Source organism: Dromaius novaehollandiae, chromosome 16, assembly GCF_036370855.1.
Source record: "Dromaius novaehollandiae isolate bDroNov1 chromosome 16, bDroNov1.hap1, whole genome shotgun sequence".
In the NCBI taxonomy this organism is placed as follows: Eukaryota; Metazoa; Chordata; class Aves; order Casuariiformes; family Dromaiidae; genus Dromaius; species Dromaius novaehollandiae.
This window is the reverse complement of record NC_088113.1, coordinates 2,096,806-2,385,163: the sequence shown is the minus strand read 5'-3', so window position 1 is coordinate 2,385,163 and position 288,358 is coordinate 2,096,806. Positions and strand designations below refer to the sequence as shown.

Here is a 288,358-nt window from a genome sequence, read left to right as displayed (position 1 = left end):
GTCTGCATGACCCGCATTTGCAGGCCTACTACAACCGCAAAGACAACCTGCGGAGACTGAAGAGAGGAGCTTACGTCACCAGGGATGGCAAAGTAGGTTGGCTATGGGGGTGAGAAGAAGAGTTTCCAGGAGGCAGGGTTGCCAGAGCGCTTGCTGCAGCCGCCTCTTGTGGGCGGAGGGCGCGGGGCTGCTGCGCTGCTTTGCCTGGGGGCAGCAGGAGCCCAAAGCCCGCTCGGGGAAGTCCCACGCCTGCTCTGCCAGGGCCGTGCCGCGCTGCCTGGGCGCCGACGGAGCAGCGGGTGTGTGGCCTGGCGGCGGAGTGAGGAGCGCTGCTGCCCGCTGCGGGGGTGGGAGCAGAGCCCCCAGCCGCTGCGCAGGGCAGGGGGTGCAGGGGAGCAGCTCCCGCTGCGTTAGCGCTCTTGCTGGCAAGGCAGGCTGCGTAGCGAGCGTGACAAGCCTTGGGTGATTTCTGCCCTCGTCCCACCGCAGGTGGTGTGCACTCTGCGGCAGTTCAACGACTACAGGCAGTACCTGGCCACGCTCAGGACAGAGGCGGACAAAACGTACCGTCGAGAACAAGTACGTACAGCTCAGGGCTCACAGGCACGCTTCCCGGTGCAGAGGGTCGGGGCCTCACTTCTTTGCTCTCAGCAAGGCCTGACCTGAAGAAGCGGGGAAGGCTGCGCTGGCGTGCCAGGCCTTGTGGCATGGAAACGACTGCGCGGCTCCGTGCTGAGCTAGCGCAGGGCGCGGGGCTGGGCACAGGCAGGCCCGAGGGCCCGCCGCGAGTGCTGAGGCAAGCCCTTCTCTCCCGCCCCGGGTGCGTGGCTGAAGCACAGCGCTGCTCTGGGCCAGGGTGAAGGCTCCACACGCAGGTGCGTGAGAGCGTGTTGTGGCAGAGGGGAGCTGAGAGCCGGTGTCAACTTTCAGAAAAGGCTTCGAGAACAACTGGCAAAATTAAAGAGTGCCCCCGAACTGCCACAGGGGATGGACATTTCTCGCCTGCGAGAGCGGCTGCTGTGGGAGCAACGAGAGAGTTGGAGAGCTGCAGAGCGGGACGTGAGGGCCAGGTAAGAGACAGGACAAGGAACGCTTGCGCTAGGAGCGGGACCGTGGCCCTTCAGCGAGGTGCCGGCTGGAGCCTTGCGTTCCACGGAAGACCGCCAAATTGCTGCGCGAGCAGATGCTGGTTGTGCCTAGAGTGGTGCAATCAGTGTTTGGAGCCTGGCAAAGGCAGCTGGAAGCTGTTTGGGGCGCTGGAGCCAGGAAGCCCAGAGCGGGACGAGGGCAGTGGCTGAGCAGGGAGTGGTCTGGGCAAGAGAGCTGCAGGCGCTCTGTTTCAGCCATCTCTGTTTCTCTTCAAAGGTATCTCGCCATGATTGCGGAGAGCATGGAGAAGCCTGAGGCTCCTGAAGCAGACAAAGGCCTCCCCCAGCAGGCTGAGCAGGACCAGGTGTGCCCGGCACTCTTGGTGGGCTCTTGTGCTCTCAGACTCCCCTACTCAGCATCAATCCCTTAGCTGCACTACGTGTCCCCACGGTCCCTGTTGCTTGTTTCTCGTGTGGCGAGCAGCCAGACATGCAGCGTCCCTGAGGCCGATAGTGCCAGTGCTTAGCCACCCGTGGGCTAGTTCCCTCCTGCAGGAGCTCCAAGGTTAGCTTAGAGGAGAGCCTGCTGTTGCCCGAGTCTCATTAGCGGGGCGTGGGAAATGCTGCCTGGCTCCATCCGGTGCAACAGCCTGGCAGGCAAAGTACAGGAGCAGCTGGGTGCTCCAGGAACAAGGACTGCTTTTCTATTCTCTTGGTCTCAAAACTAGCCTTCTTCACATGCGCACTGGAAAAGGAGCAAGTGAGCCTCAGAGAAGAGGCAGAGGTGTCGTGAGAGCAGGCAGCACCCACGGCAGAAGAGCGCAAAGAGTCCAGCCCAACAACTTAACCTCCTGCCTCTCCTCTACCCTTTTCTTCACCGTTCCCTCATCAGTTCCCGCTGGTTTCTGTTACAGAAGCCTTTAACGGGAGAAGTGCATCACGAAGTCCAGACTACGCTGGTGTGGACTACGCCGACAGAAGCCCAGGAGCTGCAAGAGCTGGCTGAGAGCGTGGTCGAGGAAGTGCTGCAGAGGGTGAAAGAGCTGCATCCGGCGGTCCACATCTTAAGGAGGGCTCCCCTGGCCATCAGCGGAAGGATACTGGCTAGTGCGAGAAGGGCAGAGCCTTCAGAGACATCGCCTCCAGATCTCCAGCAGGAAATCGGACAGGCGGCCAGAGAGATTGCAGCAACCCTTTGGGATCGCTTAGGGAAGCGTTTGCTATGCAGCCCGTCAGACGCCTCTGAGCCCAGGCTGTTGGCCAGGCGGAGGCAGCAGCTTGTTGCCGGAGGAGCCACGCGAGCTGCCGAATCGGGAGGAAGCGGAGCGAGGCAAGCTGAGGGAGCAGGCTATGATGGAGCATCTCCTCTGCCTTCTCTTGACCAAATCCCCACAGATGCAGCTGTGAGTGTTGGAGTCACCTTGCAATCATTCGTGGCTTCTCAATTTGAACGGCACTTCCAGTGTAAATTTTCTGAAGTCCTGAAGCTGCCCCTTGAAACGATTTCTGAGAGACAACCGCAGCCACCCCAGACACCTGTCTCCACCCAGGTCACAAAAGAAGGGGAAGGATCATCTAGTGAATCTGAACATTGGCTGTCAGAAGCCACAAGGTTGCCCCCGGTGCAGCCTTTGCAAAATCTTACGGCTGTATCCCCAGAGAGTAGCACGCTTGCAAGGCGTAGCATCCAAAACGCCATTTGCAAAGTTCAGCATCTCCACGCAGAATTAAAAGCGTATGCTGAAAGGATTGTCTGTGATGCTCTTGACACCCTGAAGAAGGAGGAGGAGGAGAAGTTAGAAAAAGAAATGCATGCAAAGGCAAGCTGCTTTGAGGACTCTTCAGAAGAAAGCACGGAGGAGAGTGGGCTAGTGGAGCAGCTATTAGAGCGGTGTGGTCCCCCTCTGACTACAGTGGCTTCAGGAGTCCGTTGTGGAAGGCGGGTCGCAAAACAGCCCAGCCCAAGAGATGGGAAGGAGAGCTCTCCGGGCCAGGGCTTTCTAAGGCCAGCAGAAAAGAAAATCCCCGCTAAAAATTTAGACAAGCGTCAACCAAGCATGAAGCTCCCACCTATCATGGTCCCCGGAATGGTCATGCCGTCAGAGGCAGAAGCACAGTCTGCAGAGGAGCTGTCACCTCATCTCCTCCCCTCTGTCCTCCAAAGCTCTCAGCAAGATGCTCAGAGCACAGCAGAAGGCGTGCAGAAGCCCCTCTATTACCCCTCGGCACCCCCATCAAGACCTTGCGCTCCAGTGCCAGAAACCCAAGCTAAAGCGAGGCCAGGGAGCACGCGAGACACCTTCCCCTCCACGGGCCAGCAGTATTCCAGGCAGCCCGTCCCTCCAACAGCTCCAAAGCCCCCTTCCCAGAGAGGAGCCCGGCAGAGACCCATGCGTGGAAAGCTTGTGAGGGCCACGCCGGAGTAATGCCCGTGCTGAGGGAGGGCATTAGCTGGGTGGCTGCTGGGGGCTGAGCTGAGGAGGTGCGTGGCGCCAGGCTTCAGATCATCTTCTGACACCAGTGCTCGGAAGTGACGGTCAGCAAGAGAAGGCAGGGAGCTTGCTCAGACTCTTGAACAATCCATGGGGAGAAGAACATGCAGGAAGCACATCGCAGAGGGCTGTGCTGCACCTCACTCCCGCTGCCTTTGCCGGGCCAGGGAAGGCTCGGCACTCTGTGGCGCGCATGCCCCTGTCCTTCCCTGGCTCTCTCTGAGCCGCAGGGGCTGCTGACGGTGCCGACTCGTGTGTCAGCAGAGAACAGGCCTCACCGTGTGGCACAGCCCCTCCAGCTGTGATCCTCTAAGCATCTTCCAGCACAGCTGCTGCCCAGAGCCAGAGAGCCCCCGGGGAGGGGAGCCCCCTCCTCCTCTTATCCCCCACCCCCCCCGCCCCTAGCACAGAATAAAGACTTTACTTCCAAGCGCTGCTTTTACGTCCTGGTATTCTTTTGCTGCTCTTGCGATTTCCTCTTCATCACCAGCAACTCCTCCGAGAGCTGGCCGACACCTTCTGCCCAGCTAGCAAGGCCGAGGAGCCGGAGTTTCTGTCCAACCCGCCTGCCCGAGGGAAGGGCTCCACAGCCTGTTTTCTCGGGGCGGGGGATTGGGAAGGCCTGGGCTATCAAGGCGTCATCAGGGAAGGCAAGGGGGCTCCCAGCACTTGCCCTCACACCTGTGTTGCCGAGCTCAGCTCCTGCCCCTATGTTAGGGTGTCAGTGGAGGGAAGACTGCTGTGCTTCAGAGGCCGCCGCAAACATTTCCATGGCCAGCAGTCGAATGCCTGCTGTAAATCCACTGCAGCACGAGCCCTGGGGTTGCTTCGGAGCCACCCAGAACCCTCCGTGCACCTTTCGGTGCAGCCCCTTCCCAACGGCTGGGCTATGCCTCACAGGGGCACTGCTGCATGAAATCAAGCACGTTTTCAGAGCAGGAAAATACTCGGCTCGCCTCAAGGAGTTTGCTAGGCAGGGGCACTGCGCCGCTTGGTTTGGGTTGGTTTTTCTCAGAGGCAGGGAGACACCCTACGGCACCGGGGAAATCTCTCGCTCTGTCTCTCCTTGGCTCTAGTGTCCTTCCCCTAGGGGTGGGAATTCATCTCTGCCAGCAAGGGAACCTTGCCAGCCTGGCACAATGGGCAGCTTGCTGGGCAAGCGAGACCCGTCCAGCAGCCGTCAGCAGGGGATGTGCTTGGGGCTGGAGGAGTCGGCCTCGAGAGCGGGTGCAGCCGTGGCTGGGAAGTGTCAGGCTGCAGTGGGCTGCTGTTGTCCCGCAGAGAGGGTGTCGGGGCAGCGGTGCTGCCAGATGGCGGGTGCTGGGTTCTGCAGCCGGCGGGTGGGCAGGGACTGCACCTTCCCCAAAGCAGCTTCTTCAACCTGCTGTGCTGCGTGCCCGCACAGGGCCAGCCCTTTGCCTGGTGACTCAAGCTGACAGCAGCTCGGCTCGTGTGCGGCTGAGGCGGTGGCGGTGCTCAGCACAGCCTCTGTGCCCTGCCTGCAGAAGCTGGGGGCAAGCTCTTTGCGGAGCCAAGGCAGCTGGAGCTCCCCCTTGACCCCCAGTGCTGCTGCTCCTGCGCCCTTTGCTTTGTGCCAGGGAGACCTCTGGAAGGGAAGGGCTCCAGCTGCCATTTCCACCTGCAGCCTTGCTAGAGACATCCTCCTGGCACACGCACACTGCCACTTTGCCAGACCTTCCCGTTCACCAGCACCCCATGTCCATGGGGTGGATGCTTCTGAAAGCCCTTGCTCAGGCAGCCACAGGCAGGTAGGGCAGCAGTGAGTGCTGCACTGCCTTCCTGGCACATTGGCGTGGAAGGAACGTGATCTGTGAGCCTGCCCTGCTGAAAGGCTGTCCCGGCACACTCGGAGAAGGTGATGACTGCCGACAGACAGCATCACGGCATCTCCTGCTCAAAGGAGAAAGCCCAGCCATGCTCAGAGAGACCTTCCTCAGGTAGAGAGCAGCACCGCCAGTGCAGTGGAAGCTCACATCCTGAGAGCCACTTTGGGCCATGACCTGGCAGGTCTAAGGTCGCCAGCACCATGCGGGCCTGCACGGGCCTCTAGTTTTGGCTGCTCTTCGCAGAAGGTGGATGTCCTTCCCCTTACTGAGCAGAAGAGTTCCCAGCAGCTGTGGCTGAGTCTCCTTCCAGTTTTGTGTGGTTTTGGGGGGGATGCTGGGGCTCCGCCTTCACTGTTCGGCACCTCCCAGGCTGCCTGGTTGGCAGCGCTGCCTGGGCACGTCTGTGGTTGGGGATTAGCAGCTTGGGTGCTCTGCTTGGTGCTTAGGAAAGGTCAAGAGCTCTGCGGAGGGCCTGCCACAGCCTCCTCAAGGACTGGGTCGGCCTTGCTCTTGAACTCTCCTGCAAGGCGAGGGCAGGCCAGGGCTGCAGGCCGGCCCCGGGGTGGCCCGGCAGCAGCGGGGCGGTGGCGCGGGAAAGCGGCAATGCAACAATGCGCGATTGTTCTGGGCGTGCCGCTCGCCGGGAGACCGGCTGGGGCGACCGGAGCTGGGTGCCGCTGGAGCGAGAGGTGCCGGTGGAGGGTCGCAGCTGCAGGAAGGCTCTCGAGAGGAGCCATGGAGCATTACCTGGCTGCAGGGCTGCGAGACGCAGACAGACTGCTGAGTGCAGAGGAGAAGAGGGGCGAGGTGCGTGCTGGACGGATGGAGAGGGCTCAGCTTGGGAGCCAGCGACCGCGCGGGCTGCTCTGGGGCATGGGGCAGTGCGGGGGGAAGTGAGAGTGGTAGGCCTAGAGGGATGCCAGTGCAGGCTCCCAGGGGCTCCTGTCTCTCTGCCCGTGCTGGATTTGAGCTCAGCAGGTAGGAGGGGTGCTGTGCAAGGACCCCAGGGGGTTGGTTTACAGGCGTTGGAGCTGTGGGGAAGGAGGCGATGAAGCAAAGAGCTGCTGTGGAATAGGCCACTCTTTGCACTCTCCTTGTCTGGGCTCTTTAAAGAGCATTTCTGGTAAGCGCTCTGCAAGAAGGCTCTTGAGATGGTGGCCCGAATGCCCATGAGCGTCTCTGTCTTTCCAGCCCGGGCGCAGAAGACAGCAACTCGGAGCAGGACGTCCTGAGCTGCTGGATATGCCGCTCGGGGTCAAACTCCCTTTGCTGCCTGGCTCCACCCCTGTCTTCTACCGGACCAAGCTGGGGGAAAAGGTAAAAGCAGTAGAAAGGAGTGGGAAAAGTCCCTGCTTTTTCAGCCTCTGCTTGCCCAGATACACTGAGCAGCCTGGAGAAGAAATGGGAGGGCTCACCATCATCATCAAGGAGAATCAGAATTTCTCCTGCTTCAGTTCTTTGGGTATATGCCAATGCCATGGCCTCTCTGCTAGGGAGATATAGGAAGTCCCTTTTTCCTTCCAGGCCTCAATACATTGTTGCCAATACAGATACTACTCGGAGGCAAAGTTAGCCAAGGTGCTCCTTAGGACTGCCTAACCCTGAGGAGACTGCTTACAGTGGAGCAGAGATTTGCTAACTTTGAAACACCAGGACAAAAGTTTTTGGTGTGGAGATTTCCTGCACTTCTTCCTGCTTGGCTTGCATGCCTCTTCTGCTTGGGTGGGGGGGAGGGGGGGTTCTCTTGCCTTCTCCCCACCCTCCTCTGCCCTGCAGTGTGGCTGTGGTATTTGTTAGGACTGCACAATGATGGGAAAGACTTTTGGTATCAGCTATTCAAACTCACTTTCTGTTTGCACAAGCACAGTTTTGTGGCTCTCCTGACAACAACCTTCTTTTGCAAGCACAGCGAATTTCCAAAGGAAAGAAACCATAGGTAGATGCAAACTTTCTGGCGAGCTCCTTAGAACTGCAACACTGGATGCAGAAAAGGAAAAGTAAATGTTCGTGGAGAAATGGGACATCTTCTCAAATGGCCCCATAAATAGCTCCTCACTTGCATACAGTAACAATAGATGACCCCAAGACTGAAGCTGTAGGCCCCAGGCTTTTTCTCAAGTAGCGAAATCCGTCCTTTGGGTAAAATTCAGAGCTGCGCTAAGTGCTGAGCCAGGAATTACTCTAAACCTCAGAGGCTGAAGAAGCTACCCTATGGGCTGAGGAAGCTCTGCAGCGTCTTTGTCTCTTTCCTGATCCCTCCTACCCTGCTCATGCTGTGGACGGTACGTTTTACAGCTTCACCAGCCATCTGGTTATTTCAATCTGGGCGATCCACACTGCCGCTTACTAAGCAACGAGTACAACGGTCTGCATGACCCGCATTTGCAGGCCTACTACAACCGCAAAGACAACCTGCGGAGACTGAAGAGAGGAGCTTACGTCACCAGGGATGGCAAAGTAGGTTGGCTATGGGGGTGAGAAGAAGAGTTTCCAGGAGGCAGGGTTGCCAGAGCGCTTGCTGCAGCCGCCTCTTGTGGGCGGAGGGCGCGGGGCTGCTGCGCTGCTTTGCCTGGGGGCAGCAGGAGCCCAAAGCCCGCTCGGGGAAGTCCCACGCCTGCTCTGCCAGGGCCGTGCCGCGCTGCCTGGGCGCCGACGGAGCAGCGGGTGCGTGGCCTGGCGGCGGAGTGAGGAGCGCTGCTGCCCGCTGCGGGGGTGGGAGCAGAGCCCCCAGCCGCTGCGCAGGGCAGGGGGTGCAGGGGAGCAGCTCCCGCTGCGTTAGCGCTCTTGCTGGCAAGGCAGGCTGCGTAGCGAGCGTGACAAGCCTTGGGTGATTTCTGCCCTCGTCCCACCGCAGGTGGTGTGCACTCTGCGGCAGTTCAACGACTACAGGCAGTACCTGGCCACGCTCAGGACAGAGGCGGACAAAACGTACCGTCGAGAACAAGTACGTACAGCTCAGGGCTCACAGGCACGCTTCCCGGTGCAGAGGGTCGGGGCCTCACTTCTTTGCTCTCAGCAAGGCCTGACCTGAAGAAGCGGGGAAGGCTGCGCTGGCGTGCCAGGCCTTGTGGCAGGGAAACGACTGCGCGGCTCCGTGCTGAGCTAGCGCAGGGCGCGGGGCTGGGCACAGGCAGGCCCGAGGGCCCGCCGCGAGTGCTGAGGCAAGCCCTTCTCTCCTGCCCCGGGTGCGTGGCTGAAGCACAGCGCTGCTCTGGGCCAGGGTGAAGGCTCCACACGCAGGTGCGTGAGAGCGTGTTGTGGCAGAGGGGAGCTGAGAGCCGGTGTCAACTTTCAGAAAAGGCTTCGAGAACAACTGGCAAAATTAAAGAGTGCCCCCGAACTGCCACAGGGGATGGACATTTCTCGCCTGCGAGAGCGGCTGCTGTGGGAGCAACGAGAGAGTTGGAGAGCTGCAGAGCGGGACATGAGGGCCAGGTAAGAGACAGGACAAGGAACGCTTGCGCTAGGAGCGGGACCGTGGCCCTTCAGCGAGGTGCCGGCTGGAGCCTTGCGTTCCACGGAAGACCGCCAAATTGCTGCGCGAGCAGATGCTGGTTGTGCCTAGAGTGGTGCAATCAGTGTTTGGAGCCTGGCAAAGGCAGCTGGAAGCTGTTTGGGGCGCTGGAGCCAGGAAGCCCAGAGCGGGACGAGGGCAGTGGCTGAGCAGGGAGTGGTCTGGGCAAGAGAGCTGCAGGCGCTCTGTTTCAGCCATCTGTTTCTCTTCAAAGGTATCTCGCCATGATTGCGGAGAGCATGGAGAAGCCTGAGGCTCCTGAAGCAGACAAAGGCCTCCCCCAGCAGGCTGAGCAGGACCAGGTGTGCCCGGCACTCTTGGTGGGCTCTTGTGCTCTCAGACTCCCCTACTCAGCATCAATCCCTTAGCTGCACTACGTGTCCCCACGGTCCCTGTTGCTTGTTTCTCGTGTGGCGAGCAGCCAGACATGCAGCGTCCCTGAGGCCGATAGTGCCAGTGCTTAGCCACCCGTGGGCTAGTTCCCTCCTGCAGGAGCTCCAAGGTTAGCTTAGAGGAGAGCCTGCTGTTGCCCGAGTCTCATTAGCGGGGCGTGGGAAATGCTGCCTGGCTCCATCCGGTGCAACAGCCTGGCAGGCAAAGTACAGGAGCAGCTGGGTGCTCCAGGAACAAGGACTGCTTTTCTATTCTCTTGGTCTCAAAACTAGCCTTCTTCACATGCGCACTGGAAAAGGAGCAAGTGAGCCTCAGAGAAGAGGCAGAGGTGTCGTGAGAGCAGGCAGCACCCATGGCAGAAGAGCGCAAAGAGTCCAGCCCAACAACTTAACCTCCTGCCTCTCCTCTACCCTTTTCTTCACCGTTCCCTCATCAGTTCCCGCTGGTTTCTGTTACAGAAGCCTTTAACGGGAGAAGTGCATCACGAAGTCCAGACTACGCTGGTGTGGACTACGCCGACAGAAGCCCAGGAGCTGCAAGAGCTGGCTGAGAGCGTGGTCGAGGAAGTGCTGCAGAGGGTGAAAGAGCTGCATCCGGCGGTCCACATCTTAAGGAGGGCTCCCCTGGCCATCAGCGGAAGGATACTGGCTAGTGCGAGAAGGGCAGAGCCTTCAGAGACATCGCCTCCAGATCTCCAGCAGGAAATCGGACAGGCGGCCAGAGAGATTGCGGCAACCCTTTGGGATCGCTTAGGGAAGCGTTTGCTATGCAGCCCGTCAGACGCCTCTGAGCCCAGGCTGTTGGCCAGGCGGAGGCAGCAGCTTGTTGCCGGAGGAGCCACGCGAGCTGCCGAATCGGGAGGAAGCGGAGCGAGGCAAGCTGAGGGAGCAGGCTATGATGGAGCATCTCCTCTGCCTTCTCTTGACCAAATCCCCACAGATGCAGCTGTGAGTGTTGGAGTCACCTTGCAATCATTCGTGGCTTCTCAATTTGAACGGCACTTCCAGTGTAAATTTTCTGAAGTCCTGAAGCTGCCCCTTGAAACGATTTCTGAGAGACAACCGCAGCCACCCCAGACACCTGTCTCCACCCAGGTCACAAAAGAAGGGGAAGGATCATCTAGTGAATCTGAACATTGGCTGTCAGAAGCCACAAGGTTGCCCCCGGTGCAGCCTTTGCAAAATCTTATGGCTGTGTCCCCAGAGAGTAGCACGCTTGCAAGGCGTAGCATCCAAAACGCCATTTGCAAAGTTCAGCATCTCCACGCAGAATTAAAAGTGTATGCTGAAAGGATTGTCCGTGATGCTCTTGACACCCTGAAGAAGGAGGAGGAGGAGAAGTTAGAAAAAGAAATGCATGCAAAGGCAAGCTGCTTTGAGGACTCTTCAGAAGAAAGCACGGAGGAGAGTGGGCTAGTGGAGCAGCTATTAGAGCGGTGTGGTCCCCCTCTGACTACAGTGGCTTCAGGAGTCCGTTGTGGAAGGCGGGTCGCAAAACAGCCCAGCCCAAGAGATGGGAAGGAGAGCTCTCCGGGCCAGGGCTTTCTAAGGCCAGCAGAAAAGAAAATCCCCGCTAAAAATTTAGACAAGCGTCAACCAAGCATGAAGCTCCCACCTATCATGGTCCCCGGAATGGTCATGCCGTCAGAGGCAGAAGCACAGTCTGCAGAGGAGCTGTCACCTCATCTCCTCCCCTCTGTCCTCCAAAGCTCTCAGCAAGATGCTCAGAGCACAGCAGAAGGCGTGCAGAAGCCCCTCTATTACCCCTCGGCACCCGCATCAAGACCTTGCGCTCCAGTGCCAGAAACCCAAGCTAAAGCGAGGCCAGGGAGCACGCGAGACACCTTCCCCTCCACGGGCCAGCAGTATTCCAGGCAGCCCGTCCCTCCAACAGCTCCAAAGCCCCCTTCCCAGAGAGGAGCCCGGCAGAGACCCATGCGTGGAAAGCTTGTGAGGGCCACGCCGGAGTAATGCCCGTGCTGAGGGAGGGCATTAGCTGGGTGGCTGCTGGGGGCTGAGCTGAGGAGGTGCGTGGCGCCAGGCTTCAGATCATCTTCTGACACCAGTGCTCGGAAGTGACGGTCAGCAAGAGAAGGCAGGGAGCTTGCTCAGACTCTTGAACAATCCATGGGGAGAAGAACATGCAGGAAGCACATCGCAGAGGGCTGTGCTGCACCTCACTCCCGCTGCCTTTGCCGGGCCAGGGAAGGCTCGGCACTCTGTGGCGCGCATGCCCCTGTCCTTCCCTGGCTCTCTCTGAGCCGCAGGGGCTGCTGACGGTGCCGACTCGTGTGTCAGCAGAGAACAGGCCTCACCGTGTGGCACAGCCCCTCCAGCTGTGATCCTCTAAGCATCTTCCAGCACAGCTGCTGCCCAGAGCCAGAGAGCCCCCGGGGAGGGGAGCCCCCTCCTCCTCTTATCCCCCACCCCCCCCGCCCCTAGCACAGAATAAAGACTTTACTTCCAAGCGCTGCTTTTACGTCCTGGTATTCTTTTGCTGCTCTTGCGATTTCCTCTTCATCACCAGCAACTCCTCCGAGAGCTGGCCGACACCTTCTGCCCAGCTAGCAAGGCCGAGGAGCCGGAGTTTCTGTCCAACCCGCCTGCCCGAGGGAAGGGCTCCACAGCCTGTTTTCTCGGGGCGGGGGATTGGGAAGGCCTGGGCTATCAAGGCGTCATCAGGGAAGGCAAGGGGGCTCCCAGCACTTGCCCTCACACCTGTGTTGCCGAGCTCAGCTCCTGCCCCTATGTTAGGGTGTCAGTGGAGGGAAGACTGCTGTGCTTCAGAGGCCGCCGCAAACATTTCCATGGCCAGCAGTCGAATGCCTGCTGTAAATCCACTGCAGCACGAGCCCTGGGGTTGCTTCGGAGCCACCCAGAACCCTCCGTGCACCTTTCGGTGCAGCCCCTTCCCAACGGCTGGGCTATGCCTCACAGGGGCACTGCTGCATGAAATCAAGCATGTTTTCAGAGCAGGAAAATACTCGGCTCGCCTCAAGGAGTTTGCTAGGCAGGGGCACTGCGCCGCTTGGTTTGGGTTGGTTTTTCTCAGAGGCAGGGAGACACCCTACGGCACCGGGGAAATCTCTCGCTCTGTCTCTCCTTGGCTCTAGTGTCCTTCCCCTAGGGGTGGGAATTCATCTCTGCCAGCAAGGGAACCTTGCCAGCCTGGCACAATGGGCAGCTTGCTGGGCAAGCGAGACCCGTCCAGCAGCCGTCAGCAGGGGATGTGCTTGGGGCTGGAGGAGTCGGCCTCGAGAGCGGGTGCAGCCGTGGCTGGGAAGTGTCAGGCTGCAGTGGGCTGCTGTTGTCCCGCAGAGAGGGTGTCGGGGCAGCGGTGCTGCCAGATGGCGGGTGCTGGGTTCTGCAGCCGGCGGGTGGGCAGGGACTGCACCTTCCCCAAAGCAGCTTCTTCAACCTGCTGTGCTGCGTGCCCGCACAGGGCCAGCCCTTTGCCTGGTGACTCAAGCTGACAGCAGCTCGGCTCGTGTGCGGCTGAGGCGGTGGCGGTGCTCAGCACAGCCTCTGTGCCCTGCCTGCAGAAGCTGGGGGCAAGCTCTTTGCGGAGCCAAGGCAGCTGGAGCTCCCCCTTGACCCCCAGTGCTGCTGCTCCTGCGCCCTTTGCTTTGTGCCAGGGAGACCTCTGGAAGGGAAGGGCTCCAGCTGCCATTTCCACCTGCAGCCTTGCTAGAGACATCCTCCTGGCACACGCACACTGCCACTTTGCCAGACCTTCCCGTTCACCAGCACCCCATGTGCATGGGGTGGATGCTTCTGAAAGCCCTTGCTCAGGCAGCCACAGGCAGGTAGGGCAGCAGTGAGTGCTGCACTGCCTTCCTGGCACATTGGCGTGGAAGGAACGTGATCTGTGAGCCTGCCCTGCTGAAAGGCTGTCCCGGCACACTCGGAGAAGGTGATGACTGCCGACAGACAGCATCACGGCATCTCCTGCTCAAAGGAGAAAGCCCAGCCATGCTCAGAGAGACCTTCCTCAGGTAGAGAGCAGCACCGCCAGTGCAGTGGAAGCTCACATCCTGAGAGCCACTTTGGGCCATGACCTGGCAGGTCTAAGGTCGCCAGCACCATGCGGGCCTGCACGGGCCTCTAGTTTTGGCTGCTCTTCGCAGAAGGTGGATGTCCTTCCCCTTACTGAGCAGAAGAGTTCCCAGCAGCTGTGGCTGAGTCTCCTTCCAGTTTTGTGTGGTTTTGGGGGGGATGCTGGGGCTCCGCCTTCACTGTTCGGCACCTCCCAGGCTGCCTGGTTGGCAGCGCTGCCTGGGCACGTCTGTGGTTGGGGATTAGCAGCTTGGGTGCTCTGCTTGGTGCTTAGGAAAGGTCAAGAGCTCTGCGGAGGGCCTGCCACAGCCTCCTCAAGGACTGGGTCGGCCTTGCTCTTGAACTCTCCTGCAAGGCGAGGGCAGGCCAGGGCTGCAGGCCAGCCCCGGGGTGGCCCGGCAGCAGCGGGGCGGTGGCGCGGGAAAGCGGCAATGCAACAATGCGCGATTGTTCTGGGCGTGCCGCTCGCCGGGAGACCGGCTGGGGCGACCGGAGCTGGGTGCCGCTGGAGCGAGAGGTGCCGGTGGAGGGTCGCAGCTGCAGGAAGGCTCTCGAGAGGAGCCATGGAGCATTACCTGGCTGCAGGGCTCCGAGACGCAGACGGACTGCTGAGTGCAGAGGAGAAGAGGGGCGAGGTGCGTGCTGGACGGATGGAGAGGGCTCAGCTTGGGAGCCAGCGACCGCGCGGGCTGCTCTGGGGCCTGGGGCAGTGCGGGGGGAAGTGAGAGTGGTAGGCCTAGAGGGATGCCAGTGCAGGCTCCCAGGGGCTCCTGTCTCTCTGCCCGTGCTGGATTTGAGCTCAGCAGGTAGGAGGGGTGCTGTGCAAGGACCCCAGGGGGTTGGTTTACAGGCGTTGGAGCTGTGGGGAAGGAGGCGATGAAGCAAAGAGCTGCTGTGGAATAGGCCACTCTTTGCACTCTCCTTGTCTGGGCTCTTTAAAGAGCATTTCTGGTAAGCGCTCTGCAAGAAGGCTCTTGAGATGGTGGCCCGAATGCCCATGAGCGTCTCTGTCTTTCCAGCCCGGGCGCAGAAGACAGCAACTCGGAGCAGGACGTCCTGAGCTGCTGGATATGCCGCTCGGGGTCAAACTCCCTTTGCTGCCTGGCTCCAACCCCGTCTTCTACCGGACCAAGCTGGGGGAAAAGGTAAAAGCAGTAGAAAGGAGTGGGAAAAGTCCCTGCTTTTTCAGCCTCTGCTTGCCCAGATACACTGAGCAGCCTGGAGAAGAAACGGGAGGGCTCACCATCATCATCAAGGAGAGTCAAAATTTCTCCTGCTTCAGTTCTTTGGGTATATGCCAATGCCATGGCCTCTCTGCTAGGGAGATATAGGAAGTCCCTTTTTCCTTCCAGGCCTCAATACATTGTTGCCAATACAGATACTACTCGGAGGCAAAGTTAGCCAAGGCGCTCCTTAGGACTGCCTAACCCTGAGGAGACTGCTTACAGTGGAGCAGAGATTTGCTAACTTTGAAACACCAGGACAAAAGTTTTTGGTGTGGAGATTTCCTGCACTTCTTCCTGCTTGGCTTGCATGCCTCTTCTGCTTGGGTGGGGGGGAGGGGGGGTTCTCTTGCCTTCTCCCCACCCTCCTCTGCCCTGCAGTGTGGCTGTGGTATTTGTTAGGACTGCACAATGATGGGAAAGACTTTTGGTATCAGCTATTCAAACTCACTTTCTGTTTGCACAAGCACAGTTTTGTGGCTCTCCTGACAACAACCTTCTTTTGCAAGCACAGCGAATTTCCAAAGGAAAGAAACCATAGGTAGATGCAAACTTTCTGGCGAGCTCCTTAGAACTGCAACACTGGATGCAGAAAAGGAAAAGTAAATGTTCGTGGAGAAATGGGACATCTTCTCAAATGGCCCCATAAATAGCTCCTCACTTGCATACAGTAACAATAGATGACCCCAAGACTGAAGCTGTAGGCCCCAGGCTTTTTCTCAAGTAGCGAAATCCGTCCTTTGGGTAAAATTCAGAGCTGCGCTAAGTGCTGAGCCAGGAATTACTCTAAACCTCAGAGGCTGAAGAAGCTACCCTATGGGCTGAGGAAGCTCTGCAGCGTCTTTGTCTCTTTCCTGATCCCTCCTACCCTGCTCATGCTGTGGACGGTACGTTTTACAGCTTCACCAGCCATCTGGTTATTTCAATCTGGGCGATCCACACTGCCGCTTACTAAGCAACGAGTACAACGGTCTGCATGACCCGCATTTGCAGGCCTACTACAACCGCAAAGACAACCTGCGGAGACTGAAGAGAGGAGCTTACGTCACCAGGGATGGCAAAGTAGGTTGGCTATGGGGGTGAGAAGAAGAGTTTCCAGGAGGCAGGGTTGCCAGAGCGCTTGCTGCAGCCGCCTCTTGTGGGCGGAGGGCGCGGGGCTGCTGCGCTGCTTTGCCTGGGGGCAGCAGGAGCCCAAAGCCCGCTCGGGGAAGTCCCACGCCTGCTCTGCCAGGGCCGTGCCGCGCTGCCTGGGCGCCGACGGAGCAGCGGGTGCGTGGCCTGGCGGCGGAGTGAGGAGCGCTGCTGCCCGCTGCGGGGGTGGGAGCAGAGCCCCCAGCCGCTGCGCAGGGCAGGGGGTGCAGGGGAGCAGCTCCCGCTGCGTTAGCGCTCTTGCTGGCAAGGCAGGCTGCGTAGCGAGCGTGACAAGCCTTGGGTGATTTCTGCCCTCGTCCCACCGCAGGTGGTGTGCACTCTGCGGCAGTTCAACGACTACAGGCAGTACCTGGCCACGCTCAGGACAGAGGCGGACAAAACGTACCGTCGAGAACAAGTACGTACAGCTCAGGGCTCACAGGCACGCTTCCCGGTGCAGAGGGTCGGGGCCTCACTTCTTTGCTCTCAGCAAGGCCTGACCTGAAGAAGCGGGGAAGGCTGCGCTGGCGTGCCAGGCCTTGTGGCATGGAAACGACTGCGCGGCTCCGTGCTGAGCTAGCGCAGGGCGCAGGGCTGGGCACAGGCAGGCCCGAGGGCCCGCCGCGAGTGCTGAGGCAAGCCCTTCTCTCCTGCCCCGGGTGCGTGGCTGAAGCACAGCGCTGCTCTGGGCCAGGGTGAAGGCTCCACACGCAGGTGCGTGAGAGCGTGTTGTGGCAGAGGGGAGCTGAGAGCCGGTGTCAACTTTCAGAAAAGGCTTCGAGAACAACTGGCAAAATTAAAGAGTGCCCCCGAACTGCCACAGGGGATGGACATTTCTCGCCTGCGAGAGCGGCTGCTGTGGGAGCAACGAGAGAGTTGGAGAGCTGCAGAGCGGGACATGAGGGCCAGGTAAGAGACAGGACAAGGAACGCTTGCGCTAGGAGCGGGACCGTGGCCCTTCAGCGAGGTGCCGGCTGGAGCCTTGCGTTCCACGGAAGACCGCCAAATTGCTGCACGAGCAGATGCTGGTTGTGCCTAGAGTGGTGCAATCAGTGTTTGGAGCCTGGCAAAGGCAGCTGGAAGCTGTTTGGGGCGCTGGAGCCAGGAAGCCCAGAGCGGGACGAGGGCAGTGGCTGAGCAGGGAGTGGTCTGGGCAAGAGAGCTGCAGGCGCTCTGTTTCAGCCATCTCTATTTCTCTTCAAAGGTATCTCGCCATGATTGCGGAGAGCATGGAGAAGCCTGAGGCTCCTGAAGCAGACAAAGGCCTCCCCCAGCAGGCTGAGCAGGACCAGGTGTGCCCGGCACTCTTGGTGGGCTCTTGTGCTCTCAGACTCCCCTACTCAGCATCAATCCCTTAGCTGCACTACGTGTCCCCACGGTCCCTGTTGCTTGTTTCTCGTGTGGCGAGCAGCCAGACATGCAGCGTCCCTGAGGCCGATAGTGCCAGTGCTTAGCCACCCGTGGGCTAGTTCCCTCCTGCAGGAGCTCCAAGGTTAGCTTAGAGGAGAGCCTGCTGTTGCCCGAGTCTCATTAGCGGGGCGTGGGAAATGCTGCCTGGCTCCATCCGGTGCAACAGCCTGGCAGGCAAAGTACAGGAGCAGCTGGGTGCTCCAGGAACAAGGACTGCTTTTCTATTCTCTTGGTCTCAAAACTAGCCTTCTTCACATGCGCACTGGAAAAGGAGCAAGTGAGCCTCAGAGAAGAGGCAGAGGTGTCGTGAGAGCAGGCAGCACCCACGGCAGAAGAGCGCAAAGAGTCCAGCCCAACAACTTAACCTCCTGCCTCTCCTCTACCCTTTTCTTCACCGTTCCCTCATCAGTTCCCGCTGGTTTCTGTTACAGAAGCCTTTAACGGGAGAAGTGCATCACGAAGTCCAGACTACGCTGGTGTGGACTACGCCGACAGAAGCCCAGGAGCTGCAAGAGCTGGCTGAGAGCGTGGTCGAGGAAGTGCTGCAGAGGGTGAAAGAGCTGCATCCGGCGGTCCACATCTTAAGGAGGGCTCCCCTGGCCATCAGCGGAAGGATACTGGCTAGTGCGAGAAGGGCAGAGCCTTCAGAGACATCGCCTCCAGATCTCCAGCAGGAAATCGGACAGGCGGCCAGAGAGATTGCAGCAACCCTTTGGGATCGCTTAGGGAAGCGTTTGCTATGCAGCCCGTCAGACGCCTCTGAGCCCAGGCTGTTGGCCAGGCGGAGGCAGCAGCTTGTTGCCGGAGGAGCCACGCGAGCTGCCGAATCGGGAGGAAGCGGAGCGAGGCAAGCTGAGGGAGCAGGCTATGATGGAGCATCTCCTCTGCCTTCTCTTGACCAAATCCCCACAGATGCAGCTGTGAGTGTTGGAGTCACCTTGCAATCATTCGTGGCTTCTCAATTTGAACGGCACTTCCAGTGTAAATTTTCTGAAGTCCTGAAGCTGCCCCTTGAAACGATTTCTGAGAGACAACCGCAGCCACCCCAGACACCTGTCTCCACCCAGGTCACAAAAGAAGGGGAAGGATCATCTAGTGAATCTGAACATTGGCTGTCAGAAGCCACAAGGTTGCCCCCGGTGCAGCCTTTGCAAAATCTTACGGCTGTATCCCCAGAGAGGAGCACGCTTGCAAGGCGTAGCATCCAAAACGCCATTTGCAAAGTTCAGCATCTCCACGCAGAATTAAAAGCGTATGCTGAAAGGATTGTCCGTGATGCTCTTGACACCCTGAAGGAGGAGGAGGAGGAGAAGTTAGAAAAAGAAATGCATGCAAAGGCAAGCTGCTTTGAGGACTCTTCAGAAGAAAGCACGGAGGAGAGTGGGCTAGTGGAGCAGCTATTAGAGCGGTGTGGTCCCCCTCTGACTACAGTGGCTTCAGGGGTCCGTTGTGGAAGGCGGGTCGCAAAACAGCCCAGCCCAAGAGATGGGAAGGAGAGCTCTCCGGGCCAGGGCTTTCTAAGGCCAGCAGAAAAGAAAATCCCCGCTAAAAATTTAGACAAGCGTCAACCAAGCATGAAGCTCCCACCTATCATGGTCCCCGGAATGGTCATGCCGTCAGAGGCAGAAGCACAGTCTGCAGAGGAGCTGTCACCTCATCTCCTCCCCTCTGTCCTCCAAAGCTCTCAGCAAGATGCTCAGAGCACAGCAGAAGGCGTGCAGAAGCCCCTCTATTACCCCTCGGCACCCGCATCAAGACCTTGCGCTCCAGTGCCAGAAACCCAAGCTAAAGCGAGGCCAGGGAGCACGCGAGACACCTTCCCCTCCACGGGCCAGCAGTATTCCAGGCAGCCCGTCCCTCCAACAGCTCCAAAGCCCCCTTCCCAGAGAGGAGCCCGGCAGAGACCCATGCGTGGAAAGCTTGTGAGGGCCACGCCGGAGTAATGCCCGTGCTGAGGGAGGGCATTAGCTGGGTGGCTGCTGGGGGCTGAGCTGAGGAGGTGCGTGGCGCCAGGCTTCAGATCATCTTCTGACACCAGTGCTCGGAAGTGACGGTCAGCAAGAGAAGGCAGGGAGCTTGCTCAGACTCTTGAACAATCCATGGGGAGAAGAACATGCAGGAAGCACATCGCAGAGGGCTGTGCTGCACCTCACTCCCGCTGCCTTTGCCGGGCCAGGGAAGGCTCGGCACTCTGTGGCGCGCATGCCCCTGTCCTTCCCTGGCTCTCTCTGAGCCGCAGGGGCTGCTGACGGTGCCGACTCGTGTGTCAGCAGAGAACAGGCCTCACCGTGTGGCACAGCCCCTCCAGCTGTGATCCTCTAAGCATCTTCCAGCACAGCTGCTGCCCAGAGCCAGAGAGCCCCCGGGGAGGGGAGCCCCCTCCTCCTCTTATCCCCCACCCCCCCCGCCCCTAGCACAGAATAAAGACTTTACTTCCAAGCGCTGCTTTTACGTCCTGGTATTCTTTTGCTGCTCTTGCGATTTCCTCTTCATCACCAGCAACTCCTCCGAGAGCTGGCCGACACCTTCTGCCCGGCTAGCAAGGCCGAGGAGCCGGAGTTTCTGTCCAACCCGCCTGCCTGAGGGAAGGGCTCCACAGCCTGTTTTCTCGGGGCGGGGGATTGGGAAGGCCTGGGCTATCAAGGCGTCATCAGGGAAGGCAAGGGGGCTCCCAGCACTTGCCCTCACACCTGTGTTGCCGAGCTCAGCTCCTGCCCCTATGTTAGGGTGTCAGTGGAGGGAAGACTGCTGTGCTTCAGAGGCCGCCGCAAACATTTCCATGGCCAGCAGTCGAATGCCTGCTGTAAATCCACTGCAGCACGAGCCCTGGGGTTGCTTCGGAGCCACCCAGAACCCTCCGTGCACCTTTCGGTGCAGCCCCTTCCCAACGGCTGGGCTATGCCTCACAGGGGCACTGCTGCATGAAATCCAGCACGTTTTCAGAGCAGGAAAATACTCGGCTCGCCTCAAGGAGTTTGCTAGGCAGGGGCACTGCGCCGCTTGGTTTGGGTTGGTTTTTCTCAGAGGCAGGGAGACACCCTACGGCACCGGGGAAATCTCTCGCTCTGTCTCTCCTTGGCTCTAGTGTCCTTCCCCTAGGGGTGGGAATTCATCTCTGCCAGCAAGGGAACCTTGCCAGCCTGGCACAGGGGGCAGCTTGCTGGGCAAGCGAGACCCGTCCAGCAGCCGTCAGCAGGGGATGTGCTTGGGGCTGGAGGAGTCGGCCTCGAGAGCGGGTGCAGCCGTGGCTGGGAAGTGTCAGGCTGCAGTGGGCTGCTGTTGTCCCGGAGAGAGGGTGTCGGGGCAGCGGTGCTGCCAGATGGCGGGTGCTGGGTTCTGCAGCCGGCAGGCGGGCAGGGACTGCACCTTCCCCAAAGCAGCTTCTTCAACCTGCTGTGCTGCGTGCCCGCACAGGGCCAGCCCTTTGCCTGGTGACTCAAGCTGACAGCAGCTCGGCTCGTGTGCGGCTGAGGCGGTGGCGGTGCTCAGCACAGCCTCTGTGCCCTGCCTGCAGAAGCTGGGGGCAAGCTCTTTGCGGAGCCAAGGCAGCTGGAGCTCCCCCTTGACCCCCAGTGCTGCTGCTCCTGCGCCCTTTGCTTTGTGCCAGGGAGACCTCTGGAAGGGAAGGGCTCCAGCTGCCATTTCCACCTGCAGCCTTGCTAGAGACATCCTCCTGGCACACGCACACTGCCACTTTGCCAGACCTTCCCGTTCACCAGCACCCCATGTGCATGGGGTGGATGCTTCTGAAAGCCCTTGCTCAGGCAGCCACAGGCAGGTAGGGCAGCAGTGAGTGCTGCACTGCCTTCCTGGCACATTGGCGTGGAAGGAACGTGATCTGTGAGCCTGCCCTGCTGAAAGGCTGTCCCGGCACACTCGGAGAAGGTGATGACTGCCGACAGACAGCATCACGGCATCTCCTGCTCAAAGGAGAAAGCCCAGCCATGCTCAGAGAGACCTTCCTCAGGTAGAGAGCAGCACCGCCAGTGCAGTGGAAGCTCACATCCTGAGAGCCACTTTGGGCCATGACCTGGCAGGTCTAAGGTCGCCAGCACCATGCGGGCCTGCACGGGCCTCTAGTTTTGGCTGCTCTTCGCAGAAGGCGGATGTCCTTCCCCTTACTGAGCAGAAGAGTTCCCAGCAGCTGTGGCTGAGTCTCCTTCCAGTTTTGTGTGGTTTTGGGGGGGATGCTGGGGCTCCGCCTTCACTGTTCGGCACCTCCCAGGCTGCCTGGTTGGCAGCGCTGCCTGGCACGTCTGTGGTTGGGGATTAGCAGCTTGGGTGCTCTGCTTGGTGCTTAGGAAAGGTCAAGAGCTCTGCGGAGGGCCTGCCACAGCCTCCTCAAGGACTGGGTCGGCCTTGCTCTTGAACTCTCCTGCAAGCCGAGGGCAGGCCAGGGCTGCAGGCCAGCCCCGGGGTGGCCCGGCAGCAGCGGGGCGGTGGCGCGGGAAAGCGGCAATGCAACAATGCGCGATTGTTCTGGGCGTGCCGCTCGCCGGGAGACCGGCTGGGGCGACCGGAGCTGGGTGCCGCTGGAGCGAGAGGTGCCGGTGGAGGGTCGCAGCTGCAGGAAGGCTCTCGAGAGGAGCCATGGAGCATTACCTGGCTGCAGGGCTCCGAGACGCAGACAGACTGCTGAGTGCAGAGGAGAAGAGGGGCGAGGTGCGTGCTGGACAGATGGAGAGGGCTCAGCTTGGGAGCCAGCGACCGCGCGGGCTGCTCTGGGGCCTGGGGCAGTGCGGGGGGAAGTGAGAGTGGTAGGCCTAGAGGGATGCCAGTGCAGGCTCCCAGGGGCTCCTGTCTCTCTGCCCGTGCTGGATTTGAGCTCAGCAGGTAGGAGGGGTGCTGTGCAAGGACCCCAGGGGGTTGGTTTACAGGCGTTGGAGCTGTGGGGAAGGAGGCGATGAAGCAAAGAGCTGCTGTGGAATAGGCCACTCTTTGCACTCTCCTTGTATGGGCTCTTTAAAGAGCATTTCTGGTAAGCGCTCTGCAAGAAGGCTCTTGAGATGGTGGCCCGAATGCCCATGAGCGTCTCTGTCTTTCCAGCCCGGGCGCAGAAGACAGCAACTCGGAGCAGGACGTCCTGAGCTGCTGGATATGCCGCTCGGGGTCAAACTCCCTTTGCTGCCTGGCTCCAACCCCGTCTTCTACCGGACCAAGCTGGGGGAAAAGGTAAAAGCAGTAGAAAGGAGTAGGAAAAGTCCCTGCTTTTTCAGCCTCTGCTTGCCCAGATACACTGAGCAGCCTGGAGAAGAAACGGGAGGGCTCACCATCATCATCAAGGAGAGTCAAAATTTCTCCTGCTTCAGTTCTTTGGGTATATGCCAATGCCATGGCCTCTCTGCTAGGGAGATACAGGAAGTCCCTTTTTCCTTCCAGGCCTCAATACATTGTTGCCAATACAGATACTACTCGGAGGCAAAGTTAGCCAAGGCGCTCCTTAGGACTGCCTAACCCTGAGGAGACTGCTTACAGTGGAGCAGAGATTTGCTAACTTTGAAACACCAGGACAAAAGTTTTTGGTGTGGAGATTTCCTGCACTTCTTCCTGCTTGGCTTGCATGCCTCTTCTGCTTGGGTGGGGGGGAGGGGGGGTTCTCTTGCCTTCTCCCCACCCTCCTCTGCCCTGCAGTGTGGCTGTGGTATTTGTTAGGACTGCACAATGATGGGAAAGACTTTTGGTATCAGCTATTCAAACTCACTTTCTATTTGCACAAGCACAGTTTTGTGGCTCTCCTGACAACAACCTTCTTTTGCAAGCACAGCGAATTTCCAAAGGAAAGAAACCATAGGTAGATGCAAACTTTCTGGCGAGCTCCTTAGAACTGCAACACTGGATGCAGAAAAGGAAAAGTAAATGTTCGTGGAGAAATGGGACATCTTCTCAAATGGCCCCATAAATAGCTCCTCACTTGCATACAGTAACAATAGATGACCCCAAGACTGAAGCTGTAGGCCCCAGGCTTTTTCTCAAGTAGCGAAATCTGTCCTTTGGGTAAAATTCAGAGCTGCGCTAAGTGCTGAGCCAGGAATTACTCTAAACCTCAGAGGCTGAAGAAGCTACCCTATGGGCTGAGGAAGCTCTGCAGCGTCTTTGTCTCTTTCCTGATCCCTCCTACCCTGCTCATGCTGTGGACGGTACGTTTTACAGCTTCACCAGCCATCTGGTTATTTCAATCTGGGCGATCCACACTGCCGCTTACTAAGCAACGAGTACAACGGTCTGCATGACCCGCATTTGCAGGCCTACTACAACCGCAAAGACAACCTGCGGAGACTGAAGAGAGGAGCTTACGTCACCAGGGATGGCAAAGTAGGTTGGCTATGGGGGTGAGAAGAAGAGTTTCCAGGAGGCAGGGTTGCCAGAGCGCTTGCTGCAGCCGCCTCTTGTGGGCGGAGGGCGCGGGGCTGCTGCGCTGCTTTGCCTGGGGGCAGCAGGAGCCCAAAGCCCGCTCGGGGAAGTCCCACGCCTGCTCTGCCAGGGCCGTGCCGCGCTGCCTGGGCGCCGACGGAGCAGCGGGTGCGTGGCCTGGCGGCGGAGTGAGGAGCGCTGCTGCCCGCTGCGGGGGTGGGAGCAGAGCCCCCAGCCGCTGCGCAGGGCAGGGGGTGCAGGGGAGCAGCTCCCGCTGCGTTAGCGCTCTTGCTGGCAAGGCAGGCTGCGTAGCGAGCGTGACAAGCCTTGGGTGATTTCTGCCCTCGTCCCACCGCAGGTGGTGTGCACTCTGCGGCAGTTCAACGACTACAGGCAGTACCTGGCCACGCTCAGGACAGAGGCGGACAAAACGTACCGTCGAGAACAAGTACGTACAGCTCAGGGCTCACAGGCACGCTTCCCGGTGCAGAGGGTCGGGGCCTCACTTCTTTGCTCTCAGCAAGGCCTGACCTGAAGAAGCGGGGAAGGCTGCGCTGGCGTGCCAGGCCTTGTGGCATGGAAACGACTGCGCGGCTCCGTGCTGAGCTAGCGCAGGGCGCGGGGCTGGGCACAGGCAGGCCCGAGGGCCCGCCGCGAGTGCTGAGGGAAGTCCTTCTCTCCCGCCCCGGGTGCGTGGCTGAAGCACAGCGCTGCTCTGGGCCAGGGTGAAGGCTCCACACGCAGGTGCGTGAGAGCGTGTTGTGGCAGAGGGGAGCTGAGAGCCGGTGTCAACTTTCAGAAAAGGCTTCGAGAACAACTGGCAAAATTAAAGAGTGCCCCCGAACTGCCACAGGGGATGGACATTTCTCGCCTGCGAGAGCGGCTGCTGTGGGAGCAACGAGAGAGTTGGAGAGCTGCAGAGTGGGACGTGAGGGCCAGGTAAGAGACAGGACAAGGAACGCTTGCGCTAGGAGCGGGACCGTGGCCCTTCAGCGAGGTGCCGGCTGGAGCCTTGCGTTCCACGGAAGACCGCCAAATTGCTGCGCGAGCAGATGCTGGTTGTGCCTAGAGTGGTGCAATCAGTGTTTGGAGCCTGGCAAAGGCAGCTGGAAGCTGTTTGGGGCGCTGGAGCCAGGAAGCCCAGAGCGGGACGAGGGCAGTGGCTGAGCAGGGAGTGGTCTGGGCAAGAGAGCTGCAGGCGCTCTGTTTCAGCCATCTCTGTTTCTCTTCAAAGGTAGCTCGCCATGATTGCGGAGAGCATGGAGAAGCCTGAGGCTCCTGAAGCAGACAAAGGCCTCCCCCAGCAGGCTGAGCAGGACCAGGTGTGCCCGGCACTCTTGGTGGGCTCTTGTGCTCTCAGACTCCCCTACTCAGCATCAATCCCTTAGCTGCACTACGTGTCCCCACGGTCCCTGTTGCTTGTTTCTCGTGTGGCGAGCAGCCAGACATGCAGCGTCCCTGAGGCCGATAGTGCCAGTGCTTAGCCACCCGTGGGCTAGTTCCCTCCTGCAGGAGCTCCAAGGTTAGCTTAGAGGAGAGCCTGCTGTTGCCCGAGTCTCATTAGCGGGGCGTGGGAAATGCTGCCTGGCTCCATCCGGTGCAACAGCCTGGCAGGCAAAGTACAGGAGCAGCTGGGTGCTCCAGGAACAAGGACTGCTTTTCTATTCTCTTGGTCTCAAAACTAGCCTTCTTCACATGCGCACTGGAAAAGGAGCAAGTGAGCCTCAGAGAAGAGGCAGAGGTGTCGTGAGGGCAGGCAGCACCCATGGCAGAAGAGCGCAAAGAGTCCAGCCCAACAACTTAACCTCCTGCCTCTCCTCTACCCTTTTCTTCACCGTTCCCTCATCAGTTCCCGCTGGTTTCTGTTACAGAAGCCTTTAACGGGAGAAGTGCATCACGAAGTCCAGACTACGCTGGTGTGGACTACGCCGACAGAAGCCCAGGAGCTGCAAGAGCTGGCTGAGAGCGTGGTCGAGGAAGTGCTGCAGAGGGTGAAAGAGCTGCATCCGGCGGTCCACATCTTAAGGAGGGCTCCCCTGGCCATCAGCGGAAGGATATTGGCTAGTGCGAGAAGGGCAGAGCCTTCAGAGACATCGCCTCCAGATCTCCAGCAGGAAATCGGACAGGCGGCCAGAGAGATTGCAGCAACCCTTTGGGATCGCTTAGGGAAGCGTTTGCTATGCAGCCCGTCAGACGCCTCTGAGCCCAGGCTGTTGGCCAGGCAGAGGCAGCAGCTTGTTGCCGGAGGAGCCACGCGAGCTGCCGAATCGGGAGGAAGCGGAGCGAGGCAAGCTGAGGGAGCAGGCTATGATGGAGCATCTCCTCTGCCTTCTCTTGACCAAATCCCCACAGATGCAGCTGTGAGTGTTGGAGTCACCTTGCAATCATTCGTGGCTTCTCAATTTGAACGGCACTTCCAGTGTAAATTTTCTGAAGTCCTGAAGCTGCCCCTTGGAACGATTTCTGAGAGACAACCGCAGCCACCCCAGACACCTGTCTCCACCCAGGTCACAAAAGAAGGGGAAGGATCATCTAGTGAATCTGAACATTGGCTGTCAGAAGCCACAAGGTTGCCCCCGGTGCAGCCTTTGCAAAATCTTATGGCTGTGTCCCCAGAGAGTAGCACGCTTGCAAGGCGTAGCATCCAAAACGCCATTTGCAAAGTTCAGCATCTCCACGCAGAATTAAAAGTGTATGCTGAAAGGATTGTCCGTGATGCTCTTGACACCCTGAAGAAGGAGGAGGAGGAGAAGTTAGAAAAAGAAATGCATGCAAAGGCAAGCTGCTTTGAGGACTCTTCAGAAGAAAGCACGGAGGAGAGTGGGCTAGTGGAGCAGCTATTAGAGCGGTGTGGTCCCCCTCTGACTACAGTGGCTTCAGGAGTCCGTTGTGGAAGGCGGGTCGCAAAACAGCCCAGCCCAAGAGATGGGAAGGAGAGCTCTCCGGGCCAGGGCTTTCTAAGGCCAGCAGAAAAGAAAATCCCCGCTAAAAATTTAGACAAGCGTCAACCAAGCATAAAGCTCCCACCTATCATGGTCCCCGGAATGGTCATGCCGTCAGAGGCAGAAGCACAGTCTGCAGAGGAGCTGTCACCTCATCTCCTCCCCTCTGTCCTCCAAAGCTCTCAGCAAGATGCTCAGAGCACAGCAGAAGGCGTGCAGAAGCCCCTCTATTACCCCTCGGCACCCGCATCAAGACCTTGCGCTCCAGTGCCAGAAACCCAAGCTAAAGCGAGGCCAGGGAGCACGCGAGACACCTTCCCCTCCACGGGCCAGCAGTATTCCAGGCAGCCCGTCCCTCCAACAGCTCCAAAGCCCCCTTCCCAGAGAGGAGCCCGGCAGAGACCCATGCGTGGAAAGCTTGTGAGGGCCACGCCGGAGTAATGCCCGTGCTGAGGGAGGGCATTAGCTGGGTGGCTGCTGGGGGCTGAGCTGAGGAGGTGCGTGGCGCCAGGCTTCAGATCATCTTCTGACACCAGTGCTCGGAAGTGACGGTCAGCAAGAGAAGGCAGGGAGCTTGCTCAGACTCTTGAACAATCCATGGGGAGAAGAACATGCAGGAAGCACATCGCAGAGGGCTGTGCTGCACCTCACTCCCGCTGCCTTTGCCGGGCCAGGGAAGGCTCGGCACTCTGTGGCGCGCATGCCCCTGTCCTTCCCTGGCTCTCTCTGAGCCGCAGGGGCTGCTGACGGTGCCGACTCGTGTGTCAGCAGAGAACAGGCCTCACCGTGTGGCACAGCCCCTCCAGCTGTGATCCTCTAAGCATCTTCCAGCACAGCTGCTGCCCAGAGCCAGAGAGCCCCCGGGGAGGGGAGCCCCCTCCTCCTCTTATCCCCCACCCCCCCCGCCCCTAGCACAGAATAAAGACTTTACTTCCAAGCGCTGCTTTTACGTCCTGGTATTCTTTTGCTGCTCTTGCGATTTCCTCTTCATCACCAGCAACTCCTCCGAGAGCTGGCCGACACCTTCTGCCCAGCTAGCAAGGCCGAGGAGCCGGAGTTTCTGTCCAACCCGCCTGCCTGAGGGAAGGGCTCCACAGCCTGTTTTCTCGGGGCGGGGGATTGGGAAGGCCTGGGCTATCAAGGCGTCATCAGGGAAGGCAAGGGGGCTCCCAGCACTTGCCCTCACACCTGTGTTGCCGAGCTCAGCTCCTGCCCCTATGTTAGGGTGTCAGTGGAGGGAAGACTGCTGTGCTTCAGAGGCCGCCGCAAACATTTCCATGGCCAGCAGTCGAATGCCTGCTGTAAATCCACTGCAGCACGAGCCCTGGGGTTGCTTCGGAGCCACCCAGAACCCTCCGTGCACCTTTCGGTGCAGCCCCTTCCCAACGGCTGGGCTATGCCTCACAGGGGCACTGCTGCATGAAATCCAGCACGTTTTCAGAGCAGGAAAATACTCGGCTCGCATCAAGGAGTTTGCTAGGCAGGGGCACTGCGCCGCTTGGTTTGGGTTGGTTTTTCTCAGAGGCAGGGAGACACCCTACGGCACCGGGGAAATCTCTCGCTCTGTCTCTCCTTGGCTCTAGTGTCCTTCCCCTAGGGGTGGGAATTCATCTCTGCCAGCAAGGGAACCTTGCCAGCCTGGCACAATGGGCAGCTTGCTGGGCAAGCGAGACCCGTCCAGCAGCCGTCAGCAGGGGATGTGCTCGGGGCTGGAGGAGTCGGCCTCGAGAGCGGGTGCAGCTGTGGCTGGGAAGTGTCAGGCTGCAGTGGGCTGCTGTTGTCCCGCAGAGAGGGTGTCGGGGCAGCGGTGCTGCCAGATGGCGGGTGCTGGGTTCTGCAGCCGGCGGGTGGGCAGGGACTGCACCTTCCCCAAAGCAGCTTCTTCAACCTGCTGTGCTGCGTGCCCGCACAGGGCCAGCCCTTTGCCTGGTGACTCAAGCTGACAGCAGCTCGGCTCGTGTGCGGCTGAGGCGGTGGCGGTGCTCAGCACAGCCTCTGTGCCCTGCCTGCAGAAGCTGGGGGCAAGCTCTTTGCGGAGCCAAGGCAGCTGGAGCTCCCCCTTGACCCCCAGTGCTGCTGCTCCTGCGCCCTTTGCTTTGTGCCAGGGAGACCTCTGGAAGGGAAGGGCTCCAGCTGCCATTTCCACCTGCAGCCTTGCTAGAGACATCCTCCTGGCACACGCACACTGCCACACTGCCACTTTGCCAGACCTTCCCGTTCACCAGCACCCCATGTCCATGGGGTGGATGCTTCTGAAAGCCCTTGCTCAGGCAGCCACAGGCAGGTAGGGCAGCAGTGAGTGCTGCACTGCCTTCCTGGCACATTGGCGTGGAAGGAACGTGATCTGTGAGCCTGCCCTGCTGAAAGGCTGTCCCGGCACACTCGGAGAAGGTGATGACTGCCGACAGACAGCATCACGGCATCTCCTGCTCAAAGGAGAAAGCCCAGCCATGCTCAGAGAGACCTTCCTCAGGTAGAGAGCAGCACCGCCAGTGCAGTGGAAGCTCACATCCTGAGAGCCACTTTGGGCCATGACCTGGCAGGTCTAAGGTCGCCAGCACCATGCGGGCCTGCACGGGCCTCTAGTTTTGGCTGCTCTTCGCAGAAGGCGGATGTCCTTCCCCTTACTGAGCAGAAGAGTTCCCAGCAGCTGTGGCTGAGTCTCCTTCCAGTTTTGTGTGGTTTTGGGGGGGATGCTGGGGCTCCGCCTTCACTGTTCGGCACCTCCCAGGCTGCCTGGTTGGCAGCGCTGCCTGGGCACGTCTGTGGTTGGGGATTAGCAGCTTGGGTGCTCTGCTTGGTGCTTAGGAAAGGTCAAGAGCTCTGCGGAGGGCCTGCCACAGCCTCCTCAAGGACTGGGTCGGCCTTGCTCTTGAACTCTCCTGCAAGCCGAGGGCAGGCCAGGGCTGCAGGCCGGCCCCGGGGTGGCCCGGCAGCAGCGGGGCGGTGGCGCGGGAAAGCGGCAATGCAACAATGCGCGATTGTTCTGGGCGTGCCGCTCGCCGGGAGACCGGCTGGGGCGACCGGAGCTGGGTGCCGCTGGAGCGAGAGGTGCCGGTGGAGGGTCGCAGCTGCAGGAAGGCTCTCGAGAGGAGCCATGGAGCATTACCTGGCTGCAGGGCTCCGAGACGCAGACGGACTGCTGAGTGCAGAGGAGAAGAGGGGCGAGGTGCGTGCTGGACGGATGGAGAGGGCTCAGCTTGGGAGCCAGCGACCGCGCGGGCTGCTCTGGGGCATGGGGCAGTGCGGGGGGAAGTGAGAGTGGTAGGCCTAGAGGGATGCCAGTGCAGGCTCCCAGGGGCTCCTGTCTCTCTGCCCGTGCTGGATTTGAGCTCAGCAGGTAGGAGGGGTGCTGTGCAAGGACCCCAGGGGGTTGGTTTACAGGCGTTGGAGCTGTGGGGAAGGAGGCGATGAAGCAAAGAGCTGCTGTGGAATAGGCCACTCTTTGCACTCTCCTTGTCTGGGCTCTTTAAAGAGCATTTCTGGTAAGCGCTCTGCAAGAAGGCTCTTGAGATGGTGGCCCGAATGCCCATGAGCGTCTCTGTCTTTCCAGCCCGGGCGCAGAAGACAGCAACTCGGAGCAGGACGTCCTGAGCTGCTGGATATGCCGCTCGGGGTCAAACTCCCTTTGCTGCCTGGCTCCAACCCCGTCTTCTACCGGACCAAGCTGGGGGAAAAGGTAAAAGCAGTAGAAAGGAGTGGGAAAAGTCCCTGCTTTTTCAGCCTCTGCTTGCCCAGATACACTGAGCAGCCTGGAGAAGAAACGGGAGGGCTCACCATCATCATCAAGGAGAGTCAAAATTTCTCCTGCTTCAGTTCTTTGGGTATATGCCAATGCCATGGCCTCTCTGCTAGGGAGATATAGGAAGTCCCTTTTTCCTTCCAGGCCTCAATACATTGTTGCCAATACAGATACTACTCGGAGGCAAAGTTAGCCAAGGTGCTCCTTAGGACTGCCTAACCCTGAGGAGACTGCTTACAGTGGAGCAGAGATTTGCTAACTTTGAAACACCAGGACAAAAGTTTTTGGTGTGGAGATTTCCTGCACTTCTTCCTGCTTGGCTTGCATGCCTCTTCTGCTTGGGTGGGGGGGAGGGGGGGTTCTCTTGCCTTCTCCCCACCCTCCTCTGCCCTGCAGTGTGGCTGTGGTATTTGTTAGGACTGCACAATGATGGGAAAGACTTTTGGTATCAGCTATTCAAACTCACTTTCTATTTGCACAAGCACAGTTTTGTGGCTCTCCTGACAACAACCTTCTTTTGCAAGCACAGCGAATTTCCAAAGGAAAGAAACCATAGGTAGATGCAAACTTTCTGGCGAGCTCCTTAGAACTGCAACACTGGATGCAGAAAAGGAAAAGTAAATGTTCGTGGAGAAATGGGACATCTTCTCAAATGGCCCCATAAATAGCTCCTCACTTGCATACAGTAACAATAGATGACCCCAAGACTGAAGCTGTAGGCCCCAGGCTTTTTCTCAAGTAGCGAAATCTGTCCTTTGGGTAAAATTCAGAGCTGCGCTAAGTGCTGAGCCAGGAATTACTCTAAACCTCAGAGGCTGAAGAAGCTACCCTATGGGCTGAGGAAGCTCTGCAGCGTCTTTGTCTCTTTCCTGATCCCTCCTACCCTGCTCATGCTGTGGACGGTACGTTTTACAGCTTCACCAGCCATCTGGTTATTTCAATCTGGGCGATCCACACTGCCGCTTACTAAGCAACGAGTACAACGGTCTGCATGACCCGCATTTGCAGGCCTACTACAACCGCAAAGACAACCTGCGGAGACTGAAGAGAGGAGCTTACGTCACCAGGGATGGCAAAGTAGGTTGGCTATGGGGGTGAGAAGAAGAGTTTCCAGGAGGCAGGGTTGCCAGAGCGCTTGCTGCAGCCGCCTCTTGTGGGCGGAGGGCGCAGGGCTGCTGCGCTGCTTTGCCTGGGGGCAGCAGGAGCCCAAAGCCCGCTCGGGGAAGTCCCACGCCTGCTCTGCCAGGGCCGTGCCGCGCTGCCTGGGTGCCGACGGAGCAGCGGGTGCGTGGCCTGGCGGCGGAGTGAGGAGCGCTGCTGCCTGCTGCGGGGGTGGGAGCAGAGCCCCCAGCCGCTGCGCAGGGCAGGGGGTGCAGGGGAGCAGCTCCCGCTGCGTTAGCGCTCTTGCTGGCAAGGCAGGCTGCGTAGCGAGCGTGACAAGCCTTGGGTGATTTCTGCCCTCGTCCCACCGCAGGTCGTGTGCACTCTGCGGGAGTTCAACGACTACAGGCAGTACCTGGCCATGCTCAGGACAGAGGCGGACAAAACGTACCGTCGAGAACAAGTACGTACAGCTCAGGGCTCACAGGCACGCTTCCCGGTGCAGAGGGTCGGGGCCTCACTTCTTTGCTCTCAGCAAGGCCTGACCTGAAGAAGCGGGGAAGGCTGCGCTGGCGTGCCAGGCCTTGTGGCATGGAAACGACTGCGCGGCTCCGTGCTGAGCTAGCGCAGGGCGCGGGGCTGGGCACAGGCAGGCCCGAGGGCCCGCCGCGAGTGCTGAGGCAAGCCCTTCTCTCCCGCCCCGGGTGCGTGGCTGAAGCACAGCGCTGCTCTGGGCCAGGGTGAAGGCTCCACACGCAGGTGCGTGAGAGCGTGTTGTGGCAGAGGGGAGCTGAGAGCCGGTGTCAACTTTCAGAAAAGGCTTCGAGAACAACTGGCAAAATTAAAGAGTGCCCCCGAACTGCCACAGGGGATGGAAATTTCTCGCCTGCGAGAGCGGCTGCTGTGGGAGCAACGAGAGAGTTGGAGAGCTGCAGAGCGGGACGTGAGGGCCAGGTAAGAGACAGGACAAGGAACGCTTGCGCTAGGAGCGGGACCGTGGCCCTTCAGCGAGGTGCCGGCTGGAGCCTTGCGTTCCACGGAAGACCGCCAAATTGCTGCGCGAGCAGATGCTGGTTGTGCCTAGAGTGGTGCAATCAGTGTTTGGAGCCTGGCAAAGGCAGCTGGAAGCTGTTTGGGGCGCTGGAGCCAGGAAGCCCAGAGCGGGACGAGGGCAGTGGCTGAGCAGGGAGTGGTCTGGGCAAGAGAGCTGCAGGAGCTCTGTTTCAGCCATCTCTGTTTCTCTTCAAAGGTATCTCGCCATGATTGCGGAGAGCATGGAGAAGCCTGAGGCTCCTGAAGCAGACAAAGGCCTCCCCCAGCAGGCTGAGCAGGACCAGGTGTGCCCGGCACTCTTGGTGGGCTCTTGTGCTCTCAGACTCCCCTACTCAGCATCAATCCCTTAGCTGCACTACGTGTCCCCACGGTCCCTGTTGCTTGTTTCTCGTGTGGCGAGCAGCCAGACATGCAGCGTCCCTGAGGCCGATAGTGCCAGTGCTTAGCCACCCCGTGGGCTAGTTCCCTCCTGCAGGAGCTCCAAGGTTAGCTTAGAGGAGAGCCTGCTGTTGCCCGAGTCTCATTAGCGGGGCGTGGGAAATGCTGCCTGGCTCCATCCGGTGCAACAGCCTGGCAGGCAAAGTACAGGAGCAGCTGGGTGCTCCAGGAACAAGGACTGCTTTTCTATTCTCTTGGTCTCAAAACTAGCCTTCTTCACATGCGCACTGGAAAAGGAGCAAGTGAGCCTCAGAGAAGAGGCAGAGGTGTCGTGAGAGCAGGCAGCACCCATGGCAGAAGAGTGCAAAGAGTCCAGCCCAACAACTTAACCTCCTCCCTCTCCTCTACCCTTTTCTTCACCGTTCCCTCATCAGTTCCTGCTGGTTTCTGTTACAGAAGCCTTTAACGGGAGAAGTGCATCACAAAGTCCAGACTACGCTGGTGTGGACTACGCCGACAGAAGCCCAGGAGCTGCAAGAGCTGGCTGAGAGCGTGGTCGAGGAAGTGCTGCAGAGGGTGAAAGAGCTGCATCCGGCGGTCCACATCTTAAGGAGGGCTCCCCTGGCCATCAGCGGAAGGATATTGGCTAGTGCGAGAAGGGCAGAGCCTTCAGAGACATCGCCTCCAGATCTCCAGCAGGAAATCGGACAGGCGGCCAGAGAGATTGCAGCAACCCTTTGGGATCGCTTAGGGAAGCGTTTGCTATGCAGCCCGTCAGACGCCTCTGAGCCCAGGCTGTTGGCCAGGCGGAGGCAGCAGCTTGTTGCCGGAGGAGCCACGCGAGCTGCCGAATCGGGAGGAAATGGAGCGAGGCAAGCTGAGGGAGCAGGCTATGATGGAGCATCTCCTCTGCCTTCTCTTGACCAAATCCCCACAGATGCAGCTGTGAGTGTTGGAGTCACCTTGCAATCATTCGTGGCTTCTCAATTTGAACGGCACTTCCAGTGTAAATTTTCTGAAGTCCTGAAGCTGCCCCTTGAAACGATTTCTGAGAGACAACCGCAGCCACCCCAGACACCTGTCTCCACCCAGGTCACAAAAGAAGGGGAAGGATCATCTAGTGAATCTGAACATTGGCTGTCAGAAGCCACAAGGTTGCCCCCGGTGCAGCCTTTGCAAAATCTTATGGCTGTGTCCCCAGAGAGTAGCACGCTTGCAAGGCGTAGCATCCAAAACGCCATTTGCAAAGTTCAGCATCTCCACGCAGAATTAAAAGTGTATGCTGAAAGGATTGTCCGTGATGCTCTTGACACCCTGAAGAAGGAGGAGGAGGAGAAGTTAGAAAAAGAAATGCATGCAAAGGCAAGCTGCTTTGAGGACTCTTCAGAAGAAAGCACGGAGGAGAGTGGGCTAGTGGAGCAGCTATTAGAGCGGTGTGGTCCCCCTCTGACTACAGTGGCTTCAGGAGTCCGTTGTGGAAGGCGGGTCGCAAAACAGCCCAGCCCAAGAGATGGGAAGGAGAGCTCTCCGGGCCAGGGCTTTCTAAGGCCAGCAGAAAAGAAAATCCCCGCTAAAAATTTAGACAAGCGTCAACCAAGCATGAAGCTCCCACCTATCATGGTCCCCGGAATGGTCATGCCGTCAGAGGCAGAAGCACAGTCTGCAGAGGAGCTGTCACCTCATCTCCTCCCCTCTGTCCTCCAAAGCTCTCAGCAAGATGCTCAGAGCACAGCAGAAGGCGTGCAGAAGCCCCTCTATTACCCCTCGGCACCCGCATCAAGACCTTGCGCTCCAGTGCCAGAAACCCAAGCTAAAGCGAGGCCAGGGAGCACGCGAGACACCTTCCCCTCCACGGGCCAGCAGTATTCCAGGCAGCCCGTCCCTCCAACAGCTCCAAAGCCCCCTTCCCAGAGAGGAGCCCGGCAGAGACCCATGCGTGGAAAGCTTGTGAGGGCCACGCCGGAGTAATGCCCGTGCTGAGGGAGGGCATTAGCTGGGTGGCTGCTGGGGGCTGAGCTGAGGAGGTGCGTGGCGCCAGGCTTCAGATCATCTTCTGACACCAGTGCTCGGAAGTGACGGTCAGCAAGAGAAGGCAGGGAGCTTGCTCAGACTCTTGAACAATCCATGGGGAGAAGAACATGCAGGAAGCACATCGCAGAGGGCTGTGCTGCACCTCACTCCCGCTGCCTTTGCCGGGCCAGGGAAGGCTCGGCACTCTGTGGCGCGCATGCCCCTGTCCTTCCCTGGCTCTCTCTGAGCCGCAGGGGCTGCTGACGGTGCCGACTCGTGTGTCAGCAGAGAACAGGCCTCACCATGTGGCACAGCCCCTCCAGCTGTGATCCTCTAAGCATCTTCCAGCACAGCTGCTGCCCAGAGCCAGAGAGCCCCCGGGGAGGGGAGCCCCCTCCTCCTCTTATCCCCCACCCCCCCCTGCCCCTAGCACAGAATAAAGACTTTACTTCCAAGCGCTGCTTTTACGTCCTGGTATTCTTTTGCTGCTCTTGCGATTTCCTCTTCATCACCAGCAACTCCTCCGAGAGCTGGCCGACACCTTCTGCCCAGCTAGCAAGGCCGAGGAGCCGGAGTTTCTGTCCAACCCGCCTGCCTGAGGGAAGGGCTCCACAGCCTGTTTTCTCGGGGCGGGGGATTGGGAAGGCCTGGGCTATCAAGGCGTCATCAGGGAAGGCAAGGGGGCTCCCAGCACTTGCCCTCACACCTGTGTTGCCGAGCTCAGCTCCTGCCCCTATGTTAGGGTGTCAGTGGAGGGAAGACTGCTGTGCTTCAGAGGCCGCCGCAAACATTTCCATGGCCAGCAGTCGAATGCCTGCTGTAAATCCACTGCAGCACGAGCCCTGGGGTTGCTTCGGAGCCACCCAGAACCCTCCGTGCACCTTTTGGTGCAGCCCCTTCCCAACGGCTGGGCTATGCCTCACAGGGGCACTGCTGCATGAAATCAAGCATGTTTTCAGAGCAGGAAAATACTCGGCTCGCCTCAAGGAGTTTGCTAGGCAGGGGCACTGCGCCGCTTGGTTTGGGTTGGTTTTTCTCAGAGGCAGGGAGACACCCTACGGCACCGGGGAAATCTCTCGCTCTGTCTCTCCTTGGCTCTAGTGTCCTTCCCCTAGGGGTGGGAATTCATCTCTGCCAGCAAGGGAACCTTGCCAGCCTGGCACAGGGGGCAGCTTGCTGGGCAAGCGAGACCCGTCCAGCAGCCGTCAGCAGGGGATGTGCTCGGGGCTGGAGGAGTCGGCCTCGAGAGCGGGTGCAGCCGTGGCTGGGAAGTGTCAGGCTGCAGTGGGCTGCTGTTGTCCCGCAGAGAGGGTGTCGGGGCAGCGGTGCTGCCAGATGGCGGGTGCTGGGTTCTGCAGCCGGCGGGTGGGCAGGGACTGCACCTTCCCCAAAGCAGCTTCTTCAACCTGCTGTGCTGCGTGCCCGCACAGGGCCAGCCCTTTGCCTGGTGACTCAAGCTGACAGCAGCTCGGCTCGTGTGCGGCTGAGGCGGTGGCGGTGCTCAGCACAGCCTCTGTGCCCTGCCTGCAGAAGCTGGGGGCAAGCTCTTTGCGGAGCCAAGGCAGCTGGAGCTCCCCCTTGACCCCCAGTGCTGCTGCTCCTGCGCCCTTTGCTTTGTGCCAGGGAGACCTCTGGAAGGGAAGGGCTCCAGCTGCCATTTCCACCTGCAGCCTTGCTAGAGACATCCTCCTGGCACACGCACACTGCCACTTTGCCAGACCTTCCCGTTCACCAGCACCCCGCGCCCCTTTGGGCACTGCAGCAAGGCAGCGACTTTCTCACACTGTTGTGCTGCGTAGAGCAGGCAGGAAGGAGACCAAAGGCCAGGGGAGCTAGCAGGGCCAGCAATGTTAGTAGAGCATCTTTTCTTCTCCCATTGAATGGGAGTATGACGGTAGATTGCAGCCCCAGCTCTGACTTGCAACCTATGGGAAATGGATGAGCTCAGAGGAATATGATTTTTGAAAAGAGAACAGATTTTCAAACTGGAAAACCTTTGGAACTAGTCCATCAGTCATTGTTAGGGAGGCACTGGGGACATAGTGACTGAAACAACAGTGAGATGATGCCTTGTGGGTGCTTGTTTCTGCTTTCAGTGACAGGATTGCATGTAGGAGTATGAATCAACCATTCCTAGTGTTCTCAGAGCAACTGCTCAGTGTTGGCAGGCCCCAGGAAATAAGGTCTTCTGAAAGGAGCTGAGTGAGCTGTGATGCCCGGTCTGCAGCTGAACCAGGGCATGTCTGTGCATTCTCTCTATGATGCTGCTAGAGTGTGGTCTTTGGTGCAGCTAGGACATTTGTTATCTCCCAGTCACAGCAGGGTGTTGTAGGGTCCCGTGGCATATGGACACTTTCAGGATTCTCCCCAAATGATTGCTGATGCCATTTCTTATTTCAACTGGTTTTCTACTATTCACTTGCGACTCTGCACCACCATGGTTTTAAAAGGCACACATGTAAAGCAATGCCTGACTTGCAGGGGTTGCTTCTTTGTTTTAAGCTGGGAAGAAAACCATTTTCATCTGTTCCCTGAGATGAAGGTGATATTTGTAAACTGCTTTGGAAAGACTCAGTGACATGCTAAATACAGCAGTCTTGTAGGGTGTAGTGTAACTGTGGTGGAATCCACGTGACTGCACCTGACAATGATGCTGTTTGTTCATCCTCATGAGGCCAGTGGACAGTTACTCTCTGTGAGCAGGGGAGATGGATTGCATCATGCTGAGGCCCTTTGCCAGCACAGAGATCAGTCTGGTGAGGGTACCTACTGGGGAAGCACAGCAAAGACTTCCAGCAAAGCTGAGAAGGGTAATCCACTGCTTTCACAGGATTTCCCAAGCCCTGCTCTGTTGGCCTTGCAACACTGATGAAATCTGTGACACTCTCCATTCCTGCAATCCAGCAAATTGAGCTCCCACTAAAGTAAAGGAGGTGAAGGGCATGAATAGTTGTGGAATAAAGTGAGAATCCTTACTGCCATGCTTTTCCTTTTCTATGGTCTTTTTGATGGTCTGAATAGCTCTTGCAGCCATCGTGTAGCAATTTGGTGGGAAAGTTGTGTGCTTTTATTAGCAGATATTAGTGTTTCTCTGAAAATGAACAGTAGTAACTTGGTGAACAGAGAATAACAAGGACCTATAGTATTCTGGACCTTGCCAGTAGTAATCTGACATGAGTAATCACGATTCTGTTGCTTCTGTCTGCTAGTTCCAAATGCACTGTGAATTTAGAGTAGGAATCAATTAAACAGCAAATAGGTTTCTTTGTCAAAATCAATTAAGTCCTTTTCCCAGCCAGTGTAATTGTCTCTCTGGATTTTCATATTCTGCTTGGCTGTAATTTCTTCAGGAGTTTTTGCTGGATAATGTTGATGTTTTATAGCTTGATTTAAATCATACGGATCAATGCATATGCATACCCTATTTGGATTTTCAATTACAGCCATATATTTAGGCTAAATGAATTAGCCAGGTTATAGTTTTAGCTACATAGAGAATTTTTCATAATGTCCAATTCAATTTTTACTTTCTCTGTAAGCATAAATGATTTTTTTTTTTTTGAGAGTGGGATCATTAAAGTTATTTTGCCCTTCTCACTGTAGTATTATTTTTCCAGATAGGCTAGACCAAAAGTTTTCAAACATCTTCAACCTGTGGATTCTGCGTTTACTTTAGAGATGCAGACACTTTGGAAGAGTCACTGCCATGGATTGCTCTATGGCAGGGATGAAGGCATAGTTTTCTTTGTAACTTCTTATGGATTCTTTTGAACTAGCTCACAGCCCTCTCATGCTCTAAGTCCTACCCAGGGTTCTCAAATAACAGGTAGAAACCACTGACCTGAATTTCCACTCTTGTAGACTTACTGCATTTTGACTGCAACTGAAATATTTAAGCAATTATGGGAAAAAAATCAGGTAAGGCTTGGGTGCTTGGAGAATGCTTTGTGAGGACAATTGTGGGCAGCCACCTCTCTTCAACTGAAATCCATGAAAGGCAAAGATAGGACTTCTCCTCATACCTCTAGAAATTTAAGAGCTGGGCTTCTAAATTAAGGCAGTTGTCCAGACTCACACATACTGAGGGGAGAGAAGGCTGTTCTAGAAGGAGGTTAACACCAACGTATGGTCTAAATCATCTCCTGGATCAAAAAATGATTCTCCCTTCCCTTGACTATGATGGGCCTACGCACATGATTAACCTCAGCCTACACGCATCTCTGAGCCCCTAAGTATCTTTGATCTCTGGTCTGTAGCTTGACTGAGTTTCCAAGTTACTGCTGAAAGCAGGACTTCGGCTTCTAAATCATCAAAATGCCTAAGGAAATCTTCCACATAATTTTCCACTATTAATATATCCTCATTCCCTGCCTGGGAGAGTGAAACAGTTCTGAATCTTAAGCCAAGCTGTGGCTTATCTTCACCCAGGAAGACATAAGCCTAACACTTACTTCGGGTTGTTTCGTGCTCTAGCCCCCAAAACAGTGTAAGAGAGTTTTAGTTAGAGAGTTTGTGGTGTGCTCCAGCTTAGCTTGCTGTCAAGTAGCAGATTCCTGTGCCTACAAAGATATCTCTCATTGTGTTTTTCAAATATATCTGAATTTGCAGTTTTATCTGTGTGAAATGCCTTTAAAAGGGAATATTTCTTTTCTGGGTACTTTTGAGATGTTTGATGAACGTCAGGCAGTTTCTCACTTTGTCTCGAAATTCTGTCTCGCCCGCAGATTGCTGTACAAAACCCATCAATCACCTGTTGTCTATGTAATTCTTCAAAATAAATCATCACTAGAGTTTAAATGACGCAGATTCCCCGCTGCCATCCAGGGGAGTTCTGTGCGTAGACTGGACTTCACTAGCAGTGAAAACACCATTACAGAAATGGGGAATTTCATGTATATTTTATTATGCTGGAAATTACTAGGTGCTAGGAGGTCCAGAATAATAAACCCACTATTTCGGATTTTCTTTAACTCCACGGACCCAGTTTTGCTAAATTAAATATGAAAAGGGGGGAATTGCTAGAATGATGTGAATGACTTTTATTTATTTATTTATTTATTTGCTATGTAACAATCAAACCAAACATTCTTTAAAAATTGTTGAGTTTCAGAGAGCAGAAGCAAAATTCCACTCTCCATCTTCCCCAGACTACAAATCTTAAATATTTCACGTGGTTCAATGCTGTTTTCTATTTAATGCAAAACTTTGATGCTGAAAACAAAGGCCAGAGGTTATATGCTACTTAAGAAGTAGGTGTCATCTGAACTTTCTCACTGCTTGAGGGGATTTAAGGGATCAGTCATCTGCCAAGGAAAATGCCCTGACCACTGGCAGTCCAAGGAGACAAACTGTATGTCTATATAGTAAATCTCACATTTCAACACTGTGAAGCTTTGTATAAACAATTAAATGTTCCCTGAAGCAAACCCACCTCCCAAATGACTGCTCTTGCCTTCAGGCTAATGAACCACAGTCAGGCGTTTGCTCTTGGATTTAATAATTTTCTAAAAATCCTTGCAACCAAGAACAATGCCAACAGCAAGGCATGAGGGACCCTCAGCCCAGAACAGCTCATTTCCTAGAGGATACAGGACTCAGCTGGGAGTCAAAATCAAATTGATTCTTTTCCATGTCTAGAGCAGGGACTTGAACCAGTATCTCATTGTCACAGGGCTCTCCCAACCACACTTTCCAGATAGGTTTAATGCATGCCCTCTCTCCAGAGATACTGTGCTGCTTAGCAGATTTCAAGAGCCATTAGAAGTATTTGATGGTTAAACAGAATTCCAGTCTTTGCTCCAGTGAATTTTAGTTCCCTAAAGAAGTGCAACAGTTTAGGAAAGAAAGATGCCATGTGCTCACTTGTGCACTGTGTATTGGAGCAGGTTGTTGTGGAGGTGCAGAATATGACCCAGATCCCTCCAGGACAGGAAGGAGGTGGACCTGGGCTTCCCTCATCTCAGGTAAGTGTTCCCTGTATCTCTGAGATACAGGGCAAGTTAGTCTGCCTTGGTTCCCCTCTCTTTCCCCATTTCTTTCCTCTAGCAGGTTTGTTGCTAGTTGGTGAATGAGGAAAACAACCTTTTGGGGACTAATATCCTATTAAGTGCAGGGAATGGGGAAAATGCACAGATTTTTCATCACCATGTGAGTTACTCTGTTATTGCTACTGTGGGATCAAGGTACCAGTTTCAGGTCCTAAATTCCCACGTGCAAGTGACTAGAGTTTTATTCACACTTATGCCTGCATATCATATAACTTTCTGTTTATCACTTGCATGCTGCTGGGATCCATTTTCAGAGCTCTGAGAAGACTCTGCCATGTGTTAATTTAATAATTGCCTAATGTCGTAATACACACATGCTTTAATTGAGCAATTCCCCAGGTCCCATCACAGAATCTATTTAGTCTGTCAATATTTCTTTATAATGCCTATTTTTTTTCAGGTCTTTTTAAAAATAGTGACATGATTACAATAACTTCAGTTAAGCCTGGCACTTCATCAGACTGGCTTCTGATATGCTGTACAGTAAATATTATAAAATCCCCATATGTCTTCCTAACAATTTTGAAAGTTTTTAAATATTAAAGTAGTACATCCTCATTCTTACAAGGCAGCAAGCTTGATGGTGCAATTATCTAGTCTATTAGTTATAATCTGGCCTACTTAAAATATGCATATTATTCTTCAAATGGTACAAAATGATGCAAATATAAATTAAGAATGGTCTAGTTTATTTTATGTCCACTGCAACTTTGGGAAAAAAAGACTAGAACAAGATGCTAAATGCGTGGCATGTTGGATGAGAAATGGATTTATCTCAGTAAAATGCTGTCTGTGTTCATGCTTTTCTTCTTCATTTGGACACTTACTTGAAACTCATCTTAGAGTCAGATGAGAAAAGAAATAAAAACATGACTCCTCCTTGTTCCTGCTAGATGTGCTGGATATATTTATTGTATGGGGAATGTATGCCTCAGTTGTATTTTAAAGCCTTAGCTTTATCTAGACCTAATGAAATCTCTCCCAGCTGTAGGTTTCATGGGCCAAAAATGGCCAGTAATAGCACTGACAACCTCATTAACGCCTCTTGCAGTACGTCATTCCTGTTTCCTTGAGAAGGTTTTGCCTTTGGATAAATTTGGAGCTTTGCAAAATTATCAAATAAGGTTCCTCATAAATGCATCAAGAGCCGTTAATGAGCTACCAAGAACAAGCTTGATTTTTAACTGTTGCTGACACTGAGCCACAGTCTGTACCTGGCTGATGTCCTTTTGCCTTCTTCCTCTATAGCTCTTCAGCAGGTGCCTAAGTCCTCCTGAAAACATTCACAACTCATTACCATCATTGTTGTTACTATTATTACCATCACTTGCCTTTTACTATTACAAGCCGAAGTACCTGTGGCTCTGAATCAGTTGCCAGGACTACCACGACACACTGGGAAGGAGTCCTCTAACTTTAGATACCCAAAAGTTGCAAGTCTAAATCTGTACTCTTTGCCCTCAGATCGTGGAGAGAGAGATTTGCCCACGGAGAAAAGCAGGCACGCTGAGGCAGTGAGTCATTTCTCCCATCTTTGGCACTAAGATAGGATTGATCCCTTCCTCTGGGAGCACAATTGTCCACAAGAGGCAGCCTTGGTGACCAGCTGAAACCAGCATCTGACTTTAAGATGGCTAAGTCAGGGCAGCTGAATCTTGAATCTAAGAGCTGATCTTGGTCTAAATGTTCTTCTTCTACATTGCTTTGCACCTTCTTAGCCCTGTCAGTTATTATGATGTCTGTCCTCCTAATGCCCTCGGGAAAGGACATGGATTTCTGCTAATTTTGTAGCAGTGGTTTGAACACTTATGAAGGATTGTGTTGGAAGACTGTGGTGAAAGAAGGAATCAGATGCAGATCAGCAAGAAGGCAAGTAGGCGCTGGGGAATGTTTCTTCCTTAGAGATGCAAGTTCAGAATTTGAAAAGTGCTATGAAGTCCCCTGGGATGGAAGCTAATGTAAAATGTGACAGTTATTATTATAAACTCTCACAGCAAACTTGAACTTGCACAAATGACTATCCATAAGCTTATAAGAAATCAATTCCAAATAATTGCATTATGCCCTTTGTATTAGTGGATTTTCTACAGTAATTGACTTTATAAAGAAAGACATCTATCAGCTTGGCAAGGAGTTTACACCCAGCACACTACTAGGAAAATTACAGGACTCTGGATGTGAAAGCATCTTTAACAGAATAGTTTTAAATAAAAAGCAGCCATAACAGTACTGTAATTATGAGCATTGTCTTAGGCTAATCCAGCTAACAAAGCATTTAATGCTGAACAAGTTTTCATCTAGGATTCAAATGCATTATGGAGGAGACTGAGGAGAAGAACAAAGTGAAGACGTGCACATATGCTTAGGGTTAGATTTGTGAAGGGGTACAGGTATTTGTCTGTCATTCTAGGGACCTAAGTTGAGATATTACATTTACATTTTTCCCAGTGGATCCTGGGGCTGCATATGTCCAGGAAACACCACCATCCTGGAGGCATTAAAATTTCTGCCTCCAGGCATCTTTGTAACTGCTGAAAACCTGAATGGCCACAAGCTGGTCAGAGCTCTTCTCAGGCTTTCACCCTATGTGATTTGCATCTCAGGGGCTTTTTGCCCGACTTTCTGCATGCTTCAGCTTCAACGCAGTGCTGCTTTTGCTCCATAGCTCAGGCACTGAGAGGGCACATGGGAAGACTTGGGGTCATATCCCTTCCCTGCTTGATTTAGAGCAAGGACGTGAATGGGCATCTCTTCTACCTGAAGAACTGGGTTTGTGGACATACGTGGGTTGAGGAATCTTAAACAATAAATTCATTAACCCTGAGAGAAAGAACGAGCAAGGAATTGGCCTCCCAGGCCATGGCAGTTAGGTATGGCAGGAGAAGTTCAAATTCCGCTCCAAAACTCATTTGTGCTCAGCAGAGCAGCCACATGAAGGTCACAGGGCTTAAGGGAAACACCTCAAAATGTAATTTTGCAATTGGGCTCCTCAGTAGGAGATCCAAAGTCATGTTTTAGGAGGCTTTATTTTAGGCCTGATGTCTCCCAAATGAGTGCACTAGTCCCAGGGCTGGTGCGGCCCTTGGACAGCTTTATTTCTTCATTTATTATGGCAGGGTTGAACAGCTTTGGCCTGTAACCCCAAGAGGTGATTCATGGTTCTGAATCCTGGCCAGAAGGTGGTCCCTGGCTCCTTCAGAAGAAAAGGTATATTCTTCCTCCCTCCCATGCCCCCTCCCCCCTCCCCCCCAAATGGTAGTTCAACTATGGGGTAAGCTCTTTGTCAGCTTGTAGAGGGAAATACCAAAGAAAAAGGGGCTAGACTTATGGAATGGACTTTCCTTTATGTTATAACAGGAAAAAGATATTTCAAAGATCAAAAAATATACAGGAAAGTCCCAAGTCAACAATCTAAAAAGCAAAGTGAGCCACTGCCTGAAGAAAACCTAGGTTTGGGTTTCCAGAATCAGGTTCTTCCATTTAGTCATTAAAGCATTTTTTATCATCAATAAGCATTTGAAAATGTTATCATAAAATTTTAGACAACTTTGAAATTCTACTTTTCAAATTTTGAGCCAGGAAATGCCCCAAGCTTATCCTTTTCCCAGAAAAAAGACAGAAGTAAAAAACATACATTTTTGATTAAAAATTTCATGCTTCCTTTGATTGGAAATGCTCTGAGACTTCTGCTTGCTTGCTGAAATGTGCATTTCCCAAGGGATTAATGTCAGGGTGGCATTTCTAGTGCTTGACTGTCGGAAAAGCAAAGGATGGGAGGAGAAACTCTGTCACAGAAACCTGAAATTCCTGATGTAGGGCCACAGAAAGGATGCAGGAGATCCAAGACAGACCTCTGGCCTTCAGTTCCATGTCAATGCATATTTATTATCCTCATATTCCTGGATCTGGAGGACCCATCCAGGATATTTCTAGAAAACCCTTTCACTAAACTAGAATTTAATTCACATTCCTTAAACAGTTGGAAAGCAAGACTTAGGCAGACTTGTAGTTCCAGGCACTATTGCAAACTTGATGTTTAAACCACTAAGTAATCACCTCTAGGGAAAAGCCTGCTCCAATTTTATCTGTATCCCTTTCTTTAGCAAACAAGGAAATGCTGAAGTTGTGCTGAACATAAACACACTGAATCTAAAAAATCAATTTCCTTGGTAGTTAGACTCATTCCTGCATTCGCAACAAAGTCAAGATTAACTGAGGAACACTGTTCATTAAGAAAAAGAAATCAAGCTTTTTCATGGATTCTATAATAATTAACACACTGTCTAAATAAATCAATAACTCTAAGCAGCTTACCAAGGAGGTGGCTGCTCTAGGACCAGCATATGACCTGGGACAGACTGTTTGTGTAACCAGCAAGAGATTATCCCATAGCCTCTGGGGTGATTTTGGTGTCTTAGGTTGGAATAGCATGAGCACCATTAAGGTTTCTAGTGATTTTTACATCTTGAGGATTTGAACTGTTGCAATAGTACAACCTCAGGCCCTGCTTTTGTCCCACTCTACAGACCAGAAAAGGGCATAAAAAACGGAGTTAGATTTAGCTGTAAGATTTAGCTGTAGATATCAATTGCTTCACTTCTCTCAAGAGGGTTTCCAGTCTGGAGTTTCTTGTTCAGGTTCATGACTAGTGCAGATTTAACACAAAGAGACAAATATGTTCTTTAAACATTAAAGGAGTTGGCTTCGATTTTGAACATACTTACCACACCTATACATTTTAACCAGGCCTGCTCATTCATTCCTATAAGCATATTGAGTGTACCATACACTAAAATAGGAATATAAATAGTGTCAAAATACCTGCAAACTGGCAAAACCCCAGGGATCTAATATGAGATACAAAGCTAGAGGAAATAATAATAAATGTGAAAGAACTCTGCTTGCAGTATTATATTTACAATTTCATCTCAAGTTTTTGCAAATATGCAATTTGCAAAGTACTGTCCTTGTAAAATCACAGTGTCTCAACATTTTAATGTATTGAAATGGCCCCTCTGAGAGCTCACCTGCATCCTTTTCAAATTCTTCTACATGCTTCTCTCAGCAGGAAATACAATTAGGAAAAAGCTGTGAGTTTGATAAGGTGCCACAATACAATAGAAAAAGACCTCAGGAAGGCTTTGAGAGCTTGATAGTAATCAAATCTACTGCAGAAAAGAAAATCCATGTTGCTATCTTTATATATCAACATAAACATTTACATTTCATTACCCCAGTAAGAAGGACAAACTGTAATGAATCAACAGGGATTTCCAGAGCGGAACAAACAGAAAAAGTTTCAGATCCTCATTGTCCCTTCTCATGAAATATAACCCTATCCCTCCAAAAAGTTGTAAATCCTTCACCTTAAGACCCTTTGCAGCCAGAAGCAGGAAGTTCAGACCTCCAGCAGCTAGTCAAGGCCAAATTGCTCCCATTTCGTTAGCTCTCTAATGAGGAAGATTGACTGGGATGTTTTTAGCAAGGTGGACAGGCATGCAGGTGAGGAGACATCCAAGTCACATGTGCTCCTTGATGCCAGTGATGGGAATGGATCCAGCTAGTCCAGCGCTAGCGAGCCAGAGGGAAGACAGGCCACCTTGTTATCCTGTGGGTATCCAGAAGGCAGATCCGGAGCTCTCCGGGGACCCAGCAAGGCCCTGATACCAGCCCTGTCAGTGCTCCTTACACTCAAGCACGTGGTCACACAGGGCTCTGGCCAAGCTCAGGAGCTCCCTGGGGCTGAAGCTCACCTGGCAGTGACACGGTCTTATACCAGGGTGGCATTAAGGACAGAGAAAATCTCAGTGCTGTCCTGAGTAAAGCAGCTAAAACTCTGCATGCCGTTTCTCTAAGACATTCCTTAGATATCCCTAGAATACTTTTAAGCATAATACGAGCTTTTTCAACTAGATACAATGCAAATGCCACCTGTATGACAAATGTGTTCATGAAGGTATGTTCCCATTTGAAATGCTTTTCTCTGTGGGTGTGTGAGCGTGCGTGCGTGTGTGCAGTCCCACTGACTCCTCTTCTTAGCCTTTAGCCATGGGCATTAAGGTAAACTCACCGGCAGCAACCTTTGGAAAACAAGCTCTTCCTCACCCCAGAGCAAAAGTAAATGAGGGTGCTTGTGCGACAACTAGAAGTGGATCTGACTACTTATTATTCAGTATTCCACAGCTATTACTTGGTATTAAGCCTCTGCATTTGTAATTCACTAATCCTTCATTTCAAAAGATTTGGGTAGTGGGAACAATACTCTGAGACTCAAATGACCTCCCCACCATGGATAATGTTTTGCAAACAAAGCAAAATGTTCCCAAATACTCTATATAGGCTGGATGTCCTTCACATAACAAGTCAACAAACACTAGGAAGCAATGTATACACTTCAAGAAAATGGGTTTGGATCATGGATGGGAGGACTCATATATGAATAATGTATTAATTCTACCAGCTCTAATATGAATGAGGAAATAGATATTTAGATATACGAGCAGGTCAGGCATCAGAAGTACTAGTTTGTGTAAAGTTTGGATCAGGAAATGTAGACTCCCGCTACCCTTCAATTAAAAAAAAAAATCTTATTAATTTTAAATTGCATAGAAGCATACCAGCAGGCTTGTAGCTATTGCAGGATAAAACTGCTCTCCTTGACAGTCCAGCCTTTAGGGTATCTTCCTTCCAAATTGGGGGGAACACTTGACACACTGGAGGTCAGGGCTGTTACTTAGAGGGACCTGACAGGCTGGAGAAATGGGCTGATGTGAACCTTATGAAGTTCAGTGAAGCCAAAGGCAAAACCCTGCCCTGGAAGAGAGTAATCCAGTGCAGAAGGACATGCTGGGGGCAGCTAGAAAGCAACCTTGCAAAAAAGGTCCTGGGACTGTTGGTAGACAAGAAGTTAAGCATGAGTTAACATTGTGCCCTTGCAAACCAAGGCCCAATTGTGCCAATTGCATCCCGGGTTGCGCTAGCTAGAGTGCAACTAGCAGGGCAAGGGAAGGGATCCTTGCCATCTATTTGGCACTGATGAGACCACATGTGCAGTGCTGGGTCCAGTCTGGGGCTCCCAGTGCAAGCCAGAGAGTCCAGTGGAGGTCACAAAAATGATCAGGGCTGGAGCACAGGACATATGAGGAGAGGCTGAGAAAGCTGGGTCTGTTCAGGCTGAAGAGAAGGTGAAGCCACAGCTGCCTGATGGAGGGTGTGACGCCCTGTGGCGTGTCAATTGAGTTCTTTCAGTTCCTGATTGGAAAGAGGATTTGCACACACGAGGTTGGAGCAATGTAAAACTTCCTGTATTACAATGAAGTGATAATAAATAACAAAAAAATGCTGCATCAGATTTCGGAGCGCAGTGACTCGCTGCTCTCGCCCAAAAGGGCACCTGCCTGCATGTTTTCCCTGCAGTCCTTCAGCACGGGTGTCCCCAGCACCGGGGGGGAGTCTGGCAGGCCAGCTGCAGGGTAGGGGTCCACATGTTGTGGCAATCCGTCCCGCTTTAGCAGCCTGAGGGCTGCCTCGCCTCACGTTGCAGTGGGTCTCCAGCCTATCACTGCCAGCTCTACAGTTTAAGTCATCCAATCACATTTGCCCTGAGATGCAGCAGCTTGCTTGAACTGGTTTGCTCCAGTTCACTCCGCTGTTGCAGGGGCTGGAGGGCAATGCTTGAGGTTGTCTGCAGGTGACTGCCTTGGTCTGTACTAGGGCTGTGCACAAAACCGTATTAGGAGCCATAATGCACCCCGGACTTTGCTCTCTGGGCAGCGACCCCAGGCAGACCCTGACTTGAAGGCTACCCCACCTCCCAGTCTGTTCTTGCCTGTGCAGTGTGTCTCCGAGCGTGCAGAGAAGACTCTTCTCGAGGTGCATAGGGGAGGATGAGACACAAGCTGGAACAAAGGAAATTCTCCTTCGATAGAAGGAAAAAAATTGCCTTAAGGATGGTCAAACACTGGACCAGGAACGCAAAAAGGCTGTGGGATCGCCATCCTTGGACACATTCAAAATTCAGCTGGACAGACCTCAGAGCAACCTGCTTTCACTTGCCCTGGTTTGAGCAGGAGGTTGGACTAGGGACTTCCAGAGGATCCTTCTGTCCTACATGGTACTGTGATTCGTGTTGAGTTATCACTGCACCAAAGAATACAGCTTTGAGGCATAGAGTAGTGATTACAGGTAAATAATCAGAATTTGTTAAATGATCTTGTTGAGGCTTTGACTATTCTGTGAAAGCTGCAGCACTTTGTCATACAAAATCATATATGTCTGCACACCAGACACTGAATTCCTTCCTTTGCTGAGCACAGGAATATTCATGACACTTCCCAGGAACGTAAGTGCTTACGAAGACAACTGCAGATGATGAACCCACCCTCTTTCTCTTTTGGGAAAGCCTTTTTCCTCAATATGTTAAATTGTTTTTATCCCTAGAATGTTTTTAATCTCAGTGCCTTTCCACATGGGCTGGCCCACAGGCAGCTGTATCCATCAGGTGCTGGTCTGTGGGCAACCACGGTCCTTCCTCTGCCTTGTTCCAGCTGCTTCTAGCTGCTACCTCCTGCTCACCTCGTCCCTACCGACCAACACATTTGCTGCCATTTAATCCCTATGGTTCTGTGAGCAACATGCCCTTTTGTGGTCCATGTTAGCTAAGCTGCAGTTTTCTCCTCTGTGGTAGCCTGGTGCAAAGCTGGAAGGTCTCTTGGGCCCTGTGTTGCCTGTAAGTGGGAATCGCTGTTCTAGCTCTTGCTCTATATTTGCATCAAAGTGAGCCTCAAAGCTCTCAAATTGCTGCCATTATGCCTGGCTTCAGAATCAATGTTATCAGAGGTGTTTCAGAAAAATTCATCTTCTGACAACACTAGCTCTTATTTTTCAGGATCTGCTTGGCATCCAGGATTGCCTTCTGTTTCACTGTCCCCTCTCCCTTTTTAAATAGACGTGACATTCCTTTCACTCCTCCAGGCTGGAAACTTTCTTTCCTCTCTGAGTTCTTTCTTTCATTCCAAGGTTTCAGAAGGGAATAATGAGTCCAACAACTAGATTGGATGAGCCTGCAGCTGGGATATTGGGTTTTATTATGCTGCAGTTTAATTTCTTTCTCGTCCTATAAGCTGTAGAGTCTTTTCCTAGTGCTTATCCCTGACAGCAGTGTCAGAATGGATTCCTATTCTCCAACAGTGTTAACTTCTCTAAGTTCATACGGGGAGGAAAATAAACAAAAGATCATCTACTAAAACCCTTTGGAGTCCTACAGCTTGCATCGATTTTCTCTTTGGAGGATTTGTAAGCATTCCTGCTGGGTAGCCAATTCTGAGGTTTTGCTAAACCTCAGTTTCTTCTTTGTAGCAAATTAAGTGATGTAACACCAGAGGCAGGTAATTTCCTACCTATAGAGCAAATATTCTTTGGCCCCATTTATCTTGAATGAAGATGTGTATGCTGCATAGAGACAGTGCTTCCTCTTCTTCCAAACCCTTCTGAGATCACTGTGCTGGGTTAAGAGCAGATGGAGACTGAGAACGTCCAGCAGCAAATCCAGACCACACCCCATCCCAGGAATGTTGTAATTATTCCAAAATATAAGTACTGAAAATGTAAAAACAAACAAACAAACAAACAAAAAAAAAACCCAGAATACATTTATTTTCTTTATAGGCCAATATCTGAAGGCATTAGCATGTGCATGCAGTGTACGCCATAGTTTCTGCACTGCGCTCCTGAGCTATAAACAATGCAGAAGCTTAGAAAAAGGCTGTAGAAAACCATGGAGGTGAGCTGGTCTGTCCTCCAGCCCCATCAGGGTCAGCTTTGTATTGCTTCCCACAGCTGCTTGTCCAGTCAGTTCTTCCAGCTTGCCATGACGGAGACCCTGCAATTGCCCAAGGCAAACCACTCCAGTGCTCTACTATCTATAAATTTATAAAAAAAACTTTTCCTAATTGGTTAAATGGAATATTTCTTGCTTCAGTTTTAATCTATGAATTCTTATCTGCCACATCCATGGAAAATAATCAGTTTCTGCCTTTGCAGCAGCCTTTTCTATCTTTGAAGAATATTACTGTGCTCTTTCCCTTCACCCAACCCCTCTGTTTTATGCTGAACAGCTCTAGTTTGTTCATCTTTCTTCATAGGTCCTATTATCTAGACTTCTGAATGACATGCAGGTATTAAGAACGCATTTAGCTGCTTCGATCCTAAAGAAGATGAAACTTGTGTAAGGCCATCATAGAGATTTACCTTCATGGTATCACTACAAAATTAGATGAGCTTTTTTATTTATTAAAAATATAAAATAATATATATATATAAATTTTAGCTGAAAATTACTGTAAATTGATGCAACAGTTATTAGCAGCATGGCCTAAACATCACCACATTTCTTCAGCTATAGCATAGAAACTTGATTCCACTGAATTCTAACTGTGCATAATTCTGCTTCTGAATATCATGAGCACAAAAACATTATACAGAGTCATTGAAAAATATGCTGAAATATCTACCTTTAACTATATGGTGCTCCAAAACTATGTGCAAAAATATAGAATGATGCACATGATATTCTTTACAGTACTAAGAGAGTCAATCCATGGTGGAAAGCTAGCCATGGAGCCTTGGCCAGCATTTCTGTGGCAGGATCTCACAGATTATTTGCTGCTGGGAGACTCTTCTTGCTTTGGTGAGGTTCTCTGCAGACAAGCTGTGTAACAAGAGGACTAGAACAGACACTGGGTACAAAAGAAAGTCTTTGAAATAGCCTAGACATAATCAACTTGAAGATCTCTTTAGATCCATAATCCCAGAGACAAATAATCTGCAGCTCAGGCCCAATGCCTTGCTAAAGAGGAATTGTAAACAATGTATTTTTAGAGTTAAAAATTATTCTAATTTAATGATATCTGTTCAGTCAGTGTTTGGAAGTAAATCAGTGTGTGAGTAGTAAAACAATAATGTACTTTAAACTAAATTATTAGTAAACAAATCAGTCTGGTAGGCAATGAGTGTGTGATACATTATTCATTTCTATATCCAAAACACTTCAGTAGCTCTCAGAGTCTGGCGATAAAGTATTCAGAATACAGTATCCACCATCCCAGAGAACAGTCTCTAATGTGATATTAAAGTTAAAAGAGAAGTGAAGTATATTCCCCCAAAGCAAGGTATTTGACTAATCCTTGTCTGAATCCATCTCATGCTTCTTTTTAAAGCTGGATTTACTTTTTTTTCAACTAAAGCACTTGCATTACATCCAAAATGACAAATGTTCTTGCTCGGGTCTCTTACCAATATGTGAATTTCTCCCAAGACATCTTAGTAGCATGCAAGGTGGATGTGGTACCCTGGAACCAGCGCAGCCCCACTGCCTCTCTTTCTCCATCCCACTAAGGATTGCCTGGCTGAGCTGGAAAGGTTTGTGGAGAGTGGAGACGGAGCCAGGCTGAATCACCTGCCTCTGTTCCCACTGTATCAGCATGGGCCGCTTCCAGCCATTTCAGAAGAAGAAAGCCATATGAGGCCAAGCCAGGACTCACTAAGACAAGTTCAAGGCACTTCTCAGGCAGGTTTTTGCTTTCATTGCTGTTGCTACCTGGTCCTTGATCAATTGGGCAGGAATGGGAGCAGAACGTAAGCTGGGAGAGAAGGAAGAGGAGTAGGTAGGCAGGGAAGGGGTTAGCTGCACATGGCGTGCCGCAGGTATATTTCAAGGCCTAGGGATGCTCTGCCCTGCAGTGCAGAGGGAGGACAAACCCAAGGTCATGGAAAATTTCCTGACAGATTACACGAGGAGGATGTTAGGGGGTTTGAGCAGTAGAAGAGAAATTGCTCCGGAAGCGACTGACCCCTTCACATATGCTGCATGCCAGCAGCAATCTTGGGGCAAGTACTTCCCTGGTCCCTGTCAAACCCTGCAGGTCCAGTTTGAAGGAGGCAACCACCACAATGATATATTGCTCTTCTCCTTCAGCCTGTTTTATAGCAGGATGGAAAAAGGTGTCAACTTCTCATGATGATTTCATCTCCCTCATGCTGTAAATGGCATTGTTTCCCAGAAAGGAAGCCAGGAAGACCTGAAATAACAATGCTGGTCAGAAACCTTTATTGAAAATGCAACTGGCAGCTCAAGTCCAGAGGGCAGAGAGGATCTCACCAGATCTTTGTGATAAGCAAAATAGAGGACTCTTCACTTCCCAGGGCAGTTCAGTGATTGGTACAAAGAAACTGTCTCAGTTTTGGGGTAGGTGCACTGATTACACAATTGTAGCCACCCTTTGTGTCAGTGGAGTAACTCTGATTCATTGCTGGTCTTTTAGGTTTAATAATCCAGTCCAATACCATTGTTTAGGAGTACATTGTGTGTGATATTCTGGATCACTGTTTTTAGCAGTAAAATACCTGGTTCCTCTTTGGTAAAGCTCTTTGGATTCATACTGAAGAAGACAGTCACTGAATGACTAATCTAGGGGCTGCTCTTCATGCTGAGAGGTTAACCCAGCATGACCTCTGCTCCATCAGTGGGGTCATCAGGCATTTTTCCCTTTGGGATTGTTTTTAATCTCCCTCTTACAGAGGAGGCCAGTGGGATTGCAGGAGTAGATCAGTACTGCCTCACAGCTGTAGGTGCTGCTGTGTCTCAGGCTTTTATTCTGTGAAGGTTTGTCAGACAGTTTAGATCTGCCAGAAGCTAAACAGGTTTAATGGGAAAACACAGGTAATGAAAACATGGCAAGAATCTTATGTTCAGAGGATACACGATGCATGAACATGCCTGACCACAAAACCGAGACATCCAAAAAGCTTCTAAAACGGTGTATTTTTCTCATGCTGAACCCACAACAAAACACAAATCCCACAGGACAGGGAGAATGTGTTGAACATAGAGCTCACAGTCCCATGTCTGTTCCCTGGACAGCAGCGCTGCTCTTCACTATCTCTTTCCTAATGTCTGAGTGAGCCTAAAGCTCCAACATCCTAAACTCTGGATACTCGCACCATTCACAGTTGATTTGAATGGATGTTGGACAATGACAGCATCTTGAAAGTCTGAAGCTTAAACAGCCAATAAGAGGTCCCACAGAGCATGTGGCACAGTTGTGGTGGAGCACTGGTCTCCTGATCCCCAATGGGGTGAATGGGATCATAAGCTCGGGGCACTGCTGTGCTGCTTAGTTTAGCAAGAAGTCAGCTTCAGGCCATCATGTGGCCGGCCACACACAAATGGCAGGTTTATTTCCAAGGAGAAAAGTTAGAATGAAAACTTTCACTTCAAAAAAAAAAAAAAGGCGGGGGGGGGCGGGGAAGAGTGTTTTCAGCTCTAGATTTCAGTTCTCTTAGAATTAATACAGGCAATCTGCTGGCTGTAGGTGGTATTTTCAGTATGAGTGGACCAAAACCTGGTCAGCAAGAAGGGCGTCCACAGAGGGAATCTGGCATAGGTGCAAAACCTACATCTCATAGCTGTGGCTGACAGCATCTAAGCCATGAAGAATTGTATAAAATAAGAAAAGAAACTTCCAAGACTATTGATTTTCTGAGCATTAATTATCCTGGAAATTAAGGATGTGCCTTCCCTTTTTTGCCCAATGGTGGGAGGCTATGACAAGAACCCCTCAATTTTTTGAATCTTTCCGAATATTTTAAGTATATTTCTAGTGATTGTTGTGGCATCCCAGGAAAGAAGAAGGCTGCTTTCAAGAAGACAAGAAAGAATGGCTGGGTTGCCACTTCAGATTCTTTTCAAATGCATCCTGCTGCCTGTCAGTGTCGGGAATGTTAGATTCAGGGAGTGTGTATTTGCCAAGAGACAGCAGTGCTTCCAACCTAGATGTAAAGAGATCATCTGAAATAGCACCTGACATAAAGCACCCTGAGAAATGAGATGTTCTTGCCATGCACACTTGCTTCAGCAGAAACATTAGCCTCCAAGTATGTTAAAATATATGAAGGCTGATCTCAGTTATGACATTTACCTTCATGAGTTTAGGAACAAAGACAGAAGTCATAACTAGATATACATGTCATAAAAAATTAGTCATCAGATATTTTATGCTTGCAATGAACAGAATATGTATTTTTTTCTTCTATAGCTGATCTTTGGAGGGTAAAATCACTTTGCATGGTGGCTAAGGCCCTGGAAAGTTGAGGCCAGTTGCGCTTTTTAGTTACTGACACGTATGCACAGCTGCTTGCCTCTCCTGGTTGCACAATGGTCTGTTTCCAGAGGAATGCTGACTGTCCTGTGGGAACATGTGCAGGGTGCCCAAAGCATAACCAGTCCATGCCAATAGCAAGTGGGATTGAATGAAGTGGAGCGAAGACAAAGGCTTCAGGTCCTGCCCCTTCCTTCACAAACTCCCCTAGAAAAGGAGTTCCTGTCCATCTACTAGCAGCCACAACCCTTTCACTTCCCCTGTGGTGCACAACCCCCATCTCCAGGTCTTCAGAAAGACTGCCCCTTCCCCCCCCCCCCCCCAAAAAAAAAAAGCATGCATGGATAAACATCAAGATCAGGAGACTTGGAGAGGTAAGAAAGTATCTTTGGAAAAAGTTGAAGTAATTTCCAAACAAGGAATTCAAAAAAGGCTAATTAAACACAAAAAGGGCTGTTAAACACAAAATATAATCTCTGTTTCAAAGCTGCAGATCTCTGGGGGCTTGGAGACCGTATCAAGGAAACGTATACCACCATACCGTCGTTCTTAGACATCTGCCACTGGCTGCTGTTAGACTGAGGACTGTGGGCTAGATGCACCTTAGGTCTAAATATCATGGCTGTTCCTATGCCAGTTCAGTGCATTACCTGCCATCCCAGCTTCCATCCATGTGCCCCAAGGAGTCAGCAGGCTGGTCTTTAACATTCCTCTTAACCCGAGCTAGATATTTATGAGGTTGTTGGGGGAAAGAGAAGAGGGACAGCAAGCCCAAGCTCCTGCTTTCTGGCCAGAAGGAATTGCAGGGAGTAGAGTCTGACCACACCACAGCCCCATCAACCCGTAGCTGGTCATGCTTCAGCACTGTGCAGCCAGCCTGGCAGCATGGCATCTGCAAAGAAAGCATGGGGGTCCCCTGCCCCAGGCAGTCCTTGCCTCCCACTTAATGAGATTAACCTGATTCCCAGGTGGCAGGACAAGATAGGACCAGATGACCTAGTAGCCCCTGTACAATGGATGCCAAGTTATACTAAACCTGACATCAGATCCTTTGGCTCTGTGGCACATGAGATCAACTCCTATTTTGCTAAGCCCTGAGAGTGGATGGTGTGCTGCACTCCTAAAGTGAGGCACTAGCGTTGTCCCCTGATGACAGCAAAAATTCACAGTAGCATCAGTGCAGCTCTGATGATATTACACAGAATTCATATCAGCATGTGTGAGAGCAAAATATAGATCTTAGCATTTTGTTGGGAAGGAAATGGTGGGGGGTGAGGACAAAGGATTGATCAGGATTAGCTTGTTTTCTCTCCATCATATTTCCTCTGGCAAAGTGTTTGAGAACAAATCTTGGCTTGTCTCAAGTGCATTCATTAAGGAAACAATTGAACAAGATGTTTAATATAGTTTGTGGAATAAATAGGAAATAAATACAGTAATAATAATTGAAATATTTTGTCAATTGATCTCAATGAATGGTTATTGATCCTTGACTTATTTTAAGCAGCTAGTTGTGAGTGTTTGCTATTAGCCTGTTGTGTTAAGTTTATCATTGTAATTATACAATGAAGTGTTATATTTACAGCAGACTTCCACTGGTTGACTACTCATGGGATGTTTACATTCTTTCACTTATTTTTGACAGACATCTATAATTTAGCCTTATCCTGTGACTGTGGCTGCATATATATTATTTTATAATCTTTAATAGAGCTGAGGGGGGAATAAAACATAATGTATAATTTATTTAATAAATTCAGCTACTTCTGCTCATAAATTGTGAGCAATTTATGAGTGTCTCATGTTTATTTGTTATTCAGAAAGTATTTTTTGAATAATTGTTAATGCTCGTTCTTGCTGTTAGTTGTGAGCAGTTTGTACCAAGTGCTCAGTAGGAATGTCTGAGCTTTCAGATTAACTTTGTTTAGCTGTGGGAGTCACACACTTTCTGTGCTTCTGCTACAGGGCTGTAAGCGAAATCCTTACAGAAGCACAGAATCGCTGATGTTGGAAGGGGCCTCGGGAGACCATCTAGTCTAACACCCCGCTGAAGCAGGGGCATGTAGAGCAGGTTGCCCAAGACTGTACCCAGTCGGGTTTTGAGTATCTCCAGGGATGGAGATTCCACAGCCTCTGTGGGCAACCTATGCCAGTGTTCAGCCATCTTCACAGTAAAAAAGATTTTTCTTATGTTTAAATGGAATTTCTGTATTTCATTTTGTGCCCATTTCCTCTTGTCCTGTCGCTGGGCACCGCTGAGAAGAGGCTGGAGCTGTCATCTTTATGCTCTCTCACCAGGTATCTATATACATGGGTAAGATCCTTCCTCAGTCTTCTCCAGGCTAAACAGTCACAGCTCTCTCAGCCTCTCCTCATAGGACAAATGCTGCAGTCACTCAGTCATCTTTGTGGCCCTTTGCTGGACTCACGCAATGCCTTCCTTGTACTGGGGAGCCTAGGACTGGATCTTCAAAATGTGTCAGCTGGTTTGAAGTTCTCTAATACTCCTTCAAGAGCTGTCACTTTTTTTCCTCTATTCAGGGAATGCAAATATACAGGAGGCCTGAATCACAGAATCACAAAATGGTTGAGGTTGGAAGGGACGTCTTGAGATCATCTAGTCCAATCCTCCTGCTCAAGCAGGGTCATGTAGAGTACATTGCCTGCAGCTTGAGTAAATAAAACTGATTTCCTCTAAATGAGCAGATACCTACAGAAGCACTTTTTGACCTGTTTCCCAGGCCTATTTTAAAAATGAAGACTTAATATTCCTTCCAGACCTACCTATTCACAGCTATGAACTAATATTCCCATTTCTACAGCATTTGTCTTACACATTGTGCATGCATGTGTGCAGATATTTTGCTATAAATGGTGGCCACTGGAATGCTACTACATCTGGGGTAGTTGGGTGTTATGGGCGTAGAGGGTTTGAGCTGAGATTTGGTACTCCCTTTGCAGCTCCTGACTCCTGGAGATTTCCCTGCTGTGGCACAGGTCAGGCCCTGCGGTGCGGGAAGGGCTATTGCTGTGTCACAGCTGGAGAAGCCCTTCGGATCCAGGTGGAGACAGAAGGATCCACTGACGCTGTGCCTGCAATGTGGGGGTTGCATCGGGGGAAGGCTATTCGGCTACTTTCCAAATGCACAAGACAGGCAGGACTTCAGAGAGCTGTGAGTGGGATGTAGGGGAACATCATGTATCTGAAGTTGGGGCATCTGATTTAGACTTATGGATGCTAAATACCTGCCATGGCATTTGCTTGAACATGTCTGGGTGGTCCTTTCAGGGTTAGATGGTTTGTAACCATGGCAGTTATGACTAACTTTGTAAATAACTTCCACTGTCATCTAAAGAAAAGTGTGTGGGGAAAATAGCTAAAGGACGCAGAGACAGCATGTAGCATGGGAAAGGCCAATTGGGCCAGGTGTCCAGCCAACATCTTTCTGAACCTGATGATTCTCCTGGGAGCTGCGGTGAGGATATGATTAAGTGGGTAGTGTCCTCTGGAATACAGATCGACAGGACTACAGCATATTTGCAAAGACAAACAAAACATCAGCATAATAGCTCACTGTCCTCTTTCTCCAAGGCTTGCTGTAATACTTGATGTGATTTACCTTTTATGAGTTTATTCTAACCTATAGACTATAAGTCTGGGGTAAATGAGAGAGACTGTGTTCAGAAAGTTTAGGATGAAAGACTTTCTGTCCTTGCTCAATTTATGATATTGTGGGTCTGTAATATTATTTTTCTCCTTGTATTAGATTTTAGGTGAAGGTTTAGAATTCTGAAATGAAAAAAAAGGAGGGAATGCCAATTTTATAGCATCTGATGGCTACAGAAATACATTATTATTTTACTAAATTCAAGATCAAGGGCATAATGCAGGTGAAGAGTTAAGTAACAAGCTTGTTACAAAGCTTGCTGAAATCTTTCCGCAGGCACTGGATCAACCCTAAATATAGTATTTAAAGTTTGGGAAATATTTAATGTCTTATTCATTCTGTTATTTGTGGCCTTGGTCTGGGATAGTTTCTTTGCTGCATATAGAGTTACTGTCTGCTCATCTACGTGTTGTGGCACAGAACTTGGGGCCCAGCATGGCAGGAGGAGCTCTGGCTGGGACAGGTGCTCTGTTAGGGGAGGCCTCAGGGCTGGCTGGTCTGTCACCCAGGAGGCGGGTGGGAAGCCAAGGCAAAGCGGGCTGCAAGCCTGGCGGGGCCGAGGTTGTCTGGCTCTGCAGCCTTGGCGAGGATCAGCAGCCTGTGCTTTCCTACCCCATCTTACATTCTCCCTGTCACTGCCAGCAGGTGGGGTGAGAGCCCAAATACTGTAATTTTTTTCCCTCCGTTTCTAGGAGGAAACATACTAGTGAGATGGAAATCCCTTACATTGAACAAGGGTCTTTTCCTCCTGCTGGGCCATGGCTGCTGCGCTTACCTGAGGAGTGGGCAGCAGATAGATGGTCATGTGGAAACCTTGTGTTACTGCCCAAACTTTGCTGGCTGGTGGCTTTCTCATAGCTGTTATCCTTCTTTATTGTCTGCTGTCATCATGCTGTGGGCCAGGCTAAGCCAGGGGTGTGGGAGAAATGGGTGGTGGCCAGGGCTTGGACGAGGCCCCAGGAGAGCAAAAGGACAGCCAGAGGCAAAAGAGTCAGGGAATGTTCCTGGGCTGTGTTTTGTGGTTCATTGGCAGGATATGCTGATTGTTTGCATTCTTCCCTTTATTACCATCTATTAATCACACGAAAAATCAGACAGAGTATGTTGCTCTGCTAGCATTTCTGGCTTATGCAGAGCATCACTGGGTGGTTTACAGCTGTGACTAGGTAAATGTAGTGGGTAGTTTTCCAAGGGAATCATTTTTCACCAGAAATCATCATATGGCAAGCAAATTTTTCTATCCTCTGTGCAAGCTTTTGGCATTAGTTTTATGAGGAATTTTGGGCTGTGTTCCATTTCTGACTGGAGATTTATATACGTATCCTAAGTAGATCTTGTTTTATTTCATGAAGTGAAGAATCATGCTCCTGCTCAGCCATAGCAGTGAAGGGGCAGAGGGGAAGAGGCAGCATGGGATGGGGCTGTTCTGGCCTGGCCTGAGGAGTGCAGGGACCAGTGCCTCTGTGCAAGTGTGTAAGGAACACTTTCTAAATACCTATATAGTTCAGCCTGGGTCTGTTATTGACTTAAAAGGAGATGTGTGGCTCCTTAGGAACTTTGAGAAGCTCCTCCTGCAAGTCCTGTGCACTGGGAGTCCCTGGAGCAACAGGGAACCGAAGGATCCCTCCCCAAATACCAGGCAGCTCACACTGCTCATCCCTTGGATGAGAGAGAAGGGCTGAGAAGACAGGGCTGGTTGAGAACCCTTTGGGACAAAGGGGCAGTGTTATCATGAGGTTTCTTTTTCATTGTTCTGTAGCTACAGTTGTCTCTAATTAGGAGTGGTCTCTAGCTCACATATCCTGCTCGCAGACCTGTTTGTGGATAAAACTGACCTTTAGAATAGAGAACTGAGGCTCCCATGGGACTAGACATCTTCAGAACCTGCCAGCAGGTGAACAGGAATCTGAGAGACATAAATTTTTGATGCCAGAGCTTAAAACCTCCAGTCATCTGTATGATTTACTTCTTAGCCTCTCTGTGCTTCAGTGTCCTGCTTGTTCCTGTACCTGACAGGAGTATTGTGAGAATACTGCTGCAGTGATGCAGGCCAGAGAGACATCCTGCAGTCCATTTCTCCACAGCTGTGAGAGCTTGTGCTCTGGAGGGGCTCTGAGAGACCCGGCACCTTGCCTTGGCTCTATCTGCTGGATGTTCTTCTGCAGTCATGCACGTCCCTGAGTGTTGTCTTCCCTGTCTGTAGCATGGGGATAGTGATGCTGGCTTTCTCTGAGAAACCCCAATATGATGACCTTAGTTACCCGCGAAAAATGAGGCTCAGATGATTTTGCAGTCCCATCACTCTGGGACTTGAGTCTTTTATGAAAAGAGACTGCTGTTTCTGCAAAGAGATGGATTCACTGTTCTGGGTGAGAAAATCAATCACAAGGAGGGATGCGGGTGCCAAAGCACTGCTGTTTCACCAGTACCTGCATTCATTCATACGGACAAATTCCCTCTTTTCACCATGGTGAGAAAAATCAAGTGGAAATAAGTGGAAGTGGCAGAGTACCATCCTGCACCAGTGCCAGAGTGTGACTTGAGGCTGGTTTTTCAGCATGAGGAGTTAGAGACACAGGCCCCACAAACCGAGCTTATCAATGTGTACTGCATGCCACAGTGCAAGGCAGAGACGGAAGCATCTTTAAATCCCAGGCATCGATCAAAGCCTGGGTGGGGAACAGTGTGAAAGCTTTCCAGTAAATTGCAATTGTTTTATGCCACATTCTGCAGTAAATCGTCATCTTAGTAGAACTGTTGTGAGAATGGAGATGAAGACATAACAGGAAAAAAATCCATGTGTTATATTTTGCTGTAATAAAAGTCTGCTAATTGTTTGTGTGTCCAATGTGCACTCATGTTTATATTACTGTTTTGTTACACAGCACTTAGATTAAGCTGATGCTAAACCAAACCCTCCTATAGAAATCTTCAGTAGTTTCCTTAGGTGGTTGCAGGTGTCTCCTCTGTTACCTGCATGCAGGCACTGCTGATTAACACTTAATTATAAAAATGGAGCTTGTTCTGAGGACTTGGTCAAGAAGGATGCTTAATGGGGAAGCCTCTTGGGAAAGAGCTATTTGAAAGGGCTTTGGATGAGGCTGAAAGGGGATATGTGGGCAGACTGGACCCCCAAAGGGTAATGGAGTGGCCCCATTTCTATTAATTTGATGTGGCTAGCACTGTTTCTGGCATAAGAGTTGGAGGGAATGCCCTGTGCACCTGTGCCTGCCCTGTCTTGCCCTGTTTCTTAACCCAGCATTGGGCTTCCTGGCCCATGGACCTCAGGAGAGGCAAAAAAGGCCTCTTCTTCCACTCTATAATTGCATGTTTGCAAATATGAAATTCTGTCTCTTCCATCATTCCCTTCCCTTTCTCTTTTAGCCAGGGAACCATCTTCAGATAGTTCAGGTTTTATATCTGAATGGCAAAGAGACATGATTAAGGGACATGAATTAAGAGACATCCATGCTAAGAGGCCAGAAAACCACAAAAAAGAAAGTAATGTCTCTGCCAAAGACCAGAGGGTGTTTTCTCACAGATTGTGCAAAGCTGAGAGTGGAGCTTGAGTCTGACAGCAGCTCAGGATTTTGGGCAGCACCATCACAGTCCTCACTGTTTCTAAAACATCTGGGATTTTACCAGGGGAGAGAAGGTGATTTAAACTCCCTCATCAGCACAGCCATTACAGCATGTGCACCTTTGCTGTGTAACACAGCAGCAATCGCACAATTGCACACCTCTGTGTGAAGGGATCTGTGTCTTTGTGGGAGCCTACCTATGCTTACACCAAAATCAGAAGAAAGTGATCTCTGTGTGAATGGATTTGACAGTTGCATTGAGAAACCCATGGTCAGGATTCAGTGCATGGACACAATGGCCAGAGAGCATGCTACTGAATGTGTCACGACAGTTGGTGGTCCCCAGGACTCAGCTTGGCAAGCTTATTGGCCCTGGACTTCGTGTTTATTTGCCCTGAGTTTGTAAACCAATTATTCCCATTTTCCCCTGAAAAGGGATGTGATTTTCAGCTGTCTGATCAGATTGAGGAGGCACTGCTAAACATTTTCAAGAGAGTTATTTCATCCCTTTCAGAGTAAATTTAAACCCATAAGTGCTATACAAGACTTGTTTTTTCTAGCTGGGCCTTATGCCTTCATCTTACCAATAATTCCAGATCTCTGGAAAACTATTGCTCCTCTGTGAAGTACTAGGAAGTCTAGAGTGGAGCTTTCTTATTTTCTCACAGTAAACGAGTACATGAGAGAAGATATAAAATGCTGATTTAGGTTAGAGGAGGATGTTGTGGACAGCAGTGATGCCACCATGAAGCCATGAGATGCTCAGGCAGGGTAGCTGCATAGGGTGGGGTGAGTGTGGCTGGATGGACAGATGGATCTGTCCCACTCCTTCTCCTGGCCCTCTACACTCCCCCATCCTGCTTAGAGGTGCTCGGGAGGCCTGCACCCTCTCTGCAGAGGGATAGGGAGAAGGCTCTGCCCCAGTTTACTGTTGTTTCTTCCAAGTGGGGGGACATTTCATGAAGAAGATCATGGGCTGAGGATGTCTAGTCTGCACTTGCAGATTGCAGATTGCTTTTCTTCCATACCTATCTTCTTGAGCAACAAGCTGATATTAGAGCTCTGAAAGGCAGAGTAAGGAGGTAAGGGAAATCACATGAACGGCCAAAGTGAAGATATCCCTCTTTGCTCTCTGACCCTCTCACTCTCTGTGCTGTACTTCAGAGCCAAGCTGCAGTTGTGTAGAACACAATAGCAAATCATTAAGGCTGATGAACAAAGTGGCATGAGTCTATCATCAGGTGCTCTTGGGCAGATGAGTCTGCCCAGATATGTCTATGGAGATCTTGGGTGGTTTGCCAAGGAGCTGGATAACCATCCACGTATTCCTAGATAACATATGCCCAGGCAGAGAAGATATCTCATCCATCCTCTGGATCTGTTTCCTGGGTAAAATGTGTGTGACAGGAAGCAGTAGCCACTTCCCTGTCACCTTTTCTACAGTATCTCCATTTTAGGAAGGCAATTGAACCACAGCATTATTGAAGGTCCCTCCAGAGCACTCTGTAATAATGCTGGTGAAGAAGCCAACACTAAAAGTTGCTTGGGCTGCAGCAGATGACAGTTGGCAAGGGGAGGAGTGGTGGGTGGAATGGATGAGCCTGTTTTAAATGTGAATAGTGTAAAATAGAAGTAGGAAAAAGGTCAAAAGTTTGGCTCTAAGTGAAAGGAGGTATGGTGTCTGTACTTCACTTTCAGGGAATGGGAACCAGTAGCAGTTGGATAGAGATTAATCATGTACTGGTGACAGCTCCCATCCAGCCAAAAACTCCAACAGTTTGTAACAATATGCACTCCCACCTCTGAAGATGCAGTGTGCAATATAAGCCCAAGCCTGTAAATTTGCAAAGGAGAGCTCTGATCTGTGGGTTATTTTTTCACCCCTGAACAGCACAATCCTGTCAGACAAATAGCCAGTGTTCCTCTCCACACTATGGTAGCCCAGCCACCAGTTTTCAGGCTGGCTCCTTTGCTGCCATGAGAGCAGGAGATGTGTCACCCTGTGAAGGCTAAGTGCTAGCCCTGAGTGACCCAGCTGAGAGCAAATGTGGTACCCAGGGAATGTATGGTATTGATGGGCCCTATGGAAACATAGACCCATTCTTAGCAAAAGCCATGGGAATGGCTTCTGCTAAGAGATGATCCAGGCTCAGTAAGATGGAGGAAAAGGAATATTTTACCTGTACTCTGTGAGTTTTACAGCTTCTGCAAGTTGCAAGGCTGGTAGATGAAGGCTTCTGGCATTCATTTAGGTTTGAGATGTCCTTGTAATCACCTTGAATTGAAGAAATGGGAGAAATAAAGCAATAAATAGGGAACAGTGCAATGGAAGGCTCGTGGGGGGAGTGACTCTCCAGTTGCAGGTTGGCCTTGCTCCCTGAGAAGGCTGAGACGTGGCTTGACAATTCCAGACAAGAGTGACGTACACTGCTGGAGGTCAAATATGGGCTAGAGGAAGGTGCTGCATTAGCAGAGAGGAAGCTGGAGTTCTCTATCCCCAGAGAGCAACTGAAGCAAAACAGCTAGCGTGAGCAGACACCGCAACAGCAGGGCAGAAGACTCCCTCATTCAAACCCTTCCAGCTCTGGCTTCCAACAAGAGTGAGAGGGTTTAGCACCAATCTTTCTGAGGGATTCAGACAGTTCCTGACATGAGGGACTCTTTGCTGGTGCTGGACTGAGGCTTCTTAATATGTTTCCCACTAGCTGTGAAACAGTCATCTTGTAGTTAAAGGTGGCCATCATAGAGAGGCAGGGCTTTGGTTCTCAATGTTAACCCCCAGCACAGAGAGCAGAACTCCAGAAGCACTGATATAATATCCCTTTGCCTCACACCCATGCTAGGAAGCCCTGGTATGAATTTGGGAGTGCAAGGGCCACATCCCGTGGTATCGTGGCCTAATTCAACTATTGAGCAAGGGGAAGAGATCATCACTCGTTCCATTGCCTGCTTCTCACATGAGCTGGTGGAACTCTGGCCAAAATGTGGTATATCCTAAACACTGTGGGACTTGGCTTGCCACAGTATGGTCTTGAACAGCAGAAATAAAGCAGAAGTTCACAGTAATACTGCAGTGGAGAAATGCTGGATTAAAGCAGGAAATATCCAATGTGCATTGCAAATGAAGAGGTTTTTCATTTGTGTTCTAAAGGAAGAAAAATACCACCAAGCCTAGTTAATAACACAGGAAAGCTCTTGTGGCTATCAGGGATCTTCAGCTCTAATCTCTTCCGATAACAACAAATTGAAGCAGCTCCTCTGCTGAGGGTTTTCTGTAGCTGAATCATACCCATATAATAAGAGAAATGGGCACTGTCTCTCCTATTTACCATTTCTTCATTTAAATAAGTTTTTGAACTACACTTTTCTTCCTTTAGAGACATCTGATTTACTGCATTTTAAATGGAAACCTCTCCAGCGACAATAGCTTTTTCTATCAAGATTTGTAATCAGGCTGTTTCTGTTGAACTGTTATTATTCAAGTTATTAATTTGTCATTTTACACAGAATATGATCACAGGAAGAGATGAGCAAAAAGGGTTTATTCACCTGAAGGCAAAGCAGGATGGATTTAATTACAGCAAGGAAAGTGGCAGGTTTTTGTGTGTGCGCGCGGATGTGCGTGCGTGTGTGTGTGTGTTTATCACCCCAGCAGTTTAAAAGCTTACACAGCAATCTGCATAAATTACTGTGCACATTTTTATTTAGATTCTTGCACCTAATTTGATTAATAATAATGATTTTGACAGGGTCATAGTGAATGTCGTCTAAGGGAACAGAGTCTATCAGTTTTGGTGCTGTTCTCTCTAGAGAGAGAGCAAACACTGGAAACCAGCCTTTAATTTTCATTTGAAGATATTTTCCTTACCTTTGGTGTGGAGGCAGAAGGAAAATGCTGGTGTTCACAGGAGCTGGGAGATGAAGAAGAGCTTGCACTGGACTTGGTGCTCATTTTCTGAAGCTGACCAAATAGCAAGAATGCAGCAGTCTGTGCTGCCCTACCCAGACCAAGGTGAGAAATAGTTTTTTTCTGAAGGAAATTTTGTGGGGGCAGGTATTAGCAGGCAGCCTTGTAATTCAGGTTTTAGTGTGGATACAGGCCTCTTGAGAGAGCAAGCCTCTCAGGTCCCCTTCCCTGGCTGAGTGCTCTAATTGCTGACAGAGGCAATAAAGTGAAGTTCTTTGTCTAACTGTTTTGTGTGCGACTTGAGCCAGCAACCGTGTCTAGATCCTACGACTGTCAACTGCAAGTTGGCATTTGCAAAAGGGAATTTGTTAGGAAGAGTACAAGTGTTAATTAGAAGACGCTGACAATTTTAACCACATTTCTTTCCTTTGGGGAACTGTGGCACACTTGTATCCATGTTTCTTCACTGAGAGGATAGTGCAGCACTGGAAGAAATCCCAGAGAGGTCATGGGATCTCTGTCCTTGGAGCTTTTTAAAACTCAGCTGGAAAAAGTCATGGCTGACCTGCTCTAGTGTTGGTGCTAATCCTGCTTTGAGCAGGAAGTTGGCCAGAGACCTTCAGAGATCCCTTCCAGCCAACATTTCTGTGATTGGGTTTGTCTGCCTGGCAGAGCCTTTGTAGAAGTGACTTACTTTGGGTATAAGAAGAGTAAGCTAAGAATATGAACCCACTCTCTCTACATGAATGAAAAAAGAAATCTGGCAGTAAAAAAAGCCCCCATTTTTATGGATGCTGCACAGAGGCAAGCGATCTTGCATCTGCTTTTAGGAGAGCAATATAACTGGCTTTGACAGCCTGGCCTAATAATAATAAAAAGGCCTAGCTCCTTATAATGCCTCCTGATAGCAAAACTAGAGTGTGAATTTATCCCATAAAAATTCATCTACCGTGGCTAAAGCCCTGTAAATTGAATTCTGTATTTTGGTTGTTAAATAAAAAAACCAACATAATGATAGAAACATGGCTCAGCTCCTGTAATTGTATCTTGTTAAAACATCACTTAGAGTAATTTACGGGGTTTGATTAAAACATACATTTACATGAACTATCATATTCCATCTCTCCCCTTCTCTTCCTTCACCCCTCCAAGGATTTAAAATATTTTGTTGAGACTGGATTTCTTCAAACAGAAATGATGAGCCCATTACCCTGCACAATAAAATCCTGCCACACTTTCGTATTGCCTATATACCACACTGTCACCAGCCACAAGCTTCAGTTAGCACTCAGAGGGTCTAAGGGTATGTTGGATGTTTCCTACAGTGACTGAAGATGTGTTTGGGGAAGTTTAGAGCAGCAGCAGTTGGGGAAGGCAGGGGATCGTGTCTGTACTGCTGCCTAAAGCCAGTTCTGCAGGGAGCTGGTACTTGGGAGCTAGGGGTGTGCTTGTCTTAGGGACCAGGTTGAGCCCTGCTGACCCTGACACATAGCATCCCTCTGTGCTTGTCACAGAATATGCCACAGAGGGTGGAGGATAGGATGCTTGCAAGGATAAAACACAGGCAAAAGGAGATGCATTCATATTAAAGTACTTATAGTCTCCAAAGAGTGTGCTCCTTGACTGTGGTCTGTTAAGGTCAGCTGTACTAGACTGGAGCAAAAGTCTATCTAGCTCAGGCTCCTGCTTTTGACAGTGAGCAAGTGGGAGCAAATATAATGATACTTCTTATCACTGTCCCAAGAGTGAGGAACATGTAGTTTATGCACTCCCTGAGCCAGAGGATTGGGGGTTTCTTTTGAATTTAGTGGCCTTCAATGGATTATTCCTTTATGAATCTGTCCAACTGTTTTTGAATCCCTGTAGAATTTCATATCCACAGGATTCTACAGTGATAAGTTCTACAGCTGATCTATGTGATGTGTGAAAAGTACTTCCTTTTGCCTGTTTTGAACCTTTCAATTACTCGTTTCACTTAATGATTCTAAGTTCTTGTATTAGAAGAGACCACAAACAGTCATTTTCTGTTTACACTTACTATTTTCTGTGCCTCAGTGCTATCTTCACCTTGTTTTTCTGTTTTCCATCCTGAAAGACCCTAATATATTTAGCTGTTCCTCATTTGGAAGCTGTTTTCATACCTTTGATTATTTTCGTTGCTTTCCCCTGGACTTTTTTCAGTTTTACTTTATTCTTTCTGAAACAGAAGGACTAGACTGTGCCCAGTGTTCAAGATGCAGGCAAACCATGAATTTATGCAGTGGCATAAGGCTGCAAAACAGATGTTCTCTGTTTTGTTCTCCAATAACTCCTATCACTTCATTTGCTTTTCTAGCCATTACTAAATTGTCATAGAACTGTTTGTTATAGCCCAGAGATCCCCATCCTGCATGCTCAGAGCCTACTATTAAGAATATAGAATTGCTTATTCCCCCATGTTCATCACTTTACATTTGTCTATAATGAACTTAAATCATCACTTTGTTGCCCAGTCACCTAGTCTCACAGGTCTTTGAATTCTTGCAATTCTTTGCAAGCAGCCCTTATCTTTACTGCCCCAAGTAACTGGTGTTTTTAGGAAATGTAGTTAAAGCAAGAGAGGTACACAGAGACATACACACAGTTGTATGTACCAGTGAACATAGATGTAAATACATACACGCACTCAAACTAGAGATTTAACTACTCAGGACTGCTCACCATCACTGCATGTGGTCCTGCCAGTTAAGTGCTGATCATCCTTATTTTTGTGTGCAATATTCACCAAATTTGGGATCATGGAAGAATTGCCCCCTTGGGGCATGCTGCAAGGAACTGAGAATATGGAGGATATTTTGCACTGAACAAGGACTTTCTTCATCATAGCTTAACATTACCGTTCCTGCTGCAATGTCCCCAAATTGGCTTAGCCCCATGACATTAAGTGCAATTCATAATTATTTGAATCCAGTTGTATTTGACAGGCTTTGACAGATCCCAATCATAGCATCCATCTCCTATTTCCAAGACAGTTGTTAGAAGCCCTAATTATTTCATAACTTTAATTCTGTTTGCACATTTTGCCACTTGTTTCATGTGATGTGCATTCCTGGGAGATGTGTTTTTTATAATAAAACACATACATTTACAAGAAATCGTTCCAGAAGTAATATTCTGTGAATTTTCTGTTAGCTGCCAGCAATCTCTAGCAGTGCTATCAGGAGCAGCAGCAGTAAGTGAACTACCCTTTTCACAGATGGATTATGCTGGAACCAGCAAAACATTTCTGTATCGGCCCACAAATAAGTCTGAGCAATGGCTCTTGAGAGAACAGGAACGTGGACAAGCTGAATAAAAACACTCTTCCACTTCAGCACATGGCCTATTTTGACCTTTCCAAAAAATCAGCACAGAGTTACTTTCCACATTCTTCATGGGGCAATTAGCAGTCCCTCTAAAGAACTTCATGAGAGCTTTTCCTTTCTTCAGGCTGTCAGTCACCTGCTAATGCAAATGGCTGGCAGAGAGCAGTTGCAGGAAAACATGACAGAGTCCAAGGGTTTGAGAGAACAGGCTGGTCAAGTAGCCAAAGATCTGGTGGGAAAGCAAAAAAATATTGTCTTAGCCAAGCAGTCCTGCGCTTTGGAATGGCTCCTGTCCTCCAGGCACTATAAAAAGTCCACTGATGTGCTTTTAAAGACAGACCAGAACTGCTCAAAAGTAAGCAACACTTAACTTATATATGCCTGGTTTCAAATGAAAACAATCTTCACAGGATAAAAAAAACCGAGTAGCTATTTTGTGTGTGTGTGAGTGTGTGTGTGTGTGTGTGTGTGTCACTCAGGATGTTTGTTAATTACCTGTTTAGAGGAGTGTGCATGCCATTTTTTCAGACTGATATTTTGCATAGGAAGCCAAAATTTTTCTTTTCTTTTTTTCTCTGTTCTTTTATGACACATTTTCAACTCCACTTACAACAGTTCTGGAGAACCAAAAGGAGAAAAACACTTTATCACAGGGCTCTTTTCCCATTGAAAGGAAGTGAAAAAAGCAAAAGAGAAAGTGAGAATTTACTTCTCTTTAATTTTGAGTTTCTCTTTGACACCTGGAAGGGAAAATAATCCCTTTTTGTCACTGCTTTTCCCTTTCTTTTTTGCACTGGAAACTATGAGGGGAGGAGAGCATGAGTGCTTGGAAAAATGAATAAAAATAGCATCTTCCAACTAACCACATTCCTTTTCCTCCTTCTTCCATAGTTTCTAGACTGTTGAAAAACTTGTTTTTGATGTCTTTTTCAGTAAAAAAAAAAAAAAAGAGACATGGAGAAAGAGCATCATGTGATGAAAGTAGGACAAAATTTTTTTAAATCCTCTCTTAATTAAAAGAGTAAGGGAAATTTTGGGCTGGCATTGGCAGTTAGGGGCAGAAAGAGAAATAGAAATGAGCTGAGGGGTTTACTTATTTCTAAAACAGTAAAATGAAGCCCTTTCTTTCAGAAGCAAGTGAACTTAGCTCCATTAACTGAAATAATTAACTTTGACTTAATTTAATTTTGCCTTTTGTTGTACACTTTTTTCAAGGAGAGGAGGGCAATAGTGTTTTTCAGACATCTCTAAATAGGATCATCAAGCACAGATCTTGAGCTGTGCCCAGGGCCAAATACCTGCCTGTGTTCCCCATTGTTGCCTCTAAGGGGGGGGGGCCATATTCAGGCATTGGGTCTGACCCACTGCTGGCTTATGGAGAGGTTTCAGGCTTCACTGATGGGAGAGATTGTCTGGAACCAATGTTTTCTTTAGCTGCAGTACCACTGTGCTGGCATCTGCTGATGGGCAGCAGCTTCTGCTCCAGGAATTGGTGACGGGACCCTCTAACAGGGCAATGCTATGGAGCACTATCAGCTGGATGGTTGGAGGTACCTGGACAGAGCTTGAGATTGGAGTGGGACTGTAGAAAGAAATAAACAAACAAACCCTACTAGGGGCTGGAAGTTAACAAATCTTAGTGCCTAATTCCTTGCAGATCTTTTAAGGAAGCCTGTGTATGCCTTCAAAGATAAGGAGCTCCCTGCCAGTCTATTGAAGGGACTGGTCTTGACTATCTCAACATGAGCAAAGACTGCTCTCTTTTTCTCTGCTCCTGTTCAGAGCTACAGTAATTCAACTTTCAAGCAGCGTAGGAATAATTGCATTGAAATGTTTTCAACGTATCAGCTTAAAACGTAGATATATATTGTCCCTACATTGGTTTAGTTCTAGCTGATACCATAGCAAAATAAGTCAATTCAGATTAAGCTAAAATGATTTAACTTAAGCAGAGTTTTGCCTTCAAGTAAGCTGTTTTCCAAACACCAAGTTAAGTACAAAACAGTATAATCTGGTGAATAGCTCAAGCTGCCGGGTGGGGGCATCCAACCCTACATAGTCTAGCTGGCAACATGGTGCATGCTCCTGGGTGGCAGCCAGTGCAGGTGATGTGCAGTGAGTACAGCGAGGGGAAAGTGATCCTTGTTGCCCTGCACCACTCCTGGATCCTCTCTGAGCTCCTCCAGTTCCTACCATACCTGAAGCTCCAGTGAAGTGATCAGCTAACAGGGATGAAAGGAATGAGCTTTGCCATTTGCCAAACTCATTCCCCCAGGATGTTCTAGAGACCAGAAGGCCAAAAGGACTCAGACAGGACTGATACAGTCAAGGAGGCCAGGGCTTCTTGCAGGTATTAAAAATCACAGTCCAGTGCAACCCAGGTGAGGAAGACCCTGCACCACTGACTGAAGAGAACTGCAAAAATTATGAAAGCAGATATGCCTCTTTCTGTATTTTTTCTTCCATCTTAAGTGTAAATCACTTGAACCAGAAGTGCAGGCATTTCCCTTTTTGCAGGGGAATATAAGGGCTCGGATACATGATCTGGTTACAGTGGCAAAGTGCTGTTGGAGGGTTAGCCTGCCCTGATTGCAGGGCATAGCATCTCTTATGCCTCAATGATAGAGTGTTAAATCACATTCCCCTGTACCCGAGGCAGGCTGAGAGTATGTGTGGACTGCTGCTGCAGCACCCACTAACTTGTCAGGGAACTTGTTACTCCTCGGGATGTGGTTTGAACTGAGCCACCTGGATTTTTATTAAACCATTTGTGAAGGGAAAGCAGAAATTTCCCAGGGCAACAAACAGCCAGGAGTAGTCTCATTTTCAGTTATTTTAACTACAATCTCAGAGCTAGGTATCTAGTCCAGGCTAGTCATCACAGCTCCGTCTGGAGTCAAAGAGAGAAGTGGCCATCACTAGAGTACATTTTCCTCCTACCAATCACCAGTCCTGGCTTGGGCTAGGCTTCCCTGAGAACACCTCCTTTCCCATCAGCCATCACCTCTCCATCTAGCTCAGATACTGAACCCTTCAATGGATACAGTGAGCTGAGTCTCTCTTTCCACGGCCGTTAAAGCCAAACCTGCGCCTCATCAGGCAACATCAACTTAATATAAATAAGCTAGCAGCATCTGACCAACTTTCTGTAGAACTGGAAGATAAAAGCCTTTGTGCTGACTTTATGCCAGCACCAGGAGGACAGACAATACTGATGCTAGTGTAAAGTTAGAGTGATGCAGACAAGTGACTGACCTGGGATAAAGCGACCTGCATGGCTCTTGGAGCAAATTTGATCCAGTGGAGGAAGGCTGCAACATCTTGTGTCACTCAGCTATAGCATTTTTCACCTGGTGCTACATCCCCAAAATCCAGCTTTTACCACCACAAGTGAATCACAGCCTGTGGGCTTTGAACTCTATTCTCCCAGGGAAGCAAAAACATAGAGTAAATGGAGGCACTGTGCCCACAGACTTTGCTCCATCCAAGAACATCCTTCAGACGAGTGGCTATGTTCCCTGTGTTGTTTCAGAGGCAGGTCAGTGCCTAGGCTATTGCAGGACCTGATGAGTCAGTGGCTCTGGTGGTGCTTTCAGCTCCAGCGGGGAGCTACCGAGTTCTCCAGCAGCTGGAAATGCTTTGAAGAAGAGCTGAACTTTATCAAACGCTTGCATTGTGCTCTCCCTTTTTGACAGTAGCAGCATGGACCTTTGAGGGTTTTGAAGACTAATTTTAATCACTTACCTGATTGAAGTGATTGCCTTCTTTAGCTTTGGTATTTCTTATTATTATCCTACTGACCTCATGAATTAAGATATTAATCTTCAAAGCCAGATCAGCTTTGTTTACGCTTGGGCTACAATTGCGGATTTCTGTGCCTGCCGTTCCCAGCTTGGGATTCATTTCTCAGCACTGGTCAATAGGGGCCGTGCTCTCACCTGCAATCCAGGAGGGCTGGGAGAAGCTGAAAGATTTGTGCCTGGCAGCAAAAACTCTGCAGACCTGATCTTCCCCTCACATCTATTCTCTATAGAAATATTAAATTCCACTGATTTTAGCATGGGATTAAAGAGGATGACACATCCCCTCCTCTGGCTACATTTAGAGATGAATTTTTCATGTATTTATTGAGGGTTTTTTGTGCATTCCACATTGCTTTATTTTTCAGAGAAACCAAGCTTGCATTAAAGTTCTTCTGTCTATAATCCAAGGCTTGCTTTTTTCATTGCAGTAACACCTGGAAAATCAGATGGGTTAGGACAGCCCACACACACCTTAGGCTAGCTGTTCCACAGACAAAAAGCTGGACCTAAACAGCTTGAGGCCTAAGACAAACCAGAACAGATGGGTCTATCACATGGCCCCTGCAGTGAGCCAGCTGGTGAACCAGTTACTAGAAAGCACAGGTTTCTACCATAGCAAACCAGTTCTGCCACGGTTGGTTATGGGGGGGGGGAGCGGGGGAGGGGGGTCATGGATGACAGTATTCATGTTGCATGAATGCCGCAAGCATGTGCTGCCAAGGAAAGAAGTGTGCTGCTTTCTCCCCACCAGCTGCTTGCAGTGACCACCAGAGCCACCTTCTCTCATGCTGAAACAAGCCTTTATATGGCCACAGGGCAACCAGGCCCTTCCTGCACTTTACAGACCCTCACCCCAGCCTGCTCTGCCTGCTTCAGGGGCTAAAAATAATAAACAGACAAATGTTACAGTCTGGGAAGAAGGAGAAAGTGCCTGTTTGGTGAGTGACCACAGTGCCTCTCATTTGCAAGCACCAAGGGAGATCTGCAGTTTCTGGAGATTTGCTGGTTTCAGTATTTTGGAGGGAGACCATCTGATTTACCACCTGGCTATTTGAGCCTCAGAGGATGTAGGGCATGTAGAAATAGTCTACATGCCTGGTTAGGCACAAATCTGGAACAGAACTCATGTGAGGACTAAGGGCTGTTACCTCTACCTGTGTCTGTATCTTAACAGGGAACGCATCTCTGGGCTCCTTTGCTGGAGCACATACCATTGCTGTGAAGACTCGAACTCTCAAGATCCAAGGTCACCATTGACTCCTCTTGGGGTGGAAGTCCCATTTTCTCTGATCATTTCCCATCTGTGCCAAGGGCTCAATTAATATGCTGAACAGGATCACCACCTTGCTGTCCTCCCCAGGGGACTATTGAATGTTTGAGCTGAAGTAGCAAACAGGCTGCTCTCTGCCCCCATGCCACTTTGGTAGGGCCATAATTTTAACTACTAGTAAGCAAATGCCAGAATCTGCTGGAGGGCTGGAATAGAGATTATTGTGGAGTATGTGGGAAATAAAGGAAAGTATATAAATAAAAAGCCAAGGGAAGGTTCATCATATGTATTCATTGTTGCTTTGCATTGTTTCAAGGTGGTTTTGTTGGATGTTCCTCTTTTTAATTAAATGTTTAGGAAAACTGGAGAGGCATCATGTAACTGTTCTTAGCAGCACATGTAATTGTTTTTAGCATGCCAGAAGATGTGAAACAAAGAGCTTCCCAAACAGCTCACAGTCTAAAGCTTGGGTCTTGAAACTTTCTCCAAATGCATGGTTACCAACCTGCTTGCAAGGCCACTGGTGTTAGTGGGGCTTCAGTGGACACAGGGTTTGTGTCTCTGGTTTTCATGACAGAGCAGGGGCTTTTGATTACATCTAGTGTAGGACTACCCTAAGCAATGAATGATCTGGGAAAAATCAGGGAACTCTCTCTAAGAGAGAGAACAGCACTCACCCTGGACAGTGAATTCACCTTCCTCAAGTCCTTGTTGGGGCATATGAGCGATGGCGAGTGAAAGTCAGAGTAGCTCCGCTGACCTGCACTTACAAGCTCAGTCTGTGCTCTCTGAGCAGTGTCAAGGGCTTGTATTGACCAGCCTAGAGCTGTGGAGGAAGATGCTCACAAACTTGGCTTGTCAGCGGTGAATGATTTCACCTTTCCCAAGATGGAGGGAGAGACTTCAGGCAGGTCAAAATGTTTGATTTTCACAGTTTTTCAGGAGAACCTGAAAACCAAACATTCACCTAGCTCTGGAAAACTTCCCTTTTCTTTTAGGAGCCAGCCATCAGAAGGCTTGTCCATACCTGCTTCCCATAGGATGTTAGGTGCAGTTGTTGCAGTATCAAGACTCAAGATGAGACAAGCCCATTCTGGGGAAGGAACAATGAGTGTAAAAGCATTCAGACTGATACTGCACCTCATTAATATAAATATATTGGAATAAACTATACTGATCCAAGGTACCAGCATGCCAGCCAACTTGCACCCAGACAGGACTGCGCTCATTCTTCTGACCTAGAAAAAACAACTGAGAAATCTTGTTCCTCAGCAAAACAAGATGCAAATTGTAGTCATCTTCTGAGAGGCGTTGCAGTTCCTGGGCAAGGCTGGCTCTCTATAGGAGTGAATTTCACCCTGCTTTGTAGAGCTGGCTTTTTGCTAAATGCAGCATTCATTAGACTATCTCCCAAGGGTGGGAGCAATGGCAAATATTTATTTATTTATTTATGCATTATGAAAAGTCCTTCCCTCCTGAAGGCACAGGGAAAGGATGGTTTGATCTGATCTCCTGTGTCACTTGTAGGTCCAGGCCAATGACTCATCATAGCTCCAGCCTCGGGAAACTGTGAGTGACAATGGAAGGGCTGTTGCAAAGGCAGACCTACTTGAAGCCATGTATGTTGTCCTTGGCAAGTGCACTGTGGCAATCGACCCACCACCCGTCAGGTGCAATTAGTGTTCACCCTGTTTTTGTGCAGGCGTTGCAGAACAGGGCAGCGGGGAGGGGGAGCAATTCCCAGTGTGTGGGTGCATTGGGTATCTGGGGAAAGCTGCTGGGGAGGCTAGAGACATCAGTGTGCTAGCTAAGCCATGGGAGAGGGCTGGCGTGTTTGCAGGTATGGCTGCCAAGAGCAGCATGAGAGCACACACAGGTCTTAGCTGCAAAGAGGGACTCACAGCAGAGGCACTTAGTGCCATCCCTTGGGGTCAGGCTGTCACCTTCCACTTCACTGTGCCATTGGGATGTTTTGTTTCCAAAACCAGGTCCCTCTCTCCTTTAGTAGTTTATCCAAGAGACCCCAAATGAGTCTTTACACTACAAACTCCTGCAGCAAGTAAGGAACCCAGCTAGGAGTTTGGAGGGGCTGGTAGTGTCAGAGCTGGCCCTAAGGCCTTTGTTTAGAGCGGGAGACCCTGGGCGATTAATCTGCAGATATCTCAGAGGTTATGCTCCATTAATCCAGAAACATGAGATCAGTTCCAGCTTCTGCAATGGCTGCCAAGGCCATCGAGAGGACTGGAGAAAGTGCAGTGAATGGCTCTGAAATAGAGCTGTCAGTCTGGCCTGATTTTCTCAGTCTTGAGATCCTCCAAAATACAATTTTTTGAACATTTGTTTCTCACAGCAGGACCTATTGTTTCTGACATATTTATCCCGCTCATTGCTACCTTGAGTTATCACTTTTGACAGATAACCTTCTTAAATTAAACATACGAATGTGCCATACTGAGAGGGAAGATGTGAACCATTATGGTTCTGAGGATGACTGGAGAAACCAGTCCATTGACTCCTCCTGAGCTGCAAACTTTGCTTCTTTATTAGGAAAAGGAGCAGGTTGGGCAGCATGATCAAAGGGGTAATGGGGAAAGAGATCACGGGTTTGGGATTTAAGACAAAATGCTATCTATATTAAGAGAGAAAGGCCAGGGGAAAAAGATCAAATCTGCAGTATGAAAGTGACCCTGCTGTATGAAAATGGAAGCCAAGTTAAAGAGAATGGAGCTGGAGTCCAGCGATGAATTAAAGGCAGGAGGTTCAGCTAGTCCAAAGCCAAGATGCTTTGCCCAGTCTCTAAGACTTTCCTGAAATCTTTCCTCATGTTTTTCCCCAGCCTCCTGTACTTCGCAACTCTGCGGTCATCTGGTTGCTCTGGTAGATGCCAGGAGCTCTTCCCAGGGACAGGGTTTGACCTAGGCAGAGTTCAGAGAAGAGGATGAGGAGATCCCCAAGATAACTCCAACGTGACTGGCATGTCATTGATTCATGTTACATACTTGAACTTTTTGTCTCCAGTGTGAACCCAAACAGCCTGACCAATGTGGGGATGGTATCCTTAGGATGACATGGTCTCAAGGGATGAAGCAGGATGGTCATCCCCAAAAGAAGTACTCCAAAACCGTGCCTGTTTTTTCTCTTTAGCCTGAAGCTTTGTGAAGCTCCAGTTCCTCAGTGCAGCAATGACAGGAGAGTGCTGGGATGTTCACAAGCTGCTCTTTCCCCAGTGGGGAGGCAAACAGCTCCCTGAGATGCTAATGCTGTGCTATTAAGCACTCTGCCTTCTGGAGACATCGCTGCACTGACAAATCCCTTGGTGTCTGTTTCCTTTTCCTCCTAGCTCTTATTGTCTCTACTCTGCCCTACAAAGGATCAGTCTTCATTATTTGTCTGTATGGTACCTTGTCAGGCCTTATCTTCAAGGGCTCAAGGGATCAAGGGCTGTGCCTATAGCATTGGTAGTGTAATTCAGTAAAAAAGGTTCACTACAATGTGACAGCTTCCCACTCAGATATTGCAGAGGTCTGTAAGAACAACATTGCTGTTCAGCTCTTAAAAGCACAGTGAAGGAGTTAAAACATGTAGCTACTGTGGTCTGATATGAAATGTGCAGGCTGGGCATATGCTGTACAGCCTTCTGGGGTTAGGCCTTAGGTTGCTCAGGGGATTGATGGAAATGAAGGACCTGGTGAAAATTCTGGCTGCTGCATCCTGTCCCCCTGTTAATGCCTGGAGGTCACTACTCCTTACAAGGGATGGCAGGAGTCAGCTTGTGTCTGTATCTAACCCTTTCCCCCCTTCCGGATCCCTTCTTGCATATTATCCTAAACTGCCAGGAGAGATGGGTTTTCATTGAGATGCCAAAATATGACTGCCTAAGATTGAGGTACAAGTTTACAATTCTTTCCATCACCCTTGTCAGGAGTGCTGGCAGCCTCTGACAAAGAGCAGAAACAAAGGTGGGACTGGCTCAACTCAATTCCCCAAGGATGGAGCTGAGGAAACCATGGCAGTACCACACCTCCAAAAATTGGTGCTGGAGGGGAACTCGGGGCGGGGGGAAGGGGGGCTACAGGTACTTGAGGATTGTTCCCAAATGAGAAATGATTGTTTTCCAAAGACTGAACCAGACATTTCCTTCTTTCCAGTTATTGCACTGATTATAAAATTTATGCGGTTATTCTGAAGCTGAGTCAGATCACACAATTTCCATCAAGTTGCTGCCACATGTTATCCCATACCCTCACCCTGTCCCCTTATTGGAAGGAAGGTTTCAATGTGATCTTTTCCTCCTGGCTTTTCTTTTCCTCCAGGTTCCTACTTTTTCTCTTCACTTCATGCCATTTCTCTTCTCTCACTGATCAAAAAGCTTTGACTGATTCTTCACCTCTCTTCCCCAGACCAAATGCCCAGTTACTTCACACTCTGAAATTGCTAATAGTTCTTGCTGCTTCTTTTCCTAAATGGAGTATTTCTGAAGAATTACTTATCCCAGCTCTCCATCAGCTTCATGACTGTCCTCGGCAGACACACTCAACATGGTAGCTGTGCAACAGTAACATCACCACTGTGGTACCATGCTGCTGTGTGTCTATAATTAAGGTGGAGGTTTATGAATCAGTGTCTAGGCTTTGTTTTTTCTTAGTGAACTGTGAGGAACTCTCTGGAGGAAGCATTTTTGCTGTTTGCTCGATTACAGTTATATATATTCCTCCTGAATTCTCTCCCCACATAATGTCAAGAGCACTCTTTTGAAAAATGGATAATCCATACAGTGAATTTTATAGCCAGGTTCCATTTTTAAAAGTCAAAGATAAAACCAAAGCACTGGGAGGAAGAAAATGAAAAGAAAAAGGAGAAGAAAGAGAGTGAAAGGAGGGAGGGAAGCAACTTTAAAAAGTGGGGAGAGAAACAAGAGAGAGGAAAAGAGACTAATGAGCAGGCAATGAAGCCGCGCTGTTGGAGCCCTGCTGCATATGGCAATATGTTGCAGGAGAAATGAGGGGTAGGGAGAGGAAGCGCTACTTAGGGAATCTGGAGAAAATTGGTCAGGTCCAAAACCCAGGCCTGCAAGTCCTTGTGCATGAGGCCAGCTGATGGCTGCGGCAGACGTGCGGAGCAGCGTGGGGTGTGCACAAGCCACAGAGACCCTGCTCAGAGAGACTGTTTCCATGTCTCAGCCTGTCCCTCTTCCACCAGCCAGAGCCCGTCTCCTTCCACAGGGTGGGATCTCTGCTGACAGGAGAGCCCACCCCTTTGCAGTGCCATTTATCCAGGGGTTTTCAATATCTTCCTGTTTCTAGGTCTTTAGCAATTTTCCAGCTGAGGTCTGGATCTCATTGTTGCTTTCTTATACTTAGATAAATGTACAGAATAGGACTACTTTTCATGTCAGTCTTCAGAGTGATGAAAAGTGCTCCTGTACAGATAGGTGTACAGTGCCAAGGTGCCTTTTGGGTCTCTGCTTCTTCCAGGTCTGTATCTTCCAACTCCCTCAAGGGGCAGCTGCTGTATGGTTTTGTTGTGCTGTTTCACAGCATAGATGGGCTTGAAATTCACTTAATGAGAAATAAGAGGAGTAAGTAAAGGCAAATATTTAAGATATTTAAGAAAGGGTTGAACAGCACTGGCAATGAATTTCATCCAGAAAAAGGTAGAGGTGAATTAAAAAGAAAAGAAAAGAAAAGAAAAATGTCATTTGGGAATTTACCAGATGAAGTGCTTCATAAGAATGCTTTCATAATAAAGCCTTTCATGTCTAATGAGTTTTTTTTTCTAATTTCTAGAGAATTTTCAAATTTAAGAATCAGTTTAACTGAAAGAAAAAGAGTTAAATGACTAAACTGGCCCTCAAAAATAGATTGGATTAAACTGAAATGTTTCCTCTCTCTAAACCTGAACTGAAGGTTAGGTTTGAGGGACACTGGTACTGAAGGTGTCTGATTTTTCATTTTATCTATCAAACAAAAAGTCCATTGTTTGTCCATAATTTGAAATGCAGGTGGGAAGGGAGGGATAGGACTCCCTGGTTTGTTTGGAAAATATTAGAAATTGAGAAAATGTGAAACTTGGCAATGTTGCAAGGCATGGTGTGAACATAAAGCCATGGGCCTTATGAAAGGCCACACAGCTGATTGCATCTCATCTTCTGTGGGCATGTTAAACCAGGCCCCAGCTGGCAACTTTTGAGAGACTGGTCTGGAAACAGTGGTCAGCAAATCTATTCCATGGGCATGTGTTGTTTGACTTGGGAGGGCATCAGGCCAGGAGACAGATTTTGCCAGGAAGGGAAGAAAGCATGGGGAAAACTCCACATATTTTCTGGTTCATTCCATGACACCTCTGTAATGTGATGTGAATATATCTTTCCTCCTTTTTGCTTAACTTCCCATCACAGAAAGTTATGAAATACACAAATCTGCTTCTTCCTGTGGCAGTGACAGAGAGGGCACTGCCAGCTGGGAGAAGTTACAGCTGTGCATGGGGAAGGCTGGGTGGATTTTCCCTGGTGAATACTCTGGCCACTGGAGAACAGCTCATTGATTTAAAAGCATTCAAAATTCTGGCCAAGCTTGCTATGGTACAGTGACTGGAAAAGCAAAAAATCAGTGCAGATTCACAACTCAGAGGGTAGGAAGTGAACGCAAGGTAAGATTACTATCAGGTAATTTTACCTCATAGTCATGTGTCCCTGTCTGGGATGGGGAAATCTGTCCTCAATCCAGGTCTTTGCCAAAACCATGATCCATATGGAAACACACCTTGTAGTTACTTGCCCTTGAATTTCTCAGTTTCAGGCTCTTAGTAAAACATTAAAATCCAAATTCCAAGTGTCTTTAATTTTGTGTCCATTTTTCTGCTCACTAATGATGGTTCCCATAACTGCAGAGAGTGAGAATCTAAGCAGGATGCATTTATGCCAAAATCCACAAGTAATTCTTCAGAGAAGACAAACAAAAGAATGTGAGGAAAACAATCTTTACAGTCCTTCCCCCCACGACCATCTACAAGAGTTTCAAGTTAATTGTGATGAACAATGCTGGTGATACAGTCACGCTGTGACAGATAGATCTGACAGAAGAAAACTCGTACAAGAGGTGAAGGGAGGCTTTATGGAAGGAAGGGGGAAATGAGTAGCAACAGCAAAGTAACAATAATTAAAAATCCTCCTGGGAAATTTAGGGTGCTCCCCTGCCATTTCTGTGCAATGTGAAACAATTAACTCTACTAAAGCTAGGAGCTGTTTAGACTAATTGGACACCTTGCCAGTGAGCTAGAAAGACTAGCAAATGAATGTTAGCAAACCCCTGGTGTGGCTCATGAATTGTAAAAATGTTGTAGCTAATAGGATTCTGGCTAGACTGAAAGGGAACAGAATCCTATGTTCAATATGTGAACTCAGCAAAGGGCCCAGAGGAGAAACAGAAATTGTGTCAGGCGTCCTTCAAACAAGCATAAGTGACAGTGCGGCTGAGCTAAGTAATAGCATCACGTTCTGAAGGGGAGAAAGCACTTGAATATTGACGTTTTCTCTAGGCAATTCCTCTTCATGAAGACTCGGGAGTTAAAATTCAGTCAAGAAGTAAGCATGCATGATGGAAAAGCTGGCTTGGAAACCTCACAGTAACTGGGAGCTCAGAGAGTGTAAGGCAGAGCCTCCAAAATACAAACAGCATGAAGAAATGCAGAGAGGAGAGAGCAGCTGAAATGAGCCTTGCTCCCTCTTCAGCTGTGAAGGAGCCGCCTTCAGCTTCTTTGTGCTGGGTTGCCAAAGTCAACCCCAAAGAGTGTGTGCTGGTTACCCTTTTAGCCATGGTGAGATCCTGCTCTTTCACCAGGCACTTGAGTTTGAGCAAGGCAGATCATACCTGGAATATAGTTTTTCTTTATGTTTCTTTGTGTTTTGAACTGAAAACACTGAATAAGAAAATTATCTGTGTAGAATGGCAACAGGTTCTTGCTAGGGAGCCTCATGTTCTTTCTTTCTTTCTTTTTTTTTTTCCTCCCAGAAGAAAAACAGAACAGAAATATGTTTGAGCCAAAATGAAATGTTTTACCTTTTCAGGTAACTTTTTACAAGGTTGAGGAGTTGGTTTGTTTTGTTATTTTCCTGTTGGTTTGTTTTTGATCTTAATAGCTATTTCCAAAGGAAAGGTGCTGTTTCATAAGTATATAGAAAATGTTTGTAAAGCCACCAACAGACGATGGAATTTCTGAGACCAGCTGGTGGTCCCTGAGAAGCTGCTGTTGGGTGGGAGGCAGGAGGGTGCAGGGTGCAGATGGACAGAGGATGGCTGGGCGCCATCTCAGCCTGCCTGCGGACAGGTTTGGTCTGGCATTGGATCACCTCTTGCTGCAACCAGGACTGCAGAGTGCTGGTCTATAGCTAGGTCTGAGGGCAGTAGCTAGGTCTGATGATTTAAAGACTCCCTGTCTGTTTTATGAATCCTGTCTCATACTGAGAGCACTTCATGCTCATCCATGTCAGGCAGTGGACCACATTTGGGATACCCAGGGTGTACCTTCTGTTGTCCTTTGGCCTGCTGTGTTGCTTGAGGTCCCACAAGCTGAGGTGCAGGACTCATAAAAAAGACTTGTTGATGCCTGCATTCTCCCACTGATGTGGAGACATCCTGTACAGAAAGGAGCCTCCTAAGCAGAGAAGTGATTTTCCAGAAGAGACACCACCCAGCAATTAAGAAATGACCTGCTGCAGGTCATGATATGTTTCCATCCCTTTCCACAGAAACCCAGATTTAGGCAAGTTCAAGGCAGCATGGCAAAGCACATTTGGAATTTTCCTCTGACCATGAATTTATTTTCTTGTCCAAAGGCTGGGACTTGTCACAGACCTCCAAAGAATCCTTTACAGGATTCCTGTATTCCAGGAATTCCAGGAACTCTGCATTTAGTGTGATAATCCATCAGTCATGAGAAGGATTCAGCCTTTAGCTGGGTAATCTGGCAGAGAGAGGAGAAATGCTGCCCTCAGCCAAGAATGCCAGAGTCACGCAAGACTTGCACAGAGCAGCCAGAAATGTGTCATGTCAGTGGGAAGGGGAGGCTTGGACGGTACCTGCTCGCAAAGGCAGAGCAAAGACAAAAAATTCTGGCACCTCCAGCCTTGCACATGTTCCTTTGGGTCCATGTAGGGTTTACCTTGTTACACAAAATCCTTTTTTTTTGCAGTGCCAAATTTCAACACAAACCAAAATTTGTTCATTTTTTTCCCATGATGTGCCAGAGTTTCTCCTCTCGCAGTGCTTCCAGAGTGCCCCATGCGGAATCTTATCTTGGTAGGGAGCCCAGCCGTTAAGGGAACTTTAGGGACTCCCATAAGGACCACAGCAAAATATCTGGCCTGAAATATTGCCATTTCCAGGTATCTGGTTTTCTACAGCAGGTTCACAGAAAGAAGGAACTTCCTTGAGAGAAGAGAAAAATTAACCCTCAAAATTTCAGTTGCAAATCTGTTCAACTCAGCTGCGATTGCAGGTGGCTGCACCGTTGGAGTGGCTGCCCCAAGCAGAATGCCTACAGGCTGCATACAATACCCGTGGCAACCGGTTAGATCAGATGCACAGGGGAATCTGATCCTTTCCCATCAGCTCTGCAACTGCCAGCTCTTCTTGAATGAAAGCACTGATGCATTCTTTGTTCACAGCGGGTCAGTCTTTTGGAGGTGTCTGCCTAGGAGCTCACACACTGTGCGTGCTGGGTAAGCCACTTTGCATGCAGCCTTAGGAGTTTGCCAGAGTCATGGCTATTTGCAAGTGCAAAAGCGCACAGAAGAGAGCAGCTCAAAGCAGCCAGAGTCACACCTGGGCTGTGGGCACATGCCCCGATGCACCGCCCTGGCTGATCTCCATTTGCGCAGGAGAGAACCATAAAGAAAAAGTGCCTGGGCTCGTACGGTCCTTTGTCAAGTAACTTATGCAGAAGCCGAGAGATTTGCTTAATAGACTTTATTAACACAGCACCCAATAATTCATCACTTTCAAGAGAGATGATAGGTTCAATTGAATAAAAGCACAAGCTCTCTCAGTTCAGTTCCCCGTGGGATTATGAAGCACAATATTCATGTAACCCTTTGCTTTCAGAGGTGTTTCCTAAATGGGAAATCTGAGACCTCACCTTTACCAAGGAGAAATAGAGCTGTGCTTGGAGACCTTCACTGTTCCTTGGGGTAACCTGCCTGAATCTGTGACTTTTCCAAGACCTTCCTGTGCAAGTAATGACTTTCTCCTCATTTAGACAATGTCTGACTGAAGGTATAATTCCTTGTAGCTCTGTGTTTATTCTGAGTTCTTGGGAGGCTGATTTCATCTCTGCAGTTCAAGGCACAAAAATACTTTTCATTCATGATTTCTGCTGTCTAGGGAATTGGTCATCTCAGCAGCTCAAGCCTGAGAGCGCCTGAAGGACTTTGCCCCTCCTAGCTCTGAGTGGTTCCTCCAGGCCAAAGCTGATGTGGAACTGCCAAAATACAAAAGGTGATCCTTATACTAAAATCATAGAATCACAGAATGGTTGGGATTGGAAGAGACCTCTGGAAATCTTCTAGGCCAAACCCCTGCTCAAGCAGGGTCACCTAGAGCACGTTGCACAGGACCATGTCCAGATGGCTTTTGAATATCTCCAAGGAAGGAGAACCTCTCTGGGCAACCTGTTCCAGTGCTCTGTCACCCTCACAGTAAAGAAGTTTTTCCCTCACGTTCAGAGGGAACTGCCTGTATTTGAGTTTGTGCCCATTGCCTCCTGTCACCAGGCACCACTGAAAATAGTCTGACCCCATCCTCTTGACACCCTCCCTTAAGATATTTATAATGTTGATAAGATTCCCCCTCAGTCTTCTCTTCTCCAGGCTGAAGAGTCCCAGCTCTGTGAGCCTTTCCTCATATGAGAGATGCTCCAGTCCCCTAATCATCTTTGTAGCCCTATGCTAGATTTGATCCAATAGCTCCATATATCTCTCATACTGTGGAGCCCAGAACTGGATGCAGTACTCCAGATGTGGCCTAACTAGGGCTGAGTAGAGGGGGAGGATCACCTCCCTCGACCTGCTGGCAATGCTCTTCCTAATGCACCCCAGGATGCCATTGGCCGCCTTGGCCACAAGGGCATGTTGCTGGCTCGTGGTCAACTTGTTGTCCACCAGGACCCCCAGGTCCCTCTCCACAGAGCTACTTCCCAGCACGTCAGCCCCCAGTCTGTCCTGGGGCATGGGGTTATTCCTCTCCAGGTGCAGGACCCTGCACTTCCCTTTATTGAACTTCATGAGGTTCCTCTCTGCCCATCTCTCCAGGCTGTTGAGGTCCCTCTGAATGGCAGCACAGCCCTCTGGTGTATCAGCCACTCCTCCCAGTTTGGTATCATCAGCAAATTTGCTGGGGGTGCACTCTGTTCCATCATCCAGGTCAATGATGAATAAGTTGAACAACACTGGACCCAGTACTGATCTCCTGAGTACACCGCTAGCTACAGGCCTCCAACTAGTCTTTGCACCACTGATCACAACCCTCTGAAATAATTTGATGAGAGAATTTATGATGATCTGTATCTGGAGCACTTTACCTCAGAGGAACAGAAAATAAGCTGAAGCTAAAATATGATCTCTTTTAGACTTCGCCATCTGTGTTACCTTCTGAGAAGTGTAAGCTAACTTAAAGTGTGTCTCCTGAGCTTCCAGAGACACCTCAGCCACTAGACTATTCACACATGGATCTTGCTGTCTTGGGTGACATTCATCAGCATCTAGACTGCTTTGAAATCATAATGCCTTGGAGATTAGTGTCAAAATGTGAAGGAATTCAAACATCGCCTTGTGCCCAAATCCCTTGCCAGGTGGGTCCCCTTGACTCCAGAGGCACAGGGAGAGTGAAGAGGGCTACTGGATGGACAGAAGGGATTTGACATTGAGCTTCTGACACTCATTATGCAAAGAAATTGAGATCCAGAAATGACCCTAAATCTCATTATGTTGCCTACAGGGGATGCAGCCATTTTTTACATGCCCTTTGAATAAATAGAGGTTTTCATTGCAGCCTCCAGGAGCCTTAATTTTTCACCCATCCTAATAACCATAAAACAGACACAGGCAAGTAATAAAATGTCAAAATCTATGTGTTTTAAAATCTGAAAGGACTCTCAAATGTCATTGAAATGTGGAATGAAAAAAGGAGAAGGGACAACCTGTAGCTAAACTGTTGCTTTTTGGGGTCCTGTCTGCAGTAGTTGTAGGCAATCATCTTTCTGTGCCCCCTCTCTTTTGACCAGGCTTTGTGAGACTTGATCTCATTTGAAAATGCAGGTGTAGAAACTTTGCCTTCAGTTAATACTTTTGTCAGGAGATGTGAGCAGTTTTCTGGAGCCCTACGCCAGGTCTGAGCTGATGAATAACAACATGCAATGTGGGTCTGTTATTTTCATAACTGAAATTTCCATCAGTTACTGTGTCAATTTGAGCACACAGCCTGGATGCTGAAAGATAAGGGCAGGTGCAAAACCAGAGAAAGGGCTGTAAGGGGCACTTTCTTATCCAGTATGTCCTCAGGCCAAAAGCCCTCCTCTCTCTGGCCCTTTAGCCATACTTGCACTGTACCTCATATCCTCAGGCTCCTCACACTGGCTCTTCCCTGCTAGGCAGTACAAAGTCGGGCTGACGCACTGAACCTGTCGACCCTTGGGGCAGCCAACGTTGGAGCCCTTCCAAGGACCTTGTACCACCTTGTCTCCCTGCCATTGGTTGTGGGCAGAAGACAATAGATGGAGGTTTCCAGGGCGACCAGACAGCCCAAGGCTGGTTTCCTTGCCAGATGAGCGGACCCTGCATTGTCCAGCAGTGCAGTGTGCAGGCACTGCTGAAACCTAGCCTGTCCCAATGGTTTTCCTGCAATCAGGCAGGACAGACAGCCTGTGAATTTGGTTTAAAGACCAACCTGGAGACCATTCCTGCACAGCTGAGTGAACACAGCCTACAGCCCTGTCTGCTTAGGGTCTCCAGTTATTACCAGTGGTCTAAGAAGTGCCCTGTAAGCTGGTGAAATTCTCAATGGGCTGCGTCAAGTTCCCTGTGCTCCTAACTTTCCAGGCTGTTGAAAGTTGTGGTTGGGAAGATATTTTCCATGATGGAGGTGGGAGCTGAGGTGCTTTGATGCTACAGAAGCAGCTCCATTTCTGGGGGAAAGACTTTAGTAAAGATAAAACGAGGCTGCATTTTCTTTGCTGTATCAATCCCAATTTAAGCCAGTCTCTACTGTGAGTTCATCATGTATCTGGGTGCTATGGGAGCTTTCTGTTCTCTCCTTCTGTGTAATTCCTCACTGGCTTTGTGTACTGCATCATCCCAGACAAATGTGGCGGTCTTGATAGTCCTAACGCATTGAGGTTTTTAACGCAGAGGGTTAGCCAATAGCTGCACAGAATGTACCAGTTAACATAGAAGGTCCTGGACTTCTCTTCACTCCCTTCTCTCAACAAAATTATTTATATAAATGTCCATCATGGTAATAACTGGGGCATAAATAGGAAATGCTTTTCTGGTAAAAATTTTTGAGATTTCAAAAAAAAGTCATCCTCTTGTCAAATTAGGATGAAAAATCAAGATCTCTCTCTGTTTTTTTTTCCTTTTTTTCTGCAAAACACGCTTTTTTTGGAAACAATGCACTTTTCACAGCAAAATATGGTTAGAGGCTGTCATAGACCTCATATTCACAGACTCCAGGTGAATGTGATTTTTGATATTCCTTCTGCTCTTTTTTTACCATTTGTTAGTCCAAGCATAATCACACTTTGAAACAAAAGTTTTTCCTGAGTCAGTAACAAAAATTAGCTGAAAATCAAAATGGAAGGTTTTGACAATGCCTAATTTTTTCTCCAGAAAGATTCTTCCTGGTTTTTGAGACTTGTCAAAATTAACTTTCCCTTATAGCTTGTTTTATCTGATTCTGTATTTCTCACTGAAAAAATCATGACAGGCTCTAGTGACATTTGCAGGGCACAGGAAATGCCTCTCACTGCAATCAGATCTATGAGAACAGACCATCAGCTCTAATGGAGAAAAGGCTGATTTTAAAGAGTGGGCATTAGGCAACCATTTTAATGTATCATACAACTTCCACAAGACTTTTCAAATTCTAGTTCTCTTGACAGTATAAAAGCATCCAGAGTAATGTGGCCAAGAAGGCCAATGATATCCTGGGGTGCATTAGGAAGAGTGTTGCCAGCAGGTCGAGGGAGGTGATCCTCCCCCTCTACTCAGCCCTGGTGAGGCCACATCTGGAGTACTGCATCCAGATCTGGGCTCCCTAGTACAAGAGAGACATGGAACTACTGGAGCGAGTCCAGTGAAGGGCTACGAAGATGATGAAGGGACTGGAGCATCTCTCTTATGAGGAAAGGCTCAGAGAGCTGGGACTCTTCAGCCTGGAGAAGAGAAGACTGAGAGGGGATCTTATCAGTGTATACAAATATCTTAAGGGAGGGTGTCAAGAGGATGAGGCCAGACTCTTCTCAGTGGTGCCCAGCAACAGGACAAGAGGCAATGAGCACAAACTGAAACACAGGAAGTTCTGTGTGAATATGATGAAAAACTTCTTTACTGTGAGGGTGACAGAGCACTGGAACAGGTTGCCCTGGGTAGTGGAGTCTCCTTCTCTGGAGATATTCAAAACTCACCTGGATGCGATCCTGTGCAACGTGCTCTAGGTGACCCTGCTTGAGCAGGGGTGTTGGTCCAGAAGATCTCCAGGTCTAGAAGATCTCCAGAGGTCCCTTCCAGCCTCAAGCATTCTGTGATTCTGTGATTCTGTAATGGAAGGCTGGGTGTATATTTTATTCTCTAAACTAGAAAGACCCTCGGAGCTCTCCCAGAAATCCTAAGGGCTGGCACTCTTACAGAGGTTCTGTTCATGACTTTTGCCTCATGGTGTGAACTGTTTGCTGAGCACTGTCTGCTGCAGCAAGCCAGGACTGTGATGCTGTCAGACCCCCCCCCCCCCACTCCATTTAAGTGATGCAGATGGAGACAGTGGAGATTCCAATTTAGTACTGCAGACAAGGGTATCAGTAACACAGGGCTCTGCGTATGTTTGCGCTCTGCTCCTGGATAGAGGATAATTGATTCAGCACCTCTGAATTTATATCTCTCTATGCATCTATATAGATATATAGAGATATAAACAGATATAGATAGATAGATAGGTAGATAGATCTCTGTATCTAATTTATATACACACATATATATATACAAAAACAGCCTGCACAGTTGCCTGTGTGGTGCTGGATTTCCCAGGCTGTTCAGTACATTGGATACACATTTGCTGCTGGGTCATGTGAGAGACTGATTAACCCTTACATCTGCCCTGATCTCTTTCGCAGTTCTGGCCTTTCATGTGCCCACTAGGTCTGAACGTCACCCAAAGGCAGCAAGGGGCAAGGCCTGTTTTAATGACCTTAGTGATGATGCTAAGGTGAAAACAGAGTGCAACAAAATTATCCCTTAAATAAATAAAACAAAATAAACCTGTCAGAAGGACTTATTTGCTGTGTTCAAAGCCCTCTGGTTTTACCGCTCAGGGAAGTCCTGTTCTATAAATACCCAATAAATGAGTTAAAGTTTAATAAAACACCCCATATACTGTAGAGTGAGCTCAATGACTATCAGGAATCCTAAATGAGTAAACATGTTCAAAGGGATAAATCTGCTTGGTGTCAATTTATGTTAATGCTATACATGATTGAATCTATTAGAGCAAATAACCAGTAATAAGAAAGCAGATAAACTATGAACTGATTGCATTAGAAGGCTGTGTGTTTAATAAGGCTCTGCCTCTCATGCTTTTGCAACCACTGTGCTCCATAGGATGAAGCCAGCATCCTGTGGAATATCCTCCTGGATGCTTCAGTGTTTGGGGATCAAGGCTGAGCCCAGGATCTGGAGGATGCTCAGTACCTCTTGCCTCTTTTTTCATATCTCCATGCATGGTCATTGTCTCTGGCCAATTTCTGTTTTCAGCAAGTGGTTGGGACAGGGAGATGTGGGTCCAGCTGACCCTGGAAAAAGATAAGGCACACAGAGGTGGGGAGGGTTCTCTTCTGGGGAAGAGTGAAAAGTGCTCCAGAGACAACCTCAGACTGTGCTGGCATCATGAGGACTGGCTGGACAACTGGAGAGAGGGACAAGCCAGCCCGTGCATGGTCCTGCTTGTTTGCAGGTGGCAGAGACAGCCAAGTGCAGAACTCGTGGGTTGGGGAAGCCCCAGCTGGAAAAGGTGCTAGGTAGTTAAGATGAGCTTCCAAAGACACACACTCAGTCCAGTCTTCTCTTATCTGTATGGTTTTGGGTGTCATTGCTTTAGCACAGCAGTCGCCTGTCTGATATGCTGGAGTCCCTCAATGGGGAAGAGATCCTGGAAGACTGCAGGAGATTCACTAAGACTGGGACAGAACTGACTTACTTCCCCATGTCTATACCTGGAGTGTTGCTGAGCTATCAGTGGGCTTACCTCAAAGCCAGCCCTCAGAGACAGAGAATCAGCTTTCCCATTTTAAAGATATGAAACAGAGGCCTAGTGACTGATTTTCTGAAATTCACCCAAGGAGTCGGCGATCCACAGACTGACAGCTGCCTCCTTCCCAGCTCTGTCTGTGCAGCTGGAGGAACGGGTGGAGGAGGTCCAAGCTGATGCTCAGACTGGCTTAAGCAGCATCTCATCATCAAATCGCACTCTTTTCCCAGGATCAGCTTCCTTCTTGGCTCTACTTCCTTTGCAATGTTCAAGGTCCTACCAGCCTATGGAGTCTGGGCTTCAAATTCTCTTCAAATACCATCTAGCAAGTGATAGGAGCTTAACAGTGACACATATTCTAATGCCAGCCTTAATCAGTCTAACTCCTCTTATGTGAAAGAGGTTTCATAGGTGACATTCCTGTGACACTGCTCTTCTCATGAGCCCAGACAGATGGGCCACTGCCTGAATAGTGCTTTCTCAGTCCAGGGATGTTCCCATGTCACTTTTCAACTTAGCAATGCACATAAACATATTTTACATGTAAACTGGGCAATTAAGAAGGCAAGTGTTTTAAAATACAAGGATTTATTGGCATAAAATTTGCCATCTATCAACACTGCATAAATAGTTTTACATAAAAAGCCATCTGGAAACAGGTTGTTTATCATATTTATTCAGTTACAACTTGCTCGTTTAGAGTCTGTGCCTAGCTCATTAACTGTCAAGACAGTTTGACGTCGCCAATGAGAGGTGGATGTGTTTGAAATTCTACACGATGCATGAATATCAACTTGGGCTTTTAGGCAGCTGCACTATTTCAGAGAACTTGGACATGCTCTGCACTGGAATTCCTCTGTGAGAAGAAATCAGGCAGGGAAGCTGCTATTTGGTTTGGACTGTTTAGGCCTGGCTGGAATCCTTTGGGTTCAGGACTAGGAAGATTCAGTAAAAGATCTGGGTGTGGAAATGATGGTGGTAGCATATTTATCCATAAGTCAAGAACAGGCACAGCCTCAGATTATTGTTGTTTTCAGCCAGTCTTGAAAAAAGAAGCATGTGTTCCATCTTCCAAAAAGGTGTTAAAACTCTCCTCCTGGGCTGTGCACTCCACAGGGGAAACTGCGGGCAGACAGCAGCTTAGAAGTCACAGTATCAAGCCAACAGCCGCTGGCTTTTCCTGACATTTGCTGTCTCCCTTGGTTTCAGTAATTAGATCCCCTGTTTTTAAATGTCAAATCTCACAAGGTGATGCTATTGTATTTAGTACTGTGCCCTTCTACTGATTCCAAAACACTTTGCAGAATTACTATAAATAATACAATAACGAGAGCCAAATAAGCAGTTACTGCAGAAGGGGAGAGGAAGTTAATGTTTCTCAGAGTTGCTTGGAAATAAGGGGAGAGCTTCACAAGAGCTGTCTGCCAGAGCAGAGTTGCAAAGGGAAGACTATCCTTGCTACCCCTCATGGCGAGGGGAAAGAGGGAAGCCCAACTGCCAGAAGGGACAAGGTGAGGTGATACCTGCTCTGTGGTCCAGGCAGGTCTGCAAAAATTTGAAACAAGAGGATGGCATTCAGATGGGAAGGTGGTTCAGATGCAACTTGACACTTAAGTGATGCTAGGTGCTTGTGTCCTTGGCTAAGACCTTCAATCTTTCTGTGTCCAGATCCTAGGTTAGATTTCTCCATTAAATGGGGGCAATAGTGATTTCCTGTGCTGATCCTTTGTTTGACTTGATTGTTGATTCCTGGCTCCAAGCTAGAACTAGCTGAGCTTCATCTCTGTTAGTTGTCTGGTCTCTGTCTGTGGTGGCTGGGGAGAGACAGCTGGGTTTGTTTTCCTTGTCCTAAGACAGACATCACTTTCTAAAGTAGGCTGAGGCAAATTCTGTGCAGCAGAGACTGTCTCTAAGCCTATGTTCGCCACTCATGAGGGCTCTGGGCACCACAGCCCTCAAAATGCATATGCCCAAAATAGGCTGGACCTCAGGGCCCTGCTGACCACCAGTATTTCCCTGGACTGCAATGCCCGCTGTCACCTGGCTTTTCAGAGAGGGCATCATAGGGGTATGATGATCCTGTGGACCATCTGCAGGCCACTTCCACCAGTGATCTGCAGACCACAGACGGGTAACCAGTACACAGTAACCAGTAACCCTACACAGTAATGGGCCATGTTTTCTTGAGGCTAGAGAAGCAGTCACATGAGAAAAGCACTCCCTCCAGCGTTTGGGTTGTGTGCTCCTCTGACAGATGGGCTCTCCTTATTATTTAGAGCACAGAACAATTTGAATTTTGGCACTTGTGGGAAGGTGTTAGCAGTAGGACACAGTCTTTCAGCTAGCAAAGGTGTAGTACTGTGAGCCAGGAATGTGCGTTTGCAACCTTTACTATACTGTTATGTGAGAGATGCTGGGACTTGAAGCTGCTTTGACAGAAGTCGGTTCCCAGCATCTTCAAACACTGATGCTGGCTCTCTGTTCTCCTGTCTCTAAAGGGAATCAAATGAATCAAACCTTTATAAGGCAGCTGGAGGCATGAGCCAAAAAAATATGAGATGTGTCATCTACCCCTATTCCCTGAGCAGGCTTCTAAGGAAGAGCTTTCAGGATGTTATTGAGTTGTTTTAATTCACACCTCTTTATAGAGACAGAATAACTTTTGTCAGTTCAGCAGCAACATGTACCAATCTGAAGACTGCTTAACAATAGGTCAGGATTTATTTGAGATCTATCATTGATGTGTTTCATTAAGACCACAGACATATTTTTGCTCCCTTCTTTGAGGGGAGGTGGAACTGGAGACTAAAATATGGCCTCACAGATATTTTGAAAGAGAGATGTGTTATTTATGTGCGTCATGTTTACGAAAGAACAGTTTATCTTGTTTCAATAAGGCAAATTAAGCCAGAGCACCTCACACAATCACATGTATTTGAACCTTTTACACCAAGGAAGAGTAATTGCTGTGACTGACACCACCTTCCCTGGTTTGTAAAGGCTGTCAAGGAAAGCACACACCATCTGTGACAGCAACTATGCTGAGTCTGCTCAGTGCTGGCATCTAAGAAGAGAAGAAATTCTAGTAACAGGAAAGGAGCAGGCGTTCAGTGAGACAGTCCATTTAGTAGCAGTCTTCAGTATCAGGCTGCGGTCATGCACACTAATTAACACTAACATCCTTGTTCAGTTCATTCAAACTCTACAGCAGAACAGATCTCAGGTAAAGGAAATGGCTTTATCTATTAAGCTGCTTCTGTTGTTATTAATCATGTAACAACTCTATTTAGGAACTTTATGGCTGTCACTACATCACGCTGCGTGATGATGGCTGGGCTTGAATACAAATCTCTCTATTTCCATGGCCCAGCCCAGCCCCTGGAAGGAAGGAAGCTTCTCCACTGGGCAGCAGGAAGAGAACTCATTCTGCTCTACAAATGAGCACTTCCAATTCAGACTGGCAGAAGGCCAATGGGATACAGATATCCTGCAAATATTAACTCCTACCTCCTTAGAGGCAACTCTGAGAAGAGCTGCTTAAGAAGCAGCAACCATAATAAATCTAATAGAAGCAGCCTGAACTAGATGAATCTTTCAAGTCTGCACAGTTTTGCTGGAGCATTCATAAAAAATGATGTGAGAGAATCCAGGCACCTTCTTACTCTGAATTATGGACTCACTGGGAATCTTTTCTCCCCTGCAACAGGCACAGAGCAGTCACTCCACGGACAGGATCAGGGTGCCAGTTCAGGGAGTCTGTGGCGAGGCCTAAACATGGGCAGTTGTGGAGTTTTCAGTTTGGCGATTGGACTGAAAATTTAGAATAACAGCACAATTTGGGAGGAAGACAAAGTTTTTTTTTGAAGCATCCAATGCCCAGTAAAGTTTTAGTTGATCTAAACCAAAAAAAAAAGGTGTTTGATTTCCAAGTTATATAATCCTTTTGCTGAAATTCTTTTTTTTTTTAATTTTAGGTCAATTTTCAATTAAAATGTTGTATTGCAATAAACAGTACCATTTATAATATGTCAAAAGGAAATGCTCTGGCATTTTGGAAACACAACTTGCAGGAAAACTTACCTTTCCCTCAATTTCCTCATCCAAAAAGACTGGCAAAATTTGATCCAACTTTGCAAATACTTTCAGTCCCCCCAAAGCCCAACTTTAGAAGGAATTTCATAAATAATTAATAAATAACAATTTTAAAAAATAGAATGAACATCAATCATAACAATCCAATGTTAACTGTCAAAGGGAGGCTGTGCATCCCACCATTGACTCTGCAGGATGCTGTTTCCACAGTCATGTCCCTCTCTGTGAAAGATTTCTCCATTCCTTTTGCTTGTCCAGATTCCCAAATTCCTGAAGTATTTAGAATTTTTGATACATTTTCAGCAGCCATGTGCCACTGGCATTCTCACCTGTAAGTGCTTGTACTTCTGACGGGCAGGAACTGCCAAATCAATATATCGTCAGCCCATGGCTAATGAGATGTTGGGAGGATGAAAATCCAGCCCAGGACCTGGAAGGGGATTCTCCATTAGGATACTTCCTACTCATTCAGCTGTTTCTCCCAGTCCTGTGAAAGTGCTATGAGAAAGACCAAACTTCTGTGAAAGCTGGGGCCAAGGAATGGGTTTGAGTCCAGAAAAAACAGCTGAAGTGAGCTGTCATGTAGGTCCTAAAAGGCACAGATGTGGCTCATTGTGCTGCCTGATTTGGAACGGGTGACTTGATCCCTGTGTCGGTGTTGCAGGTGGCTGCAGCAACTCTGACTCTGCTGACACTACAGAGAGGTCTTCGCTGCCACTATTAGCATGGGGAAAGCAGCTGTCAGCAGGACCTTTCTCTGAGCAGGTATTTGGATTTACTGGCAAACCGCTGCTTCCCACTTTGCAGCCTCAGGGATGGTAAGTTCAGATGGTTTCTGAGAGTTACTTCTTAGGTGCTGCAGTGTCATCTGAACAGCAGAGCACCTTGGAGTTAGGTGCTGAGGTGGTGAGTGCTTTGGCTGAGTGGTTCTGAAGATTTATGTGAGTTCCAATGTGGGCAGCACTTTGCCTTGCGTAGCTGTTGAGTTGCAAAATGCATTTGCACTCTGAAGCTATGCATGAAATGAGTTTTCCTTGGGTTTCCTTTACAAGCAAAGACACGGTGCTCTTTGTTAAGATGATACAGTAGTCCTCAGGTTGATGACCACTAAAGCACCAGGGGTACAGATGCCAGGTTACAGAGAAGGCTGGAGAGAGACTGTAGGACTTGTCTATCTTGCTACGTGCCTCTCGGTTACAAGAGAGTTTAAAGTCATCTTGTTTCAGAGCAGAAGCAAGCTTCTAACAGTATGGTGCTAGGAAGCAAATGAATGATTCCCCACTTAGAATGCCTAAGTCATACATGTTATTGGAGTAGCAGCACTATTGTTACCCCTTAAGGACATAAGACATGCTGGTCTAAGGATACAAATAAACTAGTCTAAGAAGTGCTGTTGCTGAGGTCTATAGAGGTTGCCTTCCTTAAATACCTTCACTGAGTGAAAATCCTTAACCCTGTTTCCAGATGAGGAAGCAGAGGCACAGGGAGAAGTGACTTAATGTCAGGTTAGCAAGAGACCAGGGGCTAAAATGTAGGTTTTCAGTATGCCCATCACCTTTCCTGGAAGTATTTAATCCCCTCATGCCGTGGCAGAATAACAAAGTAGATGGATCGTGAACTGATTCAGTGCCTGTATCTCCACAACTGAGTAGTTTGAGACCCTCAAAAAAAGGGGGAACCTAACACAAGCATTAATTACTGACAGCATGAGCCTTCCCTTTGAATCCTTTCTGCTGGTGATTCCAGTTGAGCAGACCTCCACAGATCCCCACATCTCATCTCCCCAGGTTACTTTTGTTTCTTGCTTATATATGTTCAGTAATACAGAAAACAGCTTACGGCATTTGTACAGAGACATAACAAAGGGCTCAGCAGGTTGCCTCAATTATACTCACATATATGCCTTAGACTAGGGTCAGTCAACAAACCCTTCTCTCCCTGGGGCTCCCTGATGCAGAGATAAGCTACATGCTTCTCTGATGTGAAACCGCCAAGCCCGCCTTCTCTTACCAAGCTCCTGTAGCACAAGCTAGCTAATAAGGGGTGAGGAGGCAAAAGCACATGTAGTAATGCAGCAGGCTGACATACACAGCTACTGACAGAAATGGAATAGAAGAAATTGTCAAGGGAGCAGAATAATAACCTAGCCAGGAGATAATAATAAAAGCCTGATAGCATTCACATAGGTCTATATAATGTATTTGTCACTGTGTCGCGGCCCGAAAGGAGTCGTTCAGGACGACCTCCCTCCCCTTGGGACCAACGACCAAGTTCGTGATGCCCTTGGACTGAATTAAGGTGAAACGACACCAGCCAACCAGTTTTAAGATTTATTAACACAAAGATAAGGCATGTGGTCAAATAGGATAATTCAATGGCGAATACTGCAACTAGCTAGACAAGTCCCATGCCACACATTTCAAACAGACCTTACCAACATTCAATAAAAGAGAGTGAAAAAGGCGGGGGGGGAGAGAGAGAGGGAGAGAGAGAAAGATATCACCACCCGTGGATCCAGCGGCGTCCCGTTGGTCCTCTTCCTTTGGGAGTCTCGGCAGTGGGGGGGCTCCTGTCTGGTGGTAGGTTGGTCCTCTTCACCCTGAGTGTAAGTTTTGGCGATGCGCGTGCAGTAATTACAACTCGAGCAGGGTCTGACCCTAGGTTCCCGCCGAAAAGCTCGGAGCCAAAATCAAGGCAAATTAAATAAATAAATTGTAATGGCATGCGTGCAGTGGTTACAGCTCGAGTTGGGTGCCTCCGAAGAGGGACCCTGAACAAAGAGATCCCTGGGCAATTATAGCTTTTTCAAATTAAGTTTCCCACCCCCACCACCCCCCCACGTGGTAGTTCAGACCAATAGTAATTTTTGAGTCTGGGGTCTCCTGCTCCTTATTGGATCTCATCGTTGTTCCTAGGCAGGCTGTTTCTTTTCGCCCTTATCTTTTCTGTTGCAGTTTCTGCCGACAGGTGTGTCTTCCTTCCTCGGGTCCCGCCATCATCTCTCAAGGTCTTGACAAGGAGGTGGTAACTCCAGCAATTAGCACTGTTTCAGCGGTGCACAGGAATGCAAATTGCTGGTAACTCCCTTATCGTTCCCGCCTGCACCAGCTCTGGGGCCCTTTCTCACCAAACTAGGGAGTGCGGCCTAAGGCTTCAGCAAATTTAGCCACTCATGCCAAGCAAGTTTTATAGAAGTTGTGCTAAAAACGGACAATAATTTACAGTCCAGATCCCAAAGTCTCTGCCCAATTGTGGTCTCGTTCAGTGCAGGCTCGGTGTGTCCCGGGTGGTCGCAGGGAGACCATCTCGGGGGTCGCAGCAGCCCAGTCCTGTTTCCACCAGGGACAGATGGCTTGTTCAGGGTTATGGCCTGCCTGCACCCCATGCACCAAGAAATGTTTAAGGCAAAAAATTCATTCATCTGTCCACCACACACTGGTCTCCTCCCTCCCTAGGTTCTGGTAATAGCAAACAAATGGCATGCTGATTTCTGGAGAGCATGCGTGCTATCTAAACCACGGGGGCTGATCACTGAGCAAGTAACATCTCATTCCCTTTCTTCAGTGCAGTCCTCTGGCCACTGTGAGTCAGTAATATCCCTAAGATGTAAAGCACAGCACACAATGGGAACAGGGAGACCTTGTCTGGACACGCAAAAAACACTGTGAATCTTTGCCCAGACCTCAGTGAAACATCAACCATCGCAGAACATGTGGAAACCTCTGGATTTTCTTTGTCTTTAGCCACCACTATTCAGGCTTCCTGTGGGGGCAGAGTGGCTGGATAGCCACTGGAAGTTTTGTCTGCAGCATCCCCTGAGCTGTAAGCATGGCAAATCTCAAGGAAGAGCAGGTTCTAATAGTTTCTTGAGCAAGTTTTTAGGTGTGTCAGCTAAGTAAACGCATGAACACTCAGGTCCTTATCCAAACCAATGCTCAGACCAGTCCTCCAGTTACACTTTTACCTAGGGTTATACTAGAGGGCTTTTGGTTTGACAGCCTTAGAAAACCTGACAGGAGGGATGGAGCAGGCTCTGTGTACAGACCAGGGAGAGGCAGACACCACAGCACTTTAATCAGTTAATGCAAACTTATAATTCAATACCAGGATTAACAATATATTTCACATTTAAAATCCTTAATGTGTGCGGCTAGGCATATTAGCAGACTAAAATGAAATTAGTGCCATAACAGCAGGCAAGAATCACTCAGAGATGGTCCTTCCTTGCAATAAGTTGCAGAGCAATATGCTTTCAATAGGCTTAAGGTAGGAATATGGAATACTGAGCAAATCTGTACCCAGGCCACGTCCAGCACAAAGCAGCCAAGTCCTACAGGGCTGAATAGGAATAAGAAATCTGAGTGCTTATAGTCCAGAGAGCTTTGTGTTTTTCAGTCACTGGACAAAGCAATGTATAACCCAGACCTCCCAGCAATGCATGCATCTCAGAGAGGCAATTCCCACATTTCACCCAGAGGGAAACTCAGTGGTAGGGAGAGTCCATGGCTTTTGCCAGGCCCATCAGAACTAGTCCAGATGGTGAGTTTGATGGTGTGGATTACAAAGGAGACTCAGGCTCCTTATTTATGCCTGTGTCAAGGAGTTCCACAGTTTGATTAGACTCTGCAAGAAACAGTATTTCTGTTGCTTCAGAGTCCCCACCTTAAACTGTTGAGATGTGTCTGTATTCTTGTGTAAGTATATCTCATGGGGGTTGAGGGTAATCAAAGACTTCACAAACTTTAGTCATAATCACTTCTGAAACTCATAAAAATAAAAATTCAAACAGGAAGATGAGAACTGAAAAAGAGTTACAGAAAGAAAATATATGTATGTACATGAATCTGAAGCAGGCTCTAGGTAGGCACCTATAGGACAGAACAAACTGTCACTGGCTTTGAAAGGGGAGTGGAGTAGGACCATTCTGTCATTCCAACTCTTCTCACACAACCTGAGAGCAAAACAAGCTAAATAACATAGAGATTAGTTCCCTAAATTGGACAAACACTCACGTGAACCTGCACCTCTGTTGTACACAAAAACTGCCTGTGGACTGACCGCAACCTCAGGCTGTGCACTTGAAAGGTGAAATATTTGCAAGCCTGGCTGAGGGTGAGAAGCAAGGCCCAGTCCTGATGAAAGGCAGGGAGGGAAATGCCTTTTCTTAAGCAGTGCTCCTGATTAAGAGCTGTCCCCAGGCTAAAATGCTGAATGTCAGAATTCAGCAGATCATCTGCTTTTGCAGAGCTAAAAAGCACTGAAGCAATGTGGAATGAGAAGGAAAGACTGGCATATTTTTACATCTGGTTATCTGTTGCCACTTTGGAAGAAAGACCAATACAGGAATTGGGCAGGTTCTAGAAATTGGAGGGGCACTATAAAGTCATGGGTGCCCTCCTTGGAAGGCACGTGGAAGAAGTTGCTGGTAAAAATACAAGACTTCAGTCCTTCTTTCTTAATGCCTGTTCAAATGACTTTGCACTACTTTAATAACAGTGCATGAAAACCAGAGCTGGTTGTGCTTATTGTTAAGAGCAACCTACTCATCTGCACATCTCCCTCTCATCAAGGGCTACACCATGCATATTTATTCCTGCTAAGTCTTCTAGTGGTTTTCACAAATGTATTCAGCCCTTACAGATCTTTGTAAAATGCTACCTTCAGCTGCTTGTAACAGGAATTCAACTTTTAGGCAGCACAACTGGTCACACAAGAAGCTGTCTTCACTGAAGAATTAAACATAGGTTTATCACTCAAATGTTTATTATTAACAAAACCTGTGTGATTTTATCCATGCCAGATCTCAAGGCTACCACAGTAAGAGAGAATGGGCTCCCTGTTAGCTTACCTTGGCCTGTGTATAGACAGGTAAGTCAGCTGTGAGTCAGTGCAAAATGTTGGTGCACCACAGTCCTACCCTGATGAAAAGTAAAGGCCCGAAAGGACTACAGGAATCATCTAGTCTGATTTTTGCCACACAAGCTTCCCTGTGACCCCATTTGAACTAGGCCATACCTGTAAGAGAAGCATCCGCCTATTATTTTTCAATTTACCATGACAGAGAATCCTTCCTTCCTTCATTCCTTGCTTCAATTAAGTTGTACTTTGTTAAAAAAATGTGTACCTTATTTGTAGTCTAAATGCACTTAACCTCTGCTTTTACTATTAGATCTTATACTACCTTTGTGGAGAGCCCTCTACTATTAAATTTCTGTGTCCTATTTGGTCACTTCATGATCACCCCCATCCTTAACCTTTTCTTGGCTATGCTTACCTGACTGAATTTCTGAAGTCATTTTCCACTCTGACTTTATCTCATTCTTCAATGTCTCCTGTGGTGCATCTCTAAATGGCTCTGCTGATTCACGAGCATCCTTCTTGAGTTGTGGGTGTTACTGGACACTGTACTTCTGACTGCAGCATTGCTCTGGGTGTTCATACCAAGTGCTGATCACCATCGTGTCTTCCAAGTCTCTCTGCTTCCCAGCACAGTCACGTCTCACCTATATCTACAGTCTTTACTCCAGCAGGTATGACTTCACATCCATCCATTCCTATTAAAATGAATATTGTTTGTTTATGACTGGTTTCCCAGCTAAGCCAGGTTGCTCTCTAACAATGTGACTTCTCCATTATCTCCCCAGGTCTTTCCATCACCTAAAGTTTTATGATCATTTTATATTCTCCTCTGGGTCATCAGTACAAATATTAAATATCATATAGCCTATGTACCAATCCTTGTGGGACCTCATTACAACACCCCTCTGAATGATACCAAGGAGAATATTGCCCTCACTGTTATCATGGTGCTTAAAATGGCAGCCAAGAAACATACAGCTTCTTTGCAAAGCACCTACCTACAGTTGCTGAAAGCATTAGCCTGTTGTAATTAATGAAGAAGCACTGATGCAACACAAGAAAGATTTCTGGCAATAACTGGCTTAAGTGAAATGCACCTTGCCATCTCAAAGCCCTTAAAGTAGCAACTATCGAAGCTCTTTGTCAGTTAAGGCATCCTTCTACTCAAGCTAGAGTAAATTCATCTGATTTGATTTCCTTGACGGAGACTAATAAAACAGACCTTTTCATTCTGTAAGTATCCTGCATGGTAGCCAAAGTGCCTGGCAGTGCAAGTCTATCTCAGCATGCACGTACCTTCTTACTTTCTATATTCCTTCCCAGAAGTTGCTGAAAACACCTTTTATGGAACATTTTCCTGGAATAAGCTGTCCTACTTTGAAGGAAAGTTCATTCATACTCCTGGTGCAGCCCTGTGTTGTCCGCCATCCCTTTCACAGGAAAAGGAAGGCATTAGGAGAGCTAAAGGACAGTAAAAATCCGCTGTGGAATTTTCAGAAGAGGGAGGAATTTGCTAGGGGAGAGAATTAGCAAAATGAATCTCAGTCTTTAAAAACAGGTTGCTACTTTTCATCTGTCTCTGTGTGGAGGGTACAAAGAACTATGTAGCTCTAGGCACCAAATTTGAAGTCTGAATGGCAGCAGACTAGAGATGTTGGAATAATAGAGGCATCTTGAATGATCAATGAGATCTGAAAATCACAAGAAATTGGAGGAAAAGGAGTGGAAGTAAAACAGGAGTACTCAGAAGAAACTGGCTGATAACCTATTCCCTTGTGACTGTGATTAAGAGGGTGGATTTCAGCAGCACCTATTAAGAAAGTATTGAGGGTTGTGAATGGAGGGTGAGTTTTTTTCAGAAAATAAGCCTTACTGACTTTGTCCTGCAGCCTCGACTGAAAGTACTTGAGGCAGGGGGAATATCTGTGAGCCATATCTTTTGCCAGAATGCTTCAACTTACAAGCAGGATACTCAGCAATATCACTGTGTCAATAACAGGGCATGAAAATAACTACACTGGTTTCAGTTATCCTTCTCAGGGGCCAGGCTTAATGCTTAGATTTGCCTCTTGCTTGCAGTGTTTGAAACAGGTTCACATAGCACAACTTCAGCATAAATGTATTTCAATAAAGGTAACAAAGAAGTAATCTTTATTTCTTTTAGTGCTTGCATAAACTTAATTCCTGGACAATATCGTCACTGGGCAGACAACACCACAGAACAGCCTCCTGAGCTCACTGTGCAGCTTGAGAAAATGAGATTTCATTCCCCACACTGGCATGATACCATATTACAAGCAGTTTGGGAACCCTTGAAGCAGATGTCAAAGCATTGTTTTTGAAAATTAAAAAATAAATTTATGAAAGAAAAATCCATCCTTCTGGCTGAGGAAGTCCCTGAGACACAAGCCACTTGAGACTGGGAGGATATAATGAAGAATATCTTGCCCTGCTTATATTCTTGTTCTCATATTTTCAGTCAGCATCCGGCACTGACCACTGTCTGAGACTCAGTCCTGAGCTAGCTGGACCTTTGATCAGTCTGGATATGGCCATCCATAAGTTCCCCTATGTCGCCATCCTCATATAAAGAGAGGCAGACAACATGCTCCAGCCCTGGAGCGTGGGTAGGGGTGGTGAAGTGCAATCCAAAGAGTCCAGGAGTGGAGCCATTTTGCTGTCAGCCAGTGACGTGTTTCACCACGACCCTATGCTTGCAAAGTGCATTATTAATCTGTCCCTTGCCAAGATGGCCCAGACCCCATTCCGCGGGATGAGCATTAGGCACCTGCCTTCGTCTCCCTGGGACCCCTTTTTTCTAGTCTACTACTTCCTGCAATCTACTGTGTCCATAATCTTCGAAATAAAAATAGCCAATAAATATTTGTCTGCTGCTGTGTTGCCATGCCACCACTTTAGAAAGCACAGAACAGGGATGCTAGTCCTTTAAAGGCAGGTATATGCAGTTCTGTTAACTAGGAACCATCCCTGCCTAACTTCTCCATCAGCACTGGCATCACTGCCAGGAAATCACTGAGCTGGGCCTCTTCCTCTGGGCTTGCTTTCAGTGTGTAGCCACACCACAGTGGCTCATACTGCCTTGAACAGACTAATCCACTATTGTTTTTCCTGCGGCTAGACTGGGGCAGAGGCAGGGCTTCTCTCACTGGTGTGTTGAATAGCTGAATAGAGCATCTAAAGAAAACTGCGGAGAGAGGAAAGAACATAGCTACATAGATACAGCAAAAAATTGTACTTACTTCAGCTGGATCTCTGTGGTACTTGAACCAGCACAAAAGACCCCAGTAGACCTGAAGAGACCAGTACCTCGTTATGACTTGAAACAACCTCCCTTTCTTCTGCAGAGAAAGATCCACTTTGCACAGGTATCTGTGGGCAGGAAAAGCAAGGAGTCAAAACCCCCTTACAGCTAAAGCTATACAAACAGCCAGAGGTGGGGAGGCAGGTTTGTGCTACCCCTTCCTCCTCTCGGTCACCTGCAGAACAACACGAATGTCATCGGCATAGCTGCTGCTGCTCTTGGTGCTCCCATCCCAGGGCATTTGTCTGGTCTCAGCTGCTGAAACACTCAGTACTGTGCAATGTGCACAGGCAAATAGCTTGTGACGGGGGGGAGTGCAGTGCTGATGCAGGTAGATCACTTTGCTTCTCCAGCTAACTGATCTTTCCTTTCTGTCAGCACGTTTGTGTTTGGAAAGAGGCACATCCTGCCCAACATGCATAAATACAAATACAAAGCTGTGGTGAGGAGGCATTTCACTCTGCTGTTTGTCCTGGCTTGTGTACTGAATGGGCCCAACCTACTTCAAGTTCATGCCTAGGCTGGCTTGTCTCTCTTTTTCGGAAATCCAGTATGTTGTCCTTTTGTGAAATGGAGTCCTTATATGTTCCCTGTGAGTGACACTGCAATTTGCATATGACTGAGATGCAGTTAACAGAACCCTCCACGAGTTATTTCCTTTATAAACAGACTTGAAAGTTTCCTTTATAAATAGCAATATTAAACTTCAAAGTTTAAAATAAAAGATATTCACTGAAGCTACATGATAAGAAAGCAGGGGGGGGAGGGGCCCTCGTCTGGCTTCCTTTGCCCTACAGCCATCTTTAGCATCATCCATGGCATCCTGATCACCTCTGCACCAGGGCACAGCCCTAGGAGGGACAGTTCAGTCTTTTATCAGAGGCTAGTAGCCTGCTCCAGCTTCCTCTGATTACAGAACCTTGGGCATAGCACTACTTATGATAGATACCTAAACACAGGCTGGTCTTCTGGGCTTCCTGACCACTCCAGGACCTAACACCAGGATGTCCATGTTCAGGGGACCATTAGTTCCCAGGTGGCCTCACAGCTTCTGGAAGAGACAAGGAGAAATCCTTCCCTTTGCTTGGATGTACCTTAGCAGGTACAAGGAGAGCAGAAGCTGGGCCCAGGGTCTCAGTGATAAGGAAAAGCATTCAGTGCTCCATTAAGTTCTCCTATATCCCAGCTGAGGTCTCTACACCTGACTAATGTGCATTGTTGTAAACCCCTCTCAAAGACATCTTGGTTTCCTGGCAATAATTTCTGAGTGTTACAGACTTCAGAATTATAAAGCACACACTCTAATTTCCTCAGTGAAAGCTTAATTTATTGAACAAAGAGTGTTTTAAGGCACTAGAAGGATCAGATAGGGTGCTTTCAGGCTGCTCTAACCTCTCCACATGCAGTGATGCTCAGCACTGCCCTTGGAGCAATCCTATCTGGCATCCAGGTGCAAGATCACACAAACAAGTTTGCATTTCCAGATGACCCCAGGCACTTCTCCTCATCACAGCACAAGGCAGGATCCCTCAGAGCTTGGGTGCACGTGTGCCAAAACGTATTAACCTTCTATATGTTGCCTTCAAAGATGCTGTCAAAGAGGTTGCAAACAGATACTTCATTACATATTTTCCCATTTAATATTTCCTGCACCCCATTTCTTTGGAGGTGCACGCAGGTATCGAGTGGCCTCATGCAGCTTTCTAGGTGGTGAAAGAAGGTGGTTACCTCCCAGAGCAGATTTGCTGGGGAGAGCAGGAGTGATGAGAGATGCAGGCTCTTGCTGTTAGCCCCTCTTAGTGACTGAGACCAGCCATGCTGCCCAAAGAAGGGTTAGTCCCTGCTGGGGCTGCTTGGTCAATGTGAGTCTCCCAGACAATGAGACACGGTGGAAAACTGGTGAGAGTTAAAACAGGAGCACCAACAAGCTCCTGTCTCAGTGTTCAGTTTCCTTTCCCTGCTTTCTGCTTTCTGAAGCTTTGGGGTGCCTCAGGTCATTGTTTTCAAGCTTTCTTTTCTAGTCTGGAGTCTCATTTACAAAGCAGTAGCTGGAGTTCAAAGAGATGCCTGTGAGCTAGGGGTGCCAGAGTATTATGAAAAAAAGAAAAAAATCAGGAATCAGAGGACTAGAGAGGAAGTCGGCAGCTTGTTACAAACCTATGCTAAATTCAGGCCACTAAGCCTGAGGTATAAACATCCGTATCCTATTGCTGCATCTTCATTTGTTTTCATCTTACCTTATTTATTTCAAGCAAGATAACAGGGAAAGTGCCATAATGAAATGAGAAAGGCAAGTACTAAGGGCAAACTGTTGTCACACCCCTTGGTGAAACCAGAAAGCCACGGATACAATAGAAAAGGGTTATTCCACTTGTTTGGGAAGGGAAGGTATTACACTCAAAATCTTGTTATGGCTGAAAGGGGAACATACTTTACATGTGAAGCCAAGTATTTATTGGTCTAATTTAAAGTTTGAACAGTGTAACCAAAATACAACAAATTGCTATTATTATTAGTCCAATTACAATGATACTAATGCTATCTAAATACTATAATTAATACAAACAAAATCTCATTAATTAACAATACTACATCCAAAACCTAAAATCTACTAGTTTCTACCCCTTCTTCTCAGGTGCCTTCCATGCTCTGCTGGGTCTGAGGGTTAGCAGTTTCAGTGTGTGTGGAGGTACAAGCTGTCAGCAATCCAGGGCCTTTGCTGGGAGGATTGTGATGTTAACGATGGGCTTTCTTCCTCCTCTTTGCCAGGAGAAGCATGAAGTTGATGGTGACTTCTTTCTCTTCTGTCTTGGGCTGCTTGCACTTGTTTTTATACACTTTCTTATACATTATTTATACTTTTTCTTCTTTCCATTGGCTCCCAGTTATTCAGTTTTTCTGTTCACTGTGTTATCTCTAAAGCTGGTTTTATGTGAGCAATACAAAGTTGCACTCCCCAAGTGACCATTGACCAGCCATGATGATGTGTGTTTATAGCCTGGGACACCTGACAGCATCCTGTTTCTGAACTCTGCCATACCACATTTTATTCTAGAGTCACAAACTGCTCAGTCCACATAAGCTACTACTTGTTATTGTTATAAACTCCAGCTAAACAAAAATAAATTTAGGCAGTAGCAATTCTCTAAACAATTCCTATCACAGGTAAACTAATATCAGTTCAGACCAAGACAAGCTGAGACTAGTCCTGAGACCTTGCATTGTCACATCAATACAAAGCTTATGGCCTGAACTAGTAATGGTAAAATCATATTTATTGATCTACGAAGGGAGAATTCCTGGTGAAGACTAAGTCCATTTCATGGATCCAGGCTGCTCTTTTTCATCCACAGAGTGAGGTTTGAGACAGTTTGGAAAAAGGATTATACAGAGTGGCCTATATATCCTTGCTCACATCAGGCTCAGGCACCTGAGCTTGCTCTGAGAGGAGGAGGGAGAACTGAGCTTTGGTTTAAAGAAGGGTGCCTTACAATGTTGTACTGTTGTCATTTAACCACAAACCATCAGGTGAAGTCCTATATGGAGTCTGAAAACAAGAAGTTAATGGCATGATCCAAATCAGAATCTGTCCTTGGTTTCTTTCCATTCACACAATTTTTGTAAAGAGAGTAAGGGGAAAACCCCATTGTTTTATCTTCTAATCCCAGCAAACAGTGTCCAGTACAATGAGATATTTATCTGACCCTCTCCCCAGGTTCAAAAACTAACACCATCCCATTTTATTCCAGAGCACTTTCAGGAAGTTGATGGTAGAACAAAGTGAAAAGAGGCTCTTTTGACTGGCACAGATTCTCACCCAACATTTTTTCACTACATTTATTCTGTCATCACTTGGAGAAAGTTATTTTGGACTATAGTTTTTATGTGAGCTCATGATACTCTGCAGAGAAGCTACAACAGGCCTAGCAAGGAGAAAAAAGATCAGCTGTGTATTAGAACTGAAATATTGCTGTGTAACAATAAGTTACTTATCCTCTTTTCCCCTCACCTCTGCGGTTTTGTTTTTCAGCTCTGTGTGGCTCTCTCACATCACTGGGAATACTGGCATGGGCTCCACTGGTCACGGGATGTCCACCTTTGCTTCTAAGCCTGTAAGTTACTTTGCAAATACCTTCCCTCACAGAGGTACCAGCTATTTGTTATAGCTGTTTTGCTGGAGGTTATGATTCCGACCACAGATCCAGCAGAAGGAAATGAGAATGCCCTTCACTCGCTGCAGCGCCCAGTGAGCTTGGTTAGCTTCAGCTGCTGATACAGTTGGCTTTAGTTAAGACCCTGTGTGGAAGTCGATGTGGAGCACTAAGACTGTCCCTTCCAATGTCAGTGTCCTGGGGATTGACACCTTCCTTGGATGAGCTGCCATCAGGCTGGAGAAGGAGGGTCCCTGGGGGTTGTATGAGGCATCTCCTAACTATTGATATAAATGAAAAAAAAGAGACAAAACTGAGTAAATACTGAAGAATGGCTCTGCAGGATCTCCTCATATAAAGCACTCAGTTTGATTTCTTGTGATCAGCTTAGCCATTATTTGCAAGTGTTCAGCCAGCCATCAGGTATCTGTCAAAGCATTCAAAAATCCTGTGATGCTTATCACAAGTGGATTGGCACCTGAGAACTCATACAGGCAACTGCTATTTTTAGCCACCACACATTGTTCTCTAGATTATGAAGTGTCACTCATCAAATGGGGAGCCAAGAGAATTTGATGTGATGTAGAGCACCAGCCAGCCTCCTCACAGCAAAGACATATCATGAGAAGCTTTCTGCCACCCTATAGAATGGGCATCTGTCATCCTGGCTCCTTGACAATTATAAATAATATGTTTAAAGGAAAACAGGACATGCTCACTGATGCTGCGATCAATTCAGTTAACGGTAACTAGTCTATATCTAGAAGGAGTTGCTATAAAACATTTAGCTGTGGGTAATCATCAAAGCAGCCCATGAATGGATCCCTGGTTTATTTCTAGACAAATTATTTGTACTCCTTTGGGCTTTCTAAATGGAACCCTGAATAAAAGTTTTAACTAAAGAAGGCAGTCCCAGGTTTCCTGAGCAATGAGTTGTTCCCAGAATTCAGGTCAAATGTTACCAGCTTCCTTTTTGCAGCAGAATGAAATGTTCAGTTTTTATAGAGGTAGCACTTCACTGCAAGCTTTTGAATATCTTCAAACCTCCTAGGCAACGTTACCTTTTCTCAGGGTAATCAGCACCTCTGTGGCTAAGAGTTATGTGCGAAAACATCATGCTTGTCTGACACAAGCTGATTGTAGCAAAACATGTGAGATGTCATTATCAAAAATTCATCTTTTCTTGACTTGTTTAAACAAATCCCAAAGGGTCAGAACTCCTAATACATTTGTTAGGCTAACTTGGCCTTCTTTCAGGTCTAAGAATGGCTTACCTGCACAGAAATGTGGTGTATTTGGGGCTGTGTGTATGTTTGAGTAGGACAGATATAAAAAAATAAGTTGCAGAGAGAACAAAACACTTAAACTGATTTAGAGCAGGAAAAACACAAGATGGCACAAGTAGCATTTCAAGGATGCTCTGTGAAGTTGAGAAACAAGTAATTCATGCACTGCCTTAAAGCCACAACCCCTAACTGGAGAATCCTAAACAGTCCTATTGCACTGTAAATTGCCGTGCTTGCCCAAGAAGAGTCTCCCATGCAGTAGCTCATCTGGGTGTCAGTCATCTGCAGAAAGCATCCTAAGCCTGCGGCACAGGTCATGATATTTTATAGACCACCAGAAGCCTCACATAGGCCATTTGCTATCAGGAGATGCTGTCAGGGCAACTCGCTGATCAAGGGGTCTTGTGCTTGCACATTATTATCAACAGAGAATCTCCTAACTACATAAGCATAGGACCTTCTTCAAGAACCATAATGTGTAGCATACAGTGACTGCTGATGGTTTCTTGCTGAAATTTCCACAAGGTGGGATAGCGAGGTAAATGCCTTGGATGTGGAGAGGAAACAGCGAAGATGGGACAGCAGTAAATATCACCTGATAAAGTTAAGCAACCTTCTGCCAAGTGCTGAGCATGCTGGATCTCTGAAGGCAGCAGAAGCTGAGAGAATTGGTATTTCTCAGAATCGCAAGCTTTGTTTAATCCAGGAGCTGTGGCTGCAGTGCTGAGCTATTTGATGGGTCCACCCATACCCCCATGCAAGTCTGCGTTTGTGCCTGCTGTGCCCTTGGGTCCCTGGCTGAGAGTTTTTTTGCAAATCTATCTCAAATGTGCAGCCACAGAGTCAGAGTCGAACTGTGGGCCCAGTCCTCCTTGGGCTTTGAAGCTCTTCAGGTCTAGAGGAAGAATTCGTAACTCCAACTTATCTTTATATCTTGCAGCCTTGGGATAGACCCTGGGAGAGCCTTGCCAAGAGCAGCTTCCCCAAGTCTTGCTGATGCAAGAGCTCTGCATCTCTACTAGACTGCTCTCTGCTTCCCTTCTTCTAGTGTCCCATGGACCAAAGCTTTAATTTGTTCATTGTCAAAGACATACTGTTGCTGCTGATGTGAATGGGAGCTCTGACACTTCATCTAGGGATAAAACATTATCCTGCTTGTGTTTATATCAGAAATTTGCTTCAATTAACCTGTACGTTTCCCATTACCTTATGTTACTTGGCTGCTAAGTTTAATGGGGAGAGTTTTACCAGTTGCTTATGCTGGGGCACTGGACTGAAAGCCCATCCTGCTATGCCTCTTTACAGCCTTTCTTACACCCCTCCAACAAGCCCCACAAAATCTAGTTGTAATGCTTTGAGATGCTTCTGCCTCCCTAGTTGCTCATCTCATCTCCTTTGTTGGGTCTTGTGGTTGTTGTGCGAGGCTGGCACACAGGAACATGGGACTATGCCTCAACTTCCAGCACATAAACCCACCAAAAGTGGGTGTCTGTAGGACATGGATGGTGACTTGCAGCAAGTGGTGTGTGTTCCCATCTGCTAAGCTGGTGCAGACTTCTGTATCCAGGCTAGAGGTTGTGACATGTTAAAGCATCCCAGCCTCTGTGCACAAGTGCTGGCGTCCCAGTGACAGAATTCGTTTTCACACAGTGGCAATAACAAATACACAATATAACAAATATGCAATAACAACAAATAACAAATATAAGATAAATAACAAATTACAATACAATTACAATAATAAAAACACAGAGCTGACAGAAGTTTTGACATGTGCTGACAGCAATGCTTCATGCTTTTGTGGAAGGCATTTCCATGGCACAGAGAAAATAGTAGGACCTCCAAAGGTGAGTGCCATGGATTCACCACCTTCCATGGGCTGCAAGCTCCTTCCTCCGCCACCCAGAGGCAGAGGGTCCTCCCAGGGGTGTGTGGTGCCCTGCAGCTCAAAACAAGGTTGGGGCAAAATGGAGTTACATGTTTACACAGTTTTAAAACTCTTAATTTTCAGCTTGGATGATGTTTTTGCTGATGTTTCAGGACTTTATGTGTGAGGCAATTTCCCCAGCCTTGTGTCAGTGCAGAGAGAATATTTTTTATGCAGATCTCACCAGCAGGCTTTACTCCCAGAAGCATCTCTGAAGTAGTGCCTGTGCTACCACATCTCTCAATGTTGCTGCCTCATAAGGTGATTCAGTACCATTCCATTTGTCTCCCATTCTTAGGCTTTCATCTCACTTCTCAGAACATAGCATTTTGCTGTAGAGCACTCCAGGAAAATTCTGTGGGCAGACAGCTGGCTGCTGCTGATTCCCTGTCGCAAAGGAAACTGTCCCTTCGTGAAGGAAAGGATTAGTAAAGATCAGATTTCTGAAAGATCTCAGCACTGTGAATATGGTATGAAGCTGAGCTGCTTTGAAAATCAGGCCCTGGAATGGAGCCAGCTCCCGCTGACACCAACGCTGTTCACTTTAGTGCAGTTACTATTGACAGCCACAGACATATCAGCCCCTCTAGACTCAAATGGGACAGGTCCTTCCCACACCTTCTTTTGCTGCAGGATCATCTGTTTCTTCAGTATTATATCTTCATATAAATTTGAGGGGGTTGCCATTTTTTTAAAGCTGTTATTGAGCTCTACCTTTTAATAGTGTCAACCTGTCTGAGGTGATGAAAGGGGTTATATGAGGCAATTTTCTGTTCCAGCAGGGGAACAAATGGCTTGTGATGCCAGGGCACGCTCAGTGTGATGCCGAGAGCTCACGATGGGGACCAGGGCACCACATTCCCCCAAGAGCAGAATGTATGCCCAAGAGAGGCACCAAAGGCCTCCTCCATGCTCAGCCCAGATCCAGAGGGAGACAGCAAATGCAGCACTGCCTGGAAAGGCCCACCATAGAAATGCCCTAGCAGATGCTATTCAAGCTTTAAACACCAAAGTACCATGTATTTACTCAGATGCTGAACAGGAAAGACACTACTATAACTCAGTTGCAGGATACTACAGTCTTCTGACTTACAGGAACACCTACTGCAGTACCTGGAGTTACAGACACCTCAGTGTACCCCTCTGTAATTAGCTTGCCTTCAGACTGCTCACTGCCATTCTGGCTCTGTTTTCCCCCGATGTTGCTCTGAATGTTCCCTAATTGCCTCTTCAGAGCTGTGCGCAGTGCATTCAGCGCCACTGGAGTAGAGCTGAAGCAGCCATTTTCCAAAAACCCGAGCTCAGCAACACCTAGGTGTGCAGGGTGCTAATTAGGTTGATAACCCAATTACAGAGATACAGAGATGCAGAATAATAATCAGTTTCTTCAGCAAGGGCCACAGCACATTTCCAGTGTCTGTCAGCTCCCAGCGTGATGGGCCAGCCTGCCGCCCAGCAAATCCTCCCCGGAAAGGCCAGCCCTCACACCCCCAGCTCCTCACTGGTGATTATCAGGGGGCCAGAGTTTGCAGGGAGGATGTGAAAATGTCAGCACAGATGGAGATTAAGCCATCTTCACCTAACGTCAAAACTGCCATCTGTTTCGCTCCTGCACAGCTTTAATCAGATTTACTCAACAAAAGCGTAAGTGAGAGAGATGGGGAGGGCTCTGAGCACCCAGGCATTCGTGGCCTTCCTATGCTCACGTGAGGAGGCCTGGGGAGCCAAGATAGGTTCGTCTCACCTGTTCTCCTGGAAAGGCTTTGCGTGGCTTCTCTCACCTTTGCTATCTCTTGAATGGCCCAGGAGCAAGCAGGGAGGACTGCCATCCTGCTGTGTGTGTTAAGATAAAAGGAAGCTATTGTTGAGGTGGACCTTGGCCTCAAATGACTGATGTTGTTTGTTTAAGCAACAACAAACCAAGTAAAGTTTTTAGTTGATGAGCTTCTAAATTTGGTTCCCCAGGTCGATTCCATGCTTTCACTCTCAAGAGTAATGTGCTTGGAAAGAGAAGTGTGTAGCAAAACTAAATTAATGGGATAATTGGATAGTTTGATCCACAGTCCCACCAGAATTCTGAACCTTCCCTCCCCTGCCCTGCTCATCTCAAACCATTTCATTTCCTTTTTCAGGTGATTTTCCACTTGTTTTGCCCATTACTCTGCCACTCCTTGTTTTCCCGGGAATTGGAAGACACATTCTTTTGTTAGACTGTGGTTGGTGATTCTTCCCAGACACCACTGATTTGACCTATGCATTTAGCACTGTACAAATATCAGAACAGAACAGTGCTTGCTAAAGCCTGAGGCTATGGCATGTGACTTGAAGCTGCAGGAAGAAACTTGGTGCAAATTTTACCATAGCAGCAGAACAGATGAGCAGACCAAAAGGCAAGTATTAGAAAGCCCGATACATTTAAGGCCAAATTTGCCTCTGCCAAGTTGAGGATAAACAATTTTAAGAAATACTGTGTTTTATATCAAAACAAGATTAGTGGCTAAGCATTAACCTTATGTGTCCACAGTGTAAAAGGTAAGCTGCATAGGAGAGTTGCTTAACATGGCTCATAGACCATACTTAACTCTGTGGAATGGGGCTTGCCTTCTCCCAGTAATCTGATATTGTTGATGCCTGCTGAGTTTCTGATCCACGATAACCTCAGAGACCTCCATTCTGATCTGCTCATCAGCCAGTTGTTCTCCATCTTGGATTCTTATAGCCGATTATTCCTGCCCAGATGTATTTATCCCTACTGAGTAGCATCACTTTTTTTGGACCATCTCTGACAGCTATGAATTTGTCAAGTCCATTTGTAAATCTGGTCATCCAAAATACTGCCAGTCTTTTCCAAATGGGAGTGTTGGGCAGATTGAAAAGTGTATCCTCTGCTCCAGCATCAGGTCCACTAATGAAAATGCTGAAAGCCTAGTCCATATAGTAAGCTTGTCCATTTTGACAGTAATCTATCAATGATCACTTCAGCTATAATTTTTTGACCAATTTTGCAATTACACAATAGTATTTTCACCTAGATGATATTTTTCTGGCTCACGAGAGTGTCATGGGAAAGTGTCAAAAGGCTTTCTAAAATCAAGATCTATGACACTGACTGTTTCTTCTCTGTCCATAAGGCTTTTCACTCTGTCATAGCTGGAAATTAGATTGGTTTGACATGATTTGCTCTTGACAAATCCATACAGGCTGTTACTCATCTCTTTGTTCTCTTCCGTGAGCTCACAGCTAGCCTATTTGATTATACAGATCAGTGTTTTCTGAAAGTTGATGTTATACAGGTTTGTAAGGGAAGCTTCCAATTCCCTGGCTTTTCCTTACTTAGCATTTGAAAGATAGGTATTCAAAGGTGTGTACCATCTTTCAAGTTTTCTGGTACCTTTCCTATCCCTACTGAATCCTCAAAACCAATGGCCAATGTCTCTAAGATTTTATCAGCCTGTGTGCCATAAATAAAGTACAACGAATTTCACTAGATCTAACCACATGGAGAACATTTACCTTATCTGGGGGCCTCCTAAACTGTGTTTTTTATCTTTCCTTTTTTTCTGTTTAGGCAGTGAAGCACAGGAGAGCAAACAGACTTAGGTGAGGACCCCACCACAAGCTATTGTGCAGTCAGAACACAGGACTCAGCTCTTCACACCCTTCCAAAGACACCAAATTTCATTGCTTCCAAGACAACCATAACGACTGCAACAGCAAGTTCCCAAATCTCTCACATAGACGTGTCCTATTTTCCTGTACATAAAGTTGGAATTTGAAGTCATCCTTATGTGGCCTGACTACGTCACCTACATTTATCAGTATTGTTTCTTGCACCAAAGACATTCCCACTAAGCCCCTTATTTCTAAAATGTAGCATTAAAATGTATCCTAGCTCTCTTTGGAAAGCCTTGAGTCCATCTATGGGCTGTGTCTTTGCATCAGGCTTGCACCCACTTATCAACATGAGGTGGGAAGTAGCAGGGCTAGCAGTGAGATGGAGGGAGCTGCAGGATCACTGGTGGAGAACTTCCTGTGCTTAAAAGCTGCATGCTCTGATACACCCCAACCAATGGCAGAGAGGCATTGAGATGGCACATGCATGGCGAAGAGCTGGTGTCATAACCGGGGTCCGCAGCTCCCATGGATAGCTGGAAGCAGCTGCCTGAAGTCAAGGGTTTTGCAGAACCAGCTTTGGTGTGACCTTAAGATCAATCATACCAATTAGGATAGATAAGCCCCAACTTACCTGCCTATGTGACATAGATAAGACATCTTACAAGCCTATGGAGCTCCTTATATTTAAAATCTATGGAATATACAAATGATTTGTCTTTTAAGATAAATGTAGCTCCTGAAATTCAGAGAAGTTAAGGATCATGTGCAACATGGCTAATTTCTTGTAAGTCCAAATGCACTAGCTCCTCTATTACTGCAATGGTTGTAACCATATACTCTTTTTAATTTACAAGTAATCTTCACCTGCAAGTTTACAAGCATTCCCAAGAAGCTAGGATTTCAGTCCATAGCTTACATGTCATTGTCACATGACCTATCTGAATGAACAAAATATATGCTGCTGTCCCTAAAACAGGTCTATATTTCCAAGCCAGAAGATAAAGGGAAAAGTCTCCCAGGAAAGGTGGAAAGGACTTGCTGGCTCTTGCATGACTTCTCTTCCTGCTCAAGTGGTGGGAGTGAGGAATTTGGGGGCAGAAGTTCCTGCTTTGTGTTTTCCGTAGAAGCAGCTTAGTGAGAAGCGGTGATGTCTCTGAGGAGATGACCCTAAATCTGACACACTCTGAACCATGGGATGTCATGCCTTTGGGGAGGGGGGTGCAGGTTGTGGATAGGGCTTATGTAAAGAGCCCAAACTTTCTGAAACTGCTGCCCCAACCACTGCCTTTGATGCCTGTGCTGTTTGGCTGAGATCCATGTCACCTATGTGCAAAACTGTCAAAGGTCTTTCATTTTTCAGAGACAATCGTATTTCCCTTCTGCATTGTGGAAGATTGACGAGGTCTAAGTAACTTTTATTCAGTAAATTAAATAGCATGTCTCTGTCTGTAAATTCTCTTTAGCTTGTACTTGTACTTTTATGTTTGTGCAGGAAAATATGGACATGCAGCATTTCTGGTGTAAAAGAGCATTCCTTGGATGCTGTTGAAGTCCTTTATCTATCATTTTCTCCTGATCAAACCATAACCACATTAATCAGGATCACTCATGGTGTTGTCTTAAGCCCAGTCAATATTCACAAAGCTCATTCCCCTCCCTTATAAACTATTTCAGTGAGAAGATAGCTCTACCAAGGCACAGCTCTTCTGTATGTCATTAGAGGTACAATTAAGAGATGGAATAAATCATTCCCGTAATGAAAAAGAAAGGAAAGATACAATTTTTCAAGAAAAACATACCCAATAGCAACAAAGAGGGCAAGAGTCTCTCTCTATATAAATAGAAACCCTTGCTATGTTTAAGAGTCCCCTGAATACTGATTACCTGCATTGACCTGTATCTAAACATATTGACAAAGATAAGCAGGGACAGTCAGCAGTCAGTTCAGATTCAGTTCTAATAGTCTGAATTAGATGGACCAAACGATCTGGAATTATTCATTAAATCAGCAAAATCTGCTTGTCACTCACTTTAATGCTTGATAAATACTGACAATCAAAGGACTTAAAGCCATCCCATTCTTCAGCCTTGTAGCAGGATGGGAATGTGCCTGCCCTCTGTACAGAGACCTCATTCCATTCCCATATGTTGAGAAACTGGGATGGGATTTCAGTACTGTTGGTTTTGTCTCCAGAGCACAGGGCTGCCATAGGAGCACTAGCAGGCAAGGGCATTACAGGCTTACCCTCTCTGCAGCTAATAACAAAAAGCCTGTGTAAATACAAAGTACTGTTTAACCAAATGCTTCAAAAGTGCACTTGTGATTATGAGTCATGTTGCTCTACCGTTTCGGCTAAAATTTTTGAAGACAATCCAGAGACCTCCTGAAAAGCAGAACACCAGTCCAGATTTCAGAGCTATACACTTAGAGTGTTCTGACTTTAAAGTTTGGTTTAATCTTAAGAGATAAGAACCAGAACCAGACCCCACAGTCACATAGATTAAAGACCATCTAGGCTGACTGCAGAACGTCTCCCTCTATGGCTCTTGCAATGAGTCCAGACCGGGGATGGACTGCAGTTCCAGTGCTGTGCTCCAGATCAGAAATGCATACATTAGGGACACGTTAAATACAAGTCATTATATATAGTTTTCTGAGCCTACCAATAAAACTAGAGTGCTTTGAATTCTTGAGAGCTCTTAAACTAGACTCCAAAGCAAAGCTGAAGGTGATATGAGATTTTGCTGAAATTATTGCACTGAAAGCAATGAGAAATTAGAAGCTGCCACCGAAATATGAACTCTCTCTATTTCCTGCTCTTTCCCTTTTCCTCTTTCATTGCATGTCCATGCAGATAGATGCAAGCACACCTTAGTTTGCTCTACCCAAACTCTGGTTAGCTCTTGGCTGACATTGCTGTGGTACTGCTCTTAGTTAGCTCATGGCTCAGACCAAGGCATTTGAGTTTCCTGACCTCACAGACATGTTGGTGGTATATATAGCTTCCCCGCACAGGTTCCTCTGTGTGGGTGTAGAAGCCCTAAAATCCATAGAGAGCCAGTGAACCAAAGCCATCAGTGCTGCATGAGGGGCACTAGGTACATACTGTTCTCATGTACAAGACAGGTTGAATTCAGAAGAGGTATATCCTGGTGTAATGTGCAAGTGGGTGACCAAAGATAAAATTCATACCTATTCCCCCCCTCCACTGTTGTTGCCATGCTAGGCCATCCTCTAAATTCAAGAAGGAACAACACTTCTCAGGAAGAAGTGCTGCATATTTTTGAAGAGCACAGTGCTGGCACAAAGAGCACCAGCCTCAAGACACATTGGCAGGGCTTGTGTGTTTACATCTCCCTTACAACTCCAGCAGCACCTTGTGGTATCATCTGTTCACAGACACAACACGTCTTCTCCCAGAACCAGCAGCAGAGCTCAAGCATGAAATCAAAAAATTGTGTCTGAGAGGGAATTTGAGTTAAACAAAGATTGTGCACAACAGGCAACAGAATGGAAACCTTTCTAGCAATAGCCCTTTAACATCGACATTAAAAGCTTTGAAGTGAAGGGTTCAGATTTCCTTGAATGTTTGCAGTTTGGCTTTGCATTTTTCAAAGCCTCTTTTTCTCTGTGATGCCCCTCGCTATGCATTAAGCTTGCTTCTGTATGCCCCAGGCCATAAATGATTCAAATTATAGAACTCGGCTTTCTGCTTGAATGACCAGCCCATCTCTCTGCTCTTCACTTTGATCACAGTGTCTAACCCATTCTTCCTAGTGATATGGTAGGCACATTTAAGTGGGTGAAAATCTTTCTTTCTCTCACTACATGCTGCTCACTGTACAGGGCTTTTGGAAATCAGGATATCAATCCCAGTGCTGAGCAAGTGATTGTGTTGTGCAGTGCCTCAGTTTCCACACCTGAATTATGATGCCGGTTTGATCATAAAGCTATCTTAGATCTAATGGTGGGACTACATGATGATGAAATGGTTGATGTTATTGTAAAAAAAAAGCACCCTTTTTTTCCCCGTCCCAGCCACATAGATAAGCAGCTTACATTATCTATGCTTAAGTTTTTAGGTTTCCTGATTTTGGGGATGAAGCACAATGTCCAGAATTCCCTGGCCTCGTTGTCCTCTGGTGGAAAGGGATGCTCTAATGATGCCGTTGGACTTTGTCTGCTTATATGTGACCATGATCCAGGCTCTTAAAGTTTGAAGGAGCTGACACAGACTGTAGTCATCTCATTTCCAGCTGTGGATGACCTCTCCAGCCTGCATTCCGGTGCCTGGGCTAGGTCAGCTTTGAATGCCTGAGAAGTGAATACAGTCCTTGTGAAGTGTCTTTTGGGGGTTGCTTCAAGGTTGCCTTTCTCTCTTGCATGACACTGAACTTCCTTTCATGCATGAGCTCAGGGCTGTTTTCCCACAGCTACTAAGTTCTTCACCTTGTGTTGCTGCACATCAGCGCAGGGTGCAGGCGACACACAGAGTACGTTAGTGCTGAGTTCAGGCAGCATCAGCACTCGGAGCATGACACTTAGCTCAACTGGAGTCAATGGAGCTGCTTACTTCTGACAGCCACCACCCATTCCTGAAGGGAAAGCGCTGCCCTTGTACGGCTGTGGACCTCTCTCCCTGCATATTCCTGTGCCAAAACATGACTGAGGGGGAGGAGGCAGCTGGGGGGTCAGACGTGGCACCCCACTGGGCTGTCTGCCCCTGCCACTTCTCTGCCTCCCTACAGTGCTGATGAGCATGAGGAGAGCTGGAGCGGAGTCTGAGGAAAGGCGAGGGATTGGCAAAGGGAGGGAACCAGGTTTTAAGAAGAGAAATGCTGTACTTACTTCTTGAAATAAGGCCAGCGGAAGGTAATACAACCTCCTCAGCACTTCCTACCATGCTGAAGCCTGCAGTGTTCCCAGCCTAGGATCTTGGAAAACTCAAAACATTTCTTGACATCAGAAATAAAATCTTTGTACTTAGCTTATGATGACAGGAAAATTATCTTGATAAAGAATGATTGAAACATTTTGCCATAAGAGTATCATAAAAATACTGGTTAAATTTTTTGGACCAAAAACTTATTTGATTCCTCGGCTGATCTGAAATTTTGCAAGTAAGTTGTCTTCCAGTTCAAAAGAAAAACAGATGTTTTGTGATCATTTGAAATGGAAAATCTGAAAACAGAATTGCTGAAGATGATGTGTTTCACCTCTAAGAAAAATCAAAATAAACATTGAATGAAAAGAAAGAAGTAATCTCAAACAGAAAGAAGTGTCATTTAGAAAATGCCAGAACTGAATGTTCTGAATAATTCAAATGAAGAGTTCAAAACTGAGAAGAAAAAAATATCTCAGCAATGCCAGATATGCACTTTGCCCTAAAAACATTCAGCATAAAAAAGCCAGATATAATGAAATACTGGAATACAGTGATTGTAGGTACAGTGGCAGTGGCAGAGCTGTGATCCAAATGCAGGTACCCACCCCTGCTGTGCTCAACAGGGTCAAGCTCCTGCCTGGGACAGCCAGGGCCATCCCCTCTGCGGCATGGGGAGGGCTGAGCATGGGGTGGCTGGGGAAGCTGAGGGAGGCTGGGTCAGAGGCAGGAACAGCTCAAGAGAAATCATTGCAAGGTATTTTTGAGGCAATTTTGTACTTGTCTCCCGCTGACTAGCTGGGATTTTCCAAAGAGGTCAAGGACACACTAGGAATCCATACAAAATGAACATGTGATTTTTGCTTTTTTGGGGGGGTGAGATCTTTACAAATGTCCATTCTTGCCAGAGCTTTGTAACTGAGATGTGAGGTTTCCTTGGGGAAGGCAGCCCACCGGGTTGTCTGAAGCATTGTCAGCTGCACAAGTGTGAAATCAGCATTTGAGAACAAACCTGCATGAGCCAGCGTGGTGGCTGCAGAGCTACTGAGTAGTTCATGGATAATGATGGTGATAAGGAAAATGTGAATCATAAAGCAAAGAAGAAAGGAGGCCATAATTAAATATTCCAAAGTACAACATCATAATTATAGTGGACTAAGAAGTAAGGAAATGACACACAGTAAGAAAGCAGCTGATCAGATGGATTCTGAGCTGATTATCATAATGTAAATGCCAACAGCAATTTGCTCAAATCAGAGAGGTTTATTTGCAGAGTGGAAACTAGGTTTAGTCCTAATCAAAATAAAATCAATGTATATTTCAAAACAGATTAGTGCTGTGAAACAAAGCAGCCATGATTGTTATTCATTATTTTCATCAGCACCAAGAGGGAATCATTTGTGTTACTGCTTAATTACATAGATGTTAACAGTTAATTAAGTCGATGCAGTGATAGCCAGTGGTTTGGGAAATCGAGAGAAGATTATTCTCGATTAATGTGCTTTTGTTTTCTCTGCCCAGCTCAAAGCATAATGCTGGTGCCACTTTCAAGTGGTGACAGCTCCTGAAAGCAGAGGCAGAGACAGGTTGCTTAGGTCATCTGTCCCTGTCCCCCATTTCACAGCTGTTCAGGTCCTTGTTTTTGGAGACTCCCCAAGATCCTCTTCCAAGTCCTCACTGTCAGGTGTTCAGTCTCCTTTGCTAGCAGGGTTTGCATCTGTGCTCTTCCTAAGAACTCATTACAGATTCTGGACTAAAAGTCTCCTTCCTATAAGTAGAAAGAGCTGGAAATAGTAGGTTTGGGATTCTGGGGAAAGTGAAAAGCAAGGCAGAACATGCCATACCCAGGATAGCAGGAAGCCTACAGCCGTTAGTGAGTACAGCAACTCTGTGCACCCTGCGTTCCTGGGTTTGTTTATGGCACCGCACTCTGTAAGCAGCCAAAATTAATGTCTGGTGATAATGGGAAGCAATGAAGTGTTGAAGAAATATATTTCTTTCATCCAGATACATCACTTCTTATTGATACATGAGGAGTTCAGCTTTGAGAAGCTGGGGAAGGAGGCTGATCGTGGCCTTTTTTGCTGTGCCCAACTGAATGGAAGGACTCCAGTGCCAGAGGAACAGCTGGTGCTGACAGCTGCTCTGTTTTAGGTTGAAAGGAAGAGCCTATGTTCTTGGAGCAAAAAGGTTTTGAACGAGGGTTTGGTCCTTCAATCCAGACATCAATCTGGAGGAATGAGGACAATGATCGTGAGCCACATTTTTCTGAGAGTGTCTCCCAGAGCAACAACCTCACCTCCACATCCAAGATGCCAAGATTAAAGAGCCCAAACTTCTCACCTGTCTGCGAAATAGCCAGTACTAAGGTCTGAACTCTACAGCTTGGTTCAGGCTCCAATGAAAGCAGATAGCCCATTAACCTTAACTCTGTTAGCTCTTTCAAAGACATAATAGTGCTATCATTTGATATATGATTAAAATCACTTAGTAAGTGATTTTAATGGCAACATTGCATAAGGAATCCTCTTTAGTTCTGGACAGCAAAAGCAATGGCCCTTCCTTGCATACTAGAAGCCGTGCTTGTTTGGGCTCAGTGGGTCTTTAATAGTAGGTTTATTGTCAAAGCCTCTAAGAAACTACTTTTAACCATATTTTCCTCTGCTTCATGCAAGAAAAAGGGAGCCATTTATATTCATTGTACCTTATAAATGTTTCCACCATAACAATCACTTCAGATTATAGTGGACTTTGTTTCCCATCAAATTTAATAGTGAGAGAAAAATGACACATGACACAAATTTAAATAACCTTTTGCTCCCTCTCCTTTCCGTTTTCTTTCTGAACTCTAATCCACATTTTATGTTGAAAAATTATATTGTTACTAACTCCCTTGAATTTTTTTTTTCATTTTTGGAAGGGGAGAAAAAAGCAGTGGATTAATAGAGTGCTGAACAGCTGAGTTTTTCCTTGGGCTTGCAAATGCTTGATAGCTCCAAAAGTCAGGCCCAAATTATTGCTAAGAAAATTTTGACTTTCAGGGACAGGAAACTGTCTGATTGTCAAATACGTTTCAGAGATTTTACTTGATAAAGTCATATCCAAGCAGTAATAAGAGTTTTCAGTATAACTTTCTCATCTAATTTCTTAGAGGAAGGTTGTCTAGAAGAGTGGGCCTCACAGGCTGTATGTAGATGTAGCAGAGTCTTTTCCTGATTTTAAGTAATTTAATAGTTTAAGAGGAGGATGGGAATGAAAGAGTTCAGCATGGCCCGAACTATTCTCTTATCATACAACAGACTGGAATTTTGCTATTGACTTTACTGAGAGCAAAAGTAGCCCATATTAAGCACATCTGAAAGTCACTTACTTAAGCTAGCTAATGTATTATGAACATCATGCAAACACTTTTGCTGGATACAAGACAGACATGACCATGACCTTCTGGAGTGTGTTACAGTTCCCTCACTAGCCAGGGCTGTATGAAATATATATGTTAGAGGCCATTGCCATGAGTCTCACTCTTTGAACAGGTTTTGGTAAGACCTACTTTTCTCTATGGAGGTGTCTGGTTGAACCTGGTGTTGTCATGGATGTTATTCCACATGCTACAGGTGAAATACATTCATGTTTTCTGCAGTGTACCACTCCTCCCAATTTTTGAACATGGGCCAGGTGGCTTTCTGCCTGTCTTTCATCTGTATGCTTATAGCCTGAATTAAATTTAAACTCCAGTCTGTGTGTGTAACCAGCTGCCTCTCTTCTGGAGTCATGACAGCTCAGGCCCTCCAAGAGCCAGACGGAGCACCTATATGTGTTTAGCATGTGATGCACATTTATCACATTTTTTTCTGTAGCTCATGATACAGTAACAAATAGCCCTCAGTTGTTACAGCAGTGGGTACTCTTACAGCCTGACACAGAGAAATACAGGCCCTAGGTCTAACCTCATAATACTCCCACGAGCCACCCAACAAAGGGTCAACAGTGTTCTTACAGTGTGAACCTTCAGTACACAGACATTCTTGAAATATTGGGAAATTGCTTTGGTGCTTTTGTCTCATTCTGCACTCCGCTCATCTCCCAGATGTGCTTCTAATTGCTGTTGCCAAATCATGTTCCATCTGCAGATGCAGTCCGAAAAGCCCGGGAGGTCTGTGTTTCAGAAAAGAGCTCTGTTAGGTGTGACATGTTAATCCTGGGTTGTGTCATTAATGACTTCAATTACCTTGACATCAGTTGTGGTTTGGGTCTGGCATTCTCACAGCTAGCATCTCTCATGCTCCTACCAGCTTGCACAATCTTTCAGTTTCCTTTTTTCTGGCCTTTCAGGATCTGATAAATCACATCGAGGTCCCATTAACTGTCAGTCTGGGCCCATGTCCCCAAAATGATTAGTGTAGGAAGCAGAGACATTAAAAGGAGAAGCAAGCTGAAAGGGGAAGTGGCTGAACCACCCTCTGTCCAGGCTGGAGCTGTTCAGCAAGCACAGATCAATTTATTCAGCTCATGTTCCTTTACTTCTCCTCCAGCTATCCATATTGGTTTTGAACACAGGCTTGTAAAGCCTGTCCCAAACACAGCAGCTGATCTCTTCTTCCTCCATCTCCAGTCTGTGCCACCTCCTTTCCTGTTCCAGTGCTCCTGTTCCTGAGGATGGCAGTCTGCTCATCCACCATCTCGACAGCCAGGGAATGCTATATAGATCCCCCTCTTAATGGCCCACTCACCAGCTTTCTACATATTTTCTCTCTCTTCAGACCATCAAGGAATGGCTGGCATTTCTCAGGTTCAATACTTACATGGGGCCCAAAGTGTGGTGGAGCACAACTCCCCGCACTACCCTTATCTCTGGTCCCAACTGACTGCAAATAACTGACAGCACCCAGGGCTAACCAGGAGGAACTAGGTGATACCGGTTGCAACTAGTGAGGCCAGAAAAGGACATGAGATCAACAAAAAGGGGCCTATTTCCCCCAAGGTGGCATGAGGTATCTCCACACCAAATATTGTATGACCATGAGTTAAATGCCATGCCCATAAACAGCGCTGCAGTGTAGAGCCCATAGAGCTCTCCTGCGTGGCAGCGGGCTGCACAGCGGTGAATCTCCCCTTGCGTTGGGACGCCTCTCAAGGTTGTTCTCCAGGAGTTCAGAGAACCTCTGACAAGAAACCGTTGGAGCGGTAAGAAACCGAGACTTGGGCAATAACAAATATGCAGTAAGATTTGCTTGCTATGACTGTATACACTGTATAGCCATCTTCAATAAATCTGTTTGCAATAAACCCAGAGATGATAATACCATAATACCAATAACCCGCCCCCGCCCCCAATACAGACAGAGATAAATGAGAGAGAGAGAGAGATCTCAGACAGCTTAAGCTGGGGAAAGAACATGAACAGAAGAGCCTGACATGCATAGGGACACATTTTTTCTTATACCAGTGTCCAGATTTCCCAAACTACAACAGCATAATCCATGTTTCCCATAATACTGCTGAAGGCCTGGGCAGAATCAGGGTCTGCATAGCTTCCTGCAGTGCCTCTTTCCATCATGGAAAGAGCCTGCATATGGTGTATTCAGCAGCTGATGAGTCCCAGCTTTGTTTGGAAGCACTGGATTTGTGTTTCCTGTACATAGTTATGAACTCCAGGCTGCCTTGGAGACCATGTCCGGAATTCAGTAAGGTCTGCTCAAATTAACACACTTTAGGAAGGCAGACAATCAGGGAAAAAGGCCAGAGACATTGAGAATCTCCGTTGCATACTTGTTTCCTAGCCTTGCAATGCAGGTAGTGACAAGGTCATGCTTTCCTCTCAACCCTGTCCTGAGGAGAACAAAAAGCCCCAGAGGTTGAGCAGAAATGGTACCATGTAGTCTTTATGAACAGGGACAAAAGATGGGCAAAGTGGCAGTTCAAGGGCAACTCATTCCACCTACCTGTGAATCACAGTGACTGGAGGTAGATGGATGGATACCATCAGTGAAATAACTTCCTCACTAGGTACTCCAGCACCTCTGGGAGCACCCCAGGACAAGGATATGAGTTTCTGTCCCTGTTAGATAGAGTGATGCGCAGAAGGCTACACTTCAGGGAAAGCTATTGAAGCAGGAAGTGCCAGACTCCAAAAGACACAGTTCCCTTGGGGCCAGCCCACCCTTTCTTGTACATTTCAGATCAGCTGGGTCAGTGTAAAGTGTCACCTCTCCTGGGGGGTAGTACATCCTGACAGCCTTGGAGATATGTCCCTGTCAGCTTACAAATTTCAGTTTGGATCTGTGAATGCCATTATGATCATAACCTTTTGTGTGATTTCAAGCATACATTTTGTAACAAGAACTTGAAACCTGCTGGGGATATTCTGTCTGAGAGCTGTGACAGAGTCATTGAGCACTTTTGGGGAGGAGTGGCTGCTACCAGCAAATCCAGGGCCTTCTGGTGAATCTGCCTTGATGCTGAAATTGGGGCCTGGAGCTGGGAAATTATTCTGTGAAAGCTCAGGGGCAGAAGCGATTTCAAAGGAGGAACATTCTCTAAGCTAAAGAAGACATTCCAGACCTGGAAATGAGTGAACCAGGCCAGGCCCTGGCCTTTCAGCTCAGCCAGGACTCTGAGAGACACTCATTGCAGTGTGTTGCTTGCTTTCTTGTCATCTAGTTTCCTTGTGCTGTTCAAAAGTGTGCATACCCTGGCACTTCCTTTGCAATTCTACCACACTGTTAACTGAAAAATCAGTATCCTCTAAGCCAGGTCATACAGGGGAGATTGCCCCACATGATGGAGGACACAGGAGAGTGCATTTTGCATTGTGGGCTGTGGATGGCTTGACTGCTAAACCAAGGTGCCACTTGGGACCACTCCTGGACCAGTCACTGCTTCATCGTACAAGGGACTCACACTTCACTGAGTGACTTCAGGTGCATTGCTGGGCAGCAGAGGAAGGATTGCAGCAGATACACTAATGTCTGGGCAGTCTCAATGAAGGGAGAGAGGACAGATACACTGCACTGCAAGAATGTTGGCCTGTTCTGAGGGAGCTAGATCCAGCTGAAGTAAACAGGAAGGTCCAGATCATGCCATCAGTGACAGGAGGGATGGTCCAAGCCACAGGATTCAGGTCCAGTTCTCAGAGCTCTCTCCATGCATACAAGCATCAGTGATTCAGCAGAGGATGGGCTAGAACCTGCAGAGGACAGAGCAATGGGGGCAGCTGTCAGGGTCTGCAGGGACAGAGGGTCAATTGTACAGCAAGAGCTATGAACTGCTCAGATAACAGCAGTGCTGCATTGTTGGGGGCACTATCCTTTCTAGAGACATGGATTCCTTCCTCAGAGACAGCTGGTGCTGTCTCTGACCACAGCTTTGTATCCTTCTGACAGTACTAGAGGCCTTCATCCAAATGGGCTGTGCAGGCAAAACTTGCCTGGGGCCCGAGGCTATTTACATTTTTTTGTACAAGGTTGAATGATGCTCCAGGCAGTGCTTCTGGGCACCGTGCTTGCTCAGAGGTAGGTGGAAATCCCTTTCACACCTCAGACATGGAACCAGACAAAGAGGCTCCAGGCTGCTGATGAAACATCATTGTTCTGAAGGTGATGAACTCATGTTATTCATGTACACTGCTGGGCTGAGATGACTTTTGCCCAGACCAGGCAGGTACCTATATGTGGTACCTACCCAGCAGCTCATATAGTGACCAGAATGCAGGACCGCAGCTGCCTGGCTGACAGACAAAGGGAAATGCAGCATCATTCAGAGCAGGGCTGGTGACCTCAGCTGTGTTCCTGGGAAGCAGCATGTGCTCATCCTCGTTGTCCTTTTTCTTGTGCTCTTGAAGAAGGAACTGAAGTGTTTCTCACACCCTAGCATTATCTCTGAGTATGTAGGCAGAAAAAACTTAAGCTGTTCCATTCAGCTGAGGTGGATGATGTTCTTGTTGGTCTCTTTTCCCTTGTGTTTTTTTTTTACTCCCTACTCATTACTCACAGTTAATTGTACAAGTAGTGCAAAGGCTCATTACAGGAGCAGTCAGGGTTTTTGCATTCAGAAGCAGAACCTTCAAATAAACATGGTGATATGATGCATTACCAGTCTGGCTGCTTGCCAACAGGGAGATAGCCATGCAAGAGAATTCAGCTCAGGAGCTCTTTTTCTAGCCAACACTGCCACCTGGATACAGAAGAACCTCTGGAAGAATTGCCTGGTGGCCACTGTCCTTTGACAATGGACACATAAGGACCTGTCCAGCAGGGCATGAGACACCTCCTCTGTGAGCTCCAATCTTTCTCTCTCTGCAGAGACCAGGGGACCTGGCTGGAGCTCCGGGCTGACTCAGTTGCCCATGAACAGGCACCTTCTGCCATGGCAGATGCTCCATGTAACATTCTTCAGCCTCCAGCTGTCAATACAGGTCTCCTGCAGGGCCTGTGCCATATCTGCCAGCACACTCTGCCTGGGTGAAAAGCCTCATGAGTGTATTTAGGCAGTCTGTGATGTACCGGGGCTCCACAGCAAAGACATAGAAGTGTCTTGCTACAGATGGAGGCATGAGTTCAAGCTTTGTTCATGCTGAAGGCTGATTCCAGAGGACATTGCTGGAAACTGGTATCTGCTGTTTATATCAGGCTCTCAGAGGCTTCTAGTTGTGGTTTTTGTCATTCCCTCTGTGCTGGAGGCTATTGACGTGAGTGTCCCACCTGCTAGCTTAAGGGAGCAGCTGGGGTGAGTCACTGATGCTTTATTGGGGATCCATCAATGCCTGCTGTCAGGGTTCATCACTGGGAGTAAAACGCTACCCACCAAAGTGCAAGGCTTTATGTTTCCCACTGGCTTCACAGAAACAGTCCTGGGCAACGTTCAGGATCACCTTAAGAAGATTATGACTCAACTGCATATTTCACGACTACTTTAAGCATCAAGTCTGATGGGTCGAGCATGCCGGAGTTCTGAGGTGTTTGTTTAATATCATTTCCTCTTATTTGAAATCAGTGTGTTTCTGTATCTCTATTTTCTTCCACTCCTTTTGACCAGCTATGGAGAGAACAGGAATTTTACTGTGCAGAGCCCCTGTGGCAGAGCCGGGTTCTTCACTCCCGTCATCCAGAGTCCAGCAGTGCGAGCTAGCAGTGTGACTGACAGCAGGAGCAGGCTGTTAGCCTTTAAGCAGAGTTGTTACTGCACAGGGATGAGACGTATATAGCTGAGGATTTTTCAGCAGAAACATGAAGCCACTCCATAGTCTCAGGCTCCCTTCCATATTCTGGAGGGTAGGTTGCAGTAGTGATTAGAGACATTGACCTAGTTACAGGCCCATACTCTCCCTCCCAAACCACCCCCTGCCCTAGGCTCTTGCCCTTCTCCCAGCCTTTGCTGATGAAACGCTTCCGCTCTTCTCTAGGCACACGCATGCCTCTGCATTATAACCAGCCTTCCTCCTCTCTCTGCTCCTCACTGCCTGGGGAGCTGAGGCAGCACAGGAGGATGTCTGCTGAGGATGTACTGTGAACATGCTAACAAGGAGAGCTCTTAAAATGCTCTCCCTGTGGGGGGGAAAAATTATCCCATTATTGCATGTTCTGCAAAGGAAAGGGCAGGGCAGCTGTTGTTTCAAGTCATGCTTTACCCTTTCAGATGAAAATAATCCCACTTATGAAAAATTATAAACAAGGTTGGCACTGAGTGTTTCAGTGCATCCCTAGCCTCATGGGGTGACTGGTCATGGGAGGGTCGCAGGAGGAATTTCCTAGATCCTCTGGGCATCCCTGGGAGTTAATGCTGTCTAGGTAAGGCTGGAAAACAAAGGAAAACCCAGCTGGGCACAACTGTCCACAAAGCCTTTTTCACCTGCATTGAAGTTGTAATGGCAGCTAGAAACTAGTATTTAAAAACCACACCATGCAGAAGGTGACATAGATTTGTGATTTTTATGCGCACAGACATTTTAGTGGTAGAGAGGCATCTACATCTAGGCATTACGCAATGCCTAAGCTCTGCAAGTGTCTCTTCCCATTCCATTGAGCTTATAGTGCTCCTTATTGATTTTCTGCAGTAAACTCAATACCTGAGACATTACTGTAGTTCAGATGATGAAAAACAGAGTGGGAGAGTGTACGTAGTCCCAGTCTGACTGGCAGAGGTCCTAGCTTTTAGAGTACCCTTTGACACTGCAGTGGTGCATATTTAATGACCCCCACATCTCACCTCAGACCAGAAGCCAAGGAGGCAGAATTGATAGAAGTGGAACAGGCACCTAAATAAAGCACTGAGTGTTTGCATGAGATGGATAACACGCACACATGTAGTCTGGGTCAAACTTTACTCTCTTTGTCAGGCATCCGATTGTAGCAAAATTTCATCATATGTTTCAGAGGGGATATCTGAGCTTGTTCTTCCTCCCACTCTAGCACTCACAGACCATAGCACCTGAGATTTCCCCTTTCTTATCATCCCTGTCATTTCCTTTTATCTAAATTCATTTGTAGGAGAGTAAGTCTCTCTTGCTGTGTGACTCCCTGGGAAATCTCATCAGGTGCGACACAAAGCATCCAGGAAATCCTTCCTTGGCAAAGCAAGTTTCTGCTCACAGGAAGGCTTTCAAAAAGAAAGGCAGCTTGGTGTCTTCAAGCTGACACGAGGATTCACAGTGTGCTGGTAATCTACTGGCCCAGCACACAGACTCCTCTCACATTCCTCTCTGATGGTGTCTGTCTGGGAAAGGCATAAGTCAGACTTCAAAAAGTTCAGCACTATTGCCCAGGTAATTATGTTTACTTAGGACTCCCAGCTCCTGGCTGTGTTAAGATAGAGTGTAAAAATAGGCTTCAGTAGTGTGGTCAGTGAATATCACTGTGCGAATTTATCAGCGACTAAGAAATGACAGTTTGTGCTGTTACCTAATGTGGGTTTCAGCCTTTTAAATTATTTTGAAAACAGGACACATTTTAGAGCCACGGATTTGAGCAGCAAATTACTAATGGTTTAGTTCCTTCTCCAGCCATTTTCCCATCTCCCCATGCAGGTTTATAATTACAGATGGGATTTTGACAAGTCAGGTTCCCAGTAATGGCAAAGTTAAACTCCCTGATGTGAATCAGGGGAAGCTGAAATGATTTTGCAATGCATATTTATTAAGGATAGTGGTGGCTGAAGTCACTTTCACTCACAAGAGCTATATTCTGGCATTTATCTTCTCAGAAGCTTTATCTCTAATGAAAAAAGAATTCGAGAAAACCCACAAAACAGCATAAACCCCATTGCTGTCAGTAGAGAAATGCTCATCTGCTTCTAATGCAGAAAACATGACACAGAACTGGAGAAAGCCACATTAATGCGTTATCAAATGCAAAACTGAGTAACAGGAGCAGCAGTGATGAGCAATATATTTGGCTCCACTTAATTGAAGAAAGGAAGCAGTTTTAGGACAAACCAGGGAATGTTATTGAGAGGTGACCTGACAGAAAAGACACACGCCTCTCTCTTGTGATAATGATGAAGTGATCTTGGCTCTCTTCCTTCTCCCTAGCAAAGGATGGAGACTACCATCAGTCCCAACAGTTGTGCACCACTGAAATCCCGTGGAAGGGAGAGTAACTGGTAAACTTTGACTAATGCTTCAAAAGAGATCGCTAACTCTGGTGCTTTGGCTTCCCTTCTCCTTTTCAGCACTCATCCTGGAGAGAGCTGAACAGACCTGAAGTCAGCAACATCAGCAAATACAGGGTTTGGCTGTCATATTTAGGGGATGTAGAGTGTGACCCTCCTCTGTATCATTCGCTCCTCCAACGCCTACCTGTGCTCAGCAGCCCTGCAGATTAGCCTATTGATGTATTTATCATCCATCCTGCTTTTCAACCCTCAACCTACAGCAGTATCCAGCTACGACAGTGTTCTAATTTGGATGGGGAGGTGAGAGAGTTCCCGTTTTACGTAATGCTAGTGGAGGCCAGATCCTGCTTGTAGCCAGAAGGCCTTTGCTCTTCCACATCTTGCAACTGCAGACCTGAGGGTTCCCACAGAGACTGTTCCCCCAACTCCCTCTTGCAGCTCCTCAAATTTGTCTGGGAAGATCTAGATTTCTCCTGTCTTCTAGCACTTGCCAACCTTTCCACCCTCATATCCACATCCCTATAGCTCTGTTTTAGCATGTGTACAGACTCAGATAGCCTCTGGAAATCTCAAGACCTCTGTCCATACAGTTCTTCCATGGCTCAACCAGACTCAGCAGTTGCTTTTTGTCCTGTACAGTGTATTGGCCGCTTAGCTTGACAAGATCTGTGCATGTCTCTTCAAAGTATCTTATGCCTAAATCTGTGCAGTGGTACCGGCAATACAGCGAGTCTTGGTGCTCCTTAGACCTTGGAAGGCAGATGTTTGAAGAGACTGAATCAATAAAGACCTATACCACAGCACTTAGACTCATAGTCAGAAGAAAAAGGTAGGAATCTCTCACTAACCTCAGAAGAACCTGCAGCTTTCAGTTTGTCTCCCCACCTTGCCAGCTTCTGCCCAGGAGAAATCATGGGCAAGAATTCCCTATCAGCTTCATTTCTTATGAAAATAGTGATAAAATCATTTTCCTTCCCTAATGCTCCCCAGTTTGCATGCAGTGCAGCCTGATTATGGAAAAGAGCTAAAATTTATACATTTGAAAGAGTGTATTCTATTTTCCTCTAATGCCATTTTTATCTGCGTTTCATTCAGCTTAATGGAATTGGATTGAACTCAGTGGCTTACTCAGTAATAGCCCTTTTGCAGCAGCAGAGGTGGTTGGACCTGAGTGTCCCACTTCCACACTCCCATCAAGTAAAGCTATCCGCTTGATTATTATTTGCATTTAGGATATTTTCAGAGACATATCAATATTTCAGCAAAGCTTTCCTGACACTTGCTAGTACCATTCTGAAAGGGAAATCCCACTCTTTCAAACCCAGACCTCATGGCAATGACCAGCTTTCACCTGACAGTGCATGGTACTGGACTAAGGCACTATGCAGGAGTAAGGGTACACCTTCCTCTGGGCTGCCGACAGCATTTGCCCAAAGAATTATGTTTTTTGATAGGAGTGACTCCCTCCAAAGGAAAGAGTAAGCCAGAGAGGCAATATGAGCCCCAGAAGATTTCTTTGTGGCAAATACCCCTAAAGCATTTTGCCTGAACTATGCATTTATCCCTACTCCGTGCTCTTGGCCATGCTCACAGGCTCCATCTGAGCCCCAGGAAATATGAGAAATAAAGTTTGGTTTTTTTTTTTTTAGTTCTACGTCCTTTGCTCTATTTTTACTAGGATAAAGACATGACAACAACAATTATGTACAGGACTGACAATAAATAGTCCTCCTCTCTCCTGTCACAGAACAATTTTGCAGAAAGAGAACTTTAACCCCTTCTTACAGCCTTCTTCACATTGGGAAGGGACTGTGATCTAACACTTCTAGGATTCAACACCTCTTAACATTAACTGATCTTAAACCTCTATCTGGTTCACTTCTGGCCACCCCAATTTTGCTATTGTCTCCTGTGCGCACATGAGATCCAAATAATGTTTTTAAATTGCTCTTGACTTTTTAGCCCTGGTAAGGTCCCTTTGCTCTAGTAGCCATGGCACAACTATTCTGCAAGCAGGAAAGATATTAGAGGAAGTGGGGATATTTAATCACATCATTGCTAAGCCAAGACAGTCAAAAAAAATCAGTGTTCCAAAAATTAAGACTTAAAAAATTGTATGAGCTTTAAAATATACCAAAAATTGGTTCTTGCTTTTTAGCTCTCAGCTTTACCTTTGGTGAGCCTCTCCCAGTCTTTTCTCAGTGATAGGCAAACTGAAGTTCCTACACTATCAAAAGGCTCAAGAAACTGTAATTCTAAGGAAAAAAAAAAAGAGGACTCCCAGCAAAATCAGAGTACATAATATTTTAAATAACTCGTTTGATAGATGGGTAAAGAGAAGGGATGGAAGAGTGGCCTTTTTAATAGATTTCTTCCTGAGTTTTAAAAATTAAATCCACTTTGATCATTTTACTTCTAGACTGCAGAGGAGAAGTTTTCAGGGTAGCTAAAGAAGAAATGGGAAAAGGCCTCAATCTTTGCCATTAAAAACACCTGGTTACTGCACTGAAAATCAGGCCCTTTAAGATGTCTTCAGTTAACATCTGAAAATGGGACACCCCCACCCTATCAAGTGTCTTAAAATTACTTACCTGGGAATTTAATCAGAGATGAGAGAACAGTTCTGCAAGGGCCTGCTGCTCTACAGCTGCCTTTGCTGTCCATTTCCTCTTTAGCTTAGTTCTGAATACAGCTTTTCTTGTCAGATTTGCTTTCCTGCCCTCTGAAGTCAGTGGCTTCCCCTGGATCCTCAATACTTTGAGGATTGTCTGTGGAGGGAAATCATGACTTTCCTCATTCAGAATCAGTGATTTGCATCCTGACAAACAAGTAGCAAAGCTTTGCCAAGTCTGCTTTTGTTTCAGGTTCCTCTCAGTTTGTAAATCTGTTGGGGGATTTTCTGCTATTTAATAGGATTTGTAAATCCATTCCAGGGGACAAATACGTAAATACACTTCTGGACTTATAAAGGAGTCAGATGTTCTAGTGAAATCCCATGATTAAAACTCAGTCTGGATTCTGATGTAAAGATTTACTGGCAGATTTCACAAGTCAGATGTGAGATGCAGAATTAGACCTCAAGGAATGCGGTTTTCTGTGTTCAGTGTATAAACCACAGTGTAACCACAACAGACAGGATGATAGATTAAATAATCCTTTCTTTTTTTTTCTCTTGAAAATGATACTTCAGCTTTGCATTTTTATCCCGCTTATTAAAGAGCTGCAACAGCAGTCAAATAGCAAGCACTCTCTCTGCCCCATCCCTGCTGTCATGCCCAACCTCAGCCTTAGTTGGCCTCCTGGATCCTCCAGCTTGGCTCTGAGCTGGGAGGGAGCCAGCTGTGCTGGATCATTAATTTGCTGCCTTTCAAAGCAATCGCATTTACACACTGGACCCCAGTGAGTTGAGCCATCACACTATTTACAGCATATTTCTCATTTTAACAGCAGGAATACACTCAGAGCTAGACTTTAAAACAGAGCTTGGTTGGCATATTGCGAAGCCATGCTAAACTTTGGACTGTCACAAGTAGCTTTGCCACAGCAGTTGTTTGGCACCGAGCAATAAGGCGCAACAGTACTATCTGTTCCCAAGGGCGCCTGTGAAGAGCTGCATGTTGCAACGCTGCCAGCACAGACCTTGTCCTGCACGTACCCACCACCTGGAGGGACGGGGCTTGGGTTGCTGGTGGAGCTCCCTGGAGCTAACAAAATGCAGACAGTAAGTAATACTGATGAGGTCTGGGGAAAAAACTCCCTCTCTCACTCCAGCCTGAGATGTGGCTGAAGTCCCCAAGGCAAGTCAAGCCTCCGGCTGGACCTGCTGCACTCCCACAGGGTCTCTGGGCAGCCAAAGGAAAAGGTGGTGAATGTATGAAGTGCACCAGAGTTGTTGGTGTTTCACATGTCTGTAGTTGGTAATGTGGTATTTCATGGAAAAGACAAAAGAAAGTCTGAGACTCGTGTCACAGAGAGAGATGTATGAGAGAGAAAGGGACATGCATGCAGAGAAGGAAGCAGAGAGAGGGGGGACAAAAGTCCCCAGTGGAGAGCAAACTACATTCATGAAACATTGCCATGCTAAATACATTGAAATTGGGATTTTCTAATAAGTTCTACATCAGTTTAGCTCAGTGTGGCAGTGAGGAGAAGCCCAGGATACTGCTCCATTCAGCTTTTGTAAAATCTCAGAACAAAAGGAATGTTTCCTTTTTGTCATATATCTACCTATTTGCCTGTTCTGGCCACCTGGTGTGCTACATTCTTCGAAAACCTGTTTGTGAGAAGCATTTAGATATCTGGATCAAAAGCCAGGACCAGAATCAGCCTCAGGGCAGTCCCTAGCAGAGAGCCTGGGGCAGCGTTGGACAGCCATGCAGCTATAGGGGTAGCTTTACATTTGCTGGCCTTTAGTTGAGTGGGGCTAGAAGTGGCCCAGGCAGCACTGGGCAGAGAGGAAAATGTCATCCAAACTTGGGTCAGTGGAATGGCTCAGTCTAGGAATGGTTTTCAAAGATGAGCTATGGTAACTGAGCCAGTAAACTATAGAGTTGCTGTGGTAGGCTCTGTTTCTACCCACGAATGGCTGATGCAACTTCTGAACTGATGACCCCCCCCAAGCACCTGGAGGCATGACAAAGAGTCAGCCCCAGATTCTCATTTTCATTCAGAGAAGAAGAGAGCAATCAAGTTCTGCCAAGTAAGCTAACCTACAGCAAACACCCCACCAGATTAGCAAGTTGATGTTCTTAATGGCAGCTTGGACGCAACACAGCACTACCCCTTGTCTCATAGTTGGGAGAATGTCCCTCATATCCACAGAAAACTGTGTTAGGAGAGAAACAAATGTTTTTGAGAAATCCCATGCTGCAGGAATTTTGCTCCCACTTTGCACAGTGTGGAAGAGCAAAGTCTTCCAGCATTGCCAGGATCTGGAGAGAAGTATTTCTTCTTCCTTTAGTACAGAAACGTTTTTTTCTTTGCTCTCATTTTATTTTAGAAACCCTGCTTGATAAATTACTGGAGAGCCTCATTAACTGCAAAGATTTGTCAGTTTTCCCAAAGCAATCAGGGTGTTAGACCGAAGGAGCAAATGGAAAACTGAAATGGAAGCCAAGCACAGCCCTATTAATCCTGTGTTATGGATCGACATTTGTCAACTCTATTGAAGTCTGTTGTACCAAATAGAGCCCAAGAGACCACTCAATTACTTTATCTCTGAGCAATTAGGATCCTGCTCCTTCAGGTCAATCTGTTATCACAGAGAAAAAAATTTGGATACAAGATTAACAGTGGAAAATTCACAACCTTTTGTTTTGGGTTCTTTTAGAAGAAAAGAAACAGATTTTCCTTTTCAAATGCTATGCCTAAGGAAATGAGAGTTCACTGAAGTCAGTGTTAGAGAGGGGCTCCCCTGCATGGTCAGTGTCATGTTCCCCTCTCCATCTTCTACCTGGACACTACTGCCTTTGCCAGATGACTGCAGAAGGGATCAATATGTTCTTATTGCCATAAAAGACTTATCTGTGGTCAATAACCTGGTACACTGAGAGATGTCCATAAAAGAAAGATTGAAGGAAGTATGACTGTTTGTTTTACCACATAAACAAAGTACTGCTAAGGTAGATAAGAGGTTTCAGGTAAGGTAGATCATGTGGCACTCTTAGGTCTCTCTCAGCAATGTGAGAATGAAGGGTTTTCAGTAGAAGAAAGAGGCAAGTTTTTTATTGTATGTGCATTGTTCTGTAGCTCATCATTCATCTGCAGAAGCCACATACATCACATATCAGTAGAAGCACAAGTTTGGAAGAGTTTTTAAAAGAATACAGAAAGGTGTAAGATAGGAGAACAACTGAGCTATAAATTTCCCATGCTCAAGGACACTTAGCTTTTACTTCAAACATACAACTTCTGCTTCTGACCTTAAAAAAGGCATGTGTGTCTGGAAGTGTGTCCTTTCAAGCAAGAATGTCTGTTAGTCTAATAAAAAAAAAAAAAAAAAAAAAAAAAACTGCCTCTGCCTGCAAGCCTTCCTTTCACATCTTCATGGATAGAGCAATATTAACATTCATGAATGGCGACTGAAGCTAAGTCTACTTTGCTTTCCACCACTGCATTCAAGCACTCTTTCCTGAACTGAGTCTCATCTAGGTAATTTGGGTACAGGTAGGAGCACAACTGTGGTACAATGGACTTCAGCCACCAAATATCAGGTCTTGGGAGGATATATGAAGCCTACCCTGAAACCTGCATTTTCACAGCTTGACTTCTATCTCTGCTTCAGGAGGATTGGTGAAAGCCAATTTACAAAGAGCTACAGAAACTGCAATCAGATCTCTTGATTATTCCATTACTGCCCACTGAGGTTTTCCTTTTTCCTACGAAGCAGTTGGTACCAGAGAATGGAAAGGGCAAACACTTGCATCTGAGGCTGCTTACTAGAGCTCCTGAGATAATTAAGGTGTTGGTGTACAAAAAATAGCAATGAGTGAGGAATGGGAAACCAAATTACCAAATTCTTACCTTCAGGTTCAGGACCCTCTTTCACAGGTGGAAAACGAGAGAAAGAGCCCTGCAGAATAAATAAATAAGTAAAATCAAAATTCATATGGTAAGTTGTTTCCAGTGAATGATGCAACCAATTTGTACAGCTTCTCTTCACTGGAAGATTGGAATTATATATTGGGATTAATTTACCAAGTGAGTCATGTTTGGTGACTAAATCACTAGTTTTCTCCCTTCTTCTCCTATTATTCCTCTTATTTCAGCAAGCTTAATTCTTTCTTCTGTTCATCAATCATTCCCAGTTTCTGAAATTTCACCCCTCTCTCTTAGCTCTTGAATGAACAGACTGAATGAATGCATTTTCACCTCTGGACTGTTGACTCACTGCTCTTTTTTTATAATGAGAGACTGACCTTCTGGGCCACATGGTACTGCCTTATTCCTTGATCTAATGACTGAAATGTTTTAAAGAGGAGAAGAACAAGCACAGTTAAAATTAGTATCTCTCCCAATATCATTTAAGCCCATCTACAGTTTATGAGGCATATACTGTGTGGCTTCTGTAATATATCCAGATATTTCATCACAATAACACTCAAGAATCTCACTGGTGTTATGGTGATGTTTTCATCCATTAATGCCACTTGGATGGAGGACTGGGTGTAATAGCATCTCCATTTCACAGCTAGGGGACTAAGACCCAGAAACAGCTTCTCACATATGGGAGGGCTGTGGCAAAACCAAGTGTCATCGCCAGGCTTCCTGAGGACTTACTGAATCCACTGTTCTGTTGCCCAGTGCATTTCTGCCTGTCCACACACACTTTTGTACAAATACAGCACAGGTATTCGTGGAAGGAAAGGTTGTGATCAGGGCAGGAATGATCCCAGCATCACCCCAAGGCACTTTCCCATAATGCCTGGAAGGTCAACTATGAGCCTCTATAGAGAAAGGTTCCTCCTCCGGTGCAAAGCCCCTGGTGCCAGACAGCCCACAGAGCAAACCATGCAGCAAAGGGTCTTACCAAGACACTTCCTCTCCCCCATGATTCATTTCCCACCTGAACTTGCAGGAGGAAAATCCCTTGCATGCATCTCCTTCAGAGAGAAGAACAGCAAGGTGCTGCATGCTGCTGATGCAGTATTTCCTGTCACTGATGGATCAGGAGCAGCAGCCATGGATTGAAAGTGCCAATACACATCACAGCCCAGCCCAGCTCCAGCAGGCAGCTGCCCAATAGTCCCTGCTGCTCCAGACTTCAAGGGCAAGTATTTCCCCCTTGAGCCAAACATGTTTGACTCATAAATGCTCTGTAAAGGAGGGGTAGAAAGCGAGGTGATGAAATTTGCTGATGATACAAAGTTGTTCACAGCTGTAAAGATGAGGGTCAGCCATGAGGAATCACAGCTGGACCTTACAGTTCTGTCTGAGCAATGGGCTAGCTGAGGAAATGCGTCATTGATAAATCTAACATAATGCATATAAGAAGAGCAATCTTAATTTTACATAGTCTAGGATGAGGTCTGCTCTGGTCTTTGCCACTGAGGACCAGCACAGTGGGCAGTGGGCAGCACAGTGGGCAGTGATATTTATAAGAAAATTTCAAGTCAATACTCACCTGGGAGTGTGTGTATCTGTCTGTGCACGTGTGTACGTTTTAATTTAGTCTCAAGAGAAGGATCTGAGCTTGTAAAATCTCTGGGTACATGATTTATGTTCAGAAAGGGCCTTCTGCATTGCAGATGGTGTTAAAATCCAAATGAAGGATGTTATTTTGCTGGAGACAGAGAAATTTGTTGTCTCAAGGGCTGAGAAGCACAAGAAAGCTGGTTACTACTCCTGTTTGCTGTGAGACTTGCCTGTATCCTAGGCTCTGTCTAAACTGGAAACACTTTCCTGCTATGGAGATCTGCTCTAATCTGCTGGTAAAATGCATACATTGATGTGAGGCACCCTCTTTGTAGCATAAATCATTTTCATAAGTAAACACAAATGATACAAAAATTACCAACGCAAAAGTCTCCCTTGGGTGTGGGTGTCTTCCATCAATGTGGATCCTGTGAATGCAAAGGACTACTGGCCTAATTCACCACTGCATCGCTCCAGGGCCATGCTGGGATAACTTTGTTGACGTTCACAGAACTACACAGGTAATAATCCAGCATTTCTGACTGTCCAGTAAAGCTTGTTGCTTAAGTCTTGGTCCACTTTGCCCAACCTTTAAGGAATATTGGACATACTGGAATGTGGCCTCTGAAATATCCCATAAAATAATCTCTTCCAAAGAAGTATCCCTCCAGACTCCTATCTGGCTCTCACTTTATGCAATTTGAGATAGTCAAAGAACTTTACACGCTACATTGCTCTCAGAAATAGAATTCTCCTAAAACACAGCTTTAAGCAGCAAGTATTTCAGTGTCTAGAATTATGCTAACCACTGCTCATCTAAATTATTATATTAACTGGAAAGGGGGAGCACACACAATTTAACAGGGGAGAAAAAGCAACAAATCTAAGAAGAAAAAATGATATTTTATAGAGAGAAGAAAGCCAGGAATCTAGATGCTGTAAAGGCTTTGGTGGACTTTAAGAACCTTTTATTGTGGGAATTTAGAAGCTTTTTCTTTTCAAGGTAGACATTATGGAAGGCAATACCAGGGCAAGCATAACGGCAGAGCCTAGACACCAGGGCAGTCGGTATCATTTGGCAGTGATGAAGAGGTTGTGGCAGACCTCAAAGCTATGCCATATATCACCAAATTAGTGTGTCTTAATCTGGGTTATGGAGATGTTCAAAAGTAGTTAATCCAAGCTTCAGAGGACCCTTCATGCAGAGGACCCTTTAAACTTGTCTGCTCATCAGCGGGATTACTGGTTCCTTCCTGCCTGGGAAAAAGGCCTCCCTGCCAAAGTGAGAAGTACCTGCTGGTTCAGAGACCTCTCCTCCCTTTTACATGAGGCTGGACACAATTAATAATTTTGACATTGACTTTGTGTAATAATTGGGCATCTGAAGTAACCTGTCACTGCTGGAAATACTAGGGAAGCGCTGTCCTCTCCAAGTTAATGGCCCTCACTCTGCCAGGCTTGGAGCTTCAGAGGTAGAGGGGTTTATCTTTCACTTCACAATCACAGAACACATATGTGGAACAGACCATGAGTTCAGCTAAGGAGCTACTGGGTAGCAGCACATGTGTTGGCCTGTGGGTCCTCCATGGGTCCGGGATGTCTCATATTCTGCAGGTGATTTGCCACCTTGCCTAGCTCTCCACTGGTCAACACCAAAAGCCAGAAGCCATGTGTGGCCTTGTTTTCTCACAGATTTTCAGGGGACCAGAAATACCAGCCTCTGAAATCTGAGTATTTTGTTAGCCCCTTCAAGTTCTTCTTTAGCAATGAGATCAAAGCCGCTATACACTACTATGCCTCCAGCGATGCTAATTTAAGAGAAGCATCACTAAACCTCCTCAGTCAGAGGACAGAAATTATATTAAAAAATGTTTACCTACAAAGAGTTAATGATTCCTATGGTTGTTAATTCAGCAGGGGAGGGTTTTTCTGAGCAAAGCAGCTGGGAATCAGAACTCCTCGGTCCTATTCCTGTCTCTCCCCTTAGCTCACTCTCATATGTTGGGAAATGCTATTTAATCATTTAAGAACTTTGCTTTCTCATCTGGTAACAGAAATATATGTGTGTGTACATGTACACACAAATGTAAGTGTGTATGTGTGTATATATATCATGTTTATAAGCATATTTTGCAGAGTCTTGTGAGTCAAATAATGAATGTTTTTAAAGCATTTTGAGCTCTTTTGTTGACACCAGCTGAAGCAATACAAAGCACTATTAGCCATTTCAGAGCTCCCTTTGCAGTGCATGCAAAGAACTGTTAAATAAACAGGGTGAAAAGCAGTAAAACATTGTATTTTACATTTCTTTGGGAGAGAAAAAAACTCCATTTTATTTACTCAACGTTTTTGCTTCAGTTATAAAAAAGACAAGTAACGAAAATGCTTTCTTACTACTTTAAAGCATGTTGGCTGAGATCTTAGCAGCAATGGAAGGTATATTTATCATATAACAGCAGTAGGAATTGGTAATACATACATAAACTTCCTTTAGAATCAAGGTAAGCTTGAGAAAAGGGACTCTGTCTCTGCAAGCACTGTGAGAAGACAACACTAACTCATAAAGTTCTTCAGCCTACGCAATGCCTATGTGCATGTATTGGTTTCTTATTGTATTGATTATATTGCAGTGATAAAATATAAATTCGGTATACTCAGCAAGGACAGCTTTACTGCCTTATTGTGCTGATCATTACAGAAAGCATAAATTGGGTCATAATTCTGAAGAGTCATCAGAAATTCATGTGCAACTCAAAGTTATTCATTTGAAATAGTGCTTATGAGATCTTCAGGAGAAGATCAATATATAAGTGTGTGTATATCAATGCATGTGGTGTGCTTTTATACACACACCCACGCAAGCGCACGCGCACACACACACGCACACACACTTACTTTCTTTTTTACTCATGCACAGTTAAATTCTAGCAGTGCACATATACAGCCCCGCACAGACAGATAGCCAAGTCACACATCTAGTCTTCTCTGCTTCTGCAAGTGGCTGTTTATCTAGGCAGACAGTGCAAGAGAAGCTCTGAATATTTATGATTTGTTTCCTTCTGTCTCTTGCTCTCCAGCTTATATAGCCGTATGTCAAACCAGCATCCTTTCCTGAGATATGTTCAGAAACAGAGTGCAGAGAACCCAGTTTTTATAGAGGCAGCTTCAAAAGTTTGGGCTGGCCTAGGGAGTAATGTGTCCTTTCCCCACTGCATACCAGAAGCCTGAAATGGGAAACAGCAACATCGTGGAGCCAGGCAGACATGTATGTCCATCTCTCCCTATCTATCTTGCACACTCCCTGCCTGTGGGTTCCCACAAACCAGTGCTGTTCAGTGCAAGTCTTCGCCACCAGGGCCATGGGCCTTGGTGTTTAGCCAGAGGCAGGAGGAAAGCTGGCAGGGAGCTCCTGATGCTGCCGTTGAAGGCAACAGTCAGCCCTCCTGTTGGGAAGACTGGCTGGTGGATGTTAAAGCCTGGCTGTCTCTCTGGCTGACGCCAGGGCGAGGCATGGACAGCAGGAGGTGCTTACCATTCCCTTAAGTCTCTTGTCTTTCCCCGAAATCTCAGACACTACTTCTCCAGGAGTGGAGGCAGAGAAACCCTAAAGTCATCAAGACTCAAATATCTGAGATAGGGAAAGGGAAGGTCTGAAGGGTCTGTCCAGGTGGCAGCCTTGCATCCCAAACATTATGCTGAAGGCTTTTTGTCTATGTAGTCTGTCCTGAGTAAGACCTGCCCAAGGGCATAGGAAGGTGAGTCAGAAGCCAAATGACCCAGTTCTGCACCTGGGTTTTTGTAAACCTGTAAGGGTTTGGACAGTATTAGTGTCCTCCTGTCCTCAATGCCACATCCTGCCCTCAGATAAGCAGGATGTAACAGCACAGCTTGTGACCCCAAAACTGCCACTGCAGTGAGCAGGTTGATAATGGGAAAAGCAAAACCAAATGGGGAAAACATGTACAGTATGTCATATAATCTTTAAACACATTCCGCCTTCTCTCCTTCACTCTTAGAAGTTCTGTAAAAGATAAGCAGAGGATGCATAGATTGTAGTTGCATGGAGAGTATGGATTGTAATTGGCAAGTATGATTATGATTATTGCTATTATTTTAGCATCATGTGTGATCAGATCCCACCATGCCATGCACAAAGTAAGATGTTTTCTCTTCCCAGGAAACTTTATGGAGAAAAGGGATGGGCAAAGGTGGCTGGAGAAAAGTGAAGGGCAGATGGGTGCAGGTATATAGGCATCTGAAGATGCTTTTTGGTGAGATTTTTTTTTTTTAGAGATGATACCTAGTCAGACACTCTGTTCCAGCTTCTCACAGTTACAGCAGCAGGAGGTAAAGGACCACAGTGTCTGAGCCTGAGTCCTTCTGGGGAGTCCACAAGGCAGGACTTGTACCAAAATTCAGACATTTACAAATCAAGCCTAAAGTAATGTTCCTTGGATGCCACTGGATGCCAATAGCAGAGCAAACTAAGCTTGTCAGTATTCACCAGCCGTTCAATGTAGCCGTGGTAGGGCTCTGCTGTCATCACTTTGCAGTCATCTCACAGACAGTGAGATAGCTCAGGAGCTTAGCAGGAGTCTTTCAGCATCATCGCAACAGCCTTCTTGGTGCATGGGGTAGCAGGCGACCGGGCAGAACCAGCTGTGCCCTGAAGTGCTGCCTTTCTTCTGCGTCCAGAGAAGAGCTTAGCTTCAAGAGGCTTTGAAGGCGGTAACAGCAGACCCTATGCTGGAAGGTAGGAGAGGGCTTGACATACTGCCATTGCATATATTGGCTTCAACATCTCACTTCCAGGCACTGGTGTTGTCTCTGGGATAAAAAGATGAGCAGATTTGTATTACTCCATGAAGACATACTGGTCTGTTCAAGGACTAGGCATCAGCAGTTCCCTTTCTTCAGCAGCACTGCTCTCCCAGCTTCCCCTGCCCTTGCCTCTTGGTGTTTGCATGCAGTGTATGTGCACTTTGTTCCCACCACAGAGACTGCTCTTGACAGAGAAACATTGATAAGCAAACCAAGGACAGGAGCATAATGCTGTTTACAGTAGCTGATAATCACAATAATAAATATTTTATTCCCCTCACTTTTGATGTACCACCAGAATTTGATAAAAATATGATTCAATGAGCTAAAGAGACTGTGGAGGACACAGGACTGAAGCATTTCAAAGCGCACTGTCAGGTTATGCTCTGTCTTCTGCAGACTGGCAGCTACACCCAGCCACGATTACTGTACATGTGCCCCTGGAATCCCATTGGATCCTATGTTAGAAATCCATGCTGGAAAGGCAAAGTCAGTCCCACATATGATCAAGGCTGAGCAGATACAACCCCCTCAAAAATCTCAGGAGTAGCCCATATTTTGACCAGCTTTTCATAATTGCTTGCAAACACCAGCCTACCTCCTCAATTAGGCTGGTTTTGCAGGGGACATAAGTTTTTTTGAAAAACTGGTCCTGCTTTTCAAGTCTCTGGTCCCAGCTCTGGTCCCAGCTGGTCTAGGGCTCTTCACAGTGTCTCTTTCTGTCTGACCAGCTCAGGTGCTCTGCCGTAAGGAAGAGTTGCAAACAGCTCAGAAAGGACTGACCTGTTCTATTTTTCCAGAAATCATTGCTGGCTTTGTGAGCAGAAAGGCTCTAACATCATGTTCCAATCCTCTTCCCAAACTCATCATCAGATTTGAAGACAGAAACATGAACTCTAGCCCTTGCCTGTAAGAGCTAGAGTAGCAGTGGCTCTCACTGATGTTAGTGGCAGGCTGCAATCTACCAGCAACCTTTCATGGGGAGGTGAAGTGTCATACAGGCTGCTGGTACTCAGTATCACTGTGAAGTTTGGTTGCAATGACTAATGAGGCCAGCTTAAGTCTCAGAATGAATTTAATAGCCTCCAACTGCAGAGACTATAAATCTGGTAAAATTAAAGCTACCAAAAGATCAGGTAAGAGCTTCTCAAATTTAAAGGGAATAAGAAGACTTCTTTCTTCCTTTGTATTTTATCAATTAACCTTCAGCAAGCACAAAGGTTTTGCTGGAGCTGGTGTTCCTGCTGGCATCTGGAGAAAAAGATACAAATTGTACAGATTTTTTTCTTTAAGGAGAATATTTTTAATAACCAAAATTTTTCTGCACTTTGAATAATGAGAGTGACTTTTCTCTTTCAAATGCTAAATTATTTCAACCTGAGCTGTTGGAAACCATTAATAATTCAAGGAACTCTGCTTTGGGTAAGAACAACATCTGTTGGAAGGTGTTAAAGCACAGGAATAATCTGGCTTTCAAAGTTATTTTACCATTTTTTATTCTCTTCATGAGAAAAAAAAAGGGATGCATTAGTAAATTATAAGAAGACATTGTTAATATGCCACTTCCTAGACAAGGGGGAATGAATGACTGCAGTCTGAAGGGTACTAACTGATCTACCCTGTCCTCTTTCACCTGAATATCAACAGTTTAGAGCCATGGCTTTGAATCCCTTCAGATCTGTAGACCTCTAAACATTGTCAAGGTAAATGCAGACACCACATGGCCAGTTTAATCAGCCTACTGACAATAGGTTGGCTTTTCCCAACTTCTTTTCCCTGCCTGTTTAGGAAATGGCCATAGGTTATCAGCAGGCCATAGTAATGAAGTTTCTTCTGTAGCCAAAGGAGAGTGAGAGAGCAGAAAAACATGCACCACTGGAGGGTAACTCGAATCTCAATCTTAGAATCCCATGGATTGTGCTCTGGAGGTGCCAGCCTCTCTCTATCCACTGGCTCTACAGAGAAGTCAGATGACTGAAGTAGACCCCAAATCTAATTTGGGAGGGTAAAGGCAGATAAGCAACATTTCATCCCCTTTCCAGAAATGAGTTAAATAAATCAATTCACTTAAAAGATTGGCACAATTTTCAATACAGATCCACATGTACTGTGATATTTCAAGATCTTCATATGTTTAGAGATGGGAATTTTGAGTCAGCTTATTGACAAAGCTGCTTTTGCAATATTCAGTATAGATAGGGCTTTAGAATTATGGCTCTCTGCAAAGTTCGTATGTGGAATTATGTATGGTGCCTATGCCAAACAAGATCCATCTTCATCCTCCTCCAAAACTTGGCCTATGACCCAGATGATATAAGAGCAGTCCTATTAACTATTCTTTGGTATCATTTTCACATGGCTTACACAGAGGTGTTGCCACATAGGTATCACAGTCTCCCATAATACTGCTGTGAGACTAAAGCTATCCTTACTCCCTCACTGAATACTCCTTCCTTTTTGTAAGTTTATATATAATTTCTTTCTTGGTGTTTCACTTCTTAAAAAACTGCATTTTAGAGGGGTGGGTTTGTAGCTTTCACTGTCACAAAAGTGGATAAAGAGAACCTAGAATAAAAAAGGTTTTAGTTAGAAATCTCACAGTGTCTAAGGTAATCCCCTGACAGTGGGGCCTGACATCTGCCTTCCAGGCAGCTGGGATTTTCAGTGCTGTGGAAACTGAATTTATTGCTGTCTCGGCGAAAAATGCAGGAATCCACCCAATAAGAGAAGTTATCCTCTCTGTCTGTACAGGCACAACCAACATTAAAACATTAACAGTTGCACTGAATTTATAGGTGCCATCACTATCATGTAAACAAGGCAAATAACTACATATAGAAATGGGAAAAATCAGGTCCTTCACATGTCTGTCAGTGCATCTGCAGAAAACTGACACTTAAATATTGAGCAACCAGATATCTTACATCAGGTTTAAGACCAATATTAATCAAAGCCCATTTCCAAGGAACATCAATCCCAAGTTTCTGAAAAGCATAGTCAGTTTACTGGAAAAAATGGCCCAACTTTGTACATCATTAGGGTTTGATTCACTCCCTACTGTGAAAGGGGAGGCCTACTTCTAAGCCTCTGAGTGCAGTGTCTGCAGATCAGAGGCTGACACTGAACGTGTTGGCAGGCTTTTGCTCCTGATGATCTACACATCAGCAAGAGGCTTTTGGAAACTGCCTTTGAATGCCAGAAACCTGGAATGACAAGGGATTGGTTTTTATTTAACAAAACATATTTGAGCAACAAAATGTTTTATTGAGCAGATATTTCCTGTGTTCTCCATTCTATTTTACTGTGTCTATACGTCATGTTCTCATTTTATAATCTGCTATATTTAATGTGCGTTCTAAGCCCGTAAATTTTATGTTGGAGTTAAGAATCAACTTGTTTATCATGCACTGCACTTCCTTACTTGTTCTCCTTCTCTTTTCCCCTCTTTTTGTAGCACTCCAGAACAAGAGCTAAGGCAAGAAGAAAGTTAACCAATACAACCAGTACTACCTAGGGGACAACCATTCGTTTCCTTGACACAATTTGGAGCTCATTAACATTTTCTGTAAAAGTATTCTATTATATTGTCCTTTCTATCGCGTGAGCTGCCGCAGACCATATTTTAAGGAGTTCTATCCTGAGAGCATGTGGACTGTGTGGCTATTTTTAAAGTGAAATTCCCAAGGAAAACTCAGTAGTGATTGTTACTATTGATGGATTTTAAAGCCATGATGATAAGCTGCAGTCAGGATCAGCCCTACTAATTGCTCCATGAGCAAGATGAAACTTGGTGAGAGCTTGTCTTCACCCTGTATCATACAACATACACCACCAAGGTGCCTTGGTCCAAGTCCTGGTCTCCACCAACAACAGTAACCTGGCAGAGATGGCCCTTGGCCTGGAGACCCCCATGGTCCTGCGCGGGCCCACTTTATTTGTCAGAGCCACCATCTCCTGCATGCTGCAAGCCTGCGCATCCAGCCAGGCTCCTTGACACAAGCCTGGGTTTAGCATTAAGCTCTGTTACCGACATAGATGGCAGTGAGGGCATGAAACACGGCCAGACAATGCTTCTGCTGCTGTCAGCTACCAGGGCGCATGTCACCGAGTGTTTTCCATGCCTCTGGGAGGGCTGAGTAGGGTCAGGCTTGCTGGTGGGATAAAGGAATTCAGAAGTAGCAGGCAAACCAATTTTACCTGGGGAAACTGGAAATGCATTTTTGTTTTACAGGATTCAATGGGTAAGGAAGAGATGCCTACCTCCTTTCATTATATTGGCTTAGACATAGCAAGAAGGTAAAGATTAATGCCATTAAAACATAACCAATTGGTGCTTAAATGTAACATGACAGATTTACTCAGAATACATTCTAAACTACAGAGTTTTAACAGTGATAATAAAGCATTAAGAGAGACACTGAAGCTTGAAGTAGCAGAAGAGAAACAGTTGCATGCTATGGGAACAGAAATGAATTCCATTTGGTTTTCAGCCTGTATGGAAATGGCCTACGTGCTTAATGTGAGAAGCAGCCATTTATTCCCTGGGCTAGTTCTTATAACTACTCCAACTGCTGAACAATTTAAAACCTATGCATTTTTATAAGTGTCCTTTTTTTACATTTGATGAAAATAACCCTGTGGCATTGGTTAAATTATAAATAGAAAAAACAGGGATGATGCATCGCCAGAATACCAATAGGACAGCTGTAAGGCATCAGCAACACTTGACTTTGTAGTACATATCGGTTTATATTATGAGTTAGAGTGATCACGAATACAGAATACACCCATGTAAAGGTGATTCCATAAGAAAAGTTTCAGACCAGTTGTTCTGAAGTTGTACAGCCCTGTGGTAAATCCTGGCAAGCTTATAAGGCACAGCGATCTGGAGTAGTGTCTTCACAAGGGATGGCAAGGGAACATGCAGGAACTGGATGGCGCATCACTGAGTTAAGCGGCGAGCATAGGCTGTGCTTTCTATGGACAAAAGCCATGGTTTGTTACTGCTGTTGTTGGCTCACTTTGACTGCACTGATTATATGTGATGGTGAAGCCTTTTTTTTCTCAGTCTCTTTAGTGTAATCAAAATAAATACATCAATAAGAAAAGCGCAAGCTGCTACAATTTACATATCATGATTATGATGCAGACTGGATCACCTGGTCTCTGCTTCCTAATCCACCTCCCAGTAATTTATTCCAGCACTCAAACCCCTTCATGACTGCTGTTAAAAGCTCAGCTCTCCAATCTCATGCTTGTATAGCCTTTAGATTGCACCGCTGGGCACATATGGATGTGTATGCACTCCCATACAACCCTACGCAACCTTAATTCACCCCCTTGTATGCATGCATCATGACACAGCATATGCCTACACAGTCATCCAGAGAATTGACTGCAGTTCACTCAGCTGTTCACAAGTTGCCTTTGTGCAGAGCTTAGATCCCAGCAGTAATGTAGCTGTGTCAGCCCGGGCTGCTTCATGAGTGCCAAAAGTACACAGGACCATCTGCAAACACCTGGGCTCCTCACCCCGACGCACTCCCTTGTGCCACAGACTCCCCAGGGTGGGTGCCAGAGCAGGCGGGCTTAAAGAGAGCACAGCCAGATCTTTGGCTGGCAAGTGAAATACACTCTATTTATCAGACTGGACACTCTTTTTCTCCATATTTCAAGATATGTAGTAGGGAGGAGCGGAGGGGGGAGGGGGGAATTGTATGCAAAAGGCAAAATACAAATGCTTGCAGTGCAAAAGCCAGCTCTCTTTCACTACTGAGTAGCAGGTGTACAGATATTGTGCAGGGGCTGCACACTTTAAAGTGCAGAATTTAACCCAATTTTACAAGTCAGAAAATTCTGAGAGAAAATTCAGGTACTTCAAAAATGTCATCATGTAAAACTGAGAAAGCAACACAAGTACCTTTGGGTATGCCCTCTCTTTGTATCATTTTCACACTAAACATTGGTGGTCAGCAGCTCTGGAACACACTAAAACTCAGATTTCTTATACATACATTGCTGTGAATATGGCCTTCAACCTTGAATTTTAATTTTTAATAACTTCCAAAAATCTGGACTCAGAATGGCTCGACAACTTAACAGTATTTGTGGTTGAGGAATTGACATATATATAAAAATAAAAAATTTCTGTGCTCTAAGGCATTTGCATAAGTGTGCCAAGTTATGAATAAGCTGTCGGCACTAGTGCTGCATGGCTTAAACCCAGGGTACTCAACCATCCGCCCATCAGGACAATCCAGCCCACCTGCTGCCCTTCTCAGAGGTTCTCTGCCTTCCCAGGGACCCCTTGGACACAGGCTGGCAGTGGGCTGCAGCTACCAGAACTGCTTTGGTTAAGGCAACAGCTACTTCCAGGCAGCCTGGGGAGCTAGTGTGGCTCCAGGGCAGCCCCTTGGTGCTCATACTGCACTCAGGGTGTCAGAGCTCATCTGCACTTGAGACGGATAGTTACTATAGCATGTAAGGATGTGCACTGCCTGTTTGCTTACTGGGCTTGCTAACAGCACCTCCTCAGTTCCTGGTCTGCATGCTGCCTTCTTACAGGCTTCAGCATCTGCCGCACAGACCTTGCAGTGTCACTGTGCAACATCCCATTTGGGTGGGTGTCTTCTGCTGTGGTTCCTTTGGGGCCAGCAGTGAAGGCTGTGGGGCAGCCTGGATTCCCCTGCCTGTGTGCCCCTCATGCTGCGAAGCCATCAGCGTGAGCAGTGAGCAAATGCTTTTCCCAAGGGTGATAGGGGAAATTAGGAAACACTTTTGTAGCAGGCATATATCTCCATCTACTTGTGGTGACAGAAGAAGTGAGGGTGTCCACCAGGCTCACAGTGGGAAGTTTCCATGGAGCTTTGAATCAGCTGTAACAGGGACATGACAGCAGGAGCTCATCAGCATTTGATAGTTTCTTTTCCACTTCCCTTCTGGAGTGAAATGTTGCTGCTCCATGTCCCTGTTTGAGAGCAAACAGCAGCTCTTGTTCCTGGAAATACATGCCAGCATGTGTGATAAGCCAGAGTCTATCATGGCCCTCCAAGGATGCATTTGCTTTAATTTAGGTTCTGTGTGTGTGCTGCTTTGTTATTTGTCAGCACCAAAGAGCTGTTACTTTCATTACTCTGATTCATAATCATAAAATAATGCCAGACAAATTGCACAGAGGCCAGTCCTGGCTTCAGCCTGACTGAGAAGGATTTTATTTACTAACTTCTTGGCCTTTTGGCCAGTTAAGCTAGCTGAAGTTTAATCTCTATCTATATTCTGTCTACGTGTTCCTCCTCCTCTACCCTTCTACTCCAGCATGATGGACTACCCTAGTTCTCTTCTCTAGACATGTGTCTGTGTTTTTCTTTTAATATTCCCTCCTCTCTCCTTTCCCTCCGGACTGAGCCCTTTTGTTTCTCCTGCATTTCAGGTAAATAGGTGGCCTGGCTAAGAACAGCAGGGAAGAAGGGGCCTCAGTGAACAGGAACCCAGTGCAAGAGATGTGTCCCCATTTCCCAGACTGGGCTCCCTGCATAGCTGGGAATGAACCCACAGGACATGGCTAATTATGCTGCCATGGCTGACACCACTGTCCCCGATGAGCCTGCGCCTCTGCTCTTGTCACTGTCCCTGTGCTGGGCATTACTGCACAGTCCTTCTCCCAGCACCATCTGGCAATAGCATCCTCTCGGCTGCTTGCATGGTCAACCCTTCACTTGGTTTAGTCCCTCATGAGCTGAGTTTGCAAAAAATCTGCTACTAAAGCTATACCCAAAGCCACGCGCACCTAGGCTGACTCTCTGATGTTTTTTCCTTGCTCCCATAGTGAAGGCTGCTCTTTCAAAATCTGAGCAAGCTGGTGCCTGTGGCCCACAGTTTTCCAGGGAAGCACTCAACAAACCAGGACTAGGAGAGAAACACCCATGACCTTGGGTTAATGAAGCCTTTTGATAAGCCTTTGCCTAGACTGTCTTTACACCTTGGTTTTCTGTCTGCTACCAAACACTGAGCAGCATCTTTCATGCAGCTTCCACTTGCCCATCACATCTTCTGCCCTTCCTTTTGTTTTTCCATTTATTTTTCATACTGTCCTTTCTCTCTGCCACTGCCTGTCTGTCCCTTCAGAACCATGACTGTGTCTTGCCAGAAGCACTTGCAGGAGGCAACACTGTGGAGTCCGATATAATTGAGATTCATAAAAATAACATTATTAACATAAATGCATAAAAATTATAATTCTACATTATAATACCAAGCACAAATATGTCTGTGTTTCAGTGAAAGTCAAGGCCTTGGTTGCAGTAACAGAAGTAGCCAAATTCACAGCTGTTACAGCTCCACCGAAGACATGGGTAGTGTCTCCTTTTTCATTTAGCCCCATGCATCTGGCTTCCTTGAGGAATTTTAGTAACCAGTTAGAAAGGACACAGAAAAGGCAAGAGCCAGAGAAAAAAGAATAGGTCTTAAGTCCCTTGGTCTGAAAAGCAGGGGAAGCAAGTCCTGCTAGATTTTAGAAGTTATAAATTAATTTCTTATTTGTCCTGTGAAACCTGGGGGAAACCCTTGCAGATGCAAGGGAAAGAAGCAGGGAGCAAAAGCAGCTTAATGCAAGGGATGACCGACTGCATTTTAAAATTCTTTTGCCTTTTTTCCTGTTGTGCCAGCCTCAGGGCTACGCAGAGGATGGGGGATCAAATTCACGGGGGATTTCAACATCCTCAAATTTGGCTTCATTCCAAATCAGAACTAAACAAGAAGTCTTTGAAATTATCTGCTGTGACAAGGGCATATCCTTCTTGTTTGTTCACATTTTGCTCTGTAGGCACTATACACTCTTTCTAAAAAGAGTGGAAGCTTGCCTGAGTGCCCTGTCCAGGCTGCTGAATGCCACACCAGGGGACCTTGCTGGGAGAAGGGACATGCTCAGCTGGGAGAAGGGTGCAAGGGATGGGGCTGGATGGGCAGCAAGAGCAAGAGATGGAGCGAGCCCAAGGCATGCACTACTGGGGACTCCTGCGAAGTACACGAGACTCACTTGGCGCAGGGAACAGACTCACAGCCCACATGTAACAGAGAGGAGACATTTCTGGGGTGACAGTGTAGCACTGGTACAATCCTAGCAGCTCTGAAAGTTGTTGGTATGGCAGAAACCTGCGAGAACAGGCTTCACCCTAAGGACACACTTCCTGGGGAAGGAGAAGGAAGATTTGCTGTTGGCTTTTAAAATCTGAAGGGCTCCTTCCTTGAGTATCTATTTTAAGCTGCAAAATGCATCTGTTTCATATACAAAATGTTGAAATTAAACATTATGGCACTGCTGCCATTGGAATATGGTCCCTTGCATTAAGACAAGTGCAAAAGGCTCTGAAAGGAGCAGTGGTGCAGTGTCTGAAAATGTGGCTCTGTGTGGTCTGGGCTTAGGAGGTCCTTAAATCAGAGCCTTTGTCCTGGAGTCCCAGGGGAGGCAAACTGGATTCTAGTTTCTCCTGGGTTTTAGAAATAACTCACAAATTTCATGAAAAGGAACGTGGCTAGCCGGGGTAGAGTCCCTTGGAGAGCTTCCTCTGAATGGGTGCATGGGCTCAGACACAAGTTTAGCTCCCAAAGACCGAGATGTTCCCAGTGCTCACATCTGCTTCCTTTGCATGGCCTGCAGGGAAGACTGAGGATGCTCCTCACCCCTCAGAAGCACTAATCTTTGCAGGACTTAGGTGAAGGGCTTTACTATTCAGGCTGGTTACAGGGAAATCAGTAGAGTATTTGCTTTGAAGAATGGACAGCTATAGACAGCTGAAGGTTTTGAGCTAACTCCATCTGTTTTCACCTGGATAGTGCAGTTCCCTGCAGGGCTTTGGGACATCCAAGGGGACCCAAATCAGTCTCTCCTGTGGAACTCTGGACAACTTCTTCCTGCCCAGAATTTGTCAGCTCTCCCAGTTTAGACATATCAGAGACACGGCTGCTCAGCTGGGGAGGAAAGCAGCTCCTCTCACAAACTGCCTTAAGATGCCAAGGGAACCAAAGTAAAAGAACCAGGTTTCATTCCAGCCTTTTTGAAGGAAAGATAATTTTAATGCATTTCAAATCCAAGAAAAATCTACAAGTGGTGAAGTTCCCCATCTTAAATCACAAATTTTCATTACCTCCATCTTTCACCAGAGCACCAAAAATTGCATTGACCATCACCACTTTCTTACGTGATAAATAGCTCAATTTCTCAAGTGTGTAAACTGAGGCAGAGAAGGACTATGCATTATCACTCCCCAGTGCTCCCACACTAGCTAATGTGTTGCTTATTTGTTCTAGGAATGTGCTGCTTTCCCTCTTGGAGTTGCCTTTATCCACAAAATAAGAAGATTTGGGAGGGGAGATGAAGCAGAATGGTGGAAGCTTCACAGAGCAGGGGAAGGTAGGATGCTTGGGGCGCACACCTGGGTACTCTGGTGAGTCAGACACATCTCACCCTGGCCATGGATGCTAAGAACTCACTGAATGTACCCAGGTGATACACTGAACACAGCTTTCAAAATTTAATTCGAGACAGCCACTTACCAGATCCAGGATTTAAAACACAGAATTTTTAGTGCCTTTAAATATTTTATAAAAATACATAGTATTTGCCATTAAAGACATTCTTATGTGATATAGTGTCACTTGCATTACTTAAGATACCTATTATGCAATGATACAATATAGCACTAAAGTATTTCATTGTTGACGTAGGTGAAGTTATACTGCAGACACTTCTGTTTTAATCATGAAAGGATTTTGGCAAAATTCTTAGCCAGTTTTCTAAAAACTGCTAGTTACTGAATCTTGTTAAAATATCATCATTAAATAATCATGATAAAAATTTCAGTTGTGATGAAATAGAAAGTATTTATGACAATGGTAACTGGAGTAAAGCAACTCTTTAGTGCCCTATATAATCCTTCACCAGGGACTTTTACTTATCTTTTTAATTACAGAGAGGGGGTGAGATGTTTTCATTTTTTTCACTTTGGACTTCTTATGATTCAGAGCTGAAAATATGCTTGCACATACATTCAGTTGTTCATTGAATATGTTTGAGAACCTGCCTGTGAGTCTTCCCCTAGGGAAGTGGGAATGTGGGGGTGTTAAGCCATAGAAAGCAGGATTTCAGGCTAGCTTAATTTGAGAGACAGCAAGTCTCTCTGATGTAGTATGAAGACTTATGTTTTCATGAGTATATCTAGAGGGTTATAACCTGCACCTTTACAGAAGTACTGGCACTTGGACAATAACTCATTGGATAGCCTACACGCTCAGATAATCCCCTGCACAAATCAAGGAAGAGGAAGGGGAAAATGAGAAGAACAGGAGCTACCAGGGCAGGGGGAGTCCCAATGGTGGAATCAGCCTGTGTGAGGCAACTGGGAGGGAGGGGGGGATGCAGGGTCCCTTGGTATAACCTGCACACACAGATAAGATGCTGTTCCTGGCCCACAGACTACCTGCAAGTTTGCAGCAGGAAAGCAATGTATTATTGGAAGAAGATGCCAGGCCAGGATTCTGATGAGTGAAATGGAGGTGCTGGCCTATATAAGAGCAAAAGGAACTAAGGACACTGTAAAATTAAAATGGGCTGAGTAGGGCTTATTTTCTAACCTTTTTATTCACTTTTTATTCATAGGTGTGGACTAAGATCAACATCAGGGGTTGTCCAGACATGGAAGGGAAAGAAGGCAATGAGAAGAAGACGCCAAAGGTATTCAGGTGTGTAATTATCTGGCAGTAAGGACCTAAATACCTTCAAAATCATTGCCCTGGAAGATGTCACTGACAACCACATATTCGCTTGCATTCCCTACAGAAGCACATGACCAGGCAAATTTTTTTCCAGAAAAGGTCTGGCAGTCATAACTCTCCTGTTCTTCCCCAGCCAGGCTCCCTGTGGTTCACTGCACATTAGTTTTGATGCAGATCTATTAACATGCTACTGAAGAATTTCCTGGACCTACTCTTTGTTTTTATTCCTCTCTGTCACTCTTTGCTTTTGAATCAAAAGGGGAACATACAGTCCTTTGTTTCTTTCTCCCCTGAGACTGAGGGATGGTAATTCCTTCAAATACAATAGAAACTTTCTGAAAAATCTAGGTGAAAACTGACTAATGAATCCAACTTCAGCGGCACCATAGAATTCAAACACAGTTCTTCTTTAGAACAAATCAGGTCAGATCTAAAAATATGCAAGATGGCCAGTTTTCTGAATCCCCTTTGGGATAGAAAAAATTAAATGAGGAAACAGATTCTCCAAAGTTATTCTGTAACTGGAAGATGTCAAGTGCCTTGTTATTCTCTCACTGAAGCCACATGAGTATAACACCACAAACAAGAAGTCTTTCCTGGTCATGACGGTCCTTCTTTTGTAGAAAAAAATAGCATAATAAAACTCAATGAGTGATCTTACAGAAATGAAAGGTGATACTTGGTAAGAAAACCTCTCAGCAAGTTGGTTTTATGCACTCATACTCACATGGTCACAAGCACTGAGGTGTATGTGTCCATGTGGTTGGACCAGGATTACTCCCATGTGTCACAAAGGACAAAGAGCACTGGTTGTCAAGACCTTACTAAGTCTCTGGAGTTCCTCTTGATTGGCAACAACAAACTTTCATAACTTCTGTAACTTTCAAACCCTTTACCAATCATTAGCTGCTACAATATTGTCCTTTGCCTCAGAACCTTGCTGACTTCAGCTTCCAGAAATTTTAGGCCATGTTGCTGCCTGCAGTATGTTTTTCCTTCTTTGGAAAATAGATTTGAAGTATATGTCTACAGTCTGTTTTCCTGATGGGCTAACAAGAAACGGAATGGTGTATGTGTCATGCTGCAACCTCATTGCTATCAACCTAATTCTAGGAAGTTCTTTTGCTGCCGAGTCACCTATGCTGAGGTCTGGGAATGGTGTCTTTCATTGTCAATACAGGCCATGCTTTTAAGCCCTTGTTCTGTTCTTCTTTCCAATGCTTCCCCACATGTATTTCCATTCATAATATCTGTATATCAGCCATATTTTTGTTATTAATCTCTACTCTTTAGGCAAGGGAGACTTGAACTCTCTCAAAGGTGCTTCGTGGTACAGTCAGATCTTGACTCTTCCAGAACTCTGAAGGAAACAGTGAAGACTGTGATCAATTGTGTATTACAATTCCTCCTCCCCTGAGAAGTTAGAGTCCTTCAAAATCTTTTATAATGCATATTTCAGTGTATCTAAAAGAGAATTCCAGAGCAATTTTCTGACTGGCCCCATCCCTCTGGCTGACCCCTCTGTGACTCAGGCACAAATGCCAGGTTCAGATTTCTGAAGGTATACAGATGCATCGGCATGGAAGTAGAGGATGGTTTGGCAGGTCCTGAGGGCTGCATTCATATGGGGACTTTGGCGCTGGGAGGATGAATGGCCCAATGCCTAACCATTTCAGCAACCTGCTCAGCCCACATACTGGGCATACCATGCTGCTTCCAGTCCCAGACAGTCAACAGAAGCATCAGGCACTAAAGAAATTTGGGCAAATGTTTCCATGTGGCTGCTAAATTAAGCTGGAATAAGCAGTTACAGATATGGTCCAGGAGAAGAGAGAGAAATTTCGGCACTCAGCCACTGCACCTGACTGCCCAAACCAAAACAAACATTGCCCTCTACTCTCTGTCCTCAGCCACAAGCCCCTTCCCAGCAGCAGGTGCCTTGGACACAGCCACCATATGCCCTCTCGGCCAGCCATTCTCTCTCCACCTCCTGTTCAAGTTCAATAGCTCTTGAGGACTGTGTCACACGTGAATTCTATAATATCTGTGGGCACTGAGCATAAGCTAGTCATTTAGGGTAGTCAATTAAGTGAAAGCCCAATTTCTCCAGGAAAGACACCCATTCCCACCTCCCTGAGAGCAATGCAGGGGCCTATCTGTAGTTAGGTGCAAAGGCTTGCTAGGTCCCTGATCATGCTGGTACAAAACTGCCTCATTGCCTCTTAGTGGTCTATACCCAGCCATCTACTCAGCTCTGGCAGGTATCACGGCACATGTGGAAGACACCAGGCCATTCTGGCAAGAATAGGGGCCCACCTGACAAGAAAATCCTGCTATAGCTGCAATTTGGGCCTGCAATCAGTCATTGTGTGGCACTTTGGCTGATCTCAAAATGTGACTCCTGGGGAGTCAGTGACAATGACTATATTCACAGGAGTGCTGAGAAACCGAGGCTAGTTTTCAACAGATACCTGAAGCAGCTTAGCCACAGCACCAGCCATATCTGCATGAACAAATAAAAACTGCTGAGAACCCCCAGGAATCTGTCACACAGTTGTACTGCACAAAAAACTCAGCTCCCCTTACTGCAAGGGGGCTCCTCTGTAGTGGGCTGCACAGATCATCCATCCTCTCCGCTCAGAGGGTGCACTCTGACGAGCCAGTCAGACACTGGCGAAGACAACTGCCAGTTGCCGGAACTGCCGAGACACTGCCAGTTCAAGAGGTGGTTTTGATGCTGAGGACACCTGGCCACAAGGGAATTGGACTGAAACCACCTCCTCATTTCACACAGGCCACTGAACAGCCATCAGCTGGTAATGAGTTTCCATCTCTACTGACCTGGACGAGATTGGAGCCTGGCAATGAAGTGCTCCACAGCCCATGGCCAATCCTTTTTCCCATCCCCACTTTTCGTTGCAGGCACTTCACCATGAAGTCCCAAACAGCTCTCATCCACAACTCTGCAAGTTAGGATGCGCTTAATGTTCAAACCAAAGGAGCTGGTGAGACATGTTACTGTCTCTTCAAAGCGAGACTCCTTTCAAGTTCTGGAACAGATCAGTGATTTCTGTGAGCCATTTAAATATTTACAGCATTTAGCATCCTTATGACAAACTGCGTTGCCTCCCTGTGACCTTTCTGAGACCTTGCTGAAGAAAATTAATTAGTTTTCTGTATTTCACATCAATACAATTACAGTCACCTTGTTCTCACTTATTATGATAACTTTGCTTTGAGGAACTTGACTTATTAAAATGGCTATCTCATATTATTTAAAATTTGGTTGCCTTCTGCCTTAAAATGTAGCTGTTCACTCATGGCTCTATCACTGAAACTGCAAGCAGTGGGGAACAGAGTGATACTGGCAATAAAAACAGCTTGTCATTTATATTGTATTAAGGCCTAATTGAAGACTATGAGGGCCCTTCTCCATTAGGCCCTACATGATAGCTCATTGAGAGGTAGACAGTGCCCTGAAGCACTTACAATCTACAATGGATGAATGCTGCTTTATTAATACCATTTTCACAGGCATAATGGAGACAAGAGATTAATTATACTTTTGCTAATCCTTAGCATCCTAAAATCATGAATCTGTTCATTCCTCCTACAAATTAAGAGTGATTTAGAAATCATGATATGCTTTTGGTTCCTCTTTGCATACATTTACAGTATTTTTATGTGCCTACTGTCCTTCTAACTTTCATTTACAGTTACATTTTCAAGCATTTTATGCAATGACAGAGGCTAAAAAATTACAAAAATGAAAGTTGGAGTGTTCACTTGACTCCAGATGATGGGACTTCAAACAGAGTACACATATGAAAAGACTCAGCAACTTAATAAATTAGAAGAGCTAGGAATTAAACCTATATCTCCTGTTACAATGCCAGTACAGGGCATCCTTATTCAAAGCCCAAACCTTTCATCGTGGAAGAAAATTTAGAAAAATCTCTCATTCTTTTTTCCCCTGGCCACAAGCCTGGCTATAAGTCAGATCATCTGGTCCAACACAAGACAGCAAAATCTCTCCTACTGCTCACAGCTATCTTTATCTCCTCAAAAGGAGATAGATGAATATATTCCCTAGATAAATATCTTGACACTATCTTGTTATTCCCCATAGTGCACAGCAGGGCACCATTCTGGGGTGATTTTGATAAAGCTGAAGGAACAACACCATGGCTGAATTTGGCCCTTCAGCTTGTGACTAAGATGCTTCTTCACTTCAAATTCAGAACAAAGGAAAAAAACACATTTTTTTTTGATTAAGGATCCTTAATGTCATATGGGATATGGCTGCATCACACAGGCTCTTCTGCTACTTTTTCGGGTAAACAAACAACAGTCATAAACGCTCTTCTAGAAGCTGCTCTTTGGAGCAGACATTAAAAAGAGTCTCCTGCTTACACAGTTTCATTTGCAGCATTACTATCACCTCCTTGTTGCTGTTAACGACTCTAAATGATACCTTCTGCAGCAGCTCATTAGTATGGAGCAGAAGTGCTGTCCATTGGGAGGTCACTCTTACGCAGCCTCCTTCAATTACAAGCTTCTTGATTACAGCTTAGTACAGAATAGCAACATCAAAACTGTTGAAGCTGCAAACACACACAGTGAAATTAATATAGCACAACTTAGCCACTCCCCTTTAATCGGAATAACTGCTGACCAGCATTGCTTCAACGGTGGACCATCATACTGAGAAGAACCCAATAAAAGTTTAAGAACAAGAGCCCTGGTCCAAAGGCAGTCTCTACTAGTTAAACTGTTTACATTTTCCTCTTTCTCTTACATCTATCAAATTAAAAGAAAGTTTCTTGCTGCCTGTTAATGTTTTCCAGTTCTTTAAAGATCTGACATGTTTGAAGATAAAAGTCCTATTGAGATGAAAGATCCACTACATGACAAGTGGAATCTACAGAAGACAAAAGCAAGAAGTGAGGATTTGGGGGTTCTTGCTAACAGACTAAATAGAGGGTTTGCACTGATTGCAAAGTACTGAGCTTTCTCATTATTTAATATTTATACTGGTGCATCACTCCAGAACTCCCCATCATGGATTAAGACTTCCATGTGCTGGCTGCTCTGCAAACAAAGGTGGACCCAGGCCCAAAGCCTTGATAGTCCAAGCAGAAGAGAGAAGAGATGAGTAGAGTCAGACTGACAGAGATCAGCAAGGAAACAGTCTGTCAATAACAGCCCAAGTGATACTGGTTCTAGCACATCTGTGGGTCATAGTTGTCAAGTTCATGTCAAATTGAAGGAGAACAGGCTACATGAGAGCTTTAATTTCAGTATGGCAAGAGCTTTTCTCTGTGCTGTGGCAAGAACTCTATCATACACGCTGAAGCCAAGCAATATAATCTAGTTTCATATTTTTATTATGCATCTAGGACTCTTTCACTCCTTCTCTGCCACTAACATGACTGCTGTTATAAATAAATCCCATTAGAAAAGCTTTTTGGTAAATATTCAAAATATGAACTAGTCTAGCCAACAAATAAAATTATTTTGGCTCTGAAATGTTGATGTGATGTCTCTTGGGAGCTTCTGTTTTCCTTTCCCAGCAAATCTTTGGACAGACACCAGTTACCATGGGAATATCTGGAGAAAAGGCTCACTTAGAGACTGAGGGTAGTACCAAAACCAGTAGGATATGACCCCCACTGGAGAGTAGCACAGCACCAAACTGGCCTGCCCCATCTCCCTGCACAGAGTCCTCACCTTGGCAGGTACTTCATCACCACATACAGATGCTGATGGGACAGACACTCAGCCATACCATCCCCAAATGACGGAAAGAGAAATGTCAAGAACCCGTGAGGAATGGCTTCACTATCCGAAATACAAGAGCACAGGACAACTGATTGCGTCAGACCACTTGGGATCGTAAGAAGCACTGAACTGGAAGTCCACTGGGCGGTCACCAAGAACAGGGCCCCAGGAGGCCAGCTAGTGTCTTGCCAGCTACCACAGGATCAGTCTACCCACACCAAAGATCTCCAGTGACACAGTTTTCACCCTGTCTTTGCTGCCAGCACTCAGAATGAACTCTCAAGCGTTGCACTTGTTTCTGCCCATCCTACTTGCTTTCTGTGTCTCCTCTCCAGAGAGTCCTACTGCTATGAGTGCTGCACGCAGAAATACTCTTTGTTGTTGTTTCTCCTCATGTTATTTTCTGTCATATACAGGAACTAACACCAGATGATCTTAAACAGTCCCTTGTGGCTGCCCAGCACAGGAATTTGGCTGGAACCAACCCTGGGAGACTGACACTGAAAAACTTCCTTCTTTCCTTTGATTACATCTCTGTAGAGCATCTGTTGTTACTGCGTATTATGGATGCAGTGGAGATGTAAAATAGTTTTCATTGCCTGACAGTCAATGGAAGTAAGCGTGGGTTTCCTCTGCTCACAGTCTCAGGCCTCGATTATTGAATCACTGGTGGTGGCTTCTCACACATCAGCTTTATGGAAGGCACTGATGAAACCAGAGACAAATGCATTTCCTGAATTTACAGTGCTAGAAGGAATGTGGGTGAAATTGTGTGCTACAAGGAGTGAAATAAGAGATCAAGATAAACGGAGGACCCTCCAGGGAGTGACTCCAAATTGATCAGCTTTTCAGTGGGAAGACAATTAAGTGTCAGGTCCCCAGAGGCTTACATATCGTATTATCTCATTCCTGCCTTTCATGAAGAAACAAGCTTGTAGAGAAACTGCTACTTCTTTGAAAGGTTCAGCCACGGCTTGGAAAGCATGCATGTTTTAAGGGCTCCATACTTTCAATAAGAGTACAGATAACTACAAATTCCTTGTTTTCCTTCTGACAGTCAAAGTAGCTAGAGTCAATATTAGTTAACCAGCAGAGCCCCTCACCCCCTTTGAGTTGCCAGCCTGCCAAGGGCTTGGCCAGAGGCAACCTGGCAGCCAGAGCTGGTGGGCTCTGGCAGCTGTTGGAAAGACTGATAGAGGTGATGAGTTTGGGATGGTCCAGGTAGAGGAGAAGGAAAGGCTTTTCAGGGATTAAGCCCCTGTCAGCTGGCCAGGGCAGCTGAGTACAAAATCCCAACTTAAAAAGAGGCAAAAGCAAAGCAGCAGAGAAGGGAAGCTGTATGGGTTTAAAGGAGTTTGCCTGGGTTTTTTTGTTTGTTTCTTGATTCTTCAGAACTGAGAGTAAAGGTGGCCACATGCATTTTGCAGCTAGCTTTTTAGGTTTAGATATATCCTGTGTTCTAAATATGTTCTGCCATTTTAGCCAGATATTTCACTTGACTGAGGCACAAACATGCATTGGAGATTTTCTGGGTCTGCAGAAGGGGAAAATCTTACCCATGGTCAGTTGCCAGAGAAGAAATGTGTCATAGTGCCCTGAAATGGAGAAACCATCCCAAACCCTGTTCTCCAGGTGACTATGCACTCTATGCTAACAGGGGGTCCCTGAGAGCTGGTGCTTTGAGCCATAGACGCTAAGGACGGTTCCTGAAGATGCCCTGAGCTGGGACACAAGCCTGACTGTGCTGGCCACAGGACCAAATTGCCTGTTGGATGTAGTTGGGCTGGCAGCTCTGCTGCCAGGCACCACTGCTCCATCCATGGATCCGGACTTGCAACTGGACCTCTGCTTCTGCTGCTGGTTTGCTTCATGACTCAGGTGCATCACTGCCTTTTGCTGCCTCAATCATCCTGTCTGTGCCACAAAGATGATTGTAGGGGGAGGACGGCTGGGAGAAAGCATCTCTTGAGGCGATTCATGTGCAGCAAAGTCTAAGGAGGCCCAATGTGACTATAGTTTACTGACCTGAGGTGCGTGTGACGAAGGCCATAGACACTGGAACCTCATGGCTTCAGATCAGGATGCTCAGTCACAGAAGATGCAATGAGATCTCTGGTGGCCGTAATACAAAGGCTGGTAAAATCAAAGTACATACGATGCAAAATTATTTGTAGCCTATTACAGCATCCCCTGAGCAGCTGTGTCACTTTCCTTTGTACATGAATTAAATGTATTGTTCATTAAAAAATGTAATTTCCCTGGCAAGACCAACTTTGAGCTGTGCTCCCTTCTGCTGTGCAACCTACACTCACAGAGAAGAGCTCTGGTCTAAGAGACCCTCTAGAAATATTTAACTCAAGAATCTGTTTTTTCAGCCATTTAAGATTCCATGAATTGTTAATAAGTATTTAAGTGCAATAATAAAGAATGTATATATACCATTACAGAAAAATTCCAGGCACTGCAAAACCAGTTACCAGGAAATGGTTCAGGGCCTGGTTATTTTGTGGGCAAATAAATGACTTCAGATACGAGCTGAAAAGAGCAATTTCAAAGCAAATAACAGAAATATACAGCAGATCATGTACACTAACTGTGGCATCAAAATTACAGCCATAAATAAGAGACAAAAAGGAATAGTTTGGTGAGGTAGATGGATGAAACTAGGAAAAAATCTCTGTAAATGATATTTTCTTGTGCATATGGAAAGTATTAAAGTTTCTGATGAGCTCTCCACCTCCGCAGATTGGCATGGTGTTCCTGTTATCCCATTAAAGTGTCTAAATAGGTTTTCAATAGATATTCTATCAATTTAGAAAATATCGTGTCTGTTTTTTATGCTGACTGAAGTGTTGTGTTGTTAGATTACTGACATGGTAGGCGGGAGAATTATTCAGTGCTTCGAGCTTTTACTAATAGAGCGCAGCATTGCTGTTGCTCTGGGGGGTGACTTTTACTTTTTGTTTACACAGGGGCTTTGCTTCCTAAGACAGCTGATGTCAGGCAGCTCCGAGGGCCTGAACATTGACATTGTAATAAAGTGGCTTTTAATAAATATATAAGCAAATACCACAAATGGTTGCTGTGAACTGGTATTTTTACCTGATTTGAAAGAAGATTGAATGGTAAACTGTCTACTGTGAGTGAGAACTGCCATCTGCTAACAGGCCAATCAAGGCAGCAGGGAGACCCACCAGTCACAGCTGGCATGAGGAGCTGTGGGCTCCCCTGTCTGCTTTCAGTGGAGCAGGGGCAGCCAGCCCAGGGACCACGGTGATGGGTAGATGCAGACAGGCATGATTTAAGCCTGTGGAAACACAGTGCCTACATAGCAATATCAAGGCTCAGGATATCAAATCCCTTCCTGGGGTCCACACTGGCTGATTCTGGAGTTTTGTTCTGGTTGCACCTGACGTTGAAGGTCTATTGGACATGTCAGCAGGAGATCCCTGTGGACCCCTCCTGGACACCTGGTCCTCCCGCTCACATGCCGGCAGACCGCAAAGTTTCAGCAGCGGCTGATGTCCTCACTGGCTCCTGGACAGGCAGCAGGCCCCTGTATGCACTGGTGGCTCTGCTGGCTCAGCCTCAGCCCTGCAGCTGAGCCTGCCTTGGCAATGGAGACTGGAGGAGGGCTTTGCTCAACATGGTTTCCAGAGACCACTCAAGACACATGCTCCCAGCAAAATGCAGTGCTAGTCAGAGAGATCTACAGAAAGCTCAGACACCAGAATAGCCCATCTGGGATAACTCGGACACCAGCTTGTGTCCATTGCTGCACTTGGGTCCAGTGCTGCACTTGTGAAGGTACATCGGCTCCCAGTAGCTACTCTAGCCCTCTCAGACATGTCTTTTTGGCCCTGTGCTGTGACTGATACCAAAGTGGTGAAAGACCTGTGTGTTTTGAGTGCAAAAGCCTAATAAGCCACATCCTGAAGGCATGAGCTGTCTTCTACTGCCTTCATAGGCTTCATGGCAGCACCAGCACCGGTCAATGCTCATGCTCAGAGCCACCGTAGAATCAGGTGAGTCATGCACAAGACTGCAGACATACATATCTTTCCCTGCAATATCATAAACCTATGTGGTTGGAAATGTAGGAAACCATTGTTTATTACAGAAGCACAGGCTGCCAGGAATTTAGCAGAGAAGACTTACAAAAAACACCCTTTGGATGCATTTAACAGTCATGTGGTGGATTTGCATGCTTAATGAGAGCTAAAGGAGCTAAAATAACTTCTGGGCATTTGTCCATCTCCACACATGCACGCAAAATAAACCTCGGATAGCTCCTGAAATATAAGGACTCATTTTTATTGATTATTTCTAACTTTCAGCATTACATGGAAAAAGCTGGTATCTCAGTATTTTCCTGTTTCTGTTTATGGACTATGGAAATGAGCAAATATGGATATGTATCAAATAGCTAAAAAGGGAAAATGATTCAGAAAACAAGCTTTTAGGGACCCTCAAGTTCAGGGTTTTTCCACACAGATTTTATTGATAGTTTTGAAAAAAAAACCTTCCTTCCTCTACCATACTACCCTGCTGAGGTGCATAGCAGGTGATGTCTATGCATCATGAATTTCTCTTTGAGGAGACTCCCGTCTGCCAAACTCTCTGCTATATTTTGTTCAGTCTTAGCTTGCCAGTGCATCACAAGTACTGAAGAGTCAGATTTGCAGAGAACTGCTTCAGAAGACCCCTTGAGCTTCTGATGTGGGACAGTGTATCAGATCATGGAACTGCCAGATTTCAAGTGATACCATTCTTTTGCCTGACAGAAGAAAGTTTAGGTGTCTCTTTTCATATCAGCTTGTTCAGAGAGATCCTCTAAATTAGTCTCCTTTCCACATGAAAGGTTGTGATAATGCTTCAGCTTCTCAAAGCAGGGCAGAAGGACTTTAGCTGGATGAAATACATTGACTTGGATGGGAGTTGGATGGTTAAATTAACCTCCTATCTGTCACATCTCAAATTAAGTCCAGTCATTTCTCTTTGGAGAAAACAAGCAGTTTGATAATCCATTCACTGTAATACCCCTCACCCTTTAGCTAACAGCATCTCTGACTATCTAGAATATTTCTTCTGTTGCATCACCTCAGAACTAGGTACTCGCTATCAAGCCTGGGAAGCACCAGGCTCACAGAAGCAATATTTGTATTCAAAACTGCCCTGCTCCCCCTGTTCTGTATAAACTTCTTAGCACTTGCCAAACACCCAAGATCTGGGCTCCAATATTTGAGCACAAGCATCCAGTTCAAGAGGAAGACTTTTAGGAACAATTTCAATAAAACAGGAACACTGTAAGAGAAGTATAGTTTGTGATATTTTGAGAGCCTTTGAAAATTATCAGCTTACATGTGCTCAGTAGAAACTTGTTCAAATTTGGCAACTCAGTCCACTGAAGCTTTGCTGTGCACGCACCACAGCCAACTGACACTGAGAGAAACATGCGCCTAAACAGGTTACATTGGCCAAGACTGTAAGCAAAGAAACCAAGGGTTTTACAATTGAGCAAGCAGAGAATACCATCAGCTGCATCTAGCATATAGACTCACAACTCCTCAAGTCCAAGGAAGGAAAGGGCACAAACCTTTGTCCTAAGATGAGCTGCTATTGATAATTAAGTTTTATTATATGTTATATATGTTGATAATTATAACATCAAACTTCAGGTTGGGAGGTGCAGAACTGATATTGGGGGAAACATTTTCACAGGGAGGGTGGTACAGCTACAGACCAGGTCAGCAGAGAGGTGGAGATATCCCCATTCCTGGAGAGCTGCAAAACTCAGCTCAACAAAGCCATGGCTGACCTGACCTAGGGTTGGCCAGGTCTTCTCAGGAAGCATTACAGGAACTCATGCTTAAAATCTGAGAGAAAGTTTTTTCTTCGTATGTTTTTTTTAGATAGCTGGATAATCATTTGGGGATGTTACTCAGAGAGCAGACCCCGGACAAGTTTCACGCAAACTTTTATTCTTTCCATTTGTCAGCCACATCTCACTTATTGTTCTTTATACTTGAGAGCTGGGAAACTGTACAACATTATCAGTGAGCTTTAGCCTCTCACCAGCAAACAAGGACTCTGAAATCCTCTGGAAGTGTCTTTTGAAAGTAGTGATTATGCGCTGACCTCCGCAATTACTGCATATACCCTAATTCATTGCAGTTTCTACAAGATTGTCGGGAAATCAATAATCATTTGCATTGGGAACCTTTCTCACAGCAAAAGTACATAGTGGGTATTGCCTAAGCTGTATTTTATGCTTGACCCTTAGTTTATTTGTTGCACAGACCTTACAGTGCTGCAGCACCCTGGCATGTTTAATAGGTATCTCTGTTGATATAGCAATTTGGAGTGCACGTTTTAGGGTCAAGTCAGCCTCTGTAAATAACCATTTTTAGATTGCTTAATTCTGCAGAATACATACCTATATTGTACAACCCCCCTGTGCCTCTAATCTCTCTTTGAATTGGCAGTGCTATGCTACTTCAGCGACATATGGGGAAATTGTTTCTTCTTTTTTATTTTATTGATGAAACAAAACTCTCTGCAGCCACTATGGCTTTGGGTACTGGTCATTTTGCAGCACTTTCAGATTCCCTGCAAAAATTTAGCCTTGTTGGTTTAAGAGTGCTATTAAACTGCACAGTGTGTTATATGTTCTAGTCTTCATTAAATTAAATAAAAATGCCATGTTTTTCTGATAAAGTCTATCATTTGAACATGTTGTTCCAGTTTGTCTGTGCTAGTGGGCCAGATTTTTACCAAGCTATTAAACAGATCTGTTTTTTCCCCAGGTTTTACCCACTTTCCTAAGAAAACATGATGTCTGGGACTGTGCTGTCTGCCTCTATCAATTCCTGACCCTTCCATTGACTTTTGAATTCATTGGCTGATTGTAGCCAAATATGATAGAAGTTGGGCAAGCTCTGAGATCATTCAGTCTGTATATTTGGTGCAAATCTGTGACTACAGGCAGGAGGGAGGCAAAGGCATGGGGAACCCCCAGACTAGAAGGGTGACCTGGCTTACTCACACATGGCTACAACCTTGCTGCTCTGCGCACATGTGGCCACAGCACACGCTGCCTTTTGTTGTCGGGGTTTATACAGATTGAAGTGGGGCATGAGAGGAGGCCTCAGACACAAAATCCACTAATCCTTAGGAAACCAGTCCATTTTTGAGCCACTCCATGCCAAGTGGTTCTCTCCGACAGGGAGGCTCATCCAGAGCCCCAGCAGATTCCCTGGAGTTTTCCTCTCGTTTGGTCTCTATCAGATTAGAAATCAGGACTTGCCAGCATGGGCCTTGGCTCTTGGAAAGGGATGTGTGTGTAATCACACACATCTAATTGTATATAACCAGTTAAAACCTACATCTATGTGGAGTTTCTGTCTCTGGTTTCCTGTGAGTACTTCAAAGGAGCTCCCAGACTAGCTAAATAAACACTCCAATACATCCTGCTCCTGCCTAGACCACCATGTTATCTTCTGTGAAAGAAGGACATGCACATCCAGAACAAAGTAAAAAAATCCTGTTACAGCACCCTTTGTTCAAAAAGGCATATTTTTTCCTGGGACACTTCCACCCTCTGTTTTGTCTGAGAGGAGGGGCAAAGACAGCATAGGCATAACTTGGATTAGAGCTGCTTTTTCTGTTGAGTAAATGCCTACCCTTTGCTTGAATTCTTTTTAAGCTAGAATCTAATGATCTATAATATCCTGCAGCACGGGAGTTCCACAGGTTACTGGCCCGTGGCTGTCAGAGTTAACACCCTGCATATTGATTTTAAGACTGGAGGAATTTTTTCTGAAAGCAAATCATCACTTGTGCTCCATTCTTTAACCCGTTTCCAACTCTGCACTCCCCACTTTTCTAGTGTACAAAGAGATTGCAAAGAAATCCTCAGGGAAGTAAAGCTCACAGTGTCAAACTGTCAGTTTGAAACAACGGAAGTACACATCCACTCTCTGACTTCATTAATATTCTTCTCAGACTCACCTAAATTTGTGATCAGATTCATGAATTTGTTATCACACATCTTTCAGATTAGTGAAATCTATCGTCTCTTTTTCAATTCACCACTTTACTTTCCTACGTCTGCTGGATTAATGAAACAGACAGTAGTTATCAGATGAATTATGAGAGCCAACAATCTGGGAGGAAAGAAAGAGAGATATAAAAGATAAGCCAACTAGTGATATTGAGGAAGACAAATACTGACCTGAACAATTTTCTATTTATTACAAATACAGGGTAACAATAAGAGAGAAATAATAAGAGAGAAAACATTTGGGCAATAGTCATCATGCTGCTAAGATGAATTGTCTTATATACATTGCATGTATTTGTTAACACTATCATGAACTGCACTGGAGAACTTCGGAAAATATCTTGCAGGATTTAAATATTAGAGGTTAGTGGCACTTTTGCCTTGTCTCTGTAGCTATTAGAATCTGTTCATTGACTTGTACAGTACTGGTGCCTTCTCCTCCCAAAAGGATAGGCTCACTTGAAGCCTAAAATGCAAACTAGATTTCCAGAGGACTTAGTTACCTTGTAGGCACTGCAATCTGGTGCACAGCACTCAGGCTGCGCCACTTGCAGCCAGAATCTGAAAGAGCTCAGTATCCAGCTGTGAAGATTTCTGCAAATTTGGCCTTTGGAGGGAGGGGAACAGATGTGTAAGAAGGTATCCTGCTACTGCACTCTATTGTAGAAGACAGTCCCATGCATTTTCATTACAATTATTTCTCTCTGCATTTATAAGGCAGACAGGAAGACAGATTTACTAGCATTTGAACCTTTCTTCTGTTCGTAGTACTCCAGGCACCAATGGGACTTAATTATCTTCTAAATAATTTTAGACAAAAGTTAAAACAACTAAACCTAGTAAAAATATTAAGAACAGAGTTCTACTTATATGCTGGAATTAACCTTTCATTGAAATCAGTTAATGTCTCATTGATATTGAAATAACAGGTAAGTCTTTTATCTTTGAAGTAAAGAGTTGATAAAGCTGCCTTGTGGGTGTGATGCCAGCCAGAACAGAGCAGTGAGCGCAGACACTTGCTAGCCCCTAATTATAAGCTCTGCTAGTGGCAAGAGGCTGTCTGAAATGTTTCTGACACATGAAACACACTCTAGTTTCATGAGACATGATGACACTTAAATCAACTTGCAGGTGGTCATTTGCATCAGAAATGTCCAGGCTGAATTTTGTTCCTGTTGCATCTCCTCTCTCCCATGCACCCCTCTCTTGCCTGACTAATACCAGTGCTGACAACTTCAAGCACTTGAAAATCACGGTTCAGGTCTAAAAAGCATGAGGAGAGTGGTCTGAAAATCATGATGCTTCCAAAAATAGTACAAATGGGAAGTTCCTGTATTTGCTGTCTTAGGCCCAGCAGGATTAAGGTGACTAAGGCCCACTTACTTAAGAGGCACAGACCACTTTTTTATTTCTATAACCTTGTTGGCTAGCAGCTTGCTCTCCTGAGAAATGCATGCATCCTGCCAGAGGCTGTCAAAGACCATGAAACTTCAGATTAGAGAAAGCATTAGCACCTGTATGTGAGACATGGTCCAGCTGGGGCCCCTCACTTGCATACAGCTCATAAGCAGTGTGGGTGCTATTTCAGTATACTGCCTGACCAACATCGGGGTGAGCCAGCAGCGGTAGCTAATATCCCAGCCCCACTGAACACCCCGGTCAATATCTGGTCAGACCCGTTCCACAGGGCATCACCAAGTTGCCTGTGAAATGTTATCACCTGTGGGTGTGAACCAGCCACTGACTTTCCCCTCCGTTTGGCCCTCTGAGATATGTGATATGTATCTTGTGGCTCTCTCCCATATAAAGGTTTATGTGTGTAGCTCATAGGGCCATGAAGCTTAGCCAATCTTGTAGGACTGTTGCTCCTACCATCCTGCATATATATCCAAGCCAAGCCATGGGAAGCTGTGGGGGACACTTGGTTTTCAGGCGTGATTCAGTCATTTCAAAGCAGCGGAAGTAAAGATGTCTGCAGCTTGTTAATGCCATGCCTACTTCCATAATGTCTGACCACCAAGGGCCAAGACTACATGAGGACATGGACATTTAGCACTGCCAGCCCTGATCTTTTGATGCCTTGCTGCCTGGTGGATTCAGCAGTTCTTATAAACATTTAGTCTCCTTCTACAATACCTTGGAGACATGTACATCAGAGTCCTGTGTCACTCCAGCTCACTTTGTGCAGATTCCAGAATGGCTAAGTAATGCTCTTGGTCACTACCAAGCCAGGTCAGATAAGGATCAATGATGTGTACGTTTAATCTGTATGTCCATCTTCTATTACTACCCTACATGCCTAGTTTGCTGGATCTCTTAAAAAGATCCAATTTGTGTCACATGGCCAGAACTCCAAGTTCAGCAGACAAACTGTGAAGGGCACAGGCAGCTCCTGGGTGACACTAAAAAACCTGCGGTCAACCCAAGAAACACTCCAGAGTACTTAAAAAATTCACGCTGGACTTATTGTTTCATGTAGATCAGGTACTTCATATTGATGCCAACTGAAATGGCAACTCTGTTGGTGTGTGTTATCTGCAATTACTAGCAGGTGTCCCTGGAGAACTGAGTGGCTGCAACATAGCTGATGTTTTGGGAAAGCATGAACTTGGACTGTGTGGACACATTACTGCCAGAGAACTGCAAATCCCACCTCTCAGCAGGGACAGGTCTGACAAAAGAGCTGGACGTGGGAGTGTCCTGAGAGACCTTGAGCCAGGGCAGTGCCTGGGCTCTGTCCAGATTCCTGGGCCTTAAAGTGCCAAGACCATGGGGCACAGGAGTCAACACAGCTCAACACAGAGCAAACATCCAGAGAGAGGAATCATGGCCAAATCTGTGACAGAGCGAGTTGAAATGCTCCAAGTTATTCCTTCTATGACAGTGAACTTACCAAGTTCATAAAGTGGAGCTGTAGCACTGAAATAGAATTTATCACAAATTGCCCATGAATTTTCTCTGTGCTACAGAATTTAAAGTGATGGCTGAGAACACCTCTTTAATGCATTCAGAAACAAGACGTTAAATGCAGTGGTCACAGGTGGAGGCCAGTAGTGCTACTATGACTTTTCTATCATCTGTAAGTGCATTAAGGCCAACACAGACACAAGCAAGCTCTCAAGAATATCTCAAACAACTGTCAGAAATGAAGGAATAAAGCAGACTGACAGGCTTGCTACAACACGTATTTCAAGCTCAATCAATTTTCAGTAGAACAAAACACCTGTAAGACTCTATTTTTTGAGATTTTTTCCAGGACAAAAAGAGAAGGCAGTGTAAAAAGTGCTGGTACAACCTCAGTTCAAATCCAGTCTGCAGCCCAGGCTAGGCAGGGCTAAATCTAAATTAGGGAAAAACATGAAAATGTCTGAATGAGTGAAGAGCCTTCACTGTGGCAAGTGATTAAAAGGACTTAGTTCATTTACTAAAGCAAATCGAAGGCTAAGAGGGGAGCCAGCTAATACCTGTAAGTCCTTGAAGAGAAAGAAAAAACAAATGCACAAGGCAGGAAAGAAAGTGGCCTACTTGACAGACAACACTCCAGCACCAAAAGAAACAAACATAAGCATGTCCTTAATAAACTTCAATTAGAGTTGAGTCCTTACCATGCTGGTGGTGAAGGGGAGTCCATAAATAGAGAACTAATATGTCAGGTGAGTAGCAGTGAGGCACCTGGGAAAGGGTGGAAATGAGTGCATTCCCCCTTAAAATGGGTGACGAAGGGGGAAGCTGTCTATAAAACCTCACATCCCTTACCACTGTTGGGGTGGCTAGCTGACTTCAGAGAAGGGTAAGGGTCCTCCCCCCCCCCCCCCCCCCCCCCCCCCCCCCCATGTTGAAGTATACCTTTGGGGGTGGGGTATCTGTTTATCTGAGTTTTCTTCTGCTTTCCTGGATTAGTCTAGCATTTTGTTAGAGCTGTTTTGATGTTGCATGTCTAAATCCTGGCTTTGGCAGTGCGAACTCAGGGAAACTGGATCTGGGGAAGGAAGGCAATCCCTTCCTGGAGCATAGGAAGGGCTTTAGGATGGGAAGGGGAGGCTGAAGCAACACTTTGTTAAGTTTTGTTTGATACCAAGATACTAACATAATAAACACTAAGATATTAGGAATTATTTTCTCTTCTTAAATATGTGTAAGCCATGAGTGGCCAGTCTACAGTTCCTAAGCATGTCAGGCACACTTCCTTGTTTCCTGTGGCTGTATTATGTGTCTAGTAGTTAGACTAAGCTGATGCAGGTACTTTTTAGTAACTTCAATCTCTGCTACAGCAAGGGTAGCTAAGGCAACACTTTGGGGTGCCTTGAAACTTAGCTGTGCATCCATCTCACCTCACAGGGCAGCAGTTGTGCTCCTGGAGAGCTATTGTCAGCCCCTACCCGCGACTATTCCTAGAGCATCTTTTTTTCTACCTCTCTAGTAGGTGCCATGGGTCCTGTGACTGTAACAAAAAGCCTTAATTATGTGACTTTCAGAAACTTACTGTGCTGCTTCAAAAGCATACTCTCTGTGAGGAACCGTGTGATGCTATAATTAGATTGTATCATAATGCAACTTAAGAAGGAAGATGAAATGTGGTCACAGGGAAGCTTTAAGTCTGGCACAAATCCTCACCTTTGAGTTGGCTTTCCATCTTCAATAAAATTAGCCTAATACAGGTTCTTTGTACATGTTTTCATTTTTCTTAAGCTTTTAAGATATGTAAAACAGACACTTCATCTTGTGGCATCATCTTTGATCTTCTTAGGGCTCACTAATAGAGCTGGGCTGGTTGGATTCATTGCATGGATATCTGCTATGAGAGCTCAGAGGGCATAATAACCAATAGCAATACCAGGGTTTTAGTCCTCCCTGTGGGGCAGCTCTGGAGATGAACAAGTCATAGGGCACTGTCTTCAGTCTCTCAGACTCATTTTTCCTTCTTCATCTTCTTCTCCAGGATGAACAGACCTATTTCTCTCAGCTTCTCCTTGTCTGTAGTGTGCTCCAGTCCCAGCCATCTTGGTGGCCTCCACTCGATTGCTTCTGCATGTCACTGTTTTTCTTCTATTGTGCAGCTTGGAACTGGACCCGGCACTCCAGATGGAGTCTCACAGATGCTAAATAGAGGAGAAGGATCACTACCCTCAGCCTGCTGGCTGCACTCTTGCAAACGAAGCCCAAGATGTGGGCTGATGTGCAGCCCTTTGCTGCAGGGGCACAGTGACTCCTACTCAACTTGTTCACGAGGACTCCCAGGTCCTGCTCGCCAAGGTTGCTTAGTTGCAAATTGCCCCCAGCCTGTTGGGCTGCATGTGGTCATTCCATCCCACATGTAAGACTGCCTTCTTTGCTGAACTTCATGAGGTTCCTATTAGCCTCCTTCTCTAGCCTGTCATGGCTCCTCTGAACAGCAGCTCCGCCCCTGAGCAGATTAGCTGCTTCCCCCTTGCCCAGCTTGTTACCCTCCACAAAATTTCTGAGGGTGCCTTCTGTCCTGTTGTCCAGATTTCCTCTGGTTAGAAACAAAGGAACCTCCTGTGCTGTGTTGATGGACACCAGCCCTTTGTTTCTGAGTCTTCTTTGTTGCTATGTGTCTTGACCAATTCAACTAATGCAGAGCCTCTCCTTGAAGCCTGGATCTGTGTGGCCTGGCAAGCTGCAGGGTCCAGAATGAACCTTAGTGAGTCTGTGCTATGGCAGAGCTGTTATCCTCCTGCCATTTACCAGTTAGGCTTTGCAAAACCACCAGTTGATGTCAGAGGAAAGCAAAATCCTTTCTGGTAAATAGGACTGTTGAAGAGGGACAGCCAGGGTGGGATTCAGCTCAACACTCAATGGAGATCTAGTCAATGAATTGCTGCAGAGCAAGCAACACAGACCACCACATATAGATGCCTGCTTCAGAGTGAGATGACAGGCTCTGCAGTAATCTGACTGCGTTGATTAGATACACACTAGCTGTGTCTTTGCTCAAAGACACAGCTAAGTTCAGGTTTCTCAGTCTGCAAGCTTAATCCAACTTCTAGTAACATGCACGGGGTCACACTGAGGCAGTCTTTGGCTTGGTCTCTGCCCGCCAGACCACATGCTGCTGGAAGGAACTGCAGCACTTGCTCAAACAAGTCATTTGCTTCCATGATGCAATGCAGCTCTGAACAAAGATGACTGAGATGACTAAGAACTATGCCTGTGTTCTTAGCGATGCCAGGATGCTTCAGAGCTTGGATGTACAGCTCTCTGGATGAAAGATCTAGGATAATACTTCCACACATCTTTCACAGCACCACCACACCACTGCAGGCTAAGCGGCTAGCTGCATATGTAACCACCTCTCTGTCTGCGGCAAACATCTGCAACTATTTGCAAGCACCTCCTTACCAAATTTGATGGATATAGCAGACAGATATATACTTTGCTCTATGCCTGTATTGTCCAGATGTTTGAAAACATTGTGCCTTGTGCACAGCGATCTTTTCAGTACAGCAGTGTATAAAGCAGTGCTGCCTGCTTCCACCCTTGGCCCCCAGACATTAACAAACAAGAACAAAATACCTCTTTCTCTGCTTGCTTCTCTTCCTATGCTCTGCTGTCTCTCATGCTCACTCCATCATCTGGTTAGCAGAAGACCTGTTGACTTTGTTGCCAGAGAGCAACAAGTTATAAATGATGTATGAAATCAAATACAGGTTCTGCCCGGTGTATTGTGCTGGTATGCAGAGAGGGTTTGGAGCACTTATTAATCTCCCATTCTGTTCACTCCAATCACTGCATGTGTGTGGCAGAAAGAACCGCTAGCAGCAGCGGGGAGTCAGATTCCTCCTGTCTGCTAAACAAATAGCCATAAGCAGGCCATACGCTCAAAGCTTGACTCAGGCTAGCCCCTCAAGTGGAGCTTCGCCTGAACAGAGGATCGGCTCCACGATTTGAAGTTACCACCCACCACCAGAGATATAAGGGCTAGCTGTTTAGTGAGAAGTAGCTATAGCCTTACCTGCACTGCATTTCTCCTTTGCCAGCACAGAGGCAATGAGACAAAAGCCTAGCCCCAGGCTGACTCATCTCCTTGTGCCTCTTTACTCTTCTCTCCCCCTTGAGCCGGCTTCTGTGTCCCCCCTGCTCTAAACTCAGGCACCTGCCACAGCCTGGCCCTGGCCGGGACACCTGAGACAAGCTGGAGAGCCTGCAGTGTAAATCCCTGGCTGTGCAGCAGGAGCGTGTGTATCTCCCCCTGCTCATTCGGTTTGGGGAGCCTGAACAACTTTCGTGCTGGCATTGCTCCAGCACCTGCAGTTGCAGCCTGTTCTACCACCCCTTCTCCCACCAGCAAACAAACCTGAGCCAAGTCCTTCCTCCCAGCATGTTTTGCTGGGTGTTTGCTGCAGCTAGTTAGTGATCCTTTCTGTCTCAGTCTAGTGGAATAACAAAGCACAGTAACAAATCCTGAGTTGCTTTTTTTTATTGATTGGCTCCTCGGATGGCTGAAGGGTGAGACTGTTAACTCACTGGCAGGAGGGCTGTGTCCTCAAGCTAAGTACTGTTAATACACTGTGGCAAAGTACCAAATACCTTGTGCTGCATCAGAAGCGCCCCTTTGTATTTTATCCAGATCCGATCTGGAATTTCAGATCTAAAGAATTAAATAGCTCTAAAAGTCTCATCTAACAGAACACCTGCCATGTACCTTCCTGCAAATTTTACTTAATTATCTGTAATACAAGGTTATGTTCCTTGAGATCCTGGGAGCAGAAAGAGTCCATCCTTCATTATTACTCTGCACAGATTGCCTTGATGGTTTGGCAAGTGAATTATGTGGGAGACATTACACCGTAAAGAGCTGACCTTGTCTTTAACCTCAGAACATTCTTCAATTAACGCCCCACATGATAAATTAATTCCATTAATCTGTAGAGGCCTCTGAGGTGTTGAAATGGGATTTCTGCATTTCTCACCAAACTCACTTCTTCCTGCCCCTTCCTAACAAAACTTTGCTTATAATCAATAGCCAAAGTTTTTGTGGCACTTGAAAGGAAAAAAAAAGTAGATCTTGTACATACAGCCTGGTCATCCCCTGCAGCTCAGGGCTTTGCCACCTGTGAAGGGGCAAGCAAGGATGCTGAGAAGCTGATACACATTTTCTGGCCCCAACAGAGTCTGCAGCTCTTCCTTACATGATTAGAACTACAGAAGCCAAACAGGGCCTGTGCATGAGCAGGAGTCACTCCCAGAGCCAGCAGTTCACAAGTTCAGTTCCCAATTTGCTTACTCCACTGCCTCTAGCTTCAAGCAACACACATTGCAGTCAAACTTGAGTGCAAATGGAAAGGGTGGTTCTGTGACGATATTTGGGGAAAAGACAAAGGTCCATGCTTAGACCCTCTAAGTATGCAGTTGTGGTAGCGTGGCTTGCAGGAGCATGCAGATATACTGTTAGATCTGGGATCTTATCCAAAAGATGTAGCATTGGGGTGGGGAGGTGTCCTGGAAGGTGCTGGAGAGTCTGAGTGAGTCAAGCTAGAGGCTGAAAATGCACTAGGGAAAGGGCTCAGACAGGAAAAGGGATTATACTAACTTTTTACTATGCCAGCAATGAGCAACATCATGAATGCCTCCCTATGCCTGCCAACTTCTGGCTCAAACACTCCTGAAGATCATTCCAGTGTCTTGCTAAACCATGTTTGCAGCTCAGGCAGTTCTGGGAGTTCTTAGCTGCTTCTCTCCAGCTTCTTGATGGCATGTGAACAGTCAGGCAACGCAATCAGTAGCTAGAGAGAAATGAACAACTCTGGGAGTTTGATTAAACTGAGAGATTCTTGCAAAACACAGGGGGCTGGAGGCAGGGAGACTGAATTCACCTGGAGCCCCTTGGCCAGTGGCTCCTATGGCATGCAAATCCCTGCACTGCATTTTGGCTGCTAAATTACCCTTCAGACATGTAGCTCTCTCCACTGCTGGGGCACAGGTCTTAGCGAAAATGAGGCTGTCCAAACACAGTGCAGGTGCCTGGCAAAGACAAGTAAAATTTTTCAAATGCAGAAGCAGCATTCAAGCACGTAGCTTAAGCATAAGGACCCTGTGAAGGCCTTAATGTTGCTTGACTCCCACTATCAATAGCACATTGAGCACTTGTCCATTGAAAAAACTCAGTGTTTTAGTTTATTTTATTCTATTTTATGGGCTGGATATGGCAACTATGAATACTGGCAGTATCTAGGATATGTCAGTGAAAATAAGGGAGACCATTCCTTATGGCATAACAATGATGATTAAAAATGGAATATTTCAAAAGCAATCAGAGAAGTCAATGAGAGTCAATAAGAAGCAGGCGCCTCATTTCCTTAAGGTGCTTTTGAAAATCCTAGCCTAAAACATTGATATTTCATGCGGACACATTTAAGTCCGTGTGGGAGAAATCTCAAATCCTTTTTGAAAAGTGATATGCATATTGTAATTGGAGCAGATTAAATATGAATATCTGTAGCAGCTTAACCTCTTATTCTCCTTATTTAAAAAAAACCCAAAACACTGGGTATTTTTGTCATAAGCAATCGTAACTTGTAGTTAATAATGGGCCAAATCCAGATACATCAGCTGCCCTGACTTGAACAGAACAATTCTGATTTGCCCCAGCTAGGGATCAGAGGCTATGAGAAGTAACCAGAGCAATATTATCAAATTGCAAATGTATTCAGAGAAGTGCTGGTTATCCAGTGCTCAGCATACATAATGTCTCTGTAGGCAACCAACATGCAGACTAGAAATAGGGCACATATTTCTAACAGTGAGGGTAATTAACCATTGGAGCAACTTAACCTGGGAAGGCAAGAGATTCTCCATGACATGAAATTCTGAAACTAAGGTAGGAAGCCATTGAAAAGACATAGTCTAGAGAAAACAGAAATAGGGTCCTAACTGCAGTGATCACTCTTCTGAGAAACAGAAGAGGTTAAACTTGATTACTGTAATGGGCTCCTCTAGCCTCCACCCTGGATGTTGCTGCTCCTGAACAGGCAAGAGCAGTAGCCAGGGTGCATGTGAATTCTTCCTTTCCTTTGCAATCACTTGTGCTTGCTGATCACATGTGATCATTCCATTCTGTTTGATGAAACTCAAAGTCTCAATAGCTTCATGGGAATAGCTACATTTTTCACCTGGTGTCACACCAAAACTACTACAACCAGCCAGTTTCATCTGCTTTCCATTTAAGCTCATCAAATGGCTTGGGAGTGTTCACAACTGACTTTCCCATCCACTTCATCAGAGTCCCCAGCTTGCAGCAAAGCCTCAGCCCAAATGATTTTCTTGAATGTATGTGCAGTACTGACTATTTCACACTACCCCGATAGCAGAGACTTGCATCAAGCAACTCGCCACATGATACATCAGCAATGACGAGGAGGAAAGAGACAAAGGAGAAGGAAGTATTTGGGCTGATTTATGAATGCTGTGTGAAAATGAATTTACACTTCAATGCTGACAGACTTACAGCAGCTGACAACTATAACCCATGCATTTCAGAGGGCAGTGTTTCATCAAATGCACCTCAGGTACTCTGGAGGGGATTTATGCAGCAGGCAGTAATACAGCACAAAATGTAAGGTAAACAGGGCTGAAAGTAAATCACTAACTCCCTCTGAGTAAGTAGAAACTCTTCATATTATGGCTTGCACATGCAAATGGAGAGGACAGAAGCAGGTATGGTGCTGGTTTGCCCTGGGACCTTGGGTTTGGAAGGCTGTCTCTGAAGCAGAACTGGGTGACCCAGCAGAGCAGGAGAGAGACAGTGTCAGGAGCCTGTGCAGAGATCTCTGACATTGCTGCATGTCCCGAAGCACAGCTGCGTGAAATGTTCCCGCTCCCCTTCCATGATGGAGGGGAGTGGCCGAGGGTAAAAAGTGGTGTTCTCTACGTGAACTGCTGTGCTGGGTCACATCAGAAGCCCACAGCCCCGCATCTGTCTCTGACAACGGCTGGCGGTGTGTGCCCAGGGAACCATCCCAGAACAGGGCAAGCATATAGCAATCCTAAGCGGATACACATGGCAATGCTGTAGCTTGCCCTTTGTCACAGCAGGATAAAGATCTTCTGGGCAGTTCATTCATTCATGTTCCCCGGGAACACAAACTGCTCCGTTACCTGCACATTCAGCTGAACATCCCTTGAGGTACTGAAAAACTGTGCCAACTTACAGGCAATCCTCTGTTGCTGGAACATGCTGGCAACTGGATCCTTGTCTGGACAAGCTTCCTCTGCACAGCTAGTTTGGCCTGGGCTGTCCTGCGTGGTCCACCTCACTGAAAACCTACTGCGTCCAAAGGCCCTCTGGGTCAAACCCGCCTACTGTAACTACCTTCTCACTCCAAACCTTCCTTCACTACTGTCCCACCAGATAACCCAAACCTCCTCAGGGCCACCTGCTTGGCCCTGGATCCCTCACAGGATCCTCATCTATCCACTCCTCTTCCCTCAGGCGCAACCTTTCAGGCACCCTCCCATGCACTGCAACTCAAGATATAGCCTCTTAACCAATCTCCTGCTGTCATCAGCCCCAGATTAGAGCTAACTAATGACTATCGTGACTCTGGGGACAGGTCTGTGGCAAATCATAAAGGTCCCTGTCCTGCATTCTCCCCGGTTTGCCCTTCCTCTGCAGCACTGTAAAGAGGGCACCTACTCAGAGGGTGCAACTGCAGGAGAAAAGGCCTTAATGGCAACTGCTGAGACAAAAGTGGTTAAAAACTGAAGTCCTACACAGTAAACAAGCCAATGACTGAATTCATCAACATGCCTATTCCCTACCAGTATTTTCAAAAAACAGCAGACAATACGTATGGTGAGATCTAAGTAACAGTGATCTTGATGGGGGAAAAATGAGCTCGATTCTGCCACTGCTTTTATACCAGGCAAAGTTCAATGGACTGGGTCATGATTTACTCCAGTATGAGTGAGAATGGAGTCACTTTCATTTTTGCCTCCCTGTCTCTGTTTCTGTCATTATTTGAAATATTGTGGGGGCTGTGAGAACATTTCCCATTAAGTGTGTATCACTAGCTTCCCCTTTGTATTTATGATTTAATAATTTCTGAATCTGTCACAATCAGTGTTGAAAAGAGTGTAGCTGAGTATAATGAAATAATTTAAAAAGAAATGTTGAAGCTCAGAACAGTCTGCATTCCTGTTAGCAGATGCAAAGTGAATGACATTTAGGGACATGTGTTTATAAATCAGTGCACCCTTTAATTAAGCAAAACATTTTACTGAGAAATAATTAACAATTCATGGCACAAGGTCTGGCCTATTATCAAAGAGCTTGTACACGATCAAGCACAATTGCTTGTGTGTCTTTAGAGCTAATTATCAGTAACTCGTTTTATTTTTATTTTAAAGTTCCTTGTAAAGAGACAAGATAAAGATCCACATTAGGAATGGTGGGCTGCTGCTTCGGCTTTCCCTGATTGCCTATCAAGTTTGTGCTAACTGCCATTAGTGGAAAGGATCCCATGGCTACTGTGCACGATCCCAGGAGCGAGGGATAAGGGAAGGCAGGTTGTTCCAGGCCAGTAAAAGAGAGATCTGAGATCAGCCTGCTGCTGTTACAGGCTCTTTCTGTAACTTTAAACAAGTTATTTTAATGTCTTAGTTTCTCATCCATAAAGCGCAGACAACAGCACTGCTGGCCTGGCAGAGGTACTGTAAGAACGAATGCAGATAAGGCCGTGAGATACTCAAATGTTTGATATGGGGACAAGGTGGAGAAGTACCGTAAGTAGATGGGGGAAACCAAGTAGCAATGGAGATTCTGGGGTTTTCCCAGTGTAGCTCCCCAGCAGGCTGAACCAAGGGCATGGAAGGGGGATCACCCAGCTTGGAAAGAAGAGGGATTTTTTCCTGCTCCATAAGAAACCTAACAAATTGCAAAAGGGGCCTCAGATCCTTTGACTGGGGAGATGTTGCTGTATAAGCTACAAATATTTGTCTCTTTTGGGCATATGCCAAAAGCAGAGCTTACACATGCCATACTGGCACAAGTGGCAGGATTATGAGCAGTTTCAATCTGATGCAGATGGTCTTCCCATTTGCTTCCTTGTTTAATCAGCAATTTGGCAAGTTTGTCATTCATAAAGCTTTCATAGTGTTCCATACACTTCTCCCCTGTGGCTCACTAGGAGCTGCTCGGATGTTTGTCGATGTCCGGAAACAAGCATTAATCTTTAATGAGGTTGTATTCATACTGTTTCCTTTGGTCAGAGGAACCTTGGGAATTCCACACTATAGAACATACTTCTGTTTAAAAACTGCAGCTACTCACAGAAATATTACTCTGATCCTTAATTAACAGTGGTGCCAACCTAGGTAATGCAACTAGTGTACAGCAGTTACCAGGAAGTGCTTCAAGATTTGCCACATACTGAGAAGTTACATGAAGTCACGGGTGTTGCTCAAAGCAGAGGAATCAGAGATGACTGGAAATGGGGGCCAGGCGGTTGCTTTGCAATGGCCCATTCTCAGCCTACAGGGACGGAGTGGGTAGAAGGTACCACCCTTCACCATTTGAGGAAAGGCCTAGAAACCAACTCAAGGAGTGATGTGATTCAGCCTCAGAAACCTCAGACTCTTCTTTCTGTCAACCAGGAAGATGTACTGTAGCAATACCAAATGGCTTTGTTTGCTCGCAACCAGTTGTGCCTTGCTTAGATACTTAAGTCTAATCCATTAATAGCGTCCATGTGGTCTGCTGGGTAGAAAACAACAAGGCATCGTGTTTTTGCATTTGCACAAGCTGCTTGGATCATAAAGCATATGAAAATTTAGCCAATAATTTTGATTGCTGGCAACAAAATGCATCCTTGTTCTTTATCTGTTGACTTGTGTTTTTAATTACAGGGATAAGACATGTTAGGATATTAGACCCCAATTTAGCCTCTTCTGCAGTGGGACATCCAGTGGCTTTGCAGGAACCCTGAAGAAAATGCTTGACCCCAAGACTGCTGTACAGTAGACTAATTTGTCTGTAGCTGTTGCATTCAGTGCTGCATATCCTCACATATACCAACAGCCCTTACTTATGGCTACAGGTACTACTCATAAGAGCAAGGTTTGTGGACAAGCATTCCTCCATTGTTTTTCAGTCCTCTCAAGGGAAAGCCAGTGCTATTATAGACCACTGTTATCTATATGCTGTGTTCTATGGTAAATGGGGTAAACTTTAACCCTTTCCTAATCTGGACGTACTTCCTTCAGCAGATTGTTTTTCACAGTATGTGCCAGATAGATGTGAAAATGAAGTAGCAGTGGGGAGAGGCAGCTGGAGGTGAAACAACTGGAGGCAGGGACCTAAAGACTAAACTAGCTGTGGGACCTCTGGCAATTCATTCAATGCTTTGATTCTGTTTCCTCAGCCTGTTACAAGAAGATAATATACTTTAGCTGGGAGCTATGAGAACCAATTAGCTGGCGAGTATAGCATGACACCCAAACCATGGAGGAGCATGTTTGACTCTGAGCGATATTGGTGCTGGCAGTTTATCCACATTCATTGCAGGGTGAGTCAGAGCAATGCTTTGCCTCTGGAATACCAAACCAATTTTGGAAGGTGCCCACAGCCAAGCACTGGGTAGATGTTGCAAGGAGGTAAGAACAGTTGTAGCAAAGGTCTGTCTAGCTTGGTATCCTGGCTCCAGCTGTGGCCAGGAGCAGAGACTGCATCCAGGATGCAAGAATGAGGCTGGCTGGTATTGTAGCTCCAACCAGTTTCATGTGAGGGGCTGCCTGAGCTGGAGGTGCCATACCAGGGAAACTCCTAAGTCAGCTGCACGGAAGAGAGGGATAATCCGCTACAGCACAAGCAACCTGATTGCTGGGACAAGTTGCTACCTGTCCTGCTTTATGGGGCAGGGGTCCAAGGCAGCGAGGTGAGATTCGGTCCTTGTATACCCCTTGAGGCACAAGGGCAGTCTGGCAATGCTTACTGCTCTCAACTCAAGGACAGCAATACGGTGGTCTCTACTCTGTGCCATCACCTCTGTCCTGTGCACAGAGATGGTTTGGGAAGGTAAAGAGAACTGTGGAAAGCAAAGTTTTTCACACTGGTATACAAAACTACTAGCCAATTCATGTCACAGCTCTGGGGTGTTTGCTGCCATGCAAATACCTCCTTCTGGACTCTGTCTTTGTACAGCTCACAGGAAATGTATTATCAGGAGGATGTACTATGACATTTTTGCAACACTATCCTCTGTAGCACATTCCAGAGCATCTTCCTGACAATGGCTTTTTTCCCCCACATGCTGCTTCTATTCTTAGTGCCATGTGCCCTTCCCAGAGAGGCATTCTTAGGAGCAACAGGTTTGGAACGCAGTAACAACATGCAAGTTATAAAGGGGAACGAGAGGTTATGCAGCAGTCTAACGGATTTCAGTGGAGACAGGCTTCAAAGCACAAGTCTCCACCTCTGGGAGAACATAGCCCTACAATTCAGACTTAGTCTGGGCCCTTTCTTTTTTTGCATGCTATTTCATCTGATCACTGTCACTTGATCTGAAAGCAAATTTGATTACAAGGTAGAATTAGACAGGACCTTTCTGTTCTGTCTGTATTTCATGCTTATTTTTTCTTCTAAAGAACATGAAACAATACTGACATTAAATTTTATTTGAGAGTAGCATACAAAAGGCATGCAGAAACTCTAAGAGAGGAAAACTGATGCAAAAACTCCTTGATTGTATGTAAAAGCATTAAGTTGTTAGGGAACCCTGCAACTGGAAATACCTTCACTTTGTGTCTGTGGTCAATTCTCCCATAAAAACTTCTCCTTGCCTGAGAGACTGTTTTGCATTTGTGGAACAAAAAGTGTAGGTATCAGAATATGCAAGGGGGTACACTGTTTTTGATTCTTTTTTAACTGAAGTAAGGCACAAAAGAATGGGAAGAGGGTAAAACCCCCAACCTCTGATTGGGGTTCATCTATCAGAGGAAGACAGAGTCCTGTTCTTCAGTTTAGCCCCAGTTTCTTGGCCTCTCTTTTGACGAGGTGAAGACTAAACAGTGCATGCATCTGGATGCCTCCACAAGGGTAAATATAAATGTTGGGTCCAAGCTTTGCAAGTGATTGTCAGACACTGACAGAGGATTAGTGCTTGACATTTGTAGCCTCTGTAAACATGAACACACAAACACTGGAAAAAGCTGGATGCAAACTTTTGGTGACTGCTGAAAAAAAAAAAAAAACACAGTATTAACTTATTTTTAATATTCTTTTTAATCTTTGAATTTTTAAATGAGACCTGCAAAGAGCACAGCCTGAAAAGCTGTTTGTCTTTGAGTCACCAAGGCAAAGCATGCTATCTGGCAAGGCCAATCAGAAGAGGTAGTGCTGCTGGTCTGCTTGCTGCCAGGCAGCACATGCTGCCTCCTGGCCAGTACACAAGCTAACCAGGGAGCCCAGCGGGAATAAGGCAATTTTGGAAATGAAATGACTATCAACTGGGGCAAGTCAAGATACATGGAGGACTTTTGCAGGATAACATAGCAGGGAAAGGAAAGAGGGTGCAGGAAGAGCTGATCAGCAGCAGAGGGAACACAAAAGACAGGGCATGGACACTTTCAGTGTATACCCTGGCTACATTTTCTCTACAACCACCATGACAACAAACATGATATTGCTAGGTGAAAAGTAAGATTCTCACAGGGAAAAACAAAACCAAGCAACAACAACAACAAAACACACAGAAAAACCCCACACTAATGACTCCAAGATCTGAGGATTCTGAAATCCACCAGCTGTCACAGAGAGAAGCAAATCCATCACAGGCTGTAGGATGGGACTAATTGCCCATGCTTTTTAGGAGAGGCACCTAAACCCTAAACTGCCCCACTCCCAACACTGTCAGACACCTAGTTGTTTTCAGTGCTGTATGTCTGTAGTATGCCATAACAATGATGACTGGATAAAGAGATAAGGTATTTTATTTTCCTGGAATTCAGCTTCCTTTGTATTGCCATGGCAATGCAGGAAAATTTTTGATCACTAGCTGAGACACTTCACTATACATTAATACAGCTTTTGCTAAGGAGAGGGCTGACTGACAGCTATGTTTGTAAGTCTGATTTGAACCTTCTGTTTTTCATGCTGTACCAAAATCCACATGCCCAGAGAAAGGTGAAGAAAAAAAAAAGTCCTACAGCAATTTAAGAGAAATGCCAGAAGTTGAGAGAATGTTTAATTCTCACTAAATTGGAATCAACATCTTTAGCTGACTGCAAGGCAAGAAAGTCCAAACTCCCTTGAGGCAGCAAGTTCTAAAATAACCTACTACTGCAGCACTTTGCTGTCAAAAGTTCTAACTCATAAGTGTTTCTATTCATCTCTCTCTGTAACAACTTCTTGCTCACTGGAGCAGGAACTACTTTATCCCTTATTTGTACAATGCCCGATACAATAAGCACACCAGACCAATGCCTGGGGCCCCTCAGGGCAAGAAGTACAAATATTAAGAAAGTTGCCCAATTTGTACTTCTAGTGGATTTAATTTTCTGTATTCCTACTGTGTCATAACAATGAGAAAAGCCACTTCTGTCCCAAAAGGACATGTTTTAGGCCTGAGCAGAGCACACAGGTATGCAGGTCAGCAAGGAGCTGTGGAATGCAAGCAGAGGTGCCAGGAAACCAGGTGATACAGCAGGTGACGTGGTTCCTCCAAACACCATCCTTCCTGACCAACCAAGAAGCACCATGGTCCCCGTAACTGAAGGTCACAGCCCTGCTGCCTACAGGCCCAAATTCAGTCTACATTTGCCTCCTTGTTGCTGAAGAAAGAGGACTTACCAATAGTGGTCTCCTAAGAAGACCATGAGAGCTGTGAATGGAAGCCAACCAAGCTGCATGTGTTGTCTGAGAGAGTTGAAGTGTACATTTGTGACTCCAAAACCAGGAGTCATGGGGATGAGGAGACATCCAGCAGGGCTGATGTATACCACAGGAGGCCAAGGAGCTCCTGTGGTCTCAGAATTCTGAACTCAAGAATGGTACCACAGAAAGCTCCCACCACAGTGAATTTTGCTGCCCTAAAAATCATATAATAACTGAGGTTGGAAGCGACCACTAGAGGCAGAAGTCCTCTCATAGTAAGATATGACTCTCCAAAGCTTGGGAACAGTCCAGAGTACAGTAAAACCAACAATGCTGGTTGACAGCAGCATAGGATGAAACATGCATGCCCACAGAGCTTTCCTTTTGGTCATAAGAGTCAAGGGTATAAAACTGAGACAGAAGCTTTTGCTAACAAAAGCCTATAAATGTTTTGAACTGGAGCCATTTGAATAAGTAGCTACCATGAAGATGGGCTCCTTGTTCTCCGTCAGATTAAATAACTTGCCAGCACCTTTCTCAGTGACATCTTCTTGGGTTCTCCAGACAGAGCCCACTAATGGTTAACATGCCAGGATTTGCATTCCAGTTTGCTCATCTGGAAGAAAGCCACAGCCTGTCCAGCCCATAACTTAGCAGCTGTGACAGTGGTTGAAAGCCAGACTGACATCTAACTCAGATACACATTCATGTCAGCTCTTGTAAGGTTTGCACACCAGGGGATCTTTCTTTATGCAGATGACTTCTCATAGGCAGAGACTTGCCTGCAGACTGCTGCCAAGGCAAAAAGAAGAATATTTCATTCCCCAGTTGAGTTTTTTTCCTCTTTCCCTACCTAGCACTTCATTGCAACTGGAAGTGTTCCATAAGTCCACCAGCCTAATTAAAAAGATAGTATCTGAGGTGCTCTTCTGAAAGATGTGTGCATTTAGAGTTAACTGTACATGCAAAATAGGAATATATGCATATGTATATCTACAACCATTTTCCTATTTTCTGGTTCCGTGAGCATATTTTCTGGTTGCAATTTAGATTCTGATCTCTGACAAATTATTGTGTAAGACTAATATTTTCAGAGGAGTTCAGTTGTGAAAATGCATGTTTAACTGCATTTCTAATTTGCAAATATGCTTTCTGCACTGCTGTGTACTGATCAGGATGTGTATGCAATCACAAGTCTTTGTCCATTTACATCAGTGGTTATCTGATTTACCAGCACAGCCATTCATGCACACTAGACACTTGGCGGAATTAAGGCTTTGTGCATGCATGTATGTATGTAGCTAAGTTCCTTGAAATATCTAGGTCAAACACTGCAGAGAACATTTGGGATGACTTCTGCATCCACACACACCTTCCTCTATAAGAAATTGGATCTAAGCGCACTAGAGAAGGGAAGCAGAAAGAAGAAGTTCTGATTTTAAAAAAATAAATAAATAAATAATGGATTTGAATCACCGTCTCCCCAAGATCTAGCTACTTAGATTTTCTTAAGCAAAATGCTTCTCATTTTGTTGAGCTCTATTAAAATTGAATCAAGCAGCGATACCCTGTAGCACAGGAGCATAGCTCTGCAGCTGATATGCACCCCTGCTGTTTCATTTAAAGGTTCAAACTTGAAGTTGAGCCTGTTTGGGGACTGGTATAGTTCTCCAGCCTTCTTTAGAAAACAAAGCATCTGGGTAGTTTATATGCCCTTAATTCAGATACTCCTATCCTTTATTCTCTAGAAGATTCCTCAGATTTACTCAGTGGGAAAACAAATAGACCCTGGTGGACAGCAGCTGTGAGTGTAAACTTTCATTCTTGAAAAAGGTATGGTGGAAAAAAATTGTTTCTGTCATTCTTCCTATGCCTGTCACAGAGTTTGACATCTTGGATAAAATGATACCTCAAACCATCTCATTTTGCTCAACCCATCAAACATTTCAGAATCATCACGACAATTTGTAAAGCTGATTCAAGAATATAAAGGAAATATCTCTCAAAAGCATGCAAGGTATTTCAAGAAGAAAGATTGGGTGGTTCACAGAAATCTTTAGCTTGGTCCAAGTTGATAATGACTGGAAGAAAAAAGTGTTCTCTAATATTCATACCTGTTGGACAGAGTAAACACCACCAATCACAGCTGAAATCACTTAAGCTTTTTCCATGACAAGACCCTGCTTATCATTGCCTTTAACTTTGATTAAGGTAAATAGAGTGGGAGCCACCATTTTACAACTGAAAATAAAATAGCATGAGTATCTACTTGTTGACAAGTCTCTAGTAAAACAGCCTGTGAGCTTAATATTATAAAGACTAAGCCAGTGGTTACAGAGAATAACACATTGGGAAAGAGCCACTGGGGTCATCCAGTCCAGCAATCTCAAACAACCTGGAGACAGACAAATGGACCACAGTCGTTCAGTTATACACTGAGAAGAAACTGAACAGAGCTACAAGATAGACTGCTCCCTCATTCTGCCCCCCTCCAAAGTCCCCCCTTCACCTCACCAGCCAAGTTCCTTGCTCTGTTTATGAATTTCTAATGCAGCCAGTGCAGTAACAGCAACATACCTTCCTGCAAGTTTCCAAGCCACATGCACTGCTCTCCAGTTACTTCCCACAAGTCTCCCCAGAGCTTTGGGCAAAGCCAAGTTCTGCACAGGATCTCCAGCCAACCTAGAGGGGTGAAAGAGGCCAGCTAGTTACAGTACAAAAGGTCTCTTTGTGCTAATTTCATTGAACATTGTGCAGCTGATATTTTAGGAGCAATATCTGAGAAAAGACTTGAAGAATTGCTTATGTGATAGTTTTGTTAACAATGGCAAGAACATGCACAGCAAAGCTTATTGATTTCCTTTTTCAGGCAAAGTTTGCTTCCTAGAATTCTGAGTTAGAGATGGGCCACGACTGAAATACCAAATTACTGTGAGCCACCTGTGCAGAACCATCCAGAGAGCACAGCTGAGCTGAATGAGCTGCTCAGATAGCTTCCTGAGCACACCAGGCACACAAGTGAGGAAACAGTCAGAGGAGGAAGGAGGGAGGAAGAGAAAAATCAAATGAGGGCAAAGGGAGCACAGAAAGTTTCTTTGCTGTTCTCTGTATGGATTTCCTAGGGTGAGACCTACCTTGCCTACTGACCCTGGACAAGCTGCTGCCATTTGACATACTTCACTGGTGGATCTGCAGCTGCTCATGGGGATGTGAACAGCTGGAGCATACAGAACCACAGCAAGACAGTTTGACTTGGTGGGGAAAGGTTCCAAATCAGCATGCATCCCTTTGCTGCCCCAAGTCTTCCTTATAAACTTAGATTGGATGGGAAATGCTCACTGTCTAGCTTCTAGTCCAGCAGGTATTAAATATTAACTGGTGGGTTCCAGTAATACATTTGCCCTCATTCAGTGCATCCTTAGAGAAAAGGGCCCTAGGCTACAGCCATTCTCACACAGCCCCACATATACTGGTGCTCCATCAGACATGCATTGCCCATTGGTGGAGCAGGTTACCCAGAGACCTTCTCCTGCAACACAGTGGAGCAGGGCTTGATCTGCTCAGAGCTCCCCTGTGCCTGGACACGAAGCTGGGGTTGTTGCCGGGGCAAGGTAACAGCCTGTTTGCAGAAGGAAAGGGAGAAGAACCAGCCTTGGAGCAGAATAGGTGATGAATGTCAGAAGGAAGGGGAGAACTGCCTCTGCAGCAGTACAGGCAGGCTAGGTTGGCATCAAAGGGGGAGAGCACTGGCAGGTGAAAATCCAAAGGAGGATCATAAGAAATAAGTAAGGCAACTAGGAGGGAAAACAGGTAGAGGCAGAAGAGTAAGGTTAGCCAGCAAGAGCAGATGAAGGAGAGGAACTTTACAGAGAGTTACATCACAATAAAAACCTATTTCAGTAAACTCCAGCCATGGTCAGCCCTCAGAATTATTCACAGACACTATGTATCTCCTCATCTTTATGCCGTTCATGAAAAACAACAAATGCTATTATCTTCTGATCCTGCAGACCAGTCCTATAGATCACTAGCAGTCTGCAAACTCCCACTTGAGAACATCGGCTCTAGACAAACACGCCCCACTCATCCATCCAGCATAGCACATGAATTACATGGTCAGTGACCCACCACAAGAACCAGCCAGGCAAAGACCTATATACACACAGAGGATTCCTCCTATGACAGATTCTTTAAGGCCATTCCCTTCCTCCCCCCCAACACACACACACTGCAGTTTCCCCCTCCTTCTCCTGTAAAAGGAGCTGCAGATTTCCTGAGGTGCAGGAAGAATAGGAACAACTGCCAACACCCATCTCTGCTGTCTCCAAACCAAATCTACACATAGGCATGATGCTCTGTCCCAGCTATAGACTGCACCACACTCCACTCAGCACCACACTTCTGCAGATGCATCTCACCTTACCTTCCCAGGAGCTCATACCTGCTCCCTCTCCTCCACACATGTCCTGTCCAATTAGCTGTAGAAGCTCTACTTCATTCTACAGTCAAGGATGAGCTGATTTTACAGAGAAGAGAAGCATGTTCTCTCCCAAGTTGCTGCTTGCCTCTTGGAGGCACAGCTGTAGCCTCTGAAAATTTACAAGTCTATGTGTTAATCCCTTAATAAACATTCACTATCCTGTGCTGATGTGGGTGGGGACCTGAAGAAACTCATTAACAGAAGAGTGCTGATTCTTCAGTTGTCCTGTGTGTGAAACCTCACTGGTATCTACACCACTTGTTTTTTTCCCTGTTTTTTTTAGCATTAGCAATTTTCTTTTACCATTACTCTTTATCCCTAGAATGTTCTGCATTTAGCAAAAACTGATAAACAACAACCATATCTCCTTGGGATGTCAAGAGCCATCAGATTCACGGGGAGCAGCTGAGCTGAAGGGGAGGAACTAATCTTACGGGCAGTCTGATCCAGCCCTACTGAGCATGCAGAGCAGCAGCAACCACTTTGAAAGTGGGTGTTTGGTTGCAGTATTTTCTGTGTAGTTATTCTTCTGCTGACAGCTGAACTTTCAGTGATGAAAACCAACAGGAAAAAAACCAAAAGCATGAATCCTAAAAATAAATACATCTCAGAAACTACACAGTGCACCAAAGCTATTCAAACGGAAAATCTCAATGTGTGGATGTACACTAGGTGGTTTGTTTGTGCTAGCTTCTCTCTGTTGCTTTGTGGCAAAGTAGAACAGCTATAGAATACTCTAGAAGCTAAATTAAAAAAAGAGAAATTTTAAAAAATAACATATCCTATCATATTATTATAGGGGTAGACTCGCTTTATTTCTTGTATTGCACTTATATTTTAATCCTTTCAAAGTTAGGTAAAATTGTATTAATTTCAAACTGCATCATTTCAAGGTAAAAATCACTTCTGAGCTGTTGTAAGTATTCCCCAGGCTAGTACTACGACACCAAGAAACATGAGACGGGAAAGAAAACCAAATACGTGTTGGTTTCTTCTTCACTGCATTCACAGTCTCTGTCCACCTACCCACCAAAGAGGAGATTAATCAATAAAATGTAAAAACGGAAACAAAACTAACTATTGCTTCTTTAAAATCATCTTAGTTCAGTCTGTAACAATAAACATCACCATGACCCAATCAAAATGGTGTGCCCCACTACAGGGAACATTATCAGCCCTTGGGAATCTTAATGTGACATATTTTGGATTTCCTTATATTTAACTCCTGAGTTCCTAATGCTTCTTTGGGGGATAATTACAGCACTCCCTGACATGCGTTCATCTTAGTTACAGATATGCGCTATCATCCTTAATTTTTCTATGTTTTTAATGCAGAAATAATTATTATTTTTAGCCTAACATTGTCCTCACTCTGCCAGTTCGGTTTCCTCAGATGCTCTTCATTTCTACTCTGTAGTATCACTCTGCTATTTCATGCAGTATGTGCATAGCAGACACAGCCAACTGGTTCCCAGCTGCGGTAACACCACTCTTAGAGACAACAGTAAACACCGAGCTTACCACCTCTCTGTTTCAAGTAGTGTTGCACCAAATTTCCTTTGTGGTTGCATGTCCCCATGCCTTGCCCAGGCCCATGAGCCTTCCCCTCTCACGTCTTCTGATGCAGTGGCAATTTCAGCCTCAATGTGTTAAAAATAATAATTTGTCATTAACCATTTCCCAGCTGTCACTATGATGCTGTTACAGAGGAGGCCCAGAAGCATAACTGTGTCTCAGTTGGGTTTGAATACAACTCCAGGACTGTTTCAGCAGCTTTGGTTTATTATGTTGAACATCTGGATGAAGTAATTTAAAGCACATGTGCGGTTGCCCCTGAATACAGAGCCGCTTCAGCTTCCAATCTAAAAAATGCTGCTATCACCGTAAAGGTCCCCTACTTCAGTCTGATTTCATAGGCCACATTCTTAATGTAACTGTGAATTAATGATGGCCCAGAGACAGGCCTTAGTTGGAGTGTGCCCAAGACCAGGGAAAAGCACTCAAAGCCATCTGCAAAAGCAGTAAAAACTCATGCTTGATATTAACACTATTTCATTATTATTCCTTAGAGGTCTCAGTTTGTGTTGTGTCTTGACCGTGTCAGGCACTGAGCCACCATTGCTACTGAGCCACACAATTTCTACCGTGCAAGCAAACTCTGTGAAAGAAAAAGCCAACAGCTACCAGGCGTTACAACATTAGATGTCACTAGAATTGTCTGCTATCTTGCAAGCGTGAATCTTTTAATCACATCCATCCCCAAACCTTCCCACTCTCCATGATCATCCAATCCTTCCAGCACAGACTCTACAGCTGTAATGCAGCACTTGCCATTTCTGACACGTATCTGAAATATGTGCTTCTCTGGATACATGTACAACCAAAGTCCTGTAAAGAAGGTTCAAGAATGTCTAAAGGGAACAGTGTAGACGGGGGAAGTTACTGGTTAGGTGTCAGCCAAAGTAAGAAATTACCACTGAGTGTCTTCCCCCAGACATGCTCCTCAGGGTATTTGCATTTTTATAACTTTTAGTTAATCAATAATTGATAAGATTCCTTGAGCGAAACCAAACATAGCACTTACATACTGTGATAGTTTGATGTGTACTGCCTCAGAGGAAAAGGGAAAAGGAGCTGCATGAGGCACACTGGTGCACAGGAAGGGCTTACTTGGGTGCTTTGTCCCTCCAGCAGCACCGTGGTTGCTGGCTGTCCTTCCTCAGGTGGGCTGTACTCCATGCGCATGGATGTGCATGGATGTACATGATGTGGAGGTACCTGAGTCCCAGGTGCTCACATAGCAGCACTAGCCTTTGTAAACTTTAAATCAGGACTATACAGAAGAAAGCATGGAGCAACACATGCTTATATGCAGACCTCTTGCAAGAGCAGTTCAGAATAATTCCCTTCTTTCAGGCTTGAAACCTCAGCCCTTGGGTGCTTGCCTTTGTCAAGTAGTGTCAGAAAAAGCTTGCTAAGTATTTATGTACTCATCAAGAAACAAAAAACAGGAAATGATACCGTCTTTGCATTTTCATCTCCCTCTCATTCTCTCTTCACATGGAGGCAAACCTGTCAATTCCCAGCCAGATGCTGATTAGGCTGGCATTTACCCTTCAAAATATCTGTTTAGCCATTCATTTTACTCTGTGTGACATGAGAGACAGCTCCCAAAATTGTACTTGGTGACATACTCTCCAACACCTGCAACAGTTACCTGTCTTGGGTTGCACAGATGGGTTATGCCATGCCATGCAGTGGGGGGATGCAGATGGAGAACTCGGCTGCAGCAAAAGCAAGGTTTGGCTGGGAGCTCAGGAGAGATCGTCACAGGTGAAAACACAGCCAGGAGTATGGATGTGTGGAGTTAGATCGGCAGCTGCAACTTTGCAGACATGAGCATCCTAGCACACAGCTGGCTTTCAGCTCTTCCTTGGGAGGCATCAGGACAGGTAGAGGCTGCAGGAGCACGGGGCAAAGCAGGATCCATGGGCAGACAAAGCATAGTGCAGGATGAGCCGCGTCAGGTGGCAAAGCATAGCACAGGTCTTGGCAAACCCTGTGCCCGGATCCATGCACAGCTGCTGGCTCACTGCAGGTACAGCAAGAAGACAAGCTTCCAGTAGCAGCCAAACAAAATATGAGATATCCTGTGTTCACTTTCCTTTCCTCCGGGCATGTTGCTCGATGTTATTAAGGGCTAGGCTGATTAGTTTCTTCATTTTCATGGAACTGTTTGATTTTTTTTTAATTGAACTTTTTTTTCCCCACAAAAGTGAAAAGTTGAAAGCCTGCCTCCTCCACCTCCCTCCAGCTTTTGAAATCTTTATTTTGTGGGTAAAAGAGTTCCATTTTACTGTAAATATTTATAGCATTTCAAAACCAATACTTGATTACTTTGCTAAAAAATTTATAGAATTTTTCCCTATTCATGTTTTTCCAAAGGAGAAAACAGACACTTTCAGCCGTATGGAAAATGTTCTCATTTGGGTCAGACAGCTATTTTGAGTACAGGACTGATAACCATCTGCAATTATCATCCTTAGACAACTGAACGAACGTTCCCTTGCAGCCTGAAAGGGCAGGTCACTCACAGCATATCTTACTCATTAAAAGTAAAGAATAACATGACTATGTGTCACTGGTACCTTCAGCCAGATTGGCATGCTGAGCCCTCCCTCCTCACTGGGGCCGTGTAGGTGGTGACTTCTGTCAAAAGAGAGCCCTAGAGGAGGTATAATTAACAACCACATCTTCATCCCATAAATAATGGGATTCCAGGATGATGGATGAAGAACCTGAAGGTGCAATACATCTTCACATTAAGCATTACAGTGCTTTATCTCTGATGCTCCCTTACAGACTTCATTAAAGTACCAGGGAGCACTCTGAATTCAGCCTAATATTTCTGATGATTTAAGTAGGCACTGCTTTGCTCTGAAAGCTATGCTCATGTTTCCAGCATACCTAGAGTGAGGGCTGGTGGAGGAAGCAGGTGGGAGGACACCTTGGTCAGTTCCTGACTCTTTTGTTGACTTCTAGTTGCCTTGGTGAAGACATTTGATAGCCACATGCTGGAGTTTACTGGTCTGTTCAGTAGGGACGGAGCATTTTCAATATTCACAGTCATCTGTATGCACATGCAAAAAGGACTATGGCATTTTCCCCAAACTGCCCTTTTGTGCAGGTAATTACATGAGCCATATGCTGAGGTCCTTCCTTAGGAAAATGCCCCACTGAAGTCAAAGGGACACTGCCAAAGTGACAGATGGGCAGAACTGAGAGAGGACTAATCAGGATGTGTGCCTTGGGAGCATATATAAGTGCCTTTGCGCTCATAAATACAGAATTGATGGTGTTCAGTCTATATCTTGCAATGTCTGCAAGTATCTTAACAGAGGTCCCTTGGAAATGTGTCCCGGTTGGATAAACTCAGGGCTGTCATACCTTTGGAGAGATGGAAATCTGTCTCTTTTCCATATCTCAGAGGGACAATGCTGTAAACTTCTCTGGCTGCATCATTCCCATAACTTTCCTGAGATTTGTAGCTTTATACACACACATACATACATATATAAAATACAGACATACACCGATGCACACATACATGCATACCTACACCTTATTATATATATATTTATCTTGCTGTTTAGAAATTATTGTCAGCCTCTTCATAGTACATTATGATTCCATTAGGATCACTTCAGCTAACAAACATTAAAGGTACAACTGCCCTGAGGTCTCCTGGTATGATGTACATTAAAGTTTAATGCTGTATTGATGTGTGCATTGTGTTCCATATGAGCCAAACTGTTCCATTAACTATGCGCAAAGGGCTATGAAGTTATAACATTTATCTCTACGGACGCTCCAGATTACTTTTTCCTGTTGCATGCCTCCAAGGCTAAACATCTAGTCTTCAATTTACGTAGAGCTGTTAAAATTTTTAAACCTTTGTAAATGATGAACAGTTTATCAATGTAACTGCATTTTTGTCAGCCTTGGCTGGGGAGGATAAAAAAATATTGGCAACTTTCCAATGGTCATTTTTTTTTTCATTTAAAGCATGAGTTTGGTAGAAACAATATCCATTATTAATAGATAAATGTTTTATTAAAGATATAAAGACCACAAAGATTTGTAACTTTAATAATCTAGTTTCTTATTTTAAATTCTATAACATTATTATTTATTGAACTACTGAAGATATTTCTCAGAGGATCACAGTTAGGCAGAGCCACAGCAAAATGGATAACTCTGCACTATCTGGGGGAAAATATTCTGGCTGACTTAAGAGCTTCCTGACAGGATGCTTTTTTAATAATTTTTAAAATAAATTTTTCACTGGCTGTTTACAATAAGGCCTATAAAGTTTCAAAGGGAACTCTTTTTCCTTAACTCTACTTCTGCTCCTGCACATGCTGGAGTGATCTTACAACCCTGCTCACATATTCTGGAAATTATTCTGGTTTCTGTGCTAAGCCTTTTTTTTTTAGCCTTTGCTGTGCTATAGCAGAATGATTTTCTCTTCTCTGCAGGAAGATTTGTTGCTCTCAGGTGACTGAATGAATTGGTAGGGGAAAAAGAGCATAATTTTGTACTTTATTTCTTTCTCCCACCTCAGATTTCATTTCATGGGCTTTTTTGCATGTTCTTGTTGTGCTTATTAGACATCACAGGGGCTGTGTGAATTTCTTATAGTTAGTTCTGGCAATTCTGAAAATTCAAAATATAAAAAATGAACCCTTTGAACTAACCCAAATTATGATTTTTTTTAATTAATTTAAATTAATGCTTACTTTGGAGCACTCTATGGAGGTTTTTTCCAAACAAATTAGTTGAAAGAAGAAAAACAGTTAACAATAACAGCCTTGCTCAGCTGCAGCTGACAATAATGAATTTTGCTACAAAAATCACAAAACTTGCACTTTCAATGCCCAGTAAAAATTGAGGGGCTCATCAGAAAACAAAATTTCTGTTTTTCTAGAAAACTTTGTTGCTGCATCTAACTCACTTTCAGTGTGAATGAAATGAAAAGAAAATGTCATCATGCAATAGCCAGTGTTTAGCTGGTGGCAAAAAATCACTACTCACCTGAAATTTAAAAGATCTAAACTCTTTTGCTGGATTCAGCCCAGAAACTTAAATCTGCTTTTCCTAAATCCCAGATTAATGCTCTTAAGACCAAATACCAAATACTTTAGGTAGTTTCAGGCTACTCCTCTCTATCTGTCCATGTCTGACACAGTACTATGTCAGCAAAGCAATTTGATTTTGATTTTGATTTTGTGGATGAAACATTCAGAACAGCAGAATTCTGGTATAGTATTCTTTTATCCAAGGTCTATGCACATATACACACTTACACTTGGGAATCTGCATATGGGCTATATTCAGAAGTCAAATCATGGATAATTTGTTGTAAAAGCAAAGGCAAATTTTGTTACTTTTTAGTAGAGATTTGAGTGGATACATTTGAGGAGTTTCCATTAAAATATTTTCCACTGAGTAAATGTCAGTTCACTGAAATCAAAATCATTCAAGGGAGAAGGACATTTTCAATTAGTTTATTCAACCACATTTGCCACACTATAGTTTAAAATTGTCAAATATTGAAAAACATATTGAAAGCAATGAATTATAAAAACGAAACATTTAAAATGATCACAACAAAACATTTCAGCAGATCTGAATGAAAAGGTTTTTCTGAAGCTTCAACTTGCAGGAAAGGTCATGATTTTGCATGTTCTTCCTGCTTCAGAGAGGGCTGTTTGGTTTTTTTGAAGCTGCAGAAAATCCCACGGAAAAATATCTCAGATAGCTCTGGTATTTACTAGTGAAGAACTCTATTCCAGATCTTACAAAAATCAATGAATATTAGTGTACTCCCTTTCACTCCAAGTAAAATCAGCCACTGCATGGATGAGGGCCATTAGCTATTATTTTATAATCACAACTGTAGCCTCAATCTAAATGAACATTGCATATGTGGTACTTCAGCTACCAGGAAGTTCTCTGAGATAACGTGTCAGACTGGTTTTTGCATTGCAGCTGGCCAAATACTGCCAAAAAAATTGTCTTTGGACACAGACTGCAGTTGTGAACAGATGTTCTGTTGTGTGGACACAGGTATGTGCGCACAGTTGACTTGCACCAGTGCAAACAACCCCACAGAGCAGGGACCTGGGCCCATGCTTTCCTCACACTAGGTGCCATTAAAGGACATGCAGCGTGTATGGCTGGTGGCAGTTACCGATCATTTATATCCTGTATTAAACGTGGAACTGTGCATCCTGGGCAAGTTTCAAAGCTCCCTCTGAACACAAGATTGTAGGTAATCCTGAACTTACTTTGCTGACCCATGAGACGAATTGCATTTTCTGTTAAATCAAACCTTCAAGGAACATCTTCCTTGACATGACAGTGACTAGTTAGTCTGGCTTGCAGCAAATAATTATGGAGCAACAGACATCTGACAGTGATTTTTCAATGTGTGGATTGTAGTTTTCTCTTTTCCTTGGCAGACTGCAGAGTAGCAGCAGCCTATTGGTAGGTACTTTCAGAGAGGGAATTTCTGATCCTCCTTTTAACACTCCAAGTCTCTCCTAGGAAAATGTTTCCTCATAGCAGAGGTATAAGGCATGGAAGGAAGTACAGCTTGGCTGTGAGAAGGAGAAAGGTTTTCAAATTTGAGCCAGTTTGGCAAAAAGCTAAAGAAAGAGGAGAGAAACCCACAAGAGAGAAAGCGCAGAGAAGCCCATGGGGAATGAAAGCCCCAATGAGAGTGGAAGTAGGGTGTGATGTGTAAATGATTCCTCTTAGGTCCTGAGCACAAAAATTGGAGAAAGTGGAGGATGTACTGTGTTTTGACATTGTAAGCGGTTCCTCAGACAGTGCTCCATAGTTGCCTCCTCTCCACAGCAGAGAAACAAGCCTATGGTGGCTTCTAGAAGCCTCTTGTCCAGCTGATCCAACAGGTGCTAAGAACAAAACCATCGGGTTTGGTGGGATTTGAACTCCTACCGGCACTGAGACCAGGGCACTCAGGAGAAGGAAAGCAGAGCCGTCGGCCTGGCTCCTTAGACCATTTACCCAGCCTGCCGCTGCCCTGCCAGTGATCAGGCAAAGCAGAGCCATTTGGCTGGTGTTTTAGCTGGGAAAATTTAAGCTTGAGAAGTTTCTTTAACATTGTGAATTGTGGTTCAGCTATATACCAAAGATATATATCACTGTGATATATTTTAACTACTGCATTGGCCCCCCAAAAAAAAGAAAAAAGAGAGACTAGAATGACTTTGTTAGAAAGGAAAAGAAAGACACAACAATTTTGTTGAGTACAGGTTGTTTACTAGGAACTGGTTTTGGTTAGTAACAAATGCAAAATCATGCTGTGATGATAATATAATAATGAGAAGGTAATTGCTGATAGAAATGATGTAAATGTAAATGAGTGATTTTCTTAGCCAATAAAATAATATGACTGAAGAAATGTGTTAGAAACGAGCACGTACAGTAGATAAATATCAAATCTCAGTAGAAGACAGGAACTCTTCAGAGCTCTCTCTGGCTGCCTTGTGGTTCCAGACCACATTAAAGGTAAATGAATAAACAAGAAAACAGGCCGATGCCTTCATGGAAAACTGCTGCTTTGAGGCTGGTAATAAAAGGAATGTTCGTTCTGCCTCTTGATTTCTGCTCAGGAACATCTGCAATTTCCCATCATAATTTTTAAGATGCCAATCCTAGCAAAAGTAACTAATGTTAATAAGGCCCTCTTTCATCTCAGACTAACCCGACACTGATGCCTCTCTGCGTACCACCATTGTTAACAGTAAGTTTTGCAACTTGCAGCAGACAAACTTGCTCATGTTAATATGTGTCAGTTCAAGTGGAAATGCCTTGGGCCCAGGAGCCAGAGGATCCAACACAGTCAGTGATTTCACTGTCAATCCCAAATACCCCCTAACGCAACAGGAAAGCTGGTTAGAGAAACCCTGTGCCTTGAAGGTAAAAAACACTGAGATTATCAGCCAGAAGATACTACAGGCTTGTGCAATTTAGCAGTGCTTTAAACCTGGTATCTAAACACAGTGGATTTTTCACTATCCAAATAGGTCTCTGCAGGTAGAAGGATTTAGGCTTATTTACAGTGAAGAAGTCTTTCAAAAGCTCAGGAGACACTCCAAAACTTAGGAAAGTTAGAGCACTAGGATATCTCAAATAACTACTTCATACACTAAGCCAACAGGCAAGGCAAAGCAAAGCAAAAGCGAGGAAGCCAGTAGGAAAGAAAGGTGAGGTCAGACAAGCTTCAGCTTCTCTCTGGAGTGGGAAAGCTGGGATTGCTGTGAAAGAGCAGCAGCGTTGCAGCGCTTGACAGAATCCCCAAACCCGCCCGTTTTGCATGTTGCTGGCATCTTCCTTTTAAATCCACTTTAGAAAAGTTTAGCTACCAAGTTTGTTTCTTGTATGCTGCTAGGAATCAGATGTTATTAAGTCCAAATCATTTTTAAGAGATGAGATTTCTAAACTGTGGCTCACAGAATGACACCTCCTTGCCATTTCCTTGTCACAGATAGGACAAATGAGGTGGGAATCACACAGCCTCTGCTATTTTTCAAGGTTCCCGCTCCAAGTGAGCCTCCAGTACAAGAGAAATCACAATTTGGCACATTGTCTGCAAGGGAAAGTTGGGGAAACAAAAAAAGACAAGGGCTGGTAGAGCTTGCTTAGCTGTCAGAAAACAGGAGGAGTGATAAAAGAGCCAGGGGTGAAAACAGGACAGCGACTGGCTGATGCTCAGCTGTGCAATCCTTCCCTCTGTCCCTCCCACTGCTCATGTGAGGGCCGAAGATACTCACAGCCCCTGCATGCTGAAAGCACAGGCATCACTGCTCTCCTCCCACCACGTCTCCCTGGGGGAGGCTGTCCCTGCTCATCAACTCCAACACAAAGCCCTTGCTGGGGGCACAGGGACAAAGAACAGGGCCTTTGAAAAAGCTGCTGTCCCTGGAGTACTGACTAGGGCGTGTGAAGAAGGCAGCCCTGGGGACAAAGAGAATGATAATACTATCTTGACTGTACCTAACAAATTTAACAGCAGTGGTGCCAGCTGGGCTGCAAACACGGGGCCAGAGGAACCCACATGCCATGGGTGCCTAAGTTATTCGCTGTGACATAAGAGAACACAGAGAAATTCAAAGCACCCAACATCTAGATCTGCCAGAGCTTGCGCCGTCCTGTGGCACCTCCCTTAGGCAACCCGCGTCCCCTGAGTTCACTGCACTGGCAACTTCAGGTATTCAAAAGCCTCTTCTCATGGATGTCACTCTGCTTTGCTATCCCTCAGTTGCTTACTTTTAATTCTCCTCTTCTTCTTGCTTATCCCATCAGTGCTGATTCCAAGCTATTCCAACATACCTTCAAGTGCAAATGTGCTCCCTATGCACCATGTTCCTGAAATGAAGGCAGATGAAACTGTTTTGCCCTAACGGCAGATCTACACCACACCTTCTTCCTCTCTCTGGGCCACCAGATCCACCTGCTCTGTGTGCACTCAAGGTCAGATATCGTAGGAGACATTCTCTGCAGTGTAACCTACTGAGGCCTTCAGCTGCTGACACAATTAGGAGTGTAATATAAGTAGTATTATTTATGTCTTCCAGGGGTTTCTGCAAGCTTCTGACACTGGTAGCACCAGACAGAAATTTCCTCTAAGGAGTTAAGAAGTGATAGATGCTTTGCGCTCTAGGAGGTACACAAAGAGTTAACATCCCCTCAGCCTGGCATGAGCTGTGGCTGTAATTCGCTTTTTTGCAGAGAGTAGTAGGACATAATTCCAACTAGGAAGCAGAGCTAGTAACGTACATGGAGAAAAGAGCACAAACTTAGTATTTCAAGCTGAAACCTTGGAAGACAAATGATCGGTCCTTAAGGCACTGCCATGAGATCTGTTTCCATTTGTAGCTCTAACCAGAGTTGCTTATAGCCAAGTCCTCACAGTATCTGAATCCATGAACCAACAGCGTCTGGGAAATACTAGTGTTTATGTTAGAACTACATAACACCAGAGACATGCCTTGTGGCCATAGCCCAGGATGGAGAGATCAAAGCTCCATCACAATAACCCCAACATTATCATCATGCTGTCTAGTATTACCCCCATGGGGAAGAGGCAATAAAGCCACCACTGAAAGAAGATGAAGAGGATTTGTCATGCTGAGCAGGTGCTATAAAGTTTTTTATTGCCACTTGTTGGGGAAGTGCAACATAACTCGCTCTTGACAGTGATGGAGTCCTGATCTGAAGATATTTATCCGCAGGGATAAATCAGGACATATTTTACTGAAGAGCTGGGCCATGATCTCAGAGCACAAAGAAACTGAGTGTTCCCAGCGTTCCTCTCACATCAGTTCAAAACAAACTCAGTCCCCAGCAATGGGCCACTCCAGGGGGACCAGCAACACAGCTGGAATGTGCTTATGCCTGGAGGTCCCCAGAAGCAGAACTTCTCCCTTGAGGCCAGGGGAGGAAGACACAGGACAGAACGGGTCAAGGACTGGAGCATTAGAGCAGCTGTCTGCTCTTCTCTGGGTCATTATTTACAGTTAATGCAAAGCATCCAGGAGCCTTCCTGGCCCAGAACAACAGCTGCTTCTTTGCACCCAGAGCTCAGGGAGAAGAACTAGGCTGGTCCAACTGAGCCTGATCAGTCCCACCAAGCCAGGCTGGTCCAACTGAGCCAGGCTGGTTCCACCAAGCCTGGTCAGTCCCACTGAGCCAGGCTGATCCTACACAAACACACTGTAATCACAGCTCTTTGGACATGGCTAGTTTAGGAGCAACCAAGGGACAGAGTTGCTGTGGAATTTGAAGATGGTTTTACTTCAGAGAACTGATGCCAAGTTACTCATTGTATATCTTACCAATGTAGGTAAGACCAGGATCAGGCCCAGAGGGACTCCATCCTCCTCCTCCTCCATCCCCTCCCTCACCCCTTTTTGGGGCCTATACCAAACTCTCTGAAAGGCAGGAAGTGGCAAATGTAGAAGTGCTGAAAAACGACAGAGAGTAATTATTGCCGTCCTGGAGAGAAGGATTAATACATCAGCCCATTGTGAGACTCATATTTTGGGCAACGTATTTTCACACTGGCTAGTATCTATATCAATTTTCTCAGCTATTTGATTCATAGAAAAACAGTGCTGAGGAAACAGAGAAAAAAAGAAGGAAAATAAAGACTCGGGGGATATTAGTTATTTTATTAATGTGCAGCAAGGTACCAGTGGCAGGAAGAAGCTGATTCTCAGGGCATGTTAATAAAAAACACTGAGCTGATATAGAGGATCTGCTGCTTATTTTCTCCTTTCTAAACTGCCTCTCCTCAGACCATCACAAAAGGCAAGGGATCTAATCCAGCACTTTATTTAATAGAAGGAGGAGAGAAAAGGTCTGTTAAAGCCTGGATGGTGTGCTGCTCCTCAGCTGAAGTGAGTGGTGATGGATGGGGTGGTTGCTCAGCATTAGGCAGGGTGCAGAGGGGCCTCAGTTACATCTATTAAAGCAATCCATTTTCCCAGGCTCATCTGGCACTCACTCTTTGTCACCACACTTGTTACCTTTTCCTGATGGTAAATGCTGGGGAACTCCAAGGTATTTGAGCAGTCAGAGACGACAAATCCCTACTAAGAAAAAAGTGTAAAACAGCAGGAGAAACATGTTGGCTTCATCCTGAGTGAACATTAAATACACTTCGCATTTGTCTAAGGAGACAGTTAATGGGAAAACGGGCTCTTTAATTGAACAGGCTGAGAGTTTCACGCAGCTGCATATAACAAATGCTCAGGAGAAAGCCATTTTTCTACACAGGGATCCTAGCCTGGGTGAGGTGGGAGGGAGCATTTCTTCCAGAGAATTAACAGCAAATGCAAGTGGCTGGTGAGGAGAATTCAACACGATTCTTTTCCCAGTACAGCTCTATTTAAAGGAACATAAAGGGGCCTTGGATCAGGCATCCAGCACAAAACTGGCCTAAGGCAACGTAAAAGAAGCGGGTTATTTTTGTTGTGTTTTACAGCTGTCTTGAAGCCTGGGGCATGCCAACAAGTGTATTCAACTTGTTTAGGTCATCAGAGCCCTCCGCAGAATGTTTTTTTTTTCACCAAATGACTCACTGACAACACTATTCACAAGGAAGCTGCTGTATCTCTACAATGAACACTTCTGTCAGTGTTGCATATTCTGTTGCACCTTCTGCCTATCTCAATGCACTTGGCAAGAATCCGTTCATTTGACCTCACAGTCCCACTAATGGAGGGCTTAGTATGACATTTTCTGTGCCCCGGTCCTGACGCCAGGGACAAGAATGACCAGAATGGATGGCATCTCCCAACAGCGCTGTGCTGACTCCCATGATGGTACCTGCAGCTGAGCAGGTGGCACCCAGGGTCATTAGGTTTGTGGATGGATAGATTGAATCACTGTGGATTTCAGGTGTTGAAATCCAGGAATCCAACAACAGAGCATGAATATGAACCCACTTCTAATGATCCTCCATACTGGTTTTCCATCACCTATCTGTCATTTCTCAGACCACCTGAGCTCAATGTTACTGAGTAGTCTGATCTCATGTAATCTCCACTTCACTGCTATGAGTGATTTAACTAGCCCCTCCACAGCTACAGCTGACTGCTCAGCTGGTCTGGTGCACTCTGGATCAGTAATTTTCATCTGTTTCTGAAGTACAATGCATCGGCAACTGTTGCAATAGTGTGCCAGCCACAGCAGCCCAAAAAAACTGCTCAAAAATTATATAAAAGTTTTATAAAATATATTTACCCTGACACATGATACATGCTACACACATTCAGTTGCAGTTATCTCAATCTTCCCATCTTCCCTTGAACCTCCCCTCCCCATACACAGTCCTTCAAAACGACCTCCCAACAGCACAACCACCTCACCATCTAATGAGCATCTAAGATTCTGTGCTTCTTGGGATCAGCCTGAATATTATTTTCCTTCACTTACTAGAAATATTGTCCAGACACATAAGTCACACACGGAAACCTATTACCTGTTCAGTGTGTACCATAAAAGGCAGTGGGGCCAGGGACACAGTCAATAGAATGCACCAGGTTTCACTGTTATCATGCTAATTAATAACATGATAATTAAGTACAAAGAGGTCATTTTTGGAGTATCAAGGATAGAGGCAGAGGCAAGGATGTAATAAGAGAGGGGCTGAAGGGAAGGGGTCTGCTCCGTTGTCAAGTCCTCCCTTCCCTCAGACTCCCATCACTTGATCCCAAATATGCGCTTATCAAGCCCGCTCTTAAAAACAGTGGTTTCTCCTTCCCCCACTCCTCAGGAGAGGCCGTTAAAGAACTTCCCTCCTCATATATCAAGGAATCTCATCCCTGCCAGCCAGAATTTCTCCTTGACCAGTTCGTTCTCGTTCCGTAGCTGAAGTCATCTCTCCCTCACTAAGGTTCATCTCCCTCATGAACAGCAATCTGCTCTCTTCTCCACTGGCATTTAGTGACTAAACAGGCTCCATAAGCCACCTCTCTGCCACTCCCCAGTGGCTTCTTTTTCCCCCTATATCCTCACCACTTTTCCTGACAGCTGTAAAACTAAAACTGTCTGTGCAGAAATTCAGCAGTGATACGCACTTTGCATGCCGCGAGGGCACCCTGGGCTGCAGTCCCCCTCCACATAACCCAGCGTGCAAGAGCTCTGACTGTCCAGCAGACTCCAGAGCCAAAGTCAGGCAGCAGCAGCGGCCGGGGGGGGGCAGCTGGTGCAGCTCTGAGGTTCGGGCAAGGACACCTGCAAGGAACTGATGCTAGGGGGCATCCAGGCAGCCACTCCAAATCATTTGTTTTCAGAGTGGATTTTGCCTGAGCATGAGTGGAGACAAACCAAATGATACCAGCTCATTCCAGCTAATTCTGGACAGGTGCCAGGAGGCATCATCACATCTGGGTGTCAAAAAGACATTTCAGTCAGGCTAACAGGCCCTAGGAGCCCTCCCTTCAGCAGACACTGTGTCAGCGCCTCCGTGACTGCCCACAGTGCAGTGCCAGGGCAGGTTTCCAGGGGCACTGTCTCCTAATGGAGGTAACACAGCTCTTTTCTCTGTATCTTCCTTTCTTTCTTTTCTTCCCCCATTTTGTTTTACCTAAAAGCTGGTGAGATCCTCAGCAGCCCCTCAGAAGTGCAAGGCAAGCACTTAATGATGATACCTGCCTCAGTCCACCAGCAGCAGATCTAGAAGGAATCTGACAGGTTCTCTATCACATGCCAAGAGTCCGGATTGCTACCTCACAGTGCAGTGCACAGAGCAGCATCGCAAACAGAAGCCCTAATGGATGCCAGGAAATTCTCTCATTCTTTGTGTCTTTATTAACTACATTTATTTAACAGAAAGACAGCCATGTGCAGCAGTTTTGAGGTTTAGAAGGCCACATGGAGATCTCTTTCTGGCTTGCCTTTCCCTGTTAACTGTGTTATCCCAGGAACTGCTGAACATACAAAGATACTGTAACTCTCCCAGTTTGAATTAGTGCTGTCCCACTGCCAGGCTGTCAGCAAGACCAGATGATCTTGCATGAAGCTCTGACTTGGCCGACTAAGATTACAGATTCACTCAAAGGAGCTCTGCTCCTCACAGCCTACATTATGTTGGACCAGGTTAGGTATGTATCAAGGTCCTTGATAATATTTTTATTGCAATCCTAAACTGGAAGGTCAGTTCCAGCCACAGGTCCAGAGGACTAGTCTTCTTAGTCTTCCCTATAGGGCATACCAGAAGGTGGAAGCCACCTGCCCTAGATGAGGAGAAGCCTTTGCTTTTCCTCATTGCATTGAAATCACTGGTATGAGAAAAGAGAAGCTGGTACTTTAATACTTGCTCTAATCCCACTCTGCCTGGCTGACTCAATGCTGTGCAGATTTTCCTAGTGAGGAATGCTGAGGTTTTCACATGCTCATGAAACTCCAGCCAGAGCCAGTCTGCAAAGGGCTGTATCTCTCAGGGATACACGCCAAAGCTCAGATGATTCATCCACATTGGCCAAGTCTGTGCTGCAAGACAGGTGGCAACTGGCTCAAGAACTGGAGAAGACTGGAAGTCCTTCCAAAGCAAACACAGACAAGGTGGCAGACGGGACCCTCTGTGCCATCCAGTCAGGCCCCAGCAGGGCCCTCAGGACATCAGGAGGGCACAGCACACTGTTAAGCAGTTTTGCTCTTTAGAAACTCGGACCAAGTGACTCAAAGCTCCTGGGACAGATCTCTGGTAACAGCCAGGGGAGACCTGTACAGTTCCCAACAGGCACTGGCTTTCAAAGGAGTACCCACAGGGAAAGTAAAGCTGCTTTAAGTCTTCTCCCACTTAGGATGGTTGTCTGTGACTTCCCTACAGGCCATAAAAAAGGACCTTTGGGATATGAAATACTTCTTTTCCTTGGCCATTCCTTACCAATCAGCTATGGGGAAACTGTAGAGTAAAGTCACCTTCATGCTGGCCCTTGCCAATCTTGGGAGCATAACAGTAAAATAACAAAACGCCACAGCATAGGGGATGATCATCAGATATAAATCGATCCCATATCATTGTGGGCTGGACCTGGTCATGCCGTGTAAAACGACAGACTCTAAGGCTGCAACCACAGCACCAGATAAACAGGGGCTCCAGCTATATAAGCTCTGCTCATTGTATCAAAACAGAGAAAACCTACATGGTTGCTCTAGCTGTTTGCTCCACATGGTCTACAGGTAGAAACCAATTAAGGTTTTTAGATATTTATCTGTATGTCTTTTAGTTTGCATCAAAGATTAAAAAAATAGGACTCTAGCTATAAGAGTTAAAGAAGTGTGTTAAAGAAGTGTGTTCTGGTTCATCTTTAACATGGACATATTGTTCCCATTAATAGAGGAAGAAGAACAATTAGCCTCACAGAGTGTTACTGTGTTGAATGTGCAATATAATAAGGATTTTTATGCCAAATCTCTGTATAAGACTCCAACAAAGTGAGACTGGATTTTCCAAGGTATTTGCAATGCTAATGCTTGGCAATACCATGTATCTGGTGATACTGTATGACAGGGAGGGATATGGGTACAACATTAACGAAAGGAAGAAGAGTTATTAAATAGGGTATAAGGCCCATGGCAAATCAGTCATTTACAAATGTGTATGTAATGTAAATGGTTAAAAGATTAAAAAGAATATCTTTTTGGAAGGTTTTGTTAGAGGATGAGTTGTTCTCCTGGGAAGACATTTCTGATCTCTCTTACTCATCTTGTTTCTACTAAGTCAAAGGTGTTGTAAGTTTGATAATAAGCTGTCAGGATTTTCTTGTTAGAAGATGTGATATTAGTAATAAAGAGTACTAAATGCATGTCTTGTTGCTTTTGCTGTTCAAGGAGTAAAATACTTCCTTAATAACCATTCTCTGACTGTTTGGAAGGATGGACCTTATTAAAGAACTCATATTTAAATATCTTCTCTTTATCCAATAGCTTACACTCCACCACTACTAGACCCACAGGAGTCACTAATGATCAAAAGCTGCTATTTTCTGATTTCTAGTGGTCTATGCAACATGATGGAAGGTGCTAATCCAGTACCTATCAGACAAGTGTCCACACAGTTCAGTCCACAACAGACTAGTGGCTGTAATGACATCTGCATGCCTAGGAAGAAGTGGATTAAGGAAGCTCCATACTGCTGCTCTTGGTGTATATAATTTGCAAACATAGAGATAGCTAGACATTTTCCAAATGACCATTTCTTCAGTGAAAAAGGGCAATTCTTCAACAGAAGCCCAGACTCCCCTGTAAGAAACCAGCTGAACAGCTGTATTTACCAGGGCTTACAGGTTTCTATCTCCTTGGCAGGCCATGCCATAGGCTGATCACTGGAAGGCAGTGTGCCATGGGAGATCAAGCTCAGGTTTCTGGGACTGGACTCCCACATTTCCCAGCTGTCGGAGACAGCACATGCAGGAGACTGCCCTGGAGCTGGATCAACCTGATTTTGTAGGTACCGGCTAAGCAGGAAACCCTGGCTTCACCTCCCAAATCACCTCCTCTCCTCCTCTTACAACAGCCTGGGCTCCAGGAAGTCTGGGGAACCTCCAGAAAAAAAGTTTTAAAAGGTCAAAAATGAAATGTCTTCTTTAATATTTGTAAAACAACCAAACAAAAGACTTCTCTCACATTGCAAGACAGAAGCTTTCATTCAATTTTATAATATAGACATCTTTTAAGTTCTTTCAGAAGGGAAATTCCCATCTCCAGTCAGCTGTAGTGGCTACAAAGATGTCAGTCTCAATGGACTTTACTTGGCAAAATTTCACCAGTGCTGATTTCCATGAACCAATCCAAACCTCACTGAAATCAGTGGGCATTGAGCTTAACATGCTTTGGATTTTTCCTTAAAGAGGAAATTAAGTATTACAATTGCTAGAAAAAGCCAGATCCTTCCATTCCGCTATTTACTTCTCTGTTGTCCTTCCATGCACAGAACTGAAGTCATTCATAAGGCGTTAATTATTTGTTTTATGTATTCCCTTATCCCTTACTTACCTTAGTAGGAAATTGTATTTAAATAGCATTTTCTTCAGCACTGTTATCACAAATGCACTATAAAGCAATTTGCTGTGTCCTGTTTCCAGAGGCGTTCTGAGAAACAATTTATGACTCCACACTACTGACTAGTATAGCGGCTCTGTTCATGCTTTACTAAACTAAAGTCTGCAGCTAAAAGTAAAAAAAAAAGAGAGGAGAGAACTCAAACCCACACACATCCCCAGCTGGTCGCTTTCACGGATCTGGAGATTCATGAACCAGTGAATGCTCCCAATTTGCCAAGCAGATGAATTTGAATGAGTGTGCAGAAGTTCACCCCATAAACTGGGTAATGGGAGCCAGTTATTGTGGTTCATGCGGTAAATGCCCCCAATTTGCTGCCACATGAAAATAGCTCAAAACCTTTCACTGCATCTGTGCTGAAGAATAGAGTTATGTGAATTCCAGTCACTGGTGATGTAAAAGTTTTGCCCATATGCGGCTGCTTTGCAGTTTCCTAACAGTGACTCTAATAGCCAGTTTTGCTGGTCTTCTCAAATTACTACAATTTGTGTGTGTTATTTAATGAAAGCATCAGTAAGTCCTCCTCCAGTGCCTACCCGCACTTCCCATCTGCCCACGTTCCCCAGACATGGCCAATATTGAGATACAAAGCTGCTGAGGCAAACACAGATAATGCTGCTCGAAATTTTTGGTCCCGCTTCTTTGCAGAAGGGTCACCTTTTTCTCACATGGGATGTAAAATTAGAAAATTATGCTCTTCAAGGATCCTTTGCCAATGTGTAAAGGAACAGCTCAGGCAGTTTCTGAATGTAGCTGGCAACCTTTTGATCTTTCCTCTAATCTTAGCAGCATAAAATATTTTTACTTCCTGTCCTGAACCACTATGTAGGAAGACAAAATAGTGTAAAGAGCTGTAATTTTCAAGAACATGGGCTCTTCAGAGATGCCTAATGCACAGATGCATTAGAATCTCTCCAGAAAGAGAGAAGGCATTGAAAAAAAGGTGACACTTCTCTTTATGTTTACTTCCAGCTTTCAGCGGTGTGGGGCACAGCTGAGACCAGTGGGTTGCACTGGCCTGGCTTCACATCAGGGGCTTGGCAACATGTCTTAGATGTGCTACCTGCAAAAATGTGGTTATACCATACTTCTAATTAGAGGGAAAAAATGGTCCCCGAGATTGCTGTTGAAAATGATCTTCAGTGTTGCAGGAATGACGGGGATTGTTTATGACTGGACAAATCAGAGTCCCACTGCAGAACTTCAGTTCCCCCATGATTCATGGAGCAACCCTGGCTCACTGATTTTTACCATTAAAAATCGGCTGGATTCGGGCAGTTGTGGCACAGAAGAAATAGAAAGCAAGACAGGGAAGAGAGAGATAAATCCAGACAAGTCCACCTCAGTCATGCTCTTAGCTTTATTCGCTCCTATCTGTAATACATTTCACCAGACAGGCTTGACAATAGGCCACTGAGCCAAACTCATGTTTCACCATGCATCCCTGCCACTAAAGATGGAAGGAAAAAGATAAATATTGGTGAATGGAGAACAAAGGCAGAGACAGAGAAGAGGGGAGAGCTTTACTTGATGTGTGAAGCAAAAATGGAAGAAGAAAAATTTTTCTCTCTCCCCAGAATGAGTGGCAGTAGAGTTCTGGACGAGTAATTTCTTATTGCCTACAGGTTATGTCTACACTGTGCTTTACAAAACCTTAATTCATTGACTACTCATATGGTTTACCATGCAAGCACCCTGGAGGTTGGACTGAAGGTGCCCAAGTGCACCCAAAAAGAAAACCAGGAGTAAACAGCATGCTTGGGAGAGTGCTCCATAAGCATGGACAAATTAAGCACACCTTGCTTGGCCCGGCATCTGAGCATGCACCTCCTGCCATGGCAGCAACATCAAAGGCAGACAAGATCACCTAAGGTCTTTCCTTACACCACTGTCTGGCACAAGCAAAGATGGGTTTTCCAGGCAGCCTACGATCAGCTATTGATAAGGACAGGGTGGATGTGCAGAGCCATTTACGAATGCACAGCAAACTCCAGACCTGTCTTGCCCCAGCCAAGGGCAGATTGCAATGACTTAAAGTGTGAAAAACAGTTTTTGTGGGTGGACACCAGACCAGGAGATCACTCTGCAGTGATCTGGGCTCTGTGCCGGGGACGCACCAGGCTGCCCGTGACAGGCGCAAGAATGGAGCTCTGTGCTTGAACTATCTTTTCACATCACTGGCGGGCCTGAAGAATCAAAATCCATTTTTTTCTAGAGAGGCCCCATGTACCTTTTCAGTGAGTTGAGGAGTTTTAGAAAAGGAGCCAACTAGCTTATTTTGAGTGACATGTTGTATTCGATATGGTGTGAAACATTTCATTTTGATCTTTTAAGGATGTGGGGTACTGATGCTGATGAAATGAGAGAGAGTTTTAAAATGAAAATTATTTTCAAAGGGAAAATCTCAAATCTTTGAGTCTGAAAACATGGAAATAACATTTTCATTTTGGGAGTTTGTTTCTTTCCTTCTTTTTCCTACTAATGCACATATTATAAACCCAGAAATGAAATAACAGAATATTTCAGGATTGCCAAATTTGCATTTTTTGACAGGAAAAGATTTCTGATCAAGAAGGTGGTCTTCTTCAGGTGAAACACATCCTGGTCTCTTGCAATGTTTGCCTGGTAAAATAACTCCCTTGCTCCTGCTGCTGAAAGCACCTTCTCTGCCACCAGTGACTGATACATATGCTGAAATACTCCCCCTCTCAAACTCCTCCCGAGGCCTCAGATGTCATCACCTATAGACAGTGCTGCAGCTCTGTCTATAGGTGATGTCTGAGGTGAAATCCTGGTTCTCTGCAGTGAGTGGTAAAAACGCCGATTAATCTGACTCAGTTTTCACGATTTCTCCTGTCACAAGAGTACACAAGAATCACTGCTTTCCTCTTAAAAAAAAAAAAAAAAAAAAAAAAAAAAAAAAGGTAAAATAGGTTTCTAGGCCAGATAAAGAAAGTTTTTCAGCCTGACAAGCACGACAGCATCCAACATCAAGGCTACCTATTTTTTACCACAGCCTCTCAGGAATTTTACCAAGGTCTGTCCAGCAGCCAGGAGAGAGGTTTCTCTTTGCACAGGAGAACTGGAGCAGCCCACTTCAGCTTGTCCCAAAGAAATGAGGAGCGTGATAAGAAATATAGGAAATGTCTGAGAAGCCTGAGAAAAATGAAAAACACAGTGATAGACTGGTGACTTTGAAACTGTTTTTTTGCTTTCGGAAGGCCTCTCATGATGGCTGTGCTGTGGCCTGCGCATTAAGAGTCCATTAATCCTTTAGAAAGGACTCAAATATTTTTCATTAGACATTGAGCTGAGTTTTCCAAAGAGCACTGCATATTAGCTGCACACAGAATAGCTTTTGCAAATCTGGCTTCAGCTGGGGATATTGACCATTATAACCTAGCTTCAAAATCTTGGTATTTTAAACCTATACTACCAAAAAAAACCCCAGCCTACCCACATTCACCTCCCTTGTATACTCTAGCCCCATTACAACATTCTTACAACACTAATTAGCCAGGAACCCACTTTAAGTGGTGTATTATAAGGTTATATGAGAGGATTTCTGTCCTGGCCTTAATCCTTAGTCAACATATTCTGTCATACTCAAAGACTTGGTCTTTTCTAATATCCATGGACATTATAAATTGGTATGACTTTCTTAAGTATTTTCAGCCTACAGTAAGATAATTCTCAAAGGAGAATGTGTTCCCTTTCCAAGCAGACTGCTTCCTTTGTGACAGCACGTACATTTTCACGATTATCCATAATTTGCAGCAAACTTTTCATTTTCACAAAAACTCAGCAAGAATATAAATGTGCACAGGGCACAAATATAGACGCATCGTTATTCAAAATGTTCCTACTTACATTTCTCGTATGCCTGCCTCGTTCTATTTCTGAACTTGCTATTTGTTTTCCTCCTCGTTTGCTTCTTCAGGGTATTTCAGCATACCATGCCAGCTTGAACCCAGAACCTCAAAACCAGCTACCAAATGATAACTGATTTTGGAAGAGAAACTCAAAAAACCTACAGAGAAAGTTCACAGTTCAAACTTCTGGTGAAAATGCAGATTGTTTCTTATTTTATGAAAATAATTTGTAACATCACTAATTTGAATGAATTTGCTATCCAGGGAATACAAGCTTGTTTCAAAGGCATTTCGGCACCTGCTGGCTCTTTGTTGAAATTCTGGGAAAGTGAAAGCACAAGCGCTACTGCAAAGATAAGAGCGGAGAGTACAGGCTGCTTTATCCCAGCTGAAATAAAATCTTGTTTCTTTCTTCAATGTTCTTCACTGTCTGTAGCTCCTACCAACACTTCTTGTTTTTCCAGGTGCTACTGACTCAATTGACCATTCCAACATCTCTGTTTAATGGGAAAGGCAACTGTGGTTAGAAGCAGCAGCTCATGCCAGAAATGCTTGCCTCCTGCTGCTGTCTCATACCCTAGCTATGGGTGCAGCAAGTCATTTCTCTACACTTTTGTTCCCTGCTGTAAGAGGGGAAGTCAGTTATTCCTAGCTGCATAGATCCTAGCAATTTCAGGTGATAGGAAGAGTAAGATACTGATGGTTCAAAACCAGCTTGACTCCATCTATTTCTCTGTGCTTACTGCAGGGAGGAGTTTGGTCACATGTTAAGGTAGTGCTTTGACCATGTAATACAATATTAGCACTTCAACAAAAACAGCTTACAGTTGTGGTTTTAGAAACAACTTCACAAGAGATTAAATCCATGTAACTCCTACATGTCATTTCTGCACACCCTTTGGTAGCGTTCCCCTTCTTGAGAACACCAGCAAACCCTTACAAAAGCCTGGCAAGCGTGTCTTATCAGGTCAACTTCTGCCCATTAGAATTGGAGATGACAGAGGTGGATTTAATGTATTTGGTATGGGAAATCTTTTCTGTTCATTGCTTATTGTACAAGAGGTATGCTTGAGATGGCCCTGTGTAGACCGAACACAGTGCAAGGTGTCCATTTTCCTCCTTCTTGCATTTATTTTTCTCTTCCCCATTTCTCTGTTTCAATCCTACCTCATTTAAAAACAGTCATAGAATGAAATTAACTTTATTATTATAACTCACTGCAGGATACTCAAAAGCAAAGCACGAAGTATCATAGAAGGAGTCATTTCTGCTTCTGCTGGAGGGCCTGAACTGAGAGTAAGCAAGGACTCCGGCATCTCCGTAGGTCCCCGAGGCTTGTGTTTCAGCAAGACAGCAGCCACACTTGTCGGCTTCAGCTCTGATCATTAGCGTTTGCCTAGAGCTTTCCAAGCTGATCCAACGCACCGCCTGACAAAAGCCAGCACTGTCACTTACTTGAACCAGTCAATCTAGCCCCAGTCGGCTGCTCTGGCCACTCGTTTTTAATAAAATCCCAAAGGCAAAGGAGAGATGTGTTTGCTCATGGATAGCTTTTTCCGTGGCTCTCATCGCCATAGTAACTAAGCAATTCACCAACATTAATAGAATTAGCCTTACAATAGGGGGAGGGAAGCGTCACCACCTTCGAACATGGGGTAACATGCAGCTGTGTGACAACTGCAATGAGCTCTTGCATCACCACAGCCACAGCCCCAGGTAGGTGCTGGAACTGCACAGCTGTCCCGGGGCTCTGGGAGCTGCATGCTCCCAGGCTGGGAAGCTCCCTGGGCCGGGCAGCACAGCAACACCAGCTAGCACAGAGCAAAGGGTGGCTCGGGCTTGCCTCCCCGCCTACTCCCATTTGCCCTTAAAGAGTACTATCCTCCATCACAACCATGCATCCTCAAATCCAGCCGTACCCTAAAGGGAGCTGTGACCACACACTTAGGAATGGGGAGCTGAATAGCAACAACAGCCACCTCAGTCTCTAAAATACACTGAAATTTCTATAGTCTAACCCAGGGTCTCTGCCATCCTTGCTACCATAGAAATGGCAGTGGAGAAGCACACTCTCAGAGGAAAAAAGCCAAGCAGACGTGTGCAAACAAACCCATTCATTTCCAGAGAGTTCAATGTGCCATTCTGCATTTGAGATGGTTGGAGGGAGTCAAAAGTTTTCTGCAAGGGGACCGCTGGTGTGATCAAGAGCCACCATCTTTGAATTACTAAAAGCAAGCTTTAAGAAAGCTCTTCCTTTAAAAGACTGAAAGAGAGAAATGTTTAATCCAGGTGCTTTCAGTTGCAGAGAAAAGACAGAAATCGAGAATACAAAAGAACAGAAAGCCAGAGAGCAGTTAAATAGCATGCAAAGTGTGTTATGGTACAAAGGTGCCAAAATTCTATAGCAGCTTTCATGCTTTTCAGCAGCCAGCCTCATCATTTCTGAATACATGGGCTGGCTGTACAACAGCTGACAGATGGGTTATGGGAGCACTGGGGCCTGAAGACATTTTTTTCTCTGACCAGGTGAGGAAACAAGGTCTGGCCACGAGCAGACACAAAGCCAACTAGAGTAGCCCAGTACCCCTTGCTCCTGCTAGTCTAGCTGCTTCACGGTGGCATCATTCAATCTCAGTGCATTTCTAGTCCAGCTGAATATATAGATATCTTACCACAAGTTTGCATTTGGTTTCCTGAATGCATACAACGTATTCTCCAGCTCCACTTCCATACGCACAGCGGGTGAAGCACTGGGCAGCTGTATCTTTAAGCCACCTAGTACCTATCACACACACCGTCCCCACTGCATGTCTTCTGGGAAGGAGCAGCAAGTGCAGGCCTGGCATCTGCCGTTAAACTTTCTCCTAAGCTGCCCTCAGGACTGATTCTGGACCAGGCTGAACAGAGTGGTGGTGGCGACAACCTGCAGTCCCACTTGGTGTTCATCCAGGCTGCAGACACTCGCATTAAAGCATCCCCTGCAGTTCAAATACTAATAGCTAATAGCTTTATGGAATTAGCAATGGGGCTCATTTCAAAGGTGAATCTTATAATATAAGGGGTGCGTTCAGAGCAGCTTGACTGTCAATTCCACTGAAAGATTTAAGTATCAATTACTTTACAAGGATGCTACATACAGAGCTGGGAAGCACCCGATCACCGGTTTATAGCAAAGAGGAAGGAACTGGTAAACAAACTGCTATCCAACCTAGTGTCAAATCTTGTATCAAAGGTGCTTTGGGCTGTATATGAGGACTGAAAAAATTAAACTTTTTGCTGCAGATATCTCCTTGCAATGTTTCAATCTCTCCCAGCCACAGATACCTCTAGGTGGCAGAGCACTCTCTAGGAAGGCTCTAGAGCTCTGGAAGATGCTCATCCAAAATTGCCCAGATTTGGTAACCTCCTAGATATATTGCTTTGTAGAGCACTAGGGGAGTGCTTCTCACACTGGAAAGACCTGCTGGAGGTCTCTGGTGAGCAGTCATTTGTGAGCAGACATCTCCTGAGCTCCACAGCAGACTGACTATACAGGACTGATCAGGCACACGGGGTTTGACCAGGGTGCCAGGGTCCAGCTAGACCAGGAAAGAACTTAAGCACCTCATAAAGAATCATTTAGGTACACCCTGTGCAGCAATACTTTATTTTAAGCAGCTTGACTTCTAATTCATAATCAAAGTACCCCAAAAGTCAAGTAATCGCTGTGAGTGCCATGGAGACAATACCAAACTGAACAGCTGTGCTGAAATACCCTCTGTAGCAACACATTACAGGAAAAACGATGAGCGCTTTAGCTTCAGCAAGGTGACATTAGTATAATAGGAATCTCTTCTGTTACATTAACAAATTACAGTAATGGTGCCTGGCACTCCTTTAAATAAAATTCATTTAACAGCTTTATATATCAATAAATAATAATAAGCATCTTCAAACATTAGTGGACACATCCCACTTTACTGAAAAGTGATATTAGCTGCCTTATGCAATCCTAATAATATCTCAATATACAGCAGAAAATTCTGCATCAAAAGCAACCAGTCTTGTGCTTGGCCTGTATCTGAAGTGATGATTTCTTTCTTTGCTTTGGAATAAGCAAATTTTCCACCTTCCTCAATTTTTAATCTGTTTTCTCCGTCAGACATTTGCAGAAGCTAGCTTCAGTCCAGGAAGAGAGTCTCACAAGGACTTTTTATGGTCAATATAGAGAAATGGGTAATTTAAAGCAGCAATACTAACTGGGTGTTCGGACTCATCTTCCGAAGCAACCTGCACCTCTCAGACTCCCAACATAAAAATTAGCCATTAGGACAAGTCTTCCAAGTGTTGTCCTGAGGAACAGAGTACTGTCAGCTGTGGCGAATCTCTTTGCTTGGAGAAGAGGGACAGCCTGTAGTCGGTGAAGAGAGAAAGGAGTTGTGGTCCAGCAATGAGGGCCACCAGGAGAAAGCTCTGAATGCTTGAATCTGTATCGCTGGAGGTGAAGTGCTGAGTCTCAGTTTCTGTTGGAAATTTGTTCTCAACCCATCTGTTTGAGAAGATGCACCTGAAAGAAAGAGTGACAGTTCTTCCTGTTCTCCTCAAGGACAAACATGTTTAAGTCGGTCATGTGGTTGGATACAGGAATGACAAGGTGAAGCAGTGACTTTGAAGCAGTCCAGTCCCACACATCATGTTATTCAGTCTCCATGGCTCATTCACTGTTTGACTCTTCTGCCAGCAGTGCCAGGCATGATACTGCATTTGATGTCACCAACTTACTTCACTAAGGCCACTGAACATCTGCGGTATGATGCAGAGGGGACATTGAGCCACTGCTGACCTGGGAGCAGAGTTTCATGCTCCATTAGCAATGTCCTCTGCTCTGTGTTTACAAGTACCATGGTAGGAATATGTCACCAACTTGAGAACAGCTATCCCAAAACAACCTCTAGAAGCTGTGCATAAAATGAGATAAGAAAACACAGACCTTTCTAACTGAAAAGATGTCTCAGGAATGGGTTGCATTACCTTCACAGAGCAAACAAAACAAAGCAATTCTGCTAACTAAATTTTCTGGTCTCTTTATCAGTCCCTTAAAACAGGCTTCAGTGTTCAGGATTTTTTTTGAAAGTCTGTAATCAGCCTTATTTAAATTGGTTTAGTCTTTTGCCTTGTGGCATCACCTCAGAACCTGTTCCATAATGTGGGGGTTGATTTTATGTGAGATGTATGGGCAGACACCTTGGATTCTTTCAGTGTTCATTAATTTGATTCCTTCCAGGCAAGAAAAAAGGCTGTAATAATGTGATAAAATGAGGGAAGTGGTGACATTTAATATCATAAAAGGGGGGCCATGAAGGGGGACTTGGTGTTTTTAAGTGTCACGAGCACATTTTTCGGAGACAGCCCAGACCTGGGATTCAGAGTGCTGAAATAATTTAATCCTTGCCTGATAAAAGGCATCACTAGAAATAATTCACTCCTTGCCTTATTGCATATAGACTAATTTGGGAGCTCATTATTTATTTGGCAAGTATTTAGCATAACAAATCAATTTCTAGTGACACCTAAGATGAGGTAATTTATACTGAAAGTCAAAAGAAGATGAAAATGGAAGATTAAACTTTGTTATTTTATAAGCAGACTGTTTTGGTCCCAGTGTGCAATCCAGTGCCTGCAGCAAAAAGGACAGAGGGGAGCTGCGACACTCTCTGGGGTGACAGACTGCTTCACCAGCTCTGACCACTCTCCAGCTCGTCTCTAAAGCAGAGGCAACAAGTCTGTTCTGTTCTTCGCAATGTCAGGCAGCCGGACTCCGATGCCAAACACAACAAGGAGGAAATACATGAGTGAAGCTACACATCCCTGTAGGAGGAGCATCCTCTTGACTCTTCCTTGGGCATACTCTCTTTTTACCTGCTGCCAGAAGCACCAGAAAATGAACTATCTGAACAAAGAAGGCACAACCTGCAGGAAGATGAACATGTCCTCAAAAAGCACCATTTTACATGTCCTTTCCTGTTTCTAGTTGTATAAATCAGATGAATGGAAACACTCTTCTACGTGCATAAGTTGCTCTAAAGAAGTTTTAATGGAGGGTAAAAGGATCTATGTTAGGCAAAGTGTAGATGTTGTCTGAATTTGGCTCAGTAACACAGGAGTAAACTAATTTCTCAAGCATGGACCTCCACCAGATTTCCGTATTACCTTGCACATAGCCATAGCTAAAAGAAGGCAAGAGGATGGGCCTAGAGACTTCCCTGAAGGTAGCAGGAAACACATTAATGTTTTACTGGCTTCTGCTGCTGCTGCCAGCCCAAAAGAAAATAGAAATCTATGGTGCATTGGCTTAAAGGAGCCTGAGGAAACTGGAAGACAATGAGAAGGGGAGGCAGGAGTCTGAGAAAGGAGGGAGACATTCAGAGGTTGCATGGAGAAGAGAAAGGTGCTCAAGGAGTGGATCCCTGGGAGCTGGAAGGGGGCAGGATACATCCTGGGTGCCCTGACGCAGCTTTGGGTTTGTGCATCAGCTTCTGTGTTTCCTGCTGCAAACAGCCCTGAGCAGCTGCAAGAGCTATAGCAGAGCACGCGGCAGCACGTATTCCCCTTCTGTCCTTGCCACACGAGCCTGGCTGAGCGCAGAGAGGGGCTCCGATCCTTAGCCAAAGAACCACATCTGAGCGCACCAATTAGCCAGCCCATCCTGCTGTGATATTATAGCCAAGAGTGAGCAGTGTTCTTTTTTTTCCCCAATTATAGTCACTTCACTGAAAGTCAGGTTTTCATAAGGATGAGTGCCACTTGGATTTGCATTGTATTGGCAAAATGAGAGAAAACATTTGAAATCAAAACTTCAGGTCGATGTTTTCTAGCAGAAATTTCTTCTTTTTTGCTATGGGTTGATGTTTTGTATTAAAAAGAAGAACACTCCAAAATAAGACAAAAATGTTTATTTCTAGGTAACAGACCATTTTGGGATGACAAGAGATGCTTTTTTAGAGGTCAAAGGCAGGTGTTTGGGTTTTAATCACTGAAAAAAAAAAAGGATCACTTTCTGTTTTTCTTTGAGCTGAATGCTTTTTTTCTCTAATGTTTCAGTTTGGTCACCAAAATGGAAAAAAGACAAAAACAGTATTTTGTCTAGATTTAAGCATATATGGGAATTCACAACTGCAAGGTGCCCTTTGCCCAAAGATGCTTATAGAATAATTTTCTTACAGAGCACAGAGCATGTAACTTTAAGGGCCTCCATATGGCCCAACACACTCTTCGCATGACATCCTCTGCACTGCCAGACTATGAGTTAACAACAACTGGAAATGTTCAACCATCAAAAAGCTCTGCACTGATTTTCTTGTACTGTTTGTAACTTTGTGGTATCAACAGAGAGCTATAGGTACCACCACCTAGTTCAGTTTCCTGCTTCATTACTAAATAAATGCAACTCTCTGCAGCCACTTGACAGACTGTCCAAATAAGACCCAAGCTGAGACCCAAGCAGCCAGAAATGATCAAAATAAGCAGAAGTGGAGCTATTTTTATGACAACACATTATTTGGGTCTAGAATAAGTAGAGGACTAAATTAGTCATCAATCTGATTAAATGGTAAGCCCTATAATTAACTGTTATCATCAGAATATGTTTTGTGTTAGTTTTCCTGTAAAAATTAACTTCAAAAGCAAAAGGAGCACTGAGCTGTGTTGGCAATATCTGATATTCACCCCTTAAATGAAGGCTGGTGAGTTTGCCTGACTTGGACAAAATCCTTTGCTCTCTCAGTAAAATCAAGCAGCATTTTCTAGTTTGATGAAACATCCCAAGATGTCACAGATGTATCTCATTTTCACAGATGTATATTATTTCTTGCAAGGTGTCAGAACGATGCACTCCAGGAAATCCAAACCCGGGAGAGACAAATGGTGTCACCCAAAGCAGAATAGGTTTTGTTCCCCCTATCCCTGAGGGACAGCTAAAACTACCTCAGAACTGAGACCAGATCTCAATGTGAACCACTCTGATTTTGGATTACTTTGGTTCCTGAGCCAGAAATGGTTTTGGACCTTGTTTTCATTTTCAGATAAAATCTCTCTCCCTGCTTAAATCAGCCTTTCCACTTACCATCAACTTCATGCACAGCTGCACAGACCATGCCTCAATTCCCAGGACACTTGGGGCTTAGCCTAAGATTTGCTGAGATCTAGTTCGGTTTTCACGGGGTGTCTTAGCAGACTACGGCACCATGTTCCCCCGAAGCACAACCCCGTGTGCTAGCGGCCTGTGAGAATAAACTCCTTACGGCAAAGGTAGGAACTGTGATCACCATCTGTCAGCACGCACATCTTCTGGTCTTGGCCTGACACCCTGTTGGGCAGCATGGGGCGGGGGGTGAGGAATGTGTGCGCGTGCACACAAAATGTGTGTTCTTGTCTCCTACTTATTTACATCCAGTTCTTAATTAACAGCCATAAAAACTCTGCAAACATTTAAACAGACTTTAAACAGCCATGAAAACACAATTGCAATGTAAAGCATGCCCACCTAATTAATGTAATTAAAGTATCAACCTCAGGGCCTACACAGACACGCACTGCAGCTCCCTCCGGGTTCAGAGCCCCCCCAGTATGCAAGCACTGCTTAGCAATCCTCGCGCCGCTGTTTTCAAGGGACAGCTCTGCTGTGGCAGCAAGCCTAGGCCGCTGGCTGGGGGACTACCCAAGAGGCACGACTCAAAGTCAGGGACAAATCTCCTTCAGCCGTTCCTGCTGGCTACCTGCCTTCTAGGCCCCCAGTTGTCGCCAGCTTCCCATGCCTTGCCCGCACTGGGGCCGTGACAGCAGCACGGCAGGCGGTGCAGAGCGGGCCTGCCCCCAGGGCCAGCTCTGCCCATGCTCGCAGTGACACTCTCCACGACCTGCTCTTTACGGCTTTTCTCTGCTACCTTTCCCCAGACATCTATATCCCACCCAGGGAGTGGAAAGCCAAGCAGCATTACACGTGGTTAACCTTAGAATAGATAGCATTACCCCAGACCCTCCTTCCTAAAGGCAAAATCTAGGAGAAAAGACACATGCACTTCTTTGTGCTTGACTATGCCCTTGAGAGAGAGGTTTTTTTTTTTCTATACAGCCACTGAGCCAGTATTATACTAACTGTAGAAGTAACAGTCTTTCCAGCAGTGAGGCATCCCTGTGCCATATCAGCCGACCCCAACACTCCTACTATATCAGCAGTCTTTTTTATTCAGACCACCTGCTAACCTGATGCTCCAAGACCATTTCATGTAAGTTTGCTAAACATCCTCTAACAGGAAAAACTTGTGCTTATCACTAACTTGGATTATGTTCAGACAGAAGACCCAGGGGACAAATGCATCAGCTTTAACTACCTCAGATGAAATAAATTTGACCCTAAATCTCATTGCTAGTCAACTGGATCACCCAATTCCCCCCAGCCCTACAGGTGAATCAATCACCCCAAAGCCCACATAACCTCCAGCAGGCAAATATAAGGAAGCCTACAGAGTGGTGCTCTGGTGCCATTATCCCTTGGAATCTCTTTGGGATTAAGCAAGCTGCTCCAATAATACTTCTGAGAGTTGCCTTGTCTCTGTGTTAAGCCCTGTGCTATTTTCTCACACATCATGTTTATTTGTTTAATCCTCTAAATACAGAACACAGGCTTCTGTCTTCACCCTCCCCATCTCTGGGGTGCTGTCCTGCAGTGATGTGCTCCATAGGAGAGCCAGAAGCTCTCAAAAGCCTCTTTCCCCAACCTACAGCTGACTCTGTTACAGTGCCAGAAGTTCTGCTTTTTTCATACAGCACCTGATAACTCCAAACACGCTTTTCACTCTTCCTCTCCAGGGCAACCTGCACTTGCGGCTAGCTCAGAGCACCCAAGGCCACCACCATGCCTTTTAAAGAGGCCATGCTCTGGCTGAGCTGGTTTTAAGCCTGAGAGAAAACAAAAGCATCCCATTGGGTTTCCTAATTTATTTTTGCACTGATTGTGTAGCATTCCTATACTGCCTTGCACGTAAGAACGGGAGGAGGCATGCAACTAAGCAGTCTCCAAGAGCATGTAAGGACTGGAAACCATCGTATTAAAGCTGTGTGCATGCAAGGCTCTGCACCTGAACAGCTCTGATCAGACAGGCTGTAGGGCAGGCATGCTGTATGGACACTCTTCTCATAACTGCATGAAGGGAGATGGAAATCTGCCCTACATCCAAGGCTAATTCTGCAGAGAGCAGAGCTACTCCTCTTTGAACAGCACATGGAGACTGCAGAGATGTATCAGCTCATGGCAGGGAGACTTCAAGGGCTATAGTTTGCATGCTTGCATCTAGGTCATAAAGGTAGGCTATCTACTTCACGTACAAGCAGGTAGAAAAGCAGGGGTATGGTTTCCAGGGCCTTTAAAGCTGGGATTACTGCCAAAGAGGAGGCAGGAAAGTGTGGGTAGATAACAGTGGGAGACACCCCAGCAATAGTAGCAGCATGAGTGAAGGGATCTTTCTGTTCAGCTTCTGCTCAGCACTGATGAGACCATTCATCTGGAGTACTCTGTCATGTCTGGGTATCTCTAGCACAAGAAAGACATGGACATACTGCAGCTAGTCCAGTGCAGGCACCAAGATGACTGGGGGAGGGAGCACAGGATGTAAGAGGAGGGGCTGAGAGGAGGGTTTGTTCAGCCTAGAGAAGAGAAGGTGAAGGTGTTAGCTACAACTGCCTGATGGGAGGGTGTAGAGAAGACAGAGCCAGACTCTTCTCAGAGGCACACAGTGGAAGAACAAGAGGCAGCAGGCACAAGCTGGAATAAGGAAAATTCCAGTTAAATATAAGGAAATAACTTTTTCACAGTGCAGGTGATCAGACACTGGAACAGGGGCCCAGGGAGGCTGTGGGATCTCCATCTCTGGGGATATTCAAAACTTGACCAGAGAAGACCCTGAACAACCTGACCTAGTTGACCCTGATTTGAGCGTGGGTTTGGACTAGATACCTCCGGAAGTCCTTTCCTATCTAACTTTTTCTGTGTTCCTATGTGTTCTGTGATTCTATAATAACTAAACAACATCCCCACCTTGACAGACCTTGTTCTCAGGCTTCCAGGTAATATATATTATAGCAGCTGACAGGGCCTCACTGATGGAGAGGCCTGATTGATTGGTAACACTGAGCTCTGGATCTGAGCATCCCCCAGAGTCAGTGCAGGAAGGCTGAGAGCAGGACTTGGAGTGAGGACCCATCATCAGCACAGTGCTCTTATTTCACAGAGACTGAAGAGCACATCTCATCATGCAGTGTGTTGTCAAGACCTGTGCCGGGTATTAGTCATTGCTTTGGTGGCCATGCAGTATAAGAGCCTACACAGAACAGACAGAACAAGGCTTTAGACTAGAGCCAAGAAGGAAAGCTCAGCTGTACACTCATCCCAGGTGTAAGTGATAATTATACCCAATCATCAGATATGAATAATTAAGAATAATTAATCGTATGTCTCCTGGCAGATAAGTATGCATGTTCTCTGGGTCTGATTATGCTTCTCCTATATGATAATGAGTACATTGCCATTAATGATGTTGCTCCAGATATGGTCTGAGAGCCTACCCAGAACAACAGACTGGCAGCTGGTTTCCCATACGTTTGCATCCACTTTGGGGTAAATCACCTACATCTCTTACTGCAATCAAGTTAGTTAGCACACGTGTGATTCACATGAGGGCCTACTGCCATTTCTATCTTTGCAACTTGGAGCACCGGATAATCATGTTTGGCCCATGGTAAGTGTGCCACTCCAAACACCCATGCTAGGAGCACATGGATAATACCACACCAACCGAGGTTAATTAGGTGAAAGAGCAACATGCAGAGGGTTATTTCATTACCTCCTTGGTTGTTTGTGTGATTAATAATGTAAATGACACCTCATTAGGTTTTGAAGTGGGAGAGGATAGGTGCAGAAGTCTAACTATTAATGGGAGATAACAAGGAACAGTGACATTTCAAAAGGCAGCAGTATTTATCACAATCCATTTGAAGTTGAAGTATCTGAAACGCGCAATGTTGTTTTTTAAAACTCCAAATGAGTATTCTTGCAATTGTAAAACACATCAGGATCTTGGGGCTGCTTTTAATCTGTCAGTTCACCTTCAAGAATTTAGTGAACTCATCTAGGTTAAAAAATGTTTTATTCAAGACAAAGGCTGATATTATCATTTAAGATAAAAATCCTAAACTAATAGAAGCTGCGTTTGATATAAAATAGCAATTAATCCACTTCAAGAGTAACAAAAATTAACAAACTGCTGTTCAAATATTTATAGCAGAAAAGTTCTGCTGCTTGTTCATTGATGCAGTTTTGAAGACTGACTTTGAAAGCGCAAGAACTGACTCCATGTCAAGCAGAATGTTCTCCCACAAGAAGCTGCCTGGCTTTTAGCTACAACAGCAACAGCCTCCAGCGACAGCAACACCCACTTGCAGAGGAGACTATGGGAGCATTCATTTCTAAACTTTCCAATTTTCCTCTTGATGTTTGCTATCCTGAATATTTAACCTCTTTTCCATTATAAATGGAGAGCTGCAGCAAGCAGGGGGAGAGGAATGATTCACCGAGGAGCCGTAATTCTGTAGCTGGTAGGTACCACATACACTTGACTGCACTTGCCTGGTCTGATTTAAAAATCTGATATGCAATATATCCAGAGCAGCTTTCTAACCCTGGTGATACAGTCATTTCTCTCTCCTGAGGTTTGAAGACAGCAAATATAAGCTGAATAAAGAATATATATTTTTATACAGTGAGTAGCTGGTCTGTGGAACTCCCTGTCACATCATATTGTTAAAGGTGAGGCAGCAGTAACAAAGGTAGGTACCAAAGGTATAAATGTATATTAAGCAGACCACAAACAGTAGAAGGACTAGAAAGCATCCTGTTTCTGTCTGTAAGTACAGGCAAGGACCAACAAGAAACAGCCTGTATGGAGCAGTTACTCCATTACTGACCATTGCATAGATTGCCACGATATTTTTCTTCCGGAAACATTTAAGACTCAAAGAACTTGCTGGGACATCACTACTTTGATTACAGAGGTGGGTTGTGAAGCCTCACAGCTGCTTTTCTGTCATGCAGCAGTAGCAGTGCATACTTCACCATTAATGGGAAGGAGAAAGGGAGAAGAGTGATGATGGCTTTATCCCCACAACATCACCCAACAAATCTGTCTCTGACTAGGTGGACCACAAGCCTCAGCTGCTGTGTTTATTCCTCTGTTCCTCAAGCTCGCTTATAGGCAGTTCAACTCAAATCTCCAAGGCATTCAGAAGTCAAGTACACACTCCCAGCCCCTTGCACAAACTCTCTGCTGGAGTCAGATGCCCAAAAAAAGGAAAGAAGAAAGAAGAAGGTGTGTGCAAACATTTGCAGGTGGCTGCTCACCAATGCATGCAGTTATTTTCATCCCAAGCAGTTCTCCTAAGCCAAAGTAAAAATTAAAGCTGGCATTTCACTCTGCAGGCAGATGTGTTTCATAATGCATGGACAGGATATATTTTATTAATTCTGTTTTTTTGTAGAAGTCTGTTTGCATAAGTTTTATCCTTCCATGGAGCTGCTTGACTCAGTGTTTTTCTTTTTTTTTTTCCCTGTGGGATTTTGCTACAGGCTGATATGGGGAGTTAAACAGAACTCATCATACTCTATAGGCGGGACAGCACCTAGAGGGTCCTTGAGACAGAAGCAAATGAGTCCCTGACCCAAGAAACACGTGGTTAAAGTTGCTCTTACAATTGTGCACGGCCTCTAGGTACAGAGTCACCTCTACAAGACAGCCAGTTTACACTGCTCCCTTGATATTAACCTAAAACTTGTTTCAGAATATTTATTATTTTACTTAAACCTTTTTGAAGCATCATTTGCTTATTGGATTTAACTGATGAAGGGGAAAAAATAAGCATGGAAATTTCAGTGCTGAATGCTTCCTCTCTGTGTTGACAGATGTGTGATAAAATGCTATTTCCTAGGAAGTTACTCTATTCTCCCTACTTCCCCCCTACAAAACACATCTATTATATTTAGCAGTTGGCAGCACTCGTTGTGTGTGTCAAACCTTGAGACATTCAAGTGCAGAAAGGGAGCAGAAAAGCAGCCACGAGGGGCTAACAGCACTGACGGGATCAAGGCAGAGAAACGGCATGGTTCTCAGGCCGTGGGCTCCCTGTGTCTTCTGGCTCTTGCCTCCTTGCGTTGCAGCTTGGGCTCTCACACCCATGTATTAATGACACCAGTAATACCATTTACTCCGCCTGCCCCAGCCTTCCCCACTGTGAGTACCTGGATGGAGAATCCCATCCTGTTTCCCCAGCAATACATTAAAACAACATGCTGTCTTTCCAGTCATGCCGACACATTTTTCTAAGCAATGTGCTATGCTCTTTCCCAGCAGTCTCTTCCAGCCTTCTCCCATGGATGGAGGCCTGAACTGATGTAGCCCACACAACAGAGGCCGTTTGCTGCGGTGGGATCCACAGCAGGGCCCAGCCTGTTCCCAGGTACCTCCCTCCCTCACGGCTGTCCTTTGAGCATAAGCACTGCAGGAGAAACTCCTGCCTCAGCCAAGAGCTGCGTTGCAAAGGCACCTTCTCCCAGTGCCAAAATTGACAGTGGAGCAGCCCATTTTCTCCTTTTCTACCTCCCACTTCAGCATGGAGATGCACACAAGGACACTGTGATGACTGCATGCCTGAGCTGCGCAGCCAGCCTTCCCTTCTGCACCCATCGCTTCCATTGCCATTTAGCATTTTTTCTTAGGTAAGAAGTGCAGGGGTCTGGGGCAGGCAGACACATAAGTTAATAACATACCAGCCATTCAGAAACAAGTTTAGAATGAGACCATCCACTAATGGTACCATCTAGGGACTGGCACTTATTTTACATAAAGCAGCCTCAGGGCCAGGCTTTTGTGAGCTGAGGCTATGTGGGTGCATAATACAACCAGTTATTTTTGGAGCAATGTTCTCAGGCTGGGATTTTTTTTTCCCCTCTCCTTTTGTCTTCCAAAATCTTTTGAACCATCTTTCAATAGTTCTCTCAAAAGCAGAGGCTGAACAGCATAGCATTCAGCCAGTCTTTCACTCGAGATACTGCACCATTTCACAAGGTCATACTGAAGAGTGAGCACAGAAATCCTCATGGTCTCCCTTTAGGGACATTTTACACCACATAAGAGAAGGAGAATGATAGTTCCTTTAAGAAAGACACTCACAGTAAGAACACATAGCATTTGGGAATGTGAACAGCTCAGAAAATGGCAAATCCCTGCTTAGGGCAGGCCAGGATTTAAGGAGATGCAAACTTCATTTCAGACTGAGAAGACATTTTCTGGGTTTGTTTTGCAAAATATTTCTGAAAGACACTGGAGGATATTTCTCAGCAAAATGCATCCAACTCCAAATCACTGACACCCCATTTTGAGGAATCAAACCAAAACTTTTTTTTTCTTTTTTTTTGTTATTGTCTTTGACTAACTCAAATTTGCAAAACATCCTAACGAACGGAAGTTGCTTTTCTTTGCAAAGAAAGGTTTTGAGCAAAAAGAAAGCAAAAAGTCTCTCTTGCATTTTGTTTTTCCCCAGCCCTGGTGGGAAAGATGGAAAAGTACCACCTGTCTAGTATAACACAAATCCACTTTATGATGTTGAATGATGTAGAATCAAAACTTATGGGCAAAATGAAAAAGAAAAAGCAATATGAAAAGGCGCAATAAATAAAAAAAGAAATACAAATACCTATAGAAAGCTAATATAAAATACATATTTTTTTCTTCTACATAAATATATGTAACATATAGAACGAGATTTGAAAATGGAGTTGCTGGAACTAACTCTTTAGAAAATACATTATTTACTGCTCAAACTAACTTTTCAATAAAAGTGCTAGATGACACACAGTATCACAGTAACTGTAATATTGCAGATTAAATGGATACAATATTTCTATGCTGATCTGTCAGGAACACAAGTGCAGGCAGCCTGGCATGAGCGGAGCACTAGCAATTTAAAAGCAATAACAGTAATAAATAAAACAGATTGACCGTAATATTAATTAAAACTTCAGACAACTTCATATGGTGAAATCAATGACTCCTGTGCAGATAAACTTCATCTGTGCAATAAGTAGTGAAGTGACAACAGTTTACAAAAATCCATAATCCCCCATACCATCTTGTCATTTCCCTCCGAATGCTTGCAGTGGCTGAAAAATATGTGTTCCTGTACACATGTTCACCTACCCCTATGAATAGGGGTAGAGGAAAGTCCCTTTCTGTCCCAATAAAGTTAAATTCTGGTCTTATTCAGTCAAAAGCAGCTTTACAGTTTGTTTCACTTTGTTGGGATTTCCCACTATATTTTGAAATGCTACAGTTATATCTAGACAGCAAAATCAGGTCTAGGCAAAGCACAGCAATATCCTTCCTTGTGATGAAAGCGGCAGACATACTCCAAACAATAAACACATTTTCAATATTTCTTTAATGCAGAAACCTATTGACTGTTCTCTTATTTTGCATTTAATATTGAAGTTTGCGGCTCTGAGCAAGCCCAAGTTCATTTTCTGAGACCCAGTGCTGGCTCTCTGCATTCCCTTAGCTAATCAGAAATACATTAAAAAAAATCTGATTAAAAAAATACTGCTAATCAACTGTTAAGGTCAAGAGGCCATTATTTTTCAAGGGCAGAAAAAAAAGCAAAAGATTAAATAAATACAAATTTCAAGATAAAATTCTGGTTTAAAAGGACAAATTAATATTCAGGACTCTGGGCTCACAGATAACCTTAACCCCAGGAAAAAACAAATAGAGTGAGAAAAGCTGAACTGCCATTGCACAGGTTCCTATCAGCTACCTAGCACAAAACTCTCAAGAAAAAAGTCTTACTTGTTCAGAATTCAGTCTTTTTTTGCTGCCATGTAGTTTACCAAGAAATTATTCTTGAAATTTCCAATTCTGACAAATCCTTCGCTACAAGCCGACCATTCACAAAGGCTGAGATTCACCCTGGCAAAAACTTGAATTTCATCTATGTGTTTAAATAAGAGATTATCTCACTGTGTACTGCCCCAATAGTCTACACATGGTTAAGAAGAAATAATATTTTTAAGGAAATGACTGAAAATACTATGGAATTTAAAAACATAATCACAAGAAACATTAGTTTGGGGTAAAAAAGCATAAACAACAACGTATTTAAAGATACATTTTTGTAATAAACACAAAGAAAGAAGAAGACGTCGGGAATCTAAATTTCTTCTTTGCATCGGATGTTTCAGTGTAAGTTCCACCAGTTCCTTGGCATTTAACCTGCGTTTTATTGTTACCTGGCAACAAAGGCAACCTTATTTCACAAGAAATAGGTGTACATGGAAAGAGCCACTTTCCGCAGACAGATTTAGGTTGTCTGTCAGCCACATGCATATACTATTAACATACAGACTTAATTTACTGCAAGCGCTATTTGGCAGGTTGAGCAGGAATTAGCCAGCTCAACAGGACTATTTTTGTGGTGATAAATGAGAAATATTGATCAGCATGGAGCTCCCTTAAAACGTTTCTAGTTGTTTTTACTAAACTTTTTTCACCTGCAACAACTCCGAGGTGCTCCTCGGCTGGTGGAGCCTACTGCCAGGACAGATGCAGATGGTGCTATGAGGTGTTTTACATCAGCTGACGAACTGAGGTTCAGATATTTTCAAAGGGAAAAGGAATATCCCCTTTCTCTCTCTTCTCTCCTCCCTTCACATGAATGTGTTTCATGCAAAACAAAGGCCTGACTCTGATTCACCTCAGTATCTATTACACACAGCTCCCTTAGTATCGGCAGCGTTAGGAGAGCAAGGAGTGGGTGTAACGGAAGAATGAGGGACCGCCTACGCCCATTTGCCACAGGAGCTCAATTTCCTAGCTATTCTGCATTACTTACAGAAATCAAACAACATGCAATCAGACATTGATGCGTATCGACAGACTGTGAATGTTAGTACCACATAAGCACTAGCACCTTCATGTCCTCAAACTGCCTTTGAGCAGCTTTCCCAGCTGGCAGCTGCTGGGAGGGTGGATGGTCTTCCCCAGCCAACTCACTCCTAGCTCAGTTTCATCCAGCCAGCTTCATGGCCAATTTGGCATTATTCAAATGGCTGCAAGAGAAATAAAATGCTCAGAAATATAAATTTTCATGCACTCATTTGCTAATACACTGTGTGGATCTGACTGCTGCAAACAAAACACAGAACTGACAGGCAAGAATTTATTATATCAGTGCAAGTTTCAGGATCTTCTTTGCTTATTTCCAGTCCCTTTGATTCAATTACTTTATTTCAGTTTATCCAACAGTCAAGTTGCAGAAAAGCAATTCCTAAAGAGAGAGGTTTGTCTTTAATCTAGAACTCCTATTTTCCCAGATTCTTCCTATAAACCTCTGCTCTTTCCAGTAGTCACTGTGGTTTCTACTACCTGGTAAAGTGGACAGGAAAGTTACATATATTCATCTAATGACTGCAAACACAATTAACAAGTTACACTCCTAACTGGAGATTTGTGCACAAGCAGTTACTCTGCTTACTGCAAAATCACAGTAATTACAGGCACCAAATTAAAGAGCATCTAGATGTATAACCGTCTTGGAATGGGGTCCCTTTGCCTGTCTCCTTCGATTTCAATGTACACCCATTTCCCAGGAAAGCCCTGACTACTATTTGGTAGAGTGTTTGGAGAACAAAAGCCTCCTGCAGAGAAGTCAGAGCATTCATTTAAGAAAAACGAACTTCCACTCATCTGAAATCTCCCTTTCCTCACAAACTGCAGCTTGCAGGTCTTTTACAGCAGATAGATCTGCTAGTGCGCACAAAGAGATCAACCAAATTTCGGTAAAGTGGGCCAGGGAAGAATGTCCTGCTCCTTCTCAGCGTCCGATGGGCAGGCTGGAAACGTGTTTGTTTTGCCTGTGGTGTTTATTACATTTCAAAGGCATTTGTGTTAACAAGAGCATCTGACCAAAAAGTGCGATAGCACACAGAAAGGCAGGCCAGCTAACTCCAACTGTGCCTGTGATGATCCTTACTGTAGTGCAACAGTTTCCAGTGTTAGGGTGTGAAGGTCAGAGCCTAGAAAATGGGAAGACAAGAATAAGAGTCTTCTAGATATGTGACATGAAGAAAAAAAATCTGCCTAAGTGAATCCTGTGATCTAAGAGTATGTTTAATTCTCAATGTCACACATATTCTTTCAAGAGCTAAAATAAGAAACTATTAGCAAGGCTGCCAGAATTAGCGAAGGGAACGAAGAGTGGCTTGCAAGAACTGCTCGTAGGTGGGAACTCAGCTCGCAGAGCAAGGAACAGCAAACACACAGCACTCCAGCAGCTCGGCCTAAATGGGGCCTTGCTACCCCACAGGACTTAACCCTCTTGAACTGAAAGTGCAGGTCACCATAGGAGGGCAAAAGCACAGTCTTGCCCAACAACCAGCACTCTATGGGAAAAGACTATAAATTATTTTGTTCTGATTTAGCGGATGAGGATTGTTATCCTTTTATGTACTTTTTGGACTTTTCTCCTTTTAAAAGAAATATTGTTTGTTAAGTTATTTGATTAATGTTTGGCAAAAGGGGAAAACTCATTCAGTGAGCACAAGAAAGTCTGGTACGCTTTTGTCAAATTTTGGGGTGGGTGCGTAAGCTGATGTTGTAATGATGCGTTGAAGCCTAGTCCTTTTTAATGATCAAGTCCCGCAGAAAAATCTCACAAAGATATTCTACAGCCCACACTTGTCATAGCTTCCCTACCACTGCGGGTCCATGTTTCTCTGGGATATCCAGGAACCACATTACTGCATGTTCACTTCAGTGTTCTCCCTGATCAGGAAAACTGTGCGGGAAGAAATAAATAAATCTCCTTCTTCCCTAAAGCCAGAAGCATTGCTCCCATAGCCCTGGAAAAAGGTACTCAAGAACCTGATATCCTTCTTCAGTGAGATGACTGGCTTGGTGGATGAGGGGAAAGACATGGCTGTTGACTTTAGTAAGGCTTTCAACACTGTCTCCAATAACATTCTCATAGACAAACTGATGAAGTGTGGGCTAGACAAGCGGTCAGTGAGGTAAACTGAAAACTGGTTGAACTGCTGGGTTCAAAGCATTGTGATCAGCAATATTAAGTCTAGCTAGAGGGCAATTACTAGCGGTGTACCCCAGCGGTCAGTGCTGGGTCCAAAACTATTTAACCTCTTCTTTAATGACCTGAAAGATGGGGCAGAGTGTACCCTCAGCAAGTTTGATACACCAGAGGGTTGTGCTGCCATTCAGAGGGACCTCAATAGGCTGGAGAAATGGGCAAAGAGGAACCTCATGAAGTTCAATAAAGGGAAGTGCAGAGTCCTGCACCCAGGGAGAAATAACCCCGTCCATCAGTATAGGCTAGGGGCTCACGTGCAGGAAAGCAGCTTGTAGAGAAGGACCTGGGAGTCTTGGTGAACAAGCTGACCATGAGCCAGCAATGTGGCCTGGTGGCAAAGAGGACCAATGGTATCGTGGGGTGCATTAGGAAGAGAATTGCCAGCAAGTTGAGGGAGGTGATCCTTCCCCTCTACTTAGACCTGGTGAGGCCACACCTGAAGTGCTGTGTCTAATTCTGGGCTCCCCAGTACAAGAAATGGGCATATTGGAGCAAGTCTAGCAATGCGACACAAAGATGGTTAAGGAATTGGAGCATCTCTCATACTATGAGAGGCTGAGAGAGTAGAGATTGTTTAGTATGGAGAAGAGAAGACTAAGGGGAGATCTTTTCAATACTTATAAATATCTGATGGGAGGGAGTAAGGAAGGCAGAGCCAGACTGTTCTCAGTGGTGTCCAGTGACAGGACAAGAGGCAATGGGCACAAATTTAAACACAGGAAATTCCATCTGAACATGAGAAAAAACTTTTTTACTGTGAGAGTGGTTGAACAATGGAACAGGTTGCCCAGACAGGTTTTGGAGTCTCTGTCCTTGGAGAAATTCAAAATGCAGCTGGACACAGTCCTGGGCAACATACTCTAGGTTCCCATGCTTTGAGCAGTGGGAGGGGGTTAGACAAGGCAATCTCCAAAAGTCCCTTCCAACCTCAATTACTCTGTGACTATGTGAGAAGGAATCCTCATTTTAATGGGGTGTCATGCAAAAAAAATTAGGGTGGTGTGATAGGAAAGCCTTATTCAAACACAAATACCTCTTTCAGAAAGGGCAGAGAGCGGCAAACTTAGCAATTGCTTCTCCACTGCTGCACAGTCATTCACATCACGAGCCTGAGCACCCTCCTTTGCAGAAACATGATTAGACCATATATCTACAAGCATAAAGTGCTAGAATGAATGAGGGTCCTGTGGCAAGTGCACAGAACGATCCATTCCTCCAACAAAAGTGACAAATAAGGATAATTCCACCTCATTTCCAAGATGACTTTTTGGCCTGGCTGCAATAAAACCATAACAATTGTAATAGCATGAGCACACAAATTATCTTTTGTGGAATTATGAACCTCTAAGGAATTAGGCATTTCACTGCCTATATCCGCTTGGGTTTTATTTTAGGGCACTGCATGCAATACAGAACTACCAGCCATTTGCAAGACAGCACATACAAATGAAATCAGAGCAACCACATTTTCCAGAGCAATTGACTCAGTGGGAAAAGGGACCAGGACCACAACTCAGTCTTTATTGATAGTAACTTCAGTCTTTCTGCCCCAGGAAAGATTTGTGGTAAGGTTAAAGATACCTCTTACTGTTCTTACCTTCACCTCACATAAATTTACAACCCCAAGGACACCTGTTAAGACTGGTGAATATAAGAAAGGACAGTCATATTTCCTTATCGGTAGCTCTCTGGTTTATAGTACTTCAGCTTTACAGTACAGGAGGAGGTTATATAGAGTAAGGAGTGGTTATATTCCCAAAGTGAAAGTCCTCATAAGCTTCATGAGCAGCTTTCTAAACATCCAAAAATCTCCTGAGAAGAAACAGTAACAATGTTTAATGCTCTTTAAAAAAGAACTCACACATGACAGAAACACAGATGTTGACTTTTAGAAAATACATGACAGATCATCCAGTCCAGATCCACCTCAAGATTACACGTTCTCCTTATTATGTATAAACAGTCCAAGCTTGTTTTGATGTCAGACACTATCATGAAACCCATGGAGACCATCCAGGCTGTGGTGGAAGCCTCCATGTGGGCTTCAGCGCAGTAAGAGTTTAGCTCTATGTTTCAGCAGGAGCTAGCACAACAGTGCCCAACAAGTCCTGCCAAGCCCATCACTGCATAAAAGAATGAAGGTAATAGAAGCAATGTCCATGAAGCTGCATGTATTTCAGTGTGGAGCTACACAAGCTAACCCCTCTTTGTATAGATTTTGAAACTGCACTTATTTGCATGGCTGTATGACCCTGTGATTTAGATATTGTTCTGAAGAGAAGTGTGCCTTCCTTTAATTATAGTTGTACTTTATGTAAAAATTCTTCTAAAAAAGCTTAGAATGATTCGATCGAAGCTTTTCTGACTTTTGCTAAATTTGGATTTGGGATGCAATCTAGAATTAGTGCCTTAACAAGGTTTGACAAACGCTGGAACTTTTAAATTAGATGGCAGAAAAGCTGGAATTGTGAAGAGAATTTCAAACTTAAAACACAGGAGGGAGTGGGATTGAATATTCAAACCTTCTTAAAGATTATTCTATTGAAATGCATGTAATTTATTTTTCCTTGCAAGAATAGAATTGCCTTCCATACTGAAATAAAACAAGGTTCATTTTGAATGTAGTATGGCCTGCTCTTACAGCAGATATGTTCCAATAGCTCAGGGAGGGGGGCCAGCGACTTTTTTTGTCATATGCCAATACAGCTGTGATGTGAATACTAGGCTGAAACTTAGCTTTTCTAACATTAAAGTGCTTGTCTTAGCAATCCAGTGACCCCAGGTTCCCTAAAAGATCCATGAGAGAAAGGAAGTGCCTTCAGGAGGCTGTGCAGATCTTGTGTGGACTCTTTGACCCACTGGAGAAGCTTCCCTGTCCACAGACTATGGCAGGTGCTGGAGATAACTACGCAGATGTCTCAGGTCAAATGAATCAAGGGAGGTGATCCTCCACCTCTCCTCAGCCCTGCTGAGGCCACATCTGGAGTACTGTGTCCAATTCTGGGCTTCCCAGTACAAGAGAGACATGGAACTACTGGAGAGAATCCAGCATAGGGCTACAAAGGTGATTAGGGGACTGGATTTAGAAGAAGGAAAGGAGTTGGGACTCTTCAGCCTGGAGAAGAGAAGGCTGAGGGGGGATCTTATCAATGTATACAAATATTTTAAGGGAGTGTGTGAAGAGGATGGTGTCAGTGGTGCCCAGCGACAGGACGAGAGGCAACAAGCACAAACTGAAACACAGGAAGTTCTGTCTGAACATGAGAAAAAAATTTCTTTACTGTGAGGGTCACAGAGCACTGGAAGAGGTTGCCCAGAGAGACTGTGGATTCTCCTTCTCTGGAGATATTCAAAACCTGCCTGGATGCAATCCTGTGCAACGTGCTCTAAGTGACCCTGCTTGAGCAGGGGGGTTGGTCTAGAAGATCTCCAGAGGTCCCTTCCAGCCTCAACCATTCTGTGATTCTGTGTGATTCACTCCCTAAAAGGAGCTGCACAATCTCATTTAGATGTGTAGGTGATTAAAGCTTGATGAGACAAATTCCACTCTAAAGGTGATTGTGTAGAAGTCACTCAGACTCCTGATCCTCTGTATGCTATGACTACAGCTAGGGCCAGACTGTGCAATTTTTGCTCATGTTGGACAGCATGGCATCTTGCAAGCCATCTCCCTGAACTCAGCCCACACCTCTCTTGTGGGTCCTAAGCATCAAGAGAAGTGGAAGAAAGATAGAGCCCATTAATTTCTGCACTTGCAGCTCCTTGAATGGAAGAGGTGCTAGAATTCCCAAACAAAAGAATATTGAATTGACACCACCAAATGACAAAAGTGAAGCATCTGCAAATTAAGCTACTCTGTAGGCTCCTGGCAAGGCTGATAAGAGCCTTGAGCATGCAGCAACCCTGCAGCAGAACTTTCACCTGCTCCCACAGAGGAAGTTACTGCAGAGATGCTGTTTCTCCATCTGACACCCACAGGATCTTGAGCTTTCTCTCAAACCTCAAAGGGAAGAAGAGCTTTCAGCTCACACTTGAGTAAACTGCCCCTGGAGAGAGCCTACATACTGCTGCGAGCAACCACAAGCAACTATGTAAACATCAGCCACATGCAAAAGACTAGGATGAGAAGCCACATTTGTCAGTTCCCTAAATGTGATGCTCTGCCAGTTGAAAAGCCCTGGCAGATGCAAATTGGGTTCTCTGTGGACTGAGCCACCAGGGAACATCATCTCATATTTGTGTTAATACAGCTAGTACTTTGTGTACCTCTGGCTGCTAAATCTACAGCAGACATTTTTTCATCAGTAGGTGCTGAGCTTTTTAACCCCAAACTTTGCACGTGAATAGATCAGCTTCCACAGAACTTCCATGATGAACAGGTTCCGAAATTCAGGATGAAATTTATGATCATAACTATAGCAAGACTGACACTAACTAGATATATAAGACTTGGATTCAATCCCTATTCTGCCTAAAATCATTCTTCCTTAACCCAGTTGAGTTTTCCTTATTTCTTCCAATGCCATGTGACCTATTGCTACAAAATACTGAGATAAGGCTGTCTTACCTCTTCTGACACCCTAAAAGAATATCCAAAATAGATACTAGTCCTAGGGGAAATGGAAAACACATTTCAGAAGAAAGGGCACTTACAGTAGAGGGAGTGACTTGAACCCAAATCTCTGGGTTTTAGACATTGGACTATTGACTGTTCCAAAATTTCTCATTATTGTAGGTTTCAGTTATTGGAAAACACATTTCCTATCAGTTCTACTTCAGATGACCCCTCAGCCCACTGATTTACTCATATTGCCAGTCGGTCATAAGCAAGAGAATATAGTTCTTTGTTTGGCACTATTTTTGGAGATACTGCGCAAATTCACTCCATAACTTTGCACTGCCCTGGCAACCCTTCCCAGGACAAAGCTGTCTGAAAAGCAAATACAGGTGTATCCCAGAGCTGCAAAGACAGCTAATTTTCATAACAATCTGTCTGCAGGCAAATGTTCTTACAATATCTTGTATGATTGTTTTAAAGTACATGAAGATTCAGACACATGACCTCAACATGCACAGGTTCTCCTCTCCAGCTAGGCTGACTGATCCTCCATCAGTGCAATGGCTCTAAGTCAGCCCTCTTCATGCAGCTAAACTGCTTTTCTTTTAACTTTCCTATGTTTCAGGTGAAAAAGGTTGGATCAGATTTGTAATATTGGAACAGAAGGAGAAAGCAGGAAGGCAAAAGATAAAGGGGAAATATCTGCTGTTTGATCTACTGAAATGAAAATGTCGCAGAGCTCTTCCTTGAAGTACATGAGGATGAAAGGAATGGGAGCACAATTTGGCGTGCTTGTTTGCTTGCCTTTTAAAATAAAACTGCAAGGAATGGCAAAAAAAGAAAATTTCTTTTGCTTTATTTTATCTGAGGACAGACGCAGACAGCAGGGTTTGTATTTACCCCTCATTTATACTCAATAGATGTGTCCTGTGAATACATTTTTTGAAACTACTTTTCTTAGGAAATACATTTTTAATTAGGTATTATTGCTCAATTTGTGCTGGTTTTTAAAGAACCCATGTGGCCTGTGGAGACAGATGAAGAGGAGGGATTCATGACTCACTCAGAAGATCTCCCCTTTTATAAAGCCTTATCAGTCAGTCATTTCACAGGTTTTTAAGCCCATGTGAACAAGCTGGCCCAGCTGTGGCCTGTCTGGGAATGCACTGGGAGGAGATATAGGGACACAAAACCAGGTTTTGCACAAGTGCAGGAGAGACATGGTGGAGACTGACAAAGGCAGTAATGCTGGCATGACACCACTGCAGACATCCATAGCTTATGCAGTTCCTTTAGTTCTTGTCTTCAAGCCAAAAAACAGTGTAGTTTTCCTCCCCCCCAGGCCTCTGTTTTCCCCTTTCCCCACTCTCTAGCTGAACAGCTTACAGGACAGATTCAATCAGATATTGGTATTTAACTAGCTCCCTTCACAAGGTCATCAGACAGACAACACTGATTTTTAACCAGCAGAGGATGTTTTACTTATAATTCCTAAAAGGCCAGGTCAAGTGAGATGCACCAGAGAAAAAGGTGCAGAAAGAGTGTGCAGCTTCCCAGAGCACTGAAAGTCAGGACTTTTCAGACTATCAGACTTTGTCTTCAGCGATAGTAACACAGTCACACTGATGCAGAAATAGATGCTGTGCAATGCATACTCTCCACACAAATACATTTTCTCTGTAGGGATATATGTGAAAAATATTCTTATGGGAAATATGTATTTCTCCATTTAAAGATAAAACTTTGAATCACAGAGCCATTTTCTTGGTCATGCTAAAATGCTTAACACTAAAATAAATCTTTAAATAAAAAATCCCATTTTGTTTTCCCATTATCCAGTGGCAGGAAAAACAAGCAGAAAAAAAAGCAACTCCCATTCCACCTACTCCTACTTAGCCCTCATCTGGAGACTGGACTTTCCCCTTCAACATATTTTTGCAGTCAGACTACCAATGTGCACCTGATGCCACAGAAATGGCTTCCTTGGCGCTATCTTGGTCTCCAGCAGCCCCAGGGGATCTAGACCCCTGAGTTAAGTGCAAGGTTTCATCGGGGAGGAATGACAAGCTGCAAAAGGAGTGAAAACACGCCGCAGATCACAGCGACACTCACCTTCCCACACAGGCAATGGTGAAGAGCACGGAGGGCTTGCAGCAGCAGGGGCAGAATCAGGCAGAAGACAGCTGAAGCCATTTCTCACAGCCTCCGAATTACAAGACGTAGAAAGACTGACACTGGATCTTTTTCTCTAAAATAAGCACCCAAACATGGAGATATTTTAGCAATAACTCATGTACTAAATTGCTTCCCTTTCCTATTAGCCTTACTTGCAAAGTGTTAAGCAAACTGCATCTTAAGAATGTTCTTTTGTTATCATTTGCATTAGGGTTTGTACAGGGATGTACATGTCCTCTCATCTCTTCCTGGAGGAAAGCACAAATGAATGGATCATTTAGAAAAATAAAAACTTGCAGGTCACAAAATGCCCTACACAAAGAAAACTGCAAAATATTAATTCAAAAGAAGAGCAAGGAGGATATAGCCTGTTGTGAAATTCAGTTATCAAGAAGTGCATCTGCGCAGTAGAAGACCAATTATTTTCTTTTTTTCTAAAGATTTTTATGGTATTGTAATTAAGGAGCTTTTAGAGGTAGATGCGCATTCTAATTGTCAGAAAAATAAATGAAAGGGAACCAAACTGTACTGTGATGGTTGAAATGCCGATGAAATTGGAGGTGCAGGGAAGTAATTATGTTATATTATTTCAGAGAAGGTGCAATATGAAAAATCAGCGCTGAACCTGACAATGTCTGCCTTTTCTGTGCAGCCAGTCAGCTGTGTAGAATTACTCAAAGGGATGCTTAGTCCTATAAGGAACGGGGCTCAGCAGGAGCAGATCTCAGTCCGGCAGTGATGGGGGCAGGACAGGCCAATGCACCAATAAATTTCATTATGCAACAAATGTGAAGTTCTTACTGTCTGGCCAAGCAGAGGATTGTATTTTATCTGCCCTGTGGTACTCCAGTCAATTCTTGTGAATATACATGGAAGCTTTTTCCTCCAGTCACTGCAAACACACTGAAAATTTTTCAAAAGTGACAAAAGAGCACTCATCAGCAGCAGTGTCACCAACAAAACAACCTTAGTAATATATAAATATTGTGACAATGTCATTTCATGATACAGGAGAGGCCTGGAACTTCTTCCTGCTTGGGCTCTCAGAGTCCTGGAAGGGACTTTTCTGAATTTTCACAGCTTCGCTGAAGTCAAGGGAAGTAGGACACTCTCCACCAGCCTTCCCATGTTTATCACTTGGTAAGAGTAAGCAAATTCAAGCTCACTGTGGCTCTATTTCCTGAAATACATAGGCAGCAACACAATAGAACTAGACAGAATTCACTCTAAACTCTGCATCTTTCGTTTACCTGCATGAGCAAAGCACCCGTAAGTGGGAATACCAGCAGGTACCTTCTAAACTGCTCTACAGCATCCAATGGCCGTGAGTCTGCTGGGGGTGATGTCATTTGGAAACAAAGGGCATTGAAAACTCCAGGCAAAAATCACATCATTATTTCTTCTGTTTCTGCCAAATGTTTTGTTTTTGCTGCCAACCTTGGCAGCTCCACTTCATCATAGCTGTTGGCCAATAAAAAAAAACAAAAAAGAATTTTTTAAATCAAATGCAGTGCATCATAGTCCTATGGAAACAGCTTTTCCTCTATGCTGAGCTCCTTAAAGTCAGCTGAGTGAGAGAATAAACTATGTTCTGTGAAGTGGGAAGGGGAATTATGGTCTCTGTAACTCAGTTTTCTCAAAAATATACCACAAGTCAAAAGTAAGTCACAGCCGATCAGGATTATTAGCTCATCATCTTCAATGAAGTCCCCTGGGTTCTGCACAGCCACAGGCTCTGGGATTGTTGGGAAGACAGGTCTTTGCAGAATGCCTGCTCCAGGACAGGAGAGAGGGAAAGCAGGACAGGATAACTAGCACTCTCAGACTGATAGACATGCACTGTTGATGCTGGAAGAAACTCCAGAAGGGCTTTAGTTGGGTGAAACACAAGCAGAGCTCAGCTCCAGCCTCCTCTGAGGGTTTCAAGTAAGGAGATGGCCAGCTCCTTGCAAGAAAACATACGGAAAGGGGCTGCAGGTGGGGCAACTAGGCACAAACCCAATCCCCAGCCCATAAACAGCATTCTCGCCTAGTCTCACATGGCTGACTAGCACTCAGCAGCACTCTTGCTAATGCAAGATGATGGTCCCAGAAGCTCCTAACTCATTTTCTGATGTTTCTCCACTCTTGTACCCTGCAGGCTACATCTCCACATAGGACAAAAGGTGCTCTACTTAGTTTAATTTTGCTCCAAGACATGGCAAACCAAGAAAAGAAGCCAACTCAAGCCCTCCTGTTCCCCAAAAACGACAGAGTTAGACAATCTGGAAGCACATGAGCTTTTTGCTTGCCAGAGCAGAGTTTAATTTTCCATAAGGAAGTTTCTGAGAAAAGTCTCTAGGAGGATGTACAGATGAAGAATTTATAAAGTCACATTTTTTTCTGCTGGATGCCTCCCCACCAACCTCTTCTTTGCACCACTCTGTGCCCAGCTCTTCAGTTTTACCAGGAACTGCAGTGCTGAGTTAACATCCCCCAGATGCAGCAGCAGAGATAAGTGCTTGCAGAAGTGTCACTTTAACAAGATATAGTATGGAAACAGGTACATTTGCTACTGTAAGTTGGATTCCTGGCCTAAATAGGGCTAGATCTAGGGAGAAGTACTGTGCAGAGAGGGAATTTTAAAAAATATTCTCTTTCGAGTTCACAAGCACTTCAGGACTTCTTGTTCCACAGCACAGGAACCAAACACCACAGCAAGTGAGGTATGGTGTTCAGTAAGCCGAGATGCCTTATGTGGAGTTAGAACATTTCTGCCCATATAGCTGTATGACTACTATATTGAATAAGGATAGTTTACAAACATGTCCCTCCCAAGTGTCTCAGGGAGCCAGGCTCTTCGGTAGCTAGTGTATAAACATTTCAGCTATTAATACAACACTTCTTTTCTAGTCTTCTGGTAGCATGGAGAATTTAGAATTTAGAAAAATTCAAAGTAGGGTCAACTTCAACGTTAGATCAGGGCCTTGTCCAACTGAGTTTTGAAAACCTTTAAAGATGAAGATTTCACAGCCCCATGGGCAACTCCTATTCTGGTGCTGCAACACTCCCGAGGCTGAACAGTTTCACCCAAGACTAAAAGGTTCAGAAATCAGCAGGTAACTAAACAAAACTTGCAGAATACATTGCTTTACAAAAACCTCATGATTAAAGGAAGCTTTATCAAAATTTGGGTGTACAAGGGAGATGGCAAATGGATTTCAAATTGTTTCAATTTTTCTCTATTGATAGTCTGTCATGAATGGCTCCAAAAAGATAAATGTTTGATTACTTTACCAATTAATGTGCTTTAATGATTAACTCTTTTACAGAGTTTCATTTTCTTTTCAGATCACCTCATCATCACAGCAGATTTAAGTGGGCACCTAGCCATGGATGCCCTATGAATATTTTCAAATGAATCCTCACTTTTGAAGGAGCACTGAGAATGCTATGAGGGTCCAAATTTATTCTGGGAGGTCCTCATCTGTCTACTGATCATTGCAGAGCCTCTGCAGAGAGACAAATACAAAGTTCAAAGGCTCAATGCCAAAAGGCTTTACTGGCCTGAGTGATCTGTGGAAAAGACGCAGTAGATAGCATATATAGATAGGGAGTCATTTCACGCTGCAGTCATACTTGTAGTGCCATACTCAATGGGATTCTTTGATACTCTTATTAATGGCTTTGTTCTTACACTGACAGTTCATTTTCCCTGCTATGGGTTCCTGCCAACATACAAGAGAATATTTACAGCCCTCTGTCCCCTCTGCCCATGCACTCTTCCAGACAACTTGTTCATCGGATGCACGCTCTCACAGAATGAAGGGGTAGGGTAATGCAATTGACACTGAGGATGAGGCTATTCAGGTACACAGTTTCCAACTCCAGAGACGGGATTTTCAAAGGATCCTTTGAGGGTCTGAGGCAACGGCTTGGCTCAGTCTCTGTTGCAGGTTGACAGACATAATAGTAAAGCATGGGGGATGTTCTGTTGGCACTGCTTCACTGACTCCAAGATAGGCAAAGCAATCATGCCAAAAGCCAACCTTTTTCTTTTATCCTCCAAAGCTAGTTGCATTGCTTGGATAGAGGGCTGACAATATTCAATTGAGAATCAGGATCTCCTAGGTTTCACTACAGCTAACAGTAACTCTGTTTGTGGTCATGATCAGGTCATTTAACCTGTTTTCTTTCAGCTCTGGAAGTTCTAAAATGAGGAAGGAATTGATTGTCCCCCATTAACTGAGAGGCATCTTCCTCTTCTGCAAAGTATTGCAAGAACCTTTGAACAGCATATATCCCTTCCTCTTGTAGAGTCGGTTCTACACAGAACAGGATGCTGTTTTGCTTAACAGAGACATTTACACCAGTCCTGGACCCACTGCAAGTCAGTGCCACCAGATTTGTCCTATCATATACTGACTCTATTGGAATGCATGTTGCAGAAAAGGAGGGAAACGCGGGAGAGAATCTACCTTCTCTTGTAATAAAATAGAAGAAGAGAGTTGTTTCTGTTATTGCATAGCTGGTTGCTAATATTTTACTTCCTGTTCTTCTCCATTACTCTCCAAACGCCATTCAAACCTAAAATTTCACACACATTATTGGAAAGGAGCCAATTGCTGGGCAAATCGTGCCTGTGAATTCGCACCTAAGTCTGTCTGTCACTCTGTTGTTGTCCCTCTAACTTGGTAATTAGGATGTGCTATTTCTAATGCAAGGCAATCTTGGAAAGTGCATATTCTGCTTGCTGCAGTAACAGGTGCTGGCATACAATACAGTTCTCAGTTGTCAGGACACCTCAGACTATATCCCAACCTCCCTGCTTCTGCAGATAGGAAGACTGAGCTGGTGCTTTGTGCAAATAGAACATTAATTTTGCTGACAGGGTAATAATAAGGCTACTAAATCAGTACTAGGACTTTTTACATTACATACACTATTTAAATTACATGTCATCTTTACAAACTGTAAACTAGATAAATGAGTAGTCAAATGTTAACACACGTGACTTGCGATTGAGACCTTCTAGTCACAGGAAGTGGCATTACCGAAGAAAATGTGCTGGACATAGTGGCAGTCCTGGAAATACAGCAGTGGGGAGGAATGGGAGAATTCACTCATGCTGAATAAGGGCTATCTGTTCAGAGGAGTATTGACGTTAAGTTCAAAAACATGATCTCCTGAGTCAAGGTTTATGCTGCATCAGAAGACAGAAATTAGGACATATGCTTAGAGATTCTACTCTTTGCACCTGGAAGGAGGTGACCCACCACTACTTACAATAAAATCCCAGTTTGCTCAACTGCTCCACATTTAAGATGCTCATCCAGAATTTGGGTTAGATCTTTACACATGAATCACAAAGACTAATGCAAAGCTAAACGTAAGCTTTTATTTCAAAGCTATCATGGCTTTACTGAAAAACTAAGTTGAAACATTTCTGGACCCACTGTAGCTTTTGTCATTTTCCACTATTTTGCTGCATGTCAGAACCAAACTTTGCAAGACCATGTGAAAAGCAAGCTAAAAAGGAAAAACATCAACCAGTCACTTAGGATTCATTTTTTAAACATTTTTCAGCTAATATAGAGAAAGTAATAAACAGCCCTGGGGGCTGGTTTTCGGTTGTTACCTTCTAATATTATTACCTGCACGAAAATCATTGCTGGGAGAGGTGCTATATACAGACAGGGGAAAAAAGTCTTCTTCAAATACTTCCTCTAATACAAATGATATATTTGGGTCACTCTCTCTTCAGTGATTTTAATCACTTTAAGACTATTCGAATAACCTGTAAATTTGGATGAAAAAGGGTTGATTGTTAATTGTTTAAAAAATGCCAATATATATTAGATTACAGCATGTAAAGACACATATTCTGAGATAGGCACTCCATTAGCAACAGAATAAGTCTTCACTGCTTTCTTTTTCAGACTTACTGATCCCAGAGCTTTAGTTCTAGCATACAGCTCTCACTCAGTCTTAAAATTACTGAATGCACCATGCCCAATTCTTTTCTCTGAATCCAGCATCAATCTACCTAGTGCACAAGCAGCTCTGGAGTTCATTCTAGTAAGTGAAAAAGAAGGGGAAAAGGTGTAACTGTACGGTCCTGCAAGAGCAACTCAGTGCAGACTAAGACAGCATATATATGAGTAATTGTCCCATATCTGTTGGACAGGTCAGATCTGATGCTGTCATTTTGTCTTTCTGTGCCCAATTCTAGATTGTGAGCAGGGCTCCCTGTCTGCTGGTGGATGCCCAGACATGATCTGGACATATCAATCCAGATGGTTTTTAGGGTGGTTTCTGCCCCATTCAAGAGAGCAGCAACCTCACCCCATTGCCCACTCCCCTTTGACCAGTTCTCCCATGAGATCAGCAGCTTGCTTTCCACCAGTACAGATCCTTGTGAGGGACAGGAAAGGAAAAAATTCTGTTCTTTCCCATCTGCTGGACCAGCAACTCAACTAAGTGACAAGGAGTTGTAGATGGGCTGACATTTATATCCCTTAACCTCTGTGATGATCTCCTAAAAGATTTTGTCTTGATATTTCTTCTGGTGGAACTGGAGGGCAATATATCAAAGCTTCATGGTGGCAACACAGAATCCTTTTCAATCAAATGAGTTTTCAGTCTATTTAGCAGCAGAGGCAAGTATTACAGGAGGAGGCTAACTTTCCGCAGAGATGTTTCTTTCAGTCCTCCCATCTTAAGCTATGTGAAAGCAGCAAATGTAGTGAAAAGAGTGACCTACTCAAATGAGGATGCGTTTGGTAGCTGGCAGGTCCTTTTCACATCCCACACAATAACTGTGATTTCAAGATTCTTAGGGGGATAACACTTACTGCTCAATTTCAAATGTTTAGAGCCAACATAGGGACTCATCTTGAACAGCTAGTAGTCTGGAGAGAATCGCTTCTGGGAATAAAAGTTACTTGCAAATCATTTTTGCTGAAAGGAGACAGATTCAGAGCACATGGATGAACATATTCTGTGAAGCAAGCCTCCACTGGAAATGTGCGAGACACCCAGAAGCCTTCCTCTAAGATCAGTGATGAGACATCAGGCTTGGGACTAAGGTGGACAGACCTGTTTGCTCAAGTACAGATGAGGCACCTTTCCCTTCCCCTTCCCTTCCCTTCCCTTCCCCTTCCCTCTCCTCTCTTCTCCTCTCCTCTCCTTCAGCTGTTTAACAAACACAGCACAGCTTGTGCCTTTCACAGCACCCAGCTCAACCCAGCTCATTTGCTTGTGCAGCATTTCTCAGACCACCCAGCTTTCCTTCCACTGCCAGCTGCTCTCCATACATGGACTAGCACATTCCCCAGAACTGGAGAGTGAATCAGGCCGTTACTTACGTGAGCATCATGTTACACACATTTGCAATGGGACTACAGGCACCTCAGCTGTTGCTGGATTAAAATAAGCAGAGTTGCTAGGTCTGATCATTCTGTTTCTTGTTGTGACAGTGGAATACTAAAGAAAAGGTCCCAACAAGGTTTTGATTCTGCTCTCAGCAGAATGCTGAAGAGCTAAACTTAGACATCATTTATCACAGCTTAATGGACCTCCTAAAGCCGCATGAAAGAAATACTTTCCATAGTCAAGGTAGTATATTTTATTATGCTCATCCAACAGCATAACCTTAGCTTAACTCCAGGTTAATGGAACTTATGGTAGCACTGAAAGAATAAAAATTGCCAATGAACAAAAAGAATCCTAAATCTACATTTTTCAGAAGACAGTTAAAGTTGTACAACCTTAGATTTGACCTCAGGAACAGAGTTGCGCAAGCAAAAGCCATCTGAACCAGAAGCTTCTTTGGAGAGTCCAGAATTAAACACAGTGCAAGCACAGGGCTTTCTTGTGCATACACTTGTCTTCCACTATGTAATAAAGAGCTCATAATGAAAAGCGTATTTCCTTTCTTTTACACCACTGTGGGAGGCAAAAATTCTCCACCAAGCATGGAGCAGATTTCTAGTCACAGCTTAGATGAAATAAATATGTCCACTCTTTCTCCATTAATACATGCCAGAAAGACTTTTCTTGAGAAATGCTTTAATGGATATTTTAAAATGAACAAACTCATGGAAGCCATAAATCGCTGCAGCAATAGACTGGGAGTTTGGAGACACTAGTCTCTTCTCTGCTCTGTAGGCAACATGGTGAAGACTTCCATAGTTAAAAATGAAACCATACTGCTTCATAACCTTTCTGTGTCTCTCTCACTACTGTAAAGCATGTACCTATTCAGGCACATCTGGAGTTCTACACCAGAATGCCCAGGGCTACCACGTTTCTAGAAGCAAAACAGAAGCACACAGCAAAGACGAGAATAAGAAAAACAGTTCTTGCCCTCATGCTGGGTCACAGTAAATACTGAAATGTGGAGGTGTCCTTCCCAACCATTCCTGCCCAGCATGTTGAACTCCCCATGCCTCTCCATTCCAGTTTCTCCCTAATCCTCCGTCTCAGAGATCCAGACCCCACAACCCTCAGCTCCACAGTCCTCCACCCCCACATAATCCTGTCCTCTTCTTGGCCACTACAGAACCCGAAACCTATCACCCCAATCACCTCAGAGTCATCCTAGAGCTACTCATGTTCCCCCCATTCTACCCCAGACACCTCCACTGTTTCCAGCACCTGGACCCAAATCCGTATGTGACCAAATGAATGAAACTCCAGACAGCCATCCTGAGACACTAGCATCAGCTTTGCAATACAATCCTGTCCAAATGCTTCCTTCTCTTAGGAACAGAATGGTTACTGAACGATAATCATCTCCTTTAGGTTAGGCCATAAGGACAGTTTGTATGAGAAGGAGTCTTGAATTCTGACACACTTGGCTTGCAGCTCATGTCCCCAGCCCCGTGGCTTGCTAGGAAAGAGTATCACTTGGCTCTGCCCTTCAGTGACATTTGTAGAGCAGTGCAGAAATGAAAGACAGACCCAGGTTCAGCTATACTCAGCAGGCTGAGCCATAGGTGTGAGAAGGCATTTTTGATTGTGGATTTCTTCAAAAAATAGTAAGGGAGGAAGGCAGGGAGAGACAAGAGGTTCTGCTCAGTTCCTAGGCGGTTCTGTGAAACAGTCTCAGCTTTGTCTTGCTCTCTACTTTGTGTCTTTCCATCACTGCCCAGGCCACCACACTCTCAAAGGCTCTGCCTCTCCTGTGATTGGGAACAAAATTTTGTTCTCCTTGAGGCAAGCAGGCATTACACAGCACACTTGCATCTTGCCCTGTGCAAGCCAGCACAGCCAGAGCACCGTGGAAGAGAAGAGGAATTCAGCTTTGACATGAAGGATGCTGTGCTAATCTTCGGGACTCTGCCATGCTGTCTATGTAACCAAAAGCTCCTTACAGACAAGGAGATGTCAACAGGAATCGTCCTTTCTGTTAAGCCCTACCAGTATCTTTGTTTTTTCCCTACCAGTGCAGCCTTCTGCAAGCAGACAAACTATGATCTCAATACTAGCCTTCTGGGGTTTTTTCTTTTTTTTTTTTTTTTTTTTTTTTGGTAATGAGTAAATATGAGCCATCCAGGCCTCTCTACCCAGGAAGCATGTTCTACTAAGCAATTAGTAAACACTGTTTGCCAGGGCGGAGGATCAGGCTGTTGCAACCACCTGGCCTCCTGGCATGCAGCAGATTTACACGGCCATGCTGCACTCCTGGGACCTTGATGAGAACACAGGCCAGACACCATGCCACTGAGATCAATGGGAACTGAGCTCTTCAGAAGAGTAGTATAGATCAAGGTCTGAGGAATATGGAGAGGGCCCTGTTAGCACTTCTATTTCCACAAAAAAGTACAAAAACAGGTAAAGGGAAATGTTTGCCTGAATATAGTCATTTCTATAGGCTGGTACCATCTGTGAGCAGAAGCCAAGCCATAAACATAAAGAACTGAAGCGTCTGATGTCTTTATCCAGTTAGGTGGATTTTTTCTTTTTTTGTTTTTTTTTTAAATTTTGCCTGAACTCTCTTCTAGATGGTGGGAATCAGCTTTACTGTTTCCCATACATAACCAGTATAAAATGTGGAACTGCAAGGCATGCCACCCAGATCCGTTCCTGTATCAGTGGGACTGTCACAGGTTATGTTCACCTTCAAATTACAGAATGCCAACCCAAGTCACGGCTCTGTTATACTAACAGTAGGAATCAAACCCTGTCATGAAGATTCCAACTTACATACGAGAGACAGTGCATTTACCATTTCATAGACTAGAAACAGAGACCTAAAGAGCCTATTTAAACCACATTTAAGTTCCAGGAAAGACTCTCCTTGACTTCCCTGGGTTTTGGATCATGCTCAGGGAAATTAAGCAAGTTGCCAAAATTCACACAGTGAGTTTGTAGAAGAGCCAGACACCAAAAGCCAGATTTGCCAAGTTCCAGCATTCATGCTCAAGCCACTACACTGCTGGAGGTGCTGGACTGGCAACAGCAATCTGTTCAAGTGTAAAATTCTAGCTGCCAACCTGGAAATGCTTTTATTTCTCTGACCAATTCCTTTGCTCAGATCCAGTATTTTCCTTGAATAGAAAATTACAGAGAAGATTCAGCATCATGACTGAACAGGCTCTAATATATCCATAGGCACTATCCAGGCAGTAACATATCATTAGCCACAGGGGAGAAGGAAAGAAACTCATCTTTCAGGAAGCAGGACATGCATCTGGGATACCAGGATGCTTGATGGTGAATCAAGAATGCAGTCTTACGCAGCACAGACACCCAAATTTCTGGGCTGTGAATTCTACTATTCTTTTGCCTTCCTGAAGGCTACATCCAGGAGATGCTTGCTCTTCTGCTTGACAACCACAAGGATATCTAGTCTTGAGTGATCAGCAGCAGCTCTGCCTGCTTTCATGACCCAATCCTCACCCATACTGTGATAGGATAAAGTGAGGGGCATTGCCCTGGAAATATATTCATTTCATCAGGTCAGTTAAGTCCTGAGATCTTCTCTGGTTTCATCCGCACGTGAGTTTGGCACTGTTTTGTTTCTTTTGTTAAGCTTTATATTTCAACTAAGAGACCTTCCCTTAATGAAAAATAGTTACTACCATGGACAATGGATTGTTTGGAATCACTTCATCTATCAACAATATGCAGCCTTCTCTGCAAGAAAATGCAGCAGCAATTTAACAGCAGCGGCAAGAAATGAAGATGGCTGCATCTGGTGAAAACTGCAGTGGAAATTGTATATACCTATGCTCATATAGCATTGATTTTGGCTAAGGCACTACAGGCAATTGTTAGAAGTACTTCACAAAAGGTTTTTTGACTAAATGCCCTTTAGTTTTGGATCTGATAAAAGCATCTTCTGGAGAAGAGGGGAGGCAGTGAATCTATTTGAAGCAAGTTTGAAAATGAGTATTTTGAGGGTTTTATTTAAAGAGCTTCTTGTCACTGTTCTAGGCTTTAAAGATCTATTTTTATGCCTTTGCTTTCATCTGAAAGAGAACATATTATTCCAACTGCCCTATGACTAGCAAAAATGATTATGAAAAGAAAAATACATGCATTTTCTTCTCTTTATAGCCAAGGAATTTGCATGCTATAACAATGGGCACAAATTTAATGGACTTTAATGAAGCAGAAAGCCCAGACATCTACTGAATGTTGTAGTATTTCCCCCACACCACTGTACCTTTCATGGACTATGCAACAGAGCGACAGTAGCACTTGGGAAAGGGCACATGTTTGCAGAGGGTATACTGAGACCTGAAACGAGCAGAAGCTACAGAATGTTAGCCCTGCTTCAGCATGACAGAGGTTTAATCCCTCTTTATAAAGACCTGGGCCACAACATGGATTTCAACTACTGCTCAGAGCCCTGGCCATGCCAGGCTCTAAGGATGACAATGTTTTAACTTGGACTTGCCTGCCCTGTGGAGAGTCACATTTAAGATGCAGCTTTAAAACAAGTCATTTGTATGGTGTATATCTCATATTTAATATTTCTTCAGGGTCCAATGCTGCATCACAAAATGTATTTTAACAATTCATATCTTTGGTTCTGGGGCCAACAAGAATTTAGCGTACATAATGAATGGCAAGTATTACTAAACAGTACAGTCCAATGGCTTGACTTAATCAGGACCCTAGCTGCTATACCACCAAGCCCCTCTGAACAGTCAGCACAGATTTGGCAGAGATTCACAGAGCAGGGAATGATAATGGGAATGATTTTTTTCCACTCCTACAAAGAGAGAACAAACATGAATTTACCTTAGGAAAGGAATGAGCAGGAGGAACTATGATGCAGGTGAATCAGAGTCCTGAGAGATCTAGTAAAGGGAGAGCAAGTACTTGTCTTTGCTGTTTCCCAACACAGGAACACAGAAAAATCAGTGAAACATTTCCATGCTAAGTGCCAAACTCAGAAGGAGACTGTCCTTTCCCATACGTTAAGAACTCTGTGGGACTCTCCACCCAAGATGTCTAAGGCTTTGAATTTAGGAAATAAGAAGAGACTTGACATGTTTATGAACATCAAGAATATGCAACATTAAAGATAAAAGAATGTTTTAACAGAATATTAAATCTTGTTAATACCAGATGTAAATAGACCTCAACTATTAAAATGGAGGGTTGAGGGTTTCATGCAGTCAGTTTACTCTCTAATATGCCCAGTGAGGAGTCTTATACTTTCTTCTTTTATCTCAGAAACAGGAGATTAAACTGGAGAAACGTTAGGAATTACCAGATTAGACTAGACCCATGTCAAGCAAAACCACACAACAGCTTGATGACATGCTAAGATGTGAAACTGCAAAGCAGAATCAAGACAGAACTGCGGGTCCAGCAGCACAGTTAGGTGGCTGTTTGGTTTCAGCACATGCACCACCACATGACCTGCTTAAAAGTTATTAGATTTCTTTCACAGGGAGTAAATCAATTAATCTAATAAAGTATTTTCAATGAAAAGAATGGCACAGCCAGTAATGTATGAGTCAGTGTGAGCTTGTCACAAATAGATACAAGCAAAGAAAGAAAGGCTAATATTTGGGAGGAAATAATTTTCTCACCAAAAAAGCTGTTTTATAATAATTAAACCTACAAGGATTTGCATTGCATGAAAGAAAACAAAGGGCAATGGATGAGTTGATGGTATGTTTCAAGTTTTTCTAGATTAAACATTTTGATTTTTCTGAAGTGGTTCAAAAACTGTACTTACATTTGACAGACAGTGTCTGAAAAAAAGTACTGTATCTGCTCCAATTTGAAATGTATGCTGTCAGTAAAGCAAGCAAAGAATATATTCTATTTGTCTCCATCTAAAACACTCAGATATTTGGAGGTTTTTGGGCACAGAATTAAAATGCCAGCATCTCGACAGAACTTCAGTAAACAGAGTGCATTAGGAGGATTTTTAGAAGAGTTTAACACCACCCTTACCCTTTCACAATGTAGCCTTGGAGAGCTGACCATCTGCATTGCTGAGAGCACAGCTGAATAGAGTACTTCTAACCACCCAGCCTATCTACAAACTGATCTGTCAAAACCATCCTCCCTGCACACCCATTTTTATCCCATTATGTTAATTTGTCCCAGTAGTCCTAGCACTCTAAAGACCTACAGAAACAGGCAGCTCCTTTCGTATGGCTGGGTTGTTTATATTCCAAAATTGAGCAATTGAAGTACTGCAAAAGAGGGATTTCCAAGTCTACCTAGCTTTTTTTTTCCTGGCATTACTTTAGTCTCTTAAAAATGGACTCTGCAACTAGGGAATATCATGTTCCTCCAAAATCAGACCCCAGACAACTTCCCGGACCTACTCACACTATTCTTTATGACTGCGGGTGGCAGAGTAATCATGCTTGATCCTTCTGACTGTCTATTTTGTCCTTGTAAAACAGAGAGAATTGCAGCTGTCACAAGGGGGAAGAGGAAAGCCAAACAAGTGACTATGAGTACAGGTCTTGCTGTAGGTCAGAGAAAGGCTCTTTGGAAGGCAGAGCAGAAAGTTCTTGTGCACAACCACTGTGCATGTGCAGGTCTGAGAGCTTAGTCCTGGGGAGGGCAGGTACAATACATCACTTCCAAGTACAGCCATTCTTGTGTCCTCTTAATCCCAGCTTTGCAACTAAAACCTTTCTAGGGCATAGAGTCTGACAGGAAAAATCATACCTTACTGACTTCTGCAAAGGGCTGGAACACTTTGGAAAAACAGCAAGTTTTTAAGGAGCTGATAAAGCACAACTGAGATGATTTCTATTGTCCAGTTTGGCAGGGCAGGTGGGCTTCAAAATGAATCTGCTGCTAGGCTTCTACCATTCCTCTCCTGCCATTTCACAGCTTGATACTCAACAGAAACTAGAGCACAACATGGAAACAAGGCCATGATGGTGAAAGGAGTCAGGCTACATGACATCCAGCTATGAAGATGTATTCTCAAGAGATGAGAACAGGAAGGGGCCTTCACAGGGAAAAACAGAAAACAGGGACTGATTTAATACAGTGGCTAATATATAAACTCACATAATTCAGAAGCACAGTGGTAAGGAGCCAGAGTGGAATATGACAGGCAAAAGGAGTAGGAAAGACAGGTCCGGGGGCTCAGGAACCACCTTCATTCCTGGAGCAGGACAGCAGTATCAGACACCCTCATGACAGGTATCTGTGAGCCTCACTACGTTCTTGTCACGCTCCTTCAGCCAGCAGCTTCCCAGTGCTGAGCTCAGGCCAGGACGGCAAGTTCTCCAGGGGGACTATCTGTATGCTGAGAGGGGCTCGAGAGTGAAACACAGAATGAAGCAAATGCTTCTCTGATTTATACAGCACTGATCTCTTGCTTTTAAACAAGCTTGGGCAGGCATCATGCTATGCTCTTTTCCTTCTATTCTTCCCATCCCTTTGCTAGGATCGTTCCAGCTGAGGATATGTAATTTTCTCCTGTGCAGATACATAGCACATGCCAGGTTAGCATGGGTGGGTTCTTCAACAGACAGGACTTGTTCCCACTGCAAGTGCTCTTGTGTAGCTCAGTTTTACCGTGAGAGAACAATAGTATTGCAGCTTCTCTAATTCAGTTTCTGAACTAGGGGAAACCAAAGAGGTTTCAGTATTTAGAATAAAGATGGGTTATACAGGAGAAAATGAATTAATGCAAATAATCCAGAACAGAGGAAGGAGGTCTTCTGGAGTCAGAAAAACAGACAAGACAGCAAAATCAGTTAACTCTCTCAAGGCAGTTAATCATGTCTTTGGACACACTGATACTAATGTCTAATTGGAATACTACAACTATAGTGGTCATCCTAGCTCAAAAAGTTGACTACAGAGCTGGCAAGAATTCAGAGAACAATAAAAGACCAGGAAAATGCTCATGATGGTAAACCAGAAAGAAAAGGACCATTGCTCAAAAATGGAGACAAAAAATTAATTTTAACTAATTTGATTCAAAACAAGAAATGGTTGAGTGCCAGTATGTTAGGAAAAATCAGTTATTTTTGCTGATTAATACAAACAAAAGAAAACAGTCCAGAAAATGAAAGGTGGGAAGGTAAAAGATACGAAAGCAACCCAGAGAATACTTTTCCATATCTTATCGCAAGTGAGCTCAAGCATAATCAGCAACTCCCCAAGGGGGGGGGAAACTTAAGATTTGAAAGGACTCTTGACATTTACTTTAATAGAGAATACTTAGGGATTTCAATTACAGCAACAATATTGTAGCACAGTTATTAAACTTTGTTCATCAGGCCTGAAACTAGTGATTAATCCTTAAAGATCAGGGGAGATGTAAGTTGTGTCCTTATCCCAGGACAGGTCCTCTAGGCACAGCCACAAGGCAAATTATTGATGATCAGCACTCTGTGAAAAAAGACAACCCTTTAGATTTTCTCAGTTTCACCATATTGTGTGCATTTCCATTAATATACAGAAGATTTTGGGAATGCCATCTGGTTTGGTTTTAAGAAAAGGGCAGTCTAAAATAGGGTGTACAGAGGGCTTACTTCTCCACCCACTTTTTTTTAAGCAATTAACATTCTGTGATGGCCTCTGAATCATTTAGAAGAGGTCTGGCTTTAAAACTGGGGACAGATGACAGGCATGGCAGAGGAAAGAAGCTGACTGATCTGCTCTTCAGAGGCTACGCAAACACTGTTTATTTGCTGTAGACACCCAAGCTAGTTCTGTACTCCATCACCATGGCAGCTTATTGACATCCAGACATCTTAACAGATACCCTCATAACATCTTCACATGACTGCAAATGAGGGGAACTGAGGTGCCAGAAGACATCTAGAGCAGGGCACAAATAAAGGAGACAATGTGAAGGAGGAACAGTTCTGAGCGGGCAGCCAGAATTATCTCACCATCTACAGCAGACCTCAAAGAACACAAACGCTGCAAGAAGACAAGGCCTGGACATGCTACGAGTTCTCTAAATGCAAAGAAATCACATTATTATTCTTCCATTGCATACACTCAGATCAGGCATGACTTCTCCAGAAGAGATCAGTGCAAGGGCTAGTCATTATATGACATCTGTCCCATCACACACATGTGGACATCACTTCCGGAGAGCAAAAGAAAGAGCTGGTGGCTGGGGAAGGGTTCAAACACAGGGTTTTCTGGCCTTTTCTATGAACATTTGCTATCTAGAAATGAAGTGCTGAGCAGAGCCATGAAGAATCAAGAAAAATCTGCCTGCCAGTTTGCTTCTTTTGAACAGTTCGAAACAGCCACAGAAATTACCATTCCAAAAAGCACAAGAAAAACAAAAATCTAGAAAAATTGTTTTTCAGTGACACAACAGAAGCTACTTCAGTTTCAGAACTTAATATTAAAAAGCCAAACAAATTCAGTTGCCCAAGTTTTCAAGTCAAGATTCTCCATAGAAGAGAAAAAAAAATTCCCACCAAATCCCAGTGTTATGTTGTCAAGAGCCAAAAAAGCCCAGAATTACGAACACTAAAGCAATGGGAACACCTCACAATGCTGCACCCCTAGAGCTGACCCCCGTGCTGTGCTGCAGGATGCAACACTGACAATTCACAAGCTCTTTCAAGAGCTCCCATCGGATCGCTGAAATCCCTGCTCAGACCACTAAGTTGTGAGAGAGGGCAGAGTATCTCCAAAGAGAGGAGGTCTGCAGAGCCAAATAAAAGCTAAAGAGCAGCAGGCCTTAAAAGGCACTGTTTGGAAGTCAGCACCATATCTGCCTCTTCCCAATATCTGGCAGAGGTAGCACGCCCAAATACTTCCGTCTCCAAGATCAGAAAGCAGCAGTTACTGAAACAGCTAGACAGGTTTTGCAATGGTAATGCTTGCTTGCTCTAACCAAGCTATTTTTAGTAGGTCATTTATTTGAGAGCAGGCTCTGGGAATATCAGTTTCCTAGTCAACTGGGCAAATCGGGTTGCATTTGCTGTTTGCTGAATTACTAAACAAAAAGCTTTTATGGGAATGGAGAAACAATGGAGTGAGGCAAAGGGAATTGGCCTTTCCGGACTCACCGAGCTCACAGAGCTCACTGTGGCCATGCCATTTTGACCTATTGCCCTCCAACCACCTTAGCACAAGTTTCGCATGGCCACAGGCACTATGTTACATCTACACTGGTATTGCATTCAACTGAGGAAAAACTAAGAAAGCAGCAGGGATTCTCTGCATGTTCCCAGAAGGAGAGTACATCAGTTATAGCCTCTTAACAAAAATCCAATGTTAATTTAGCTCAGACTTGTCCTTTCCTAGTAGGAGTCTTCAACTGGAAGAAAATGGTGGACTAGCAAACACACTATGGTGGATCCTGGAGGAGGATCCAGCCTAGCTCTGTATGTGAATCATTTCTATTTTGACCAGTTTTCAAACAGTGTACAAAATAAGGGGAATGAAGGACTGGGCCTGCTGTCTGGAGTCATCCTGGCTCTGTTGCTGTTGCTAAGCTATGTACTGCTTACACCATCTGCAGCTTCGCACACACTGCAAATCATACCAGCTGGTCAAAACTGCTTCTTGCTCCAGCAGGCCCAAACCTCAGCATCTGCTAGGCTGGTCCTTTGAAGAGACCAGCCACAGGACCCTTCAAATGCTCACAGGGTATGGCACAGAGACAAATTTCCCATGTTGCGGCCATGCCACAGTCAGCTCTGAACACAGGCAAGCTAGGCACAGCCTGAGTGGGAAAAAGCAGCACCACTATGGCCATCACACAGTTGTCTGTTATTCATGTTATTAAAGCCACTGCAATGTAGACCTCTAGCAGCAGCAACTTTTGATGATCAGTAACAGACCTGCCTCATTTTCCCATTTGAATGCGACAAGTAATCATTCTGCATGTCCCTTTATTTGTCCCTTAGTGGGACTCCAGCTGTCTCTCCCCTTTGAAGATAGTGCTGCAGTGGCCTCTTTAGGCTGAGTACCCCCTTATACCACCATCCACCCTCTCCCTGGTTCCTAGAACTAACAGCACTGTAGTTAATGGGATACATTTGGCGGGTCTTTGTCAGTATTTTTGTGGGAGAAAGAAAAAAAGCAGAAAAAGGCCTGAATCTCAACGACAATTTTCTGATTCTGCTCCAAAATTAAAAGCAGTGCAGTGGCATAGTTGTAAAACTGAAGCCACAGTAAGGAGGATCAGCTCTCTATCTTCCGCTGCTATTTCTTCCTCACTAAAATGAGTCAGCTCAAAAGTTTGCTACCCCGAGTTCTTTTGGCTGGCAACGGCAAACATTGAGACCCTCTGGCATCACTTGTCTTACTACTATTTCTATATTAGTAGACATAAGAATTAGGGGAATGCAAACATTTTCAGACTCAGCTGGTGGCAGGAGATGTGAAGGGAAAAAACCTCCCTGAACATTTTCAAGGTAGAGTCTGCTCTTCAGGTACTGTAAATCGTTACAAGATCCCTTGCCTTTCATGTTTAATGTTTCCAAGGTGAGCGACATGTTGAAAATAAGGTCAGCTGACATGCCTGCCACGTTCGCTGAGTCGGTGCCACTCACCTCCAGACGTTTCCCACCCTTACCCCAAGAGAAAATATTTGAGGAAAGCTTTCAATTAGCCTGTTTGAATAAAATTCAGTGATCTTCCCTGCTTTCATCGCTGCTCACGTTGTTCTTTGCTGTGTGGCACAGACAGCAGGCAGAAACTCTGAGAAGGGTGAGCTGAGCTCTTAATGACCACAGAGCCCAGCAGGAGACATCTGAATGCAGCATAGCAGCCTCCGCAACCACATGGGCTAATCGAGGAGGCACGAGCGCACAACCAAGGGGAAAGAATCCTGCATTGCATCTGTCTACCCCAAGTGTCCAGAAATCTTGAGTCAGACCCTTTTCCTCCTGTAAAATCTGGAGATTGCCTAAAAATAAACAAACTCTGGCAAAAAAAAAGAGTAATTTTCAAGCAAAGTTCATGCCTCTGACCTCAAACCAAAAGGCAACACAAAGACTAGACAGTCACTTGCAGGGAAGAGGAAAATAAGGGAAGCTGGAAATTCTCATTTGATCACATTTTTCCAAGAGCTGGGGCTTCACAAGATGAGTAGAAATTCTGTAAAGAGATGAACACAGTTGATGACACTCCCACAGAAGCTGTGCTTCGCATACACCCATTGGAAGATTTCATGTCAGCCCAGGTATATATCAGTCTCCAGCACCCCTGCAGCATAGCTGCAGTGAACTGCACTGTTGGGCAATGTTTGCCAGCTACTGTGTTATTTGATAGTCTTTGCTTTCACCTAAGTCACTCCAAAAACATAACTCAAATATTCTTGCTCCAGCACAGAAGGGAAGACCAGATGCTAAACTATTTCTTTCAGAAGCTGAGGAAGCAATGGAGAGAGAACATTACTCAAGGCAAGTCCACAGGAGTTCCTGCATGGCTGAACGGCGTAGCGTGGCAGCTTCCTACTCTCCTGTGTTAGTGGGCCACAGACAGCACCAATGCAACAAGCAGCAGAACTCACCCAGCCATCCAGTTGCTGACAAATATACACCAGGAACAGGGAAAACAGGATCAGCAGAAACAGGTCACTCCAGGAGGACCAGCTCCAGGAACAGAAGGCAGCCACAGGGTTGCAAAGCCACCAAAATCCAAAGATAGCAGCTGCTGAGCAATGAGTGCAGAAGGGCCACCTTGACGGCTGTGTGTGGGCTCAGGAGGTTGCAGGCAGTGTTTGCTGGTTGCTGCATCTCTGCAGCCAAGCAGCGTAGTGCACAGAGAATCCATGGCTTCTCTGTCCTGTCCCTTCCCCTTCGCACATGGAGGGCAGCACAGAAACTGTGAGAAAACCATGGCTACGTGGCACTTCATAGCTATTGCTATGGGCACTCAGATCATGGCAACAACAGAGGTAGAAGCCAACTCCTCCTGCTTGGAAAGGGACCCCGTGACCACTGCGTGAGGAAAGTGTCTTCTGCTTCTGACATGTAGGCACAAGCTTCTGATTCTACCCATCAAGCAGCAGCTCATATGCTGCACACAGGCACAAACCCACAATTGTTCCAGGTCAAATATATCCCATATAAGCACTATGTCCTCACATATACAGAGACTGTCCTATGCAAATACACTCACATCACCCAGCCCCAGTACAATTGAGTCATTTTTACATGAGTGACCTCTGTGCTCTCCCTTTATACCTGAATCTCTCTACCTAAGGAAGAGACGTGCAAATCCTTCCCAGCATGTAAGGGCATATTCTGCTCCTTACAGACTTCTATGTCCCAGCAGGATACCAGTGCTGAATGAGCAACTCCTCTTACGTTTAAATCTTTTGATGAGTAAGATGCTTGCTTGCAGCTGCCAGTCAGTACATCAGGCTCCTCATTATGTTTTAAAATACGGAATAAAGGAATTGACTGAGATGTCAGGCAGCACCGTCTTGTCCTGGCTTTTATAAAAGAGTAAGTTTAAAATAATAATAAGTAATACTAAAGTCCTGTCATCTCTGCAATTCTTTCCATTAGGTAGGGCTGAGTGTGATAAGAATATACAGCAAGAAAAGGCCATGTTGGCTCTGGCTGGATTTACCAATGGCCTTTGGCAACCCTTTATCACAAAGGGATTCACCAGTGGCCTCTGGCAACCCTTTATCACAAGGGCAGCTTGCAGAGAAGTACTGTTGCGTCCAAAGCAGACGGAGGCTTGGCATTTTTGCTCCAGTCCCACAAGCCCCTCTGCCTTTGAGAGCTGGCTCAGGCTGTGCTCCCCAAACACACATCAGGTAACCCAAGAACAAGAGGAACTACTAATGTCTGCGAGAGATTTAACTGATGAAACTCCCAGGAGCAGAGATTAGGCAGCACAACATTTACAAATAGCCATGCTAATTATCAACTACTGGGACCATAAATCAGGTTGGTCAGGTCCATATTTCAAAATTTGTTCCAATGCAGGTTTGGCAGAAACGCCCTTCTTTTGCTTTTACATCAGTTTAATAAGATGAATAGTCCAGCCGAAAGGACCCAGGGCCCAATCCTGCGATACAGCTCAAGAGAAGCATAAGGTCTTTCGCAGAGTTTGGGAACCAGTCTGTGGTTTTGACATTCTTTCATTCAGCTGAAAGCTGAATCAGTGAATCAATGAAGCTGTCATTGATTAGCCTTGAAAGATGAGTTAAGGTATCACAGGTGTTGGGAGCAGTTCTAAGAGAGCCTGAGCGCTTCAGGAGCTCTGCATTTAGCATGTTAGTCTAGAATTCAAAGTCCTAAATAGCCTCAAATCGTTCAGATTATCAGAATGTTTAGATCAAAAATTGAAACAGACAGTGGAGAAAATTAGGATCTCAAACATAAAACTTGACCGCTTGAAATGTTAGCTTTGTACAGTACAATAGAAAAGCATTTCAGTTAAAACATGAAACGTCTTCTTTTTCCTGAAGATATCCGAATGGTAATTTTCTAGGAAGAAGATGGTCCTAAGAAAAATACTATCAAAACAGCAATTTAGTGAAGCATTATGATTTCAGCACCACTGCTTTTGTCTATAGAAAGCATCAGAGTTCTTCCCGAGCAATCTTACTTTGAGTAGTTTGCTTTTTCAAATACAGACATTCAACTCCAGACCCACAGTCTGTGAGGGCAAAGAACTGACTGTTGCATCTGCTGAACTGAGTAACAGATCAGCTTCTCTTCTGAACTTAATGTCAAAATTTTTTGACTCAAGGTAAACATTGACAAGCAGGAATCTCTAATTCACCATTCATTTGAAGAATAAAAGACTGAAAATAGGTCTTGGAGGCATATACTCTTAATCAGTGTTTTGTGTAATTGGCATCTTTCATAACAGTTCCCTGGGTCTTCTGCCTTCTGTGAGAAGTATCGGTCCTGCTTCAGTTTCACAATTTATGAAGAAGACAACCAAGAAAGTCAGCAGAACAGGACAACATTGCCAGCAGTGATAGATACCTGAACAACGCCTGTGGAAGCCTGACAGCTGGTTAGATTTGGCTGGACATGACAATGGTGCAGAAGCAAAGAAAAGCAATGGCTGAATATGGAGGGAATAATCTCATCTTAAAAATTATTAAGATTTGCAGCACAAAAGTTGAACAAAAACCCTGCTTGCTGCTAGAGCTATTTGAAAGTAGAAAAGCTGTCAGTGCAAGAAAACATCTCTTTCATTAGAGCTATCTAGCACTGCTTGGGCATTAGCTATAAAAAGGGGGAGAGCATTTTCTTTCCCAACTGTATACATGTCCCACGATTTATATTCTTTACAGCATTTTTATGAGCTTCTTTAGCACATCATCCAGCGTAATAACAGCACGGTAATTGTGTTGGCTGCATGTCCTGGCACTTAATTATAATCCTGTCATTGTCATTTGCCAGCTTGTCTAACAGAATAACCTTGTCATGTGGCTGACATCCAATTAAGAAAAAGGGGGGAGAGGGAAGGAAAAAAATATAAATATGGTATCAGTATAAAAGACACTCGCTTGATTGTTCTGTGATAAAGTCCCTAAGTCACAACTCTGCACAACAGTATCCATTTTCATCTGCAGCCTTACTGCATAGGTATTGTGCATACAAGAAGGACCTTCTGGAATAAAAAACACTTAGTTTTCTTTAAGAAGCCTCTTCTTTCTTTTTATGGCCCAGAATAAGCCAAGCTCCAACCTAGCTCTGGCAAACATTGGCTATCCTCACATGGATGGAGTTTTTCCCCTTCACCATGTGCAGACTCAACCTCAAAATAACTTCCATCTGCGTAAAAGGGCTTGCATAAGATTGAGAAGGGAACACATAGATGGAGAACGACGTGACATCTCAGAGAATTTTAAAACACAGTCAGAAGGCAGTAATTAGTTTAAAAAACTGTGGCTTTTAATCCCCTGCATTTTCTATCTCTGGTTTCTTTTCTGTCTATCCATCCCTGCTTCTGCTGACTAACAGAGGATCCACAACTGATGAGGCAGCTGGCAACCTCCATCCAGTGCATCCTTATACACCAGCTCCCACCCAGCCTGTGTTGCTGAAATCCAATTGAGAAAATCTGGCAAACACTGTATCACTCATCCACTGCCTCAAGGATACTCAGCACATTCCAAGAATCAAATCAAGCCTTAAAGCAATGTCTCTGAATCAAGGCATCTGACATGGGGAACTAAATTTACTTTTTTTATTCTATTTGTCTTTTCTATCAAAGGTGTCTCAAGGAAGCACTTCACTATTTGCCATAGGATCAGTTGCACAAGCAAGTTACAAGTAATGGTGCATCAGCTGTGCTACCGCAGCTATCCTTGTGTGCTTTTAGCTTGCACATGGACTCTTATGACAGCTCAGTTAACACATCATAACTCATTCAGCCATTTATTTGTGCCTGAGATGCTAGCTACACAAACCTAGGACATCCTCTTTAACACAGATAAGGACACTGAATACATTTTTTAGTGCCATCACAGCCAGGTATTAGAGGCTTACATCCATTATTAAATGATCACTATCCAGCCCTATAGTTGATCTAAATTTTGTGTATAGTTGGTCTAAAGAACCAAGGAGACATTACAGCTGCTTCACAGCTGTAGAAGATTTCAGCCCTTGAGACATCAGTGAAATGCAAGACTGGTAACTGGTGTGTACCCACTGTCCTTTTCTACAGTGATTATTTACGTACCTAGCATTAATAGGGAGATTAAAAAAAGGCTCCTGACAAACAATATAACTGTAAAATAATAAACTTGCAGAGCTGTAAGACACTAGGATTCCACGTGGATGAACAGGAGATACTTAGACAAAAGCTTGCCCTAAGAAATTTCCATAGCTTTTCAGGAGAAAATTCCCTGTCATACTTCTTCTTTCATATCAGAGGAAGAAGTGTGAGCAATGATCCCTTCCATATGCACCATTTGCTCTTGTCTTATTCCTCCCCTACCCATTTTTACTAGTTCTAAGCCCCAGGGTTTGACAGGCACTTGGACACAGGCAGAAAAGTAAGCAATGAGAGCTGTATGGCACTGCCAGTCATCAAAGGCCGTTTAATTTGGCGTGGCTGCATTTATTCTTCTCAGAAAGCCTTAGCTGATAACTATAACAAACAAAATCTAGAAAACAAAGAAAAAGAAAAACTGGAATAAGAGTGAGAACCAAGGGGTTCTGAGTAGTCTGTTAGACCCAGCTTACCCATTGCATTAGCTGGTCAGGCGGAGAGAGAATTGCTAGATCCTCCGCAGGCAGCAGCAGGAGCAAACAAGTTTCCTTTTTTCTTTCTTTCCAGGACTGATCACAGCTTTGTTCTGAGCTTTGAGACATTTGCTTCTCTCCCCAAGGAGCCATAAGAACTCACGCGATTTGCAGAGTGGATGGGCTGAGGCGATTGAGAAGGAAACTCCATGCAGCAACGCTTAAGTCAGTGGAGTGTGGCAGAGAGAAGAAAGGCTTGTTTTCCCCCTTTCCATGCAGAAAATCTCATGAGGGTAAAGTCATTGAATCAAAGCTGGATATTTGCTGAAGAGACTCAAAGTGAAACCACTAAAGTCAGGGGGAAAAAAGGTAATCCCCAGATAGCTCTGCCTAAGGCAAAGCTGACATTCCCGCACCTGAGAAGAGAGGATTAACGCCCTCTTGCAGCTTGTGGTGTGGTGGGACAGAGTGGGATGCTTTTGAGGACTGGCAGAATAGACAGGCCATTGGCCAGATTATGTACACACACAGCCCTGCAAAAGTTTCACTGCCTCCGGAGCAGCACGGAGCAAGGATCAGGTCTTGCTGCGTCCTGCTCTCCTGCTCCCACATGGGTGACCATGTGCTAGCAGAATGCAACCTGTCACCTCATATTCCTCCCAGGGCAGGCAGCGCGTGGAGGCACTGAGCCTCGCCAGCTCCGATGGACCAGTCCCTGTGGTCTCAGGTACGGAAGGCAGCATTTTTCCCCCATAGCACTGCTGCATACCTGAACAGAGCAAAGCATGGCATGGCTCAAGGCCTGCAGCGCAGCAGGGGTCACACAGCCACAGCTCCTGCTTCTTCGCTGAGGAAGCATGAGCTGAGAAACAGAGTGGCACAAGCAGGTCTCCTCACCGACCTCCAGCAACAACTGCTGCAACCAGCAGCTGTCTGCAAGGCTGAGTTTTAGGCAGTGTTGGCTGCCTGACTGGCACCACGGAAGGAGAAAGTCCTGAGAGTGGACTGTCACACAAAATTTCTTCTCCCCTCTAAAGAAAAAGGTTTCCCTAAACATCAGTGGCTCATCTCTCCATTCTCCTAGGGCTCAGCAGCAGTGCTCCCCTTTCAGTAGCCCAGCAATTCAGCTTTCCTTTACAGCTCCCACTGCCGGCAGAGTTTCCCTGCTCTAGAAGATACATCTCAGCTCTTGGTTCCACGCTCAGTAAATACCGCAGCAACTACAGCACAATAAAATGGCCAGCGCAGGAGCAACCTGCCACATCCTACAGAATCTCCGAAGAATCACTAAGAATTGTTTCCTCCTAATTCTCTCTCTCTCTTTTTTTTTTTTAAGAAGTTTGGGGGAAAACATGCTGTTCTAGTGCAAGCTACACTAAGGTGATACAACCTGCATTTAAATTGATTTATGAGTACACACACTGAGGTTTGCATCAGCCTAACCAAAGCAATTAAAAACCTGATGTTAGTTTAATTGGTTCAAGGTTTACTACAAGCAAGGCTTAAATGCTGAGAGGCTTCTCCAAAAGAATGGCACACTGAGTTATTTGTCTGCTGTTTCAAAGACACATGTCCACGTTAATGCCCTTTGTGCCTGCTGAGCACACCACTAACTTCAGCAATCGATCTAGACAAGGTGCACTTGTGATGATTGTGGACTTCTCCCAGGGTGGTCAAGGTCTGTAACACCGAATTTGTATTTTTCAAAGAAGAGCCAGGTGCCTCAGCTGGAATCACTTCATTTACAACATATCCCCAAGTGCCATTCCTTTCTGGCAGTTGAAATCTGAAATCACCAGAAAGCCAGTGTCAAAGTATAACTTTGCTATAACTTTGCTTCTGCCAAGAGATGGTTAAGATCTGGGTTCATTAATATCCCCAGTCCTACTGCACAGTCTTCAATAAAAGCTTTTGATTTAGACCATCTCAGCTGGTAACTTGATTTTCTTGTTATTCATCAATTCTTTCTGTCCTGCAAACAACTTCCCTTTCCTCTAGTATAACGTAAGTACCTTAATTAAACAGATGTGAACAGAATCACATACCTGCTAGCAGGGGTGAGCACACAAGGCTGGGAAAAACAACATCCCTTGTGCCACTTATCTCATGCTCATTTGAAGATCTGAATAGGAGCCAAGTCTTTCACAAACATACCATTACTGCCATTTCACAGCAATTGCTACGTAGTATTGTAGTAAGTGAAATCACTAAGCAGGTATTTCCAAACTACAACAAAATATTCTTAGGCTTAAAACATTGTCATGTGTGCAGCTAATATACAGCCTGAACATGACTCCATCTCACTCCCTGAAACTCTTCTTCTCTGCTAGCTAGGAGCATTTTCCTGGAAAACCAATGATGATTAGATGCTGAGGTGGGTAGAAAGCTGATCTTAGTTTTGGTCAAGTAAAAAAAAAGGATAAAGAAAACTTTACGAAAGCCAAATTTCATCCACTCTAAGAAGAGCCTTTAAAAGTTCTCCATGTCCATTGTTTTGTGGCTATTTCCCTTGTTTGCATTTCCATTTCATAGGAGAATCTCATCTGATTTAATTCTGTCTGGAAAGACAATGTTAGCATGGAGCAGGGGCTTTACTTACATCCAGACATGCTGAAACATAAGATAGCTCATTAAGGGGTCACTCTCCATATACTTCTACAAGTCCTTAAAAATGTTCATCTCTTACGAGATTGCCCATCCAAAATGTACAATCTCAAGTAGCTTGGAAAAAGCACCTGCTTTTTACATATTCCATTTCATGTCCTGAGCTATACAGTCCATCTATTTAGAGATCTCATATAAAAATGCTCACCCATCTGCTAACTATTCCTTAAACTGAGCTGCATACTCAGCATGAGCCAATAATTTTCCTCAGTTCCATATAAATTCTATTAACCAGAAGCATTAATTAAAACATCAGTAACATCAACCCACACACTTTGCTGGACCGTTTATTGGCACAGGTGCAAGAAAGAGGAAGAACAGAAAAAAAGCAACGAAACGGGAGTTGCTGATCAATCCGGCAACATCATACAGGTAAACAAGCAGCCTGGCTGCCCTCCACCAGGTCAGGAAGGGGAGGATACGACCATCAACCACCATGTAGATAATGCCAGGAAGCAACAATCTACCCTCTGTAATAAAGAAGCCCTGCCATCAGCTTACATCGTTTCACAGTAAAAGCAGAAATACAGCTTAGAGCAAACGAATTTTCGACAGCAACTGTTTTCACAACTATCATTTCAGCTTTTGCACTGAGGTTTTGTTGAACATCTCTCATGCTGAGTCAGTCTCCCCCTCTTAAAGTTCGGAAAATTCTCCTTCTTTTAAGCTTGTGTTGAGGGTGTATTCTGTTCCTATCCCTTTGATGCTGGAAGTATTAATAGCCCCCACCACCCTTGTATTTTTCTTCACCTTCAGCGTTTAAGGGAGCTTTTTCCAATAGATCCAAGCAAAAGCCTTTCATTTAGCAGCTGGAGATCAAAGTTAATTTGCTCGTATCAAAGGGTTTCACAAATACACAATTAAAAATATATCCTTTCCACTTATAGTGGCATTCTTGGAACTGCAAACAAGTGAGACAGGAACAGAACAAGTATTCCCTCTATCAGATTACTGTTTGATACCTATCCAAGTTTGGGATCCTGTCCCTGGCCATGATCAGCACACAGAAAAAAAGCAGAAGAGACCTCTGTGGGCGAATGTGGTAGATGCCACCTTTTCCTAACATCCTGCATGAACCTTTGATCACCTCTCAATATCCCAGCTTTGTATTCTCAGATGTGTTGTTTCAGACTCACTTTTTGGAAGATATAGTAACCTCTTTATGTTGGAAAGCCTTGAGTCCATTCGGCATGCCGAGGGCTGATAGAGATACAGGAATCTTGCATGTTCTCATGCCACAGCCTAGGTGCAGACTTAGTGACAAGCTTACCTCAACAGTGGCTTGTGGGATATGTTATAGTCACATGAGATTCCTGACAAGTGCTATTGAAAAGAACTAGCCCAGTACCATCACGTGGTATGGTATTCTAGTTACTGTACTAGAATTACTCACAAAAGTAAAGCTAACCATCTGCCTCGTGTGTGTGCATGCGAGCGTGCGTGTGCTGTTTTGCCTGCTGCTATTGCCATCCGGGAGCAACTGTACAAAGAAATGTTTGTGCTGGAGAGCGGAGGAAAATATATCAGCTCTTGCTTATCTTTTTTTGCCACAGAATCCTCAAGATCCCCTCCATAATGTACCTCCCTTTGGTAACGATCCGTGTAGCTGGGAGGCAATTTCCAGGCTTGAGTCCAAGCACAGAAGGCTTAACACTTTTGTATTAACCTTTAGTACGGCTCTTACTATTCTGCACTTCTCAACTCACACAGTTTTCCACTGAGAGTCACAATTCTCCTGGGTGAAGAAGGAAAAAGCCAACAAACCTGAGTTCTGCTTTCTTTCAGGAGAAACCTAGGACTCCTCCCTTTTATTCGAGAAGCGGTTTTAGCACCATCTTGAGATTTACAAGCAGGATTTCACAGATTTCTTCACCCTTTATGGTTGGGAATGATCTTGTGGTAAATTTTTATTTTTCCCTTGGGGTAACCAATGAAATACTTTTCACTTTATCCTTAAAAAGGGACTGTGAATTCTTTAATTTTTAAAGCTACTTTCCAATTTTGTTCTGAATGCTTCATCTAGTAGCCAAGAGAGGAGGAGCACTCAGCACAGATTCTACTTAAGAGCTGCCTACTCCAAAAAATGTTTTATATGTCCTGCAATCACAACTTGCCATCCAATGTTTAAAGAGCTGCCTTGGCTGCATATGAATCAGACACTTCACTATAGGAGAAACTAGAGATTGGGAGATGGGCCTAGAAAGAAAACACTTTAGTGTCAACAGTATGTCCCTGAATCTGCAACACTGAAAAGTGAGACTTTATCAACTGTTATGCCAAAGTACACAGTGAAATCCCCTTCAGAGGTTCTTAAGACAGGGGTCATCAAATTCTCAAAAAAATTCAGAATATAGATATATTTTAGGGAGTAAGTTGTCTTACTAATTAGTCCTTAAGGACTGTCTATCAGTGTACTGTAACACTATTAAATGTCAAGCATGCTCCAGCTATTTGCCATACACTGTGTACAGAAGAGATGGGGCACTGTTTAGCCGGACATTCAGAGCATGGGAGCCATGACCATGTCATTGTATACCCCTGAGCAATTTGTGCCACTTTTCCATCCCTCAGTTTTCCTATTGGCAACCAGAAGACATTAACAAAGCTTCTGATTAACAAAATCCTCTTAGCCTAGGCTTAAAAATTCAGGGAAAATCTGGACCAGTTCCCCACTGAAAACTAGGTCCTGATTGAGGTTAAGCAGCGTATAGGCTACAGGCATAAAATGCCATATATTAGCCAGGGGTAGGCTTGCCACAGATACACATGAAGTATGTTGCAGGTGTGTCATTCCAGGACACCTCAAGGAACACCTTCCATTCCCTCATGTTAGCACATACCATTAGCAAATGTTACTGTGCTCCCCAGTTCCTTATGGAAGTCCCTTGATTGGAGATAGCAAAGCCAAAGTACAGATCTTTCTCTGTTTCCTCCAGAGCAGGAGCACATGGACTTGTACTTCTGTTTGTTCCCAGGCATTTGCACTGTGAGGTCTAGACATACTGTCATGGACAACCTGTTTTGCAGAGGAAAGATCAGAAGCCAGACACTTTGAGGCTTGGCTGAAAACTAAAACTTTCATTTCAGGAATTCCACCGTGGTACTTCATGGGAGAGAGTTATCGTCTGTAACTTGTGTTGCACTATGTGATGGCCTCCTAGGGAGGACAGCCTTTCCCACAATGCAGTGGAGGCTATTTGCCATGCTAGTATCACAGCATGTCAGGAGTTCCTGGCCTAGGTTAACCACTGGTGAACACCAGCTGGTTGAGACCACTGATCTTTAGCAGAAAAGCAGGACACAGGTGGTCTGAACTACAACTCTCAAGAGATACGCTACTGGCCATAAGGGTTTGGAGTTGGGATGGCTCTAAACTGTTCCCTCTTTCTTCCTAGAGCTACAATTTTCAGCCAAATTCAGCAGCCTTTTTGTTTTAGTGTACTCAGTTCTTCCTCATTGCAGAAAACGCTTTCTGAACATTTTCTCATAATCAATACAATTTTCTGTTTCTTTGGAAAAGGCCAGCACCACAATGAGAAATTGAGGTCATTTACTAAGTTCATTATCTGTAACAGAAGGCGATCATCTTCAATAAATATTAGCATACAGTGACTGCTCTGGTAACCTCTGTTGAACAACTACCACAGAATTTACAGTTTATTTAATTTGCAGGTCTGTCCATTTTCCCAGAAGGCTTTTTAAAAAGTATCTAATATTTATATCTCCATATACAGTACTTTGCTGGGAGTGATTAAGCCTTTACAGTGAGACAACAATAAAATGCATTTACTTTATTTGATGTGTTACCTATTTTCTTTTGAATGATTTAGTACATGTTGTAATTTCTGTTTATAAACACTGCTATCCACTTAGGAGTTACCACAAAAGGTTTGTTCATTAGTTATAACACATTATCAGCTGGTATAAGCAGGGAATTTTGAAAACGCTCCCTCTGAGAGGCAGGGAGAAAGAACAAGGTCTAGATGCTGTTGCAGGACTTCTGGAAAAATTATGTTGGTTTACTAAAATTATATTCCATGCTGTGAATTTAACTATGATGTATTTATATCTGCACGGCTCTTCAGATACAACAGCCCCTGAGTAAAAATAAAATGTCCCTTGCCATGAATTTGATGCTGTGTGTACAAACCTTCACAGAGTCACAGTCACATAGCAGTTGAGGTTGGAAGGGACCTCTGGAGATCATCTAGTCCAACCCTCCTGCTCAAGCAGGGTCACCTAGAGCATGTTGCACAGGATCTCATCCAGGTGGGTTTTGAATATCTCCAGAGGAGGAGAATCCACTACCTCTCTGGGCAACCTGTTGCAGTGCTCTGTCACCCTCACAGTAAAGTCATCTTTCCTCATGTTCAGACAGTCATGTTTCAGTTTGTGCTCGTTGCCTCTCCTCCTGTCGCTTGGCACCACTGAAAATAGTCTGGCCCCATCCTCTTCACACCCTCCCTTAAGGTATTTGTATATATTGATAAGATTGAGATCCCCTCTCAGCCTTCTCTTCTCCAGGCCAAACAGGACCAGCTTTCTCAGCCTTTCCTCCTAGGAAGATGCTCCAGTCCCCTAATCATCTTCATAGCCCTACACTGGGCTCTCTCCAGTAGTTCCATGTCTCTCTTGTACCGGGGAGCCCAAAATTGGACACAGTACTCTGGGTGTGGCCTCAGCAGGGCTCAGTAGAGGGGAAGGATCACCTCCCTTGACCTGCTGGCAATGCTCTGCCTAATGCAACCCAGGATACCATTGGCCTTCTCGATCACAAGGGCACATTGCTGTCTAATGGTTAACTTCTTGTCCACCAGGACGTTCATGCATATGAGACGTGTAGGAGAGATTTTCAAAGGCACTCAGCATTATTCTAGGTCTGGCCACTTTGGGGTCAGAAGTTGAAAATCACAGACAGTAAATATTTTTGTTGAAAATGCATTCTCTAAGGTACGGAACAGCATGAAGCCATGTGACTCACCAGGCCGCTGCACAAAACTAAGATGACTCAAAATGTCCCCATGGCCTGTGGTCAATCCGTTGAGTAAGCATTTGAAAAGAAGCTAAAACAGCTGTGAGAAAATGAATGAACTCAAGAAAGGATCCAAGTCATTCAGATATACTTGCGGCTGTTAATCACATGACTTCTCATCTCATGGCAGTGTAACAGATAGGAAAGTAATAGATAAAAAGCTAATAATGTTCTACGCAAATTATGTTAAAATCCTACATGATTTAACAGAACATAGCAACATAATTCTTTGAGATAGTTCTGAAAGACTATAGACTAATTTCATAACATGTCAAAGGATATCTCCATATGGGTGTTCTGAGCAAGGACTAGAGCCACCAGAAATCACTCCTTTGTGAGGATACCCTTGCTGAAGATCTACAGGAGAGATCTACAAAAGGACTTGCAAGTAATGCCTTTTGCCCTGTGCTACTGCAGAGTCCCTGGATGTTAAGGGTATGCACTTCTACTGGAGCTCAGAATCCATGAGCTGATGGTTCCACCAAGTTTTTGTATCCATACAAAACTGAATCATAATTAGTCACTGTTTCTTTAAGAAAGCTCAGGTCAGGCCTCAACACACAGATTCCCATCATCACAGCTCACTTGCAAATCAAAGCCCTTGGCTTTTGCCTTCTGCTCTTATCTCCAGCCCTTTCCTTTCACTTCCTTCTCCTCTGGATTCTGGCTGGCCACCAGGAATTTTCCAGTATCTTTCCTCTTCCACTACCTGCTGTACCTCCCCTCCTCCTGCTCTGGGACAAAAAGCCAAATAACTTGGCTTAGCCAGGCCCTACTGAGCACTCCTTGTGTCTCCTTGATGGGTAAGAGGCCACAGTCAACTGCTTTTATCAAAATGGAAGGAAAAGAACAGCCTGCAAGCAAGACAGAAGAAAATGTCCTCTAATAGTGACAGACACAGAAATTGGAGAAGAGCAGGAATAATGTAGCCAAGAAAGACTGCTAAAGGATGGGGTATATTGTTCATTTATAAGGCAGCCTGTAGGGCTGGAAGCAAACCCTGTTAGAGAAGCTGGTCCAAAAGCCAGATTTATCTGTGTCCTGTGGAGTTTTCCTGCTACTTCCTACTACATCAGAGCATCAGCAAGGAAGCACAAGCCAAGTCACGCTTGCACTGTTCATCCTAGACAGCAGCATACATACCATATGATGCAGCTGAACTGCCACCCAACCCGGGATCTGCTCATCTGTGGAATATTTGGCCCTTTCCTCTCTCAGGCTTATTGTTTGCATGGTAACAGCATTATACAAGTGCATGTGAAAACACAGTAGAGGCCACCACAGTAAGAGCTGATGTGAGATAACTGCTTTGTTTATTTTTTATGAGGATATCTGCACAGGAATGCTTATTCTAAATATGAGACCCTTAGGAGCAAGGCTTCAGAAGCATATGGTCAGAGTAAAGCATCAGAGATTTTGGGTTTATTTGCTGAAACATTTGTATAATCATCACCTACCTCTGTCCCAGAGGCTATCTTAGCCCAGTTACTCCTGCCCTGAAATAAACATTCCTTAAAAAATGTATGGCAAGGGAGAAGATTTTTACAGGCAACCTGCAATTAGGTACCTGAATCCCACAACACTTCAGTAGGAGATGGGCTTCTGATGCCTTTGTGTAGTCTTGGAGAATCTGCCTTTATAATTTAAAAAGCATGTGTTTTTCTCCTAACTACCACTTGGCTTTGTTACTTGTAAAAAGGAGCAGAGCTAATCAAGAGTATAGGAAAAACAACAGAGCCAATACTTTCTGTAATCTAAGTTTCTGAAGACCAATTTTTAACAAAGCCTTTTGCATAGATTTTAGATGAATATTAAGACATTTTGCAGATAAACATGTTTCAAAGTTACCAAAAGAAAACTTATCATTTGAGTCAAAAACCCAAAGCATAATAAATCACAACTAGAACAGCGACTGTGCCTTATACCAAAATCCCAAAAGGAGACTAGCCATGCACAGAGAAAGAAAGGATGAAAATGATGTTGTGGATATTTCAGGCACAAAATATGCCTGGTACATTGAAGGCACAGCAGTGACAAAAATGTTAAAAGAAGGCTGACCACAGGATATACAAAGACAGAAAGAAGAACTAAGACAAGAGTTACCCTTCAAAACTGCAGTAAAGAACAGAGCCTGATGCAGTTCAGGAACTGTGTGTACATGCATGCTGCTTCCCGAATGGGTCTTTCTGGTAATAACACATACCACATAGCCTGTCTTATGGTTCTTACTCCCCTTCCTGTAGGCTTGCTCCAGCAGCAGATTTAGTCATGCCTTGCACTCACCAGCAGGATCTGGCTCTGGACAAAAGCATCCGAGACTGCTTTCCTTTTATGAGAAGTCAGGAGTCCAGTCCCTCCTCCTTAAATAATTAATGGCTAACACCTTTGTTGAAAGAAGAAGGGTCCTAGATCCCATTCCCATCGTCTGAGGAAACAACATGAAAGGGTATTTTCATAAGCACCCTCATTTCAGGAGCATAAAGCTCAGGCTGGAGCCATGATGCAACCTGAACACTCTGTGCTTGAACCAGGTCATCTTTGCTTCAACAGCATTATGATAACATTGACTGCAAAGACCGCCTCCTCTTTCTCTTGAGAGACTCCTGGTTTTGTTTCCTCCACAATCTGTGTGGTTCCTCAGTATGTGGCCTTGCTCTGATGTCTTCATTATTTCAATCAATGTAATAAACCTGTTTGATATATATTGATGGGAAGATCAAGCAAGTTCATGAGCACAGACCACTAGACAGGCTAGATGTGTTACTGTTATAGTTAGGCTTAAAAGCTTAAGCCAAATTTAAACTGGCATAAATCACAGAATCATAGAACAGCTGAGGTTCGAAGGCATCTTTAAAGATCATCTGGTCCAACTCCCCCAGTTAAGCTGGGTCATCTACAACAGGTTGCCCAGGACCCTGTCCAGATGGCTTTTGAATATCTCCAAGGATGGAGACTTCACAACCTCGCTGGGCAGTCTGTTCCAGTGCTCTGTCACCCTCACAGGAAAGAAGTTTTTCTTTATGTTCAGATGGAACTTTCTGTGTTTCAGTTTGCACCTGTTGCCTCTCATCCTGTTACTGGGCACCGCTGAAAAGAGTCTGGCCCCATCTCAGCCTTCTCTTCTCCAGTCTGAAGAGTCCCAGCTCTCTCAGCCTTTCCTCTTAGGGGAGATGCTCCAGTCCCCTAATCATCTTCGTAGCCCTATGCTGGACTCTCTCCAGTAGCTCCATCTCTCTCTCATACTGGACAGCCCAGAAATGGACACAGTACTCCAGGTGTGACCTCACTAGGGCTCAGTAGAGGGGAAGGATCACCTCCCTTGACCTGCTGGCAATGCTCTGCCTAATGCAACCCAGGATACCATTGGTCCTCTTTGTCACATGCTGGCTCATGGTCATCTTGTTGTCCACCAGGACTCCAAGGTCCTTCTCCGCAGAGCTGCTTCCCAGCATGTCAGCCCCCAGCCTGTCCTGGGGCATGGGGTTATTCCTCCCTAGGTGCAGGACTCTGCACTTCCCTTTATTGAACTTCACGAGGCTCCTCTCTGCCCATCTATCCAGCCCAGAGTTCAGCACTGCTAATAAAAGAGCCAGCTCTATCCTCTGCCTCCTCTACCTGTTTGTCCTTGCCCCTGCCTTTGTGCCACCACACATAAGTGCATGTGAAATGAACTGGATCTGGGAACTGATCCCAAATAAGACAGCACAGTTCCTGATCCAGTTCAGTGTGCAAAGACTCATGCTAGCGTAATGTAAAGGACTGGAAAAAAAAGTAATTGAGGGCGCAGGGGAAGAGTAGGACTGCCTCAGGGCCCGGTGCTGCTTCATGCAGGCTTGCACAACTGATGAACATCTGGCTAAGAATGGGAAGGAAAAGTCACAGGATCTTCAGAAAACTGAACATCCAGTTGGTCACACTAATAGAAATTTTACAAGTTTCAGCTCCTGGACTCATGTGATTACAAAAGCTATTGCTGCCAAAACTAATTTTCCAATCCCTGCACCTGCAAAGAAACCTTCAAAAATTGTTTCTGTTTTCCAAAATACTGTGTCTGCCTTGTTGCAAGTCCACAAAGAATTTGAAGAAATTATGCTTTGTTCCAACAGCTATATATAATTGATGTATGAGTGTTTATGTATGTATAGTCAGATTTGTCATGTATAAACCAGCCTACATCCACTGGAGCTAGCAAACAGCCATCCTGTCTGTAGAGCTTTGAAATTTTTCCAGACGGTAAGTATTATACAAAGCACGGTATAGTAGCATTATCATTATTTTTTACTTTACTTCTTTAATCTAATTTCATGCTTCACTTTTGTTTTGCTGGTGTTTTGTGCACTGGGACATTTGTAATCATTCATTATCCTCCTTGATAGAGAATACATAATGTTTTAGGAGTGATATGACATTTACATTCACTTATGAGTTATTAGATGTCTTCTTATAAGTGATGAAGAATGTCAGATCTTGACATCTTGTATTTTGCATATCATCTAAGTTTCCTTTGTAGCTTCCTCTCAGTTATTCACTTTCAGCTCTGTTACTCTGGGATAGAAGCAATCATGCTGACTTCATAACATGTACAGAAGCAGTAATTACAGCATCCAATAACTCACATGCTGCACGTACAATATGGATCTAAGGCATGATTCTGCATCTTTGTTTGTGTGACTGTCATCTTTAAAATCAAAGAAACTACTCCTGTGAGTAAGTACTACTCAGAGTTGCAAAAGTAGGTCTTGAATGTATTGTAAAATAAAATTATCCTACAATTTAGCTACCAGTTATAAGCTGGAGCCCGCAGAGTAAAGAAATGTGTAGCTTTCTTGCTTAATAAAATATTACTGTCATTATCAGCTCTGAAAATGGTTATTAAAAACCTCAGACACCCGCTAGTTATCTGCAGCAGGCTGCTCACAGCACCTCTATATTAAGAGAGGTAACACAATGCACCTTGGTAATAACTAGCAAAGCATTCTTCAGTGAAGAATTAACTCCCAACACAAATCAGTGTCTGCTGTTGTACAGGTGCTTTGTGTGGACATCAGCCATTCCCTGATTAAGGTACTGCCTGCTCCCCTATATAATCTAGTGAGGAGGGATTAGATATCCCTACGGAGGTTTGCACGCCAGTCCAACTTCCCAGCTCAACTTCATGTCACTGGGAAGTGACATCAGAGGGTCTCTAAGCAGTATCTCTTATCTCCTCCAAAAATGTTATTTCCAAGAGAGAGTGAGATTTCTGTTTTGGTCCCATGTTCTTTCAATAATAGAAACAGCCTCACTGAAAAAAATTCCTCCGTCCATCTATATAATGTCTGTCTTCTCCTACAGGTTAAACTGCATAAAATTTATATCAGAAGTATTTAAACATACAGTGGTAGGAAGTAAAATTACACGCTAACATCACATGGCTATTCCCTTTTTATGCCTTTTATCTCTGAATGGTGCATGGAGAAAGAAGCAGCGGTTCAAGTCTAACTGTTTATTACAACTGAATCTTAGCAAAACTGATAAAAATTCTCAGTCCACATCCTAGCTCCAGAGTGCCAGGAGAGAAGCAGCATTTAGACACAAGTCATTTTTCCACATCAAACAGTCTTCTACAACCTGCTCAACTGCTAGATGTCTTTGATTTAAGCCACTGCACCTCCAAAGAGAGGCATCAGAGCCTCCTCTCTCAAGGCTATGGGATGCTGTAAGTAATTTCATGTTGCTTTCCTCAGATATAAACATGACAAAACAATGTTATGGAAACTGTTAATGAAAACAACAAGCAACTAAAGAACGAACGGGAGGAAGGATTGCACAAAGGAGGGAGAAAGAAGAGGAGCTACATGGAATAACATTCTTGTAAAGCAGATTATGTCCTAGGTAATCACTCTTCACTGCTACTGAAGTGCTGAGACGGCCTTTCTCCCCAAGTCAGTATTGGCAACAGCTCTCCCTAACTTTTTACCAAAAGGTGGCAGCACTCTATCCACCTTTAATTCGTACGTTCCTGTTCCTGCTTCTATTTTCCAAGGCGCTATACAGAAAATGACCTATGAACCACGGGTACCAGAGTCAAGCACATATTTCTAAATGTTCCTATGAACTTACACTCCATTAAATTAACTTTGGCCCTTTCGTAGGCTTTTTGTTGAGAACAATTTTACAAGCAACCTCATTTAAACAGATGGCACAGCACATTCACAGAAAGCAAATTTGGAGCGTGTAGCTTCAAACAATACAAGAAGGATGGACCATTCAATCACGGAACAGAAACAGCAAAGCAGATAAGCTATGAGCATCCTTTCAAAATGAAATGAAACAGTTTCAGAAATTTTGTCATTCAATACAAAACAAGAGGTCAGACAGTGTTTGAAAGAAGTTATTTAGGAGATGGTTTTCAACAACACACTGCATCAGTGGGACCATGCACCAGTCCAAAAACAGAGATTGGCCTGAGCTGATGGGCAGAGACATTACAAATTCATCACTGATTCAGCCAGATTTAGCTAGAAGCTCAGAAGCAACTATGTGTCATATCAAAGCTTAGGGTAAAGCAGTTAACAACATACAGACTCTCTGTAGGAGCACTAACAGCATGTCAATTAGTGTCAAGATGACCATGCTATCGACTGTCTGGGAGACAGTGGGGAGATGAAAGAGAAATCATAACCTTCAGTGTCAGACCATCTTCCATATGTATTGAGGCAACACAGGAAAACAATCCTGGAATCTAAAAAATAGACAGAAGAGGGAGATAAAATAGATATATATAGAAAAATAAAAATACATAGATAGATAGATAGATATAGATAGATAGATAGATACAGATAGATATAGATAGATAGATAGATAGATACAGATAGATATAGATAGATAGATATATCTATATAGATAGCTAGAAAAATTAAGAGAGAGAGAGAGGGAGAGAGAGCATCATGGTTTTGCCCTACTTTACTGTTGGTTCATTTTCTGCTTGAAAGCAGCAGAAGAACCAGTCCAGGCCAAAGTATAAAATTCTGCACAGATGTTCAGTCACAGGTTTAACTAATAAATTCAGCTCTATTTTGCAGTTTGCAAATTGTGCATGAAGAGTTTAAGGTGAAAACGTGACCCTGTTGAAGTCAATAGGTGTTTTCTCTACTACCTACCCTAATAACCTAGTAATATATATGCATGTTTATTCTTTATTTCATAATTATTTAAATGCTCCATGCAAAAGAGATTTAAGCCAAGGATTTCCCCGGAGTTTATTTTCTTTGAATATTAGCTACTTATTGCTTGTAGGGTTTGATCTGCCAGCTGGTACTACATTTGCATCCAGATTTGTTGCCTGAGATACTGCTAAACTCTGCAAAAATCTACCAAGATCACATGATGGGCACCCAAGTGCTTCTCGTACAGATTTTGCACATACAGTTGCATGTCACTTCTTGTCATTCCCATGAATATTCATATGCTCCTTTTCTCACAGAATTCTCACAATGTGCACCTCTGTGAATGCTGATGAGGAATGCACAGAAAGGACCAGAAATAACATGCTGGAAAATTTGTTGTTTTGATCGGAATAAGCGTTCACACACATCTCTTCGCCTTCTTCATTCAAGCATGCAGTTCTAGAAGTCATCCTTTTTATTATTAATTGGTTTTAGTTTCCTGTATTTACTGAAGCTACCTTTTTGGCTAGCAGTACAAGAAGCAAGTCAACATGACAACATTAGGAATAATTACATCTCAGTTTTTGCACAGAAATAACTTATTACCCTAGCAGCTGAAACAAAATATGTCAGTCACAGATAGTTTTACTTCTAAGACACAGCAGCTTCCTTTATCGAAAGTACAGCAGTCAGGATCTGATAGCTGCTTGCAGCCAATGGCTGGCAAGGGATTCAAGTTAGCGCTTTAGCAGCGACTGATGATATACTGCAAAACATCTGCCCTACTCTATGTCCCTCTGAGACCATCACCTCGCCACTTTGAAGAAAGTCACTCTGCTCAGGTTCCTAACACCACATCAGAAGCTTCTGAGAAACCACTCAGGAAGGAAGGCTTCTATGCAGCAAGATCCTTACATTGCTACTCTTGTGTCTACTGTACAAAAGCAGGAAAAGAAATTAGAAGGAAGAAATGAAAAGCTAATTAAGAATGATTGTCAGCACTTCCAGGCAGAGAGCTCACCTGTGCTTTTGTTCCTTGTCCAGTAAGGAGAGATGCTTTTCAATCATCTCTTGAATAACTATAATTTATTTCAACTGTTTTCCTCACCCTGGAGAATCTTAAATTACTTACAGCCTCTGGGGTTCAAATTCTGACCTACCCTGGGACGTGATTCCCAAGCACACTTCAGCACAAGCTGAAATAGTCTCCTGACAAGGAAAGCTATCTTGAATCACAGTTAATCAGCCATGTAACCTCCTGTTACCCAGCCACAATGAAAATAGATGATAACCAAACACCTGCAGGGGGTTATGCTGCCAGGAGGACAAGGAGGCATCAAAAGCAGATGCAGTTTAGCACTTACATGCACGTGGACATTCATTAAAATGGGTATCATAATGCATAAACAGAGAGAGGAACTTAGGAAGTGCAGACCGTGGCTAACTTTTGAGATCTTGACTTTGCCAAATTACCAATGTGCATTTCTCATAAACTAAAATAAATAAATGAATAAATAAATAAATGCTGAGGAGAAAAAATATCCTACACTCCAGCAGTACTGATTTCGCACACATTTTATCAGGAGGATTTGGATGTTGAGAGCCACAGCAAGTTCTTTAGTTCTTTCAGATAACCTACAACTAGGAGCAAAAGAAAGCTGTTGAAGTGCTCGTAGGCCTCCAGTAAAGAGGGATGGAGACAGTGGTCTTCAGCTGTTTACTAGACAGTAGATGCAAACACATGAATAATGAGTCCAGTTCCATGTGCAGTAGATATTTCCTGCCATCCCCAGCCTCTCCTTAACATCCTCTTCAGCAGTTTTCACTACTTCCCAACTACTGCCCACCGCCTCCTGTGTTACCCTCAGCAACTGCTCTCAGCCACCTCCAGGCCTCCAGACACCTAGAAGCTCAAAGTCTAAAATGGCTCTACCAGACATACATTTAATCAGTTCCTTGTACTCTTTGCCATACAAATACAGCCTCTTTTGAAAACCCCTTGGTTCTCATGCACCTATCACATTTAAATTGCTTTATCCCTGAGCTAAGCACAAGCTTCCATTCAGTTCAAGCTGTATTTTAATGCTGTATTTGGACTTTTCCTGCTCTGCACATTCTCCTCCCGTACCACCCCAGGGGTCTTGTACCAGCTTCCACTAGGCCTTTGATGGAAAGCAGCCAGACTGCTCATTAGCCTGTTATGAAGCTGCTCATCAGTCCCACTCCCAAGTTCCCCATTATTTCCACGGCATAGCTACAGTAATTGGGCTGCATATTTTTCAGGCCTGGATTAGCATTGCTTTAGCCAAACGCTAACGGTCCATCCTGCAGTGTATCCCACCAAGTCTCCCCGACGCCCGTGCAGTTGCAGCTTTGTCAGTGCACTGCGGCTTCGATTTCTCCTGTTTATTCATCATGCAAATGAAAGCTGGTGTAACAGTGCGCAGTGACCTTTATTCTAGGCACTGCTTCTTGCTTTGCCTGGATCAGAGAGGGGAGGAGAAATTAGGAATAATATGGACTGTTTTAGAAACGATGCCTGATAACTGTTTAAGTTCTGAAAAAAAATGATGAATCCACGTTAGATGATTAAAAATAAAAATTAAAGCCAATTAAAGGAAATGTTTAAAGCATCTGTTATAAACACAATTTCGCATTACTGCTGGGGGCGGGGGGGATCCTGTCATTTAAAGACCTAGTGCTTCTTTCCACCCGTGTTTGGTAGCTGCCCGGGAGGGCGAGCTGCGCGAGGCAGGCAGCGTGGCTCGAGCGGTGGCCCAGGCCCAGACGTGGCTGCCCACCAGAGCGGCTGGGCGCGTGCGGGACGGCGGGAAGGCCAAAGGGTTTCCCAGCACCAGAGCCGCATTTGATTCAAAAACGCCTGAGAACCACGAAGCAGACAAAACTCAGAGGAGACGGAATATAAATAAAGGCTCTGTAAACAAACCTGGTCCTACCGGGGTCCCGGCGGGCGGGGGCTCCCTGCCCGGCCTGCTCTCCACCTTCGCCCAGCGGCGCCTGTGGGCCGCCGTGAGACCCCGCGGTCTCCTCCGGCCCCCGGGCGCCGGCTCCTGCCTCGCGGGGCCTCCCGCCATGAAGGACCGCGGGGCGCCCCCTGGCCGCCCGGCCCGGCCCGGCCCGGCCCTTCCGCCAGCTCTTCCCGGGCCTCGGCACGGCGCGGCGCGGCGCGGCTGCTCCCAGCGCGGTGGCGACGCCCTGAGCAGCCTCCGCCTCTCGCGCCCTGTCGCGGGGAGGACCGGGAGCCGCAGCACCCCCGAACGGGGCCGGGCTGGGAACAGCGACGGTGTCGGCCCCGGGCATGGCGGGGACACGGGGCAGGGCCGGGACAGGGACACAGAGTGCAGTCAGCAGCTTAGGACAGGCCCGGGGACAGGGACAGGCCTTAGGCTCTCAGGGGACAGCCGGGGACGGGGCTGGCACAGGGGCACCCACGGCTCAGGCCAGGCCCGGTGCCAGGGCCGGAGCCAACATGGAGGGGGCAGGGGGGCCCTGGGGAGGCTGCCCAGGGCCGCTAAGGCCTGCGGGTGGCCTCGGGGTGCTGTGCAGACCCTAACTGGTCTCTGTTACTGACTGCAGATGGGCGGCAAACAAGAGGAATTCCCGTCCCTTGCTCCCGGCGGTGGCACTGCAGGCTGACATGCCCGGGCCAGTCCTTCCTCCCCACCGTGCTTCCTCTCCCCCTCGCCCCAGATCTGGCAGCCTTGCAGGCGGATGGCTATTCAGAGCAGCAAGCTGGTCCAGTGAAAAACTGTCCGTTTTGCTGACTCCTTGCCCATTTTCACTATTGCTAGATGAAGCACAGTGGGAATTACAAGAGGGTGTGAGATCTGACTGCAGCACAGGATTGTTTTGCCTCAGCTTGGATGACTGTGTGGTTCAACAGCCCAAAAGAAACGTGAGTTTTCCCTGCCAAATCTGTGTATTCAGGACACTTTTGCTTTGGCTAACCCTTGTTGCGAACAAAAAATCCCATCTTCCATATATGATTGCAAAGTAAGTGGAAAAGCTGTGAAGGGCAGCTCTAAGAATATGCAGGTTTTGTTGAAAAGAATATTCATGAGTATTTCATTTTCTTTGTACCTCAGAGATCCAGCTCTAGAACTTAAAGTGAAATTCAGCCTAGTATAGTTCTGCTTGGTGAGGAGAAGCAGCAAAAGCTTTTGTGCTCCCTGACCTCAGGTAGGCTGGCAGGGGGTCACAAATTCTGAACCATTGAAAATTAAATTCTAAAACCCATCAAGCTAAAATAAAATTCCTTGCAGGGGTGTTGGAAAGCTTATAACAAGCAAAGATCAGAACAGCGTAGTTTGCCATTTCTCCTACAACTGCACTAACAATGGGTCAGGGAAGGAGGAAATAACTTTTGGCTCCTATTCCATAATATTTGGGTTTGTCACTCTGAATACCCTCAGACTTCCAATCTTGAACGCAGCTTGGGAGCTTCTCAGAGCTGCTCAGGCTTGTTTTTAGCTGCACCAGCAAGTGCCCAGGCAGAGAGCTCAAGCCTGCCTTCAGAAGAGACTTCCCCACACATAGCCAAGAGAAAAAGGACAAAGCAGCCACTGAGTGGGACAGAGCTGTACCTGTCATGTGCTCTGGAAGAAGACTGGAAAGATTAAAGTTCTTACGTTGAATCTCCACTGAGCAAGTGGTACTTCTTTATTTACTAGGAGATACGCTGATTGCAGTGAAGTTTCTCAATATATACAAAAGGTTTGCTCCGCTGTGACTCTGCTAAAGCCACATATGTAAGAACGAAACACATGTATCAGAGATACTTTCCATACATACTTGCCCAAATAAAACTCTGCCTCCCAGCCCATTCTTTACTGCCATTCAAGGGATGTTAGAGTATGAAGGGATCGGGTGGTATGATGCAGGGATAAGGACATGGCTATGGAGAGAAACTCTGCCAAGGAAGCAGAGATACCAAAACTTGTACTATGCAAAATCAGCATGGATCTGAAAGGACTTGGTAGGTCAAATGTCATGCTGTACATTGACAATAATATTAATTCAGGCCACATAACACTGCATTTTTGCAGGCTGCATCGAATCTAGCAAGCCCTTTTGGACTTCAGCTTATCCTGAGTAGATTCACATGGGAAGCCCACCATTCCTTGGCTTGTTTTCCTTGGTGCATCGCTGAACCTGTCCTGACTCTGTGGGCTGCACATGAGTATTCTGCAACTAGGAAAAGTGACAGATTCACTGCTCTGAGCTGTCTGCCTCCCAGCATACCTAGTTGCAGAAAGCACACTCCCCTGGGACTCTCCCTCAGCCCAGAGAAGCCACTTCACCATCATCTTGCCCCACATGTGCTGTAAGGGACCTGATTTATGTGCTTTCAGTCCCCAGTTGCCATTCCAAGTTCTGAGAAGTTCCTCACCTGACCTACTGTTAGCGCAGACTGGCTGTCCCCGGTCCTTGCCAGCGCCTCCCTGCCCTGATTGGACCAGATGTGGCCTTTAACACAGAAGCCTGCAGCCAAGCAGCCAGGCTACTCAGGGCAGAGGTGGACAGAGGCAAGGGCAGGATATGATTGTCTCAGGTTCACCCTCTAGATGATGGCTTTGCCACCCGGAAGCCTTACATAGATTAAAAATCTAGCAAGGGAGCAGAACCAAATTTTACAGCTTGCTTTCAGAGGGGCATATGTGCAAAGGGAAAGAAGTGACAAATTTCTGCAGAAGACAGAGACACATTCCTCTGGCAGACTGCTCTTAAAAAATGGAGGTGACTCAAACCAGATGAAAGGAGATGAATTGATGGTCAGGGTCCAGAGGAGACTGCCAAAGGAGCTTGATAAATGTAACTCATCATGACATCAGGGGCATATGAACGAAGGACATAAAAGCACATTGTCTAAAATTCAGCCATCTTGAGCACAGCCAGAGCACTTGCTGCAGCTCTTGCACTCTGTTTTCCACCTTCTCTGTTTCCTAGATTGCCGAGGCCTGAAGCCCATGTAACTGGAGGAAGAAAAGCAGTTTTCTCCTCAGATATTTCACACATCCCCGTAAGCCCCTTTTCGGGCATCATCTGTTCTTCTGCTCTTTCTAAGGAATGAGGTGGGTTAGTTTTATTCTCTGTGTTTCTGGTTTCCTAATAGGGGCCTTCACTGGGAAAGGCCCCCTGTGTCCAAAAGGGTCCTCAGTAATTTCCCAACCTCCTTCTGGGCTAAGGATTGTCGCTAATATCATCTGACGCCTATAACTAACCGTGTGCTGTGTCAGAAAGTCCTCTAGCTGTCACCTCTGCATAACCTGAGACAGTCCCAGAAAGAAGAGAGGGCCTGTG

The 288,358-nt window shown here is 45.6% G+C and overlaps 1 long non-coding RNA gene across 2 annotated transcripts; it reads right to left on the bottom strand.

Moving 5' to 3' along the window:
- Nucleotides 1-120,789: 120,789 nt before the first annotated feature.
- Nucleotides 120,790-285,195, bottom strand: LOC112990726 (uncharacterized). Of its 2 annotated transcripts, XR_010391834.1 has the most exons (11): nucleotides 284,985-285,195; nucleotides 242,550-242,685; nucleotides 190,727-190,831; nucleotides 174,169-174,301; nucleotides 173,928-173,994; nucleotides 164,286-164,393; nucleotides 144,190-144,716; nucleotides 138,279-138,327; nucleotides 134,348-134,524; nucleotides 126,092-127,335; nucleotides 120,790-124,304 (listed from the first exon to the last, which is right to left on the bottom strand). It is a non-coding gene; the product is annotated as an uncharacterized LOC112990726 (long non-coding RNA). The 2 variants fall into 2 exon arrangements; XR_010391833.1 differs by lacking the exons at nucleotides 120,790-124,304; nucleotides 126,092-127,335; nucleotides 134,348-134,524; nucleotides 138,279-138,327 and having other exon boundaries at nucleotides 142,167-144,716.
- Between the last annotated feature and the right edge of the window lie 3,163 nt (nucleotides 285,196-288,358).